Consider the following 284,943-nt stretch of genomic DNA (forward strand, 5'->3'; position numbering starts at 1 on the left):
TATACTTCTTATCATTAAGAATGCTGCAACAAAACAAACAGTGTTGCCAAGGACCAATCAGGCCCTTGTAGTTAGTCTTTGAAAAACAAGTAAATAATGAATTTTCTGACAAAGTGTGTCAGAACACCAGAAAGAGTTGATAGCCTCGGTTCCATCGACTTAATGATGTCCACTGCTGTAAACGTCAATATCAAGGAAGGTGTGTAGATGATTTTAGTCACCACCAGGCTTTACTAATCAGCTTAGTATTCTCTCGCTCCCACTTGTAGAGTGGCGACTTATATATCTGATTATGTCAGGTCACTCATCCAGATGGAACCATGCTCAGCCACCCACCTGCCCCACCCGTCTACACACCTGGCCTCTGACCTCCAGCTCTGTTCCCTTGGCAACCACTTCTGTGGTGATGAGGGGTAAGGATGGAGGTGGAGGGAACCCAGGGGGAGGTATCTGGGTTTGCTATTCCAGGCCAATCTCACGGCTGGTTAAGATCCTTGGCTAGAGAGTGAGCTGGCATTTTCGGCGCCTGCCCCCTCGTCTTTCTTTGTCTTTGATTGTGTACTCTTGTTATTTCTCTGTTGCTTCTCTCTGTTGACTTTTTCCTCTGCCTGTTTTCTCTGTTCAAGTGCCAGACAGATGGCGTACACAACCATAGATTTGTCTGCAGTTGGAAGACACAAATAAACTTGGGGAAGCAAGTGCTGATTTTGTACCTGTCAACATTTGCATTTGAGAATAAGGGACATTTATTGGAAAATAAGGGAAATTCAGCACCACCAGCACTAATGTTGCAAATTTCCCCACTGAGGGGCAAATAAAGGCATATCTTATCTTCTTATCTTGTGTTTTAAATGAAAATAAATCCAAAAAATTACCCAACTTTTCTTTTTTAGAGCTTCACCGAGTTCCATGGACCGTCCCATTGTGCCTGTGAGTATTGCTGTCAAACTAGACACTACAGTCAATCATGCTCACTAACAAAAACTTCATACTTTTCAAGTTAAAATAACATAAATATTTTGAGCATACTGTATATATACACTTTTGTGTAAATTAGATCAATTCTAAAATAAATGTAAACTTGTGCAGTCAATTAATATGACATCATGCTTATGATGAGTGTATGCAAATTTGAGAAATTGTATGTAAACTGAAAAAAATTGAGGTTTCCAGATGGACAGCTCAAGTCATATCATTAAGATATCCCTGTAAAACTATAAAAATGGCTTTCTGGCACGGATTGTTCAGTTAGAGTCGGACCTTAATGACACTAACCAAGGTCATTAACTGTAATTATACTGCAACTGTAATTATATTGCATTATATATTTTTTACACACTGTGGTGCATTGTCGCTAAGTCTGGCAACTTAACAGACCCTCCCAGTTTCTCGAAAGCAACCAGCGACAGACCTAGCAACTTTGTGTAGCGTCGTTGGATATTCTTCTGGTGTTTTGGAGGCTTAAAAGTGAAAGCACTTATTTTTTCTGCAGCACACTGACAGCATAGACGAACTCAAGATGAGTTCTTTTTCGAACTTGGTCATTTGCCTGCCAGTGTGTCCGATCGTGTGATTGGGAGAACGTTGTGTGGCAGTGAACTGTAGAAAAAAACATGCTTTCAAAAATAAATAAATAATAGTTTCAATAGTTTTCATGGCATTTTTGGGCAAGTTCAAATAAAAGCACATCTCTACAGACGTAAGACATGATGTACTCACTCTGACAAATACTGCCAAGGTTAAAATCTCAATTGCAAATGTGAACTTTGCATAAGTCTTTATAAAGGTAGCGTTGATTCAGCCTGGTTATTGTTTTTCCACTCAAGTAAAGCAAAGCTGAGAAAATTCCTCAGTAAATATAAACTTTGCTTAAGTACTTATATGGCTGTTTTCTCTCCCATATGGCGGCCAAAGGCACAGAGCCTCAGGGGGAATACTAAGCAGCTCTACTAAGCCCCTGTTCTCATCGAGCAGACAAAGAGACAGCTCTTCAAAGCCGCATAGGCCTTTAAACAGTTAACTGCAGCCAGCACTCTTGAAAGTGACAGTGTCGGAGAATACTTTGCCAACTACACCCTCAAACTAGCCAGACTCTTGTGTTGCCAGAAGAACTGAAAACTGACTTTGATCATTGCTGTCGTCATCATCTTAACTCTGGTCTGCTTGTTTTTTACGTTCCATGTACTCATATCGATTTTACAAATTTAGAAACAATTACAGGAAATTGTACATAGAAAATGTAAAGTTACACAACATTGCGTCTTGTTAAAGTGTCTTCTGAAATGGAAAAATGTACAGTGGAACCTTATTAGCGTCATTAATTTTTTTCAAGAAAGTCCAAAATGGGTGAATCAATTTTTCCCATACATAATAATGTAAATCCAATTAATCAGTTTCAGAAAACTCACATTTTTAACACAAAACACATGCGGTAAACAATGTATACAGTAAAAACAATGTGTTTTTTTCTTCAATTCAATAGTGTTTCACACCTATGTTTCACACCTACGGTACACATAATGTCATTGTATGGTCATATCACCTCGTACTTTGGTACGAGGTACATTATTAAAATAAAAAAAAAAAAAAAACTTTAAACTGTATTATAGAAAGCAGGAAGTGAACAAATGAAACAGTTACTGATTGCAAAAGTAAACTGTATTATGGAAAGCAGGAAGTGAACAAATGTAACAGTTACTGATTGTAAAAGTACCATATGGAGGGGTAGGATTTAATAAGCTTTGCTTCTTCCTACTCCTTTTGGACATGTGGAACTGTGAACTGATTATGTGATGCACTCAATTGTAATCTGATGCATGTTCAAATGAAATAAATCCAAAGTTTTGTAATAAATACACTTTACAGACACAGCTGGACTCATCCAGTGTATTAATAACACGACAAAACAGATTCACCAACAAGTGGGATTCTTCATTTGGGCATCAAATTCCACAGACTGACTACTCTGCTAGGTATAATATTTGGCCGTGCGATAATCAACAAGATTATTATCCATGCAAAATTGCTCCATAAACATTGTTATGGTGCTGAGAACCCATCCAAACTCAGCTTTCTTTTACTCTGACGTCTGTAAAGCATGAAATTACCAATGGAGTTCAGGGATTAAATAAATTCATGATTAACACATCCAGAAATCCACATAATCAAGTTCAAACTTATTGGAATTTAGCATTTTTGTTGAGGGCATCAAGGGCAATGCAGTCATACACACAAACATGTAAGTATCAGATGTTACTGATGGTTACAAGTACAGATATTTCAGGAAGTATCAACAGCGGGTTCTGTTTTTTTTAATATGAAATGCATAATGTATGTGTCAACTTGATGACAAAATCATACTGTGTTGCATTTGTCTGGCAGGGCCATCTCTTCCTGAGCACAATAATTACCTTGTTAATATATTAGTGTGCAGAATTGATTACCTGGCTAATCCGATCATAGAGGCTGCAATTGATCCCTCAGCAAGCAGCGCCACAATAAGCACTTTGAGCAAAGAGACGCTCAATAGCTCTCGCACAATTGGCTCTCTCACAGCTTAATTGGCTAAAATAAGCCAAACATTTTGCTTTCACTCTCGACGTGAGATCAATGGCGGAAATGAGGGCTGAATTCCGATGACTTTCTTAACAAGCTCAACTTGGTATTTTCATCCTTTATCTCACCAAACTACCCTTCCCCCAGTGCGTCCGGGGGTCTTGTCATATTCCTTTATCAGTGATTGCTTTTCAAATGTTTCCTTTTACTTATATGAAATGACTGTTTGGTGTGCCTGTCAAACATTGTGGAGGGGAAATTGTGGAGATTTTTGTTGGACTTTTCATTAAAATTTACCATTTTTGTTTACATTAGTGGTTCCCAAAAAATGAAAAACAACTAGCACCGAACACTCAAAATTACAAGGTCACCTGAACGCCTCACAGCATGATGAAAGCTCAAGAGACAGAGCTGTTGTTCCTTGTTCTGTGGAATAATCACTTAACAAGAAATGGGTTCAAAATAATAACAGATGTGTTGTTTATTTTTTCCTTCTACCTTGTCTTTCATATGTATAGCTTATGATATTGTCCCTCTCTCTTTTCTTCCCCGTGAGGCCCATCGGAAGACCAGCTGGTGCTTGTTGGCAGCTGAGGTCCATAAATCAGACATGGATGTAGAATTCCTTATGCTGCACCAGGATTCACTTTTTGTCAGCCGCAGAATAAAGATGTTGCAGAGCGAGAGGTCAAAGCATTTAGAATCCAAGCCGTGCACCCCCCCCCACCCCCTCGATGCACACATCAGCCTACAAGACAGCCCTGCAAAACGATCTCCTCCCCAGTGACTTTCTCACCACAGGTACCTCTTCTTTGTTTGTGTCGTCTGTCTGGTGGAGGCATCGTGTTCAAATGCCATTAATGCAATTTATTATTAGATATAACAATTTAAAATAATGTTATATGTTATTTGATCCATCCGTCTTTTGTGGGGTTATGCTGGAGCCTATCCCAGTTGACTTTGGGTGACAGGTGGGGTACACCCTGGACTGGTTGAAAGCCAATTGCAGGGCAAATATAGACAAACAATTGTCCAAAAAAGTACCCAAAATGAACCAAACCGTGATTAAAATCGAGGTACTGTGATTACACCCCTAATAAATATTGTACATATGTACAACCATAATGTACCATAACATTAATAAATCACAGGCCGCACTCTCCTTTTCCTGGAGGAGCTGTACAGGTCCCGTTGCCCACAGGTAAGCCTGCAGCATCCTGCACTCATATTTTTTTGGGCCCCTCAATAGCGCCACTAGTGGTCAAATAAAATATAACTCTGCTACACACTAGTCATTAGTTTTTATGCATGTTTATCACGTGTATTATTTATTCAAACATTCCAACATACCTGAAAAGGAGTATAAAGAAACCGAATACATTTACTTCATATGCATATATTATTTACATGTTGATTATTACAATATTTCATTTGCATACATTTTCATTCATTCATTTTTCTACCGCTTTTCCTCATGAGGGTCGCCGGGGTTGCTGGAGCCTATCCCAGCTGTCTTCGGGCGAGAGGCAGGGTACACCCTGGACTGGTCGCCAGCCAATCACAGGGCACATATAGACAAACAACCATTCACACTCACATTCATACCTATGGACAATTTGGAGTCGCTAATTAACCTAGCATGTTTTTGGAATGTGGGAGGAAACTGGAGTACCCGGAGAAAACCCACACATGCACGGGGAGAACATGCAAACTCCGAGGGTGGAATTGAACCCTGGTCTCCTAGCTGTGAGGTCTGCATGCTAACCACACGACCGCCGTGCAGCCTTGCATGCATTTTGTCATTTAAATTTTGTTCAAAATATTTGGAAAATAAATAAAATATCAGTATGTAAATAGGAGTTTAAAAAAATGTTGGTTATACAGTAAACCTTGGATATATCAGACTCGGATATATCGGAAATTCGCTTACAACAGACAATAAAAAAGAACAGATTTTTCTGTAATGCATTTCCAATAAAAATTCATTGCATATATCGGATTTTTTATAACGGATTTCGCCTATTTCGGACAAAACCTCCAGTCCCGTTCCAATTTCCCTCGCGTATATCGGATGGCCGCATCGTGTCTTTCTCCTGGCTGCAGATTTAGGACAAATATAAAAGTGAGTGACGTCAATAATACTAGCACAGCAGTGAATGAGATCTTAACCTCACTATTGGAAATAACGTAGGCCTGACGGGCGTAACAGGGCCTAGCTTAATTAACAATTTGTTATGCTCAGAGTCCAATAAAGTTAAATTCTCATTACCTTACGTCTCTTTTCATTGCCCAGTCCAGGTACATTGGAAACATAGTCAAGGAAGTGCCTTTTTATAACGGATAAAATCCGATTTACGCATATACCGGATATAAATCCGATATATGCGTAAAACGGACATTTTCCGGTATACGCATATAACGGATTTCGCTTATATCGGACAAAACCAGTGGGAACAATTGAATCCGATATATCCGAGGTTTACTGTACATATTTTTTAAAAACAGGAATGTGGCATTCACTAATATGATTTCTTAAGAACTATTCGACACATTTAAGTGTCATGATTCTAGCGTGTTGTGTAGGATTCAAAACTTTCTATGCACATGAGTGTGGAGTTTTAATGCGGGGCATGCTCACAGCTAAAATATAAGCTTGTGTGGTTAATAAATATTTTCATGGTACATGTTAACGGATGATGCACGCATGTTTTATCATCATATCCTCTTTTGCATTTGTGATACACACAAATCCCAAGCCATATTTACAGTTGAGTACACCCACACATGTAAACATCATGAAAGAGCTCATTGTTGTAGCACACCTGCCTCATCCCCATCATGACTTCAGCAACATAACGGAATCCCATGTAGGATTTTTGCTTAATCCACCTTCTGCTTGTTCCTGCATTAGTCTGCGTGTCACAGTGACATGTAGCCGGGCTCCTGCCAGGCTGACCAGGGGGATTGTGTTCACCCGGTATGTATGTGGATGTATATAACACATGCACATGCATCCACCCGCAGGAATTAACAACTGAACAAGGAAGAGCTGACAATATAGGTCAAGGCGTGAGGACACAAAGGCCAAAGGCTATGGGGTATCGGTTACTTTCCTCGGTGTTAATGGCCACCACATAACAGTATATCCGGACTCTGCTTCAACTATATTGATTATTTAACGTTGGTCTACAGTTTTTTTTTAATTAATATAAATCTGAAGTATTTGGTTATAGTAAAAATATGATTGACCATCACACTACCACCACAATATTTTACTATTGGTATGATGTTCTTTTTCTCCTCACATTAGAAATGTAAACCTTCATAAAACACCATGCCAGACCCAAACAAAACCCGCAATATCAGCAAAGTGTATGCACAATAATGACTTCATATTTACAAAATCCATGATGATACAGCCATATGCTTTGGTTTGAGTCTGGTTTTTCCATCCAGCACTTGAACATCCCTAAAAAAAAAAAAAACTTTGTATTCTGGTCTTTGGAGATTTGGAGATATCTGAGATGTTAGTCTTTGTCGTAAAAGATGAGGTGGATATTTTCCTTTGAAGGGGATTAAAAAGCTGAGACTGTCATGGAGATTATCCTATTAAACCGTGGCCGGCCTTGCCACCCAAGATGGGTGCAGACTGTGGAGGTGGATTCACCACTGAATCATCAGTTTTTCATTATTATGCAACAAGAGGTCATTTTTACTAATATTTTAGGCAACCCCCCAAAAAATTATAAACAATTCAACAATATAGTCTCTTGATACTTTGCAAATTTTGCGGCTTCACTATCACTTTTTTTTTGACAATACGTTAATAAATCAGCGCTGGTTTGTGGTTAACTATGGCCCATTAGTAATGAAAAAAAAATTAAGCAGGTTTTTGCGTATTATTGGCCTAAATTTTCATGTAAAAAATGGCTACATGAACAAAAATACAAATATAAGGCATTTAGAAGACGCATTCAAAGACATAATATGTAGTACTCTACACTGGTCACTAGGTGTCAGTAACATTACATTGTTGAAACAATAGTGGCCTTTTATTGTGGCCACAGATTAAGATTTATTAGCAATATTTGAGAGCGATATGCCTTCTTTGATTTTAGCTCATGAAAAATGGCCGCAATATAAAAGTGCATCTATATTGTCATTAAGTGTACAAGACATTAATATTAAAAATGATCATCAATACCAAAAGTCAAATGAACCCTTCTCATTTGTCATTAAAGTGGGTGTTAAGAGAGTGTTTTATGTTCTTATGTTGACTTTTATTTTTATTCATATGTTACTCATGGAAACATTGCAGTTAGTGGTACTACTGTGTACAGCACATGTCTCTCTGACACTCAATAGTTTGCCACTTGCACGCCCTGTGGAACGCCAGAGACATTGTGGTAGCTCACTGTTTTTTTTTTTTTTCTGCGAAATATAGTTTCAAGTGCGTGTGCGGCCATAACACTTAAAACTGTGCTAAGAGTTTGTCACCCATAAAAAGAACGTCAATTGCAAGCCAGGCCTGCCAAACAGTCTGCATGCATACTGACCACTTCCACACACAGCTGTTAAGTCATTTTTACAAGCCTAAGCAGAGAGGTCAGAAACTACTGAAAGTCTGCTTTATATTTCTTTATTTATTCATTCCCTTGTTTAATTTGCATAATGACTATATAATAAATTAGTGTTGTCACTCAAATAAACAAAAATGCAACAGGTGTATATGTACACGCATATACAGGTTAATCCATATGACTCCTAACCCTCACTGCAGTATGCAAACAGTCTAATGGGAGACTTCGTCCCAATGTCAGGGGGCCAGCCTCCCATTGTGACCCCCTTAACACCTTGAGGACATCCGGCATGAAGCCACTTTTTACAGCGTGCAGAAAGCACACAATCACAGCAAATATAGGGTTTTACCATCTTTTATTAGACCACTGTTGTTGTTGTTCAGGGCTGACATATGACATAGGACATGTTCAGGGCTCAAACAGAAACTAAGAGTGTACTACAGTTGTGATGTCGCATTCATACCCCCACAAATTTGTGGATTTTTGGGCAAATTTAATTTTTTTTTTATTTGAAAATAGACCGTTATTCTGAACAAAATACACCTCATTCACAATATGTGTGATGGAAAATCTTATATTATAGCATTAGGTATTTCTGCTAATGTGCTAATTACCTCTGAAATGCACCATGTTGCAACATTGACTCACTACGGTCCATTATCTGTCTTTTAATGTGGTCCATATCAAGCACATGCACGTATCGTGAGATTTCGTCTTGTATTTGTGATACAAGATGGCGGTGTAAACAACCCGGACCGTATTTTGTACACTAAACAAGTGAACAAACTCAAGCCAAGGACACATTTTTGAAAATATTTTGGTTGTTAACCAAAAAACATGCTAACCAAGGTGGATGTTAACCAAGGTACGACTGTACTTAATAATACTGTGTACCATACTAATGCAAAATGTTAAATTGTAGAATAGCGGTTTGTGACAAACTCAAGCCAAGGACACATTTTTGAAAAGATTATGGTTGTTAACCAAAAAACATGTTAACCGAGGCGGATGCTAACCAAGGTACGACTGTATTTAATAATACTGTAAACCATAGTAATGCAAAATGTTAAATTGTAGAATAGCGGTTTGTGACACACTCAAGCCAAGGACACATTTTTTAAAATATTTTGGTTGTTAACCAAAAAACATGTTAACCGAGGCGGATGCTAACCAAGGTACGACTGTATTTAATAATACTGTAAACCATAGTAATGCAAAATGTTAAATTGTAGAATAGCGGTTTGTGACAAACTCAAGCCAAGGACACATTTTTGAAAATATTTTGGTTGTTAACCAAAAAACATGCTAACCAAGGTGGATGTTAACCAAGGTACGACTGTACTTAATAATACTGTGTACCATACTAATGCAAAATGTTAAATTGTAGAATAGCGGTTTGTGACAAACTCAAGCCAAGGACACATTTTTGAAAATATTATGGTTGTTAACCAAAAAACATGTTAACCGAGGCGGATGCTAACCAAGGTACGACTGTATTTAATAATACTGTAAACCATAGTAATGCAAAATGTTAAATTGTAGAATAGTGGTTTGTGACAAACTCAAGCCAAGGACACATTTTTGAAAATATTATGGTTGTTAACAAAAAAACATGTTAACCAAGGCGGATGCTAACAAGGTACGACTGTATTTAATAATACTGTAAACCATAGTAATGCAAAATGTTAAATTGTAGAATAGCGGTTTGTGACAAACTCAAGCCAAGGACACATTTTTGAAAATATTATGGTTGTTAACCAAAAAACATGTTAACCGAGGCGGATGCTAACCAAGGTACGACTGTATTTAATAATACTGTAAACCATAGTAATGCAAAATGTTAAATTGTAGAATAGCGGTTTGTGACAAACTCAAGCCAAGGACACATTTTTGAAAATATTATGGTTGTTAACCAAAAAACATGTTAACCAAGGCGGATGCTAACAAGGTACGACTGTATTTAATAATACTGTAAACCATAGTAATGCAAAATGTTAAATTGTAGAATAGCGGTTTGTGACAAACTCAAGCCAAGGACACATTTTTGAAAATATTTTGGTTGTTAACCAAAAAACATGTTAACCGAGGCGGATGCTAACCAAGGTACGACTGTATTTAATAATACTGTAAACCATAGTAATGCAAAATGTTAAATTGTAGAATAGCGGTTTGTGACACACTCAAGCCAAGGACACATTTTTGAAAATATTTTGGTTGTTAACCAAAAAACATGTTAACCGAGGCGGATGCTAACAAAGGTACGACTGTATTTAATAATACTGTAAACCATAGTAATGCAAAATGTTAAATTGTAGAATAGCGGTTTGTGACAAACTCAAGCCAAGGACACATTTTTGAAAATATTTTGGTTGTTAACCAAAAAACATGCTAACCAAGGCGGATGCTAACCAAGGTACGACTGTATTTAATAATACTGTAAACCATAGTAATGCAAAATGTTAAATTGTAGAATAGCGGTTTGTGACACACTCAAGCCAAGGACACATTTTTGAAAATATTTTGGTTGTTAACCAAAAAACATGTTAACCGAGGCGGATGCTAACCAAGGTACGACTGTATTTAATAATACTGTCAACCATAGTAATGCAAAATGTTAAATTGTAGAATAGCGGTTTGTGACACACTCAAGCCAAGGACACATTTTTGAAAATATTTTGGTTGTTGACCAAAAAACATGTTAACCGAGGCGGATGCTAACCAAGGTACGACTGTATTTAATAATACTGTAAACCATAGTAATGCAAAATGTTAAATTGTAGAATAGCGGTTTGTGACATGTATTTTTTCATGAACTGTCAAACGTTTGGAGCATTTCTTGAAATGCTGACTTTTTAACTGTATTAAAAAGCATAATTTTTTTTGCGATGACGTAATTCTGTGCTGTTCTATGCCTCAGTGAGTATCAGTCACTGACAAAGTTACCTGCATGTGTCGTTTTTTTCCCTGCCTTAAGTCCTTCTTTCACTTAATATCTATATGTCTACTACATTGAGTAAAGGTCACTATAGGTGTGTTAGGTCATGTTTACAGGGCTCTAATAATGTTAAAAAGTCATATTTAGAAGGTAATAAACAGGTTTTCTATACTATAACTATGAAAATATTCAATTTTCCAAATGTTTCAATTTTCTGTTTCCAAAAAGCCGCCATGTGTTGTCAAGGCTGACATGTCGCTGATGTTAGGCGGTTTCTGTTTTCGCCAGATCGTGAAGAGACTGTGTCTTGGACAATGAGTAGCAATAAGAGACAGTGTTTGCGCAGGTGGATTCCCTGCTGTGAGAACACTCATAAATCTGCCGGAGTGACAGCGTCTATGTTTAGCCCATACAGACGCTAGAGCAAAGTACTTGCGATCACACTGGGGTCTGACTTGAGGTAAACTGTGTAAGGATGATGGCTGTTTTCCGGGATACCTTGTATCACCTTTATTCAGTGTCGGATTTTGCAAAAACAAATGGTAAATGTGCAAAAATTCTATTTATAGTTCATGGTGTTAGCCATGACAAAGTAGCTCGCAACTCAGCCTCATTTCCGGAAGTGACGTCATATCGGGATGACAACCGTTAGCTAAAGCACAGTAAACAAAAACTTGACTTTGTTCAGTATATTTTTCATCAAAATAGTAATCATGCCCAAAATATCGTGTTGCTGCTGGATGTTCTGTAGGTTTGTTCTTCTTTTCCAAAAGTGAAAGGTTTTAATACCACAACGTAGAAACCAACTTCGAGTTCTGTTCTTAGTAGTGATCATTTCACTGATTACTGCTTTGAAAGAATATTTGCTCAATGCCTTTTAAATGCTATTCCATGATAGCGACAAGGCTGGGAAGCGTCTTAAATAAACATCTTTTGAGAGCGTTGCATTTATCCACATACATATTCAATAACTGAAGTATAAGTAACTAATTTACAGTTACCATCTGCGTTTTTGAAGGCAAACAATCTTCATCTCCATGTCTTAAGGCTTAAGTCCATGTTCTGCATGAAGGCGGCCTGATCCAAATATTGACAGTATCAATACCAAGGGTAGGATTGGTATTGGATCAATGCTAATTTTCAGCTCTACGATATTTATTTGCGCAGATCTCAGATGATAATCTGATGTTGTTTTTAGCATTATTATGCCACAGATTTTGAGTCGGAATTCAAATTTTTTTTTACCATGCAAATATGAAATACATGCATTGAATGTCACATACATCAATATATGAAATGTGTGTTATTTTGGCCAAAAACAGGCGCTAACACAACCTAGTAAGACTTTCTTCTTCTGGCTTCCTTTGGCGAACCTTAATGAGGAGGATCAGGGATGAAAAAGAGACACGCTCATGCAACAGGAAGTAGCAAAGGGTGTTGGATGTCAGGATTCACAAGTTAGCATCGAAAGCGTTTGAAACGAACACCCTGAGGCCAAAGCGTGCGTGAAATTGTGAACAAAGGGATTAATAAGACTATAAAAAGAGGTTTGGGTATCAGCCCACTATGGTTCTTTCACAGAGGTTTGTTTGAATGTGAGACCTCTCTGTGGGGGGGGGGGGGGGGTGATGGACACGGAATTTACCGAAATGGTGTCTGGCACCAAAATGAAACACAATTGTAAAATTATAAATATACTGAATTTAATTTAATTTAAAAAGTGACCGTTTTATTCAAGTCCAACGTTGTTGTTTGTGTTTTTTTCATCTGAAATTAGCATTTATTATTAAATTGGAAAATGGAACGGCCAGAACGGACAAACACAAACACGACAACGGAGTATACACAAACCGCGATTCTACAATTTAACATTTTGCATTACTTGAATTACTTTTGAAAAATTGGGAAAATTGAATATTTTCATAGTTAGAGTATAAAAAACCTGTTTATGATCTTCTAAATATGACTTTTTAACATTATTAGAGCCCTGTAAACATGACCTAACACACCTATAGTGACCTTTACTTAATGTAGTAAACATATTAAGTGAAAGAAGGACTTAAGGCAGGGGAAAAAAATACACATTCAGGCGCCTTTGTCAGTGACTGATGCTCACTGAGGCATAGAACAGCACAGAATTACGTCATCGCGAAAAAAAAATTATGCTTTTTAATACAGTTGAAAAGTCAGCATTTCAAGAAATGCTCCAAATGTTTGACAGTTCATGAAAAAAATACACGTCACAAACCGCTATTCTACAATTTAACATTTTGCATTACTATAGTTTACAGTATTATTAAATACAGTCGTACCTTGGTTAGCATCCGCCTCGGTTAGCATGTTTTTTGGTTAACAACCAAAATATTTTCAAAAATGTGTTCTTGGCTTGAGTTTGTTCACTTGTTTAGTGTACAAAATACGGTCCGGGTTGTTTACACCCCCATTTTGTATCACAAATACAAGACTAAATCTCACAATATGTGCATGTGCTCATGAGTATTAGGAGTATAACGGAGTATTAGGGCCACACGGAAAAAAAAAAAATCTGAGATTTTGAGAATAAGGTTGTAAATTTACGGGAAAAAAGAATATCGGAATATTACCTTTAACTAAGGTTCTGCTTTTTCATAGCTTTATCATTCACTGCCGGGTACGACGGAATATTAAATTAATCTGAGATTTCGAGTTATTTTTTGCAACACTCATATTATGAGAATTAAGTAATAAATTTAATAAATAAAAATAATAATAAATAAAATAAAAAAACTCATAACTTGAAGTTACAGGCATTGAAAAGGGGGGACTTCTGTGACCTTTGGCCTTGAGCATGTGGAAGGCTACGACTTCCTCGTTTAGCGCATTTTTAGTACAGCGCTTCTGCGACATCATGTGATGTGACGATGGTGCATTCAAGTTTCTTTTGAACAAAGTGCCACATTTAATGAAAAAAAGATTATGAGTGAAGCATAACAATAAAAACATACAAAAATTGTGGTACATTTGACCTGTATTGTCAAATATCCATCAATGATTTCCAACTCAGGGTGAATGACTGGATAATGTATAGTTAATCTTCATATGATTTCTTATCTTCTTCCATAATGGAGTGTGTTTACAAATTCCTATTTACTGCTGGCTCTGCTTTTTGCAACATTGCTGGTTTTTCGGCTAGGTGTCGGAAAAGAGGCTTTCAAGGCAAGGAAAAGCTAGCGGCATGAAAAGCTTTTAATGTGGAGGTAATAGGTGCAGCAGCCTGGGGAGAGCCGAGCTGAGGATCAGCACGAGATGACTAAAGCAAACAGTAAACGTCCATCAGGCTGATGAGGAGACGGGGTTTCATCCCTGACCTCCACATAGCCACAAATCATCAGGCTTAATGGGGGATTGTGCTGTATTGATTTTCATCAGCACTTTATTTGCCAGTGCGGCTTCACACAATCTGTGCACATTTTAGTGCTGCTTTTCGGTCTGACTGTCCAAAAAGTCCTCACTTCACAGATTGCTGGGATGTATGACTTTTGGGTGATGCGTTTGTTTAGGTTATTTTTGTAAAAGGTAAACAAACATGTTAATTTTTAAAGTGATGTACAGTGTCATGTAAATCGTTCATAAAAATATTCTGTTAAAGTTTTTATTCATCTTTATTTACGTGAAATGAAAAAATGAAAGAATGCACATATATACACCCTCGTTTTCTAGCATTATATGCAAAATTGATATTACATTATCTCATATGTACACATTGTGTGCAGTTAATCAATCAGGTAAAAAAAAGCGTAATTAATTTCTGCAAAATTATTTTTATTTTTTTTTTTAGAAACACACTACAACTTTACAATTTTACACAAGGGATGATTGCAGCAAGGTTTCAAATCATAAAGAAACATTGCCTTAATAAATACAGTTTTGCTCATGTCCAAAAAACATGGCCGTTTCATTCAATGAGCCAAATTACAGGAGAGCATAAATACATTTGAGCACATCATTTAGCTCATGATAAAATAACGCCCCCCCCCCCCCCAAAAAAAAAATCCACACTTGTATAAATATAGGATGGTAAAGGACAAAAAAAATGATACATTTTGAATCCAGTGGTACAAACATGGCCACATAAGACTAATTATGATTGCTTCAGGGATCTATTATATTTAATATAATGATGTCTTCCTTGGTATTATGATAACAGCAAACTGCAAATGATTTGAACGGCTACCATGGAAACATTGTATTCTAACCAGGTTTTATTGGCCTGTCAATCATTATTTTCATCCACATTATGTTTTGTTGCACTTTCATGGTTATCAGACAAATACTAAATGTGCCTTAATACCTAATTCATGATAAGGTAAAAAGTACCTGAACTAACAAGAAATGTCAACTAGAGAGTTGTGGCTACGATATGTGCTTCAACGTGGATGATTCAAAGTCAACCAGATGCTAAAAACACCACAAAGGAATCGAACTTGGGTCTCCTAGCTGTGTGGCCTCTGCGCTAACCACTCAAACACCATGCAGACCTTTTTCCCGGTGTCTGTAACTATTTCTGTTGGAACACCTGGATGAGTTCCAGTTCAATATCACTCTCCGTCTCTCTTTAACTGCCATTGTTTGTTACCAACAAAGGAAGCTAACAAGGTAGCCATCGAGGAGAGGTGACGCTCATAATCCCGGGTTAAAGCAGAAGCTTTTTAATGATAAGAAGAACACAGTGGGCAGGGATTTCATGAATTGGTCGACATAGACCAAGACCAACTTAAGCGGGTTCCACTGTAAACTAAACCGTAAAATAATAACAATTTAGAAAGTTTGGATGTAAGTATTGTATAATTATTATACATCAGCTGCTTATGTGGAATGTGTATGTTAGTTATCGATTTCATTGTCATACACCGAGTGTGAATCAGCACCTCAAAGTCCGAGTCCACGGTGAAATCGGCATATCGCTAATGCTGATCGCTTATGTGTATGTGGGATTTACACTATAAATTAGCATCGAGCTAGTGCATTTGTTTAAATGCATTTTATGTTGAAGCTCACCGAGAAATAATTTTCTATGTATGTAAGTTATAAGTGACATGCTTGATTTTTGTTCATTTTTTAAAGTAAAGGCTCTGAAATGAGTCTTTAGTGAGAACCTGTTATCTGTCTAGCAAGTAGAAACCAAAAGTTAGAAAACCTTTACCTTCACGACCTCATTTTTTTTTTTTTACTTTTCATTAAATATAAGATATTTGGGAAAAGCGAGCTAAAATGTTAGCTATTTGGGTCGCCATAGTAGGTGATGACGGTTGAGAACCACTGCTGTAACTGTAACTCGGTCATTTAGGGAGTTCATTCTAGAGGTCACTATGATGTAAAAATAAGCTCAGAGGAGTCACAACAGTGATTTTTTTATGGGGGCTAACCAGGCAGCCACGGGGGTGGGTGGGGGGGAGGGGGGTCTTAGTGCCACCAGTCCTGGTGCGTGTGTAAAACGAGTGTTAGCTGCCATTGGTGATAATGACAGAGGTGCCTTTGTGTCCGGGGGTCTGCTCTGCCGGTATGTGGAGGTGAGGGGTCGCATCGGTGCTGGCAGAGGTGCAGTAGCCCCGGAGGCTCTCTGGGTCATAAATGTGTTCAAGAGCGTAGCCTGCCAACGGGTACGCCGTATGCTTTTCCAAGTATGGCCTGAAGTGTGCGTGTGAGGGGTACAACGCCGGGGCCGGGGTGGGAGAAGCCGAACACGAGCCCGGTCGACCAAAAGGGTGGTGGAATTGGGAAGAATGCGGGGACAGGTCTGTTTGGAGGTAGTCTTTTGACTTGTTGACGCTTTCGGACCCCGGACTGCTCTGCCTGGACATGATAGTGGGGCTGGGCAGCGGACTGATCATGTGACTCAAACCTTTACATAGCACAGCCTGTCTTGGCCGTTGAGTATACTCGGACGCCAAGCAGAGACCAGTGGTTTGCCCCAGTGGAGTATTTGGGTTAGCCTTGCGTAGCTGAAGTCGACTTTCCTCCTCCTTAATCATATGCTGTGTAGCTCGAATAAGTGTCTCGATTTTGCTGGGTTCCTGCGGACTGGTGCAGTACTGCTCACTTCGCTGGCGATCACCCGAGTCGCTGGTGGAACCTCCGTCTGGAGAACTTACGACACTGTCCTCGTCCCAGTGATTCCGTCCTGAAAGACAGGATTTTATTTTTATAAGACTGCACTTCAATTGTTGTAAAAGTGACTTTAGATGTTACCATGGAAACAATGGACTGCTGCGATGTGGGATGTGCTGCCGTCAAGCGTCTCGTGGTTCTCCAAGGATCCCTTGCTCAGGGGCAGAATGGACCGTGCAGTGCTCCACCATGTGTCTCTGCCGGGAGGAGGGGCTCCGAGGAAATAGCGCCCGGCCTCGCATCGTCCCTGCTCACAACTTTGACCTTGAGCATGCGTATGGACGTGCGTGTGGTCATCCGTGCCGTGATGCCGCTCTTCTGAACGACTGTAGCTCAGCGGACGAGGATCGGTGAACTGCCTGTACACACAAGAGGCGTCCAGGCCTTCGTTGGTCTCCAGCAGCTGTGGGGAACCTGTGTCCGTGAGGGGGCTGCCCCTCCAGGCACTGTCCTGGTCTGAATCAGACCGTTCGGTCTGAAAACTGGGGTACTGAGGGACAAAAAGAATTATAGTGGTCAAGTAGTAATACAATGAAATGTTCCACTGCTAAAAACAGATTATTTTTTTACTGACTCGGTAAAAGGAGATTATGGATGACGGGTATTTTGCCCATCATCAGAAACAAACTGTTCAATAGTAAAATTGTTGAACCATAAAACATTTATTTTAACTATCCAAATTGTAAATGTAAAAACATTAAACCATGCACAGTGTTTTTCGCACTTAATTAACCTTCATTGGAAAGTAGATTTATTTTCCTTCAATAATGGTGTAATATTATATTTATTATTCTAGATGTATGTATCTGTGTATATTCTATTGGTACCTACAGAGAACATACTAACTCCTTATTTCTAAAATCACAAATATTTAAACTTGCTGATATAGTTAATCTTCAAACAGCTAAAATAATGCATAAGGCTAAAAAATAACCAATTAGCTAAAAATGTCATCCAGTACTTCTCTACAAGAGAGGAGAAATATGATCTCAGGAAAGAGCTACATTTGAAACACCTATATGCTAGGACTACGTTAAAAAGCCATAGCATTTCAGTATGTGGAATCAAACTATGGGATGGATTGAGTAAGACCCTCAAACAATGCACAACGATGAGCCAATTCAAGAAACAATACAAGCAGTTGATGTTTGCTAAATACAAGGATGAAGAGTCTTGAACCAGTCATGATGTGCTATATATATCACTATATTGACACTTAATGGTACCCATTATGTTATTGGATGGTCATATCATCTTGTACTTCGGTACGTGACAAAAAAATAAAAATAAAAATTAGGAAAGCAGGAAGTGAACAAATGTAACAGTTACTGATTGTAAAAGTACCAGATGGAGGGGTAGGATTTAATAAGCTTTGCTTCTTCCTACTCCTTTTGGACATGTGGAACTGTGAACTGATTATGTGATGCATTCAATTGTAATCTGATGCATGTTCAAATCAAATAAAATCATTACCATTGGAGGATAAATATACTACACAATTGCAGATTAGAAGACATGAGGCACAAAAATACTCACCTGTATGTATGGGGAGAGTCTAGCTTTGGTTTTAGGTCGGGATATTTTGTTCTTCGGGGTTCTGCCAGTCTCAGCTAGGCTGCCTCCTCTACTGCTGCTGTCGGGGAAAGAAGCCTTGGGTGTGATCTGATCCAGAGACAGTTGGAGGCCTTTATATTCCGTCTCCCTATAGAAAGAAGTATTAATTACATGTATTTATTGGAATTCTGCATTTTAAAGATTTGTTACAGTGTTTTCGCTTAAGCAAAATGTCCAACACAGTTGTACAAAGTACTGTTCACCTTCGACAAAAACACCCTTGAACATTTGTTTAGCATTTAGAGCGCCATCATAGTGCTGGACGAACCAGCGTGCTCCAAGTGTTGTGTCCATGTGTGGCAGCATAAATACCTGGAGGGCTTGGGATGTTCTGAGAGAGCTCAAACGGCTGTTGGGATGCTTGTTTTACCAGAGGGATTGAAGCAAGCACTTCAACAAACACTACACAGAGGGAAAACTGCCTAATCAAATACACTGGGAGATTAAAGGCTATGTCTGGCTAAATCAGGCCTGTAGGAGAAGCTTGGACGTCTCACTACTGGGAAAAGGGAATTGATTTCTCTCCCAAGTGTTCTCTGGATGTTGCCATGGCAAATCAGCCCGACAGAAAACTCTGGCACGGATTATTTTTTGATACAAACGGTGATTTCTTCTTCCGGTCCTCTTAGTGTCTGGCTACATAATACACAAACTGGACGGCACAAATGGATACGTCCAAGCAGAAGCATTTCTTAGGATTTATGGGCATGAATGTTAAGTTAATTTGGGGTCCTGGATTATTGACTAGAAATTATAATTTTCCAGGATTGAATGAGGACAGCTGGGATAGGCTCCAGCACCCCCGCGACCCTCGTGAGGAAAAGCAGTAGAATTAATGAATGAATGAGTAGTTTTGCAAACAACTTATTCAGATGTCACCACTTTGCCAAGATCTAGAAGAAGACCCAAACCGTCGGTTATGATGTTCTGGGACAATCAAGGCTCAAGCCATGAACTGGAAACTGCACGCATCCACGGACTGAGAGGATGCCAATCAAGAAATAATTCCTTGCTCCGAAATCGACACCTTCAAGGTCAACTTAAATTTACTGCTGGGATCCTTATCCTGTTGACAACATAACTACTTTTGGAATAAATAAAGCAGGCTAACATTAAGCTTCTGGAATGATACAAGCCCTGACCTCAACCCTGTTGAGCATTTGTGGCTTATACTTAAAAGCCGGGTTCTGTGACAGTAAGCCAGCCAACCTGACTCCCCCTCCATGTCTCTGTGTGCTTCGAAATGCTGTCCATAAAGGTTAGGAATAAAATCAAGATAGCCTTGGTTAGTGTCCAATTCTAATTCTAATAATTCTAATTTACAGCCGGCAATGCGGGCCAAACTCTGACACGAGTTGTACAAGGCCCGTATCAGGAGGTCCATTAACCCATCATCCTGGAACCACCTCACAGGTACCCCCGGACGAACATGATATACGTATGACAAAATGGTGGGATTCTTTGTTATTGACTGCATACCAGGATACCAAACCAACTGTAAGCAGCAAAATGTTGATATCTGTCTGCACCTAACGGGTTATCCAATCCTTTGTGGTCAAATGCTTTCACTGAGGAAATGCCTTTATTTGAAGTATTGCTAAAGCTCTGCAGTGGCGGGTCTGCAGACCACAAAAGCATGAGACGTTAAACACACAGTAGGAGTTCACATTCAGGTGAACTGCCCTTATCAATTCTTTATCCGTGGCTGTGTAAACAAAAGCTACTGGACAAACAATTGCTGCCCTTGATAGTACCCTTCAACAACAGGCCACCTCTGGACTACCAACAAAGATTACCAGATTGTTCCAGTTATTGTGTCGGAAGTACATGTATCTTATTTCACATAAGATACCATTAAAGTATTTAGAAATAAAGAGAATTTCAATTAAAAGGCCATAAATACTGCTTTGGATTTACTGGTGATCTCCAGTAACGCAGATTGGCTGTAATTTTATTAACATATTTTAAACACAATACAGTCATAATCACAATCTTCCACTTTGCAAACAGCAAACTCAAATGGTAAAGAAAATATACTTACGTGAGAACGTAGTTGACACTGACAATACAGTGAGGTCGGGAGGAACGACTGTTGTGTACGATTGTAGCATAACTTTGCACCCACACCCAGCCGCCATGCTTGGCCAGGAAACGGTAGTACTTTGTGGTGACTTGGCCTTTTACAAGCACTACAAAATAAAGAGTGGGATTAAAAAAAACAAATATAACATGTATTAAATAAAGTGACAGGTACAAAATATGGACATATGACTATATCAAATACCAAAATATCAAATGTTTTTATTTCAGTATTTCTCAAAAGTAAAAATGAAGCAGTTATACTATGTTACAATAGTATAATAACAAATTCATTTTTGTTTATTATTTTTTCTATTATTATTATCATTGGCTTACTTTAAAACAGTGATTCTCAACTCACAGAGCTGTGAGTAATAAACAATGAGGTGACGGTGGGACCTGCAGCCAAACTAGTTGAGAACCACTGCTACAAAGGGCTATGCAATACATAATTATTGTGATGAAGTGTAATATTGGATGTGTGACAATGTGTGCTGTATGGTTCCAATACTGACGTAAATGATGTGCGCAGCGCAGATGGAAGGAGTCACAGCTGTGGACATGATGATAGAGGGTCTTCTCTATTAGATCTTGTGGCTCATAGCCGGTAAGCTCTGCAACCCTAAGCAACACACACACATTTTCAGCTGTCATTAAGTCTTCCAGTGTTGACGCGCAATTGAAAGTGCTGGCTGAGAAACAACTCCACTGACAAAGTACTGTGTTAGTGTGGAAAAGGGGCGAGGATACAGAATAAAGTATTACATGTGCAAGATAAAGAAATATACCGTGAGTCGAGGAAGATGAGCTTCATATCCAGGCTGGCTCTAAACATGAACATGTTGCTATGCAGTTTGATTTCCGTCACTGCACTGGGTGGTAATGAGTGACCGACGGCCACCAGCCCAACATTCTGATAGCAGCCATCAAATGGAGACATGTCCAGGCTGTATTGGCGGATTTTCAAGTAGCCACTGCAATGAATCACCTGCATAGAACCATCATAAATTCTATAAATTGTATATAATGTATGTTTCACTGTCATTTTGGTCATTCAGATTATAATTAAATACATCGAATAAAAAGCAGTTATTCTGAGTTCTGACCTTGTAGCCTCCACACGTAAGACCAGCATTCCTTTTAGCAAGAACGCATTTCATTCTCAGAAAGAATGAGCGCTCCATCTCATATTCTGTGGAAAGCAAGAAAATAAAATAATATTAATGCCACAGACAAAAACCTTTTGTGAAGTGGATGTTGACCTTCTCCTCTTGTTTCTGATCAGCATTTGTGACTATCACAATTATTAGATTAGATTCAGTCCCTCTTCAATACACCTCATATACTTATTAAACACATCTTAAATTATAATTAAATTAAATTAGATGTTTTAATATGTAGGTTTCACTTTTGCATCTCACAGGAACTATGGTGCAGTCAAAGACCGCAGAATAAAATGCTAAATTACAAGGCGTGACGAAAAAAAAAAAGTATAAATTGTGGGCTTTTTTAAACAACAATATGTATATACTATACATTTTATATGTATTATTACTGTACATATTTAAAAATTACCAGCATAATGTGGCTGAGGTGTGTTTTCTGTATAAAAAACAGCCTACTTTGTGAGAATAAAACTTAATTAATTAATTAAAAAAAATACAAAGTGTAATAAAATTAAAAAATAAAAGTGTGTACATCTACTGTATTTTCCTCAAGGTTGGTTTACATTTAAACTAAAGTGAATATAAAATAGTAACTTCAATGGGAAAAGCTGCATCACTAATGCTTGCTTATCAACATTCACAAAATGATGAAAACAACAAAAATACATTTTCAGAGCAAGTTTGTGTTACATTGAATGCATCACGATGTACCTTGGACAAAATGTGAATGGTAAGGCTGGTGTGCGGTGAGGACTGCAGTCATTTCATCGTGGTCTGCTGGATGGATGTATTCATAAATGCTGTTTCCTGTCAACTCTACCTGAAATACACAATCATGTCAGGACTGTGACACCTCAGACTCATCATACCTAAGGAGGTAACATTACCTTTGCTAAACCAACCTGAGACAGACCTAAGTGAACCGAGGCTGTTTCTGATATGTACATTATTTTCCCATCTGGAGCAACCACAAAAATGAAGCCATCCAATGTCTGAAATAGAAGTTACAACATCATTAATCACATGTTTCATGTTTAATGCGCTCCAATTTTATTGTACATTGATGTGTGTACGAATGGTTGTAGTCCTGATTTTATTTGTTGATCTTTTTTGTTTGGATTTTTTTATTGTGGCGCCATCTTTTTTCCTGACGTAGACCTCCCATTTATCCTATCCAGGTTTAGGACCAGAACTGGTGAGCTCCAGCTTACCGGTGCCAGTATAGCTACATTATGTGTGGTGGATCTGCTTGCCAACACTGGTTGAAATACTGCCTGGTTTGTCCAACACAGGAGTCTCAAACTCACAGCCGCACATACTTTGTGCCCCCCTATTTGACATCAAAAGGTCGTGTAAGTGCGGATCGCAAAGCCCGAGGCAAGTTCAGAGGCACCTGCAACTGAACTTACAGTGAGCTTGACAGAGCACTAACTACAATCACGATGCCAACAGCAAAACATGTAACAAGTAAGTAAACACACGCAGGGCAACAACTACTATGGGGGATAATAAACAACAGCTGTGTTAAGTCTAAACATGGAACTTTTTACAAAAAAAATGCAATGGCACAAAGCATGCTGGGAGTTTATACGCTTGGCAAGCTTTTTCATGCACATTAATTCATACAGCATCAAATTGAACTATATTTTGAATTGCTTGGAAGGTCTGAGACAACATCAAAACAGTGTATTAATGCTTTGGTTTATTAAGTTTATTGTGGCTGTTGCTTCTTATTTTCCTGCCACTTTTCATCTTAAATGTTGCTATTTGATTCATTTAGTGTCTATGGATGTATTTCAATCTCATTAATAAGTATAAGGCATTGTCAACAGGGTGCCTTGAAGTGGTCAGCAAAACAGGAAAATAGGTCACATTTTATGGTTATTGTGTATATTTTTCACAATTACATAAACATGCACAATCTTAATGACATCCAACACAAGATCCCAATAGTGCTCTGTGTGGTTAAAATATGGGCGAACAAGGAAAAACATAAAATAATATGTATGGTTATATACAGTAACATATTTATAAAATATGATAAAAATATTAGCAATATGTCCATAATAGCATACATTTATTCTGATATGCCTGATTGTGAACACACACACACAGTAAAAACGAGCATTATTCTGTTTTTGTTTGAAGGTATAATTACAGCATGACTGGAAATGAGACTGGGAGCTTATTAACACATATTGCAAACTCCTGATTTATGTTATTTAATTCATTAGAGGGGGTATCCAGAGGTATTTTGTGATTCTGGCGTATTATGACTTTCTAAAATATATATATTTAAAAAAAAAAACTCAAACAGTGTGCTTTTTGTGCAGTAACCCATTTGCTGCTGATGTGAGAAATGATGTGCAGTGTAAAGGCAGAAAGACAGATGGGCTCGTACGTGACCACCAATGCGCTCAGCTCATTTAAACACAAGAAGGAAAACATCAGGAGGAGAATGATTGCAACTACAGACATATTCTACCCTGCTAAAGTTGTTATTATTATCATCACCGGTACTATTAATAACATATAACCACCTATGCACCCGGGTACTCCAAACAGGCAGTTCAATCGGATATACAATTTAATAGAAAAAAACTGTAGATTTGATTGGATAAAAATAATAATTAATATGATCACCTGGAGGAGATGGGATCCTAATTCCTGGCTGACCCCGTCCAGAGTGCTGCGGCTCACATGACCCCACGACTCGCCGAGGCCTGGTAAACAAAACACAAATAAATCGTATTTTAATATGTATTAAAAAAAAACATTCACCGCGTCTTCCATGATAAAAATTAACAGATCTCCAAAATAATTTTATTAGATTTGAACAATATATAGAAAATCGGATATAAACTAATAGGGTCGTGTGAAACTATTTGCATAAACTATTCAACGTGGTGGAAAATAAAGGCCCAATAGGCAACCCAAAGCTGGACAAAACAAACAGGACTTGGAATTGAAATGCAAATGTACTTGGGTAAAATAAACAGGCGGCATGAAGGGGAACACTGCGGTCCATGATATGGACTTCTCTGTTTGGACTCGGAACACAATAACATTGTCTGTACCACAATTCACGAAAGAAATAGTCCGCTAATTAAACACTTAAATAGGATTCAGGGGTAAATTGGGAACGAATGGGGATTTTTTTTCAAGTAAAACATACAAAAAACATTGTTATAAACTGTTTTTTTTGTCTTTATATGCTCTTACAAACTTAAATTTTGTCTTTGTTTTATATATATTTCTTTCAAATTGTCATAATTTTTGAAAAAATTCTCACCTCGCATAATAACTAATAAACTAATATCCCATTACTGCCCATTATAAAACAGTTACATGAGACTTGCTTGTAATAATTACTAATATTTAAAAATTCAATGTCACTTTTCAGGATTCAATTATATTCCCACTTTATGCTGATGGTGGGTGAAGGCCTTTAAGTGTTTGAGCCCATTTCAAGCAGAAAATAGCTCATAACACAAGAGAGGATGTGGAGGAGATGTCCTTTAAATTATTCCGAGAGCACCTCTTGCATGCTGATGTTGATGCTGCACTGACATATACTACCAGGAAGGTAATAATTGATGGCTATCATTTTCATAATATTCAATATGTAGTACATGTGTCAGGGCTGTGGCCTTTATCATTATTTTTGTATTATTATTATTATTTGTGTATTCACACAATCTAATTTTATTCATAAGGGATTTCCAGCTACACAATAAAAAAGGTGATCCAAACCTGCTGACTGTTTTTTAATTTTTAAACATAAATATACGTATGGGTTAATTATGGACTCATGGTAAATAACTGCTGTGCGGATGCTTCTTGCCCAGGTTCTTTGTCAGTGCGCCTTAACTACTGTGAGTGTGTGTGTGTGTGTCTTTTACAAGGAACCCCATATGCTGAAGGAACAAACGTGAGCACGCTACTAATATGCGAGGCTCTGCAGCAGTCACGCATCCAGCGTGGATCCTCATCACCGGATAATCTGCCGCATGGCAGGGGCCACATGGGGCCCGGAGAGAAACCATATCGCTTAGCATTTATATTTGTAGCCAATAGTCTGAACACAAGGGCGAAAATTATTATATATATCATTATGATTAATAGTGATAGTAATAATAATGATAATAGTGATAACTTAATAAGTGTAAATAATTTAGTTCATACATTTTATGTCATTTTTGACAAGTATTAAGTCGTGCTAACACTGTGTAAAAAGTGTTAGCTAGCTCCCTTCTTCAGCAAAACACTTATATTTTAAAATATATTTCCACTTTTTAAATCGTAAAGTAACTTTTGAGATAGTATTATAAACAAATCATGAGAAAAAACTGAGGTCAAAGGCACAAAAAAATGAATAAAATTGGTGTCAATGGCTTCTAAATGTGCTATTATTGTACTAGCGAGCCTTACCATCAGGAAAGACTATCCTCATTTTCAGGTAGCTTGTCGTCAGCCGGATGATGGAGGCTTTATCCAACTGGGACGTGATGGCCGAGGGCAGCGGCAACAGTTTGGCCAGTTCATAAAACTCACTATTCTCCTTTTCCCGTCGAGTCCGGGCAGCATTTTTGGATTTCTCCTTCATGGTGACTTCTATCAATCCGGCTGCGGTTACTCCGAAGAACAAGAAGATGGTCGTCGCATTCCCGCGCACCTGATACCCTTACGGAAGTGCGAGTAGGTCGGCCTCAGGTCTACAGCAGCACCGGGGACCTCATCGTGCTTGTATGGACGTTTTAAGTGTCTTTAGTGAAAATTAGGAGAAAACAATTGTCATTCAGAGAGACCATTATACTCAATTTCAAAACATAAACATGTTTACTTGTTAGCTTACCTCGGCTAAAACAGCAAAAGCGGTCAAAATGTCCAAAATTCACAGCATCGGTTGTTCAGTCCCGGAATGATTTAACACAGTAAAAGGGGAAACGTCCAAGGGCTCCAAACAGCTCATCTCCCATTGGCTAGAAGCACATACAGCTCGTCTTCTTATTGGCTACTCGTCATAGTCACACGTGTGTGTGGTGAACGATCATTGGTCAATGCGTGAGGGCTCATCACCTCTGGCCTGAAATACCAAATACCCTGTCACACTGCATGCAAGACATACTTTTAATGTAACATGTTTTTATTTAGTACACATTAAGTAGAAAAATAGTAGGCGATGATTGAATGTGTCTATCCGACATGATGCAAATATGAATGTCTCATATTTTATCGTGTTTACATACTTCAGGAATCCAATGATTGCATTCTAAACTGTTATGGAAAATTCGCTGAGAAAAAAGTAATTACTAGTTTATAATACACATCTTATAAGAACACAATTATCATATAATTGATTCATTATTTAATATATTGTCTTATATATATCCAAGATGCTTATTTGAGTTTTTTCACCTATTAAAGTGAGATATTAGAAGTGTTTAGATTTCCCAATGCACTTTAAGAGAAACAACCAAAACAGTGCTCTTTGATCATTGCAACTTTTTGGTAAATGGAAAGTTATTTCCACGCATGACAACAAAGCTGTCTCTTTCCAAGCCACAAAAGACAGGTTGATTATGGTAGAGAATTGCAATATACCACCATGGCTCTCTTTTTCTCATCGTGCTTGTTTGGCCGCAGTAATGGGATCCAGCTTGCTGAGTAAATCAGGATCACAGCATGTTTGACGCTGTGGGCTCCAACTCCACATTCACTCATGAATGCTGCACGTCTGTGGAAAGTATGAAGGTTGAAATATGGAGCTCTTCATGACAGTGAACATTGTTAGGACATAGTTAACCCATATTTGCAGGATCAAACACGTTGACTGTCATTTTTATATTAACCACAAATATACTTGTCATATTCAACATGGTTCATTTTTGAAATATCTCACATATTGATGGACCACAATGGGAATAATAATAGGTTTCCACGATTTATACAATTTGTGCATTTCCTGGTCAATTATGGATATCACATTTCAGTCTTCAAAAGTCAAAATTTTCCTTTTTTTTTTTTTTTTTACAACCTATACAGGTCAGCAGTCAACACACAGAGACTTGCGCTCATCTCAAATGCAAACTTTTCATTCTTTCCATATCTGCTTCCATTTGAGTTGAATCAAAAAACAAAACATGATCAATATTTTAAAAATATGAAAAAAAAAATGTGTTGATGACTGATCTGCTGCTGATTATGATGAGATATGTCATCTAGTCAGTGACCTCCGTGTTGACCTGAGCAGCTATGCTGGCAGGTGTTACATTGAGGTAAATGTCATACTGCTGGTCCAGACCGAGGTAGCTGTCGCTCATCAAGTAGAGTGTGTAGATGCATCTGAAAGCACAAAGCAAAATTGTTTGAGAGGAGGAATTGATAGAATCTAAAGTTGATTTTGAGAGTGCATGTAAAGTTCATGAAGGTTTTGAAAGATTCCTTCTTACTTTCCAGCCTTCTCTGGTGTGTAGAAGGCAATGGACACAGACGTGTGGTTGCGCACATAGCCGACTCGTTTGACTGCCAGCAGGGCCTTGTGATCCACTTCACCGATGACCAGGAACCAGCCTTCATCTTTCACCTTGGGGAACCTTGGAGTCTGGGCCTTACTGTCCTGCTTCCTCTGTAAATACAAGTGGTTGAATTCAGTTGTAGCTAGCTCACAGTATTTCTTGTACAATGTATTTTAATCATCCAGAATGACATAATCCACTTAATTTAGAATACACCAATCTGCAAACGTCTCTACTGACCCTCTGCTGGCCCAGGTTGATCCGTCTAAGCGACACTTGCAAAACATACTCTTGGTCAGCATGGACATCCAGCCAGCTGCTCTCCTCCCTCTGGTTGGCTCCAGCCGCAGGCAGGTGGCGCTCTATTTGTTCTTGGCTCCCCTCCCACCAACCCTTCACACTCAAACCCACCTCCAGTACTGGAAGATGACTGAGGAAGGCCCATGCCTGATCAAAAAGAAACAAGAGTGTCCACAAATGTATGTGTGTGAGTGTGTACATTATTCTCCCTCAGCAAACCAGAAAGGAACAGTGTTGCACAACTAATGATTTAATTAGCAAGCCCACTGCTCTGTGGGAGCGAAGAAGCAGTGAGGCAGTAAAGGTGGAGAAGGATGAAAGCAGGTCCATTGACTGAGTGCAGCGGCAGGGCCTGCTGTCGTGCCCATACACTCTCATTATTGCTTCAATTAGCACTTAAATAGGAGCTCTATCAGTGGAGCTGTAATTGGAAGTATCTCGGATCAAAATGGGAAGACTGCTCATGGCATGCCACTCGTAGTAGTGAATGGCTCAAAAGACAGAGGTTACAGGATTTGATCCAAAGAAGGAATAAGAACAATTTCCTCACAATGTGTAGACAGGGAGTAATTAAAAAAACAAACATGTATCAAAATATAGTATAAAAAAACAACAACATTACATTACAAATGTTCTATTGTGAGTGAAACTTATGATTTGTACCTGGGCAACATGACTTGAAGGTAATTCTTGCCCGACAATAGATGCAAAAATGCTTTCCTTTCCATTGCAGGCTGTGATCAGCTCAGGCAGCCCATCAATCGGTCCAGTGTAGCCTGTGTCTGCCCTCGCCTTAAGGTTTGACCACTTTCTGCAGCATGTAAAGACAATCAACATTACTAAATGTCACTCACATTACCGTATATGGCAATGGGTCTCATATCATAAAAGGTCATGTCATATCAAAAACAAAACAAACAAAAAAGGTATGCCTTTCAACTTAGATTAGAATTCAACTTACAACACATCATAGGAACAGAACTTGTTTATAAAACAAGTACCATTGATGTCCTGTAATTGTTTACCTGAACAGGTAGAGGTCCTGCTGTTCTACATGCGGCAGGGTCAGTAGTGAAGAATCATGGAGCCACCGGCCTTGGACAATCATCTGCACGAGGTTGCAGACACTTAAAGCTGTAACAAGCCAGCCCTCATTGGCTGCTACATCAAGCAAGGCCTGAGGAGACAACATAGAAGGGGATGCTGAATGCTTCAGGTTAGGGGTACGTTAGGTAGGTTAGGTTAAGAGAAGGACTGTGCACTAGAGGCGGGACTTGACGAGAAGTCGGTGAAATGGATGCGAATGGTCGTGATGCGCTGCTAGATCTTCATATGGTTGATTTCTTCAACATACTGGAGCTTTTCCAAGATTTTTCTCAGTACAGCAGCCAAAGAGTCAGAGTAATGGCAGCAGTCTGGAGATGTTTTTGAGGGGCTACTAAGTAAATAGAGTGAATAATGATTCATAATTATTCAATCAGTGGGTGGTGTCCAGGAAACACTTGGGTTCTAATCCCTTGGGGACTGACCAGATAGAAAAGTGACTTAAGGATGGGGATCCGACTCTATTTTTCCCCTCGGGTGTAGACAGACAACATACAATATTTACTCATATGCACCCAATAAAATTACAAAGCCAACACCTTTGTTTTTGGTTCTATTTTTCATACATATATACATACTATACATACTGATGCAGTACACAAAAGGCTAATCTCTCTCACAAATCTGTCCAAACCTGAGTCATAATCTTACCGGTGTGGCATGTCAATATGCTGATTAGACGGTGTGATTATTGCACTGGCGGATGACTTAATTTGTACAACATATTTTGTATAATAATACTATTAATAAATATAATAGTACTATATCCACAGATGTTGGAGGTGCAGCACTTGTTTGTTCAAGTGGACAACACATGGTAATTACCAATTACAGTGGAAGTACAATAACAATAGCATAGTCTTACATTTAAACACATGAAGATTTATGATGAATGGTTGAATGAAAATAACCGATATTACCTCAATTCAAACTGACACATAGGCTATGTGCCAATCCCGTATAAGCAACAAGACCTCAAAGGAGTAACCACACTCATTGGCCATGCAGTATGACTCCCAGATAAACGGTATGGAAAATTACAAGCACATGTACATATGTACACCCGCAAAAACATGCCCTAGGCTGTGTACAATGGCTTACATACGTCCCTAACACGGCCCAAAATTCCATAGGTCCCCACAGAATGCACAAGAAATGTGTTATAATTGAAACTATGTGATGTCTGCATTAGAAAATGTTGGACAAAAATTATTATTGTAAGCTGATATAGTGTTAGGCTCTACCAATAACTAATTAATTAATTACTCTTGGGAGGGACAGTGGTTACCTGTGCTGTACCTATTATGCTTTTTGTTGTTTGCGCATTTGGAAGTTTGGGGTAGCTCAAAACGCTGTGCCTTTGTGATGTCATAGAAGCTCGGACTTCCTTATATGGTTCAGATTCAGATTTAGTGGGCATGCCCAAAGGCGGGGCATGGGTGAATAAATTAAAACAGACCGTTTTTTTGCAGGAAGCACAAATCAAAGGAAATACAGCTGGAAAAGGTGCACATTCTGCAAAATCTAAAGTTTTCTGTGTAGCTGCTCTATAGGAGACCTCAACTCAATACAAAAAGTCGAAAAATGTAACTAATAACCTTTAAGTAATTTCCACATCACTGCGATTTTAGCTTAAGTCACACCTCAACTGTCCTAAACCAGTCTCAAAATGTGTTCTTCTGTTTAAATTTGAGATTAAATTGGTCTTGTATTTAGCCTCAAGCAAAAGAGTGGCATAGTAAAAATAAAATTCCTAAAAAAATTCAGTTTCAAAAAGTTCAAAAAGACTTACATGTGCGGTTTTGTCATATAAATTATTGAATAATAATATTATATCAGTATCATGTATAGGTGCTGTTATGCTTTAGGCCCAGGTAGTCCTATACTGACAAAATATAACAAACCTGGCAGATTCGAATGGCATTGTCCAGAACTGTCTTGGTATCAGTTGTGTAGTCGCTGCACGGTAGCTGCGCATGGCTGAAGTGGGCCTGCAACAGCAAGTGGGTCTTTGTGTGAGCGCTGTCGTAAGAGTGAGGGTTGACCTCCAGGGGGAGCTGTTGAGCCAGCTGGCTGTTGAGTTGGTCTTCATTGTGTCTCACAGGCAATTCTGCATACTCTTCTGCATCCTGAGAAGCAGACATTGAACATGTTGTCAAACATTTTTTTTTTATTAAAGCATTTGGCATTTTCCTATTTTATTCATTCATCATTCTTTTCTCATAACGGCATGATGGAATTTAAAAGCTCATGTCTAACAATCCCAAAGCGTATATGCTGGGAACTGGGAGGAGAATGAAAACATTGCATAGCAGTTTTGTGTGGTTCGTCATGTTTGTAGTCATCTTGTAGCTAATCTAAACAAAGACGTACAGGAGGCATTTGTCCCTGACCTGTACCACCCCCCCCACACACCCACCCAAGAATGTTAAAACCCTATCCATCACTGGCTAAAGTCAGATTCTCTACAGCACAGAGCTGAAGAACATATGTACAGGCAAGTGGGGGTGGTGTAAGTGAAGAAAAGGAATCATCACTTAACAGTTTATTTTGCAGCGATGTTGTAATGTTGTAAAAAAAAAAAAAAAAAAGTATTTAACACATACAGTAAAGTCTCGTTATATCGATATCGGTTAAAACGAATTACTACTTATTACGATACTATTTTCATTTCCCGGCAAATTTCTAGTCTTTTATGATATAATTAGCTCCGTTAGTACGATACACGGTTATTATGATAATCCGGTTACTACGATGCCCTTTTCATCTCCCGCCAGCCAATTTGGTCTGCTTATATCGATACAAAAGCAGCTTAAATCAATCTTTGCTTAAGGATTTCAATACCAAAAAAGAACACGGCGAACGGCTGCTTCCAGTCAACTTTATTTTTCACACTTCCACCACCAGAGTGCAGCACACACAGCGGAAAACACCCGTCCCTCCGCGCCTACCCCTCCGGGTGGCAACACCTTCCCTATCAATAGTTCCGGGGTGAATTATGTCCCGGTAACCGGTAAGCACTACAGCGTAAGTTTATTTTTATTTACTGTAGTACAACATTTATTGTAGTACAAAAGCATGCTAGATACGCAATCCATGAACTCAAGGAGAAAATTACATGCCATATCAAAGATCCGCCCACTTTTAATGCAGTTCGGCGCAGGATCGGATATATGGATAGTCCGGTTATATCGGTATTTTTTCCGACTCCCGAGAATATATATATATTTAAAAAAAAAAAACGGTATAGGATTTAATGTGTGTTACAGTGCCACCTAGTTGCCGTGAGTACTGCATCCCATACTGTCATAGACTTGCATAACAATGATTTGCAAGGGCCCGTTCAACGCTGTTTGCAGCTTTACTGTTTTTGTTTACCAACAACATGTTTTCTAGTTGTACTTGTGGCCTCAAAAATGATCGCGTGCAGGCGACACAGTGCATTAATTCATCTCCTATGCTGTATAGATTGCTGAAACAGCTGCACACCATACTGTAGTTGAAAAAAAAGAAACATGGCACTCCAGGATTTCAGTGTGATTTCAGAGTGTATGTTGTCTTGAAGTCACTGTATATACAATTTAATTAATTTAAATGATTTACACCCCAAAATTTATATGACATTACACACACAGTTTTTTTTAATGATTATCACATACTATACGTATATTGGTGTTAAAAAAATACATATATGAAGGTCATCACTCACTGTCAGAATGAAGAGAAGCTCCTTGATGGGAAGCTCAGCTTTCAGTCTTTCTTTAAACAAGCGGATGGTCTGGTGTTTCAGGTAGTAATATGAACCAATGCGGCCATAGGTCATGGGCTCAATTGTTTGGTTATCCTAGAGCATTAAAAGAAATGTCAGAAAATGCACACAACTATAATACACAACAAAAGCACACACCTCTTTTATCTCAATGCAGTATGAGCACTCCAAGTCCCTCAAGCTCCTTTCCACAAGGTTGGAAAGGTATTTATTGATGGAACCATGGCTGATGTCTTCTAAGTCGTAATAGCTAAACAATAGACAAAGTCAGTTGAAGTACATTTAGATACTCTATTGTATCCCTTAGTACTGAAAACTGCATATTACAAGGATTTGTTTTGATTTATTTTGATTAAATTAAAGAGATACGTGTATCAGAACCTAACCTGGGGTTCATCACCAGTCGTCTGAAGAAGTAAGTCCAAGTGATGTAGTCCATTGCATCCTGCTTGGACAAAATGGTCCCTGCAGCAATCTCAGCATTAAGATGGTCTGACAGCACACTAAGAAGGCTAAGGAAATAACAATAAATGAATTGCTGCCTTTCACAGGAAGCATAAACAATCTGTCATGACAAATCATGCAGATCAGTCCAACTGAAGGCCTAACATCAACTTCAATGTCATGAAACAGAGGTTGCTTTTAATGTCATATTTGTAACTGGAAAAACGCAACACCACTCACCTGGACTCCACTGGGAAAGGCTCATAAAGAAATTTCTTGTAGAAATCTTTTTTGATGTCATGGACAAGGATAACTGCTTTGCCCTGGTCATCAAACTGAGGTCGACCTGCTCGTCCCATCATCTGCAAAACATCTAAACACAAAAGCAAAACACCTCACACCGATTCCATACGTACAGTACCTACATCAGTGTTTCCCACACGGTTACTTTTTTGTGGCGGTCTTCCAGGAATACATTTGGACCGCCACAAATATACGGAATTTGGTGCTACTTTTTTGTAAACACATAATAATCATAATGGGATAAAACACATATAATTTGTGCATGTACATTTTAAACCACAATGATTTTTGCTATGACATAATCTGGAATTTCAGATTCAAAGTGTATGGTACAGTGCTACAGTGAAACAGGTAAAACTTTGATTTGAATCATACATTACCTTAGCCATCTAGTACCAGAAACAGTAACATAATATATATGTACATATTTCACTTCATTACTACATATTTGGGCTGCACGGGGACCGAGTGTTTAGCGCGCAGGCCTCACAGCTAGGAGACCCGAGTTCATTCCACCTTCGGCCATCTCTGTGTTGAGTTTGCATGTTCTCCCCGTGCATGCGTGGGTTTTCTCCGTGTACTCCGTTTTCCTCCCACATTCCAAAAACATGCCAGGTTAATTGGCGACTCCAAATTGTCCAAAGGTATGAATGTGAGTGTGAATGGTTGTTTGTCTATATGTGCCCTGTGATTAGCTGGCGACCAGTCCAGGGTGTACCCCGCCTCTCGCCCGAAGACAGTTGGGATAGGCTCCAGCACCCCGCGCAACCCCCGTGAGGTTAAGCAATAGAAAATGAATGAATGTTCTACTTGTTTGTGTGAAGAAATAGAGAACTTGAACAATCATACACAAGGAGAAAAAACTTAAGTCATGTGTACCTGTAATGGGGTAGTCCACATATCGTCTGGTTTTTCCATCGTAGTATTCGGTTCCTTTGACAATCACCAGATGAGCAGGAAAGTTTACTCCCCAAGCTAGAGTGCTTGTTGCAATCAAAACCTGAAAATACGCAGACATGATGACTAATTAGATCTAATGAAAATAGTGGAACACTGACGCTAATCAATGAAAATTAATATACAACTCTTGTTATCCTTGTGTGGATGGTGTGATAGAATGTTTGAGCATTCTACATAGTAATTGAGATGTTTCTTGTACTTTTGTGAGTACTGCCACTAGATACCCTATTATTCCTGTTACCGAAGAAACCTACGACACTGCACAGCATGGTGCACAGCAAGGTTGTACCTGGATCTTGCAGTTGACAAACAGTTCCTCCACGGTCCTTCTGTCTCGCTCATGCAGGCCAGCGTGATGCATCCCGATTCCAAAGGCTAGAGTTAGCTTTAAATTGGAGTCTCGTACCGTGGCAATGATGTCTTCAATCTACAGACCGGGACAAAAAAATCAAATTGAAAATAACTGAAAGCTAAGGTCAAACCATGAATGACAATGACTAGTCTGCAAGACAGTAACAACAGGACACACAAAGCTCTAACACAAGGCCAGTGTTTCCTCTGCCATTATATTACAAGGGCGCCCGCAAGCCCAACAGCACCCCTCTCTTGAAGGTCAAGTTAATTTTATTTTCCATATAGCGCCAGATCCCAACAGAAGGCATTTAAGGATAAGGATTCTTAAAGTAAAAACGCTCATCCATGTAGATAGCAAAGAAAATGTGTAGTACATCTCATTTTCAAGAAGAACGCTTAAGAACATTTAAGAGGTGAAATTACTGTGTTGGTGTCTATGTCATTTAATGTGGATGCATCAGATGTTGTTGCTCTAAGATAAACCATTAGTTTGCATATCAAAGCCTTTACAATCAGTCTGTGCCTACATTGTTTGCTAATTTACAACATCTGGCATCTGACCAGTATGCATGTCTTTTTAACAAGATGTCAGGCAAACAAACTAAAAAATAATAAAAAAGACTAAACAACTGACTTAACACACGTGACCATGGTGTATTAAGGGGTGTTAAACATCAGGCCTGAAGGGCATCTCTGGCTTGCTATAAACTGTAAATAATGCTTATCGCTCCAAAAATGCAATGCATGCACAAGAAGCAGCGGCGACGGGAGTACAAGGTAGTTAACGGTGTGCAGTTCTAGTCATGCTGACAAAGTTGGCTCCATGGAGCAAAACACAGCTGGAGTCTGTGCAATGTCAATATGTTAAATGTGGTTTATTAAAAGCACAACTGTTCTCCTCACTTCTTGAAATGTATGTTTTCGTTTCCGAACCCTTTTTGAATCAAATTTGCAATAACAAAATGTGCAAATATTAAATTTGTTTCGAAAGCTAGGGTGTAGACCTGTCACAATAATCAATAAATTAATTAACGACATGATAAATAAAACCAAACTCAATAATATATTGATATCTTCATGCGTGTGTGTTTTCGTCTTCTCTCTCCACAAAGGGTTAACTAAGTGCATCCATCTCAACACCTGGGCGTGTTGGTTCTATAGCAGAATGAACACTACTGTCATGAATAAATGAATGACTCATTTATTCATTCAGTTTCTTTGTCACAGTGAAGAGAGGTATGCTACATGCTACCGAGTGGACTACTCGCTACTCGTGTGTCGTGTGCTACACGATCAACTACTTTCTTTGTGCCTGTTGTGTATAAAACACAATCTGATGTCAATTTGAGCATCAGCATTTTGTGACATTACAAAATGTATGAGAAAGACAATTAAATAACCAATACAAAACAATAGAACTTAAATTTCAGTGATTCCCAAATACATATTGCTGCACTCGAAACATGTACTTTGACCAAAAAAGCCACAAACAAAAATTTAAACAGTGTATTCCAGACCTGGTGCTATAAGTAAATCAAAAAAGTGTGGATGCAAATGAACTGATGTTTTAAATATTGCTGTTTTGTTTAATTTATTTTATTTTTAAATTCTTGACAATAACAACATGTATCTGAAATAATTTGTTTATTGTATGTAAATTTATGTAAATTAGTTACTGTGAAAGGCATAAAGGGGTGCTTATGTAATAACACGAGATGTTTATACCGTACATTTTTCATAATCATCCTGAGGGTTGATGTGGATAATGAATTAAATGTGTGAATTAAACAGGGCATGCATTCATAAACTGTACCAGTAATTAAGGAATATGCAGTAATATATAATACTTCTCTCTCATCCTGATGAAGCCACTGTTTGGGGTTGTCTTCTGTTGCCAGGTATGCAATGAGGTCCAGAGCTGTCAGTCGAGTTTGACGTCGAGATGAGACAAAGATCAACACTGGCTTAGCGGGAGAGTGACTTCGTATTGCTGTGAAGACAGGTACACGAAATATCATATATACATTGATTTGTAGGACTTCTCTGAGGCAAAACGGGGGTGCAGTATGAGGTTCCAAAAAGCAGTTTCCAACTACTGTGTGGTCTAAAGCATGACATTAGCTTAGTGATGTTCAGCGACATCCACACGATAGAAATTTCTTCTCCAATACATTGTTGGATTGAAGTTCTGTCATATTATTATTACATTTCAATGGAAAAATTGAGTGCATGATTTTACCTTGAAAGGTGGGTTTGTTCATGGTGGCCATCCGAGGGCAGTAGTGCTGTCCAGGGAATCCATGAATATGAACCTCCAGCGGTACGGGGCGAACAGAAGGCCGAAAGTTAAACAAACCCGCCTGCCAAACAAAAGAGAAAAAGAAAAAAACAGAATATATAAAGTATAATATGAGCAGCTGCCACTTAAAAGCCCCATCTGGTGGTAATATACGTTTTCTATCACTGTCAGTGAGATACAGAAGCACAAACTGCTGCCGCACTGTTGCTACCAGCAAAGCATTGAAATCAATGTGTGATTAAGGATGTTGTAACCAGTGTGTTTCTTCCTTTTGTGTGCACTGACACATACTAAAAGCCTTGATAATGAATTGCTGAACTATAACTCAAGAAGCCCTGTACAAACTCCAAAAGGGAAAGGACATGAATGGAGGCAGGAAGCTCGATAAATGTGTCAGTTCTTTGTCTGCACTACTTATACAACAACTTCGGAAAGTTATAATCAACTATAATCTGTTTACGCTGTACATTGTTGTTCATATTTGATGTCATCTATTTATTCACATCATTATTATTATTATGAATTATTATACGGGAGCCAGGCAACAACATTTCTTTGGCAATTTCACTGCTGTGTTATTGTGCAATGACAATAAAGGAAGTCTATCTATCCATCTATAATCAACAAATGTCTTGAGATAGTTATTAACATTAATGTGCTTCATGTTGACAATGGAAGTAGTGTTATAAACACACTGATATCCAACACCAAACCGTCTAAATAAAGATGATAAATAAATCTAGTGTTGTGCGTGTGGCAACATGGACCTAATTTTTATTGAATTTAATTTTTTTGTGGTGACTAGTAAAGATGGCTCCTGACCTGTACGATTCCCAACCAGTCAGCAAGATCTCGAGCATTAGCCAGAGCAGTGGACAAACCAACTACTCGGACACTTTTCGAGGTGTGGGAGGAGATGAAGTTGGTCCTGGACACAATGACTTCCAACACTGGACCTCTATCTTCCCCTGGAATCACATAAAATACACTCCTTTTAATGGCTCAGTCAGTGTGCTGTATTGTTCATACAGTAACAACATTAATACATACACTAGTTGAAAATTAAATGACATATTTTTTTTATTGTATTGTCCATGACAATTAAAGCCTTGCTACATCATAGTGTAGATACCGAGGAAACCTAGTCAAGTAGCATCACAGTTTAACATTCTACAAACAAACACATTTAAATGTGGGAGCAGAAATGGTTCGATTCTTATGCGATCGTTATGTCTTCGCTTACCAAGGAGGTGTATTTCATCGATGATCAAGATTGCTACTTTCTGAACATAGCTTCTGTTTTGCCAGCTTCTGCTCACTCCATCCCACTTCTCGGGTGTAGTGACGATGAGGTCAGCCTGTGCTATAGCTCTCATATCGGGTGTCACATCACCCGTCAACTCCACCACTCTACACACACACACATATATCCATGAGGACAGGGATGACTTTAAATTACTTATATAATCAGTTAATAAAACATACTATATGGCTTTTTAAACTGTAAGTAAAAACAGCTAAAAATCTCCCATTATTATGACAACAAAATCCAAATTTCAAGTATATTGTGCATTAAAAGCATATATACACACGGTCTTACACAAAAATATTAGTCATTGACAAAAATCCACTCGTCAATTTAAAATTAAGCAAGATTTTCACAGCAAACACTATTTTATCTTGTACAAAACAGACCATACAACCATACATTTAGTCTTAATAAATAGACAGCTAAATAAAGTTAAATAACGTAATCTTCATCATGCCATTCATACGCCAGCTTTGTTGTTTAAAGGTGATGCTTCCCCCATCCTGCACTAGATCTGGCTCCAAAGAGGCATGTACTGTACGTGTGTGTAAATTATGTGTTAATGTCATCTTGTCACACTCACTTCTTTCCCAGTTTCTCTTCTATCCTGACTTTCCAGTCCTCAATTCTCTCTCTCACCAAAGCTTTGAGCGGGGCAATATACACCACCTAAAAGGACAGCAACAAAAACAACTTACTAAATACTGTACGTACATTTACATTTTTAAGGATGTTTAATAGGTTTAATAATGTTTGTTGGAGATTGTAAGGGTGTGTTCATACATGTAATGTAAATGCTATGATCCAAACTAGCCAACTGAGACCTCAAGTGTTGCTCACAGTGGCGTATACGAGGTGTGTATCAGAAAAGTTCCAGGACTGGTGTAAAAAAATAGATACTTCAAATCCACGCTACAAACTATAGTCTTTCCCCTTTGAAGTATCCCCTGGAGTAAGATGCACCCTTTGTTTTAAGCAAGCTGTGCCATCAACAAAAGGCTTGCAATTCTAACCTTACTGCTTGGGTACTTGTTGAAGACCCTGAACATGGCCAGCTCGGCAGCAATGGTCTTTCCAGAGCCGGTTGGGGCCCCTAGCAAGACGTTGGTATCAGTGTGATACAGCGTGTGGAAGATCTGTGTTTGGATAGGGTTGAAGTGAGTGAACTTGAACAAGCTCTCAAACTGCCGGTTATCCAGAGCGGTCACTGGTAATGGCTGCAGGTCCAACAGCTCTGCAAGGAAAATGTAATTAGACAATTTGAAGATTAATTTCGAACAGAAAAACATCACATAGTTATTCTACTTTTGTGATACTTTGTGTACTGAGTGTAGGTTCTAATCAAGTCAACTGTGTAGTGTACCAGTATGTGGGGGGTGCCGCTCTGGCAAGATGAGGTTCTGGAAGTTGATGATGCAGATGGCTTCAGCACCGAGCCAACGGTCAGACACTGCCTTGATGTAGTACTGCGAGGGCAGGGGTTCGAATATAGGAATGGTAAACACAATGTGCTGGGGCTCCCCTGTCACCACCTGAATGGAGTAAAGCACATGACTTGAATGCTTAGAAAAAGCAAAGCATGACTGCTAGTATGATTTAAGTAAAAGTAAAAAATAAGTAAAAAAGTAAAAAATTATTTCTGGTCATGCACTAGCAAAAAAAGAGGGCTTATATTAAAACAGAAAGGGAGTCACATGGCGTAACTGACCACTGGTAAACTCAGATGGCATTAAACGCACCTGACGCAACTCAAAAATATAACTACAAATCAAGTCATAAGTCTCTTTGCGGTGTCCAACCTGTTTTTTCTGGAGGAGGAAATATTCAGAGTGGTAGATGTGATCATTGATGGGGTCCTCCACCCACAACCACCATGGCTCACCTACGGATCCATGCACCTAAACAATAGAACATAAAAAAAAAAAAAAAAAAAAGCAATAGATTTTTAGTGAGCCCCCACTAGCGCTTTATTTTTCTTTAGCAGCCTGCCACAGATTAATTTGGACCGCCACAGATTTGGCCATTCCTACCTGTACCATCCAAGCTGATGCACGATTATAGTACGGAGACTCTTAATTTGATAACTTTTTACTCTGAATGTGTCACTTAGAAGAATCTTCTTGCAAAGAATCAAGCTCAAAATCAGGCCGATTATGTTTGTGTAGACCATTATTCAAATTCCCAATGAACTCCCCATCGCTAATAGTAATTACCTGGTCATTCCAACGGAAGTCAGGTGTGACAATAAGACGGACACGCAGGACAGTCCGTGTGATTGGTTGAATACTGGCCTCCATTGTGATGGATGGGATTTGGTGGACACATTGTTTGACTGTCAACCCAATGTTTACATGATGTAGCATGTGGCCTGGAAATAAAAGATATAGCGGTGGTAGTAGCAGTAAATGAATTGGAAAATTGTAATATTAAAATAATCAAATAAAACAAAAATGTGTACTGTACCAATTTCATCCTTCCTCATTTCTTTCAGTTTGTCAACCGTGAGCTTTTTCTCCTCCAGTCGGTTGAGTACAACATGGCTCAAGTTGGGGAATTGCCGAAGAGGGTGAGTAAAGCCCCAAAGTCTCTTGTCAATGACTTTGCTGAGGGTGAGCAGTCGGTGGGTCATGGCTGGCCAGCGTTTTCTTAGAGCAATCTCAAACAATGCCCTGACAATTCGAGCGGCATTCTGAAAAGGAGACAATCATCAGAAACCAAAGTAAGAAGGGATGCTCTGATCGACTTGCCAACAATTAGTACCGGACGATGTGATTGGCATATGTTAATGAATGCTTTCATAGCCGATGACAAAAACCCATCGGCGTGCAGCAGCAACCAACCGATGCCAGTGTGTTTGATCACTCTGTTACATTTCTTGAGTATTATACCTTCTAAGTATATAAGAAACTGACGTAGTTTCTTACCTGTGCCACATACGATAGGTCTGAGATGAGGGAGAAGTTGTCCACATCTCCTCGACTTATGTACGTCTGCAAAAGAATGTTGACCTTGCCGTAGCCATTTTCCACCCCGCCTGCCGCCGGCAGCTCGCAGTAGTTACAGAGCAACTGTTCCAGCTCCTCCATCTCTTCCTCACGAACCTGCGAACACATTCCCAAAGATGAGAGCACATGACCAAACTTTGCGGAGACATTTTAAGGTTGGTACAGTAGAGACAACCCATAACTTTAAGACAAATGTCTTACAACTGTGACAATCGTTACATTAAAAATCTTTTTTTTTCTATGATCACTTGAATTATTAGTTTTGACTCTTTATCACTTGTAGGCCGCAAAGTCAGGAGATCGGGAAGACAAGGGTTCGATTCTCCGCTTAGGCATCTGTGTGTGGAGTTTGCCTATTCATATGTGGGTGCATGCGTGGGTTTTCCCCGGGTACGCTGGTTTCCGCCCACATTCTAAAATGCATGTTAATTGATGACTCTTAATTGTCCATTGGTATGAATGTGAGTGTGAATGTTTATCTATATGTGCCCTTGTCATTTTAGAAATAAGAGATTTGTATGTTCTCTATTGTTGAATATATTGATTATTTCTAAATATTGTTAAAAATTCAACAGTTTTGACTTACCTTTAGCTGCTCAAATTCCTCAGCCTTGGACACAATACTGAGGATGTCGGCCTCGGTTCGCTGAGAGTTGAAAAGTTCATTGAAAGTCTTCAAAAATATAGAGACAAGATATATTAATGACACAAAATAGCCACATTGATATAAAATAACTCAATTGAAATACTTTTTCTATTAAAAAAAACTGTGACGTGTAATCAATTAAGTGTTTAATTGTAATGTCATTCTGCTGAACCACAATTCCATTCTTCCATCCTACTAAAATCTAAATTGAAATATTAAGCTCAATTTGATTCAGTTAATTAACTCAATGAACTGAAGTGAATCAAGTAAATTAGGAAGTTAAATGCTCATCCCTACTTTATGGTCACACTGCTTTAGGAAAAAAGGATATTAAATATGTAAAAGACAAGAAGTGCACAATTCCGAGCCTTTTTTTTATGAATAATTGCTTTTATGTACCTCTATAGTGTTGTATTTGATGTAAAAATGGCTGGATGTCCTCCCCAAATCTGTGGAGGCAAAATAGCCGGTACGCTCTTCAAAGCGGATCATCCTGGCTTTGTCCAGCTTCCTGCCGGACTCCACCACCAGCTCCTTCCTATATAGCTCTAAGCCGGGATCCATCTGAAACACACAAACACACACTACTTTATACACCAAATGAATACAACTATTACGACTATTAAAATTATGTTGAGATTGCTATTACTGGTAGGGAATTGCGTGAGATCAATCACCTGGAGGGCCTTGTAGTTGATACCATATGCCAGTGGATTGGCCCTCATGCGCACATAGAGGTATGTGTAATTGAGCCACTTTACCCCCTCATCCACATTGGTGACTGTCCCCAAAGCAATCTGGAGCAGCATAGAGGGAAGAAAAAAAAAGAGATCAGGGAAGTCACTTTAATTGCTGGTCTCTGTCACCATCTAATGGACAATGGGAGAAGGTACAGAAAGCCAGAATGAACTGAATGCTGTTTCTGAAACTTCTGAAAGAGCAAAAAAAAAAAAAAAAAAAGAATTGAAATGATGCAGCAAAACAAAAAACCAAGACACTCCATAACTGACCTCAGCATTAAGGTTGTCAGCCAGACTGCCAAGAAACTGACTCTCAATGGGGTTCTGCTGGGTGAGCAGGGTCAAGTAATGGCTGAGCTTGTCATGGGTGGTAATGATGGTGCCCTCCCCATACTTGTCAAACTGTGGACGTCCTGCACGGCCGAAGATCTGCATAACATCTAGAATGCCCAGGTCCACCAGGGCACCACGCTTGGCATCATAAATTTGTGTGCCCTAGTACCACAAAAGACAAGAATACAGATACAATATGCAGATACACAATTTTTCAGTAAGTTTTACAGACCAACAATGCTAACAATTTCCATTGTAGATGTAAAAGTATACTGTACCACACATACACATCGGACTGCTTCTTCATCAAAATTGCTCCACATATGGCACGGAAAGAAAAAGCAATAAAAAAAAAGGAACTGAAATATAAATGCACCTTGATGATAACAGCATGAGCTGGCAGGTTCACTCCCCAGGCCAGAGTGGCAGTACAGACCAACACTTTGAGGTATCCTCTGGAGAACATGCTTTCCATTAAATTGCGGTCAGACCGCAACATGCCAGCATGGTGGATTCCAAAACCTTCTGGAAACATCTCCTTCATTTGCTTGTTCCTGGAGCGCTGAATCTATATTTTGTGGCAGAAGAAATTAGTTCTTATCAGCGGTGTCACAATACACCTAGGTTATGAGATAAAACCAGACGATACACTATATTGAGTCACAAAACAATAAAAGACATATTTTGAAATGTTTTATAACTTTGCAGACATGACTTAAGCATGATGCCTTTAAATGTTGGTTAACATTGTAGTTGCTACTACTAATCATTTATGTTGATATGTAGTTGTATCATGTAGCTCAAAGTACCGCACCGGGAAGTCGTGAATTTCTGATCGTTTTGATCTGACAAATCTTAATTAAGTTTGATAAAATGCAGAATTACTACAGCTTTTGTTTATACAATAATGACACTTCAGCAGCTGTTCAAGTCAATCAGCCACAATCAGTCGTGAGAGAGTGACGTTGGCAACACCGAGGTGCATTGCAAGGTTTATAGTGTGTTGTCCCAATCCTGCATCATAAAATGCCACTTCTATAGTAAGTGTATGCTATCATTCACAGTGCAGATGCAATTGTCCGTAGACTGATAGACCTCTGGCGGCTTTGTTGCAACGAGACCTGAGCAATTCCGTTGCGATCCATTCAATGCCCTGAAACATCTCATAAGCAAAAATTGCCAAATGGAGTTCATCGGAATCAGAAATTTGCATTTTGAATTATGTATATGTAATTCCCAATGAGGTTGAATTTCGAGTGCAACTGTGTGTTGTATACTTACACTGAATCCTCCCACTAACAAACCACTCCGATGTGCACATACTTCCACAGACACACACACACACACACACACAGATTGAAATGCAGCTTCAATTGACAGCAAGGTTGTGACCTGGTTGTGTTCAATGGGAGTCCTCATTATTGGGCTTTATCTCATTCAGTGGGCATCTCACAGAAGGTCAAAGCCAAGCAGGGCTCTGCACAGTAAGAGGAGGGTGGGGGTGGGGGTGGGGGGGCATTACTGACTGCAGCTGTTGGCCTTGCACACAAACGTGGAGTGCTTGTGGTGTTTAAAGAAAAGTCTGGTTTGGTTAAAACACACTCTGATGTGTTATCTTACAAATCGTCAAAAACAAATTGTTAATTTAATAGCAAAGTTGCTGAGAGCACTTAAAGTCTAAAATGTCAAGCCTCCTTTTGTCCCCTGATTTATTTAGTATATTATTTTGTACCATTTGACAAACCCATATTTAATTTGATGTCTGTTTTAGAGCAATACGAATACATGGGAAACACAAAGCCTACTTTCAGTTGTGGGCCGAATCGGACATTATGACCCACTCCATCCCCCAACTTTGTATCAATTATTTTCAGGTTGGGACAAAATGCTCATGACAGCATTTGGAATGAGCAGATTACATATTACCCAGCATGCTTTGGTGTAGTTAGAATAACCACTTTTGACTGTCTTAAGCCTCTTTAAAGGTGTTGTTTTGCACAGATGGGGTGCAATAGTTAAAGTGATTTTGTTTTTATCCATGTACAGTTAAATAGTTTTGACTTTTTTCAAAATTTTGTCCAATTTTTGAGATGATTAGTTGCAAGTTGCAGCTACTCATTATTGAGTGCTTCTTTGTAAAGTGTATTTCTCTTTTGGGGAGGGTGTTTCAGGTTTTTGAGCTATGGTCACAGCCTATTCCACTTCAATGCTTGTTTGCAATAAACTGGAATGTTTCAACTGGTTTTAGAATTTTGTTCAAGAGTGAGACTCGACTGCTGCCTGCAACCTTTAGTTTTGACCACCGGGGGGGAATATTGCTGTGTTCTTTTGTCCATCTCCTAATAATTACAAACTAAAACATTAGGTCCATATAAAGCATATACCGATGTGTACAAACAGAGAGACTAACTGATACTATAGATATGAATTATAGTTTATTTTCAGCTTCAATATAAGATAGGTGTTTGTTCATTAGTACTGTAAATCGTTCAATTCCAAATTGATGACAGCACTAAAACCAGCATGATGCCTAATAATTTCACCCCCAAAAATCCCTTCAATCAAATGCTTCCCAAGGCCTTTGTGTGTGGAAAAACAAAGCAAAATGTGTCCAGGTGGTGGGAGTCTTCCAAACAAAGCTTGTGCAACAAAGCCCCGTGAGGTGGGGAAGGTAGGTAATTGAAATGCTGTGGCAGATGCCTTGCTTTGATGTGTCAGTGTATGTTCCAAACTCCATTCTAGCTTCTAATCTTTGGTGAGTCTGCGTGGACGTCTGCTGCAGCATGGCTACATCTGAGATGGCAGTGACCTAAGCTCCTGATCAGATCCCATTAGACCCTGCCACTTGCTGATGCTTCTGCTGCTGAGCTCACTCTGTCCACAGATAACTAGCTGCCAGCTCTAGTCATTGTTGATCCCGCTTCCGAATGTGCAGAGAATCTTAGCTAAGATTGGAGGTTTATTTACTCGCTGAAAATGTGGGTAGACTGAGCGAAATTCAATATAAAATAGAAAAAAAAAAGCGTTTGAACATTTGTGATTCAATAGGAGTACTTTGTGAATGACAGAAAGCAGCCTTTTTAGAGAATTGGACGCGTCAGTGTTTTGGGCAGGGCATCAATAACTTCAAAGCTGAGATCTGAACGTGTAAAATTACAGCAAATTGTGTGAAATGATACCTTAGCTTTTTTTTTTTTTTTTTAGTGAGGATTGGAATTGATGATGGCTTCTATTTTACTGCATCACTGCCAGTGCAGACACGAGTACCAAAGCAATTTATTTATTTTGTTGAATTGTTGGCTGTTGAGTTAATTTAGAAACTCTTCATAGTTGAAATTTGGGACCCAGAGTGTCTGGCTGTTAATGGATGGTAGTCAAAAGCGTGTGGGAGGATTCATTCCTACTCTAACCCACACAAAGGGGAAAATAAGCTGACCAACTCTGGTGGCTCATTCAGTTCAAGTGATATCTCTGCATGGACCAAAGATGCAACTTGTGTTATAAAATAGCAAAAATGACACGGAATTGACAACAACTCTTTGTGGAATAAATTTGTCAGCATGTACGGTGGAAACTATACATAATGGTAGCATGATTCCACAAATGTATTTAACCTAGGAGACAGAGATTTGGTTGAGAAATAATTAGTTTCATGATGTAAACTGGTTGCTAGTTTATTCATTTGCCTTTTACTTAACAGCGTTAAGCATGTATGCAAATGCATACATGTGCGTACCAGTCTTTGGTGCAGACCACCTTACTCAATACAGCCTATAAGATATATTTTAACTAATTACGCCACAATGTAATCTGATTATTGGATGTGTATTAAATATAATAATGTGACATCAGTGAGCTAGATTTGACTGTGTTAGCAGCAGTGTCTTTCTTTAGCGGTGTGGAGTCCGAGCCTCTGGTTGTTAATAAAATGACAAAAACAGCCACTCTACCCTGAAAATAGAGCAAAATGTTACAGTAAAGTAAAATGTGTAATGATATTTCATCTGCAGGGGGTGCCAAATAAATACATTTTCAATGGGAAAATAGTTACAGAAAATATGAAATTACATTAAATGTGGCGATGTCACGATTGCAGGCAAAAAAATAGGCAGAGTAGTAGTAAGAAATAGCAGAAGAATTGATAAATAGATGAAAAATGGTGTAGTATTAAGTTCAGTAATTGCACTGTATTTTATCAGGAAGTTGTGAATGAAACAAAACAATTCCATGCACGATACTGGTACAGATAAACTACTCGCAGAAGTATAACAGGACTCCAAAACTGTTTGTCCAAGGTGGATTTCTATTTTCGGTAGTTCTTTCTTTTCCCCCCATACGGGTCTGACAGTCAACTGTATCATATCTCTCTCTCTTAGAGCCGTGACGCATTGTTCTTGATCAATGTACATGAGAGACATTTTTAGCGTGCTGACAGGCTGTCATGGATCTGATATCATGAAAGGACAGGTGGTGGACTAGATTGGTAAAAATAGCAGCAAATAAAAGCAGCCACAAATATGAATGAGGTCTGTATAGTAGTAGCAGTACTGTGAACTCCCAGGAGGATACACAATAAGATGCATCGGTCTGTCTGAATTAGTGAACCTTGTCAAAGCAACTTAAGTTAAATCCGAACAGCTGAAGAACACAGCATCCAAGACTTTTGAAGACGAAGACCTTCCTTTCAAGGCAAGACAATGCATATCAGATGACAGATGATATACACAAGATATTTGTGCTTAGTTCTTATTTGATATAATTATTCTGAAACATTTACAACTGTCTTTGTGAGGCATAGATGTATTATAAACAGGGCTACGCAGCTTTATGTGGTGTGAGAAGGCACCACAAGGTGTCTCCTAAACTCCATGGAGATGATATGGCAATATGTAAACAACAGTAAATATATTCTCAGCTCAAAGCTACAATATCGCAGTGTAATTATGTACAAACTCATTCCATTAATCTGAGATACTTTGTATTCATTACACTGATATAGTATAACCCAAAAGTCCATATTAAACGCTGCCTAAACAGAACATTGTTCTAGAATTATGGTGAATTTCGGGTGGTAGCCATCTTCTTTATCGATTCATCACATCACATGTGCATGCTATGTCACGTCAAAAAATGCAAACCATCCCTTTAAAATGTGCATGACTTTAGCGTGTTTTCACTACTTTAATCGCTTCTTTTCAGCAACAATTTGAGTTCTGTAGCTGCGATAACTGAAACAAGTTTGACTGGCTGCCTTTTTCCAACTCCCAAACCTATTAAATAAAAGACGAGAGAAATGATAGTTGAATCACTTCTGTCTTTTAAAAGCTGGATAAACAAACTAATTTATTTGACTGACCTCAGAGGTGATTTAATTCACTGCATATGCATATTGGAGATTAAAATACCTATAAATATTAATGTTGGGCAATTTCCAAAGTGCAAATAAGCAGTGCATTATCTCTGTGTGGGCTTAGAGTGGAATCGCCCTGATGCCCTTTCCTTCACGACAGCTTGCGAGACCGGCAAACACCCAAAGACTAATGGAGTGGATAATACTCATTACGATGAGCTTTGAGTGAATTAATGGAAACTTAGTGCATATAAAACACCTATAGACATTTCTGAGCTTGTGTTTCAAGAGCAGCTGGAACAATTCTTTAAAAAAAAAAAAAATCAGTTTCCAAGACTAACCAGGCCACAAAGCACCATTTTTAGTCGTCCAACGTAATCTCCTGTCTCTATTTCCGGATTCGGAAAGCATGAAAAGTGATCTGATTTGTATACATATCCCATTTAAATAGCGGGAGGATTAGAGGCACATCAATCATGGCTCAGCCCCAGGGAATGAAGAAAAAAGGTTACTAAATTTATCACTCTGGCTTCTTCTGCAAGTGATTTAAATATGGGAATTGGAGTCTGACTGACCATCCTCTGTGGGAGTACAGCTCCAACTCTGTGTACTCTCACAGAGCAGGGACCATTAATTACCCCACCGCAATCACTCTTTCTGCTGTACCGCATACACACACACACACACACACACACACACACACACACACACACACTAAAGTGTACATGTAGAGAGACATGATTCATGCATTTTTTTTTCTGCTTTCTACTGATGTGCTTTGTACCTGTTTTTCACACTGGCCGTAGTCTGGACCCTGGTCTGGTTGAAAGAAGCTTGTTTCTCCACGGTTCTTTGCCATCTCGATTAGCCCCATGGCTGTCCTCACTGTGGCATTGCGAGCATGAACAAAAACCATCACCTGAGGAAGTGAATTAGAGCCATATTTTTTAAAAAGACACCTGTCTAGTTTGGTGATTACATCAGAACGGAAATCTGTGAAACAGTAATAAAGCAGTGACGTGCAGACAGAGGAGGCAAACCTCAAGTTATGATGAAAAAAAAAAACAATAACATAAAAAAAGTGGCCGAGTGGTTGGCGCGCAGACCTCACAGCTAGGAGACCCGAGTTCAATCCCACCCTCGGCCATCTCTGTGTGGAGTTTGCATGCGTGGGTTTTTAAGTGGGTTTCCTCCCACATTCCATTAATCCCATTGAAAATCTATAAAGGAAGCTGAAATTTGGGGCTGCACGGTGGTTGAGCGGTTACCGCACAGGCCACACAGCTAGCAGACCTGAGTTTGATTCCACTTTCGGGCATTTCTCATGTTCTCCCCATGCAGGCGTGTATTTTTTTCCGGGTACTACGGCTTCTTCCCACATTCCAAAAACATGCTAGGTTAATTAGCGACTCCAAATTGTCCATAGGTATGAATGTGAGTGTGAATGGTTGTTTGTCTATATGTGCCCTGTGATTGGCTGGCGACCAGTCCTGGGTGTACCCCGCCTCTCACACTAAGATAGCTAGGATAGGCTCCAGCACCCCCCGCAACCCTTAGTATTAATATTTGTCAGTTGAACTGTATTCTAAATGTATTTTCTCTATGGGTTATTAGAACTGCTGAATTCAGACTTTGTATGTCTTTACATAATGACAAATAAGCACAAAATAGCATAATGTGCGGCCACCATTAGATAACTATTATTGGAATATGATATTCAACATATACGCACAACCTGTTTGAAAATGTAACATTGATGAAATACCTGATGACCAGCTTTCACTTGCTCAATAACTTTGTTATAGCACACCTCCTCCATGTCGTGCATTTGCTGGATCTAGGTAGAGTAAAAAAAAAAGTAATTGGAATAACATACACTTTCATATGTCAAATGTAAGTTTATCCCCAAAAAGTTACAAAAATGTAAATCATGCAATGACATGTACAATATTCTACATTCATTGTTATTTTACCTTGTTGGTAGCTTTAACACCAACAAACGTCTGTCCCAGTGGTACCGGTCTGAAACGGCTGTCGAAGAAGAAGAGTCCAATATATGGATTGACATGCAAGAAGGTGGCTACATCTTGATAGTTGGGAAGAGTGGCTGACAATCCCAGGATCCTTATCATGCTCTGAGTGGACTCTACCTGTCCGAGAAAAAAAGGTAAAAAAGATTTACACTTAAAATAAATGTATTAATGGCAGACACTATAAACAAAGTGTGACCAAATCATTCAATTATTTAATATATTGATTGATTATTGATATCATAAAGGAGTCGGATTTACGGATATGCTATGTGTTCGTTCTGTCTAATATTGTTGGTGATACCAAAATATTCATTACATTTTTGGAGGGGGAAAAGATCATTAGAAAATGCAATTTGGTTATTTTCCCAAATCATTCAGTCCTCCTCTCATGCAATCAGATCGGTTATCGTTTAATTGAAACTGACCAATTCGATGATCTGGACCCCACAATCCAGTCAGATATTTTTTCAAATATATGTCAAAAGTACTAAATAGGGTATTTGTATAGTCTGTTTTATTTGGAAAGATTAAAAAGAAATCAGTTCTATACTTGTCTGATGGTCCGGGCCACAAGGCTCTCCAATACCGGTCCTCGATCTTCATGAAGAAGGTGAACTTCATCCAAGATCAGCAGGCGCACGATCTGAGAGAGTGCAATGTCTCCAACGCTCTTTCTGGTTACAACGTCCCACTTCTCTGGAGTCGTCACTAACATCTGGAGACGTATGTGAAATATGTTATCTTACATGGCAGATTACGTGAGAATGACCACATATTTGCAGGTTTTTCGTTGTTTGTGGGGAAAAAGCCACCATTTTGTATCCATAATTAGGCCGTATTATAACTGCTATAGACATACCGACTACTTTGTCACTTTATCTATACAGGTTTGTATGCATGATACAGTGCATATTACAAATAGAGTAAGTGGCAATTATATTCATGTATGATAAAAATGAAATGGCATTTTTCCCTAAATTGTTGATCAATTTCACAGGGTGCTGGATTACTTTGATCTGTGCAGCTGAATGGAAATCACTGACAAACAGCTAGTCGTTTTTCATGACTTTTCAGACTGAACAGTAGACAAAAATGTTTTTCTGCCACTTCAAATGTCTTTGATCTCATACACGGTGTGAGCATTTATTCTAAATAAATCAAAAAAGTAGACATTCACCCACATTCTGCTCCCTGACAAGTGATGTATTTACAAAGACAGTGAACCTTGAGACTACAAATTCAGTGTTGTATTTGTAGTCATTGCTTTTGACCTTGTTTTCATACATTTTCATCTCATGCAATTTCAGCCACGGTATTCCTTATAAAGTTGGTCTCTAATCAAGCAGGCGGGAAAAATACATTTTGATGTTCATATTTCACCGCTTTGTGACTTGACCTCAAATTTACATTATACATTTTTATACAGAAACTGTCTTGAATGCCATTAACTAGTATTTCCTCTTTGGACAGAAAAGGAAGCGAGCCTGGTAGTCCCAGGAAGCCACCCACACACTGGCATGCACTGGACTGCATCCCTCCAAACTCAGTTTCCATGGGAACCATTAGTCAAGGAGACAGGGTGAAGGTGGTTTACTTTGTATGGGAACATCTAATGGCTTATGCAGGAAAATGGTATTGTTGTGTTTGTCTTCACCTGTGTGATAATATGCAGAAGCACATACCAGGCTTAAGAGGTTTTATTTTAGGTATATGAACACAACTGCTATTTGTGTGAATGTGAATGTTGTATTCTGGTGTTTAACCAATGCCAAAGTTTCCGATAATGAAGTGGCGTTTGGAGGTGGGTCCTGAAACAAGTTTGAGGTGGATAAAAACGCTGGTTTGCAAAACTGTACATTTAGGAGTGGCCTTTTATTGTGGCCAACCGAAGTGTATGCTGTTTCATTTGTGTAATGTTGATATGCCACATCTGTGAAGTGGATGAATAATGATGAGATTAACAGATATGTTCGGCTCCATGGGCAGTTTAAGCGAATGCATATATATATATATATATATACTATACCTGTGTTCGCAGGATCTCCCCTTTGGTTAACTGCATGTCACCAGTGAGTTCTTTGACGGTGATGCCCAGTGGCTCCAGTCGTTTACTGAAATAGTTAGTCATTTCAGCTGCCAAGGCCTTCATTGGAGCGACATACACAATCTGCAGCCACAAAAACAAAGAGAGGGATGTTGGAAGTTCAAGTTGAATGTGGTAAGAGTGGTAAGGGTTAATGGACAGGTCATTCATTCATTCATTCATTCATTTTTCCTCACGAGGGTCGCAGGGGGTGCTGGAGCCTATCCAAGCTGTCTTTGGGCGAAAGGCGGGGTACACCCTGGACTGGTCGCCAGCCAATCACAGGGCACATATAGACAAACAACCATTCACACTCACATTCATACCTATGGACAATTTGGAGTCGGCAATTAACCTAGCATGTTTTTGGAATTTGGGAGGAATGCACGGGGAGAACATGCAAACTCCACACAGAGATGGCCAAGGGTGGAATTGACCCTGTTCTCCTAGCTGTGAGGTCTGCGCCCTAACCACTCGACCGCCGTGCCGCCCGGACCTTAGCATATTTTACAATATTTTTAGGATGTACCACTGAGATATTAAATTGAAATTCAGCAGTCTTGTACAAAAAGCTACAAACCTTAAGCCATATAGTTAAATACATTACTTAGACGCTCTGTAAGAGGAGATTCAATCATGGCGTTTATCGCCAATTTGGTCAGGAGGATTGTTCGGTTTTTATAATGATTTTGTACCAGGACTGACTGGTCTGCCGAGTAAATACTTCCACACACAAACATTCCTTCTCCTCACGGTGACAGCGTTTCATTCATCTTATATATCCGCCGTGGCTTGCAGTCATCAACTTCTTTACGTTTATCATTTTCTTATCACTGGAAGAATTGATACCGGTATACCGGTACATAAAAAAATATCGCCCAACCCTAACTTGTATAATCCTGGTGATAAACTTCACTATGATCATTTGTTTCCAGGTTATCAGCACAAACAAATAAATTTACTGCTGGCAAATCCAGGCTCTTCACCCTGCAAAGCTGAGTGATGTATATAAAGTGTTTTTGTTACAGTGTGTGGGCAAGCCTTCAAAGACAACAAAGTCTCAGGGTGTCTGAATAATTTATTTGGTTTGTGCTAGGTTTGACACCATGAATTTAAAAGATACGTACTGATACCTTTTGAGTGATTTGCCATCTGCTGAAACTTGGAACACAAAACTACTGTGACATTAATTTTAATATCTCTTCTTTGGAATGGGCATACAGATGGGTAAGTAAGATACTACATGCATGGATGCATGCAGCTACATGAAACAGAGTTGTGATTCATCAGGCCTCTTTTTCATTGCTCTACGGTTGAATTATTTTGCAGGATACAAAGCACTGTACATGTTATCGCAACCTTGAATTACCTCCAAACACATACAGTACTTCAAATGGTAAGGTTGCAATGGTTGTTAAAAGTTCTGAATTCATGCAGACTTCCTTCTGAGTCCAACTGTATTTTGTCTTAAAGTGTAAATTGATTTACTTTCAGTATGCTTTCAAGTATGATTCAGCTAAGCACGCCCTACAGTTTAGGAAAATCAAGTTTTTTGCTTTAGTACGGCAATAGCAATCGACATCGGGGAATTTATATGGACTTCCTGAAGTTGCGACATGAGGAATTCGATAAGATATTAACACAAATTTAAAGGCACATTTATTGTTTTACACAATATTTGTTTGTGTGCCTTGTGGTTTAGAGAAACAGGAAGTGTTGCAGACGTATGTTAGAGATGATTGAAAAGGGTTTCATGATTTGCAAATTGAGCTTTTACAGTATTTTGAAGAAGTATTTTCTTTAGTTTGCGTTCGACACTCAGACCTTGAATTCGTCCTTTTTGATGACCCCACCAGGCTGTAGGTGTTGACGAATCTCGTGCAGGACAGTCAGCATGGCGATGTTAGTCTTGCCGGCACCGGTAGGGGCGCAGATGAGTAGGTTTTCATTGGTGTTGTAAGCGGTCTCAAACACCAACGACTGGATCCTGTTAAGGCGCTTCATCCCTTTGAAAACCAACTGTCCGATCTGAAAGTATACATGCACAAAACATTTGTAAGTAAGTATCAATTACTAAAGCAAAAATCGCACCAATCTAATTGGGTCCAGCCCCAAATCCTGCCATATTAATATATTTGGAGACTAATTGTGTTTATTGTGATAGTTGAATCTGGAATCTAATTACTGTCTGTTGGAGGTATTTCAGTATTTCAGTATGTGGTGTACATGACTGTCCAAAGGTGAAGCATCAAAGTAACTCAAGAGTGGTACTCGCCTCTAATCAAAACACACTTCACTTATTTATTTGGCTTAATTAAAATGGCTTTTAACGCAAGGGTGACTGAGGAAGAGTTTGTACATGAATCATTGATTTAAAAGCTTCTTAATAAATTCACCGCTTTTAATGTGTCTTCCAGCTATTAAGGGGCACACAAAAGGCTTCCAAACCAAGAACGCCACCACAGCTTTCAATTAATGACAAAAATGGAAAATGGAAGATGAGGGCAGGCATCACATTTTTCAGTCTGTCTTTCAAAGACGTACTAATTATTTGTTGGATGTTGTGTGCATGTGCTTTAAGAGAGTAAGGCACTTCCCAGGCTACAATTAACGAATGGAACAATTGCTTGAGTGAGGCTGATTCAGATGGCTTGGCAGGAGAGGTTCCATATCAATCTATGCTAGTCTGACAAAGATTAAGGGAAAGCTCTCGCTGGAGCGGTAGAAAGGAGTTTCATTACTCATCGACATTTCACTTAACATGGACTTTTTTTAAAAACTTTTGGAGATTAAAGTCTCTTTTCCAAGGTCAACACAGAAACAGCATAGTTATTTCTATCCATTCATTCATTTTCTATATCGCTTATCCCCAAAGTGGCAATTCGGACCCAGGTCTTCCCAGTATGATGATTTCATTTTTCATACTTCATTCAACAAAATACTTTTATCTACACAGTTTTCAGTATCTACTTTTACTACTCTAATACTTCATTCAAAGCCTGTGATTCCTTTTTAACAGCAATGTTGTAAAGTTGACATGAATGAGAATAAAGGGGTTACAACTCATCCCTTATTACTGGTGACATTTTTTTACTTCCATATTTCTCATACGCTTCAATCCATTCAAATGTCACATTTTTCAGCTCATATTGTTGCCATAATTTCACATTTATTCATGGGGGGGAAAAAAATCTCCAATTGTTCCAACTTTAATCAAAATCGGTGTGTATAATGAAAATGAAGAGAGCCTCAATGTTATGTAGCAGTATACATCATCAATTTATCATCCTCCTTATTGGCACAAACAGGGACTCAAAAGTACGGCACTAAACACTCAACCAAAATGCATGACAGAAAAGAAAAAATGATATAAAATTCATGCTTTCATGTTGCAACGCTAAGAGTCCACTGTGCTTTGCAGTCACTTCAATTACAAGAACACTCCAAAATGTGCCTGCAATAACCGTAGAAACTGTAATGAAGATCATATATGGGAATCCTTGAGGGATACCTCTTCGACACGTGTGAACGTATTTGCCTCTGGCATGTTGAATTAAGTGGGGAACTTTGGTCGGAATAAGTGTGGCCGTGTGATTGTAGATGTCAATCAGACTGACTGGTCACAGTGTTCCCTGGCATGCAGCTGACAGCTCTGGCGCTTCAATTAAGGCTAATATAGCCTTAGTTATGTAGCCTAAGGCTAATATACATATACATCTACTATACATTACCTAAGATTTGATTTAATTAGCTGGAATAAGTACTGCCAACTTGTGGAACTTGTTGAAAATTACTAAAAAATGTTTATGCATTTATGTAACGTATTTTTTCCTATTATGTTAACATATGATAAAATTGTCAACTTGTTTTTGTTTCTGTTTAATACGGTGCAGCGCTGTAAGTAAAAAGGGTTTGCTGATGACAGAACTGCATTAGCTACTATTCATGTGTTATGATTGCGTATGCACATTTCAGTGCAATGAGTACCCATTCATCAAGATACCATGCTGGAGAATATCACACAAAAGTATGGCAATGTCAAGAAGTTGTGACATTCAAGTGCAATTTGTTTCGGTGTTGTGGTTATGACTATGAAGAATAACTTCAGCCCTACAGACTGTCAGCCACAACTTATCAGTCCACCTGCGTTTACTGATACACTACCACTGTCTGCGTAGACGATATATACATTTGACTTCCTGTAACTGACTCCAAAGTGTGTACAATAAGCAGGAATAAATCTCATACTTACTAAAAACCAGTGCAAAATAGTTGAATGTCTCATACCTCATCCAGTTCAGAGATGTAGATGGGTTTTTCTTCAAAACCAATCGGTAAGGGCTCATTGGGTGGGATCTCTACTTCTTCATACATTTTAGTATTATTTCTGTGGATTCCCTCAGGAAGCAGCATCTGGATGCAACACACAAAATGCATGGTAAATAACCCCATGTATTAAAATATCATGATTTGTTTCACACTACGTGCCACAAAATGGGAAGGGGTACACCAAAAAACAAACATCACATTGTCAATCTAAAAAAAAAACATATAAGAGGTTCATAAATAGGCCTAAATATGTGTGTTAATTCTCACCCTAGCACCTCCAACAAAGGCAGGCGTCTTTGTAGCCTCTGCATAACTGTCATAGACATTTGGGTATTTGATCCGTTCATATACTCGCTCTCTACCAAGGACAGGTTCATGGCGTGCAGTCAACAGAGCCTGCTCCCTGCATGAAAAACACAACACATTGTAACATGGTCGACATAACTAACTGTGATTACATGTAATTAAGGCATTTGATTAGGAACAACTCGTCATGGAAGGAAAAGGAGGACAATCCAAAACATGCTTGGAGGATGGCTTATTACCATTTATACCATTGTTGCTAAAACTGTGTGCCTAAATATGAATCTGTTATTAAAATAAAGCAAACCTTATATTTAGCTATTATTACGCCAAATAAAATGTAATTAGATTTATAAAAGGATGTAATTTTGCTTGTCAGTTTTCATAAGAGCACATGAAATGAAGAACAGAGAGGAAAGACCACTCAGGAGAAAAGAAAGACGACCAAGAGCAAGACTTGAGCGCAAACGTACCGCTGGGCTCGCATCTCTCGAGGGTCAAAGTTCATCAGAGCATCAGAGCATTCCACATCATCAGTTCCTTTCCCCCTCTTCCTCTCCCTCTTCTCCTCCCTGCGGAATATCTTCATCAAGTGTTTTTCTTGTTCAGATTGGATGGTCACTTGGCAGCCATAGGTGGGCCTTGAAACATCCTCGCTGATTTTTCGGCTGGAATCTGCAGAAGGAGGCTAATATTATCGGATATATTCATATTGTGCGTTTTCATGGGTGGGTAACATGCGGTTTTGTCTGTTGCATTGTGTCTCACTGCTATATCTGCCAGGGCTATCATTTTGAGTTGAGAAAGCTGAAAGTCATTAAAAAATATTTAAATAGGGTGCTCATGAAAGTAAAAAAATAACAGTTTTATTACCATGTAAATAACCTGATTGTGGCTGAGCCAGCGGTGGCACGTTTAGCAGGGAATCAACAATGGCTGTTCTTTGCTGCAAGAGCGTGGAGATCATTTCTAGACCTTCTGGGCCAAGCAGCTCAAATAACTAGAGATAGACAAGGACGGAAAGGGATGAATTAGTAAATGGAAGGTATAAACAGTCATATGACAGCAGTACTGGTGTGGTTATGTTGCTCAAGGCCACCTCAGCAGGAAGCAATTACAACTAATTTCGAGCAATTATTCAACAACAAAGTTAATGTATTATGTTCATTAATACAGCATCCTTAATTCATTTTCTACCGCTTATCCTCACAAGGGTCGCGGGGGTGCTGGAGCCCATTCCAGCTGTCTTCGGCCGAGAGGCGGGGTACACCCTAGACTGGTGGCCAGCCAATCACAGGGCACATATAGACAAACAACCATTCACACTCACATTCATACCTATGGACAATTTGGAGTCGCCAATTAACCTAGCATGTTTTTGGAATGTGGGAGGAAACCGGAGTACCCGGAGAAAACCCACGCATGCACGGGGAGAAAATGCAAACTCCACACAGAGATGGCCCGAGGGTGGAATTGAACTAGTTGTGTGGCCTGTGCGCTAACCACTCGTCCGCCGTGCAGCCCCCATCATTAATTGATGTTGGAAAAATAAGAACTTCCATAATGTATACCAGAGGTAGGGAACCTATGGCTCGGGAGCCAGGTAGGGCTCTTTTGATGACTGTATCTGGCTCTCAAGCATTTCTTACCACAATAAAAATGTATTTTTGCTAAAATTTTAAAGTAAACATCACAGAAATTACTGTTAAAAATAATATTAAAAATCAACAACTTTTTTATGCATTTTAATTTGTCCATCTATTTTCTACTGCAATAGGGCCGACCATATCTATCTTTCCTGATATTTTCCAGGTCAAACACCAAAACTCGATTATTACTGGGTAATGCTGTAGTCTACCTCGGTCATTGAGATTTCAACATGTAAATATAAACTTTTCTCCTTTAGTCAAATAGTCACCTAGCTAAAGCTGCAGAACCAAGCCTTCTGACGAAGATGGCCAAAAGAATGAAATATACTGAGTACGGTGCAAAATTATGCAGCAGCAGAAGTTGCATTAATGGCAACAAGTATTTGATTTATTATTAGACACTGCGCTGCTCACGAAAGTGTGCTGGCCACACCCCATTGACGTGCGGTAGTGTGCCTGGTCTACACAATTAGAGCCCATTATATCTAAAACTGTTGGTCTTACATAAAAATGCACACATTTTATTGCATTCAATGTTTAAAAAAATGTATATGGCTCTCACAGATACACATTTTAAAATATCTGCCCTTCATGGCTCTCTTAGCCAAAAAGGTTCCCGACCCCTGATGTATACTAATAGTAACACTGATGTATAGTGTAAATGTAAAATACAAATGAAGCTAAATTAATCACCGTGTACTTGAAGTGTTTAAAAAAAATGTTTCCCAAAACACGTACCTCATTCTGCAGCTCATCATTGCTTTTATCGGATGCCAACATCTCAAAAAGGGAAGTGCACAAATCCTCTGGGCAAGATGATATCATATTTCCTCCATTCAGATACTTCTCCACTTCTGTCCTTAGAACAGCTCCACACATAGAAGATCTTCCTGACGATGTCTCTCCCTCGTGGACAACATTCCTCTCACTTTGGTGGTTGTTTAGGAAGTTAGCAAAGTCCAAGCTCGCGTTCTGATCTTGGATGCTGAAGCAAGGCATTTCTTCCAAAGGTTCCAGTGTATAACAATCATGCGAGAAGGTAATGTTGCGTCCAAAGGTGGAACCCTGTTGAGGATTCTGACGGGAGTAATGAGATTGGATAAATTCCACAACTCTGGACTCCTCAAGATGAGACATCAACCGCGCCACACAAGAACAGGACGTTTCAGCGGCAGATGAAGGAAAAGGACCAAACATCTGTTTAATGGCCCGGGTCTCCTCGGTGCCCACATGGTTTTTGTTATAGAAGGTCTCAAACAGAAAGAGAGCAGCGTGTTCGATTGCCTCCTGACCATTTTCAGTCCCCACTGTGAAAGAGAAAGGACTTTCATACAACAATGTCACACTGAATATTTAAATCTCCGAAATATCCCAAACTCTATGTTTCAGCTTCCTGTCCAAGGAACTGCACAAGAGATTTAGCTATACTGGTAATCCAAGAAATGCTAAAAAGTTTATTACCGATCTGTTTGGCTGGGAGAAGAAGGCTCTTTAATTCTTGTTGAACAGCATTCTGCTTCACTTTGTCTTTGTCCTGCTGGTCAGTGCAGAAGTGGAGCAATTTTTTCCATGTAAGCCCTTCTCTCGCAAACAGCTCCTGTTTCTTCAGACGTTTAGTCTCAGGGATAAACAGAAGTACTTCTTAAAATAACAGCACATTTCTTCAAATGCTCATGAACTATATTAGCGCTTAAGGACATTTCAGTGCCATTATTTCTTGTTTTTTCAGTGTTGTTTGGTTCTAAGCACACCATAGCTGTTGCGTTTGTGGATATTTACTTCATACAAGTGACAGGAGGAAAAACTGAATAAATGAAGCAACAGGTATGAGTTGAGTTGAGTTTACTGTCACGAATAATCACGCTGTGTTCAAGCCGACCTCTTCCAATTATGCTTTCGTTTCTATCGCAGAATTTTTATGAGTCCGTTTTAACCGGACCAAACAACTGTGAACGCACCATTGCATCATCGTCATGAAACTTAGTCACTAAGCTCAAAATGAAACTTACTCAGTAAGATCAAAATGAAACTTACTCAGTGAACAATAAAGGCTACAGATGAATATGTTTTAATGGTACACTTACCTTGAGATCGCAAAGCTTCTCATTGAAATCTTCTTTCCGGGTGACATTAGAGAAAGAGCGTAAAGCTCCAGTCAACCTCGGAGGAGACATTATTCTCCGCCAATGTCTCCTATACTGACAAAACTAAACACAACAAGAGTATAGTCATTTTACCGATCGCGTGCCACTTTGAAAATATGAGTTTGAAACAAACATATCTGATAACAAATGTGTACTTAAAGCTGTCACTAGTACCATACTAACAAACATTCGTCACATGCTAACGTTAGCTTCCGAACCATTCCTTCGTCTGTGCTTCACTACAATATGCGATTATCCATTAAAACACTAACGTGACCGTTAACATAATGCACTTTTATTCATCACTTTCAATCTTAAAATTCAAACAATACCTTACAAAAGCCCTTCCATCATGGGCCGTCACGTTTATTAGTTGCTTCCGTACGGTAACATGTCAACAAAGTTGCGCGCCGCTAAAACTTGTGGGTTTTGTAGTTCTTATGATCTCGACTTCTTTATGGAAACTTACAAAAGAGACTACATTACCCATACGCCTACATACATTACGTCACCAGGCGCTCGACGTTTGTTGAAATCTGCTTCGCTGTCACAAAATGAAAAGTGAAAAAGAATGAGTAAAAACAGCTGTATAACATTGAAAAATAACAATAATACGATTTTAAAATGTCTATTTATGCGTATGTGTGATGTCACTAATTAGCCGATAGCAAGAGCAGACAACTAGCTCACAAGAAGTGATGTTTTTAAACAGTGTTACTATATTAAAAAAGTAGCTTTCAATCTGCATTAATTGATATTTCAAATCAAAATACCATGTAAACAGAATTAAGGTGTAACCCCTAGCCTTTAAAAAAAATATGTATATAATCATGCTGTTTCACGGTACGCCCTAAAGTCATATTTAGAAAATGTTATTTATAGAATTTTTGGCCTAAATTAAGTTAAAATTCTCAAGCATGAAACTGCTTAAACGAACTAAAACATTCAGAAGACACACTATATTGCGTAATATGAGTTGACTGCAGCAGTGTTATTTCAGGTCTATCAATCATTAAAAAAAAACATATTCAGGAGGTCAAAACCAGGTAGCAGTCTCAGTCGGGAAGTCCTCAAGACTTTTCGGTCTCCAGCCACCTCTTCCAGTGGGACATAATCCCGCCAATGTGTCCTAGGTCTGCTTCAGGTCCTTCTCCCAGCTGAGCATCCCCAGAACACTTCACCAAGGAGGCATCTGGCAGGCTCACCCCCTCCCTTCAGAACATATAGATGCAGGTCTAATATACAAAGTGGATCATAGACCTGCGGCCTTGTGTGTCCTGGTACCAATTGTGGACCTTGTGGACCTCCTTATATTTGAGGATGTTGTTTGTTTTGTACAAACAGTTGTTCACACAGAAATCCAATATCAGCCCACTACAGAACTGCAGCCCACTCATTTCGTTCTTGTATACACTGGAATTCATGTCCAGTGTTGGTCCTGGTTGAACCAGCTAGTTTGGTTTCCTGCTGCACCAGTCCATCAGCTGTGTATTCCTCCTCCTGTCCATCCTCAATACACCCAACATCACCAGAGAACATTTGTAGGTGCCACAATCCAGAAATTATTGTAAGGGATACAAGGTGAACTGAAATGGGGACAAGACAGTTCCTTGTGGTGCTCCATTATTACGGACCACAACAGGGTGCTCCCATGCACGTTTGACACGTAGTCATTAATCCAAGACCCCTCTCAAGCAGCTTCTTAGTGACTTGCTTTTCTTGAGTACCAGTACCAGATATAAGGTTTTTCCATACACCCCTACCCCAATACATTGTATGTAAGAGGAGTATGTGCTGAACTAGGAGCAATGCTGCAAGAAATGCCTTTATATATGGCGAGTGGGAATGAATCGCTATGTTATACACACACACACACACACATCCCTGAAGGACACAGCATGTACAAAACAATGCATCAGTTTGAGTTTTATCCATGTGAATTTCTCATGTTTGTCTTGTCATCCCAGATATTGCTGTAACCAACATGAACTGCATTACAAATGAATATTCTCCGGATGACATTACCATGGGCAAAGGCAAAGTAATCTGACCTAAAGCACAAAGGCAACCTGTACATTTTGGAGAAAAAATATTTTATGTTAACGGTGTCACTGTGCAAACATGTGGTTAGCACGTCTGCCAACAGACACATTTGTTACTAGTTGGACTAGTGAATGGTTAAATATGTGAGATTTATGCATTGGTTTACTAGTGTGCCATACGAAGTGCCATAAGACTCTGATGTAAGAAGAGTAATTCTACTAAATAGCCAACACTGCAGTAAGAAACGCATGCAGTTCCATGCTTAATTAGGTCTCATCTGCACAAGAGTACCTCAGTGTGCTCAGGAGATGTATTCTCTGCGGACCACAGCTAACACAAACTTAAACACAATTCACAAACAGTACTAAAATAACTTAAGAAAAGACAACAGTGTGTGTGTGTGTGTGTATGAGTTGGCTGTGGATGTGGGTTTAAGGTTAGGTGGGGGCTCAGACAAACACACAAAAGAGTTTACAATCACTCCCAGACATTTAGTAAATTTATAGTTCATTACAGTCAAAAAAGCAAACCCCAAGCGTGAGCGTATGAGACTAACATATGCTTTCCGGAAAGTGACTCACTTAAGATGTACGATGTGCCACGGGCTGCACTGTGGGAGAAAGTTTTCACCATGGACCTCGCTTCAAAATGCAAGGAATTAGGATGACTTTCTGCCTTCAGGGAAAAGCAAGCTTCCTAGGGTGTTGAGAAATCCTTTGACATAAGAAAATGTTGGGAGATGTAATTTTTTTTTTCTCACATTGTCCCAGAAATACTCCTTGGAGATGTATAGTGGGTGTGACATGTGTTTTTAATCCAGACCAATTCACTCATAGATGCACTAGAAGACACAAAACACCACCGGTCCTACATCTTAGTCACCAAATCTCTCGCTTGTCTGCTGTGAGTGCAGGTTTTTCTTTTAGTGTGCATACGTCTGTGTTTGAATGTCGCCATCTTGCTTCAGCTGGATTCTATTGACTAACAAGAAAAAAGAGGCGCTACATCACTTGTGTCGCTATTCCATTGGAATTTTGGTTGGAATTGCCTTCCTCTGTGCCATCACTGCTACCCTAACATAATAAAAAGAAAAAAAATTGAGGTAGTTGCAGGTTCTTCACACTCTATAATGGATATAAAATACTCAAAATGGTCAATACAAATTTAAAGTATATATACATACTGTTATTCATTCATTCATTTTCTACTGCTTATCCTCACAAGGGTCACGGGGGTGCTGGAGCCTATCCCAGCTGTCTTCGGGCGAGAGGCTGGGTACACCCTGGACTGGTCGCCAGCCAATCACAGGGCACATATAGGCAAACAACCATTCACACTCACATTTCATACCTATGGACGATTTGGAGTCGCCAATTAACCTAGCATGTTTTTGGAATGTGGGAGGAAACCGGAGTACCCGGAACTCCACACAGAGATGGCCGAGGGTGGAATTGAACCCGGGTCTCCTAGCTGTGAGGTGTGCGTGCTAACCACACGACCTCCATGCAGCCCACATACTGTAATGTCAATGTTAAAGTTTCCTGGGATAGGCTCCAGCATATACTATACCCAATGAGGACATGTGGTATCAAAAATTGACGAATGGAAATAGAAATCAAAATGTTAATTCTAACCAGGAGTCTCCCCAAATGTCAGCTAGGATAGGCTCCAGCATACCTGCGACCCTCATGAGGAAAAGCGGTAAAAAATGAATGAATAAATGTTAATTCTAACCAGGAGTCTCCCCAAATGTCAGCTAGGATAGGCTCCAGCATACCTGCGACCCTCATGAGGAAAAGCGGTAGAAAATGAATGAATAAATGTTAATTCTAACCAGGAGTCTCCCCAAATGTCAGCTAGGATAGGCTCCAGCATACCTGTGACCCTAGTGAGGACAAGTCGTATAGAAAATGGATGAAAGTTCCATCCATCCGTTCTTGTTTGATGCGGCTTATCCTCATTAGAATCGAGCGGGTGTGCTGGAGCCTATCCCAACTAAGAGGTGGTGTAGACTCTGGACTGGTCACCAATGGATGGATGTTAATTCTAAATATTATTAAATTGGTCGCCATGTTTTGATCTAATTACAAAATATGCAAATAGCCTAGTTCAGGGGTCAGCAACCTGCGGCTCCAGAGCCGCATGTGGCTCTTCAGACTCTTTATTGTGGCTCCCTTTGCGATGCTTGAATATTTTTAACACCCGAGTGGGGAAAATGCACGTCTTTTGTAATGAGTTTTAAAAAATCCAACTTTGTCTGAGACCATGAATGCATCCTGAGTGAGTTCTGACTGCTATCCAGTTCAGTACATGAAGAAAAACAAGTAATACTTACCTACAAATCTAAAAAATAAATTCGAGATAATTTAAAAACAGCGGTATGGGAACTTGTTTTTACGTTTACAGTAGTTTACACATCCATTTATGTAAGTTTATCTCCAATACTAGCAAGAGTACTCCAACTCGTCTTTTCTTATCTGAACTACTTTGATACCCCCAAATTCCCTCCAATGTTGTTTTAAACATACTATATGTTTTGCGGCTCCAGGCTATTTTTCTTCAGTGGGCATTGGGTAAAATGGCTCTTTTCATAGTAAAGGTTGCCGACCCCTGGCCTAGTTAATCTAGTTGATTTATTGTATGTAACATGGACGTAAAGGAAGTCGAACAGTAAACGTGTACTTCACAGAACATTTCTAATCAATGTCAGATTCAGCTAATTAAAATTCAGAACACCCACTGATTCCTAACAATGATAATTCACATAACTTTTAATAATTACGTGTACAGTACCTTCTTCCCCTCAACCTTTTCTTTGATTATCTTCACCCCCTTTTCTGCTGCCCAAGTTATTCAGCAGCACTGCACTTGGTATTTAGATAACCAATGTCAGATATATAGCAGTGGCCCCCTGTCTCATTAAGATCGAGGCGGCAGCATTGTTTGAACCTCTTCGTCAGTGCATAACACTAATTGGTAATCAGAGAGTGATGGGCCGAAGCATGCTCTCACCGGCTCTAAGACGTCCTTGCACCCCTGGATGCTGACCTATACAGTATGTCCACCACTACTAGGTAATATTCAGAATGAAGTTGAAAAGTAAAGAGTAATATTGCATGAATGAAGATGTTTCCAATAGCTAAAATATTTCCATTTTATTCTATTCACAATCAAGAATTTTGTACCTCATGCTAGTTCTGTCAGCAACAACAGCATAGATATGGCGACAACACTTACAATGTCCGCTCTAATTTGGATGGCTGTGTCTTCCAGCACAAGACGTGTTTTCCAGTACTCAGGTAAAAAAAATGCTGATAGCAAACAAGCGTCTTGTGGAGTCTTAGTAGTAAATTGAGAGCTAAGTATCCACTCTGTAAGTCTGCGAGATAAAAAGTTTTTCATGTTAGCTGGTACAACAATAAAATAGCTGTAGCTTGGTTAATATACAATTATTCATTCATTCATTTTCTACGCTTTTCCTTTTCACGCTTTTCGCGGGGGTTGCTGTCTTCGGGCGAGAGGCTGGGTACACCCTGGACTGGTCGCCAGCCAATCACATGGCACATATAGACAAACAACCATTCACACTCACATTCATACCTATGGACAATTTGGAGTCGCCAATTAACCTAGCATGTTTTTGGAATGTGGGAGGAAACCGGAGTACCCGGAGAAAACCCACGCATGTACGGGGAGAACATGCAAATTCCACACAGAGATGGCCGAGGGTGGAATTGAACCTGGGTCTCCTAGCTGTGAGGTCTGCACACTAACCACACGACCTCCATGCAGCCTACATACTGTAATTTCAATGTCAAAGTTTCCTGGGATAGGCTCCAGCATATACTATACCCAATGAGGACACCTAGTATCAAAAATTGACAGATGGAAATAGAAATCAAAATGTTAATTCTAACCAGGAGTCTCACCAAATGTCAGCTGGGATAGGCTCCAGCATACCTGCGACCCGAGTGAGGACAAGTCGTATAGAAAATGGCTGGAAGTTCCATCCATCCGTTCTTTCCGTCCAGAGTACCCGGAGAAAACCCACGCATGCACGGGGAGAACATGCAAATTCCACACAGAGAGGGGGGAATTGAACCCTGGTCTCCTAGCTGTGAGGTCTGCGCGCTAACCACTCGACCGCCATGCCGCCCTAATCTACAATTAAGTTGGCATTTTTTGTGAGGGCTATAGCATCTAAATAGATAGATTCCCATTATGTCATTTGTTAGCTAGCTCATATTAACTTATTAACTTGTTTTCTCAAGGTAAAATAAATAATAATAATAATGAATTTTATTTGTATAGCGCTTTTCAAAATACTCAAAGACACTTTACAGAATAATGGAGTTGAATAAAGCAAAATAAACAGAGTAAAAGACACACCAAAATACAACATTAATTCATTCATTCATTTTCTACCGCTTATCCTCACGAGGGTTGCGGGGGTGCTGGAGCCTATCCCAGCTGTCTTCGGGCAAGAGGCAGGGTACACCCTGGACCGGTCGCCAGCCAATCACAGGGCACATATAGACAAACAACCATTCACACTCACATTCATACCTATGGACAATTTGGAGTCCAAAATACAACATCCATTGGTTAATACATAGTTAAAACATGAGTAAAAGTGGGGCGGGGCACAGAATACACAGAAAAGGAAAGAAATATGTGTTCACGTTTCAAATGTGGTTTACAAAATGTTCTATTGCACAGCAGCACAAGTTGGTATCTGTTACACTTGAAGTTTAAGAGTTTAACTCTGGATATTGACTTGACCGGAGTAAAACCTTCTACTTCTTGGCCCACATGAACTCCTTTGTTATATATCGTATATCCAGTGTCAGATCCACATGCAAATGCCTGGGAAAAAAAAAAGGTGGAACCATCTTTTGTGCCGTATTTAGGAATTATCCTCACTGTTCCTTTATTTCTTTTCCTTTTGGAGGAGAGTGTATTTTTGTGTGTTCTGGGTTTCACCGCCATTAATCCCCCATGGCTGAGATAGCATTGCTTGTTGGATCACAGAGCTGTCATTGACTATTTATTTGTCGACCTCACAATTCAACTTTTCATGCAGCTCACAGGAGGGTGTCAGAGAGACTCGGGGCAATCAAAGCTTCCTTTCATTTCAGCTCCAGACTGGCCTTAGATCAGTTCTCCATCACTGTGGGGATGTTCTCCTTCACATCTAAATTGTATATCGTGATGCACCTATTGGTCTCTGATGGCCTCATTTTGGTGGTGTTTTTTTGGTTTATTCTCTCTAGTGATTGTGTGAATATGTTGAAACTTAACATGTTCTCAGGCCCTCAATAAAGACCTGATGTTTAAACATTTTTAAACATGCATAACCCCAAACCATGAGACTATTTTAAGCGGCAGTTCTGGTGAATTCCATGCCCAAGAGAATAAAGGCAGTGGTAGAAAACACTAAATAATCATACCAATGACACAGTTTGAATAAATGTAAATAAATAATTACATATAACAATAAAAATAAGTATCTTTGCATATCAAAATAATAGAAAAAAAAAATCAAAATGGCCCCTGCATGCTTGGAATTTTTTGAAACATTTTTGGACCCCCTTGGGTTAAGCTGTCAAACTCCATTCATGCGTCTCTCCTTTTATGCATATGACATCAGTTTTGTATGCTCCTCTTGTGTGTGACTTAGTATCTTTCAATCTTTCAAATAGTATTTAACACTAAGCCGCTAATCTACGCCGTCGTTTGCTAAATGTCAGTTAGCTATCATTTGAATGCAACATTGATTTTGGCAGCATTTATTCTTCATCTTCATATATTAAATAAATCCCAAGGGATCCTTCCTTTTTGATGCTGATGATTTGCAATGTGGTGGTTCACAGTGGAATGCCAACAAGAGGTGTCATCGCTCAGACAACCAGCAGATCAGTCATATCGTTTTTTGGCCTTACAGGACCTGACGCTTCACCGTGGCCTCTGGGGAGAATGCTATGGTTCAGTGAGCTTGGGTGCTTTAAACCATGCGATGGTTTTCAAATGGGTATACTTGAAGGTACTCCGGGGGGTAGTTGAGTTTTAAAAATGTATACAGTACAGTATATGCAGGTGCATCATAATATGATAATAATGTCTACAATATGGTGCAAAAGTAAATTGATTTCAGGTTTGATTTCATTGATTTTATACTGATACTGAGTTTGGGGGTTCGATTACTTCATTCTCTTTCGGCTTTTCTTTTCAGGGGTCTCCACAGCAAAACAACCGCCTCCATCCAACCCTGTTTTCTGCATCTTTCTCTCTCACACGACCCTCTTTGGTCTTCGTCTAAACGCAGCATCCTACTACCAATATAGTCACTATTTCTCCTCTGGACATGTCCGAACCATCTCAGTCAGGCCTCTCTGACTTTATCTCCAAGGCCTCTAACATGTAATGTACTTGTTCCTGATCCTATCCATCCTGGTCACTCCCAATGAGAACCTCAGCATCCTCATCTCTGCTACCTCCAGTTCTGCTTCCTGTCTTTTTCCTCAGTGGCACTGTCTCTAGACCAAACAAAATAATGCAACACACAAATGTAACAAATAAATCCGAGCTATTACTGTAATTACTATAATTACTATAATTCACCTAACCTGACAGATACATTAATAATGCTGGTATAACCTGCGCTTTCTTTCTATCTTTCTCACACTACCCTCTTTGGTCTTCCTCTAAATGCAGCATCCTTCTACCAATTTTTCACTATCTCTCCTCTGGACATGTCCGAACCATCTCAGTCTGGCCTCTCTGACTTTATCTCTAAGGCCTCTAACATGTAATGTCCCTCAGATGTACTTGTTCCTGATCCTATCCATCCTGGTCACTCCCAATGAGAACCTCAGCATCATCATCTCTGCTACCTCCAGTTCTGCTTCCTGTCTTTTTGATTACCTGCAAGCTATTATCAGCTACTGTATTATTATTTAGAAATTAAGAACAACATTGTTGAAATATTTTACTGTGTAGTGAATCTATAGAATATAACGGTTTTCACTTTGTCACTTTCAACTTCTTTTAAAACTAACTTTTCTTAATATTCTAATTTTCAAGATGCACCTGGACAATGGTCGAAAAAGCATTTTATAAATTTGCACCCTTGCAGTGATACAAACAATGCAGAATGTATTACAACAGAATGAATGTCCAAAAAAATCTAGACCAAAAAATGTAAATATATATATGTAACAAATCTATTAACAGAATGTTTATTATAATCCCAAAGGAGGATATGCTTTTCCCTGGAAAGAGCAGCAGGTAACCAAAGTACTGTCTGGGGGCCATTTGCAAGCCCCACAGCATATTCTTCATTAGCATGAAATTAAAGATGAGACGTCAGAATATCATGCTGATGTTTAGGGCCACACTGAAAATAGCAAAGAAGAAAAACAACAAGAAAAGCATTGCACAGCATGCATACGCTGACCTATTTGTGCTGAACTAATGTATTAAACCACCACAGCCACAGCTACTGTACGTAAACAGTATTTTTATGTTTGTGTGATAATTAATACACAAGTAGATGGAGGCTTGTTTATACTTTACACTAAAATACAATTACTCATGGTCTCTGTGGGTATTTCTATGCATTCCATGCAATCCATTCTCAGGGAAGAACTAAATTTGAAACACTTATATGTTAGGACTACGTTAAAAAGCCATAGCATTTCAGTATGTGGAATCAAACTATGGGATGGATTGAGTAGGATGAGCCAATTCAAGAAACAATACAAGCAGTTGATGTTTGCTAAATACAAGGATGAAGAGTCTTGAACCAGTCATGATGTGCTATACATATCACTATATTGACACTTACTATGGTACACATTATGTCATTGGATGGTCATATCATCTTGTACTTCAGTATGGGACAAAAAATAAAAAAAAAATCAAAATAAATAAATAAATAAATAAACTGTATTATGGAAAGCAGGAAGTGAACAAATGTAACAGTTACTGATTGTAAAAGTACCAGATGGAGGGGTAGGATTTAATAAGCTTTGCTTCTTCCTACTCCTTTTGGACATGTGGAACTGTGAACTGATTATGTGATGCATTCAATTGTAATCTGATGCATGTTCAAATGAAATAAAACCATTACCATTACCAAAGCCAAAGAAGACCATACATTATGAAAATTTGGAAACTCTTAGATGAGTCCGTGGAAAAAAAAAACATTCCATAGTGGGGGTACAGTACTTCCCTGCAAAAAAGATTGAGAAGCACAGCTTGAAACAGTAACTCCCAGCTTCCGACAGGGGGCGTGTCTACCCCACGGCCGCATCCAAACGCAGCTCTCCCGGAGGCAGAGGTGCTGAAGCGGCTCTGCTTTCCCATCCAGAAACAAAGCAACTTCTCTCTGCTGGCCCGGTGACTCCTAGCCGCTCATCTCCCGTTTGAGGTAAGCCAATTACTGCTAACTTTACATTTATTGTGCCATTGTTGATTGGCTGACTTGCTTTTGAAACAAGGCATAGAAATCGGGGACGTTTAACATGTATAAATATATTTCACACTAGTGAGACGCCAAAGTAATATTTTCGTGCAAGGTTGGGAGTTCATAGGGTCGTATCTTGACCTTTAATGTGCTTGTTTGACCTCTACTTAAAGGGGTATTCTTCATCTTTGGATCTGGAGGACAATGCTTACAAAAAAAAATGATCCGTAAGGCATTGAATATTTCATTTAAATCACATAATAAATGCTTGAAATCAACTTTACTGACTCCTCTAAAAAGCCTTTAGGCGAGTTATTGGAGTGATGCGTAATAAAGTAGAACATTGTGCACCGTTATGCATTTATAAGTCATATTTCCCAACATTAATAAGACAAATTGTAACTGTAGTGAAAATAATGACATTGTATGTTTACAATTTACTGCAATTTATACAATATGAGTATATATAATTCCATGTACTGTGAACAACGACATTGTAAGTATGGATAAATACATAAATAATAATGTACATGGTTATGGAAAGTTTTCTTCACCATTTTAAATAATTAAAATCGTATTAAATGGTCAGTGTTAAATGAAATACTTTAAAATAGTTTTCGATTGTAAAAAAAACTCCTGCTATAATCAGTACATTTTGTTTTAATTTAGTTTATGTACATTTTAAGTTATATAAGTACATTAATTCATGCATTTTCTTGAAAATAAAAGAGTAAACTCCCCGGAAATGGTAAAAAAAAAAAAAAAGGAAAGCCTCCTGCAAAAGCATACAAACCTCAAAGTGAAGCAACATGACGGACAATTAATTACAAAAAAAATTAATCGCACAGACACGTAAAATGACAGAGGTTATTCGTCATACCGACAGGCTGCTTCCAGGCTAAGCTTGAGTGACTCCGATCAAACAGCAATCTTGTCTTAATTCATTGACTGGCGCTCACTTGGATCCGACTCAGCGGCGACTCAAGCGAACCATGAGAACAATCTAGAGAAAACAGCCTTCGGGGAACGGAAGGGGGGTGGGGGTGAGCGGATGCGTGGAAGGGACAATGTCATCCGCGGAGATGTGTAAGCGAGAGTGTGAAGAGTGGCAAACGTGCTCTCGCTACTGTTATTATTATTATTATTATTATTAGCTGGACGCACGTCAGATGCTGTGCGCCAGTGCAGCATCAGCATCAGCACCAGCATCAGCATCAGCACCACGACAACCTCGACTGTCTCCAACTCTTCTAAATCAGACTCTGTCTCTCCCTAGATGGATTTCTTCAAACTCTCCCCTGCCTAACATGGATGCCCCTTCACGTCCTCCAGCATCTCCATCATCATCATCATCATCATCATCATCACCATCTCCTTCCTCAGCTGAGTCGGAGAGCAGTTCTATTTGCTTCTGCAGCCAAGCGGACAAGCAGCGCTTTTTTTTTTGCCTTATGGATATGAGGAAGCACTCGCCCAACCTGCCGGAGTGAAAGAAAAAAAAAAACACACATCTGGGAGATATACCGATTCAGGGAATAAACTAGTGTGCACCACGTAAGAACCATGAAGATTATCTCCTTGTTGGTATCTAACGGCAGATTGAGGTGCAGGCTCCTACTGCTGCTATTATACTGTGTGGGATATTCTCATGGCATGCCACACGTGTTGAGATTCGGTGAGTACATTTTTTTTATTTACTTTCTGATATCAACTATAAAGTTGTTTGTATCATGTTTGTATCACCGTCATACATTTGTTTGTCATTGTGACCACTTTGAGACTTTCTGAGAAAGTTGGTATTTTCAGTATTTGGGTGAAAGAGGGGTCTAAAGAGGGGGTGCAAAACATCATGATCCCTTAATGTTGTAGGCAGAAGTATGGAACCTGTTGCTGTTTAGGATTTTTAATATAAGCTGATCAAAGTTTCAATGTGTGTGTGTGTGTGTGTGTGGGTAAGAGGTCATCCATGTTTCGGTTTCATAAATAACTGTTGTTTTGTTGCTCTGTTGTTTATATTTATGTATTGTTTACAAACTAAGCTTGCATGCTAATCAAAGAGCTATGTTCGCACTGCAATTATTTTTTTTTTTTGTGAAAATTGACATTAGCTCATAGAATGCAATATATCCAGGAAGTGACGTGCATGCACACAAAACATGATCTCACACGCCGTGCGGTTATTTGCCGACATGGCCCCAATCCGTGGTCTCACTCCTGGCGCATTTGTGGCAATTTCAAGGGTTTTGTGCAGCTGGAGTTAACAAAATTATTAAAAAAGGAAGAGGGCATGGATTTTGGCTATGGCAGTTTGTAGGGAACTTGCTGTGACGTCTGCTTGTGGGTGAGGAGTCGGAACGCCAGGAGTGATGGGACACTGTCATGAGTAATCAGTTACAAAACATCTTCTCTTTGCCACAGAGCATTCATTCATTCATTCATTTTCTACTGCTTTTCCTCACGAAGGTCGCGGGGGGGGTGCTGGAGCCTATCCCAGCTGTCTTCGGGCGAGAGGCAAGAGTACACCCTGGACTGGTCGCCAGCCAATTACAGGGCACATATAGACAAACAACCATTCACACTCACATTCATACCTATGGACAATTTGGAGTCGCCAATTAACCTAGCATGTTTTTGGAATGTGGGAGGAAACCGGAGTACCCGGAGAAAACCCACGCATGCACTGGGAGAACAAGCAACTGTGCTTGGTGGAATTGAACCCTGGTCTCCTTGCCACAGAGCATTTTCTACTGAATTTTCTGATCCTTAATCTGCAATTTCTCTTCCTGCTTGGCTATTTTGGCAACCAATTGTGACATTGTCATCTTTTAATGACGTATAGGTCGGCTATACGCATCCCAAACGTTCATTACCACACGTTTATAACCACATATGTAAGAGGCCTGGGTTGTATTTGTGAAAAAGTTGGAATTATGCTGTTCACACCTGACCTGCAATGTGAGGTTAGCCAAGGTGACTTTATCACAAATTGATCTCACAAGAAGTGGCACGTCGTAAAAAGCAGAAAACTAACAGGAAAACTAGCCGGGAAAGTTATGTTGGTATAAACTCACCATGGAAAGTGGATAGAGGGAAATCTATGTTGGTACGAACTCACCATGGAAAGTGGATAGAGGGAAATCTATGTTGGTATAAACTCACATTGGAAGGTCTATAGAGGGAAATCTAGGTTGGTATAAACTCACATTGGAAGGTCTATAGAGGGAAATCTAGGTTGGTACAATCTCACCATGGAAGGTGGATAGAGGGAAATCTATGTTGGTATAAACTCACATTGGAAGGCGGATAGAGGGAAACCTATGTTGATACGAACTCACCATGGAAGGTGGATAGAGGGAAAGCTATGTTGGTATAAACTCACCATGAAAGATGGATAGAGGGACAAAGTCACCATGGAAGGTGGATAGAGGGAAAGCTATGTTGGTATAAACTCACCATGAAAGATGGATAGAGGGACAAACTCACCATGGAAGGTGGATAGAGGGAAATCTATGTTGGTATAAACTCACTATAGAAGGCGGATATGGGGAAATCTATGTTGGTACAAACTCAGCATAGAAGGTGGATAGAGGGACAGCTACGTTGGTATGAACTCACCATGAAAGATGGATAGAGGGACAAACTCACCATGGAAGATGGATAGAAGGACAGCTATGTTGGTAGGAACTCACCATGGAAGGTGGATAGACCGAAATCTATGTTGGTATAAACTCCCCATAGAAGGTGGATAGAGGGACAATCTCACCATGCAAGGTCAACAGAGGAAACCTGTTTGAACAGTCCAACTATGCATCCCTTTGGAAGGATGTGATTATTCCATCAATTAAGGCTACATTAGTGTATTTTGTCATTTAATATACAAATTTACATACAATTATATGAGTAAATGTTCTATTTATCAGTGCATGATATTCATATGAAGATGTACGTATACTGTGCAGTAATCCCTCATTTATTGCAGTTAATTGGTTCTGCAAAGTAGGATTTCTTATTTATAAATAGATGGGCGACTCCTCCAGCTGTGCACTCCGGTTCTCCTGACCTCTGTGGATGCATAACGGATGCTCACATTGCGTATCCGACATTGATGCACGTTACCCGGCCATGTTGGGTGGCTCTTCCTGCTGTACAGGAAGCTCACCTCCAGTGTGTGTGTGTGTGTGTGTATATGTGTAGCTAAGGTGAAACTATATTTTTTCCCTTTGTTAGAATTATTTTGATGTGTTATTGGATTCATTGTTTCACGGTACATTTCTTCCCACCACTACAGGGACGCTGCTTTTAGCATGCAAATGGTTTAAATATAGCAACACTTAACCCAAAGGAAAGGCAGGTCTTTTGGAGGGTGCTACTGTCTTATATGATTAAGCACTGTACCACCCTTTCTTTGCACATGTTAAGACTGTTCTTGCAATATATTGTTTTTTTTAAAAGCCTACAGAAACTGTCACCAGGATACACAGAAGTTATTGTTTCATATGAAACAGTGAATATGCAGGTTAGACAGTTTCAATTCCGTTTCCAGTTTTTTTTTTTTTTAACTTGCTGTAGCAAGTGTTGCTAAGTGGTTGTTGTTTGTCGCTCAGTTGGCGAATAAATGGTTCATACCACTTATCCTCAACTCCCGTCTCGTTCTGAATCACATCGCCACATTTGGTGGCCCTCAATGTGAGTAATATGCTGCAGCAGTTAAGTTACCCGACCTTTGGCGACACTAGCCCACGCCCATGCTCTCAACACATGGGAGCCCAGTTCCGAATAAAACACTGGAACTCCTTTTTTTTTTTTCATTCCGCAGGAACGGCACGACAGAAAATTGTAGTGTCTTTGTCATACAATGGTATACCTTGAAACCAGTAACCGCTACCACTTCACACGTTGACAAATCTGTATAAAAGTCACTGGTTGCTGATGGTTCTTGTACATTTATTTGATTCATGCCAGTGCCTCTGGGTGGGGGGGTTATTGAGTGATGATATCGCATCCCTAATGACATCATCAAGCCCTGCTGCCTTGCGGTGATATTTTCTTGAATCTGACAAAGCCTCGTGGCAGCTACAGAAGACAAGACTTGCTGGCTGAGTTTAAATTCCATTGATGTCCATCCTCTGTAGTCTTTATGTAAACAGCGTTGCTGATGCTGAGAAGTGACCTTGAGAAGAAAGCTACGAATGCAATAATCAGCATCACGTTTCCACTTACTTCCACTGATTTACTTAAAGAAGACCCATTATCCTTTTTCCACTTTTTTGACTTATAAATGTAATTAAAATGTTGTATTGTCGTGTTAATGAGGATAATGAGGTTTACACATTTGTGTTGGGGAACTGTGCGGGAATCAAACATTTTGAAAAATTTATAATAATAATAATAATACATAGTGCTTTTCAGAGTACTTAAAGACGCTTTACAGTAGAGAAAACGACATAAAAGTAGAGTTGAGTAAAAACAGAGTAAAAGATGCATTAAAATACAATATTCAAACATTAATTCAGAGTTAAAACAAGGCTAAAAGCGGGTCAGGTATAAAAAGTTAGACATTAAAAACAGATTTAAACAGTTGTTTTTTTGAAGGAGGGAAGGTCAGGGCAGGCACGGAGTGAATGGGGCAAAGAGTTCCAGAGTTCCAAAATTACATGAAAGACCAGTGCATTGTGCTTAATAATAATAATAAATAGCTTGAGAAATTGCTTGAGAAAACAAGTTAATAAGTTAATATGAGCTAGCTAACAAATTACATAGTGGGAAATATCTATTTTGACGCTATAGCCCTCACAAAAATTGCCAACTTAATTGTATATTAGGGCGGCACGGCGGTCGAGTGGTTAGCGCGCACACCTCACAGCTAGGAGACCAGGGTTCAATTCCACCCTCGGCCATCTCTGTGTGGAGTTTGCATGTTCTCCCCGTGCATGCGTGGGTTTTCTCCGGGTACTCCGGTTTCCTCCCACATTCCAAAAACATGCTAGGTTAATTGGCGAAATTGTCCATGTGAGTGTGAATGGTTGTTTGTCTATATGTGCCCTGTGATTGGCTGGCGACCAGTTCAGGGTGTACCCCGCCTCTCGCCCGAAGACAGCTGGGATAGGCTCCAGCAACCCCCCGTGACCCTCGTGAGGAAAATGAATGAATGAAATAATATAATATATAAATAATAAATGATAAAAAAGCGGTATGAAAACGAATGAATGAATGAATATATAAATAAATTTATAAAATAAAATACATTTACAATATATAAATAATATAATAATAATAAATCAGTTCTATAAATGCGTCAATTAAATCTTTGTAAACGTGCAATGTACAGTATATACATTTAGATCCATTTTTAGCAGCGTACTTACCAAGTACATCACATTCTACTTGTAATGTATGCCCCGGCTGCTCTGTCAGCGCTGGTATGAAGGTCACTGTCTAATGGGGTAGATGAGCTAAATGTGGCAGCCTGCTATCGCAAGAAGAATGTCTCTCTTTTCTGTGAGAGGCCCATCTGTCAAGAAGTACAAAAAAAAAACTAAAACCTTAACATCGTCATCCAGGTGCTCAACAGCTGGCTACGGCCCAACCTTGACATCACTCTTTGAACGAGTTAAATCAAAGAATGTTGCTGTTTTATTAGTCGGGGAGGGCTCATTTTCATTGGCAAATACCAAAATGAAAGAGATACGGATGAGGTTTGGCTTCTTCATAAGTTGTCCGTCACACATTAACATTAGCCACGTTTACATGAGGAGTTTTTCTCTTTCCGAATGGAATCTTTCCGAAAGCAATGGTATACATGGAAAGGAATATTCCAATCGTGTGTCTACATGCGCCGCTATAATCAACCAGAATAGTCAATGGGGCATGCCCAGTAAAGCGTAAACACCAACATCACATGATACCGACTTTGTCAAGTTTTTCTTTCACTTGTTGGAATAACTCCGTATTGCCAGTTTTTCCTTTGTCCAGTCTTGAAATTTACTTTGAATCAAAAACAAACTTTTCGCAGCAGTCCAGTGCCGATTGCTCGCCTCCATTTTTTTAAATCGAAGAACGTCTTGAGCTGTGTGTTATGTCATATCTCACCATTCGCTGAAAGAACGCACCCGGGAACAGGAAAAGATAAAGTATAATCTTGCTAATATTTTATAATTAAGCTCGGCACATGTTTTATATAGATATGTATTTTCTTTTTTAATAAAACTGGACTTCTGAATGGTCCATGTAAACATGGCTATTGAAAGCATACTTCCTGTAGTGGCTATTGTGGGGTTACTGACACCTAGACACGGTAGCCACGTATACATGGACCCAAATATTCCAATTCCATTTGGGTTATTTGCTCAAACGGAAAGAATGTAACCTTTGTATACACCTCATTCCGAAAGAAAAGTGCCAATCCGAATGAATATATAATCAGATTCACAGAGATGGAATATTCCTTTCCCCAATCCGATTGAGGGATCTTGTACCCGATAAAATGGAGAGTTGTCAGACTGCGTTCTTCTTTGTGGTGTTTTTCTTCTTCTGTTGTTTATTGGCGGTTGGCAAGCAGCTTTCGTGTGCATTAGCGCCATCTGTGGAACAGAATCTAAACCCTTCTATACTTTAAGAAGAAAATATAACATCTCCCGAGTTTCATTATAAAATATTAGCAAGATCTATTATCTTATATCTATTTATCTTTTCGTTTAAATTTCGTTTAAATTTATCCTGGGTAGATTCTTTCCGGTATAGGCAGTCCTCTGTGTACGTGGGTAACGTTTGTGTATAAATACATTCCCATTAATTTCCTGTATGTGGTGCAAGAACACACTGGTGGAATAGTATGTAGTCAAGCAACAACATACGTTCAATGCTGAATTGTGTGATAGCAATGCAAGAAAATATCGATGTAATGTAATGTAAAATCACAGAATACATTAGTTTCTGTGATGATCAACATATGTGCTGGTCAGTGGCAGAGAGTAAAAACTGATCATGTTTTTCCACTCCAGGCAGATGCCCGAGGGGAGATGGAGCATGGCATTCATAAATAATATGAAGTATCCTTTGGCCAACCATATTCTTGACAGAGGACTGCCTGCCTGTCTGATACAGACCAACAAGCGGGTTTGGATGAGCAGACAGGAAGAAAAGGCTATTTTCATTCACTGCCTTTTTAAATCAGTCTTTTTGCCCCAGAACCATCCATGTGTGCATTTGTCAAAGCCTGCACTGCTGACCTTATGATTAAAGCCAAAACAAAATGCTGCACAAACTGTTGTCCTTTTAGTGATACAGACTATAGAGCACACGAGTTAACGTGTCCTCACTTCCTCCCTCGGTATGTTGTGCGTTGAATTATCCGCTGCCCTCCGATGCATCTTTTAGTTTCATGATTATGTGTGAGTGCAGATTAGCTCTGAGGCTGCTGTTGCTTTTATGGGCCTGCATGGTTGGGGAGCCTACCAACAGTTTTCATTGGGAAGGACATATTTGTTTTGACAATCAGTATCAGTATGCACACTACGCTCTCGTGCACTCGCGACAGTACGCAACCGCATCCATGGGATTAATAGCTTCCTTTGTAAAACTTATTTTATCTTACACAGTTTTATAAAGCACAGGGTTATGTGATGATCAACATGAACGTGTCACATTGTTGAACAATGATTGTTTTTACTCTGCTTACTATCGTTGGTTATAAATATTTAAACACCGTACTCTTTATTGTCTTGGGAATAACAAGATCTCTAAAAATAGTTTCAGGATAGATAGAATAGCAAAGCATGGCATTTGTTTCCTTTTGTATTCTCTGTCATATCTGATGATCCTCGTCATTCCGTGGCAAGGTCAGAAACAGAGTTGTGGACTGGAGTCAAGCACCTTGACGGACAAACTGGATTACAATTTTGATGACTTTGGATTCAACTTGACAAGATCTAAAAAGATTTGGACTTTGACATCAATGACTTCGGACCTGACTTGAATCTGATGATTTGATTTTAAGTGAATGTGCTTAGTAAAATGTGTCTCCTAGGTGATCGTTATTATCTAATGGTAATGGTAATGGTTTTATTTCATTTGAACATGCATCAGATTACAATTGAATGCATCACATAATCAGTTCACAGTTCCACATGTCCGAAAGGAGTAGGAAGAAGCAAAGCTTATTAAATCCTACCCCTCCATCTGGTACTTTTACAATCAGTAACTGTTACATTTGTTCACTTCCTGCTTTCCATAATACAGTTTTTTTTTAATAATGCACCTCATACCGAAGTACGAGGTGATATGACCATCCAATGACATAATGGGTACCATAGTAAGTGTCAATATAGTGATATGTATAGCACATCATGACTGGTTCAAGACTCTTCATCCTTGTATTTAGCAAACATCAACTGCTTGTATTGTTTCTTGAATTGGCTCATCGTTGTGCATTGTTTAAGGGTCTTACTCAATCCATCCCATAGTTTGATTCCACATACTAAAATGCTATGGCTTTTTAACGTAGTCCTAGCATATAGGTGTATGTCATTTCCATATGTTCTCTTTGAATCTGTCGCAATGAATGCATCTATTAACGTTCAATCAGGTCTAAGAACAAGCAATATTTGGTTAGCGTACAGACCACACAACTAGGATTCCCCACTCGGGCATCTCTGTGTGGAGTTTCTCCCCACGCATGTGTGGGTTTTCTCCGGGTACTCCGGTTTCCTCCCACATTCCAAAAACATGCTCGGTTAATTGGTGACTCCAAATTGTCCATAGGCATGAATGTGAGTGTGAATGGTTGTTTGTCTATATGTGCCCTGTGATTGGCTGGCGACCAGTACAAGGTGTACCCCGCCTCTCATAAAATGGATGGAATGTGTGGATTACATTTCTGAAATTTTTTAGTTTTTTGTTTTTGAATTTTATTTTTTAGGACCCCGCCTCTCACCCAAAGTCAGCTGGGATTGGCTCCAGCACACACACGTGACCCTAGTGTGGCTAAACATCATAGAAAATGGATGGATGGATGTTCTTTAGTATATAAAGAAGTAATTCACATTTGTACGGACGTTGTTTGTTGTCAGCGAATAATGGCTATTTGACAAAGTTTAGTTGTTATTGTTGGCTATGATTTAAAGTATTGCCCCTTGTAACAACGACACAAATGTAAATTGTTGCTCTCCTTTCCAAGAGTGTGTATAGACCCAGGAATGTATGTGAATTCCAGACAACCATGCATGACCAATCATCTTATTTGGGTCAAATTTTTTTGTTGAATATGCCCCATTAGTAAAAACAAAAGCAAATTTTACATATTCATTCATTCATTTCACTGTTTATCCTCACGAGGGTCGTGGATGGTGCTGGAGCCTATCCCAGCTGTCTTAGGGCGAGAGGCGAGAGTACACCTTGGACTGGTCGCCAGCCAATCACAGGGCACATATAGACAAACAACCATTCACACTCACATTCATACCTATGGACTATTTGGAGTCGCCAATTAACCTAGCATGTTTTTGGAATGTGGGAGGAAACCGGAGTACCCGGAGAAAACCCACGCATGCACGGTGAGAAAATGAAAGTTTGACACAGAGATGGCCGAGGGTGGAATTGAACCAACCACTCGGCTGCCATGCAGCCACAAATTTAACATACTTGGGTGGGTATGTGTAAAATATGAACGCTACTTTCCATATCCAGTTTTGCTTAACATTTGAAATGATTGAAAACCAAAATACTGACATATATGTTAGGGTGGCCGTAAAAAGGATAAATAGATAAAAAAAAGGCTATCCTAATGCTTGTATTTTCAAGAGAAAGGGGACACTACCATCTTTAATAGTCAGCAGACAGACAAAAAAAATGGAATATGACATGTAGGATCATTTCTGCAGCGAGCTGCCAAGAAGCCCACGGTGGTTATCCATTGCTGAAAACATGCTTTTCAGTCCGCGGATAAATGGTAACGAGATGTGAGCATGCAGCTTTCAGAGCATTCACCGTGTGTGTGTGTGTGTGTTTGTGTTGCATGGGGGTGTTGTTGAGTTTGAATGGTGTTTCGGACTGAGTCAGCAGAGAGAGTGTGTTTCCCCTGTGGGTGTGTGTTGAAGAGTGGCGTTTCCAGTGAGCTGAAGCTACATCACACTCTCTTGTGAAGTCAGAGATGAAATGTGAAATGCAATCTGTAGCCAGAACAGAAGGACAAAAAAATGAAGCAATTTACAGATTAGGAATATACACACGGCAACGACTGTGCCAATATTATAATTGTTGCTTCCACGCCTTTAGGATTTCGCTTGGGACCAAATGATCGACGATATCTGGGATAGATTTTTCAAATGCATTTTCTCTGATGCAAAAAAAAAAAATAATACTATGAAGTGTTTTGGAGAGAACAATCAGCCTTGCCAGGCGCATGAGTGGCTCATGAGTGTGAGCTGTCACGTTCGCAAGGGCCTCATTGTCTGATCATAATCTTGCAAATCCCCAATTGCAATTGCAAACTACTGCAGCAACCAGGCGGGAATGTGATGCTCCATTCAGCATGCATTTTGATCAAGCAGACAAGAGAGAAAAATCAGCATTCCTGACTGGTTTTTATAGCTATTTGTTTATCCGCTTTACATCTTCCCTAGTTGAATTAGCAAGGGGGGATTAGAAGAAGCATTAAAAGTTAGGGTTATGTAGTGTCACCACAAGGCTGTTATTTCAATTCCACGCATGAAAATTGAACTACATTTGACCTCCTCAGATTTAATTGAGCTGCGTTTAATCGAAACACATTAAATATAGGATACAAAAATCTATTTCCTTCACCTTTTTTAGAATTGTTTCTGTTCAGTGCAAGATGTACTGGTATTTCATGTGTAGTATTTGACTCCTCTGGAGTCTGTAGGCAGCAGGGGTTCAGTCCTCAGTCAGTGACGGTGTGAAAACTGTGAATCCTCTCAAAATGGGCCTTGTGATGGGTAGTTGGGATCACATTTTGGGGTAAAAGATGTACATTATTTTAATTCTGAAATTTATTTGGATTGAAGTTGCTTTATTTTTCAGCAATATGTGCATGTGTGTAAATGATTCTTTATTTTACTTTTTTACTTTTTTTGTTTTTACTTTTTTATTTTACTTTATTCTTTAATTCATTCATTCATTCATTTATTTATTTTCTAACGCTTTTCCTCACGAGGGTCGCGGGGGGTGCTGGAGCCTGTCCCAGCTGTCTTCAGGCGAGAGGCGGGGTACACCCTGGACTGGTCGCCAGCCAATCACAGGGCACATATAGACAAACAACCATTCACACTCACATTCATACCTATGGACAATTTGGAGTCGCCAATTAACCTAGCATGTTTTTGGAATGTGGGAGGAAAACGGAGTACCCGGAGAAAACCCACGCATGCACGGGGAGAACATGCAAATTTCACACAGAGATGACCGAGGGTGGAATTGAACCCTGGTCTCCTAGCTGTGAGGTCTGTGCGCTAACCACTCGACGGTCATGCAGCCCTATTATAATTATTTCATATACATGTATATGAGCTGTGTGAAGTTGCAAACATGGCAATAAAAAATAACAATAATGTGTCAGCTGACTGTATTTCTCTCAAAAATACTGCGTTCAGTACTACAGGCAATTTTCCAACTGACTTAATATCAGAAAAAAAATCCATCCGAAAAAGCAGACAAAAAAAAAACATTGTCAGTGACTGATGCACGATCGTGCCCACTGTCCAACGGGAATGACAAAAGGGAATAAATTCTCCCAGATAAACGTTGGCTTGCTCTTATCACCTGAGAATGCAAACTCTATGTCAAACCCGTACTGTAAGTTCGATTCCAATTGGAAAATGTTGATGTTTGTTTACCACTCAAAGATCTTGGTGATAGTACTCTTTGTATTCTATTTTATGGAAGGTTACTCAACCATATGATGTGCCGGTGATTTGCTTTATACCCTTGGCAGTAGATCACACATTCCATCATGGTAGCACGCCCCATTCATTTGTTCTTGACTTTTATGATGCTTCCCAGCAAGGCTTGAGGCCTATCATACTTAGGCGTCAAGTGCAGTCCTTACAGTGGTGTGAAAAACGTCCCCCTTTTCATGATTTCTTAATTTTTTGCATGTTTGTCACACTTAAATGTTTCAGATTATGAAACAAATTTAAATATGAGGAAATGACAACACAACTGCAAAATCCAAACCTTCATGGCCCTGTGTGAAAAAGTAATTGCAATCAAGCGTTTATAAGTCTTATACGGCACGGTGGGGGAATTTTGGTTATTATTCAGACAATTTTGAGAGTTTTCCAGTAGGAAGCACATTTTTAAGGTCATGTCACAGAAACTTAATAGGATTCAGGTCAGGACTTTGACCAAGCCACTGCAAAGTCTTCATTTTATTTTGTTGCTGGTGTGTTTTGGATCATTGTCCTGTTGCAGAACCCAAGTTCGTTTTAGCTTGATGTCACAAAAAAGATGGCCGGACAGTCATTCAAAATTCATAGTTCCATTTCTTCAAGTCTTACAGATCATGAAGCGGCAAAACCGCTGCAGACCATGCCACCCCCACCACCATATTTTACCGTTTTTTTATGATGTTCTTTTTCAGAAATGCGGCAATACTTTTACGTCAGTTGAACTTTTGTCTTGTCAGACCACAGAGTTTTCCCAAAGCTCTTGGGGATCATGGAGTTTTTTTTTCTGGCAAAATTTGAGACAAGCCTGAATTTTTATTTTTTTATTCGGCTGTGGTTTTCATCTTGTGTCATTCTTATGGTGGAGTCATGCTGACCTTAACTGAGCCCTGCAGTTCTTTTGTTGTTGTTGTGGAGTCTTTTATTAAGGGAGAATAATAAAAACTTTCATTTAAAAACTACATTTTGTGTTCAGTTGTGTTGTCATTGACTAATATTCACATTTGTACGGTGGTGGTGGTGGTAAAGTAAAAATATCAATATTGTTTTCCTATGAACACATCCAATGTATTTGTCATTTTATATGTGACATCTTATATGACATATGTATATGTCATCTTTCATATCAGAAATTGGTAGCTATTTTTTTACGGACAAACCAACAACTTTGAGTCTTTAAGTTCCTCCGCTTGTGACTATATGTTATAAGGTAAAACAACATGCTTCCACAAAGCTCACATTGTTGTCAACACAAACTTTACAGTGAAATCAGTGTAATTCATAGTTTAGTGGCTCAGACTCAGTCCAGTGATATTATGCTCATAACTCATGCATGCTTAGCAGCGCTGGCTTTAGGGCAATATCCATTCACTTAGCATATTTTGCTTTTGTTTATTGGATGGCCTGCTCCATTTCTTCCAGCACAAAATATGGTGACACGTTACTTGTAAGTTTCTGTACATGGGCAGAATGGTGAAGTAATGGTGAGCACATCAGGTTTGTAGTCAGGTTTGAATCTCTTTTGGAACTTTTGGTTCATTGCAGTCTAGAAATTGCCTGTTGGTCTGAATGTGAATGGTGTGTCTATTTTTGTTTTGTACGTGACTGACAATCAGTCCAGGTTTTACTCCACCCATAGCTAAAAATCAGTTGGGATGGATGCTTGCTCCTCGAGATCCTTCCTTCAGTTTAAAAAGTTCCTCCTATCGTTGATCTCAAATTTTGCATATGTGAATTGAATCTTCAATGCTGACAGTGTTAGAGGTGAAGGTGACACTTCTATTCTGGTGTAATTGAACCCTGAAACGTATGGAGGGCATAAATGACCAGTGACCTGTGTCAGTGTGACAGTAATATGAGCCAAGACTTCATAACATGCTGCACCCCCCTACCCCCATGACTCTTTTATCCTTGTGGTTTGAGTTACTGTGTATTTGTAACACTGAGCTTCATCCTCTACTCGTCGCTTTCCATATCATGTTTTTGACTTTAAACTGGAGGCCCCAAAAAATATTGATTTCTCGTACCAGAATACTTTTGCTGTTATATATCCATGTATTTATGAGTATAATATGTGTTGCGACTTATTTTCCAGTGATCTCGTAAGTCAGTCATTTTCTACCGCTTGTCCTCATGAGCTGTCACCAGCTGTCTTCAGGCGAGAGGCGGGGTACACGCTGGACTGGTCGCCAGCCAATCACAGGGCACATACTATAGACAAACAACCATTCACACTCACATTCATACCTATGAACAATTTGGAGTCGCTAATTAACCTAGCATGTTTTTGGAATGTGGGAGGAAACCGGAGTACCCGTAGAAAACCCACGCATGCACGGGAGGGGCCTTCAAACTCCACACAGAGGGTGGAATCGAACTTGGGTCTTCTAGATGTGAGGCATATGCGCTAACCACTCCAACACCGTGCAGGATCTCCTAAGTAGAACATCAAAATACCAAAAAATGGACAAGCACAAGACACAAAAATAATTATCTGTTTTACACTCGTCGATGTGTGTTTTACTAACATGTGATATGTTGGAAAAGTAGAGCTCTATGTATTGTGAGTACATGCTTATGGCTTTAGAATGGCAATGAAGCCTCTACCAGTCAATAAGTCATTTAGAAAGGGCCTATGAATCCAAATGATCTTGCTGAAGGGAAGGTTCACTCTCACCCATTTCCTGCCTTGAGTCACAAAAGTAGAATATTAATCCTCTTGGAAAAAAAAAAAAATCAATGTCAGAATGCTTTGCCACAGAGACAATACTCCATTGGTAGAGTTTTTCCTGGCATGCCTTAAATCCCATTCTTAGAAATGCCCCATTCAAATTTAAGGCTAATAAGATGTTGGTTTATTGATGATGGCTTCCTTCTCCCAGGGGGATGGGATTATATGCCAATAATGCAAAGACAGTCTTTCATTAGTTTGTATTTAAATTGAAGTGTCATCCATACTGTGAGAGCCTGCTGCGTCTTCAAAGTGTGTGTAAGTGTGTTTCTTGAGGCGCCTTCATGCTGAATCTGATTGTGTTTCGGAGTATTCTTTGTCAATAAATACATCACAGAGATGGATGGTAGGAAACATTAAGATAATTAGTTGGCATTTGAAGTTAAGAATACAGTCTAAAGTACGAGTAACAACTTTTCTGACCTATAAATGTAATTAAAATGTCGTATTCTCATGTTGCCAAAGTTTCAGATAATGAGGTTTGTGCATTTGGAAGTGAGCCCTGAAAGAAGAAACTGGCCAACTCTGTAAAAAAAAGAACTGTTTAGAATGGTTTGAATCCATTGAAAAAAGTGGAAATATTAAGAATTTTTAAGAGCAAAAGGCATTTGTGTTTGGAAAATGTGGAATTTTGGGAAAGTGGATGTATAAAATAGATCCGCAAAATATGAATGAGCTGAATGTTTTCATGTTGGTTCATGAATGGTTTGAATCAGTTGGAAATCTGGAGATGGATGATCCATCCACCTATCGTCTTCTGCTTATCCAGCCTGAGGTTGTGAGGGGATCCCAAGTATCCAAAGGCATTCCTGGGTCTTCCTTGAGACCTCCTGCCAAGTGTTAGTACGCGGGGGCATGATACTGGGCCTGATACCAGACAAACCATGTGATGATCTTATTATCACATACTATTTAATCATGAGCTTATTATCACGTACTATTTAATCAAAAGACCATTTTGTTTCCAGAAAATGTTCAGTTTATTACATGTATTATATCTAAACAGTGTAAACACAACAATTGCAAAAATATTTCAACAATAATATTTTATCAACAGTCTTATCTTATCAATGTCTGACAATTAAAGCTCCATTAATCAAGTTTGGGTTTTTTGGTGACTGGAGAAGCACTAGGCACTAAGCACTCGTGTGCTGTTCTCTGATTGGTTGTTTCACGGGCACGATACCAGAGCAGCGCGCTCTGAGTGGACAACTACGGGGGCTGATACTGGACATGGTTAAACTCTATATTTTATCAGTATCACTGCCCTGGGCTTTGACACAGTATCATTTCGGCCTTTTCCCGTATCATTCATGGGCGGTTTCTAGGGTACAGGGCCAATTAATACTGTAGTATGTGATAATCATCCTGACCGAATGCCCGAACTACCTTATTTGGCTTCTGATCAGAGGCTCAAATCTAAGATTCTCCCAGATGATGGAGTTTCTCACCCTATCGCTAAGGGAGAGCCCTGCCACCCTCAAAATCTTGTCCCAATTGTGTCCTTTTGGTCGCTACCCAACGCTCATGACCTTATGTGAGAGTAAGAACACATATCAACTGGTACTTTAGAAGAAGTGGAGTGACAGAAATGACGTTGAACAATTTTGGTGCAAAATAATGTGTGTGAGTGAGTCAATGACTGTCCTGACTGATGCATTCAAAGACATGCAAATTTAGTCTCACACACTTCTGTGTGGAGGAAAAATCAAAGCACTTAGAGGAGCGATGGCATTGAAAACAACATGACACTTGGCTGTGAGGAATCTTTCTTAGTCCTTGACTGTAGAGGCTGTTTGCATGCATTCTCTTTCTTTCTTTCTTACCGGAAATTTGTGGAAAAAGTGATTCTTGTGTTGTTTACTCTGAAAAAACTAAAGGGAAATCTGGCCATCTCAAACACCCCAGCAGTCAACTGCAACTCTGGCTTGCCTGCAGGGCTGTGTCGCATTGTGTGTGTTTGCTGGTGTGTTTTCACGCAGGCTGATACTGGAACAGTGAGGGGAGTCATTTTGATTTCCCAGGACATCTCAGTCAGGGCTCATTGCTTTTAGACAGCAAACGAGTGGAAGAAGTGGGGAATGGTGGCAGGAGCGACAGTGGAGGGAAACGTGTGCGCACTCTAACATGTGTTTGAGACAGAGAAAAGATTGTATCAAGGTCAGTTGGGGGACAATTGCTGAAAAAATATGAAGACGCGTTCGAGAGCAGGGAGCAAATAAATAAAGAATGCTTCCATTGAATTAAACATGACCTTAAACGGCAGAGGATATAGGGACCTCGCATTCATAGAAATCACACACAAGAGCCACGTAGATCATACTCAACACACTAGCCTATTGGGATACTGAAGAATACATTTGTTTTTCCATTTTGAATCTTATATGCTGAACCATTGGTACTGTAGTCTCGCTTATGCTTGGGTATGGTCTGGAATTCACCACAATGTTGGCTTTATTGAAAATAGATGGATCATAGAGTTTGGTCTATAAGTATTTGGACATTGTTGTGAGACTTTTTTTTAGAACTGAAACTTGACTAGATTCTGATGGTTCTCAAGTTTTTAATTAATTGATGGAAGCACATCCATAATAGATAGATAGATAGATAAACTTTCTTTATTGTCATTGCACAATAACACAGCAGTGAAATTGCCAACAAAATGTCATTGCTTGGCTCCTGTATAATAATAAATAATAAATAATAATGTGGAGAATAAATAGATGACATCAAATATGAACAATATACAGCGTAAACAGTAATTTGTACAAATAATTTAAATTATTTAGAATAAATAATACGTTTAAATAAATAATAATGCCCTAAAACTGATGACCATCTGTCGTGAAATTGTAGTTTTTTTTGTACCTCTTATTATTAAATCTAAATCTCATTCAAAAGGACCCTTAATGCTGCAATACGACTCTTTAAATTCTACTGCAGCATCTATTCACTCACATCTCCAGTGCGCAGACCTCTGCCCAACCATCATGTCTTCCAACAAATCAGTCCATGTAGTTAAGCAAAGGTCACATTACATGGGAGCGTAATTAATAAAAGACATGAATGACAATTCCATTCCAGATGATTAATTCAAAGATGGCAAGTAAGACAATTTTGGTACCTTTTTCCCCTGCACTCTTTTGCCCTCTAACTCGCAACATGCTGTCAAGAACAAGCTATTAAGGCCAATGACTACTGATACGTGTGGCTCAAGTTGCTATGGTTACAGTCTGAAAGCAGCTTTCAGGACACTGTGGGTGAAGTGTGCATTGGGCGCTCACGTTCTTGGGTAAAAATTGACAAAAGTCCTTCTGGGAAACACAAGTGTCGGCAGGTGTCTCCTACTGAAGAGTGTCAGACAACCGCATGCTGCACTGTAAAGTGAACGATCTAACTAACAGCAGGCGGGAAGACTATGAGCAGAGTCTATGGGGAGAAAAGTGTGACAAAGTGGAGAGGCCGGTGATAGGTACTCACGACAATTAAGACAAATGCACGGACTGAATCCACCCATCCATTTTCTCTTCTGCTTATCCTCATTAGGGTTGCTGGGGTGCTGGAGCCCATCCCAGCTGTCTTTGGGTGAGAGGCGTGGTACACCCAGGACTGGTCACGAGCGAATCGCAGGGTGCAAGACAAATAACCATTTACACTCACATTCATACCTATGGATAATTTGAAGTCGCCAATTAACCTAGCATGTATGTTTTCTCTTCTCTGGAGTACCCAGAGAAAACCCCCACACACAAGGAAAATCACGCAAATGGAAAATCAAACCCAGGTCTTCCCGATTTCCTGACTGTGTGGCCTACGCGCTAACCTCTCTCACCGTGCAGCCCAAAGAACATCATACCAACGCTAAAATATGGTGGTGGTAGTGTGATGTTCTGGAGCCTGGATGACTTACTGCAATAAATAGGACAATGAATTCTGTAGTCTACCAAAAAGATCCTGAAGGAGAGTGTCAGGCCATCTGTTCATAACCTCTACAAACTTGGGTTCTGCAACACGACAATGAAACAAAACACCACAGCCAAGACCACATCTGAATGGCTGAATGAAAACAAAATTAAGACTTTGGATTGGCCTGATTTGAATCCTATTGAGATGCTGAGGCACAGCCTTAAAAAAACAGTTCATGGTGGAAAAAAACGGAATTATTAAATTTTTTTATTTTATTTTATTTTATTTTATTATATATATATTTTTTTATTATAATTCTGCAAAATTGAGTGTGCCAAAATTCCATTGTAGGAGACTCATTGCAAGTTATCGCAAACGCTTGATTGCAGTTGTTGCTAAAGGGTGGCCCACCCAGTTGTTAGGTTCAGATGGGAATTACTTTTTCACAATTTTTCAACCTTAATAATAAAAAATAATTTCAAAACTAGATTTCGTATTCAGTTGTGTTGTAAATGGAACACAACTGTAAATGGAAAGCAGTTCATTTTTTAATTAAATCTGAGCCTTTTTTTGAGCCTCTGAGTTTTGCTCACTTCTCTTTGCTTTTTGTATTATAAGCTAAACCTCGGGAGTGCGACTGGCTGAAAAAGAAGCAGATGGCATGGCCCTTTGCTCTTTTTCTTTTATTAGGGCTGGTATTCCATGAGGAGCAGACAGAAATGCACCTTGATCGCTACTGTTTTTCACATCAGCAAATGCCCACTGGAAAACGTCAGTCAGATTTTATTGCCACCGTGTGTTTGTGTCAGCTTACATGCATGGTTACAGCCTCTCTTTGGTGTATTCTTGACTATGTCTGTTTAAGTCATGACTTCCTGTGTGTGAATCAGTGCCACATTGATTGCACTGATAGAAAAAAAAAAACCCTAATACAGCTACAGCGTCATGTTGTTGGCCTTCATTAGGCAAAGGGTTGACTAACCAATACTTTACAGTCTCTGGGATGCAATTTTACTCAGCCTTCGTTTCCACAACACAAACAACTGCAGTGTTCCTACTGTAGACTGTGACATTGGTCACAGTTTGTGGTCGTGGAAAAACTAAGGACAACCACAGATTTGTTTGAATTTGGAGGTTCTCGTTGGGAGTGACCAGGATGGATAGGATCAGGAACGAGTACAGCAGAGGGACATTACATGTTAGAGGCCTTGGAGATAAAGTCAGAGAGGCCAGACTGAGATGGTTCGTGAATATATTGGTAGAAGGATGCTGCGTTTAGAGCGGCCAGGTTTGTTTGAATTTGGTAGAAATAAAAAAACAAAAGAATCCAGCATATCCGACATCATTTGGCTTCTATTAAACCGAACAATGTGACTAAATGATCCCTCCGTCCTGGTCTACAGACAGTTCCACTGAGGAAAAGACAGGAATAAGGACTGGAGGTAGCAGAGATGTGGAGGTTCTCGTTGGGAGTGACCAGGATGTATAGGATCAGGAACGAGTACATCAGAGGGACATTACATGTTAGAGGCCTTGGAGATAAAGTCAGAGAGGCCAGACTGAGATGGTTCGTGAATATATTGGTAGAAGGATGCTGCGTTTAGAGCGGCCAGATTTGTTTGAATTTGGTACAAATAAAAAAACAAAAGAATCCAGCATATCCAACATCATTTGGCTTCTATTAAACCGAACAATGTGACTAAATGATCCCTCCGTCCTAAGCCATTTTACTTACAAGCACAGTGTATGTTGTCACTTAGTCACTGTTTTGACAAACGCTTGACCAGCACATGTAGCAGGCAAGAGAATCAAATGTCAAATGCTCATGGCTAGATCAAATTATTTCTGCTTGATTTATAACCAAGAGAATGAGAGAAGAAAATATAAAAACACTGACATTGTCAGGGTCACTGGATATCAGAAGAAAACATTTTAGTGCATGTCTGCCTGGTAAACTCTGAGTCAAACATCTGCTGAAAGGAACGGTTCTTTGAAGCAAGCGATATGTCATCAGTAAAAATTAGCCTGCTTAGATTGATACAGAGAATATCTGTTTATGCCCTTGAGGGTTTAGTGTCAAACACCAAACCACGATAGACCCTATGATCTTGAAACCTTAAACCGTCTTACCTCTGTGTGACTGTATTTAGCAAACAAAGACATTTAATGCAGGTGACCCATCGATTCACCGAGGACCTCTAAAGATGAGTTTGTCCGTATGTCCGTACAATATACATTCAGTCAGAAATAGAATAACGTAAGAACAACAAAAATGTGATCTAATATTTTTATGTTTGCCACACTTTTATTTGCCTCCTGGATAGAAAACATCTCAGGCATGCATTTAAGGTTTTATGACAAGAGACTCAGCAGTGACTTCTACAAAAGGTTATGAACAGCTTAAATTTTTCAGTGTCTGTAATAAAGGTGACAATATCCAGTGAGTGCCAAGTCAAAGGAATCCTGAAAAAAACAGTCTCAGGTTAGAAACTACGGTCAAACCATTGCATCCTAAAATTTTAAGTAGCACAACACAGTCACTAAAAGACTGCATCCAAGGACTCATGCAACCGAACGAAGGAGTTAATTGATAAATAGCTCGGAAATGAATGTGTGATAGAAGAGTTTCCGCTAAAATGAAAGGAAAAGTATACAAAACTGTGGTGAGACCAGCCATGTTGTTTGGTCTAGAGACAGTGCCACTGAGGAAAAGACAGGAAGCAGAACTGGAGGTAGCAGAGATGAGGATGCTGAGGTTCTCAGTGGGAGTGACCAGGATGGATAGGATCAGGAACGAGTACATCAGAGGGTTACATGTTAGAAGCCTTGGAGATAAAGTCAGAGAGGTCAGACTGAGATGGTTCGGACATGTCCAGAGGAGAGATAGTGACTATATTGGTAAAAGGATGCTGCGTTTAGAGCGGCCAGGTTTGAGGTTGGTGTCAATTGGTCTTGTTAAAAAACCAATTCAAATGAAATGTGTCATATTAAGGTCATTATAATTGAAGATGTGCCATTGGATATTATTATTACACCTTTAGTTTCAGTGTATTACCACTGTACATCTGGTACACTGTACCATATACAAAACTGTTGTTTGGTCTAGAGACAGTTCCACTGAAGAAAAGACAGGAATAAGGACTGGTAGGTAGCAGAAATGTGGAGGTTCTCGTTGGGAGTGACCAGGATGGATAGGATCAGGAACGAGTACATCAGAAGGACATTATATGTTAGAGGCCTTGGAGATAAAGTCAGAGAAGGCCAGACTGAGATGGTTCGGACATTTCCAGAGGAGAAATAGTGACTATATTGGTAGAAGGATGCTGTGTTTAGAGAGGCCAGGTTTGAGGCATAGAGGAAGGCCAAAGAGGAGGTTTATGGATGTAGTGAAGGAGGACATGAGGGTAGACAGATACAGAAGACAGGGTTGGATGGACGCGGTTGATTTGCTGTGGCGACCCCTGAAGGGAAAAACCCAAAGACAAAGAAGGAGTTAGGAAATTAATCTCAAATGAGAGAATTGTGTCATAGAAAATGCCATTAAAATTTCATATTTGAGTCTTATTGAGTCAAAGTCCGGATATTTTTTTTTCAGGATCCCTGCAGCTGCAATCTTGTGCACTTGTGTATTTTCCCTATAATTTCTGTCACTCACCTCTTTTCTAATAACCGTTACATGTTCAGTTAAAATGCTTTCTCTGCTCCAGGCTAATTATCACCAAACCATTTCCCTTCTTGCTTCATTCAGATGCCAGGAAGCCTTAAGAGCTGCAGCGCCAAAATGACGCTTGACTCTTAAGACTTCAAACCGAGATCATGTCTGCACACTTACAGTAGAAAAAAGAATGGTTGAGCGTGTGTACGAGTGGGGACGGGGGTTTAGTGTTACCATTTTGTGATCTCCTCCTTTGCCTTTGAACTGCTGTGGGAATAGGGAGATAACGTTTTTCTCAAAAAGCTTGGTGTCTATAATCCACACAGAGCGAGAGAGGCGAGATACTGAAAAGGAAGAGATGAAGAGGCAGTGTAAGAAAGGAGGTGAAGCTGACAGAGGCAGTAAAGAGGGACACATTTGCTGTCTTTTAACAAGAAAAACTTTGAAGAGTAGGATCATTGTTCAGTTTTTAGAAAACTAATGATTGGACAGACTGCAATATTGGTGTATAGTAGTTAGTGTTCTGTCTAGTAATGGTAATGGTTTTATTTCATTTGAACATGCACCAGATTACAATTGAGTGCATCACATAATCAGTTCACAGTTCCACATGTCCAAAAGGAGTAGGAAGAAGCAAAGCTTATTAAATCCTACCCCTCCATCTGGTACTTTTACAATCAGTAACTGTTACATTTGTTCACTTCCTCCTTTCGTAATACAGTTACTTTTACAATCAGTACTGTTACATTTGTTCACTTCCTGCTTTCCATAATACAATTTACTTTTACAATCAGTAACTGTTTCATTTGTTCACTTCCTGCCTTCATTTTTTTTAAATAATGTACCTTGTACCGAAGTACGAGGTGATATGACCATACAATGACATAATGGGTACCATAGTACGTAAGTGTCAATATAGTGATATGTATAACACATCATGACTGGTTCGAGACTCTTCATCCTTGTATTTAGCAAACATCAACTGCTTGTATTGTTTCTTGAATTGGCTCATCGTTGTGCATTGTTTGAGGGTCTTACTCAATCCATTCCATAGTTTGATTCCACATACTGAAATGCTATGGCTTTTTAACGTAGTCCTAGCATATAAGTGTTTCAAATGTAGTTCTTCCCTGAGATCATATTTCTCCTCTCTTGTAGAGAAGTATTGGATGACATTTTTAGGTAATTGGTTATTTTTAGCCTTATGCATTATTTGTGACTCCCATGTTAGTTTACTGTGTGACAAGCTCGGTGTTGGTTATTGCTTGCCTAATTAAATGTTCTATTACTTTAAGCAAGCGAAAAGTGTCATTCGCTATCTCTTGTAGCCACATTCTTTATGTGTCTGCGCTAACCCTTCACATTAATGCCAAGTAAGGGACCACACAGTATGGTCTGGGGCCCTGATGTAAGGTATGTGTTATAAAACGCATGCCCATATCATTATTATATGGCTACAGGGCACAAGGCACTCCATTTTGGCATAGTGATGCAAGGATTTTCTCTTCCCATATGTCTGCGCAGGAGACCTCAGATTCAGCAGGAAGTCTTATTAGCATAGCACTTGCTGCAGGACATTTTGCCGCATGCATGTTTATAGGTAATGAAGAATCATCTGAGAGAGCTCAGACTGCGATCAGGCTGCCATCTGTTACCCGCTAACTCTTCTCACTCCAGCAATAAGGAGGAAGCTAGAATCAATCATTCATTCATTCAGTTCATTTACAGTACATATATTTTATTGTACATTCAGAAAATATCTGTATAACGTTTTGTGTTTTGGCATTTTCTGATCCGGTTGTCCTCAAACAGCTTGAAGCTGCACAACACTGATCCTCTCAAATTGATTTCCATTTGTTCCTTGGTAATGCACAATGGACCCAGACTGAGTTTGGTTCTCAAGTTGTTTACTGAAAATGTATTCATTGCTTTTGCAATATTGCACACTCCACCGCATCTGGAGTAGGAGAAAGTGGAATTGTTTATCTTGGAGATAAGCATTTCATATTGAAAAATGTAATAAACATTTTCCTCAAAATTGCTTGCATTCTATTGAACATCATTTGTGGTTTATAATAACTGATGGAGGAGGGCGAGCCAACAATAATTCTTCTATGACCAGCGGTCTGTTTATATCTGACGGGAACGTCCAATCAATTGTGGAGTACAAAAGGTACGAGAGATGAAAAGAAGATAAATAAATAACAACTTTTGACATGGTGATGACCACAAGATTTTGATGACCAGATTGGACAATTTAATTATGCTCGTTGCAGATATAAGAAATAAACACCAAGTGTAAATACTGCCACACTTTATTGGCTTGCCTTTCAAACATGGCTGCACACACACACACACACACACACACACACACTGTATTGATGACAGGGGTATTGATTAAGTACCTGTAAGGTTTGTCTTCTTTTATCCAGTGAGTCTTCTGCCTGTCAGGCAGACTTTATGGAGCATCCTCTCTGTGCCTGGCTGCTCATTATGGGATGTGTAGAGTGGCCCCACTAAAAAAAAAAAAAGGAACTCACAGTGTCATCACAGTTAAATTATGGCCACACACCGTGCAACACTGATTTCATAGCATGGGATCAAGTGTAACTGGCCTCGTCATCATCATGGACAAATTTTTTTTTATATTATTAGTCATCATTTACTTGGTGGTAACATAGTATCGATTTTTTGGTTTTGTTTCACAAATCGCGTATTGTGAGGTACCCTAACATTCCCGGTCTTAGCTGTACAAACGCACAAGAAATGACACCAGGAAGTAGAAGCATGACAATTGCTTCGTATCTGTATTTTAAGATATTTAGAAAAAAAGTATCATCACTCTGTTGCCTGCAGTGGAACGGAAGGCGGAAGGCAAGAACCTCAGAATTTCTTCAACTTCTGGTGGTGAAAATAACCTGTATGCAAGTTTTCTTTCTGTGATTATTCTCTTCACCACTTTTTTTTCCCCTTATGCCGCACCGCATTTTCTCCACATCACATGTCTCCTTGTATTTCTGTCAGAAAGCAAAAGCACCAGTGGGCTCTCAAGTGAAGGGACTATTAAACAACAGGAAAAAAAAATGCAGCAGTCGTGTCTGAGTTGTGTCATCAAGGCTGATGTTGAATATTTTTACCTCCTCTATTTATAATCGCTACTCTGTCCTACATATGTCTGAAACCGCTCCCCTGGGAGGCCTTTGTCACTAAAAAGCTATATTTCTCTCTGTCTGCACCTTTTCATGAGGTCGCAGAGCAAAGATGGGAAATGAAATTACGCTAATTTGATTTGGCTGTTTTGTTTAGCAAAATAAAACCAACAATGGTTTGTTCATTTGTTAGCTCGCGTGCAAATGAAAGCATTGTTAGAATGTACACTAATATAGTGTAAACATTATACTGTTATTACTGTTGTTACTGTCTTAGGTTTGTGTCATTTCCTATGTTTACAGAACGACACATTTTTGTGTATTGTGTGATTAATTAATTCATTTCTGAACAAGAGATCTCGCAATAGCTCATGAACTTGTCTGTACTTACATTTCTTCAAGGTTGGTATGTCTGTTAGTGTCTTTTATATTAATGCTAGAACATTGGTGGTGCCAGCAACTCATACAGCGGATTGTACAGATTATTAAACAGATATTACAAGTAGCGCCATCAATCGATTAAAATATTGAATTGCTATTAATCTCATTTTGTACAAAGTTAACTCATAAATGATCAGAATTAATAGCAGATAGAAAGAGGTTTTTTATCTACAGTAGGGATGTAAATTTCTTTGTGGTACACACTTCCACATGCAGCGGCGAATTATCCTATTCCATGTTCCTTGAACGCACCATAACTTTCTTATGCCACGCTGCAAAGATGCATTACCTAACTGTGTTTTTCTGGTCCCAAATACCGATAGCATGTGGTAATGCATAAAAGTAAGATTTGATGACCTTATTGAATGCTAATGTATATATTTTTTGGTGGAAAAGTCCAGCAGGCTCATACTGGTAAATGGTGGCTGCGTATTAAATTAGTTTAAATTTAATTTGATGTTGTTCCTGACATAGTTTTAAATAAGATGAATTAGATTGCTATAATGTATGTATCTTGCTTACTGTATGTGTTGAAAATATGTCCTAGTGACCAGCTAGCATAATGTTAACACTAGCAAGAGCTAGTGCTACTTTTTTTTAAATATTTTATTACAAACTTCAATTGTACAAAACAATATAAGCAGAATTACAGGAACAATTCTACAGAACAATATCAACATAAATAAGAAAAAGTAAATAACAAAGAAAGGAATGTGCGAGGGATATTGCTTGAAAATAAGAACAACAAAATAAAAACAATAGAAAACATGTCACTTAAGCTTGTTCTTCATATGAATTGTTTTTAGAACATTCTCCAATGTACGTATCTTACGTACTGTATGTGTTGAAAATCTTTCCTGGTGACCAGCTAGCATAATGTTAACACTAGCGAGAGCTAATGCTACCTGACACAAGGCCTAGTTTAGCTATGCTAGCTAAAACAAATATTAGCTAGCTGTTCAAAGCAAAAGGACACAGAGATAACGCTTGTATCTAAAACAAAACGTTGGGACTCTTGTATGCCACGGTACCACTGTACAGTATAATGGATAATTAAAAAAATACCTGCAGTTCACCAGTAACTTCTCTCTTCTTCCCGGTGACGTACTTGGTGAAAACTCGACTCACAATCACAAATAACTTGTCGAAAGATGAATTAGATTGCTATAATGTATGTATCTTACGTACTGTATGTGTTGAAAATCTTTCCTGGTGACCAGCTAGCATAATGTTAACACTAGCGAGAGCTAATGCTACCTGACACAAGGCCCCTGTCCTCGGCTATGCTAGCTAAAACAAATTTTAGCTAGCTGTTCAAAGCAAAAGGACACGGTACCACTGTATAATGGACAATTTAAAAAATACCTGCAGTTCACCAGTAACGTCCCTCTTCTTCACGGCAACATACTTGGTGAAAACTTGACTCACAATCACAAATAACATGTCGAAAAGATGAATTAGATTGCTATAATGTATGTATCTTACGTACTGTATGTGTTGAAAATCTTTCCTGGTGACCAGCTAGCATAATGTTAACACTAGCGAGAGCTAATGCTACCTGACACAAGGCCCCTGTCCTCGGCTATGCTAGCTAAAACAAATTTTAGCTAAAACAAATTTTAGCTAGCTGTTCAAAGCAAAAGGACACGATAGCACTGTATAATGGACAATTTAAAAAATACCTGCAGTTCACCAGTAACGTCCCTCTTCTTCACGGCAACATACTTGGTGAAAACTTGACTCACAATCACAAATAACATGTCGAAAAGATGAATTAGATTGCTATAATGTATGTATATTACGTACTGTATGTGAAAATCTTAGCATAATGTTAACACTAGCGAGAGCTAATGCTACCTGACACAAAGCCTAGTTTAGCTATGCTAGCTAAAACAAATTTTAGCAAGCTGTTCAAAGCAAAAGGACACAGCGACACCGCTCATATCTAAAACAAAACGTTGGGACTCTTGTATGCCACGGTACCACTGCATAATGGACAAATAACTTGTCGAGAGAGCCATCTGCCAGAGCTGTGAAACTACCCTTTTCTTATTTTTGTTCCTTCTTCCGGCTTCACATCAGTGTTTCCTCAAACTAGCGTATGGGACAAGGTTCAAACTTCCATTAACGCGTTAACTGTGTGTGAAAACATCTATAACAGCAAATAACTGGGAATCAACCAGTCAATTATGGAGGAAGCCTACTTGCTGGCTTTGGTGTTTTATTTGTGTTGCGTCTCTATTTAGCCACTGACCCTTCCTCCATGTCCCCACTTTCTCCATTGTCGATTTGATCCCCCCCCCCTCTCGTAATCCCCTTTGCCTGTACCTGCTGCTACCAGGAGCTTCAGCACCGTCTGCCTGCAGGCTTCACTGGCCCTGATTACTCTACCTGTGGATATTCTCACCACATTCTTCCTTGCACTTATCCATGAGGTGTCTCCGCCTCACAGAGAACGTGAGAAATATACCCTGCGTAGTTCCTCTTCTACCAATGCAATGTTTACACCCCCCAATGTGTTTCTGCTGTTTTGCACATGCTCTGTTTGGATAGGGTATATGAAAAAGTGTTAATCTGCCGAGGAGGGGAAATGTACAGTATGTCTGTACATACACCGGTGTGTGTGCACACGGAGCAAGAGACGGTAAGCGTGTGGCGAGTCCATGCGGAGGAGTAATGGAAAGCAGCGGTGGTGATTGTGTGGAGTGTGAGTGGGATTGTTTTGGACCCCAGCAGGTGTTGCTGTTGGTGGCTCATGTGGGAGGATGTGATGGACCTGGGTCTGGGCCACATTTCATTTTGCTGCGGAATGCAATTTAGTGTGAGAATCATCATGTCTATGCACCTATTCACCGAGAGGAGTGACTGGGGCTGGAGTGTTCATGGAAGATGTTATGAAATTAACAAAATTACAGTGGCTACACCAGACGATGCAAACCACTCATTAGCATGAAGAACAGAAAGGCCGGGCTGGAATTTGCCAGTACAAGTACAGCGATCAGCCTAAAAATATTATCAGTCCACAAACCTTTTGTCTCAGAATTTCATAGGCCAAAACAAAAGAAAATGAAGAGACGTTAGTCATCTCTTTTGTATGCTATTTTCATAAAGATGCTGCCAAACTTCAAACGTCCATTCAACTGAATTTGATGACCCAAACTTTAATTCAAGAAGCATATTATATCAATACACCAAAATCGTTATGTTATATATCAGGGGTCGGGAACCTTTTTGGCTAAGAGAGCCATGAAGGCCAGATATTTTAAAATGTGTATCTGTGAGAGCCATATACATTTTTTTAAACATTGAATGCAATAAAATGTGTGCATTTTTATGTAAGACCAACAGTTTTAGATAACGGGCTCTAATTACGTAGACCAGGCACACTACCCCACGCCAATGGGGTGTGGCCAGCACACTTTCGTGAGCAGCGCAGTGTCTAATAATAAATCAAATACTTGTTGCCATTAATACAACTTCTGCTGCTGCATAGTTTTGCACCGTACTCCGTAGACGTATTTCATTCTTTTGGCCATCTTCGTCAGAAGGCTTGGTTCTGCAGCTTTAGCTATTTGACTAAAGGAGGGAAGTTTACATTTACATGTTTTTTTGACATCTCAATGACCGAGGTAGACTACAGCATTACCCAATAATAATCAAGTTTTGGTGTTTGACCTGGAAAATATCAGGGAAGATAGATATGGTTGGCCAAATTGCAGCAGAATATAGATGGACAAATTAAAATGCATAAGAAAGTTGTTGATTTTGAATATTATTTTTTAACAGTCATTTCTGTGATGGTTTACTTTAAAATGTTAGCAAAAATAAATTTTTATTGTGGCAAGAAATGCTTGAGAGCCAGATACAGTCATCAAAAGAGCCCTACCTGGCTCCCGAGCCATAGGTTCCCTACCTCTGATATATATCTACAGTATATTAGTATAGAATGAATCAACACTATGCATGTTTTGAATGACTTCTACTATCAGTTAATTTGCCATTTTTGTTTGACATTACTAAGAATTATGGGTGCTCCGATCGATCGGCAACCGGTCGGTATCAGTGGAAAACCACAATATCGATAACGGCTGATACTTGCTTTAAAAAGCCAATCAGCTCCGCCCCCTGCTGCAGCATTCAGAACAACCATGTCTGTCACGTGTGGGACTTTGCACCCTGCAAAACATGCCTGAAAAATGTCTTACCAGGGTGGCGTTTTGAAAAGCTTTAGATTGGTGCAGCAATTTGGAGGCGAGTGGGCAGCGGCTAAAGCCCTCTTAAAATTGGTGTGAGCCAAATTTGGGGATCTGTATGTGGCGAGTATACTGTCTTAAACCTTCGACTGGAAATAAATGCATTGTGTAATACGAGTGGGCGGCACGGCGATCTAGTGGTTAGCACGCAGACCTCACAGCTAGGAGACCAGGGTTCAATTCCAAACTTGGCCATCTCTGTGGGGTTTGCATGTTCTCCCCGTGAATGCGTGGGTTTTCTCCGGGTACTCTGGTTTCCTCCCACATTCCAAAAAGATGCTCGGTTCCAAATTGTCCATAATATGAATGTGAGTGTGAATGGTTGTTTGTCTATATGTACCCTGTGATTGGCTGGCGACCAGTCCAGGGTGTACCCCGCGACCCTCGTGAGGAAAAGCAGTAGAAAATGAATGAATGTAATACCAGCATTTTGTTAATGATCTGGTAAAAGAAGCATATTGCAGGCTTTGTTTGGCTTGAAATAAGCTATGAAAATAAATGTTACAAAAATTTGCAGCTTTTGGCCATTGTTATGATGTAAAATCTGCATTTAAACATTGATAATGCATGTATGTGATCGGTATCGGACAATTTCACTCATGGATTATCGAGATCGGTATCAGCAGCATAAAACTTTGATCGGAACATCCCTGCTAATAACACTGTTAATCATGTTTATAAACGTTACTGTTATGAATTGTCATTCCACTGGACGTTTTCATACTAAAAATGGATTCATGCATATAAAATAGAATCAGGCTTCCAAATGCATAACAAATGCAGCTTTCTGCCTGTGCTTTATTAAGCTTTTGATCGCCTAAATGGTGCTTGACAGTCGGTGAATGTGATTTCTTGTGTGGTCTTAGTCTGCTCTGGACTAGAACAACACAAGCATTTGTAACCGACACACCGGTCCACTTACGTGACCAGCCCCCCCCCGTGTCCAGCTACAGTCAGGAACAGAGGTTCCCTCAAATGGGTAGCAATTTTCTCCAAATGCATGGCAACGTTGAAAATAAATACTCTACATTATGCATAAAGCAAAAAATGATTACCCACTTTTAAAAGCTTTTATAAATATTTATAAAATGTCGGTGTTGCACATTTTCTAGCCAGTCACGTCTCTCACAGTAGTACATAACCGCTTAGCTGCTTTTAATGCTTTGCCTTTACCTTGGATTGATGATGCATTTACATCATTTATGACCCTTTTTCGGGAGGTGTTTCGCCTTTTGTGTGCATGAACTGTAGGCCTGACTCTATCTGTGTGAGTGTCTTTTATGTTCTAAAGAGCCTGCAGGCATGAGGCTGTGTGATACCTTCTCTTTCCCTGAAGCTCTGATTGTCAAGGTTGGTTAAAGGCAAAGGGTCCAATGTTCCCATGGCTTTAAAGGCAACACGATCTTGCGCCAGACGGTTTGAAAAGCACTCATCTGGCCAACCAAGGGGATTTTTACCTTGAAGGGGCTGCATCACGATCTCTCCAAATGAAACCATTATCTTAACATTTCTGCCTTAGGCACTTCAACTCTGACAATTTCACTCTTTCTTTGGCACACACGCACTGTCGCACGACATCCTGTTTGCGCCTCTGAATGCTTCCCTTTTTGCTCTCTGTTGCGGTATTTTAAAGTTGTAGCGGCGGGATGAAAGATGGAGTGTGACAGCAGGGAAGAGATGGAGGCGAGCGGAGATGAGAGGGTGTGGTGGGGGAGGTGTCGAGATGGTAAGATGGTGGGAAAATGTTTTGGGTGAATGGAAGCGACTGCTAATTCATCCAGGAGAAGTTGAGATTTGCTTGACATCGCAGGTGTTTCGGTACACCCACAGGGAGTGCTCCTTTTCGCCCATTGTGATTCCGTATGTAATGTATCTTAACATATTAGCAGTCCGTTAGTAGTAGTGGAGTCGTTAGGTATGAGAAAGAAGAGCATTGAAGGCACCTTCTGGAAGTAGATTAGGCAGGTAAGCACATCAAAAAGACTGAAAGTTAAGGTTGGTGTCAATCGGTCTTGTAAAATAACCAATTCAAATTAAATCTGTCATATTAAGGTTATTATAATTGAAGATGTGCCATTGGATATGATTCAGTGTATTACCACTGTACATCTGGTACACTGTACCGTATACAAAACTGTTGTTTGGTCTAGAGACAGTTCCACTGAAGAAAAGACAGGAAGCAGAACTGGAGGTAGCAGAGATGCTGAGGTTCTCGTTGGGAGTGACCAGGATGGATAGGATCAGGAACGAGTACTACACAGGGACATTCAATGTTAGAGGCCTTGGAGATAAAGTCAGAGAGGCCAGACTGAGATGGTTCGGACATGTCCAGAGAAAAAAAAAAAAAGCGATTTTGAAAAGAAGTGATGCAGCCACAGTCGGTTACAGCGTTACAATTTTAGCGCATACGATCTAAGTGATGATTATTCAATTCTTCAAAGTCTTTATGGCATGCAAAATAGGGATCTCCCATGAGATTAATACAAATGAAAGCATATGCAACTTGCCAGTGTTTTGCTAGTGCTTCTAGTGGGAGTGACCAGGATGGATAGGATCAGGAACAAGTCCATCAGAAGGACATTACATGTTAGAGGCCTTAGAGATAAAATCATAGAGAGGCTGGACTGAGATGGTTCGAGGTGTCCAGAGTTTGGACATGGATTTCTAGAGATTCAGAATTAATCAGGCAAAACTCTTTACTGAATTACGACGGAGAACAACAAACAGAATAGAGAGCAACACAGTTCAGATGAAGAAGGAAAATTGAGGCTTGTAAGGACCAAGACTCCTGTGACCTGAAAAGTGTTTATTCAAGGTAGTATAGATCCACTATTGATCCCATTACGTTTGTGAGAGTTTATAGACAGCGTTGCTTCATAGCCATCAGGAACAATATACCCTAATTAACCTAAATAATGGATGGCGAAAGTAGATTTTTTTTTAACAACGCCAATCATTTGTTGATATTTTCTCCTTTCAAAAATCAATTGCATGGTCCAGACTTGAAAATCTTTATGTCACAATGATGAGGTCCGCTACTGGCATTACGTTGACGCACCAACCTCCGGAGGAATGCACCCATGACCCTTCTTCTCCCTCATTTTCAGCCCTCACTTCAGATAATATCACACAATCGTCTCACAATCGAAAATCAATACGCATTTAGAACACTTAGCTCCAAACCAAAGCTAATCCGTACAAGAAAGTTGGCATGAATGTTTAGTCATTGAGTGGGGCTTGTTTTATGGATTGTTATGATGGGAAATGATCATATTTGATTCAAGGAAAATGTAAGGTAATTCTCCTCAGTAAATGACTGAATCACCACCCCAGCATCCACCTCGGCGGGTGGTAAAGCGTAACGATGTTGTACTCTCAACTCCTGGCTCCAAGCACGAATAACATTTATTTTCAAATGTTCTAAAGTTGTAAAATTGACAGTTGGAAATTCTTGATGGGGGGAATCTAGCTGTGAGTGAATACTACTGGGGTTGATTATCTGATCCAAAACAATGTTTATCAGGATTTTCCTTTTTGGAGCCCGAAATAGATCTTTATTAATTCCAAAATGACTATACCGCAGACAGGGGTGCCCATTAGGAATTCTGTGCCTCCATTAAAAGCTATTTTTATATTATTTACTTGAACCTGAAATAAATTATATGCACTGTTTTTGTGCAAAAAATAATGAATAATGGAGAAATAGTCAATCATCACTCAATTTGAAGGATGTACAAATTGTATTAAAAATAGAAGCAATATTTGGTTCCAATGCTGGAATCTAGCATCTTCATAAACATCTGATTAATGGTAATGGTAATGGTAATGTTTTTATTTCATTTGAACATGCATCAGATTACAATTGAATGCATCACATAATCAGTTCACAGTTCCACATGTCCAAAAGGAGTAGGAAGAAGCAAAACTTATTAAATCCTACCCCTCCATGTGGTTCTTTTACAACCAGTAACTGTTACATTTGTTCACTTCCTACTTTCCATAATATAGTTAAAAAAAATTAATTATTATTTTTTATTTTTATTTTTTTAATTTTTTGTCCCTTACCAAAGTACAAGGTGATATGACCATCCAATTACATAATGGGTACCATAGTAAGTGTCAATATAGTGATATGTATAGCACATCATGACTGGTTCAAGACTCTTCATCCTTGTATTTAGCAAACATCAACTGCTTGTATTGTTTCTTGAATTGGCTCATTGTTGTGCATTGTTTGAGGGTCTTACTCAATCCATTCCATAGTTTGATTCCACATACTGAAATGCTATGGCTTTTTAACGTAGTCCTAGCATATAAGTGTTTCAAATGTAGTTCTTCCCTGAGGTCATATTTCTCCTCTCTTGTAGAGAAGTATTGGATGATATTTTTGGGTAATTGGTTATTTTTGGTCTTATGCATTATTTTAGCTGTTTGAAGATGAACTACGTATATCAGCAAGTTTAAGTATTTGTGATTTTAGAAATAAGGATGTAGTAGTATGTTAGTATGTTCTCTGTAGGCAGCATTATGAATTATCCTTACTGACCTTTTTTGCAGTACATTTAGCAAGTGAAGATTGCTTTTATAGATATAACCCCATATTTTCACACAATAAGTAAGATATGGTATTAAAGAAGCATGTTTAATTGTTGTTTGGACTGTTTAAATACAAATTCCCATTCAACCACGAAACATATTGTTCCATTCATGGATCAGACACCTTTGTAATCTCTAACAAAACAGCAATATTTCAACAATATTGTCCTGAACCAGTATGCGCTGTAGATGCGTACGGTAGATGTGAGCTTGCTTTCTGACACCCATGATTCCGTTCCCTCCCATTGTGCAATGCCCATTGACATTTCCAGATGTGAGTAGATCACAAAGGCAGCGACTGAGGAAAGAGGGTGACATTTTCTACCTCTGTGACAACTTGACAAAGGCTGAGAAGCATTGACATTTGGGGAAGCGCTGAGTGGATTTTTCTCCTAAGAGTTTCTATTATGGACAAATAAAGGGAAATTACTCATTGCCTACTTATATCTATTGCAATAATAGTACTCGTAGGATGATGAAACAGAAAACAGATGAATAGAAGGAGAGAAGGCAGTGTAAAAGACAGATGAATAAAAACAAGAGCCGAGCTGTAATTCTCAAGTGGCTCACTTAGTGGAAGCATCTTCAGTCTTTTCCCTCTAAATCTCCATCAACTGCTGCATACATCTCCCTGAAGTATAGAGCCTTCTGCTGTTGATCTTGCTTGAAAAGGTACAAACTGTTCAGCACAAACAGACCATTAAATAATCATGTGACTGCTATTTCAAACAATTGTCTTGCGGCAAGTAATGTCGAGATAAAACACACAATTCCGTATCAGATGATAGACAGCCAGTGTGAATGGTTGTTTGTCTATATGTGCCCTGTGATTGGCTGGCCACCAGTCCAGGGTGTACCCCGCCTCTCGCCCGGAGACAGCTGGGATAGGCTCCAGCACCTCCGCGACCCTCGTGAGGAAAAGTGGTAGAAAATGAATGAATGAATATTAGACAGCCCAGAAAAACGTTGATCTAAGATATAAAAAGGGTATTATTAGTTGGTTAGTTTTTGCTGTTGTTTTTTCATTTGTCCAAATATTTCAATTTTTTGCTTTAATAATCTTCTTTTCAGAATATTATGACTTTATTCCCAAAATATGATACGTTCTTCCCCAACCTAATTTTATAAAAAATACAACAAATATTGTCAAATATTTTAACTGTATGCTTCAAAATGATGTTATTTTTCCTCATAATATTACAAAGCTGTTGTCACAAAATTGTGAATTTTTTGTTGTTAGAATATGACTTTTTTCTCTGATGATTTTAACTTTAATTTAATTTTACTTTCCCAAAGTTTATTTTTTTTCCAAATATAAACTTTCTTCATGTTAATTATTGGTCATAAATATGACTTTATTCCCATAATAGTTTGATTTTGTTATTTTACAATTATAACTTTTTTTGCAATCTGATTTTTAACTTAATTTGTCCGTCATAATACTACGGCTTAAATCTTTTTTTTCTCCTCCTTGTGCGCTCAATACAAGTGCTGGCAACCCTACGTGACACAGCACACATGTAGGGTTTCCAATTGGTTTTTGTGATGTGCTTTTAAAGGCATTATTGGCATATGCCGATCATGTTTTTGATTTTTTTGTACAAAAATTGGATGCAAGGAAATCAGACATGCATACACATGGCAAGATATCGAGACTGGCAAAATTATAGAGCTGTTTTGTATTTATTGTGTGATTATTCGTTCATTTGATATCATCCCAGGCCTAGTGTCCCACCAGACAATTTTTTTTTTAACAAGAAATCCTGTCACGTTTTAATGTCTTGTACACATCTAAAGATATGCAGCAGAGGCATCAAAACAAGTTGAGTAATTTCAATTTTGCTGCAAATGAGGCTGTGACACCATGGAGGATTACATTAATCATTAGATGATCTTCAGGTCTCATTAGTTTAGTGTCACAGCTCATCTCCCACATTATTATACAAAAAAAAATTGGAAAGGAATTCATTATTTCTAATATACAAATTGTTGAACTGTTTTTTTTTATTGGAGTTAGAAATCATAACCAGGAAGTACCCTTTCAGAGAGCAATTTCAAGGAGGCTAATGTGAAATGTAAGGGGAGGTCTGTAGTTGGTGGTATCGAGCTACTAAATGTTATTCTCTCTGACATTGTCTTTCTCTGGAGATGTGAGCTTTGCTCCCCTGAAATTTCACTGCAAAGTTGCCAGCGCTCTTTACTTTTCAGATGCCAGAAGGTCTTGTCTTCAGTTTCCTTCCTTGCGAAGCTCAGCTAATTGAAACACACCTCTAAGAAAATGTCAATTTTCATACTTTTTAGATGCATCTTGTGAAAGAAAGCGCATGCTATACCAGCATTCTTAATGTATCTGTCAGGTTAGGTGAATTATAGTAATTATAGTAATTATAGTAATAGCTCGGATTTATTTGTTACATTTGTGTGTTGCATTATTTTGTTTGGTGTAGAGACAGTGCCACTGAGGAAAAGACAGGAAGCAGAACTGGAGGTAGCAGAGATGAGGATGCTGAGGTTCTTAGTGGGAGTGACCAGGATGGATAGGATCAGGAACGAGTACATCAGAGGGACATTATATGTTAGAGGCCTTGGAGATAAAGTCAGAGAGGCCAGACTGAGATGGTTCGGACATTTCCAGAGGAGAGATAGTGAATATATTGGTAGAAGGATGCTGCGTTTAGAGCGGCCAGGTAAAGAGGAGGTTTATGGATGTAGTGAAGGAGGACATGAGGGTAGTTGCAGAAGACAGGGTTGGATGGAGGTGGTTGATTTGCTGTAGCGAACCCTGAAGGGAAAAGCCCATCTACAAACACGAAGTTAGGAATTGAATTCAAATGAGAGAATTGTGTCGTAGAAAATGCCATTAAAATTAAAATTCATATTTGAGTCTTATTGAGTCAAAGCCCGGATATTTTTTTTTCAGGATCCCGGCAGCTGCCACTGAGGAAAAGACAGGAAGCAGAACTGGAGGTAGCAGATATGAGGATGCTGAGGTTCTCAGTGGGAGTGACCAGGATGGATAGGATCAGGAACGAGTACATCAGAGAGACATTACATGTTAGATACCTTGGAGATAAAGTCAGAGAGGCCAGACTGAGATGGTTCGGACATGTCCAGAGGAGAAATACTAAATATATGTGAGAGAGACAGATGTAGAAAACAGGGTTGGATGGAGGTGGTTGATTCGCTGTGGCAAAAAAAAAAAAAAAGATTTTGAAAAGAAGTGATGCAGCCACAGCCGGTTACAGCATTACAATTTTAGCGCATACCATCTAAGTGATGATTATTAAATTCTTCAAAGTCTTTATGGCATGCAAAATAGGGATCTCCCATGGGATGAATACAAATGAAAGCATATGCAACTTGCCAGTATTTTGCTACAGTCAGTGGTATCGCTGCTTAACATAAACCCTGAGGAAAAGAGGAGTTTGAAGTCAACAGGTGAAATCACCGTAAGGAAACCACGATAAGACCGAATCTGTTCAAAAGTAAGCAGTTGTGATAGATGCTACCTGCATTACCTTTGCAGCAGAGTGTTGGTAGTTGAAGTAAATAAAGCGTGGAAGCGTGGGGGCCTGAGCTCCCGTTGACTGACACCAAGTCAGTAGGGCCAGGCCATAGGGCTAACCCAAACAAAACACTTCAATCTCTCACAGATGCTCTCTACTGCTCCCTAAGGGCTTGATTGATTGAATTGCAGGCCAGTCAGAGTACATTGATCTAAAAACCCAAGCACTCCACCTCCATTTTCTCAGGCCTTATCTTTGTCCATTCATCTGCTCACTGCCAGGAGTATTCACTGGAGGGCTGTAGTCGCTGTGGGGGCCCATGAGTTAAACACACTTTCACACTTTAGTAGACTTACACTGGAGCCATTACTGTTTTTTTTTACTTAAACAGTCTATCATGTTTGTGCAGTAGAGTTCCCTGAAAGTTAATATTTATTTGTTTTGCTTATTCCTAGAGACGATAGTGATTTTCTTTTAACTGGCAGAAGTGGCTCCGTCCCTAAGGACATTGCTTGGGGACCGGATCGTTTGAATCCTGCTGTTTATGTTGACACGGTCATGGTGTTAAGAATGTAAAGCCATGCAGGCCTATTTAGTTTAAAAAGCTGCACAGAACACAAACACAATTTCAGTAGTGCATGAGTAATACAATATTATTCCATGGGATACAATGAATCCCATAAATATCCTCAAGGAATTTGAAATGTCCTTAATTTGTAAATGATTGATAGCACTTTTGTGTCTTTTGTATCATCCATAATATGCACTCATTTCCCAATGTATTACTCCTACGCATGTCATGCATTATACATTAATAGTGTAATAAATCCTAGTAGTTTAGTTTTTATGGGATCTGTTTAAGAGAGGTGTCGATTCAATGCAGTGGTTATTGGTGTGATTTGTGGCTCAACTGAACTGTTATGATAATCTAAACAAGTGTAATTCAAAAGCACAGATTATTCGGGCGCTCTGTCATATCGGCACAGATGCTATGTTGTGTCGTGATTGGATATTGGGTTTGATCCCGTGGTTTCAGACTCGTTCGGAATCAGAGGTTATGTCCCGATCAGAACTTGGATATACAGGATTTGTAGGTTAAATACAAGGCAAATAAAGTAAAGAAACAAAAAAGTGTTTTTATTTTTAAAAAGTACATATAATGCCATTGTTTTTCGTTTCGTTTTCAGTCGCTGCCATGATTTGGACCGGTGAGCATCGCGCTTTCATTGTTGAAACGTTTATCAAAACAAAGAGCTACTGGTTCTGCATTGAAACAAAAATCAACTGGCCAACCTCGCACCACCAGAACTGATTTAATTTTTAAAACATCATGAAACAATGGCATTATATGTACGTTTTTGTTTCTTTACTTTATTCGCCTTTTATTTAACCTACAAATGTGTCAGATCATTATTTTGCCTAACCTTATATATTTATATAGTTAGCCTGAATGCTAATGTTAGCATTTTCTACCACTTTTCCTCACGAAGGTCGCGGGGGTGCTAGAGCCTATCCCAGCTGTCTTCAGGCAAGAGGCGGGGTACACGCTGGACTGGTCGCCAGCCAATCACAGGGCACATATAGACAAACAACCATTCACACTCACATTCATACCTATGGACAATTTGGAGTCGCCAATTAACCTAGCATGTTTTTGGAATGTGGGAGGAAACCGGAGTACCCGGAAAAAAACCCACACATGCACGGGAAGAACATGCAAACTCCACACAGAGATGGCCGAGGGTGGAATTGAACCCTGGTCTCCTAGCTGTGAGGCCTGTGCACTAACCACTCGATCGCCGTGCAGCCTTGAACACAACATTTACACTAAACAAAAAGTGTACAATATGTCTCACAAAACTCTCATAATGGAATAAAAACCTCACCTTTATGCATTAATGCCGATACAGCGTCGGAGAAGTCATAAACAATACGTTTCAACAGCAAACTACTGCGGTGCCTTCACTGACCACCAAACACAGTGGGACCAAACAATGGCCAAAGCCAAACATGATCAGTGCTGCACAATTTACCCAAAACATATTAAATCATGGTCTTCTAATAATTTAGGTGAATAAAATAAAAATAAGGGTAATTTTGGATGTGTTTCTTCTTCTTTTTAATGTATCATGGAAGTATCGGATCCGGACTTGGTATAGGCTGATGCTCAAGAAACCCCGATCGGAACATCCATACTGTTTGGCTATCTTGCTTAATTTAAACAGTAAATGAACAGCGAATGAATGGTTACTGAAGGAACTGTTCAATTAAGATTATTGATCCTGGTGGACGCAATCGATATCCAAAATCAGTAAACATTACCTTTTTCGATATGTGTCTCTTCTACAATAGGCATCATTCACACAAAAGACAATGAATGGATCAATGGCTGAATGATGTTACGTCTCATGGGAACATCATTTGTGTTTGCAGAGGGAGGGTAATTGTAGTCTTATTCTTCTTTCTCTATACATCCTGGGTAATTGTAGTGATGTGTACTGTAGATATTATGTAGATACCTGTGTACTATAGATACCTCAGCACACTCTGTGGCATGTGTTACCTGGTTGACCAAAGAAACCACTTAGCTTTTTTAAGCTAAACAATTACATTGAGCAATTTGCAGCCAAGCAATTTGGCATTGTGGCAATCCCCTTTTTTTTTAAATGGGGCTGTGGAGAAACAATGTGCTGCCTTGGCAGAGGTATCTGAGTGCTGTCTCATTGAAGATAGATGCTCAAGTTCTTTTTGTTGAAATGACTGGATAATAGGATTGGGCCTCTGTATATGCAAGACCTAGTATGACAAACTAGAACTACACACTACCCTTATGGGAAAAAAATATATTGCAGTATATTGGCAAATATAATGCAATGTATTAGGAAATATATTTCCATATATGGGATCTTGTGTTTATATTTTCCAATATATTGCAATATATGCATAGATCATATATGTGTATATATTTATACATATAAAAAATATCTTGCGATTAAGACCAAAAAAGGACTATATTTTTACATATATAAAATTGCATATAATTTGGGATATATAAACTCATATATTATATATTTGGATTTAATATATTTCAATATATTGAAAGCGGCAATGATTTGTATATTCTGCAATATATTGCCATATATTACATGAATATATAATATATTGTATAATATATGTACAAAAATATATTATTCCATGTATTTATAATATATAATGTATTGGAAAATGTAATGGAAAAATAATATATTATAATATAATACAATATATTTAAAGTAATATATTGATAAATATATTTTCTTTTCGTAAGGGTATAATAACAGAGAGACTCTTTTTTTGTATGATAAATACAAACATATATGTCTCCATCAATGAAGATTGCTGTACATTTTACACTCATGTCTGGTCTAAATTATCTGTATCAGTATCTGAAATTCGAATGGGCGGTGCATAAACTGAAAGTGGGCGTGGTTAAAAATGAGCAGGTCTTACGGATTGATGAGAAGTTGTTGTATTTATTGTTTATTAACCAGCTGTATGTGTACTGTGTATGTGTGTAAGTAATCTGCCAGACTTACAGGTATTAGTTTTTAGTACCAACTTGTCTAAACTTTCATTTTTTTCTTAGTTAATTTTTCTATATGACTGCACAGCGGTCAAGTGGTTAGCGCGCAGACCTCACAGCTAGGAGACCAGGGTTCAATTCCACCCTCGGCCATCGCTGTGTGGAGTTTGCTTGTTCTCCACGTGCATGCGTAGGTTTTCTCCGGGTACTCCGGTTTCCTCCCACATTCCAAAAACATGCTCGGTTAATTGGCGACTCCAAATTGTCCATAGGTATGAATGTGAGTGTGAATGGTTGTTTGTCTATATGTGCCCTGTGATTGGCTGGCGACCAGTCCAGGGTGTACCCCGCCTCTCGCCCGAAGACAGCTGGGATAGGTGTAGAAAGTGGCGTACCACCTATCTAGGAAAGAAAGTCACATTCCACGATGCCCACACTAAATATTAACACTTTGGGTACCACATGTATGCATTGACTTTCTATTGCCAGCTACTTCAACAATAATGGCTGTGTGTTGAGTTATTTTCAGAGGTCAGTAAATCTATACCGCTATACAAGACATACACTGACAACTCTATGTTATATCAAAGTTCCCTACAGTGGAGTACTGACATTTTATGCCAGCTACTTCAACAATAATGGCTGTGTGTTGAGTTATTTTCCAACGACAGTAAATCTATACTGCTATACAAGCTGTACACTGACAACTCTACGTTATATATCCACGTTTTGTACAATATTGTCCTTTGGGACAATATAATAAAATGGTTGATGCAATGTGAGGAGTGTGCTTGTTTTTGCGAGTTAGTGTATTAAATCACCTGTATTTCATATTTACACATTTGTCAATTCAAATAAACTGACATTGATATTTCTCTCATATGACAGTATTGCAATTTTACTCTCCCATTGCAGAGCTGTAATATATTTGAAATGGCAAATATATCACAGCGATATTAAAGAACAGGACTTTATATGTGTTGCTGGTTAAGGACCTACCAAAAAATATGTACTAAAGGAGTAAACATACTTATACCTGTGCAAATTAAACAACGACTAATTACATTTTAATCTACGACCTCGTTTGTGTGTACAGTGCACGTGACTTTGTGTGTGACTTCACTCATTTACTCATTATTAACCTTGCCCTGCTAGAAGATTCCGCATTGTCAATTGTAACTGTGCTTGCTTCTGTCTTTGACAGGAGGAATATTCGAGTCCATCGAGAGCGGTCCATCGGGTGCTGAGGAACTTGCCTTTAAATTTGCTTTAAATACAATCAACAGGAACAGAACTCTACTGCCAAACACCACTCTTACATACGACATCCAAAGGATAAACATCTACGACAGCTTTGAGGCCTCCAGGAAAGGTATTCTGTGTTTGTCATTCTAAAGCTTATGCCGTCATAATGTGTTTATTGTGGTTAATTGGTAAATCAAATCTAAGAACTTTAAGACCTGACTGCTCACACAATGTGTTCCTTCAGAACCTATCTAAGAACAATTCTTCAGAACGTGTCGGTGAATCAAGTCCATTATTCTTGGTCATCATTACTAGTATGCTTTCCCCTCCAGCCTGTGACCAGCTTTCACTAGGAGTGGCAGCTATCTTCGGCCCCTCTCACAGTTCTTCGGCCAACGCTGTCCAGTCCATCTGCAATGCATTGGGGGTGCCCCACATCCAGACTAAGTGGAAGCACCAGGTTTCCGACAACAAAGATGTCTTCTACGTCAGCCTATATCCAGATTTCTCATCCCTCAGCAGAGCAATCCTCGACTTGGTGCACTTCTTCAAATGGAAGACAGTCACGGTTGTTTATGACGACAGCACCGGTGAGTTTTTTGATGAGGTTTATGATTGATCATATTGTTACAGATTGTACTTCATCCTGATCTCTCGCTGGGAAGCAGGTCTTGTACAAACCTTTTCATTATTGCAGTCCAGGTCATTAGGCTGCCAATAGTACATGTAACATATGCCGAGGGTCAGTGTGGGTGCCAGCCTGAGGACAAGCTGCCAGGCCTCCTAGTGCTCCATCCAACAAACACATAGGCTTTTGCCTAATTGAACATTCTTGTTCTGATTAACAAAGTAAAGCTAAACTGAGTTTTGTTTGTAACTGTAATTACATATGAAATTGTACTTGAGGTTTAGTCAAAACTGTACCGCCATTAAAATGATATAACTGCAGTGATCGATACAATAGTTCATACTAAAAATAATGTCATTTGTACGTTATTCATTAGTGTTCTGTTAATTTGGCTATACAGTGGAACTTTAGGATTTTTTTCCTGACTGACTCTAACCAAAATAGATGCTAACCAAATCAATTATTTCCATAAGAAATAATGTAAATCAAATTAATCAATTCCAGAAAGACAACAAACCTTCATTGAAGACGGGACTGTTCCCAAATAAACAATGTGGCAGCGAGATCAACCACCACCACCTTCCTGTTTTGCCATGAGTTATTTCTTGAATACATTAGTGTTTCTCACCTCGATAACCTAAAATGGAGGCCAATAAAGTTGCAAGTGCCAGCATTTTGACAAATCAGGCGAGAAACGCTATTGAATGACAGAAATAACTCATAGTAAAACATCATAGTAATGTGGTGGTGGTTAATCTTGATGCTACATTGTGACTTTGGAAACCGTGAGTGAAGTCAGTCGTTCAATTTAATGGCTCAGTGAAAAACAATGAAAATCAGGACATTTTCTTAAATTTTCAACTTAATAGATTTCCAGTTTTACTCATATTCGATGAGTTTTCTGAACATATTTGCAGAGCATGCAATAGTCAAGACGGGCAATATTGAAACAGAATGCATTCTGTCATGTTTTACTGTTGTAGTGAGTTGCGTTACCTCAGGATGTGAGGACATGATGCCAGGTGCAGTCAAAATGTATTTTATTCCACAAAAAATTACCTCATAAGGAGCGTCACAATGCACAAATGCGTCAAACAAGCAGTCACCTTGGCACTAAACTCACCCTGAAAGGTGGATACAGAAAATGGCTCTCAAGAGCATTCACCAAAGAAAGTGACGTGACTATCTAAGCTGATAAACAACAAAAGGAAATACAGGAGGAAACAGACCCACAAAGAACTTAAACATTAATTTTCTACCGCTTATCCTCATGACGGTCGCGGGGGTGCTGGAGCCTATCCCAGCTGTCATCGGGCGAAAGGCGGGCTACACCCTGGACTGGTCGCCAGCCAATCACAGGGCACATATAGACAACAAACCATTCACACTCACATTCCTACCTATGGACAATTCGGCGTCGCCAATTAACTTAGCATGTTTTTCTGAGAACATGCAAACTCCACACAGGGTGGAATTGAACTCGGGTCTCCTAGCTGTGAGGCCTGCGTGCTAACCACTTATCCACCGAGCAGCCAGAACTTAAATATTTCTTTCTTTTTTCAGTCTAGAAAGAAGTTCAACATTTGTTTATTTCAATGTAGAGAGCATATTGTGTTTCCTAATGGACCAATTCCTTCAACAGAATACATACAAAAAGCCTGATGTTGTGAGAAATACCATCTTTTTGGGAAGGGAATTGAAAAGTGTTTGGGGAACAGTTTCTTGATGAACTCTTTTTCCACCAAGCAGGGAGCAAACAATCAAATCAATAACAACAACGGGACACATCTAATGGCTCAACATTGAAACTGCAAAAAGGTAGATGGCAGCAGCATGTGTTATAGCTCCGCAAGCCAGGCATGACATCCTTACAACTCCCTGGAATGCAGACACTTGATGAGGCCATAAGGGAGAACAGACTATGGTACCATAGCGCCGGCCGGGGGAAAGAACGGATTTGTTCCATACGTATTTACACTAACACTGACAGCTTTGTCTTTGTGCTACGGTGTGTTTTGGTGAGTAATTGTTTCCCCTCAAAGAAAGCCAATATTGGTGCAAAACACTGTGGTCAGCTTGTCATTGACCAGAATTTATGAACAGAACGTTACTTAACAACGTCTCATGGGTGGCAATACAATGGTCGGCAAGGCCACATAAATGACAAAACTCATTTATAGGGATGAGCACGTACACCACTATCTGTTTCTGTATCTGTTCCCCCATCTAAATCTGTATCCGTATCCGTACTCGGAATAGACGGTTATAAAATTTAAACTGAGGTTTAACCGGAAATTGGCGTAGCTTAAATCTGAAATGAACATAGATTGATAAGAAGTTTCTATATTTATTTTTTATTATCCAGCTAAATGTGTACTGTGTATGCGTGGAAGTGCAATGCCAGCATTACAGTCAAGGTAGCACAAATGATAGCAATGGGTGACCTGCTATTTGCCTTTGCAGAAAACAATGAATATTGAATATTCATTCATTTTCTACCGCTTATACTCACGAAGGTCGCAGGGGTGCTGGAGCCTATCCCAGCTGTCTTCGGGCGAGATGCGGGGTACACCATTTTGTGATTCACGCCACAAGTATTAGTCTAACATTTATGCTAACATTAGCATGCTAACACCTTTCATCCACACAAGGGTCGCAGGGATGCTGGAGCCTATCCCAGCTGTGTTCGGGCGAGATGCGGGGTACACCGTTTTGTGATTCACGCCACAAATATTAGTCTAACATTTATGCTAACATTAGCATACTAACATCTTTCATCCACACAAGGGTCACGGGGATGCTGGAGCCTATCCCAGCTGTCTTCAGGCGGGGTACACCCTGGACTGGTCGCCAGCCAATCACAAGGCACATATAGACAAACAACCATTCACACTCACATTCATACCTATGGACAATTTGGAGTCGCTAAGGGTGACCTGCTATTTGCCTTTGCAGAAAACAATGAACATTTCCTGAATATTCATTCAATTTCTACCGCTTATACTCATGAAGGTCACGGGGGTGTTGGAGCCTATCCCAGCAGCCTTCGGGCGAGATGCGGGGTACACCGTTTTGTGATTCACGCCACAAATATTAGTCTAACATTTATGCTAACATTAGCATGCTAACATCTTTCATCCACACAAGGGTCGCGGAGATGCTGGAGCCTATCCCAGTTGTCTTCGGGCGAGATGCGGGGTACACCGTTTTGTGATTCATGCCACAAATATTAGTCTAACATTTATGCTAACATTAGCATGCTAACACCTTTCATCCACACAAGGGTCGCAGGGATGCTGGAGCCTATCCCAGCTGTGTTCGGGCGAGATGCGGGGTACACCGTTTTGTGATTCACGCCACAAATATTAGTCTAACATTTATGCTAACATTAGCATACTAACATCTTTCATCCACACAAGGGTCACGGGAATGCTGGAGCCTATCCCAGCTGTCTTCAGGCGGGGTACACCCTGGACTGGTCGCCAGCCAATCACAAGGCACATATAGACAAACAACCATTCACACTCACATTCATACCTATGGACAATTTGGAGTCGCTAAGGGTGACCTGCTATTTGCCTTTGCAGAAAACAATGAACATTTCCTGAATATTCATTCAATTTCTACCGCTTATACTCATGAAGGTCACGGGGGTGCTGGAGCCTATCCCAGCAGCCTTTGGGCGAGATGCGGGGTACACCGTTTTGTGATTCACGCCACAAATATTAGTCTAACATTTATGCTAACATTAGCATGCTAACATCTTTCATCCACACAAGGGTCGCGGAGATGCTGGAGCCTATCCCAGTTGTCTTCGGGCAAGATGCGGGGTACACCGTTTTGTGATTCACGCCACAAATATTAGTCTAACATTTATGCTAACATTAGCATGCTAACACCTTTCATCCACACAAGGGTTGCGGGGATGCTGGAGCCTATCCCAGCTGTCTTCGGGTGAGATGCGGGGTACACCGTTTTGTGATTCACACCACAAATGTTAGTTTAACATTTATGCTAACATTAGCATGCTAACATCTTTCATCCACACAAGGGTCGCGGGGATGCTGGAGCCTATCCCAGCTGTCCTCAGGCGGGGTACACCCTGGACTGGTCGCCAGCCAATCACAAGGCACATATAGACAAACAACCATTCACACTCACATTCATACCTATGGACAATTTGGAGTCGCCAATTAACCTAGCATGTTTTTGGAATGTGGGAGGAAACTGGAGTACCCGGAGAAAACCCACGCATGCACAGGGAGAACATGCAAACTCCACACAGAGATGGTCGAGGGTGGAATTGAACTCTAACTGTGTGGCCTGTGCACTAACCACTAGACCAACGTGCAGCCCGATTTTCTGAACAGATACAAATAAATGACAGCTGTACTTGTTTCCGTATCCGTAACGGATAATCGGTTTATAGCGACGTTGGATGGAAGAGGGTGTGCGTGCAGCATAGTATATGCATGTGTGTGCTTCAGTCCACAGGATGTTATTGTGATAACACAGCAGTTGTCATGGAGACGATCGTGAACGGGCCACAGATAGACTAAACAATGAACAGGTATCTGTGAAGGAAATGGCGGAGGATCCAGAGCATCTCACTGTAGACAAAGTCACACTTTCATTTTCTACTTCTTATCCTCATGAGGGTCGCAGGGGGTGCTGGAGCCTATCCCAGCTGTCTTCGGGCGAGAGGCAGGGTACACCCTGGACTGGTCGCCAGCCAATCACAGGGCACATATAAACAAACAACCATTCACACTCACATTTATACCTATGGACAACTTGGAGTCGCCAATTAACCTAGTATGTTTTTGGAATGTGGGAGGAAACCGGAATACCCGGAGAAAACCCACGCATGCACGGGGAGAACATGCAAACTCCACACATAGATGGTGGAATTGAACCTCTTAGCTGTGAGGTCTGCGCGCTAACCACACGACCGCCGTGCAACTTATCTTGATTTGTGAAAAACCAAAATAAATCACTAGTGCACACAATAAAAAAAAATCATTAACATGATTATTGCATGTACACTCTGATTTTAACTTTTTGTTGTTTTGAATAGTACACTTCAAAACCAGCATTTCTAATATGAGACTTTGTTATGGGTTGTGTAGGGAATACTTTCCACTGGTATTATTGTTTGGCCTTAGAACAACTAAGTGCCCTTGTTTTATTACATGCATTTATCCTGTGTCTTTACTTTACTTTAATAAACTGACTTTCACCTTTGGTCATAAACTCATACTTGTTTTGGACTTCAGCTATTCCACATGCAGTGGCTTACCTGTTTGTTCATTGCACTCATTAGATAAATAGGTTTTCCTGATTTATTATACTGAGATGGTAAATTGGACTGATTCCACTTGTTAACTATAGAATCGTGACTAGAAATACAAAATCGAAATCAATGGAAAACCTCAAAATTAAGGCTGCAACGATTATTCGATTTTTTTTTTTCTGTTTTGAGGAATCGCTTCCATCACCAATGTGTGCACATCACCCATGCAGAGGAGGAGGAAACGGGTATTTCGCGGCATGAACTCCATAACGCAAATGTGATTTTTGTCATTTACTTGTCTTTTAATTTATTATTAGGTAATTAAGTGACAAGCGGTGTCATTAGCTTAACTTTTTGTTGTGTTACCTTGATTTTGGCTGTTTTTGTTTATTAAAATCTGTTTAAAATTCATAATAATATCTGTTTATTGTAATTTCAATGGTTTAAAACACTAATGAATTGACTTTTATGAATGAGACTTAAGGAACTCTGTCAAAGTATTATTTTGTTATGTAAATTGAACATTTTTGTAATTTTTTGGAGGTTTTTTTTAGAGGGCTTGTTTATATGTGTTCATGTTTTACATAAAGATTGTGAATGATGGGCAAAATAAAAAAAAAAAAAGTGCAGTTCGCCTTTAACATTTAGCCTACAAATATATTTAACTTAAGCATATTTAAGTGGTCCTTGCGGCCTTTATTGCTTTATTGCGGAGAATTTCCAATCTCCAGCAGTATGAACACTAAAATTCACACACTGTTTCAAGGGTCATGTTTAACCTTGGCTCTGGGAACCTTTAGGACTGTGACTAATTCAATTATTTTTTATCATTGCCCATCTGGGCCGGCTAATATCTTATAAGGAGCATATCAGTCCATACGGAGGCTTGTTGGGCCATTCCCTTGCAAGGATATTTATCATAGAGCAGACCAATCTGTTTTACACTCAGGAGACTCCCAGACAGCCCTCTAATAAACGCTTAGACGGGATAAAATATTCATGCTGGGTTAAATATGGATCTTGCAGCAGGGCTTGTACTTTAGACTCCATCAATACGGGAGGGCCACCTTAAAATGGATGTTCTTCTTCTTCTTCTTGTTTACTTGTCACATGAAACTAGCTGTAATATTGCATCTACTGCACAACATAACGATGAAGTGATCATCTCTACTAAAGTGAGTGACAGTAACAGAGTGATTGTACATCTGGCAACACGGCGGCTGCAAGCTTAATCAGTAGTACTCTGGTTTGTGATGAGGAAAAAAAATAACTACCATTTCCAGAACTGTAGACACTGTATTTGTTTAACTTTTTTTTTTTTTTTTTTTCATTTGGGCAAATATATGAAACATTACAGTGCATTTCTTACATCAATCAAAATATAACTTTCCATTATTTACATTTGTATTCAACTATCTGATAGCAAGCCCAAAAGGAGTAGGCTGAAGCAAAAGCTTATAAATGCCTACCCCTTTTTGCAAGATATAATCATGTTCATTCCACAGTCTTGTTCTCTCCTGTTATTATTATCGTTTTAATATTGTTATTATCATTATTGTTATAATCTTTATCATTTATCATTAACTTCAAATGGCAACAATTCAAAATACAATGTACAAATGTATTTTTGTGTTTTTTTTTTGTTTTATTTTCAAGGTCTGATTCGACTGCAAGAACTCATAAAGGCGCCGTCAAGGTACAACATTCGATTAAAGATCCGGCAACTTCCTGCAGAGACGAAGGATGCTAAACCATTGTTAAAGGAGATGAAAAGAGGAAAGGAATTCCACATTATCTTTGACTGCGGACATGAAATGGCTGCTGGAATCCTAAAGCAGGTATGCAACCAATACATCCACCGAAATCATTTCATATGCAAGTGGTGCTGAGGGTTTCAATATGTCTTTTAACTTTAAACTGTCAAGTGATAGACCCAAAAATTGTCACCGGCACTGAGCCACAGGATCCAATTGCCTTGTCCGTCAAGACACAAAACGATCTTAAGCCCAAATGAAGGTTGTTACTGATGCTGAGTGCAGTCAAATATCTATCAGATGGCATCTGCAACAAAAAAACATATTTAAATGTCACGAAATTGCACCAGAGAACCAAACACGGGACATTGAAAGGTGGAAGAAAGTATTTTTTTTGTGATGAAAAAAAATCCCAACAAATAAGTAAGTCTCAAAAGCGTTTCCCATAAGAGGAAAGACATATGATGAGTCTCTCAATTAGCAAATGTTCATAATTTCCCTGCTTGCAGGACTGATCAAATATTAAAGACAACATGATTCACCTCCAGCGCACTGTCACTCTCCCAGGGGTTTTAATCAGCGCCTGAGTGTTAAATTGCTGGGGAAGCTCAAGGACTCTTTTCATTAACAATGTCTGAGAGAAACCCTGCTAATGGAAAGTAATGAAAGACTGTCCTGCTCTGATTTTTCTCATTGCACAACACACCGATAATTTACCTTGCTTCCTCGCCCATTAGCGACACCTTGCCAAACGAAACGAGACGTGAAGACCGCTGTCTATCGATTATGAAATTCATTTAAATTAATCCTGATTTAAAATTGTACAACCGTTTGGTTTCAAAAATATATTTTTTAAACATTGTAATAACGCAATAATGCAATGACTTCTGGTTTGTGCTTCCTGGTAGCGGCAAGCTTCCTAAATACATAAGGAACACAGATGCACTGAGAGCACTGAGCAGTGTATGAACAAGACAACAAGACGAGCACCATATTATACGTTAACCAGACAATGCACAGCAATTCTCGTCAAAATTGTGGCAGACATTTTTTAACGTAAACTGAAAAACAGAAGGCAAACGCTAACTGAGGTTCACTGAATTTTTAATGGCAAGGAAATTATTTATAATTTTTGTGGTCCGGGAGGTGGACAAAACCCACCCACTGTCGCAAATTCTTTTTTTTTTTGAGGTGCTGATAAGTACAACCTGGACTGGTCGCCAGCCAATCACAGGGCACATATAGACAAACAACCATTCACACTCACATTCATACCTATGGACAATTTGGAGTCGCCAATTAACCTAGCATGTTTTTGGAATGTGGGAGGAAACCGGAGTACACGGAGAAAACCCACGCATGCACGGGGAGAACATGCAAATTCCACACATAGATGGTGGAATTGAACCTCTTAGCTGTGAGGTCTGCGCGCTAACCACACGACCGCCGTGCAACTTATCTTGATTTGTGAAAATCCAAAATAAATCACTAGTGCACACAATTAAAAAAAAATATTAACATGATTATTGCATGTACACTCTGATTTTAACTTTTTGTTGTTTTGAATAGTACACTTCAAAACCAGAAGAAATATTTATAATATATGATTTTAAATTTTTATTTACAGTTCGTACAACAAGGTAATTCAAAGTGCTTTCCACACAATAAGGCTAACATCCCTTCCTAAAATCATCCTTAAAACATAGATAGAAGAGTCTCAACTAAAGTGAAACAAAAGGTATACAAAACTGTGGTGAGATCAGCCACTGAGGAAAAGACAGGAAGCAGAACTGGAGGTAGCAGAGATATGGATGCTGAGGTTCTCAGTGAGAGTGACCAGGATGGATAGGATCAGGAACGAGTACATTAGAGCAACATTACATGTTAGAGGCCTTGGAGATAAAGTCAAAAAGGCCAGACTGAGATGGTTCGGACATGTCCAGAGTCGAGATAGTGAATATATTGGTCTTTCAAATGTCAGTATTTTTGGCCACGAGTCTAAGTATCTAAAGTTTTAGGGCGGCTCTTGATCTGCCTGATGAAGTTTGATTCATAATGCACGCGTGATTTCGATGTATGAGACATTTCCGTTCTTTCTTCAGCCTTGTCTTACATCAGTACAAGCAAAAGGTTACAACAGGCAACATGTTGTTAATTCAAATATTGATAGCAAGCGAGCGAGCACTGAAAAGCCGGACTTTTCTCAAGGTTCGCCACCAGACACGAGCAGCCATTATCAGCCACCCTCACTATTGAATCATTCTCCACACAATCCTAATCTGTGATTTATATTGATTTTTGTGAGTTTTAGCATGGCAGGCAGGACCCTGACACCAGATTACAGTACCACACAGTCTGAATGGATTGGCGTCTGGCCAGCACACACATTCACACAGCCTGAATGATAATGGAATTATACTGAACAAGGTGATTCTACTTTAAAATCTCATCTCCAAGGTGCTTTTAAAGATAAATTGCTTTTGTAAGTTTTCAAGGGTGAGTGCTGACAGAAAGTGATTGTTCCTTCTGTGATCTCATTGTTTTAGTCACTATCCAAATTTCACGACTATAGTGTGAGGGGTGCGAGTGACGTGTGATTAATTGGGAGTTTGCGTCTAGATCCATCTTTGCCATCCATTTTTTTCTCGCTACAAACACTGCATTGAATATATTCATTATCCGTTTACAGAAGCCTTGCGATGAAAATATTCTGTTTATTAATATTGAACCAAACTTCCAGGTCGGGTCTTCAATCACTTATCGCTGTGATAAATGAGAGACGACTGTAGCTATACAGCGGAACCTTGGTTAGCGTGTTTTTTGGTTTACAACGTACATTTTTCAGTTAGTGTACAATGTAGCACCAGTCAGAAAACATGCAGCATAGAAAACGGATAGATTGATAAATGTCACTGCAATGCTGACTCTGTCCACCAGAGGGAGCCAGAAGAGCCCAAAGGGAGACTGACATCATTGCAGCTCCCCGGGAAAGACATTAATGAGTGCATTGCTCGTTATGGGAAATTTTACTATAATTTTCTTTCTTTTTAAACCCATATTGGTACTTTTGTGTATTTTGGAGGTACACTTTTTTGAGTGTTAAGTTGCTGAGTGATGAGTTTAGTGTCCTTTATAAGAACAGAGTCAAACTGTTTTATTGCGTGGCACATTAGGATTGTTCCTAATGTTCCCTTCCTTGCCATCAACTTTTATTTGTGTTTTTTTTATTTTGTTGTCCATTGGGTAGATCATACATTACCAAAATCTCAGAGTTTTAAACTGTCTTATTCAAAAGACATCAAGCCTATATCTCATCCTGCAAGCCTGGATCAGCTGCTCTTCAGTTAGGTTCCACCTCTCAAGTGCTGCTTCGTCCCTTCAAAAAAAAAAAAAAAAACATGTTTGTAGGAGACCATCAGTCCTTTCACCCGAATGGCAACGCATGCAATCCAGCTCTCGAACACCTGTGTCTTGTCACCGTGTGGCTTACCAGCAGCTTTATCAGTTACATTTCACACCTCCACTCTACCAGAACCACCTGCTCCACAAATGTCATACCTTCAATGCTCCTGACTACACTATCGCCTGCAGTGCCTCCTACTCAACAACTGCTCAGGGGCACGACACTGTGCACGGCCCCCTCCATTTGACTCAGAGTGTAAAATTCTATTTCCCCTTTAAGGAGAAGCCTTAAATTTTATTTCAAGTCTTGCTGCTCTTAGTATTCTCTTTGGTCTTTTACAACCTCGACGATTGCGTCAGTGTTTCATCGAAGGTCTTTGGCCAGCAAAGTGTATTTATATGAATCATGCACATAATCTATGCTGTTATATGAAGTGTGTCCATGGATAGAAGGTGTGGTAGGTGTGGACGATACTGCAACATCCTTTTTTGCACATCATTTGACATCTGTTACACCTACATCTGCACATTTGATAAAAATAGGTCTTAATTTAGCAGAAATTTAGCAGAAATTAGTAGAATATGTGCTTTTTCTCATTTCCTGGTATTATACCAATTAATTACACAATCAGACAAATTTATATGCGAATGTCTGTGCCCAAATATTGTATGCACTCATACACAAATATATATATTGTCCTCACTCTTTGTCTGTCTTCTACTCTCTTAGGGTCTGGCTATGGGAATGATGACAGAATATTATCATTATATCTTTACAACACTGGTAAGTAGAACATTCTGTGCCTACACGGAGATTTGTTTCATACCAAAACAAAACAGGATGTCAGTCTTATGGTCTTCTTTGACACAACATCTGCTCTCCAATGAATTAATTTGAAATGTTTTTTTCATGTCATTGTGGTCTATGAAGAACATCTTGCCTTTGTTTCTTCATTATCCTACTCTTTTGAAAGCTTATCAACAGTCATCATTCTGTTGATTTTCCTGTATCACCACAGCCAAGCGCTCCAATGTATTGAATATTTCATTTTATTCACTGTGATTTATAAATATGGAAACATGGACCCAAATATTCCAATTCCATTCGGGTTATTTGCTGAAACGGAAAGAATGTAACCTTTGTATACACCTCATTCCGAAAAAAAAAGTGCCAATCCGAATAAATATATAATCGGATTCACAGGGGTGGAATATTCCTTTCCCCAATCCGATTGAGGTATCTTGTACCCGCGCAAACGGAAAGTTGTCAGACTGTGTTCTTCTTTGTGGTGTTTTTCTTCTTCTGTTGTTTATTGGCGGTTGGCAAAGCAGCTTTCGTGTGCATTAGCGCCATCTGTGGAACAGAATCTAAACTCTTCTATACGCCATTCACAAGTCCAGTTTTATTAAAACTTAATTACCGAGCTTAATTATAAAATATTAGCAAGATTGAACTTTATCTTTTCCTGTTCCCGGGTGCGTTCTTTCAGCAAATGCTGAGATATGACGTAACACACAGCTCGAGACGTTCTTCGATTTAAAAAAATGGAGGCAAGCAATCGGCACTGGACTGCTGTGGAAAGTTTGTTTTTGATTCAAAGTAAATTTCAAGACTGGACGAAAGAAAAACTGGCAATACGGAGTTATTCCAACAAGTGAAAGAAAAACTCAAGGAAGTCGGTATCACGTGATGTTGGTGTTTACGTTTTACTGGGCATGCCCCATTGACTATTCTGGTTGATTATAGCGGCGCATGTAGACACGCCATTGGAATATTCCTTTCCATGTATACCATTGCTTTCGGAAAGGTCATTCGCAAAGATTCCATTCGGAAAGAGAAAAACTCCTTTCTTTTACTCGTTTCTTTTATATTATAGAACAGGGGGTGGGGACCTTTACCATCAAAGGAGCCATTTTGCCTCTTTTTTCAGGAAAGGAAGCCCCAAATCATTGAACCGCTTATAAACTTTTAAAAATTTGAATCTTATTTTACTTGGTACAACAACAGAGTTCAACGAAAAATGCATGCACTGGGAGGGGATTCAATGTTCATACTGACCTGCCAACATGTACAAATTTATTGTACTCGACATACAGTTTGACCTTTGAGTACATATATTCAATTTATTCTTCACAGCTCTTTATTAGTTTCAGTTTGGAGTTTATTCTGTACAGTACAGATAAATAAAGAGATATTATCAGTTTCTCAAGAGTATTTAAAATCGGTGAGGGCGTGAAAACAGTTTTGTCCTTTAGGGGGTGGCATGACAGAAAATAATTGAGAACCACTGAGCTCTTATGACCTTACAAAGTTGCACAAGTGACCTTGTCAATAATAATGATAATGTTTCCCCATGGTAAGATGCACAGATACCATGCACACACAATTTTTTTTCTTATGTCAAACTATTTGAACATGCTATTTGATGACAATTATTCTCTTCTCATCTCAGGATCTATTTGCGCTTGATGTGGAACCGTACCGATACAGTGGTGTTAATATGACTGGATTTAGGATTCTCAACACTGAGAACAGCCAGGTGGCATCCATCATTGAGAAATGGTCCATGGAACGACTGCAGGCCCCCCCTAAACCTGACTCTGGTCTATTGGACGGCTTCATGACAGTGAGTATTAACAATAAAAATAGCTTACTTTTCAGTACAGCTTTTACGCCATACAGGAAACATTGTATATGGATGCCGTGTACACCTGGAAGCATTTTATTGTGTGATGGCTACGTGTATTTTAAAAAAAAAAACAGCTTGCAGCCTTGGTACGCCGATATTTTTTCATGTAAGAGAAAATAGACTTGGAAGTCTTACTTCCCAGTCATCCTCAGGGACGTTGGTGGAAACCCTTGGTGCCCAAGTTGTGAGTCCCAAATGTGAAAGGGTTTCTTGTCACTGAAACCTGTCTGATCAGAGCATGCTGCCTGCAATAAACCGTGCAGCCGTGGTTCTTTTATACCACACTCTTATCTGGGAATTCAGCCAAAAACATCAACCCACGGACCTGGAATAACATTAAGAAGAATGACTTTGAGTGGTTAAAAGGAGGGCAGAAGTGGAAAAAGTCCTTCTTTTTTTAATCCCGGGAGGACTACTGGGATGTGTATTTTTTTGACTTGATGTAGTGGGGAGGACTGGAAGTGGTAGCAGTCCGATATCCTGAATTACTATAAGCCACACATATACATTGTATATGAATGTATATGAATATATATCAATGTTAAGCTCATCACATTCAATTGTAGATTAGATTAGATTAGATTTCTATTTTTCTGACCTCTAAATGTTTTTAGAATGTTGTATTTTTGTGTTAAGTTTCAGATGATGAAGATTGGGATGGGCTGCACGGCGGTCAAGTGGTTAGCGTGCAGACCTCACAGCTAGGAGACCTGAGTTCAATCCCACCCTTTGCCATCCGGTTTCCTCCCACATTCCAAAAACATGCTAGGTTAATTGCCCATTCCAAATTGTCCATAGGTATGAATGTGAGTGTGAATGGTTGTTTGTCTATATGTGCCCTGTGATTGGCTGGCCACCAGTCCAGGGTGTACCCCGCCTCTCGCATGATGACAGCTGGGATAGGCTCCAGCACCCCCGCGACCCTTGTGAGGAAAAGCGGTAGAAAATGAATGAATGAATAATTGAGAGTGGTTAGCCTCACAGCTAGGAGACCCGAGTTCAATTCCACAGGTCCATAGGTATAAATGTGAGTGTGAATGGTTGTTTGTCTATGTGTGCCCTGTGATTGGCTGGCGACCAGTCCAGGGTGTACCCTGCCTCTCGTCTGAAGACAGCTGGGATAGGCTCCAGCACCCCTCGCGACCCTCGTGAGGATAAGCGGTAGAAAACGAATGAATGAAGTTTGGGATGGCTCTGCACATTCAGTTACAGAGAGCTTCTTCTAACACTAAAAAAGTGAATTACCTACAAAGACAAACTGGAAGAACAAGGAAGACTGATTCCATCAATTTGATTCCATCAAAAAAAACTTGTTCTTGCCCAGCCATGATTTACTGCATTTACTGTACATCAGGGAGTGGGTGTTGGTTTAAGCGAGTATTGTTGGACCTGTGACCTAATCAATACTGTTTCCAACTTGAGACTTGTGTGTAATAACTGTATCTTAACACGGCGCAAAAAAGCTCAGTGAACTTATTGGCTTTCAAAAGAAGGTCCACAAAGTTACATCTCTGTTCGCTACAAAATAATGTACATTTAAAATATGTTATGCTACTGCTACTATTTTCTATTTTCTATTTTGTGCTCAACTGGCAAACAGGGCTGAGAGTTATTTTTGAGTCAGGTGACAGACGATGGATTTGTGTGAGGACTCTGCTGTGACCCTGCTCATCAGTGAATTAATGGTGTATGAGTTTGAAGGTGGGGATTGATTAATTAGACAAATGGCAATCAGTCAGCAGCTAATGCCTATTGACACGGAGAAAGGTTCCGTGCAGGTTTGATTAATGGCTGCATCTGTGGGCTGTATTTACAGTTTGGGGTACTTAAGTACTGAGCTGCTAATTCAACCCATGGACTTCATTAAGTGAGGAGTACTGTATATATGGCAGCATTAAGGTATGCTGCCCTCGTTACCTCTTATGTTAAGTTGTTAAAGGAATCTGGAAAGAGCTGTTGCTTTCATGCGGCAGGATACGGTAGCGATCTGGCAGTTACGTGTCATGTTAACCCTTAGATGCACAAGTGACTGAACCCCACACTCTTCCATAAGGGGGTCAAAAATGACCCATACTAGAACACTCAATGCATTTTTTTGACCCACTTATGGAAGGTTCTTAAAAATGTATAAAAGTTAAGTTAAAAATGTGAATGGTATGATAGCAAAAACATGTTTTTTGAGAAATACCTGGAATATGAAATGATGAAAAATTTTCATTACGAAGATATTTCAAGAAAACAACCTGACCGGGTCATTTTTGACCCACTTATGGAAGGTCGGGGTAGCAACACAAAAACAAAAATTTCTTAAAATGTATAAAAGGTAAGTTAAGAATGTGAATGACATGATATTAAAACATGTTTTTTAGGAATACATGGAATATGAAATGATGAAAAATTTTCATGACGAAGATATTTCAAGAAAACAACCTGACCGGGTCATTTTTGACCCACTTATTGAAGGTTGGGGTAGTAACACAAAAACTAAAATTTCTTAAAATGTATAAAAGGTAAGTTAAAAATGTGAATGGTATGATTGCAAAAACATGTTTTTTGAGGAATACCTGGAATATGAAATGATAAAAAATTTTCATTACGAATATATTTCAACAAAACAACCGGACCGGGTCATTTTTGACAACACAAAAACAAAAATTTCTCAAAATTTATAAAAGGTAAGTTAAAAATGTGAATGGTATGATAGCAAAAACGTGTTTTTTGAGGAATACATGGAATATGATATGATGACAAATTTTCATGACGAAGATATTTCAAGAAAACAACCGGACCGGGTCATTTTTGACCCACTTATGGAAGGTTGGGGTTGTAACACAAAAACTAAAATTTCTTAAAATGTATAAAAGATAAGTTAAAAATGTGAATGGTATGATATCAAAAACATGTTGTTTTTAGGAATACCTGGAATATGAAATGATGAAAAATTTTAATTATGAATATATTTCAAGAAAACAACCTGACCGGGTAATTTTTGACCCACTTATGGAGGGTTGGGGTAGTAACACAAAAACTAAAATTTCTTAAAATGTATAAAAGATAAGTTAAAAATTTGAATGGCATGATATTAAAAACATGTTTTTTTTTAGGAATACCTGGAATATGAAATGATGAAAAATTTTCACTACGAAGATATTTCAAGAAAACAACCTGACCGGGCCATTTTTGACCCACTTATGCATCTAAGGGTTAAAGAGTTTGGTGATTCCCAATACTCTGAATCTGTGAATGTAACACGAGTCCTGACTACGTGTAGACAGGACTGTTGAGTTTTGTTTTTGAAATAATGAATTGTGAATTTTGAATACAATACGACGGAGGATGGTTGCGACAGTCGAGCGATTGAGACAAGTACGGTTAATATTCTGCACATTATGACTCTTCCTCATTAGACTTATTCTTTAAAGATACAGTACGACTAATCAGGTAAGATAATTCTGCACCTTATTAAGGTATGCCGCTTTCAATTAATCTTAGCGACGCAGAATCCCTGAGTTGCAGCTTAACATGCATAACAACGTTGACCCTACAAGCTCAGTGCTTTCATTACCATAATGTCTCTCCTTTTTAATTGTGTCCACTGTTGTATGAATCGGTTTTTGCACCGGGTTCAAAGAAACACCTTGGCATTACTGAAATTTCTGCCTCTACTTGGAAAGGAACATCACATATACTTCCCGCGTCCAAGCATATGGTCTGACCTTTCAAACATCAAGGTCATCTTGTTTGTTTGTTGCAGCTTCCAAACACACTTGGTATTCAGAGCAACAGCATTGCTCCTCTCTACTTTCTATCCCCCATATTACCATAAAGGTGCTACACCTGGGTGTACCGTTAAATAGGCTGTTTCCTTTTTTGACAGATCATTTAAAGTCTGATCCCAACAGAGTTATGAGAAAATTCCTGGATGTGCATACATGCATAGAATGCCCAAATGTTCCTAAGTTTCAGGAATCGAGCTGTCCAATTTGTGTTGGATTAAAATAATTTGTAGGTAGTCTTTCCATCTTTTTGATTCCATTGAACTAACCCAGGGGTGGGCAAACTACGGCCCGGGGGCCACATCCGGCCCGCCAAGTGTTTGAATACGGCCCGCCCAATCTTTCCAAAGTATTTCATTTAAACTCAACATACAACCTGGCATCATGGCCTGAGCCAACCTTTTGATGGTTTTATCAATTTCGTTTTTTGACATGGTCTGTTGTTTACAAAGTGCTCCTGAAAAAAGGGACACAAGCACATAATAATGATAATAATAATAGTTATTATTATTAGATTATTATTAGATTACTATAATTATTATAATTATTATATTAATTATATATAATATTATTGTTATATTTGTATATTTTACATAATAATAATATAATAATTATTATTTTAATTTTATTGTAATTATTTTAATATTTTATTATTTTTAAAATATTTAAATATAAAATAATAAATAATAATAGCAGATTGCATGACAATTTTACAGATACAATAATACCAGGTGGACTGTTACGTGTAAAATATATAGTTTGACCCCCCCCCCCCCCTTAAATTTTGTCATATCAATGCAGCCCGCGAGTCAAAAAGTTTGCCCACCCCTGAACTAACCAACTTAACTTTCCTTCAATCTGGGGGTGAAGTTTGGGTCTTGGTTCCTAACCTTAGCAAAGTGGTGACTTGGACGTAATTGTTTGAACCGATGATGTTTGAATCCGCAGTCTTGGGCTGATGATTATTTATGTTACAATCTGAACACTACATCAGTTCTTGTCGGTATGCTAGTTATGTTGGCTACTTCTTCATCGGTCTAGGCTTTTCAAAAATAGGAAAACATATTTTCATAGACACTATCATAAATCTTTTTGGCCAAGATTTGAATGTTTGGCTAATAGATCATAGTCATTGAAAAAAGAGTGGTTCCTATAGCTCAAAATTAACTTGCCATTATTTTCTATGATTGGTATATGTAAATATCTGATTCCAATAATTGATAGAATGAGTAGAAACGATGAATGGATGGATGAAGAGGGATCATTACGAGATTTCCTACAATACCGCAGGGCTGTTGCAGAAACTAATGTATTTCCTTCTCGAGCCCGCTTGCTCTTAACTTCCAACCTGTCAGTCATTCTTTCTCACTGGAGACCTCCATGAGTGACGGAACTGACTGGGAAACATCGCCTGCACTGGTTTAAGGGGTGAATAAGTCAGAGCTAGTACATGCTGATTGGGGAAGGGGGGTGCTGTTTGGTGCTGACCCTTGGCAGAGTTCAGGTGTGAAGCAACCGGGGACGTTGAAACTGTCAAAAAATACAGAATACAGACACACACCATAGAGCAGTTGGGTGTGTAGCTGCCACACATGATGCTCATGCTACAAATTCATAGAAGGAAGTTTCCCTTTTTTGTCTCTTAGATGTTTCCATGTTGTAATGTCTGTGCTTCTTTATTTCTGTTCCATACATAGCAAATGTGTCTGGCTTCACCAACTATAACGACTATACCTACGTATAGCAAATATGGTAATGGTAATGGTTTTATTTCATTTGAACATGCATCAGATTACAATTGAATGCATCACATAATCAGTTCACAGTTCCACATGTCCAAAAGGAGTAGGAAGAAGCAAAGCTTATTAAGTCCTACCCCTCCATCTGGTACTTTTACAATCAGTCACTGTTACATTTGTTCACTTCCTGCTTTCCATAATACAGTTTACTTTTACAATCAGTGACTGTTTCATTTGTTCACTTCCTGCTTTCCATAATACAGTTTACTTTTACAATCGGTAACTGTTTCATTTGTTCACTTCCTGCTTTCCATAATACAGTTTACTTTTACAATCGGTAACTGTTTCATTTGTTCACTTCCTGCTTTCCATAATATATTTTTTTAATAATGTACCTCGTACCGAAGTACAAGGTGATATGAGCATCCAATGACATAATGGGTACCATAGTAAGTGTCAATATAGTGATATGTATAGCACATCATGACTGGTTCAAGACTCTTCATCCTTGTATTTAGCAAACATCAACTGCTTGTATTGTTTCTTGAATTGGCTCATCGTTGTGCATTGTTTGAGTTCCTTACTCAATCCATTCCATAGTTTGACTCCACATACTGAAATGCTATGGCTTTTTAACGTAGTCCTAGCATATAAGTGTTTCAAATGTAGTTCTTCCCTGAAATCATATTTCTCCTCTCTTTTAGAGAAGTATTGGATGAAATTTTTAGGTAATTGGTTATTTTTAGCCTTATGTATTATTTTAGCTGTTTGAAGATGAACTATATCAGCAAGTTTAAGTATTTGTGAGTTTAGAAATAAGGAGTTAGTATGTTCTCTGTAGGCACCATTATGAATTATCCTTACTGACCTACATCAATACATCAAGCAGTGAGTCTTGTATTGCCTTGAGACAGCCACTCCATATTTACATTATACTTGCATATGCACACATGGTAATGCATAGCTACGTATATATATAAAAAAAACAAATACTAAAATGCCTCTCAGTTTGATCCACAATCCATGCATACCATATAAATATGCAGGTTTATAGGGTTATGAACTGTTTGGCAACAATTATATGGGACTTTTACCACACTTTGAGGTATGTCACAAACTTTAATCTTCTTGCTAAAAAAAACATTTCAGCACAGTAGTCTACATTTATTTTGTTTGGCCTTTAACTATTAAGTATTCAGCTTAACAGTGAACAAGTGATTTTTTTAATCCTCCCACAGAGAGCAATTAGGACTTTTATGAAGATGCTTCATGCATGGAACATTGCTGTGCTTTTATACCTCACTGGTATAAACTGATGTTATGTAAACAACAGAACAACTCATTGTTGTCAATATGATTTATACACACATAAATGTACACACTGACAGCTTTACATTTAGATGTGCAGTATATGCAGTCTTCACTCAACAACAACAAACAGAACTTTTATTTTTGCTCTCACACGTGATAAACTGAACTGAAAGATCTACTGTATGCAGTTTTTATATACACATAAAAGGCCTATTATTATCAAATATTGTTCACAAACCCGTTAGTGGTGCTTCATCCTTGCTCCATCCACCACACAGATGTGGCATGTCAAGATGCCAATTAGAAAACATGATTATTCCACTGACTGGCCACAATAAAAGGCCCCCCAAAAATGTGTTGTTTTACTGTCATGGGTTCAGGACTGTCAGAAAACTAGCCAGTATTTGGTTTGACCAAGGTTGATCAGGTTGTGCATTAGGTCCACTCCTATTCAAGGGCTGTGCAAAGTTGCTGGATATTGGCAGAAACTCGAAAAAGAAAACTGTGATCCAGACAATCCCAAATATTCTCAATGGGTGACATGTCAAGTGTGTATGTATACTCTCCATGCAACAGAGTTTGCATGTTCTCCCCGTGCATGCGTGGGTTTTCTCCGGGTACTTCGGTTTCCTCCCACATTCCAAAAACATGCTAGGTTAATTGGCGACTCCAAATTGTCCATAGGTATGAATGTGAGTGTGAATGGTTGTTTGTCTATATGTGCCCTTGTTGTTTGTCTATATCAGTCCAGGGTGTACCCCGCCTCTCGCCTGAAGACAGCTGGGATAGGCTCCAGCACTCCCACGACCTTTGTGAGGAAAAGCGGCAGAAAATGAATGAATGAATGAATGAACTCCCAAGCAACAGTTTTGGTGGACATTCGTTCAGTCACATTCGTAGTATTGTACTTTTTGATAAAACTTAAAATTTTGGGGTGGCCTTTTATTGTGGCCAGCCTATATAATTAGGCATCTTCCTGACACTGAAAGCACCACTAATTGCGTAAAGGCTGCATGTGTGCCTCATTTGGTCTGCCGATCACCGGAAGTAATGACATCTGGGAAGGAAAAACAAAAGTCGAGTGGGAAAACCGATATCCCAAACCAAATCATAGGCTCCAACTCAACTCCAACTAATCAACATTGTAAACACTTTACATATGACCATGTTGATTCTACAAGTCTTTGCAGTTGGCACTTTGCAGTTGTAAAAGGAGTGCTTGAAAGGTTTTTATAAGGGGATTATTTTCTCTGCTCATTATCTGCTTGCTGGGAAAAACTCATCAGATTCACTTGAGTGTTAAGACTATTAGTTCTACTGACACTGTGTCTAATTCACGGGACAGTGGATTCTGCTACTAAAGCAATACAGCAAAGCTCGCAGTCATGTCTGCAGTCCTTTCAAAGCTGGCCATTAGTGTGCTTGACAGACCAGCAGTCTTTTAATTAACAAAACTCTGGTTAAATAATTAACTACTTTATGTTGCTTTGAGGCAGATTAGATACCATGATAATGCTCTGGGTGTTACTATCTTTTTATTAGGTGGTTTCTTTATCATCCCTTTGAGTCCTGCATACTATATTTTACAAGGGAAGCTCAGCACACCTTTATTGGATGACAGCTGATGGTAATAATTATAATTATTCATAATTTGAAATTAAAGTGATGGACAGCATAATGGAAAAGTGTCACCAAGTATACTGCCACTGACCACATTTGGGTTCTGGTCAGACGATTGATAAATAAATGGATCATCATTTTTGTTTGCTCGCAGGGCGCGACAATAACGATGTACCAATGGCCCGGGGCAAATTAAAACAAAATTCGGGCAAGTAAATCCAATCAGTGATATTCCTGTCGGGCAAGTGCACTTTGGCATGCCATACTGCGAAGAGTTTTTTAAAAAGCGGTTCTTGTTGGGTGTTGGTAAAACATGGACTGCGTAATTCCGGTGGTAATTTGCAAACCAATCCTTGCAAATCTTGAAATGGACCAATCAGAATCGTTTATTTAGACCGCGGTCCATGGTCTGCGTTTTACCCACACCCGTTCTTGTTCGCGATCAACCAATCAGCAATCGTTTGACTGGGAAAACATCTATCATGGCGTCCCTGCCAACATCGTCTAATTCTTCAACGCCTCCTAAACAAAACTAAATTTCATTAGCGGCAGCAAATCAAATGATGGCACAAGTGGTCACAATGAAACACCAACGATTAGATCCAATACCAAGTGCTGATTTTGCACAACCTACAAAATCTAGCAGTTCCATTTCTCTGTTTTATTGTTTTACCATTGAGCATTTTTTTCAGGATTAAAAACACTTTACTAGTACACAAATGTGTCTATTCAATAATGTTAAATATTATAAATAAAATATTATAAATAAAATAATTTTAATTTTTATTTATAATAAATTATAAATAAAATAAAAATATATATTTAGTTATAAATATCACTGCTTACTACGACTACGATGTGTAAGGTAGTACGGCATGCCATGTTAACATAGTTCAAGTTCAAGTTCAAAAACACTTTATTTATCCCCGAGGGGCAATTTAAAGGACACAGAGAGCAGCATATGGAATAAAAAATGTAGAAAGCAGACAAGGACAAGTAAAAGAGAAGACACTACTGAACACACATGTACCTAAGAGAATAAATAGTAATTAAATAATTTAAAAAGTATAACAAGCTAAAGGGAGGTTGTGCGAAATCTGGATAGGGAGGGGTCCAAGTTCAGAAGCCGGACTGCTGTAGAGACAAAGGTAGCCCTCCTCCTTTGTGTTCTACATCGTGGGCATCTTAGTCTACGACCCGATGGAAGCCACTCAAACACGGGGTGTAGCGCGTGGGAAGGGTCCTAAATACCCAATAACTTGTGTTGTCATTTATTATTTAATAAGCACAATGTTTATTCAATCGTGAATGTACTTTTATTTATCAAGGCAAAGTCTCTTGACAATGCAGATTTCCATGCAACGTCATGATCTATGTAGGAAAACAACCACAAAAAATAATAATCATTTCATCTTTATTTGAGATTCTCATGTGATGCCACAAAAATGACATGATATCATTATGGCATTATGTCTTTTCATTTTACACGGAGCAAGTTCGGGCAAGTAGTTCTCACCTTAAGGATTCACTATGAGCAAGTCATTTTTGTTTTTAATGTAGAACCCTGGCTCTGACCTACATTTTAATATCCTATATTTCACTGTCTCAATGAGTCGCAGGCTGAATCTACCACATTAAACAAATAAACACATCTCCATAAATAGAAGCTCTTTAGGGGGAAAAAAATATATGGTGGCTTCCTCAAGGGGGTACAGCTTGATCACCAAGCTGACGATGGTAGATCACCCTACTGATTTTATATTTGAGAAACAGTTTCCTGCACCGATTAGGCAGGTACGTTTCTCAAAAGTCACAATGGAGCGGCGTAACAATTAATTCTGCCTCTCCGACTGCATTACATAATGTGTAAAAGAACCGAGAATAAAAAGACGTGTGAGCAGAAACCGGTAAGCGAGGCAGTTACACATTCCATTAGCTGTGGGACATGGAAGTAACAAATGTCTTTCGGTCAATCAATGGACATTAGCATGACGAGCTCCGCTCGCAGAACCTCGTCTATCTGGCCCTTGCATTGTCTTTTATAGTGAGCGTTCAATGTACATACGGATCCTAGTTGGAGCTCCACGAGATTGCTGGCGGATGTGTAAACCTTGTCATTCTTGTCATTCATAATGATGTGTTATGACGCTTACTGCAACGAAAGGTTCAATGTCGCCCGGAGCTGTTTTTGTCACATTTGAGAAGCTAGCAGGTGAAATTGTATGAGTCTTGGTCACTGTTGACAACTGCTCAGTAAGAAAAGTAGCTATTGGCTGTCCTAGATGTTCTTCTCGGCGTTCTTCACTGCAGAACAGTTTTTGTCTGAGATGGCCAAAACCGTACAGTGTTGAACGGGCTTCATTCAAATAAAGAGATAACTGCATCATACTGCTTCATTGAACACACTGAAAGAAAAAGAAGAATACAATCACCTATAGTAATGATTATCCAGCTACTCCTTATCTCATTAACTCTGGAGTCCCTAAGGACTTTTTGTCTTTCAGGTCCATTTTTACGTGTTTTTTGCTCATTACTTTAATTGTCTTACTCTATCTGGCATGGTTTTTTTTTACCAGGGTTGTTTTTTTTTCAAGGCCAATTTTCCTGTAAAACTCTTATTAAAAACATTCATTCATTCATTTTCTACCGCTTTTCCTCACGAGGGTCGCGGGGGGTGCTGGAGCCTATCCCAGCTGTCTTCGGGCGAGAGGCGGGGTTCACCCTGGACTGGTCGCCAGCCAATCACAGGGCACATATAGACAATTCTCCTTTTTTTTTGAGGTGCCAAAATGACATTTTTCTGGTGTATGAGGTGGATAAAAACCCACCACGCATTCATCAGGGGTCCTGGCAGGACCTAACGAAGGCAAAAAAAATCCACTTTTCTGACAAAAAGTCATTTTTGCACGTTTTTCCGGTCCGCGGCTGTCGCGAATTCTTTTTTTTTTTGAGGTGCTGAAAAGTACACCCTGGACTGGTGGCCAGCCAATCACAGGGCACATATAGACAAACAACCATTCACACTCACATTCATACCTATGGACAATTTGGAGTCGCTAATTAACCTAGCATGTTTTTGGAATGTGGGAGGAAACCGGAGTACCCGGAGAAAACCCACGCATGCACGGGGAGAACATGCAAACTCCACACAGAGATGGCCGAGGGTGGAAGTGAACCCTGGTTTTCTCGCTGTGAGGTCTGCGCGCTAACCACTCGATCACTGTGCAGCCAAGAGTGTAACATAGTAGAAATTTAATTTAATTCACAAGGGACCCTTACAAGGGTCGCCGGGGATGCTGGAGCCTATCCCAGCTATCTTTCAGAACCCTGGTTTTCTCGCTGTGAGGTCTGCGTGCTAACCACTCGACCGTCGTGCAACCCCACATCAATATTTTTCTACTTTTTTTTTTTTTTTTTACAAAATATCTCAATCGACTTCAGCTATAGTAAAAAAGACAAATTATGTAAATGTTTGGTAGTTTTTGCTTTGAAAAATATATAATTTGTTATTTTTCATGCCATAAACCTTACGAGGCCGGGGCATAAAAATAGGAACTAAACTTGATTTTAATGCTGTTATTTTTTTGGAGGTTCAGATGCAAAATTTACGACATGCTGATATCCCATAAACATTATACATGAGATTATTAGTCATTATTATTATTACTAAAATATCAATCTGTTATTTTTTTAACAATTTTTGGGAGGTGCACAGACCACAGAGGTTTAAGACATAAAAAAATCCTATAAATGGATGAGTTCATCTGTGCAGCATGGCGATGAAGGGGAAGTAGGCGTAAGGGGCAGCAGCACATGATGACCAAGATGATGATGACGCTCTTTGGTCATTTTAAGTAATGGAAACATCCTGCTGAGAACACTTTTAACGTTTCCGCTCCAGGAGGCAATGAGGGCGCAACAAGATTGACAATTCAAAGTCAAATGACCTTTTGTAAACATGGGATAAAATGAGAGAAAATATCGTAATATATGCTGAGGTCCATATCGCCCAACCCTAATAAGCGACATAGAAAACATATTGATATTTGGATGGATTATTTTACAGCATAGACACTGCTAAAAAAAATTATCTTTACACCACAGGAATGTTATATGTTGGATTATCAAGAGAAATAATGACGCAAAAGGGCGACAAGCCATATGATGGGATTTCAGGAGACGCTTATGCTCGATTTCCCCCTGGAAGACAGTGAAAGCGAGACCCCTCTTGCTTGTTAAACCTACAATTTAATTTACCTCAAATTATGACTTATAATCACAAGGACCTCAAGGCTAATTGTTTTTTGGTTCTCACTCAGCCTGTATTCTGCCGAGTTGATGGTATTATTATATCAACCATTTCAATCAGCTTCAGGGAACCTATTTGAGCTCTCTGTCTTTCCACAAAATCATATCACTATCAACACAATTCATTTAAATGCGTATTATTATGCAATTATGATAGACGCTACCTTGCAGGACCAAACAGCCATGAAATATGTCTCGAAACGGTCTTAAAATGCATTTTAAATGGTAAAATATGTAACTATTCATCACTAATGAATGACAGTGTAAGATGTGTGGCACAGCAGCTATGGAAGAAGTAGGTATCAGTTTGAAGCAATTTCATGCTGACACTGAAAAACGGACAAAAAAACTAACCTTCCGAAAAGTGGGATTTTTTTTTTTGCAGTGGAACGGAAAAACGGGCGAAAATCAAACTGTCAGAAAAGTGAGATTTTTGCCTTGGTTAGGTCCTGCCAGGACCCCTGATTAATGTGTGGTGGGTTTTATTCACCTCATAGACCAGAAAAATGTCGTTTTGGCACCTCAAAAAAGGGGAATTCGCGACAGTCGCCGACCAGAAAAAGGGGTGAAAATCGAACTGTCAGAAAAGTGGAATTTTTTTGTCTTCTTCAGGTTCTGCCAAGACCCCTGATGAATGTGTGGTGGGTTTTGTCCAGCTCACGACCCAGAAAAGTGTCATTTCTGCACCTCAAAAAAGGAGAATTTGCGACCCCCGCGGGCCTGAAAAACGGGCGAAAATCGAACCGTCAGAAAAATGGGATTTTTTGCCTTCTTTAGGTCCTGCCGGGCGGGACCCTTGATGAATGTGTGCTGGGTGTTGTCCACCTCATGGACCAGAAAAGTGTCATTTTGGCACCTCAAAAAAAGGAAAATTTGTGACACCCGCGCAGACCTGAAAATCGGGGGAAAATCGAACTGTCAGAAAAGTGGGATTTTTTCCTTCTTCAGGTCCTGCCAGGACCCCTGATGAATGTGTGGGGGGTTTTGTCGACTTCCCGGACCAGAAAAGTGTCATTTCAGCACGTCAAAAAATGAAAATTTGCGACACCCGCGGACTTGAAAAACGGACAAAAATCGAACCGTCAGAAAAATTGTATTTTTTGCCTTCTTTAGGTCCTGCCGGGCGGGACCCTTGATGAATGTGTGCTGGGTGTTGTCCACCTCATGGACCAGAAAAGTGTCATTTTGGCACCTCAAAAAAAGGAAAATTCGCTACAGTTGCCGACCTGAAAAGCAGGCAAAAATCAAACCGTCAGAAAAGTGGGATTTTTTGCCTTCTTCAGGTCCTGCCAGGACCCCTGATGAATGTGTGGGGGGTTTTGTCCACTTCCCGGACCAGAAAAGTGTCATTTCAGCACGTCAAAAAATGAAAATTTGCGACACCCGCGGACTTGAAAAACGGACAAAAATCGAACTGTCAGAAAAGTGGGATTTTTTGCCTGCGTTAGGTCCTGCCAGGATCCCCAATGAATGTGTGGTTTTGTCCACCTCATGGACCAGAAAAATGTTTTGGCACCTCAAAAATCAAAAATTTGCGACACCCGCGGACCTGAAAAATGGGTGAAAATTGAACTGTCAGAAAAGTGGGACCCTCGTGAGGATAAGCGGTAGAAAATGAATGAATGAATGAATTTTTCCTCTTGTAATTTTTGGATGGACAATTTTTCCTGCGTTGCGTATCAGTACATTTGAAGTTGGTTTGCCTTGTTGCTGGTTGTACCCAATTGTAACTCATTTTCTCAGCAAGTTAGTTCCTCGCAGATTGTATTCAAGCCAAGCGTGTCAGTGAACCCTGCTTTGGTGACAATGTGGAACCCAGGCAGTAGATACTCCCAGACACATTCATTAGGGGTCCTGCCAGGATCTAACAAAGGCAAAAAATCCCACTTTTCTGACGGTTCGATTTTCGCCCGATTTTCAGGTCCGCGGGTGTCGCAAATTTTCGTCTTTTGGGGTGCTGAAACACTTTTCTGGTCGGGGTGGTGGACAAAACTCACTACACATTCATCAGGGGTCCCAGCAGGACCTAACAAAAGCAAAAAATCCCTCTTTTCTGACGGTTCGATTTTTGCCCATTTTTCAGGTCCGCGGGTGTTGCAAATTTTCGATTTTTGAGGTGCCAAAATGACATTTTTCTGGTCCATGAGGTGGACAAAACCCACCACACATTCATCAGGGGTCCGGGCAGGACCTAACAAAGGCAAAAAATCCCACTTTTTTGACGGTTCTATTTTTGCCCGTTTTTCAGGTCGGCAACTGAGGCAAATTTTTCTTTTTTTGAGGTGCCAAAATTACACTTTTCTGGTCCGTGAGCTGGACAACACCCACCACACATTCATCAAGGGTCCCGCCCAGCAGGACCTGAAGTAGGCAAAAATTCGATTTTCGCCCGTTTTTCAGGTCCGCGGGTGTCACAAATTCTCTATTTTTGAGGTGCCAAAATGACATTTTCTGGTCTGAGGTGGATAAAACCCACCACACATTCGTCAGGGGTCCTGGCAGGACCTGAAGAAGGCAAAAAAATGCCAATTTTTCTGGTCCGCTGCTGTCGCGAATTCTCTTTTTTTGAGGTGCTGAAAAGTACACCCTGGACTGGTCGCCAGCCAATCACAGGGCACATATAGTCAATCAACCATTCACACTCACATTCATACCTATGGACAATTTGGAGTCGCCAATTAACCTAGCATGTTTTTGGAATGTGGGAGGAAACCGGAGTACCCGGAGAAAACCCACGTATGCACAGGGAGAACATGCAAACGCCACACAGAGATGGCTAGGGGTGGAATTGAACTCTGGTCTCCTGGCTGTGAGGTCTGCGCGCTAACCACTCGTCCGCCGTGCAGCCCACAAGGAAAAATATGAAATGTTAAATACTGCTTGTGGAAATTTTTTCTAATCAAAAGAAGTGCATTCCATATACTTTATACTTCCATATACTTGTTTTCAACATTTACCCATTTAAGTGCTTAAGACAGGGCGGCACGGCGGTCTAGTGGTTAGCGTGCAGACCTCACAGCTAGGAGACCAGGGTTCAATTCCCACCCTCGGCCATCTTTGTGTGGAGTTTGCATGTTCTCCCCGTGCATGCGTGGGTTTTCTCCGGGTACTCCGGTTTCCTCCCACATTCCAAAAACATGCTAGGTTAATTAGCGACTCCAAATTGTCCATAGGTATGAATGTGAGTGTGAATGGTTGTTTGTCTATATGTGCCCTGTGATTGGCTGGCGACCAGTCCAGGGTGTACCCCACCCGAAGACAGCTGGGATAGGCTCCAGCACCCCCCGCGACCCTCATGAGGAAAAGCGGTAGAAAATGAATGAATGAAGACAATTATATATGCTGGATCTCCGCAGTTGGTACATCCAGGAGTGAAATGAATTGATGGAAAACACACAAATAACTCGTCATTCATTTGATATTTCTCCATAAAAAACACAACAAAAGGCTTTCTGTGACTTTCCTCAAATCATCTCCTGATTCCTGTCAAGTATCCGATACAATGCTCATATTCAACATTGTTCACCGTGTTAATGGCTTGTTTCTATCCTCAAGCTGTCATCGCTGTGTTTCTCTCATTGGCAGCCAGCAGTCATCTTCAGGACTCATTTCCTGGCAGTGTTTTAGGGGCATGTACACTGATGGGATGTGGAGAGACACATTTCGTCATTACAGAAGGAAAGCCAGCCATCGTAATGATTCCATTTTACACAGTCAATTTCCTTCCCTATTGAGGCACATTACTATCACACAGCGTTGGAGTATAGAGACTCTATATGGCGAGGGGTCTTTTTTTGATGGGTAGTTTCTGTTCCTTGTTTTTATTTGTCAAATCTGCAATGGAGAGCAAAGATTTCTGTCCTGCGTTCAACCCATCCTCTTAAGAAGCAGTCAGCAGCCATTATATAGAAATTCAGGTTGTTGGTCAGAATCCCTGGGGGTCAGGTGTGTACGGTGTCTGGCCCCAAGGATACAACAGCAGTGATTGGGATGGAAGAAGGTGACCTGGTCTAAAGCCTCGCCTAAATTCTATATTTATAGTGTTTGGTTACTACAGCCAAGCGTTAAAACGGAGAAGTGGTTGCTATGGGAAAGACTTTGGATAAAATTGGATTTCTATAATGTGGAAGACCATAAAGCCGAGCTGCAATCTCCGCCACAGACAAAGTAGCACAAGTCAACAAGAGCCTAAAGGCAGGCATCTGTGCTCCAATCACACAGTCTGTTCTTTTATATCACTGCCACGGAAGGTTGTGTATTCGCCAGACATTGTGGGTTTTGTCGTGCTTCTGTCAACAAGTAAATCTCTAAAAGTTCTTAAGTAGTTTTATGATTTTTTTCAGTTTTTTTTTTCCATGCCAACAAAGATGATGTGGATGTTGATTCAGGAAAAATAAGTTACATGACAGAATATTGTAATTTCTCCCATTGTGATCAAATTCATAAAGAAGGGGTTGTGTTGTTTTTTTTTTTTGCTCGGCATCCTCTCAGTCTCATGTTGATGTAAAATTGTCTGCCAGAAGCTTCATATTAGCCTGCTGTTTTCATTCCAAAAGCAGTTTAGATGTGTGTTTAGGGTCCAACATTGTTCTGTTGGAACACACCATTGTGTGCAAGCTTCAGCAGTCTGGCTGTTGATTTGAGGTGAATTAAGGAGGTAAAGTAGGTGCAGTCGTCCCTCACCACTTTGCGGTTCGAATATTTCTCCCTCACTCTATGGCGTAAATAAATTATTTGTGGTTTACAATAGCCCATTATTACTAAAAAAAATATATTGAAAGAGAAGTCATAAGTAATATTTGAGTACATGTTACATTACCTTACATTACATTAGCTTAACTCATTTGATCCCAAATATATTTACATGTTTTGAAAATTCCCCAAAATAATTTTAAACGTATTTTCATTTTTTGTGATGCGCTGATGCAACTCTGCGCTTATGCATTACCATTTCAGAGCACTTTTAAGTCCTAAAAACGCTACAAGGTGACAGAAGTGCATTTGATAAAAGCTTGGCAGGGTCATTTCAATATAAGAAACACATAAACAGGGAAGAAGTGACAGAGATAGGTGTGTAGTGTGCAGAAGGGTTTTTTTTTTTTGCGCACACTGTTCAGTATAAATGTGAAAATTGCAAGAAATTGGGAAATAAATTGTTATTTTGATACAAAACAACCCCGTTTTTGTGTTGTTTATGTTAGTATAGCGATTGAGATATTTCAGCAGTCACAAAATATTAGCGTCAAAGTAGGTGCTTATCGCCATTTTTTTTAGTTGGAAACTATTATTTTCCTGAAACTGTTATACTGTTATACTGTTATACTGTTGATTACTAATGAATAGAAAAAGGTAGAAACCATGTTGGGGTTTTTTTTAGTCTAATCTTAATTTTGGTTGGTTCCATGTTTATATAATCATAGAGCACAATAGTATGTCATGAAAGATCACTCAAAATTGTCTAAAATGGACGTTACTGTGGAGGGGGGCGGTGGGGTGTAAGGTGGGAGGCAATCTTTTGAAAAATGTCTGGGACTGACTGACTTAGACAAGTTCTCCTCCTATTACATGTGGAAATGGTACATTTATGGCTTCATACTTGAAAGCCTTTCTTAAGTTTAGAACAAATAAATTAGAACCTAACTAGTTATCTTGGTAGCTTGCAATGCTCTCTTATGTTCCTGCAGGGTAAGAGTTGCGCAATGTGGTGGTAGTTAAATTCCCTTATCAATGTCGGGTTTGGAACCAGTTAAATGCATTCAATGAGGAACGACTGTAGTCCTCATTCATTATTCCATTCACTTGTGCACCAGAACCACTGGCAGCAAAACAGCCCCAAGGTATGATGCTACTACTGCCGTGAAATTGCAATAAAGTTGTGGTTGCGGGTGTGAACAAAAACACCTCCTTAAAGGATGCACTTGTTTAAACGTAGTTAAAATTTGTCTGTCCTCGGAGATACATGAAGTTCTAAAAATATAGCAAAGTGATATTGACTAATGGTTTAATTCTACAAGTCACAATAAGGTTAGTGGATGGATGATGATTCCAGTCAGAAGTCACCAGTAACAGAACTCATCAATTAAAGCAATTAACTCACGTATGTTTTGTTCTATTTGATATAATAGCCACAAAAAATGACTTGATATGACAAAATATGTAGCTATTCATCCCTAATGAATGACAGTAAGATGTGTGGCACAGCAGCTATGGAAGACGAAGTAGGTATCAGTTTGAAGCAATTTCATGCCGACACTGAAAAATGGGCAAAAAACTAACCTTCCGAAAAGTGGGATTTTTTTTTGCAGCGGAACGGAAAAACGGGCGAAAATCAAACTGTCAGAAAAATGGGATTTTTGCCTTCGTTAGGTCCTGCCAGGACCCCTGATGAATGTGTGGTGGGTTTTATTCACCTCATAGACCAGAAAAATGTCGTTTTGGCACCTCAAAAAAGGAGAATTTGCGACAGTCGCCAACCAGAAAAAGGGGTGAAAATCAAACTGTCAGAAAAGTGTTCTTTTTTTTGCTGCCGGGACCCCCAATGAATGTGTGGTGGGTTTTGTCCACCACCCGGACCAGAAAAGTGTTGTTTCAGCACCTCAAAAAAGGAGAATTCACGACAGTCGCCGACCAGAAAAAGGGGTGAAAATCGAACTGTCAGAAAAGTGGGATTTTTTGCCTTTATGAGGTCCTGCCGGGACCACTGACGAATATGTGGTGGGTTTTGTCCACCTCCCAGACCAGAAAAGTACAATTTCAGCACCTCAAAAAAGGAGAATTTGTGACAGCGGCGGATCTGAAAAATGGGCGAAAATCTAACCGTCAGAAAAGTTGGATTTTTTTGCCTTCGTTAGGTCCTGCCAGGACCCCTGATGAATGTGTGGTGGGTTTTGTCCACTTCCCAGACCAGAAAAGTATCATTTCTGCACCTCAAAAAAGGAGAATTTGCGACCTTCGCGGGCCTGAAAAACGGGCGAAAATCGAACTGTCAGAAAAATTGGATTTTTTGCCATCTTTAGGTCCTGCCGGGCGGGACCCTTGATGAATGTGTGGTGGGTGTTGTCCAGCTCACGGACCAGAAAAGTGTCATTTTGGCACCTCAAAAAAAGGAAAATTCGCTACAGTCGCTGACCTGAAAAAGGGGCAAAAATCTAACCGTCAGAAAAGTGGGATTTTTTTCCTTCGTTAGGTCCTGCTGGGACCCTTGATGAATGTCTGGGGGGTTTTGTCGACTTCCCAGACCAGAAAAGTGTCATTTCAGCACGTGAAAAAATTTTAATTTGCGACACCCACGGACCTGAAAAACAGACAAAAATCGAACTGTCAGAAAAGTGGGATTTTTTGCCTTCGTTAGGTCCTGCCAGGACCCCTGATCAATGTGTGGTGAGTTTTATCCACCTCATAGACCAGAAAAATGTTGTTTGGCACCTAAAAAAAAAAGAGAATTCACGACAGTCCTTCGTGTATCTTCGATGGAAAATCCTAAAAATCCTAAAAATATTGCAAAGTGATATTGACTAATGGTTTAATTCTAAGTCACAATAAAGGTTAGTTAGATGGATGATGATTGCAGTCAGAAGTCACCACTAACAGAACTCATCAAGTAAAGCAATTAACTCATGTATGTCTTGTTCTATTTGATATAAAAGCCACAGAAAATACTTAAAAAAAACAACATAGTGAGCACAATTTTCAAACCTGTGATACATGACATGGCTTTATAAACACTTTTATTGCAAGCAATTAGTGACATCAATCTTGTCACATTATCATGAGAGAATACTCACTCACTCGCCTGTATGACCCTCATGTTCAACACCCACAGTAGCTGTGTCCTGGAATACTTCCACTTGAAACCTCATTATCATTCATAGTAGAATAGTGAAATGACTTCTAGTAGTCTTACGTAACAATTACATAAAAGGCAAGCACAAAGGAGGATCTTTTTTCATTTTACCATTTTAGTGTCAAAATGAAGTGTCTGCTGTTAAACTCCATAGCGCTGATGTTCTCTCCCGAACATCATTCGGGATGAGGAGTGAAAACTGCACTTTGGTGGGAGATAATGAGATTGGAGTGTGAAGGTGTCCAGACTAAGTCTTGCTGGTGAAAGCAAATTTTAATCAGAGGCTCGTTGCAACAGCAGTGGAGCCCCGAAGGCTCCGGGCATCACATCAGATTATAACATCGCCCCAAACAGAGGCGCCAAAATGGTCGGGCCTGAAATAACAAATAACCCTGCCAAATCGCATCATCATCCAACCCGCTACGGTCTTAATCTGCCTCATCTTCGTGCGCTGATGAAGCTAATGGAGGGAATAAGTGACATGCTCTTTCTTCGTTCTCTCAGTGTCACTCTTGTCACTTTGATGGTGGTGGTGTGGCTGTGTCGTGGAGTGATGCTTTCGACCAGGCAGCGAGTAGCATTTTTTTATAACCTGCATGAAGATTAATGGCATTAATGGCACTTTTTTATTACCTGCAAAGTTCTGACATTGTGGGTTATTTTGAGTTTTTCTGTTTTATTCTAACAAAAACAATCCCTTGTCATGTAATTTAATTAATAAAATAGTAGTTTAATAAGCGGTGTATTGTATCATATGCTTATGAAAGTGTTTTAAATAACAGGTGCTAGAATTTTATACTTGTTAAACTTGACACCTTCTCTGTGAAGTTTAACACAGCTTCCACACTGTTATTTCTCCCCAAAAAATCCATCCATTGGATCTAATTCAATGGTTGGTGTTTGAGTTTAAATCAAATCCTGAAAAGCTTGTTGGTTTGATGTGACGTCAGGCTGCAATTTGAAGCGATAAATGACACTGAATTAATTGGCTCTTAATTGGGAGCGGAACGAAAAAAGAGCCGAACTTCCTGTTACCACTTAAAAACATGAGATGTAGTGTTTTGCACATATACATGGGCGACAATACAGGGTGTCATTTGCGTTGTGAATGTGATAGCTATTAGCTTTTTTTTTGGGGGGGGGGGGGGGGCAAGTGTGAGAGTCTTCTGTACACATACTAGCTTAAAACACTAAGAAAACAATAATAGTAATAATATTGGTAATAAATTAACAAATAGCCAGCTGACGGGACCGGAACTGTTTTGGTAATGGTAATGGTTTTATTTCATTTGAACATGCATCAGATTACAATTGAATGCATCACATAATCAGTTCACAGTTCCACATGTCCAAAAGCAGTAGGAAGAAGCAAAGCTTATTAAATACTACCCCTCCATCTGGTACTTTCACAATCAGTAACTATTGCATTTGTTCACTTCCTGCTTTCCTAATACAGTTGTTTGTTTATTATTGTAGTATTGTTGTTTATTTCATTTCATTTCATTTTACTTTTTCATTTTATTTTATTTTATTTTATTTTATTTTATTTTATTTTATTTTATTTTATTTTATTTTTTTATTTTATTTTATTTTACAATGACAAAATGTGTACCATAGTAAGTGTCAATATAGTGATATATGTATAGCACATCATGACTGGTTCAACCTTGTATTTAGCAAACATCAACGTTTTGAATGGTTGTCTATATGTGCCATGTGATTGGCTGGCGACCAGTCCAGGGTGTACCCCGCCTCTCGCCTTAAGACAGGTGGGATAGGCTCCAGCATGGATTGACGGATGGATGGGCAGGAAACTGTAAGCCAGTTTTGGCAAATGTGACTCATGGGAAATGGAGTCCCAATATAACACTGTATCAAGCCATTATTCCGGTAACCAGAATATGAGTAAATATATAGAAAAACGACTTTTTAGCTTGTTCTTTCTCTGCTGTCCTGACACCAGAGAATATGCAGGACGAATAATTCATGCACATATCACTGCAGTAACGTGTGAGCTCAGTACTGAGAAGAGCAAGAATAGCTGATGGCAGTGAGTGACCTAGTCATGACTAAGACCTCAGCCAGATCCCAAAAGACTGCAAAACAGGCTCAATTTTTAATCTCTCCAAGCTATAAGGGAGGAGACGCCTGAGCAGTGAGGGAGGGAAGTCACTCAGCTGCTTTGTGAACTTGTTCTTGTGTTAAACCTTCTTCCTTGCATCTTACATGCACACACACACACAGAGACACACGTTCACACACTCTCACACTCGCTTTCATTGGCTTTTTTTCCGAGTGCAACCTCATCTCTCTAGGTGTTTATGTTTCGATCAAAGGAGCCACAGCGGCGTGACCACAGCTTTCTGCATGACCAGCAGAGCTATGGCTGTACTCTCCACCTTTCACCTTCTTCAGGATCAGCCATGAAGAAAACGTCAAAATGCCACTTCAACAAATACCGCATTAACGCAAATTCTTGTTTCAGCACCACTATTTTGTAATGCAAGATTAACACTAGCATGTCTTGTAGTTTGGAGAAACAGGAGCCAATATAGTTTTTATCTGGATGTGACATGTTGAAGCACACCCCAGCCAGATGGTTCTATTGACAGGAAACAGCACAGAGTGCCTACTGCGATCACAGAAGTGTTCTTCGCGCTTTCACCCGATTGTATACCGCTGTATTACACTCATCAGTCCCCACTTTGCGGTTCAAATTTCAGCATTTTGGGATAATTCATAACGCCGTCTACAGAGAACATACTAACTCCTTATTTCTAAAATCACAAATATTTAAACTTGCTGATATAGTTCATCTTCAAACAGCTAAAATAATGCATAAGGCTAAAAATAACCAATTACCTAAAAATATCATCCAATACTTCTCTACAAGAGAGGAGAAATATGATCTCAGGGAAGAACTACATTTGAATCACTTATATGCTAGGACTACGTTAAAAAGCCATAGCATTTCAGTATGTGGAATCAAACTATGGAATGGATTGAGTAAGACCCTCAAACAATGCACAACGATGAGCCAATTCAAGAAACAATACAAGCAGTTGATGTTTGCTAAATACAAGGATGAAGAGTCTTGAACCAGTCATGATGTGCTATACATATCACTATATTGACACTTACTATGGTACCCATTATGTAAAATAAAAATAAAAATAAAAATAAAAATAAAAATAAAAATAAAAATAAAAATAAAAATAAAAATAAACTATATTAGGAAAGCAGGAAGTGAACAAATGTTACAGTTACTGATTGTAAAAGTACCTGATGGAGGGGTAGGATTTAATAAGCTTTGCTTCTTCCTAGGGCGGCACGGTGATTGAGTGGTTAGCGCACAGACCTCACAGCTAGGAGGACCAGGGTTCAATTCCCACCCTCGGCCATCTCTGTGTGGAGTTTGCATGTTCTCCCCGTGCATGCGTGGGTTTTCTCCGGGTACTCCGGTTTCCTCCCACATTCCAAAAACATGCTAGGTTAATTGGCGACTCCAAATTGTCCATAGGTATGAATGTGAGTGTGAATGGTTGTTTGTCTATATGTGCCCTGTGATTGGCTGGCGACCAGTCCAGGGTGTACCCCGCCTCTCGCCCGAAGACAGCTGGGATAGTCTCCAGCACCCCCTGCGACCCTCGTGAGGAAAAGCGGTAGAAAATGAATGAATGAATGAATGAATGCTTCTTCCTACTCCTTTTGGACATGTGGAACTGTGAACTGATGATGGGATGCATTCAATTGTAATCTGATGCATGTTTAAATGAAATTAAACCATTACCATTCTGTTTGAATACGGTATATCAAAACATATACATAATAAGGCTAATTTCATATATTTTTTCATATATTTTATTTATTTATTATTAGCACCTTAGACTACATCCATTTGAGAAATCTCATATATCGCTTTCACTCTCGGTGTAAGATTAACGGGCGAGCAAAGCAACAATGAGGTAGAAATAAGACGGGAGAGATTGTAATGTTCATATCAGCCGACACAAGGGAAAAGCGGCTTTTAAATCGTTTAGCTTTAATTTCATTCAGGAGTGACATAATTGATTTTAATGAGATGTTTATAGAGTGAAGTGTCGGTGTTGGTAAATCATTACTGCCTGACGGGTACTTGTGAGGTTTGCACATGGGATAAGCAGTGAGGCGCGCCGTTCTACTGCCAGAATTGTTTCAGCAGGATTCATTTTCACGTTCAACCAATTCCTCGACACCTCTGAATTCATTTGGTCGCTTGAATATTCAATCCAGAAATCGCTTTGAATCCGCACAAAGCAAAACGCTCCAAAACACTTTGTTGAATGGTGCATTTGATAAAGCCAAACAAGTTCCGGTATGTTTGTACTTTTACCACAATTTTCCACAGAGTCTACCCGCTTCACAAAATCAGTGCTGTGATTGACTGACAAGGTGTCACATTTCTATTATGAGGCCCCGACAGTATTAGGAGGTATTTTCTGGTATGAAGTGATGGCAGTGTGATCATCACAAAGGCTTTAGCTCCTGTCCTTCATACTGACAAAAAAGACTTGCTACCAAGAAGCTGCCAATCACAGTTAACTTCTTCCACACATATTATTACTACACTGAAAAAGTGCCAAAATATAAGTAGTACATATAATGTTGGAATGGCAAGTTAGAGTCATAGTCGGTTATCGGTTATAGGTTTTAACACACAGACACTATTTTGGGAATCCAACAATTTTAGTGCATGTAAATATGCTGAGCTCGATGCAGTATAGTCATCAGCATCAGCATTTAAACATAAGGCTGCAGAAAGGCTTACACATGCCAAGGAGACATTTTGCAAGTCCTTCCGTTCTGCCTTATGCCTAAAAAAAGCAGTACTGTTCACATGCACATGCATATTTTCTTGTACAGTATATATTACTAATCATCACTTTCAGTCCTCTGTCCTCATTAAACTAAAAGTTATGCAAATGCTGTAAATTTTTTTACCATCTATACTGATACAGTTGGCTGTCGACAGCACAAGAGGGAGAGTCGAGGCCTGCGGGCCGGATCATACACATTTCCTGTGGCTTGCAGGAACCTGGAAATAATGTACTTTCTGAAGATACTTTTGTTTCTTCACCTTTTTTGGTAAATGCTTTTGTTGTTTTAATTTTGAAAGAAGGTCTATACTTCAATTGCAACCAATTATGGATCACTATGTCGGTAAAAAATATATACCGTATTTTCTGGACTATAAGTCGCACAAATCCAAAAATGCATAATTAGGTAGAAAAACATACATAAGTCGCACTGGAGTATAAGTCGCACAAGGCCAAAAATGCGTAATTAGGTAGAAAAAAACATACATAAGTCGCACTGGAGTATAAGTCGCACAAGGCCAAAAATGCATAATTAGTTACAAAAAAACATACATAAGTCGCACCGGAGTATAAGTCACACAAGTGCGTAATTAGGTAGAAAAAAACATACATAAGTCGCACTGGAGTATAAGTCGCACAAGGCCAAAAATGCGTAATTAGGTAGAAAAAAACATACATAAGTCGCACTGGAGTATAAGTCTCACAAGGCCAAAAATGCATAATTAGGTAGAAAAAAACATACATAAGTCGCACTGGAGTATAAGTCGCACAAGGCCAAAAATGCATAATTGGGTAGGAAAAAAAACATACATAAGTCACTCCGGAGTATAAGTCGCAGAAGGCCCAAAATGCATAATTAGGTAGAAAACAAACATACATAAGTCGTGCTGGAGTATAAGTCGCACAAGGCCAAAAATGCGTAATTAGGTAGAAAAAAACATACATAAGTCGCACTGGAGTATAAGTCGCACAAGGCCAAAAATGCATAATTAGGTAGAAAAAACATAAATAAGTCGCACCGGAGTATAAGTTACACAAGGCCAAAAATGCATAATTAGGTAGAAAAAAACATACATAAGTCGCACTGGAGTATAAGTCGCACAAGGCCAAAAATGCATAATTAGGTAGAAAAAAACATACATAAGTCGCACTGGAGTATAAGTCGCACAAGGCCAAAAATGCATAATTAGGTAGAAAAAAACATACATAAGTCACATAAGTACACAAAAAATAAACATGAACAGAAAAAGTGTCCAGTGTTTATGTAACATTAACAGTTTTTTCATTTATAAGTCGCTCTGGAGTACAAGTCGCAGGAACAGCCAACCTATGAAAAAAAGTGCGACTTATAGTCCGGAAAATACGGTATGTACAGTTGTCCTTCGCCACATCCTGGTTCGAATTTTGCGACACATCTGCAAAAGTATATGCTGCTTGTGGAGTGTGACGACACACTCGCTGCTACTAGCACGCCGTAGTTAAAAGTGTATCAACGTCTACACTTTGCATGAAACCATAACCACAGATGTAGTTTAATGGAAGTTATAGAAGTTAATGCACCATGTTTGCTGAAATAACTTGTTAAATTAAGCCATGTTGCTTGTTGCAGTTTTGTGACTTTGGCGCTTCGAGGGCTACGCCCCCTCTCGCCATGACAGTCCACACGGAGCATACTTGACTGGTCTGCTAACTGGTCTGGGTATGATTTTTTTTTTTCTTTTTTACTGGTGGGCCAATGCTTCCCAAAACACTCGAGGGCATCATTTCCATGCAACAACCATTGCAAATTGCTCTGATTGCTTTCCGATGAAGCGAGACAAACACTAATTAGATTTTTTTTTGTGTGTGTGTGTGTGTGTGGCACTGCGAAATAACGTTTTTTTTTTTCACGTTGACTATGAGTGATGGGCAGCTTTCAGACAGATACAGAAATGTCCTTTGTTTTGACTAAATATCATATTTTCTTTATTTGAAAGAGCGATGTATGATGCAAATTCACAAAAACGAAAAGCAAAGGAAAAACATTTTAAACATATTTTTTTGAATTAATTCTAATTTATATTAGTCTGTCCGTCCACTCTTTTTATAGAATTTAGTGGACATTTCCATTCAGCCATGACACAAAGCAAAACATAACCAATTATTAATATGCTAATGCATACAGTATATACAAAGATACTACATGTAAACAAATGACTAAAGATTCATCATAAATAATGAAAATAATGCTTATATTAGCATATATTTGTATGTGTACCCCACTTCTTGCACGAAGACAGCTGGGATAGGCTCCAGCATGCCCGCGACCAAAATCTAAATAAAGATTAGGCAGTTTGGTCAGTGTAGCTGTTGTCCAAAGCATGAAAATCTGCGTATTGTGATTTTTTAAATGCAATTTTGATTCAGTCAACGTGTTGATTCTGTGATTTGGAACAGCCTTCTGCTGCCAGGCCACATTATGTACTCCATGTTAATAGCGGTCCCCTTCCACCCCATCTCTCTCTCTCTCTCTCTCTCTCCTGCAGACGGATGCTGCACTCATGTACGATGCTGTACACATGGTGGCCGTGGCTGTGCAGCAGTCTCAGCAGATCACTGTCAGCTCGTTACAGTGCAACCGACACAAGCCTTGGCGCTTTGGGAACCGCTTCATGGCCCTCATCAAAGAGGTAGATGTTTCACTACCTGCTGCCTGTTCTCTATCATATGCTTTTAGGGGAAAAAAAGGTGGCTGAATGTAAAGAAAGTTGAGGAAGACTATTTTAATAAAAGCATTTTAGTGATAGTCATCTACTTTATTTTTAATGAAGTGCATAAAAGAGGACAACTATACTATACTTCTATACTAACCTCTATGCAAACCTCCATTATTTGCTAAATATAATATCTGTGAAGATTACACAATGTTCCTACATCTGTTTTATACTGGATACACAGTGTGTATAATTTTATCTCAATAGGCTCACTGGGATGGCCTGACTGGGAGGATAACGTTCAACCAGACCAATGGCTTGAGGACAGACTTTGACCTTGATGTCATCAGCCTGAAGGAGGAAGGGCTAGAGAAGGTAACCTTGTTTATATATGCATTCATAAATACGCGGATAAATAATCAGTACAGTGTTCCCTCACTATCACGGTTCACCTTTTACGGATTTGCCCACATTTTTTCAGCGCTTATTTTTTTAACTACAATGTATGAACACTATGACAGGCAGAGGCTGGCCCTTTAAGAAAAGGGTCTGCTAGTCTGTCTGCGTCCTGATTGGCTATAGACTATTGTCAATCAATATCCTTTGTGCCTTTGTGTTTCTTGCTAGCTCTTGCGAGCTTGCTAGCTAGCTTGCAGTCTTTGTGTGTTTGTGTAAGATTTTAAGTTGGAAAAAATGGCCTCTTACTAGCCCGGGATAGACATAGCATCTGAAATGCACACCAGACAAGGGCTTGAGAGTTCTTCAAGTTTATTTTGCCAGACCATGGAACAGCATTTCCCCCAGCACACACAACAGGCCTCCTCCCAAACAATTCGCCTCGCCCCTTTTTACCCATGAAGGGCCAACCATAGTTCCCAGAGGGTGATTCAATACGTCTAAAAGGTACCCTATTTACATTTATAACACCCCTCTTTTATGTTACAAAAGTCTTTCAATAGTACCACACTGAAGTTTCACTTCCTGTATACATTTAAGCACTCGATTACACATAACAACTTAGATTACCCAACTACCACCCAGTTAATCCCCCCCTCCTCCAGGTGACACTTGGGAGAGTCCAATCAAGGTGATCAGCCTCTGGCCTGCACTCACACGGGCGCGCCCTGACCAATCACCTAAAAAAAAAGGAGAAACTAATGAGAAATTAGGAACAAAACCAATGACTTTTAAATGAAAAACTAACTAACTAAAGTGGCAATTAAACAACTTAAATGGCAAACACATATACTCAAAGTACTAACCAGAATATATGTGTAAATAACAAAAGCCAACCATATACACAAATAGAAACATGACAGAGGACTGCAACCGGTATGGTGAGGGGTTTTACGGCCCCAAAACACATAATAATTGTTTAAAAAAAAATGATGCTGGTTACTTTGCAGATTACTATTGCTATTTTGGGAACCTATCCCCCGCAGTTAATGAGGGAACACTGCTTGTCAGGATTGGTTTTTAGTGATAAATCCCATTTGATGATCATTTATATTTGCTCATGTGTGCTCATTTAATTGGCATATTGGCTTTGATAAATAAACTAACTAACGGTATGTTTCCTCTTTTTAGCGTTTACCCAGCAGTTTGTGAAAAAGGCAAATACCACCATATTTCATACAGATGTAAGCAGAAGACTCAAACTGAATCAATGTTTCCAAAGTTAGGAAAGATCAACACAGCAAAAATAAGGCAACGTTCCAACCTCCCCTCCTCCTCTGTAGCCAGAGATTTATGATGAAACCGCAACACCTCAATGAAAGCCATCTACTGCAAAATGAAAATAAATTGGATGCAGCCATCCAGGAATAAACATGAGGATAAAACTGATTTTGTGCAGAAGAATAACACGGTGAGAAAGCCGGAAGATAACTATCAATTGCACCATCAATGTTTACTTTCAAATGTTGAATGCATTCAAATATTAGATTGAATTAGCCAATTAAGTATTGTTGAGAACCTTCTGGACATCATTCAATACAATAAACAACAGCCATGTGTTTAATTAAATCAAGCATAATTGTCTGCATTTTTATAATGTGTAAAAATGTTCAACAGAATATTAATTTTGGTTGATTACAATCTAAGTATGACTGATATTGATAAAAATGTGTAATCAATCGACAGCCCTAATTACTACAACAGGGGTGCAGAAACCACAGGAAGAAAGATGGAACAGGAACATTTTGTTTGCCATCATTGCATATTTGCATGAATCAGAATTAATCAGTTAATTCGGTTAATTTAAATCAGTCAATTAATTTAATCAGAATTTAATAATAAGTCTTACAGATCACTGACACATATACACAGTACACATATAGCGGGATAATAATATAGCAGTTACTGATCAATCCATGCCTGTTAAACCACGCCCACTTCCGGTTTATCAGATATCCTGTGATATCCGGTGATATCCGGATATCACCTAAACACTTGGGAGTGTGACCAACCACAGCGATGTGGGCTGTGGGTGGAATAAATCAAGAAGAAGCATGAAATCCAAAGATATACAGCTGGAATAGGTGCAGATTATGGAAGATCTAGAAAGCTTTCTGTGCTGGTTATTGTGTGTAATTGGAGTCCACAACTCAATACAAAGGGCCGAAAAATGAGCATAATAGGTCTGGAACAAATTAATTGGATTTCCATAAGTTCTTATGCAAAAAATTGATTTAGTTGGACCTTCTGGAATGGATTAATGGACTAATTACATGCATATGAAGGTCCCCAATGTAATTTTACATCATCATATTCAAATGCTCAATTGTATCCGTATCTTGAGATTATCGCCAGAGTCCTCCAAAGATAATTTGTATATTCAGATTTTCACCAGGAAAAAAAAACTTTCCAACACATTCTTTATCGATAATATACTCAAATGCAAGTACAAACACTTCACACTTCAGCATCTACGTTGGCTTGAGCCTCTTAGCAGCTCTCGACCTCCGGCCTATGTGTGCCCGCACCTCCATGAATAATTTACTCTATTAATAAAAACCCCTTCAGAAGCCCTCCAGTCTCATGAAGACTGAATTAAAGAGTTGATTTACAATTACAAAGCCTATCTCAAGTTCCTGCATGTGGCATCTGAGGAGCCCTGAGAGGACTTTTGCTGATGTGGGTTGGAGTGTTTTGTGGTCTTTCCGAGTGATGCTCAGCGGAAGCAGGCAGGCAGGACGGGGCAGAGGGTTAGCAATGGGAGGAATTTATGTAGAGACATGTGGGAAACCTTACAGAGGATAGAAGATGAAAGTCCAAGAGCCACTCCGGTTTTTCCTCATGTATCTCCTTTAAATTTAAACATTTTTTTTTCAGATTAGAGCCAACAACAATGCAGATTTTGGTTGAGACGGATAGTAGTTGCTTATGTAAAACGGACAAACTGTGAGGTATTATGTAAATTAGCTCGTTGTCGTGGAACCTCTGATGTCTGACAATGTCTGCTGTTCTTTTTAAATATGTCTCTATATTGCTTAAATATCTCTATTTTTCTGATCATGTTAAATTCCATAAATTGCAAGTCACCACTTCCTACTAAGACCCTGATTAGGATCTTCAGTATAGAAATGAATGAATGGATTATGTGCTGTAATGGGAATTACTTGTGTTTAGCCTCTTTGGAACGCGTTGCTATCAGAGAAGTAGTCCATGATCACACAATTTAAACGTTTTTTCAAAGTGTATTAAGAAATAAGAGCAATATATTTGGTTACATATAGCGCTAGAATCAGAATAGAGTATATGGATCAGTTCTAGAAAGTGTAAATGAAGTTTGTCTGGAAGTGAGTGTTAAGCTGTGCGTCTGCCTTTTCCATTAAATTTCCATCAGTCGTGTCACGCTTGCGCAACTCTGATTGTGCTCTGTGAGTGTGTTTATCAAGAAGGCATTCTATGAGAAGCTATTTGACTGAAAATCTACCTCGATAATAGACCGAATCAAGACAATCAATACAGTTAGTTTATCGGAATACAAAAGGGACAAGTAAAGTCGGTTGTTTACATGTCCTGATGAATTACAAATGTTACTGATTTTGATTTGAATTTATTTGATTTCTTTTTAGATTGGCACCTGGGACCCTCCAAGTGGCCTGAATATGACAGACAGCCAGAAAGGGAAGACTACCAACGTCTCTGATTCCTTATCCAACCGAACGCTCATCATCTCGACTATACTGGTATTTGGTTTAATCAAAAGTCGTAATTGGGCTGCACGGCGGAAAAAGCGGTTAGCACGCAGGCCACACATATACAAGACCCGGGTTCGATTCCACCCTCGGCCATCTCTGTGTAGAGTTTGCATGTTCTCTCCCTGTGCATGCGTGGGTTTTCTCCAGTTTCCTCCCACATTCCAAAAACATGCTAGGTTAATTGGCGACTCCAAAATTGTCCATAGGTATGAATGTGAGTGTGAATGGTTGTTTGTCTATATGTGCCCTGTGATTGGCTGGCCACCAGTCCAGGGTGTGTACCCTGCCTCTCGCCCGAAGACAGCTGGGATAGGCTCCAGCACCCCCACGACCCTCGTGAGGATAAGCGGTAGAAAATGAATGAATGAAAGATGTCATAATTCCAAACATAGCTGATAACACTCATCGATTGAAGTGTGACATTCACAAGGGTTAAAGCAAAAAAAACAAAAAAACAAAAATAAATTCAAAACACCATTAAAACTAAAAATAAATGAAATGCAAACTCACAAACCTGAATTAATGCTGTAAAAAATGAGTTTACGCTGGAAGGATATCAAAAGAAGTATGGTGTTCCCTCAATGCTATCTAATCTGCCCCTTATTTTTGAAACAATTTTTAGGGATGTTGTCTAGCACTGTGGAATTACTATTTGAGTGTGATCTTGAGTTTGATGAGAGCAGGTTCAGGCAGCGGGAATTGATTTCATGCTTTATGACCCTGCTTTTCTCCAATTAATTAAATCAGCCATATTGTGTTATTGTTGCAAGGTGCAAAGCAGGATTATTCAAGCAGGGATTTTAAGGGTGTGAATTAAGTGTACTTCAGCTTCAGCTGCCAAACTAACAGAAAGACCATTGTATACGTATTTATAGTACTATATATAATGATAGCGCCATCATTAAAAAAAGTGTTAATACGATTACAGCCATCCTTCACCACTTCACACTTCGGATGTCATGCCTTTACTTTATCATTGTTCATCAAAGCATAATCTCCTAATCAATAACTCATTCTGTGTCATTGTAAAATATGACCTACTATTATTTGCCCTGGTTAGTGTTTTTTGGTTAACATTACAAACTTTTTGCTAAAAATTTGCCTTGCATTTTACTGTTTGTTTGTTATAAGATGCATTCGAAAACATACGGTTAAAGCACCGAAGAACATCAGTCTGAGGCGGAGTGTTGAATACGGGAGCAAATTTTATTTTCTTATTCCACTTTAATTTACACTCTGCAACTGCAGCAAAAGGAGAGCCCAAAGACGGCAAAAAAAATTCTTCCTACTGGCTGAACTGTTCGGATAGCAACACCCTCAACTTTAATTGTTCCATGGTGAATTAGTAGCACTACACGGTCTGAATAAAATTTAAAAAACATTTTACGAAAGCAAAACAGTGAGTTTAATCTATTATTTAACAATATATTCACTGTATTTTTTTCTAATGTAATCAATCTTCCTCCCATAAAGTCCGTTATCTTCTTAATTTAACATCTCAGCAATTGTTGCATCAAATATGCTGGGTTCCCTCTCACCATTGTTGGAGTCAGTCTCATTGTCAGGTGGCAGTGGTTGAAAATCCGTTTCAAAAACGGATTAATGATGCTAACCAAAGCACCACTGTACAATGAGGCATTCAGAAGACACATTCAAAGACTGTATGTAATATTGTTCACTGGTCAATAGGTGTCAGTAATGTTCCATTGGTGAGACAGAAAGTACTGTACTTATATAACTGTAGATAACTGATGCTGACACATGTGTCTATATTATACCTTATATGTCTTATTTTCTCTTATATACAGTAAGTGACTGTATATAAGAGTAAGGTGACTATAGGGGTGCTATTTCATGTTTATTTGTGACTATGACTATGTTTGATTTTAAAATAAGCAATCCTCCATTGCAGAAATTGACTCATCATGTTCGAGTATGGTGATAAACGAGGGATTACTGTACTTTGAAAATATTACAATGACCTTTCTTTGACTGTCAAATTGATTCAAGAAGGCAGAGTCCCGATATTTGCTGCAAAATGAGCAATCTCTTCCAAAACGGAAGGATCTTGTGAAAAAGTGTTTAAAAGATAGACTGTTTCCTAAAAACTTAATTAGACCCGTTTAACTGAGACGGGTCACGCAAAATAATGTGCTAACTATTTTTTATCCACTTATTTCCAAGGCAAGTGTAATAATAACAATATCAAGTAAATTGCAGCTTGTCATTATTTATCACGGGCCTTCTTCCCTTGTGAGCATGCTGTGTCGTGATTGGATTGCTGTTATTAACAACTCTCTGTGGAAGTAATTGCCATATCACGATCGAGTCATGGGGAGATGTTAGATGGTTGTGAACAGCGAGGAAAAGAGGGGGGGCTGACAATAATTGGGTTTGTTACATTTGATTGATGCACACTTTCATGCAGCTTCTCATCATTTTCCCAGGGATTATGTACCATAAAACATGAAGTAATTACTGTTAAGATCTTGGCCCGTCAATGGTTTATCTACTTTGGAAATCACTACTGTAATGTGATGAAAGTGAAGTTCCTTTTTGACTAATGAAGATTACATAGTGTGTAATGTCTTTGGGAAACAGAGACCACCCAAGTCTGCATTTACACAAAACCCTTCAGTAGTAAAGAAAAAAAACAAAAACACCCATGAATAGATTTGGAACAGAGAAGGCTATAAATATTGCATCCTATCACATTATCAGTTAGACCAGTGCTTCTCAAATAGTGGGGCGGGACCCCCTGAGGCCTGAGTGAAATGGTAGGGGGCCGTGAGAGGCGGAGAGTACTTTCAATATTAGTGCAGACCTGCCAACATGTACAGATTTATAGTACTCAACATGCAATTTGACTCTTAAACACACATTTACATTTCTCTAAAATGATGACCTTACAGCCTTGTCTCAGTACGATCCTTTGCCTTTTTTTTGTGTAGTCCATGCGTTTGTTACGTGGTGTAGCTCTCTACTACTCTGATATGAGCAATCAAAAATTGTGCCCTATCATGTGTAAGTATGTTGTTTTTTGGCAACGTTATTCAAAATGGTGACGTAAACAAAATTGACAGTATTTTGGACACTAAACAAGTGAACAAATGCACACTAAGGAAAAATTTGGGGAAAAAAAACAATGCTAACCAAGGTACCACTGTATCAATTCCTAGTCCTGGTCCTTTAGTTCCTAGTTTCTAGTCTTTTGTCAAATTATTAAAAAAAAAAAATACAAAACATGCACAAGTTACACTGCAGACCAAATTTGAGCCTCTTTCCAAAAATAAGGTGCACAGTGCACAATGCCACAAACATAATTTTCCTCTTGAAAATAAAAAAACAGCAAAAAATTTCAAGCTGAAATGCATTTTTTTCTTGACATATATGACTCCTTAACTTATCTGCACGTGTTGCCTTACAAAATATCAAAGTCCTTTCATCCTTTCATTTTTCAATATATGTCCTTCGCTGAAAACAGGTTGGGCAGGTTAGATTTATTTATCATTTGCACTGTTGACGTGAACAGGGCTGATGTGTCAAAATCCCTTTTCTGTCATCATCTCTGTTATTTTAATGGTGAAGCAGGTTCTCTTTACACTTACCTTATTTCACATTACAAGATGGAAACCACACACAAGAGTCTCACACCTTCCCTACCTTGTGAACTAATATCTGTTTTTACGGTCGTGCTTCTCTCCCATGGCTGTGAGTTGCAACTCAATACCAAGCATACACAGACTTATCTTTGCTACAATATTTCACTTTTTTTTTTTTTTCCACAGGAGGAGCCATATGTAATGTTCAAGAAGTCCGATAAGCCCCTGTATGGAAATGACCGCTTTGAGGGCTACTGCATAGACCTGCTGAGAGAGCTTGCCAACATCTTGGGATTTACCTATGAAATCCGATTGGTGGAAGATGGGAAATATGGTGCCCAAGAAGAAAACACCGGCCAGTGGAACGGTATGGTGAAGGAATTAATGGACCATGTAAGTCACTGAGTCTTTTTTCTGCAGATATTTTTGTGTGACATAACTAATGTCATTCAATGTTATGGACGTAAAAAACAGTGTTGAATAAACATTCTCTCAATTGAGATGTGTGTTGCAAAGGGGGATTTGGAAAAGTTCCATGAGAATTCACGACAATTAATGGGAACTAACTAGTACTAACCTGGGGCGTTCCGTAAAAATCACATAAACATCACTCAACACATTCAGCTGAATATGAATTTTGAATGTAAATTATTTTCTCACTATCACTAAAACTACATACAGTAAAGTCTCGTTATATCGATATTCTCGGGAGTCGGAAAAAATACCGATATAACCGGACTATCCATATATCCGATCCTGCGCCAAACTGCATTAAAAGTGGGCAATAATGCACTCGACATTGTTCTATAGTATAGAACAATGTCGAGCAGCTTAAATCAATCTTTGCTTAAGGATTTCAATACCAAAAAAGAACACGGCGAACGGCTGCTTCCAGTCAACTTTATTTTTCACACTTCCACCACCAGAGCGCAGCACACACACCGATTCCCGCACTTCCTGGTTCACAGGTCATGCTCAACCCGCCCCACATAGCTGGCCAAACACATGCCTGCAACAGAAGAACCAACAAACGCCAGTATGTACATATGAAAAACAGTGATTATTGCAAGCGATAAAAAGATATCTGAATACAACACAATTAAATACATGTATTTGTACGCTTGTGTCTTTGTTGGAATAGGTGTGTATGCTATGTCAGTTGGTTCTTCTGTTGCAGGCATGTGTTTGGCCAGCTATGTGGGGCGGGTTGAGCATGACCTGTGAACCAGGAAGTGCGGGAATCGGTGTGTGTGCTGTGCTCTGGTGGTGGAAGTGTGAAAAATAAAGTTGACTGGAAGCAGCCGTTCGCCGTGTTCTTTTTTGGTATTGAAATCCTTAAGCAAAGATTGATTTAAGCTGCTTTTGTATCGATATAAGCAGACCAAATTGGCTGGCGGGAGATGAAAAGGGCATCGTAGTAACCGGATTATCATAATAACCGGGTATCGTACTAACGGAACTAATTATATCATAAAAGACTAGAAATTTGCCGGGAAATGAAAATAGTATCGTAATAAGTAGTAATTCGTTATAACCGATATCGATATAACGAGACTTTACTGTATATTGAACCTTTTACATGCATAGAAATATTCTAAATGCATATGAGTGACAAATGAACATTTAAGGTTTACCTTCATTGAAGGAAAGACAAAAAAACAACATGAACACAACTTCCTGTTTTGACATGAGTTTATTTTTTTTTATTATTATTATTTTTTTAAATCAATAATGTTTCTCACCTTCTTTACCAAAATGCTGACACTTGCAACTTTCTTTGGCTCCATATTGGTTTACAGTATTGACGTGAGAAAGACCATTGACTTAAAAAAACAACTCATGTCAAAACAGGAAGGTGGCGGTGTGTGGTCGTCAAGAATCATGTCTTCAGTGAAGTAAACGTAAATGCTCATCTATCCATTTAATTCATAATAATTCTTTAATATTTATGTTTTCTTTGTGATTGGCTGGTTACCAGTCCCCTGCAACTCTAATGTCAAACTATAATTGAAAAACCATAAAGACATGTTTTGTGTTTTGGGTTTCTACAATGAATCAATTGGATTTACATTTATATTATTCTTATGGGAAAACATATTTGGTCATCAGTTTCAGTTAAAGTCACCTTCTGGAACAAATTAATGACACTAACCAAGGTTAGAGGGCTATTTGGTGTGTGTTGTTGCAGCCACAACTAAATCTGAAGCTTCTCACTTTGTAATAATAAAGATACACCCCTACAGAATTGCTACACATATTTCCAAATGCCATACAACAACAATTTTAACAATCTTGAACACATCAATGAGTCTGCTTACATATAGTATGTACTGTATACTTTAATGGGACAATAACAAGTCTAGATTTAGCTTAGTTTGAGACCCCAACAACCAAAATATTCTAGATTTGAGTTGACCTGCTCTGAGAATCATCCGAAACGTTCTCTGACACTCATCGGAACCAAACGTGAAATTGAGCTTGGTAACTTGTAGCTACATATTTGAGAGTACGGTGATGCGAGGAGAGCATGGAGGCTGTCAAGAGTTGTTTCCCCTGTAGGCCCTATTAAAACATACACAATCTGTTCACAGTGCCGGTAATTGCTCCCAACAAAGTCCCAGTTCGGATAAACTGCATCGCCAGAAAAATAGCTGCCACTGCAAAGTCTACAGTCAATATCTGACCCATTAGAAGCAACACCCGGAAGGTGTCAAGTACTTCTTAAGTCATACTTCTGCTCCTCGTACTGCACGACTGCTGTGTTTATTAATCTTTTTTTTTGTTTTTATTTTGTTTAATAGCATTAAAGGACCAAGATCTGTCGAGTAATATGTTTTATGCTGAAATGTAAAAGTTCAAAGGTTATAAAGCTGAGAAAATGAGTTGTGTCAAGGACAAGGACCTTCTCTGTTGTTCTACCCCGTTAGAGCTCCCCCTACAGTTGCCAAATAAAGAGTAGTGTATATTACTTTTAGGCTCCTGTAGTGAATAGAAAATCGACAGCAACAGAAGTGCTTTTGTTAATGGACAAAGAAAGACATGGTCAGAGGCTAATGAAGCCAAGCATATAAATGAATGCGTGCCGGAGCCTGTCTGGGCTGACTTATGGTGAGAGATGGTTTATGGTAATGGTAATGGTTTTATTTCATTTGAACATGCATCAGATTACAATTGAATGCATCGCATAATCAGTTCACAGTTCCACATGTCCGAAAGGAGTAGGAAGAAGCAAAGCTTATTAAATCCTACCCCTCCATCTAGTACTTTTACAATCAGTAACTGTTACATTTGTTCACTTCCTGCTTTCCATAATACAGTTTAAGGGTTTTTTGTTTGTTTGTTTGTTTTTTTTTAATAATGTACCTCGTACCAAAGTACGAGGTGATATGACCATCCAATAACATAATGGGTACCATAGTAAGTGTCAATATAGTGATATGTATAGCACATCATGACTGGTTCAAGACTCTTCATCCTTGTATTTAGCAAACATCAACTGCTTGTATTGTTTCTTGAATTGACTCATCGTTGTGCATTGTTTGAGGGTCTTACTCAATCCATCCCATAGTTTGATTCCACATACTGAAATGCTATGGCTTTTTAACGTAGTCCTAGCATATAAGTGATTCCAATTTAGTTCTTCCCTGAGATCATATTATTTTAGCTGTTTGAAGATGAACTATATCAGCAAGTTTAAGTATTTGTGATTTTAGAAATAAGGAGTCAAGTTTACATCTTAGACATTCAGTAGCATTTTTTCAGTGCTAAAGTATATTCTCAGCTTCTGTCTGATTGTAGTCTGCAAGTCAATTGGGAGGCTACTAATCCTAATAAGCCTTTCTACTCACAAATCTATTTGCGGCACTCCCTGTAGTGTAATGATAAACGGTCCTTTGACTGTTCTGATTTTCAGACAATGCTCACTATTAGACATACTATATATTAATGACGTGAATTCCACTGAAATTAAACAAAATGATGCATTATTTAACTCGAGTAGACCGAGTGGTGTAAGAAAAGGCTTTACATGGCAGTGTCGTACATGGAATGTGTATAGATCCTGTTTTTCTTAATTTGATTGCCTCTAAACACTTCCTGTGCCCTTAACTTACGGCCTATCCTTCTTCTTTTTATGTTTTTTATTGACAGAGAGCTGATCTGGCAGTGGCCCCCCTAGCCATCACATATGTGCGTGAGAAGGTTATTGACTTCTCAAAGCCCTTCATGACGTTGGGTATAAGTATACTCTACCGCAAGCCAAATGGGACCAACCCAGGGGTCTTCTCCTTCCTCAACCCTCTCTCACCAGATATCTGGATGTATATTCTGCTGGCTTACTTGGGTGTCAGTTGTGTGCTGTTTGTCATAGCCAGGTAACATGTCACTAACCGTGATCACACACAAGTCGGAATCTTGCTTCAGTGTCGTTCACGTCAGTCTTAACCGTATGACTAACAAGAGATTAATCTCAGTAATTACAGGCGCTGTATCCTGAGCATGCTGAGTTGGGGAATCCTCCACACGCTTACTAATCAATTGTCATGGAAAAAAAAGTCAGAAATTCTCCATCATTGTCGTGTGACCTCTTTAGTGCAATTCAGGAATCAATCAATTATCAATCAAGGATCACAACCAAATGTATTTAATCCTTGGTGGTGCATAGCAAGGTTGCAAGGTTGATACTAGGAACAAGGAAACCCCAAGAGACACCGACACACAGCGAAACGCAAACCCTACAGGTGTACCAAATGTTTCAGGATTGTGTGGATGTGTCCGATAGTGTGATAATGAATGTGTGCAGTCATAGGAATGTGCCTGGTATATTGCCCCTCCCCCAACTTTTCCTCACTTTACCCTGACAGTAGGCCATTCGAACCGGGCCAGACGTGGGCGGGATTTGCATTTGCGCACACCTCATTTATTACTGCAATTCACCTGACTTTGTGGATTATTTTGAGTCTTTCTTTTTATCGTATACTGATCCAATATTTATAATTATTTCACCCTGCACCGAAACTCTCCAATATAAGCATTCCGGTGGCACCGAACCAGGGAAGTTTAATACGACGGACCGCATTGCGCATTTGAAGCAGCGTCAAAAAAAAAAAAAACAACATTAGGATTTTTGCAAGACCACAGAGACCAAGAAACAAACCGATGTCTCCTCCATCAATCAACCAAGGTTTTATAAGGAAATATTGGCAAAAACGTGAGTCATTAGTTATGACAAAATAGAGAGGACAATTTATTTTAGCCTCTGTTGATGGTTAGTACTGTTGGGTTTAAAATCGTACTTTTGCTGACTATTGTTCTCTGTTTTTAAGTAATATTATAATAATATAATATTAATAATAATAATATATATATTAATTATATAATATAATTAATTAATATTACATTATCAACACCTTTCTAACATTGTACACCACAAAATAAGTAATAAAAATATATATAATTCCTGTTGAAAATAAATCTATATTGGAATCGACACTCAGGGCTGCAATATCGGAATTGTATCAAAAGTGAAAAAGTTGGATGGACACCTCTTGTTCTGCTGTTTATATCGTTCAACAGGGCGCATTTACACTGCATGAAGGTACTTTTGAGTAAATTAGTCCTTTTGACTTTGTGGATTATTTTGAGTCTTCATATTTATTTCTATTCAAAAAGTTGGCACTTATCATTAAGAACCGGCGAGTAGCAATTGTATTACACTCATTGTCAGGTACTGACACTAATATGCACGGGCAGTTCTGACAGACCCGTGCCCACGTCTTCCAATCACACTTGAGCGTGGATCAGCGTACCCACTCTATCCAAATGTACCGAACTCCAGGTAATAAGTGCACCCAAGCACGGTTCGAATGGCTAGTGTGCGTACGCCCTAAAAGTACTTACTGTCTTTTCTTTTTCTCTCTCACCATGCCTCAAAAGGTTGTAGTAAAATAGGCACCTAGAATGCTTTGTCACTTGATTGATATGCAGGGCAGTCAGTCTGCATCTGGCAACACATACATCTATAAAATAACAGACACTGGTGCACAACTGCTATCTTGTGCTACTCTTACATGCACGTTATGGGATGTCTGTGCAAGGCCGCTACTACTTTTAACATACAGTAGCAACCTACCAAGCAAACTAGTTAGCCTCTAATTTATTTTTCTTAGGAATGAGCAAAAAGCATTAAATAATACAGCAAGGGTGCAAAAAAGCGTTGTGTCATTTAGTTAATTGCCTTGCCTCCTTGTTCTCTTTCCTTTCTTCCTTGTCTCCTGCATTAACATCTCTTTTGGGAACAATCAGTCTTGCTTCCTACTTGCTTGTCTCAAGTAATTATTACTTATTTATTGCTTTTGTTTCTATTCATATTCGCTCTTTGCTGATGGTGCTGGTCATTTGCACTGAACGTTGCAGCTTATATCCATCCATGCACTTTCTATGCCGCTTATCCTCGTGGGTGGGAGCCTATCCCAGCTGACTTTGGGTGAGAGGCGGGCTACGCCCTATATAGACAAACAACCATTCCCACTCACATTCAGAATAATGAACAATAGAATCAAACCAAGGTCTTTTTTTCCCCATATTTTGACGCATGGTGAGGAAAAAAGAAAAGTTTGTGTTAACTCTAAAACTTTCAGGAGACTAGCTGTCTTTCAGCCATGACCCTGAACAGTTTTACTGTTAACACAATTATGTTTCCTGATGTTACTGGCATTATGATTGCACAAAAGAATAAAATGCACCAACTGTCATCTAAGTTGACTCAGAATATGCAACTATTTTATTTTGCACCACACTAAGTAAGTGTTTGGGTAAGTGTTTCAATTCCCCCCTACCTTATCTTACCATCTTCTTTCCAAAACACCAATGCATGTTGTGTATATGTAGTTGCATGTCATTGTAAAAGTGTCGCATATGACAGTCTCGCACATTTTTATGAAATGATAAATTGTATATACTATATTTGCGGATGTGTGGATTAAGATTACATTCCTGAACAGGGAAAAACAAGTTTTATAGTTCAATGTTATGCCTGATTAATTTCTGACCTTTCAGAGAAACCTAGTGAGCTGCCTCAGGTAGTGTAATATATTTTTTTAAGCACTGTATATATTATCTTGTACTGTATATATAATATGTATAGGTGTATAGAAGAAACAGAAACAGTGCTATCCTGTGCACACGCATGCATACAACTGCAGCAACACAATTTGGATTGATGAGAAGTTGTGATATTGTTTATTGTTTATTATTCAGCTGCATGTGTACTGTGTATGTGTGTAAGTGATCCTTGAGAATTTATCATTTGATTAATATTTAATGACCCGTGCAAAGTTGGTGATTCATGCAAACAACAAATAACAAACAGGGAAATAATCTATCAGCCTTGTTGAGTGTATTTTTCTCAAAGCACCGCGTTTAGTAGTACAAGCAGTTTTCCAACTGACTTTATATCACCAGCCGAAGCAAGCACACGGAAAAATCGTGTTTCTGTTGTAACGTGAGGCTGATTTTATGAAAAGAAATTAAGAGATTTGGATGATAAAGTGACTAGTTTTTGCTGCATTCCATAGCTTCAAATTTGCATACACGAAATGTTATTATAGTTCCTTAATCAAAATACCTCCCTTGCTTCTATTTCTCATTGAATGTCATTTGTTTCCCAATATATGAGATACTGTATGATTAGAGGACAGACTCAGCCATTTCTTATGGCTGACATTGAAATATTTTATAATAATAATAATAATAATAATAATAATAATAATAATAATAATAATAATAATAATAATAATAATAATAATTAATAATAATTTAATTTTTCAATATTGTTTTTAATGACGCTTTATGTGCATTCTCATTTCAAAGGCATACTCTTATGATTTGGTCGAAACTGTAATGAAATATTGTAACACTACAAATTACTTCATACTCTCTTTGTTACTTGTTTGTTACTAAGGAGTTTTTTTCCATGTTTTCGCAACCATAATAACAATGATGATTCATCATTGTTGACTTTTCTGTGGGACGACCCCGCTCCTATGGATTGCCCCTGATGAACATTGCTAAAATATTATGAGAGAATACCTCTTTTTTTTTTTTATCCGTGCTTATTTAACCGTGCACACAATATCTCTCCCTGCAGAGCAGATGACCCGAGATAATGTAGGAACAGTATAATTGAAATGACAGGGCCGCAACCAAAGTAGGGTCAAGTTGTATTGCCTTTTATAACAGCATTGATTTAACATTTCTTGACCGACCCTGCAATGACAACTTTACTCAAACATTTCCACAGCAAGTGATGATTAGCTTTTCACGACATGGTAGTATAAGGAATCACACCTTTTGACCATGTTTGTATGAATCGCCAAATTCACACAAATCATTAAAAAAATAATTAAATAATAAAGTCAAACGGATCATTTACACACATACCCTGCACAGCGACTACAGCAACTTCTGATCAATGCAAGTCAATTTCAGACTACATTTAAGCCACGGCCATTTATGGTTAAACCACACACAATTCTGCCTTATGCCCCGCCCACTCCCAGTATGGATAGGATACAGATAATTTAGATGGATGAACAGATGTAATGTAATAATGTACTTGCTAAAGCCTACTTCGTACTACTTGCGTGAACTAGTCTTGAACGCAACACACGTTATTCACAAACAATGTGGGCGGTATCAAAGTGTTTCTAATTCTCCTGAATGGCTTATCTTTTAAACTACCTTTTGGAACAAGTCGAGGGTAATTCTCAAGTGATTTTTGTAGCGTTTGAAATGTTCTTTGTGAAGTTAAAGTGATATCTGGTGCTGTCAGGGTCAGGGTTAGATTTCTTCTTTCTGTATTCTCTTCTGGTCTCCGCAAATTAATACTACTGCAGATAATACAGACATATTTTATTTTCAGCAATGATAGTTTCATCATCTTGTAGGTCCTTTGCAAGTTAACAAATTAAGGAAGCTCGGGGCAATGTCGTCACGTGGGACAAATCGAGATCAGATAATTCCACGATGACTTGCAGGACAATGCAGAGGAAAACTTTATGCAAGTGTCATGGTGGCATAAGGAAGTAGAATGATAAAGCCATCACTCAAGTTGCAGTCATGTTATCAATATACACGTACATATTCATATAATGCTATGTAAGACAATTCGAATCAAGCACTGCTGCTTTTTGACAGTAAATCAAAAAGTGACATCTGAGAGTGCATCAGTATTTCCATTTTGCGGTACAAAAGTTTTAAAAATCAAATCAGGTCAGTATATTTATACTAATGAAGTGTCACCTAACATGAATAAATGAGGAATATTTTTGCGTGATTAATGCATAAAGCAAAAATATGACAACGGACAGCTTCATTTACTGAATCTTAACAGTTGTCCGGTATGACATTGGATTTATTTTCAGAACCGTTTGATTAAAAAACATTGAAACTTTGCCTTTGATATGATCTTGCCCACATGAGGAGATTATTTTTGAATAATCAATTTAAATCCATGAATAGGATTTAAAAGTATTCAAGAGTATGTTGTTTTTTTGGTCTAACATATTCCTATAAAAATCTGATTAAAATGCATTTAATTTCCTAATTTACTAAGTAAGTAGTAGTTACGTCAACTGTATTTATAGAAACCTATCATTGAACGTGACTAATCTTTTTTTTTTCCATCTCCCCAGGTAGGACGAACTTAAAACAGTACCCCCCTGCATTTGTTTTCATGCAACTACAATAAACATATGTGTGTGTTCTTTGTCAATTGTCACAGGTTTAGTCCCTACGAGTGGTATAACCCCCACCCTTGCAACCCTGAGTCGGATGTAGTGGAAAACAATTTCACCCTGCTAAATAGTTTCTGGTTCGGAGTTGGAGCTCTCATGCAGCAAGGTAGACGCCTCTGCCTGCCCCTTATTCCTAGCACAATTCCCACTTTTTTGCTGGGGGTCAAACTTGCACTTGTTCCACGCCCACAATGCATGGGGGGCCTCTGTGCATGTAGCTAGAAGCATCATTGGTAGAAATTATTCCAAGGAGATTTGAGCATGCTTTTTAAATACTCGTACTCCCAATCGTTTCAACAGGTAAGTTTGTGCATCGGTTTACATGATTAGTGGTTGAAAACTGAATGATTTCACTTTGGGACGCTGAAGATGCATGCAACAATCTGGTTTTGCCTTAATTTCCCTGAACGGATTAATAAGTATTTATCGAAATGAGCAGTTTTCTAAGGAGCAGATGATGGAACAGGTATTGTCGATGCGTTTAGGGCCTGAAATGCATGGTCCTGCCTTGTAGATTGGTACACTAGAATCACTATTTTACATTCAGTGTAATGTACTCAAAACTACACGAGAAACCAGAATATTTCAGTTGTATAAGTATACGGTGGTCCTCTGTTCACGACCTTCTGTTTTATGGTGTTTTGTGGTTACCAATGTGTTCACATTATGGAATTCATTTTGGTTCATCATGACCTGACCTGTTACTAATTTTATGTACTTCATGTATTCTGCCTTAAGTTTTAAGGTGCAAGTATGAGTTTTGACTAAAAATCAACTTGCAACGCATCATCGGAACAGAGTTGGCTCGCAAACTGAGGACCACTTATGTGTGTATGTATATAACAAAAATTCTACAAACACCAAACATCGCCTGAATCGAACGAGAACAAAACTGATTACAATCTGGCATCAAATAAAATGATGTCAAGAAGTAAGACCATCGTTCTCATTTAGACGTTCAATACGGTTTTACACTGCTGACCGTGTAGAGAGGCTCTCCTGCCGGGCGGCTTGCCCCACCCCCCAGAAAAATGTGGGATGTGCTGTTTGGTCATGACGTTACCTTGGGTACATGACAGTCAGCCCCAACCAAAGTTTAGCTTGGGTTAGTTTCAAATCTTGTGGATCGACTTTTCCCAACTGTGCCAGTTACTACAGGAGGGTAAGATTCTGCTCTGAATCATTTCATGTTATTTTTTCGTGAAAATTCAAAGTAAGTTCAATTAATTGTTGAAATATCCTGTATTTTTTTTATTATTCATTTTTTTTAATTGTGTTAATGTTTAATTGTTTAATTTAATTGTTTGCTGACGATCGACGTAATGGGCACCCCTGATCTAACCCAATGTATTTATAGAAATGCAGTCATAATACATTAAAATAAAACCTGGTAGCCTGATTTTAGTCTGAATAAAAAAAAAAGCTACAGTATAAGCTTGAGGTGGAGTCGTTTTTTTTCTCCTGCAAGCAGATTGAGTTTCTCACAGATGAGAGTGGAGCACATCATTCTTAACGTCCTATCTTTATGGCTCCTTAGCGGCTTTTCCTGGGAATGAATGTGCACAACCCCATCTTTGAATTGTTTAATCGTCTTGGATGAAACAGACGTAGAATTCCGGCACACCTCCTTTCAGACATATACCTTCCCATTATCCCACTCAGATACTGTTGGTTTATCCACAGACTAAATCAATTGCGGTAAACAATTATAATGAGGATAGATGTATATACATTATTACATCCTGGTCACATTCTGGACACAGGTTCAATTACCTACAGCGTGTATTCTAACTTTATGTCTCTGAGCATTCAGTCGAAGGTTTCAAAGGATTTATTTTCAAAAGAGAATGGAAAATTAGCGTTTTAAAATACAAGAACCTGCGTGTTCTGAAGCCCATCCTGACCTCGCTGTCCAGGATGCTGACCCCGTCTCTCTCGTCCAGTGCTAAATCAGGCTTCCTGACCTCCCTTTGCTCCTCTCATTCAGGATCTGAGCTCATGCCGAAAGCCCTCTCCACCAGAATTGTAGGAGGAATCTGGTGGTTTTTTACACTTATCATCATTTCCTCCTACACTGCAAACCTGGCGGCCTTCCTCACGGTGGAGAGGATGGAGTCGCCCATCGACTCTGCTGACGACCTGGCCAAGCAGACCAAGATAGAGTATGGCGTTTTAGAGGATGGTGCTACTATGACTTTCTTTAAGGTCAGTTATGTTTTTTTCATATCTTTTCTTATTACAGGTTTTTCTTTGTTTACAGGATTCCGTGTTACTACATTTTTACTTTGGGCTTATCCTTGATGGACGTTATGACAGGAAGCTGCTATAGTTTGAGCATCGTCCTCACTACAGTCGTCTTTGCGGTTCTTGATTAATAATTAATAAATTAATTAATAAATCATGCCATTTCATGGCTGAATAAATTATTAATTTTTTTGGAAACAGAACTGGAGGGTTGCAGAGATGAGGATGAGGTTCTCATTGAGAGTGACCAGGATGGATAGGATCAGGAATGAGTACATCAGAGGGATATTACATGTTAGAGCCCTTGGAGATAAAGTCAGAGAGGCCAGACTGAGATGGTTCGGACATTTCCAGAGGAGAGATAGTGAATATATTGGTAGAAGGATCCTGCCAGGTAGGAGGTGACCAAAGAGGAGGTTTATGGATGCAGTGAAGGAGGACATGAGAGTAGTTGATGTGAGAAAGGGTTGGATGGAAGCGGTTGATTTGCTGTGGTCAATAGAGAAAGAAGTGTCATGGTGGTGCATGGTTGTGACCCCAGGATGCAGAGACAAGTCGAAGTGTAGTTAAAGTCTTTAATTAGCTTCAGCAGGTGGATACAGAATCTACTAAAAAAGCGATGGGGCTACACGGAGTAGAGTAAGTAGTGTAAGGACATCCAGTGGAATGCATGAAAAGGTAAGTTTTTGATGACTGAGAGACCGTCTCACACAGGAAACAACATCAAAGTCACTTTCACTTCAATTGCCAAGTCCGCACACTCGCCATTAAGGAACCTCCTAATTACTAATAAGGACCCGCTGTGAACGGCAGCTTCCTCAGAAGCGAGTAAAGAGAACTCAGTAGTACTAAACAGGAAACCCCGACTTCACTTCCTGTCCGCCGGCCACTGAGCTTCCTAGGTAACACATTTATAGCAACACACACAAGTCTTGAATGGCTAATTTACTGTTATGAAAGTTACTACTGTTGGGCAGTCCAATTGTAAAGATGACTATAGGGGTGTTAGTTTATGTCAAGCTCTAGTAGTGCTCTAATAATGTTACAAATCATATCAAGAAGTTCATAAATTCATTCATTAAAAAAATTCATAACTTCAGTTCATTTTTGATGCTTTAACTATATATTCCATCTAAAAGGAATATCGCTTATTATGGTCTTATGCATGGTTTTTTCTACCTACTTATGCATTTTTGGCCTTGTGCGACTTATACTCCAGTGCGACTTATGTATGTTTTTTCTACCTAATTATGAATTTTTGGCCTTGTGCGACTTATACTCCAGTGCGACTTATGTATGTTTTTTCTACCTAATTATGAATTTTTGGCCTTGTGCGACTTATACTCCAGTGCGACTTACGTATGTATGTTTTTTTCTACCCTTTTATGCATTTTTGGCCTTGTGCGACTTATACTCCAGAGCGACTTATGTACGTATGTTTTTTTCTACCTAATTATGCATTTTTGGCCTTCTGCGACTTTTACTCCAGTGCGACTTATGTATGTATGAATTTTTGGCCTTGTGCGACTTATACTCTAGTGTGACTTATGTATGTTTTTTTTCTACCTAATTATGCATTTTTGGCCGTGTGCGACTTATACTCCAGTGTGACTTATGCATGTTTTTTTTCTACCTAATTATGCATTTTTGGCCTTGTGCGACTTAGTACGACTTATGTATGTTTTTTTCTATCTAATTATGCATTTTTGGCCTTGTGCGACTTATACTCCAGTGTGACTTATGTATGTTTTTTTTCTACCTAATTATGCATTTTTGGCCTTGTGCGACTTATACTCCAGTGCGACTTATGTACGTTTTTTTTCTACCTAATTATGAATTTTTGGCCTTGTGCGACTTATACTCCAGTGTGACTTATGTATGTTTTTTCTACATAATTATGAATTTTTGGCCTTGTGCGACTTATACTCCAGAGCGACTTATGTATGTTTTAAGTGCAATAAATGATGGATTACTGAATATGACAGATACCTGGAGAAAATTGGGAGGATTCTTAAAGGGGATTTGTTAAAGTTGCATTGGACATGGATTATTAAAGGTATACATTTTACTGTAAACAAAAACATTGATGCAAAAGAGCCTGTTTGTTGGAAATATGGAAGGTGATCACGTTGTAGGTTAGGTGTTGTTCTGTTTTTACAATGAATTAATGTACATTCTCAGCTACAAGCAACAGCTGTCTTCACACTTTCACACCCTTTTTTTCCCCCCTCATTCATGCATGCCTCAAACACATTAACAGGCACTCCTCGTCGACAAGGACGGTTGCGGTTCGTCACAAATACAGCAGTATGGTATTCACAGTCATGCATGGGACAATTGTGGTGATAGTTTCGCAATCACTTTCTTATTTCACCCTCTAATTGACTGTTGTAAGCAGCACACATGCTTGACAAGCCGGAGCAGAGCAGACGTTGCACTTTTATGGCTGTTTTACAATACACCTGTTAAGTATGGCCATTCGTTGTTTATACTTCTATATAAAAAAAAAAAATCTCTATCTCTGTCTTCTATCAACAAATCTCCATATAAAAGAAGCCACTGAGGCTACACTTAAATGTACATTAATAAAGGTGTGCTTCCTAACAAGAAAGAAAAATACAAACTACTGTTGGGGGGGGCATTTGTTTCTGTTACGCATTAATAAAGCCAGGCAAATGCAGATTTTTATTTGCACTTCATGCACTTGCAGCAAGGTGCTGTCATAATTTGTTATAATAACGGTTGGTGTTAATTCAAGGGTGTACACAAAAATGACATTCACAAAAATCACCAATTCACTCTGTGGAATAAAAATACAAAATACCTGCTGTTTGGGTAATTATTGACTTGTGCTGTAAAATAGTATAATGGCGGCTAATTATGTAGATGTCTGCATGGGATTGTCTCTGAAGCATTGGAATGTCTCACTAGTCTTTCGAGCAGAAACATTCCCAGTGGACTGTTTCTACAATAACACTGAATAATTTAATAAGCAAACACCCTCTGCAGCAGAGTCTTGCTTGTTAGCAAATGAAAATCACACCTCCTAAAGGTTGTGCTCAATTGTTACCTTACCTATACCTTGAATATATGACTGGAAGATGCCTGTTTAGGTATGTAACTGTGAAGTGGTACTCGGACATGGTACTATACTGTGTGCTGTATAATTTTGCATGTGTCACAAACACAAGAAAGGTTGGACATCTCCAAATACCGTATTTTCTGGTCTATAAGTCGCGCTTTTTTCATAGGTTGGCTGTTCCTGCAACTTATACACCAGAGCGACTTATAAATGAAAAAACTGTTTATGTTACATAAACACTTGACACCTTTTCTGTTTATGTTTATTTTTTGTGTAGCTGAATAACGATTGTGTTAGCATATCTTACATCTATTCAGCCTGTTCTATATTATTTTATTAATGTTAGAACTTGCCTTCTAAGAGGACGTAATGTCTGTTTTGGTCAAGTAGTTTGTAAAATAAATTACCTGCAAAAAATGCGACTTATACTCCAGTGCGACTTATGTATGTTTTTTTCTACCTAATTATGCATTTTTGGCCTTGTGCGACTTATACTCTAGTGCGACTTATGTATGTTTTTTTCTACCTAATTATGTATTTTTGGCCTTGTGCGACTTATACTCTAGTGCGACTTATGTATGTTTTTTTCTACCTAATTATGTATTTTTGGCCTTGTGCAACTTATACTCCAGTGCGACTTATGTATGTTTTTTTCTACCTAATTATGCATTTTTGGCCTTGTGCGACTTATACTCCAGTGTGACTTTTGCATGTTTTTTTTTTACCTAATTATGCATTTTTGGCCTTGTGCGACTAATACTCCAGTGCGACTTATGCATGTTTTTTTCTACCTAATTATGCATTTTTGGTTTTGTGCGACTTATACTCCAGAGTGACTTATGTATGTTTTTTTTGTACCTAATTATGCATTTTTGGACTTGTGCGACTTATACTCCAGTGCGACTTATGTATGTTTTTTTCTACCCAATTATGCATTTCAGGCCTCCTGCGACTTATAGTCCAGTGCGACTTATGTATGTTTTTTCTACCTAATTATGCATTTTTGGCCTTCTGTGACTTATACTCCAGTGCGACTTATGTATGTTTTTTTCTACCCAATTACGCATTTTTGGCCTTGTGCGACTTATACTGCGGAGTGACTTATAGTCCAGAAAATACGGTAGTATTGGCAATGGTAAATTCCCCTTGTACATCCCGACGTTCCCGTTACCACATGCACGGGGTCTGCAATTTCGGGGAATCTTTTGGACCATGCCCAGCATGTAGCAGAATTAGGGTGGTCAGAGGGGTTACAAGTGTGTTGTACTTATGGAGCAAGGGATTTGTGACTCCCACGAGCTTGCCAAATTGGTCGCTTTTAGATTGTGAGTGCGTGTGCTAAGTGCGCTTCATGTAAGGCTCTTGGGGATGTACGTGTGTGTGGGCATCATACGAGGCTCGAGCGGCCCACTCATGAAGGTCAGGAGAGGAGTCGCCCGCCACGGAAGGAGCTGCTGCTATGGCCGGGCAATGTACACAATTTGTTTTAAACTTGCGACACATAAAAGGGTCACGCACTCCTCCTCTGCCTTGCACTTGCGACCTCTCTGCGTGCAAGTTTTTATGTATGCATGTCGAATAATTTGAATCCCAACTATACTGGATATGATTACTCATTAGTCGCTCCTGCACATCAGTCAATAATGTCCATTAGGTGACTCCAACCAATCAAGCAATGACGCTCTTGCACGTGATTGGTCAAAATATGTATTACACACATATGCAAGGTGAAAAAATGAGCAGCATTTGTTGGATGCTATATTATTATTACACCCAATCATTCAGTCCAACTGAGAGTGCATTTTCACTCTCATAGAAATTTAGCTTCTCACATAAAGTCTTCATGATACAATTTGAAAAGCTTTTTTATTGTGTGGTGCAAAGAATCAGAAACAAAGGCTAAAGAGAAGTAATAGCATTTTCACTTTTATGTGTAATGTTTTATTGATGTTGTGTTGTTTCACTGTAAACAGCATAAAACCCTGAGCAGAGTGTCCCTAATAATAATAATAATAATAGTACAGTAATGTATAGTACCTGACAGCAGTTTGAATGACACCAAATTAAAGTAAAAGACGTTAACTGAATTAAAATGTAACTTTTAAACAAAAGCGCATGCTCGAGGGCATTATCACCGTTATCATCGCCATCACGTTGCTTTTAAGCGCTCTCTCTTGCGGTTCGAACTGACAGAAGTCAAAATGTGATTTTATGTACAGAATTGCTCTTCCCGTTGTAGCCATTTTGGTTTAAATGCACCCTGTACCATCAGTGCTATGTGTAAAAAGGTGGCATGGTAGAAGGCTGATAAAAGCAAAGGCTGGTTTGTTTGTACTGACAAAAAACAAAAACAAAAAAAAAACATGCAGCATTCTCTTCCGCACACCATATTCTTTTGATTAAGGGCTTTTGAGAAATATGCAAAACACTTTGACAAGTAGCGGAGAAAATCTTGAATCTGAAAGACCGGTGCGGTGTGTGTTGACGGCGAACCAAGGCTGCACAAGCACACACACACACATTGAATGCTTCAGGCGTTAAATCGCATTGATTTTATTCACTCATTAAAAACAACAGCAAAAACAAACATTTATAAGTTTCATGAATGTCATATTCATTTGGGTGTATAATATTCATTCTAGAGTCTACCCCAACTCTCTGGAATAATATTAATTTCCTCCCTGTAACTCCGTATATCTTATGCTGATCCCTTTCAAGCCCTTACATTGACCTTGACCTTGACATATCCTCAAAATAATTCGATTAGACAAGTTAATTTAATCACAAGAAGCTCTTTGTCAATAAATACATTAAAATTATGTTATTAGATGCAATTTTCTAAATTGTAAAACAACATTAACCTTCACCAGTTGAACCATTGAACCACGAGTGTCCAGCAAGACAAAAGGACACCTACAGCGGAACCTTTAGTTTAATGCATCTTGCATAAATAAGATTTCAAACTAATTTTGTGGAAGGAAAAATGTCGGACTGTCGGAAAAAACGTTGAAGTTAATACAAAAAGGTAGTAGCAAAAATTGAAATTCACTGAAAATTCACGATGCAAAGCTATCACAAAGGGTTAATTAATAAATATTTAGGCTAAGCTAGGCACAACTAGTAATGACAAGACAAGCAGAGAATTGTCCATAGGTATGAATATGAGTGTGAATGGTTGTTTGTCTATATGTGCCCTGTGATTGGCTGGCGACCAGTCCAGGGTGTACCCCGCCTTTTGCCGAAAGACAGCTGGGATAGGCTCCAGCATCCCCCACGACCTTTGTGAGGGTCCCTTGTGAATTAAATGAAATTTCTACTATGTTACACTCTTGGCTGCACGGTGATCAAGTGGTTAGCATGCAGACCTCACAGCTAGGAGACCAGGGTTCAATTCCACCCTCGGCCATCTCTGTGTGGAGTTTGCTTGTTCTCCCCGTGCATGCGTGGGTTTTCTCCGAGTACTCCGGTTTCCTCCCACATTCCCAAAACATGCTAGGTTAATTAGCGACTCCAAATTGTCCATAGGTATGAATGTGAGTGTGAATGGTTGTTTGTCTATATGTGCCCTGTGATTGGCTGGCCACCAGTCCAGGGAGTACCCCGCCTTTTGCCGAAAGACAGCTGGGATAGGCTCCAGCATCCCCCGCGACCCTTGTGAGGGTCCCTTGTGAATTAAATAAAATTTCTACTATGTTACACTCTTGGCTGCACGGTGATCAAGTGGTTAGCGCGCAGACCTCACAGCTAGGAGACCAGCGTTCAATTCCACCCTCGGCCATATCTGTGTGGAGTTTGCATGTTCTCCCCGTGCATGCGTGGGTTTTCTCCGGGTACTCCGGTTTCCTCCCACATTCCAAAAACATGCTAGGTTAGTTAGCGACTCCAAATTGTCCATAGGTATGAATGTGAGTGTGAATGGTTGTTTGTCTATATGTGCCCTGTGATTGGCTGGCGACCAGTCCAGGGTGTACCCCGCCTTTTGCTGAAAGACAGCTGGGATAGGCTCCAGCATCCCCCGCGACCCTTGTGAGGGTCCCTTGTGAATTAAATTAAATTTCTACTATGTTACACTCTTGGCTGCACGGTGATCGAGTGGTTAGCGCGCAGACCTCACAGCTAGGAGACCAGGGTTCAGTTCCACCCTCGGCCATCTCTGTGTGGAGTTTACATGTTCTCCCCGTGCATGCGTGGGTTTTCTCCGAGTACTCCGGTTTCCTCCCACATTCCCAAAACATGCTAGGTTAATTAGCGACTCCAATTTGTCCATAGGTATGAATGTGAGTGTGAATGGTTGTTTGTCTATATGTGCCCTGTGATTGGCTGGCGACCAGTCCAGGGTGTACCCCGCCTCTCGCCTGAAGACAGCTGGGATAGGCTCCAGCACCCACGCGACCCTCGTGAGGAAAAAGCGAAAGAAAAAGAATGAATGAATGAATGTTACACTCTTCTGCATTCTCACTCCATTTATGCCGTTGTTCTACGAAACAAATATACCAATGTAATGCAGAGTGATATGCATACATACTGAGTCCAGCAAAAGTTCTTTAACCTTTAATAATGAATAATAATTCATTAATTTCTTATCAATCCAGGCCAAGTGGCCCACAAGATTTTTTTCTGAACAGGAAATCTTGTCACGTTTTAATCTGTGTAGTTCCTAAAACATACATGTTTAATCACATCATGGTAAACAGGAGACTTTAACTTCTCCATATGTGTGAAGGTTGTCCAAAGTGTACCCCGTTTCTCAAAATGGATGGATGTACCTAATGGCGTGGTTTTCCACCAGTTTAGCGCTTTGCCCATACATGTAAGGAACAGAAAATGTGATGCAGATTAGTCTACATTACATTACAACACAATATACATAACATTGTATAACTACAGTACATTGCGCTGAACCAGTTCCAGTGTGTTTAACTTTTCATCGCTGTCCACTTCAAATAAAAGTGCCATTTACATCTTGCTTAACTGTCTGTGAAAGAGCAACGATTTTCTTGAGCCAAGAGACGTGTCTGGCAATACCAAGTCTACTGCAGCAAATGTGGGTAGGCGGGTGGGTGGGGGTTGAAAATGTTACTTTTGCATGGTTATTTTGGGGTGGATTGTCTGGATTTCATGATTAAATTTAGTTGACAGTTAAGAAAGAAGTTGAGACATCATTAACAGCAGATTTTTTTTTTCTCTTTTTTTGTTTGTTTTTTTTTTGTCCCGTCCAGCCATTGGGGCAGATAGTATTGTTGATCTAAATGCCCTTACATGCTAAACAGATTTGCTCTGTGTCTAACAGCAGATTTTTACATCTGTTTGCCAGGTCAAAATATTACTTAATTGATTTTAAATGTTTTTATTCATTATTTATTTATTATTATTATTATTTTATTTATGTTTAACGAGTTGGTGTAAGCAGAAAATGAAGCATTATACAATATTTATTGCTGATTTGTGACAATATACTCGAATTAAATATGTTAATATTGAAATTGAGACATTACACGTTCTTTGGGCAAGAATATTTATTTTCAATTTGACTACTAGTCGTTTTCTGCAGGATTAAAATGGATTATTTTGAGCATGGTTTTCATCTTTACATGCCCTTTTCCAAGATCACACATCTTATTGTGTATAAATATGGAGGATGCACCTCTGCCATCTACCTGCTTTGGAATCCAGGTGGTTATCTGCCTGTCCGTGTATTCACAGTCACTGCTCCCCTCTTATCAGTAGTCAGCGGCCTGCATGCTCAATCACCTGATTTGTCAAGGGTGACTCCAAAAGATTCTGATAGGCACTCCACAAATCACCCAGTTGATCTAAAATATCGACCAGCCACAAAAAGTCATTACACACAATAATGGCGGGCGGGACCTTGAAGATGTGACTTAATTAGGTTTCAAATGGCTTCAAAACTACCTTCAAATCTGCTCCCCTCAAAAGTAATAAAGACGGGCATTTCGGCTCTTTGTAGTGATCTTGATCATTTGGCTCCAGCACAAACAGCTCTATAGTTATATCACTGTTTGTGTTTTATGAATGATATTCTGTGTTTTATGCACCATAAATAATTCCCATCATAAGTGAAGTAATAATCGTTCATTCATTTTCTACCGCTTATCCTCACAAGGGTCGTGGGGGTGCTGGAGCCTATCCCAGCTGTCTTTGGGCGAGAGGCGGGGTACACGCTGGACTGGTCGCCAGCCAATCACAGGGCACATATAGACAAACAACCATTCACACTCACATTCATACCTATGGACAATTTGGAGTCGCTAATTAACCTAGCATGTTTTTGGAATGTGGGAGGAAACCGGAGTACCCGGAGAAATCGAACTTGGGTCTCCATGCTGTGAGGCCTGTACATTAACCACTCCTCCACCGTGCAGCCCACCAATTATATCATTCATTCATTCATTCATTTTCTACCGCTTATCCTCACAGGGGTTGTGGGCATGCTGGAGCCTATCCCAGCTGTCTTCAGGCGAGAGGCGGGGTACACGCTGGACTGGTCGCCAGCCAATCACAGGGCACATATAGACAAACAACCATTCACACTCACATTCATACCTATGGACAATTTGGAGTCGCTAATTAACCTAGCATGTTTTTGGAATGTGGGAGGAAACCGAAGTACCCGGAGAAATTGAACTCGGGTCTCCATGCTGTGAGGCCTGTGCATTAACCACTCATTCACCGTGCAGCCCACCAATTATATCAGTCATTCATTCATTCATTTTCTACCGCTTATCCTCACAAGGGTTGTGGGCATGCTGGAGCCTATCCCAGCTGTCTTCAGGCGAGAGGCGGGGTACACCCTGGACTGGTCGCCAGCCAATCACAGGGCACATATAGACAAACAACCATTCACACTCACATTCATACCTATGGACAATTTGGAGTCGCCAATTAACCTAGCATGTTTTCGGAATGTCAGAGGAAACCAGAGTCCCCGGAGAAAACATGCAAACTCCACACAGAGATGACCGAGGGTGGAATTGAACTCGGTTCTCCTAGCTGTGAGGTCTGTGCGCTTACCACTCGTCCACCGTGCAGCCAGTAATAATCATAATAGTAAATAATAATAATGATCAAAAAGTGTCGGTCATCCAAGAATGACCCATTCATTGGTAGACTTGAAAAAATTCACTTGTAATAATAATAATAATAATAATAATACATTTTATTTGTATAGCGCTTTTCAAAATACTCAAAGCCACTTTACAGAAAAAATGGAGATGAATAAAAGCAAGTAAACAGAGTAAAAAATACATTAAAATACATTCAAACTCATAAAATACATTCAAACATTCATTTGTTTATACTCAGGAGATCCACTTTAGCCAGTTAGCCGGTTGTCGTGACAGCACTTCCGGGTGCCGTAAATTTGTGTAAAATTGTAAAATTGTAAAATTGTAAAATTTTTTAGGCAATTTGTTCTGCACAATATTAATGCATACTGTGGGTCATCAAATCATTTGTAGTGTTGATTGAAAAGAGTTTGCTGCAATGGGATGATTAAATTGAATGATCATTTCTTCAATAGACGGACTTTGGCAACTATTTTCTATTTTGGACTTTTCATCAAAAATTTCCTATGAAAACTGGGACATACGACAACCGAGTCACCACTATGTTTGGTTGGTTCTACTGCCTTATATAGTGGAAAATGTTTCCCATTACTTCCCTTTCCACATGTGGCCCTTGTTTTATAAAAACTGCACAATTCATTGTTTAAGTTATTAGCTTTAATTTTCAATTTTTAATTATGTCTCCTCACAGAAAACCAAGATCTCCACATATGATAAAATGTGGGAGTTCATGAGCAGTCGACGGCATTCTGTGATGGTGAAGAACGTCGAAGAGGGCATTCACCGAGTGCTAACCTCCGACTATGCTTTCCTCATGGAGTCGACCACCATTGAGTTTGTCACGCAACGCAACTGCAACCTCACCCAGATTGGAGGCCTCATTGACTCACAAGCCTATGGGGTTGGCACCCCAATGGGTACGTACGCTGCAATGACGACACATAATCTTAAGTCGAAACTACAGTTGACATGTTGATGCGGTTCCTTTTTCACGTTCATTTTCAATGAATGCGTTAACGACTCTATGAGTGAACCTCAACATAACTCAAGAAATGCTACGTCCTTCAGTCAATGGCAGAAATGTTTTAAAAGGGTCAATATTGTCTCAACATCCATCGAATTGTTATCTTTGTAAGATGTCTAGTTATTATGTATGCACTATGCATTATCTAGATATCATATGCAAAACCTACTCAACCGATTTCCATAAAACACTGTGAACAGATGGGGAGTAGGAGACGATAGAAGCTTTTTAATTTTATGTGGATCCGCCGTTGTAGGAATACAGGTGGTCCTCAGGTTCTGTGCCAATGACTTATTTTCAAGTCAAATTATAGTGTCGAAACTCAGACCTAAATTAACTCTTAAGTCACTGATATATATACACAGAAATAAAACGGTATGTAAAGGCTACTCCTGGTTCTCGCCTGATTCAGCCAGCTTTTCATCGTCAAGCTTAAAGCCCAGACTGTCATCTTGATATCCGGCACAGCTCTTAAGGTTCAGCCACATTGGCTGGCATCCATTACAAAAGTATACAGAGCTTGTATAGCTGTTGCCGCGCAACCGTAGAAAGTGAAACTTAAGTTTGTGGAGAAGTTAGAGTTAAGCTTGTGTGAGTGACACCGATACATCTATTGTGTCGCATACATCTATCAGTTGTTAAAATTTCCCTGCAATGCGTAACCTTTTGTACGATACGCTCCTCCACATATTTTTTTTCCATTTAAATTAACTTGCTGAGCTAGCTATCGAATGCACTTCTGCCATCTTGTGGCCATTTTTATGGCTTAAAACTGCTCTAAAAGTGACATCCATTAGTGTGCAGTTGCATCATCACCTCTTTTTGCACAAAAAAACGGAAATTATGTAAAAAAAAAAAAAACATCTTTGGGATCGGGCGTTCAGGTTAATAAAAATATATAAATCCATATTTGGTATTGAATGAGTTAATAATGCAACATAATTAAAAAAGTATATGCTATTGAGTTAGCCTCTTGTGCTTTCAGTTTGGATTTAACAGCATTCAATTTCTGTTCTTTTAAAACATATCCCAAGCAATCTTTTGCAAATATTCTGCAATATTCATAGGCAAAATAAAAATCAATCAAGAAATGTCGTAAGTGAATATTTATTATTGTTAGTGCACCTACGCAATGTCATTTGACGGTAGTCTGTATTTGCTTTTGGTTGACTAATATGTTTCCTCCTTTTGAGAGTTTGTGTAACAATATAAAATTGAATGGAGGCCACATTACAGTCGATGCAAATGATCCCACTATCATTGAAAAAAAAACGCTTCAGCGAGTGAGAGAAATATGAGTAAAGTGAACCAGCTTGTCCATACTGACTAAAAGAAAAGGTGTTAGCATTATTACTCCCCAGCGACTTGTCCACATGCAGCCGAAACAAGGAATTTAAATTGCTAATCCTACCCTTTACCATCTGCAGGCTGTATTCCCATATAGCCTGTCCATTTAGCATATATCTCATTGACATGAACAGAGAGATGGTGTCAAATCGCATTAGTACCTGGGCCTTGGTAGAGCCGTAGCACTTAGCTGCCAGTCCCCTTGACAGCTTCCTCAGCTGTCTAATGGATAGACTTTTCACTCCCAGCTGTGCACTATTGACATACTAATAGAGTGTTTACCGCATGACACTTTTACGGCTTAAAATCATTGAATAGCAAATGTAGAATCGGATGTAGAATTAGTGCTCAGATATGTTCATGTTGCAAATATATATGCAGCAATATTCACCTGTAATCTGTTATTAAACTGAAATCAAGTACAGTATGAGCCGTTATTATTATTACTGCAATGGATGGGAACAACGGTCGACGGTATTTTCTTCTTGGCATGTACAAATTTTATTTGAGTGGAGACTCTCTTTGCCTATTCACGGTTTGCAAGCGCTACCGTTTTACGATATAACATTACAGCAACTGATGCTTATGTTTTACTGCACGTTTTTATTATGAACTCATTCATTGCCAGACATTTTCAGAGAAGAGAGCGCCACACTGACAGAGTTTTGTTTTTTTTTCCAGACCCACAGAATATTGAGTTTTACGACTACATAAACATTGTAAAGAAACAGACTCTCTTCTTTCATCAGAAAAAAAGAGTTTATTTCTAGCCGTTTGGGGTCTTTATAATAATCTTTCAGTGAAAACACACGATTTTGACCCCCGAAAACCTCCCAGAATTTTTTTTTGCACAGAAGCAAGTTCAAGTATAATGGTGACTGATGTCCATATTTTTTGTTTTAGTGACTCCACAAAAAATAAAAAATAAAAATAGGTGTGATATGAAAGCATTGAAGGATAACATTTGCATAACAAGTGCTTTACGCTACCATTTTACAATATAACATTACAGCAACTGATGCTTACGTATGTTTTACTGCATGTTTTTATCATAAACTCATTCATTGTCAGCCATTTTTGGATAAGAGAGCTCCATACTGCCAGAGTTTTGGGGCTTTTTTGCTGAAATTTCCAGACCGACAGAATATTGAGTTTTACGACTACATAAACATTGTAAAGAAACAGACTGTCTTCTTTCATCAGAAAAAAAGAGTTTATTTCTAGCCGTTTGGGGTCTTTATAATAATCTTTCAGTGAAAACACACGATTTTGACCCCCGAAAACCTCCCAGAATTTTTTTTGCACAGAAGCAAGTTCAAGTATAATGGTGACTGATGTCCATATTTTTTGTTTTAGTGACTCCACAAAAAATAAAAAATAAAAATAGGTGTGATATGAAAGCATTGAAGGATAACATTTGCATAACAAGTGCTTTGCGCTACCATTTTACGATATAACATTACAGCAACTGATGCTTACGTATGTTTTACTGCATGTTTTTATCATAAACTCATTCATTGTCAGCCATTTTTGGATAAGAGAGCTCCATACTGCCAGAGTTTTGGGGCTTTTTTGCTGAAATTTCCAGACCGACAGAATATTGAGTTTTACGACTACATAAACATTGTAAAGAAACAGACTCTCTTCTTTCATCAGAAAAAAAGAGTTTATTTCTAGCCGTTTGGGGTCTTTATAATAATCTTTCAGTGAAAACACACGATTTTGACCCCCAAAACCTTCCAGAAATAGCTTTTTTTGCACAGAAGCAAGTTCAAGTATAATGGTGACTGATGTCCATATTTTTTGTTTTAGTGACTGCACAAAAAAAAAATAGGTGTGATAGGAAATTAGAAGTATTGAAGGATAACATTTGCATAACAAGTGCTTTACGCTACCATTATATGATATAACATTACAGCAACTGATGCTTATGTTTTACTGCATGTTTTTATCATGAACTCGTTAATTTTTACTGAAATTTCCAGACCCACAGAATATTGAGTTTTACGACTACATAAACATTGTAAAGAAACATTAGACTCTATTCTTTCATCAGAAAAAAAAGAGTTTGTTTCTAGCCTTTTGGGGTCTTTATAATAATCTTTCAGTGAAAACACACGATTTTGACCCCCAAAACCTCCCAGAAATAGCTTTTTTTTTTGCACAGAAGCAAGTAGTATGGTGACTGACTTCCATATTTTTTGTTTTAGTGACGCCACAGGCGTGATATGAAATTAGAAGTATTGAAGGATAACATTTGCACAACGCTACCATTGTTTTACGCTACCATTTTACAATATAACATTACAGCAAGTGATGCTTATTTTTTTACTGAACGTTTTTATCATTAATTCATTCATCATTGCCACTCATTTTCAGAGAAGAGAGCGCCATACTGCCAGAGTTTTGGTGCTTTTTTGATGAAATTTCCAGAGCCACAGAATATTGAGTTTTAGGACTACATAAACATTGAAACTTTGTAAAGAAACATTAGACTCTCTTCTTTCAGCAGAAAAAAAGAGTTTGTTTCTAGCCTTTTGGGGTCTTTATAATAGTGTGGTTTCAGTGAAAACACAAAATTTTGACCCCAAAAAAATCCAAAATAGCTTTTTTTGTACAGAAGCAAATTCAAGCAGAATGGTGACTCACGTTCATATTTTTTTTTAGTGACTCCACAAAAAATAAAATAAAAATAGGTGTGATATGAAATTAGAAGTATTGAAGGATAACATTTGCATAACAAGTGCTTTACATCATATTTCGTGTGGCAGGTTGGACTTCAGCTTTGGGTTTCCTTAATTTCCACTTCATTTCCTGCATTGTGTTGGTGTTGTGCTTTTTTCTTACCCGTTTGGCATCATCATGTCACTGTAAAATGCATTCAGCAGTGCCCATCCATTGTCTTCCTTTTGTTGTTTGTAGGCTTTTTTTGTATGTTTGTAGGTTCTTCTATCATAACATGTGTCCAAAAGATGAGTAATTTGTAAAGAAACTAGAGTATTTTGGACAAAATGTGCGTTACATCACAGCAAAAAGCAGCAAATCTTGATATCATGACACAATGCTCATGCTCACTCTGGCCATGATATCGCAGCTGAGGTCTTGTGATTTGTTTTGATCCACCAGGGCTGGCACAGTGTCAAGGCTGGCTGTGTTTTGTCCAAGCAAGTGATTTTTTTTTTCTCACATACATACCTTATTACACTCCAGGGCTGGAGGGAAGTTATATACTGAAGGTGGCAATGAATAACAAGGCCGGGAGCGCAATTCACATTTGCCATCACCATAGTGATATATGTATGCTTTTGAAACATGCTGGCTGTCCACACTGAGTTAAGAGCCAGAAAGCAGAGAAGCCTTGGAGAGCAATGAAGGACAGATGAAACGGTATGTAAACATGGCCTCGTCAATGCAGCCACATAATCACAAAGATGAGGTTAAGTGTAGGCAATAATTGTTTGCTGCTTATAACTATTACCTGCCGCCCCTAAATGCCCCCCATGTTTTGGTTGCCAGGAAGACCTTCACTAAGATACTATAATAGCAATCCACAACAAATGCACAACATGATAAAATACGCTGCAATACCATCACAAGTAAGATTCTGACAGGATTCATATTATTTTCCTCCAACATGGTATAATTGGGCTTCTCGAAAGGCCATTGGTTTTGATCATCAAACCAAAAGAAGGTGCTGTATTTCTATACCGACTGTCTGTTGAGATGAAGAAGGCAGAGGGAAGGCAGGACAGTGCACCAGAGGAAAAAAGCCAACACTGGTTTTTTTCCACTAATATCAGGCACTGAAAAATACACCAGGAAACATTTCATGACATATTTTGCATCATTAAACCAAAGAATAGATCACTTTGAAAATATTCCGAATGGAAAGTCATTCCATATATGTCATTTACACCCAATAAATGGATATTGTGTTATGGTAATTTGGACAAATCCAGTCAGAATATACATAAATATCCATTTTCTATGCGAATTATCCTCACTAGCGTCACAGGGGGTATGCTGGAGCCTATCCCAGAAACACCCTAGGACTGGTCACCAGCCAATCACAGGGCACATATAGACAAACAACCATTCATACTAACATTCATACCTATGGACAATTTGTCTGCAATTAACCTAGCATGAGTACCCGGAGAAAACCCACACATGCAAACTCCACACAATTAGGAATGCTCCAATCAGGAGGGGTGCTGTTATTAGTAAATAAACATTTGGATGCATTGCCTTTTTTTCCCTTTGAATTTAATCAGATGCATGTTGTGGAGTACTGTAAATGAATACATGGGAAATATTAAATAGAAATTGGTCCTGTTTAACTTAAAAATGAATAATTTCAGTGTCCAGGTTGCAGGGGTCTCTAATTTTCACTAATGGAGCTGTCAACAATTTGTCTTTTATTTATGACTTTATAACAGTTCTAAGTTAGTATGTACCTCATGAACATTATGTACTAACCGCATTGCTTTTTTTTCGTAAAAAAAATTTAATTCATTTCTAATTCTAATCAAATGAGGTCGGAGGTGAAGGCAGAATCCATTAATAATAAAGGGTATTTATTTTTTACTATGACATTGTTGACATTGGCTCGATAATCAATCCATGGTCGAAGAGATCATCCTTAGATTATCGTTTTTTTTCTACTAAGAAAAAAACCCGCTCAAAATTGAATAACTTCAACAAGATTGCTCCATGTTTGCTCCTTCTGACCAAGTCTTCTGGTTCTTTAGGTTCTCCTTATAGAGATAAGATCACAATTGCCATCCTGCAGCTTCAGGAGGAAGGCAAGCTGCACATGATGAAGGAGAAATGGTGGCGAGGAAATGGTTGCCCTGAAGAGGAAAGTAAGGAGGCCAGTGCCCTCGGGGTGCAGAATATTGGCGGAATATTCATTGTCTTAGCCGCTGGACTTGTTCTCTCAGTGTTCGTGGCTGTGGGAGAGTTCCTCTACAAGTCCAAACAGAATGCTGAACTTGAAAAGGTAGGACATTTTTCATATTACAAGGAATGATAGCAGAATTTCTTACTAAATGTGCCATGAAAGAATATCATGGCAAAAAAAATGATTGATAATAAATTGAATCCAAAATAATGCTAATTACACTGAAAATGAACAACACATAGGCGTATGCTAATTTATCATTTTAATGCCAGTGCTCTCTCATATGCAGGAAGATAAGGGTTGGTTTCTTTGCGTTTATTCACTTAGGCCCAATGGCGACAACGAGATAAGAAACGTGAGGAATTCTGCTGTCACCATGGATCCAAGCTAGACTTTAACCATCATCTCAAATGACCTCAAGATACACTTACACTTTTTCTATTACAATCTTACACCTCTCATATCCTGATAGCGGATATCCGAACATTAAAAACGTATTTTTTTACGTTGGTAGCACACTTTAAATATTTCTTGCTGCATGACTCACATAAAAAAAATAACACAGATCTCTTCACTCTTCACTTCTGCTGTCCATACCACCCTGCGACTGCCATCCTGCATATACTTTGAACAACTATCCCTCTTTAAATGTTTTTATTTAGCCAACCGGTTAGTTCGATGTTGGGCGCAAATTAAAACAAAAAACAATAATAATAACAAACAAAAAAAAAATAGCGACAGCAATTACTTCTCTGTAAGGGTCAGTGAACACAAAACATGGTCATGGGCAAGGACACTGGATTTAAACAGGACAATTCGGCATGAGCTTTCGTAATACGCGCTGGTGGGTTTGGGCGCCATGATGGTGAGCAAAATCCAGAAACAAAGACGGTCCAAAAGACCACAGTTGTCATTTTTCATTCATTCATTCATTTTCTATCGCTTATCCTCACGAGGGTCGCGGGGAGGTGCTGGAGCCTATCCCAGCTGTCTTCGAGCGAGATGCGGGGTACACCCTGGACTGGTCGCCAGCCAATCACAGGGCACATATAGACAAACAACCATTCACACTCACATTCATACCTATGGACAATTTGGAGTCGCCAATTAACCTAGTATGTTTTTGGAATGTGGGAATGTGGCTGAGGGTGGAATTGAACCCTGGTCTCCTAGCTGTGAGGTCTGTGCGCTAACCACTCGATCACTGTGCAGCTGTCTTTTTTCAAGTTCCCCCACAAAAAAGTATATGTGAAAAAATGTTGTTGTAAATAAACAGTGTATATTGTATGGGATTCCACAAAAAAAGCTTAAACTAATTAATTTCTCTGGATGATTAGTTGAATTAATCAGTGATGACTTTAGTTTGTCAAATGTCTTGTCAATGTCTACCATTATTGAAATAAACGTTGCATGGCCAACAGCCCTAATTTTTACACATTTACATCAATTAGACCTGCCAAAAATAATGTGTTAATAGTGGTGACTAATTTATTTCATTAATTACATTACATTTTTTGTGTAATTAATGCATGTCCACCGGAGCAAGCATGCTTCTCTGTTATGACGGGAGATGCGAGATGCATTCAGAATATCTTTTTCTTAATGAAAAAAAATGAAATGAAATGAAAAAATTGGCATATTTTAGATATAGTTGCTAATGGTGATTAATCATGATTAATTAATAAAAACTGTGATTAATCTTTTTTTTACTGTAATCATTTAACAGCCCTAATACGGTATATATACATATACATTTGTTGTGTTTAGCATCATTCATCCATTTCATCAAAGTGTACGTGTTAGCTAGTGAAAACATTGTACACCGTTGTCCGCTCACCATCATGGCGGACCTTCTGCTCAATAGCGTACTACACTTGTTCTATACATTTGGGGGCAAGTCCTGCTTGAGTGTGGTGTCCTTGGTCATGAATGCCAAGAAAAGGAAGAAGAATACAGAATGCTACGTTTTCTTGAAAGTGACCAAGTTTTAGTGCCCGAGAATGACCTTTCATTAGAACATTGAACTGCACGGAATTATATTTATAAAGGAGTTCCTTGTTGCCACTACGTAGCAACATCACCCCAACATATTCATCAAAACGACAAAATCTGGCAATCAAACAGAGGACAGATTCAGGAACTGCTTCTGGAGCAATCAGCGTGATAGTCGAGACGCCAGGCAAAAGAAGACCAGGCGGAGCCATGCCAAGACACGACAAGGACTCCAGGGCCAGAGGACTCATTGAAGCAGCTCTGAGTGATTGGCCAACCAAATGTTGGAAGGCGGCCACAGGTCGGGACAGGTGCTAGGACAGACTCAGCAGGTGACTGACACGCCCATCCACCCAGCCAGAGAAGAAACGTGGCTTTTAGGAGCTGAAGAGATGGAAGAATGGAACAGGGGCTCATGTTTGATGCTGCCCATGGCAGGCGTGGAACCGCAGCAGGAACCGGTGATATGTCAGGACAGGACAACTCAAGTTGAAAGTCAAACAATGAGAAAATGAGCGAGAACGAGGTATGACAAAAATATGAAAATATGATCGGATTTTGTAACGCACATCACGGTCAGTTGTGAGGGGCGAACTTCTCAAAGCAAAATTCCGTGCCCACATCATCCAAACGAGGTAGCGCAGAAAAAACTGAACAGGAGCAGGTGGCAACAGAAGCAAAACTAAGCTTTGAAGACAGAAATTATTTAATCATATTTGCAACAATAACTATGAATGTCTATGCAATAAAAATATCGTCAGTCCTTGGTTGACTTTGTAAAATCTGATTAGAAACGGTTTCTCTGTTCTTGCTGTAAGCAGAAGAAGAAAAAAAAGGCAAGGACTTGACAGAAAAAAACATGATTTATTATTAACTAATTTCATTATTTTTAGAAAGTTATGCCAAAGAATAAAAATTTAATACACGGCCGTGCTGCGTACATTGCAAATGAACCCAATGACAAAAATGGACAAGCATCTGAAGCAGCTTAACTTTGTAATTGTACATGACATCGAACATCTGCATCAAATAAAACACAGCTTCTTATATATATTTTCTCAAAATCTAATTTGTATGTATGTATGTGAGATATGATTTTTGTCAAATACTAATTTATTCTACAATGTTATATTAGACACTTCATTATTATAACTCTCCTGACACTGTGGTCCATAATATTTTATAATTAAAAAAATCCAAGATTGCACAGCATCCCTACATGCCAGAAGCCACAGGTTCAAACCCAAGCCAGGAAAGGCATCCTGCGTTTAAAAAAAAAAAACACAAAAAAAACTGCGATTGTGCCGAACTCAGTGTTCGTGAAGTGTCCTGAGTTGAGTATGGAAAAAGTAACGCCCACGCATTTCAAATTTACCCGACTCTAGGCGTCAAGTTTTTTTGTTTTTTGTTTTTTTCAAGCACGGTCAAAAGAGTGTAAAAATATGATCTGAACTAACCGTGTCAGTTGGTGCCATGTGAACATGCGGTGTGACATCAGACTATATCTCAGAAAAGTTTGTGAACATTGATTTAAAAAAAAAACTCCAGCTTGTGGAAGTGAAAGCAGGATGGCAGAAAGTAAAATTCATTTGAACTTTCCTTAGTTGAGAGTTGCAGTAAAAATCCAGCTATATATATATTGTGTATAAGTGTATAAGGCAATGCCGAGTACATCAGAAACTTAAATAAAACTAAAATAAACTATGAGTCAGATGCCATTCAGTTATGTACTTTCGTAATGAATCCAGAGTCTTCCCACGTTTATCGTGGTTACCGTAATTAGATAATTTCCGTAAAGTAGGAGCCAATATTAATAAATCAAATATTTTCATAGTTAGAGCATACTATAAACCGGTTTGACTTTTTTAATACAGTGCTGTAAACATGAAAACACCACTTTGCACAGACTGCAGGGACATAATAGACGACCCTGATTAGAATGGCAAGGTACCGAGCTAACTAGTTAGCCTCTCCAATTTATTTAGTCTAAACTTAAGAAAGTTGGGTCAGTTTCTGTTTAGGATCTGTTAGGTTATGCTCAATTATTAAAACTGATATGTATTTACTTGACTGAACTCAAAGTCGTCAAAATGGAGAACAAGGACGCATAGTACAAGCATCTTCAAATTGTATGCCGAGTATGACAAATTCACACATTTCGGTCATTCAGATCTGCATTAATATTGAAATTAATCAATTCCTCGATTTTAGTAGCATTGGTCACGCTCACTTTTGCACATAAGCATTTTTTTTGTTTGTTTTTTTGGCTTTTTCCTTGCAGGGGTCGCCACAGTGGTTCACTGAAATGTGTTTAGATATCACCGTTATAAATTAAACTGGGTTTGAGTTGGAATTTTTACATTTTATATCTTTTCCAAGAACGGCTAGTTATGTGACATCATAATATTATTAGAAAAACACAATTGAGCACACTTTTCACTTTGTATTCGGTACAATGGCGGACATACTGCGACCTTTTTAAAAACCGACATTTCTAATGCTTCAGAAAGTCAAATTTTTAAAGCAGCAACAGGTATTAATAAACTAATAACTGAATATATCCCTCTTGCGAACTATTCCAAGTGATCGCATTTTCACTGTAGTTTTCCATGCTGCATCCTGTTTGTCAAAACGCTGTGTTAAGTGTCCCTGTGTTTTTCCACATGCTTGATGGCACACAACCTGCTATTTGCATTTTATAATTACTTCTGTTCCGTAACACTAGACAGAGGCAAAAAATAGCATCTACTCATTTCAGTAATGGGGACGAGCCTTTGCACACTCTTATAGAATAGATAAACCCTTAGTGTGCCTGTGCATATTCTCATTCATCCCGGTCATTGTATTCTCCAGGCATTGAGTCCATTACTGGACTGTTCAGGTTGTCTTGGCAGTCTTTAAAGGGGACTGCACTTTTTTTTTTTTAATTTTACCCATCATTTATAATCCTTACGTGAAACATGAACACATATGTCTTTCTTCTTTCTGTGCATTATAATGCCAGGAAAAGAGTTATTATGAGCTAGCTAACAAATTTCCATGACGCAACTGATTCCTTACAAGCCTACAGCTTTTGAAAAGCAAATGGGAGGAAGTGAACTATGCCACGCTGGTGAAGGACATGAGTAGTATGGGTGCTGGAAAGCATTTTGAGTGTCAACAAAAAAAATTAAACCATCTAGCTTCTGCACTCGGTCACATTAAAAATGGGTCAATGTGGAAAAATGCGTTGCGTTTTGTGTGACACCAGTGCACAGAGCGGAGTCCACGGCATAGTCAAATTTGACCTTTGTGCACACAGGGTTTGGAGAACTGCTGAGGACTCTATTCCACATATATTCCACCCGACTATTTTTCATCCTTAAAGCTATAGTACCAAGTCATGACCGTTAACTGATGAACCAAAACAGTCCAGTTGCAGTCAAGTCAACGCACTGACAATAAACCCATGTTTTTCCATACAAAGCACCCATGTTAATAATAATAGGTTTGTTGAATTACCACAGGAAATACAAACTTTGTCAAATGGCTAAAATATAAATGAACTATTATTATAACTCACAAATTGAACCTCTTCTGGGCAGTACTATCCAACCCTTGCAAAACATTCAGAAATAATCTCCAGCTAATTATTGTATTCAAAAAAATATAAATTATCCATTGCTCGATGGTTTTAACGAGGGATGCCCCGATCAATATCGGCTGATTTCCGTAAAAAACACATGATCGGCCAATGCCGATAAATGCCTTTCAAAGCTAACCTAAAAAAATCTGCGGGGTCAAACCCTACATGTCTGACGTATATCAAACATATCTTTGTTTACACGCTTCTCCGAGCTGTCACTGGTGGCAGCTAGCTACCCCACTAGCTAGAGTTATCGGCCTAGTATAGCTCGTCTTTGTACTGCAAATGTGACTTTTGACTACCGTGGCATTTTGTAACATAAAACTAGCATGCAAGTTAGTTTGGAGTTTGTTTTTGCCCCACAAAAAGGAGACAATTGGATATCACGTTCACGAATATTTATATTTTGAAATGTCAATTTATACCAACCAAATTAAAATGATAAGAAGTGAAGAAACAGTATAATAATAATAATAATAATAATAATAATAATAATAAAAATAATAAAAATAATAAAAATAATAAAAATAATAAAAATAATAAAAATAATAAAAATAATAAAAAATATTTTTTGAGTTAATTTTCCATCTAAATCACACTGACTTTCAATGCAAAATCATCTCCATACTCGTCTGTCAGATATCCATGATTACCATGATTATTCCCTTCCTCCTCCTCCCCATCCCACATCCCTTTCTCTCTCCCTTAGCTCCCCCTTTGCTTCCTTCTCCCACTCCTCCTCTTCCCACTCCTCCTCCTCTTGCTGCTTTTTCCACTCTTCTTGCCTGTTGCTGAGGCTGCTGCAGATTAACCTGGTTCTCGGGGTGCAGGGACCACCAGCTGGCTGTGTGTGAGGAACCCATCTCATCTCCCTCAGCACACACACACGTACACAGCACACACTTGCATGCATGTCCTCATACAATGAAATAATGTGAATCCCTCATATGATACCATATCTTATGATGTCATATGATATGATCTCTTGTTTAGAAAATCAGTGTTGGCTCTGAATGAGGATATTCTTCACTGAAAAAAAACAAATCCTAGTTAAAATGTGGAAACAAGACATCTGCAACCACTGAGATAGATGTCCTCACAACCCATTAAACACTCACTAGTTGCACTTTGTATCATGCCATTACCCTGCTGGAACCCCTTAAGCATCACACAGGTCAAATCAAAATGAAAGATTACCATGGCATTTATTTGAAGAAGAAAAGCAAGAGCCAAAGGCTGCTGTTCGTCATGCGTTTGTTTACGGATTTGGCATTTCAGTGTTGTCTATAATTTGCATGTTTTGTAAAGCAGCATTAGTTTGATGTGTTGTGTTCTCAGCACTGATTTATTATGATAGGAAATGCCACATAACTTGAATCACCTCATTTACACAGCAGTATGTGATTGCAGTTGATTTGGATTGGAGGATACTGGATTAGTTGAGATATGTCTATGCATTCAAACCTCCATCAATAAAGTGCACCTTCCACCATCACCCTACCACCACGGGTGGATTTTATTGATGTCATTCTGAATGCACAGAGATACACCGACGAGATCATGAGGCCCCCTTGTTGTGCCATTCATCCACGACCATCACCTCGTGTTGCTGCATGCTAATGCATGCATCCATGTTGCAAGTATCTGTACACAATTCCTGGGAACCAGCAGCATATTCACCGGACATGTCATCCACTGAGCATGTTTGGGATGCTCTGGATTAATGGATACAGTATTTGAAGTAATGGTGGTCACACAAGACACCACTTAAACTGCACATTTTGGAGTGGCCTTTTATTGTGATCACCCTAAGGCACACCTTGTGCAATAACCATTATGTCTAATCAGTATCTCAATATGCCGCATCTGTGAGGTGGATGTATTACAGTATAAATGCTCACTAATGCATAATTAGACAGATTGGTAAACGACAGGTAGGTCTTTCATGTACATCTAAAAAGGGACCAAAAACAGTATACATATTAAAATGAAATAAAATATAATACACACCTCAATATTTCTGCAAAACTAGTTATTACCTTTTGCTAAATACAAGGATGAAGAGTCTTGAACTAGTCATGATGTGCTATACATATCACTATATTGACACTTACTATGGTACCCATTATGTCATTGGATGGTCATATCACCTCGTACTTCGGTATGTAACAAAAATAAAAAAAACAAAAAAAACTATATTAGGAAAGCAGGAAGTGAACAAATGTAACAGTTACTGATTGTAAAAGTACCAGATGGAGGGGTAGGATTTAATAAGCTTTGCTTCTTCCTACTCCTTTTGGACATGTAGAACTGTGAACTGATTATGTGATGCATTCAATTGTAATCTGATGTATGTTCAAATGAAATAAAACCATTACCATTACCATTACCCTTTCTACCACAGTGGTACTGGTACACCCAAAGTCCATGTAATAGAAAAGAAAGAAAGATTGATCCGGTAACAACCAACTAGCAAATGTCTACATGAAAAATTGGTATATTAGCTTTTATTCACTCGTGCCATGCTGTCTATGTGCTGGCTATTTTCACCTTTTGCCTTTCAGTTTTCAATTTCTGCATCGTATTACAACACAGGCATTCTCCAAAGTGCACGCAGGCCTTCCTCAGAGCTGTGGCACAGCTGCTGGTTGTTGAGCATCATAAAAACTCTGTAATCCAATGACCCTAAGCTGCCGCTATCAATCCAACATGCCACCAGCAGGCAGATTTGATGGCAATATGTCCCCCGAGCCTGAGCAAAATGGGCCCAGTGCAGCACGAAGCCCGAGGCTACAGTATATGACTTTTACTGATAAAACACTGCAGCAGCATTTAATTTTACACGGGGTGATGTCAGGCAAAATGAAAAGCCATGACTGTCTTCGGTATGATCCAAGTGATTAGCTGGCTTATTTGTACACACGTTTTAGAATTTGGTTTGCTGAAATTTGTCGGCATCTAATCTATCAACATTTATCACAATTACTTGTGTTCAACTTCACTTCTTCTGTTTTGATTATTCCTGCGAGAGACAAACTACTTTGTTTCGTCTCAGTGCCTTATAAAAGGCACTGAACAAAATTGATTTAAAATAGTTTTTCTCTGAAATTGTATGCATAATGACAAAAGAAAATGTAATTTTATTTTTGTTAATACAAATATATTAACACCATGTGCGTAAGTACTGTAAATTCCAGAAAGTAAAGTGTCCAATTTGTAATATTCGATATTTACACAGAACGACACACTATAAACCTTCCGGTCATACCTACACTTGGTGTTCCCAGTGAAACGTGAGTTGCTTTTTTCCATCAGAGTACCACAACTGCCGCATTCCAAACAGTCCAAGCAGAAGATGTTGTAATTCTACATGTGATCAAACTTACTTAAGATTTGTCAGATCAAAGCACAATCACTGCATTGCATAAGACTTAAAAACATAAAATTAACGTGATAGTCCACTTTACTACCCCAATTCACTACTTCCTGAATCATGGGAACTGTAGTTCTTTTAGCCACAAATTAGGTGCATCACTGTTGAAGCCAGTAGGTTCAAAACATGTGAAAAAAGTAGCGGCGTTAAGTCCGAAACAGAATGTACTTGTCGTCAAAGAAGGTGAATACTGTAAAATCCGATGTACTATCTTTGTAATGTGTACACCTTCACTGAGTTTGTATAATCTAAGTCTTAATCTAAATATTAAGACAAGTATAGTGCATAGTGTAGTATAGTTTTAGGTATACTAGACAGTGTTTTCCCTTGACATGTTTCAGCTGGTCTATATGTGCCCTGTGATTGGCTGGCGACCAGTCCAATGTACCCTGCCTATCGCCCAAAGACAGCTGGGATAGGCTCCAGCACCCCCGCGAGCCTTGTGAGGATAAGCGGTAGAAAATGAATGAATGAATGAATGAATGAATGAATGTTTCAGCTGTCACCTGCAGTCTTCCACAGAAGTGACCTAGGCGTGGCCAACCCTGTAGGCCTCCCGCCACTCGATGGTCTCTTGAAGGGATGAGAGCATGAATGCTCCCCTCATCCCGATTGAAGTAAGGAAACAAACCGAGGACACCATTGATTGACTTCTTTATCGTATAAATGACTGATTATAAGTTTGTATCAATCTCATCCAAACAAACACAACCGATGGATTAAGGAGGCGAATTAAATAATAAAACAAGAAGAGGACGCCATCAATCAGGATGGAGGGGGGTACTATTTACATCTGGGAACATTCTCATTCATCCAGGTTGTATTCTCAGGGCATTCAATTGATCACAACTGGACTGTTCAGGTTGGATGGGGATTGGGAGTGCAGGTTTGTACCCAAGCCGATCTCCCTCATTTTAGGCTGGGGGTCAGCTTCCTGGTTTCAAACATCTTTTACATGATGGAGACCATCAGAAATGCATTGTATGAAATGCATGTATTCGGTTTCATGGGTTGTTTTTGTGCACTGACATGCACTGTTAACTGTGGGACCTTGTTTGTGCGTCTTGCCAGATGGTGTTCAACTAATAGAGTGTATCCCAAGTAGGAATATACATGGATAGCAGTGGAAACAGGATACACATTTTGGGAATACTTTTGCCTCTCAAAACAACTGTTTCACTTATTGTGGTAGATTGTGTGTAGTATTTGTGCAGGGTTTTAACTAATCATACAACATAACAAAGGAATTGTTGATTTGCCATTGGCGTCCATTAGATTAACAATGTTTGACCGCATTAGAGGTGGGTCGAGGGTCCTATGAGCAAGTCTTTTCTAACTGGTCTACCAGTGTGCACACCCAGGACTCAAACCCTGAGCTGTTGAATGTTTAGCACGACTCTTAAGGCATCAAGAAGAAGAACAATCAGCACTTCTGTGTTCAGTTCAATGTGGGTCAGTCCCTATGGTAGACAAGCCAAGAGGTATGAGCCCACTCAAGGAGTCAAATAACTGGGTGGAACGAAATGTAAATTGCACAAAGGAAAAAGGCCCACTTATGTGACTCATGATTATCATTGTCCTTGTTTGGTTCTGGTCACAAATGTGAGAAAAAAGTACAAGGATGCAACTTGTTGATGTCTACACATCTACACCTCACATCTCAGTCAAAATAATGAGACCTTAAAGAGAAATATGCAAAATTCCCAAATTCCTGCAGAGCTTTTTAAGGGGTGGACTGAGGTCATTGAATGCATCACTCTGTTTTCCTCACAAACACCAAAAATCCGAGTGTTGTTTTCTTAATTACACTTGACACAGATAATTTTCCAACAGTTTTTCCAACAGTCCAATGGTAAATTTGCTTTAACGTCATCGTTTTTTTCGACCGTCAAGGTACTCAAAGTGCTTTGACACAGTTACCTCATTCATCAACCGATGATGCAGCAACTGGGGTTCGGTGTCTTGCCCAAGGATACTTCGACATGGTCACAGGGTGGGAAACGATCTCTCCACCACCTTAGCAATGCTACGACTCATTGCTAGAGAGATTATTTCATTATTTGTGTCGTGTATTCCCGATAAAACTGAACCAAGTGAAAATGGAGGGTCCGTAAATGATTCCTTTCTCATGATTATGTTATTTAGTTCCATTACGTTGATACAAACTCACAGGTTAAAGCAGGGGTCGGGAACCTTTTTGGCGAAGAGAGCCATGAAGGCCAGATATTTTAAAATGTGTATCTGTGAGAGCCATATACATTTTTTTAAACATTGAATGCAATAAAATGTGTGCATTTTTATGTAAGACCAACAGTTTTAGATAATGGGCTCTAATTACGTAGACCAGGCACACTACCCCACGCCAATGGGGTGTGGCCAGCACACTTTCGTGAACAGCGCAGTGTCTAATAATAAATCAAATACTTGTTGCCATTAATGCAACTTCTGCTGCTGCATAATTTTGCACCATACTCAGTATATTTCATTCTTTTGGCCATCTTTGTCAGAAGGCTTGGTTCTGCAGCTTTAGCTAGGTGACTATTTGACTAAAGGAGAAAAGTTTATATTTACATGTTGACATCTCAATGACCGAGGTAGACTACAGCATTACCCAGTAATAATCGAGTTTTGGTGTTTGACCTGGAAAATATCAGGAAAGATAGATATGGTCGGCCGTATTGCAGTAGAAAATAGATGGAGGAATTAAAATGCATAAAAAAGTTGTTGATTTTTAATATTATTTTATTTTATTTATCATTTCTGTGATGGTTTACTTTAAAATGTTAGCAGAAATACATTTTTATTGTGGTAAGAAATGCTTGAGAGCCAGATACAGTCATCAAAAGAGCCCTGCCTGGCTCCCGAGCCATAGGTTCCCTACCTCTGGGTTAAAGTATTTATGACATCAAAACATGTTAATCTTGTTATTTCTGCCATGGAAAAATAACATTAAAAGGCACAGCCAAGTTCTGTTGTGAAGTCCAACAGTCATTAGCTGCATTGTGGGCAAAGTAAATAAACCAATAAACCTCAATAAAGTCCACAGTATTAGCCCTGACACTACATCACAGTCACCCCCCCCCCCCCCCATTAGATTTGCAATCAAACTAATAACAAGGACAGATCACACAATGCAACTTTGCAATGAAACTTTTTTCCCACCCCACATGCGGAAGACTAGACTCAACCCGGACACTTTTGTGGTTTGACTTGATACTTGCAGATGCCACTTTAGCTTACGGTATGAGAAAGAAGACTGTGAGTAGCAGCTGTTTAATTGAGCATGCAGCAACATGGGATTCTAGTCCAATGAGATACAATGTGCATTAATAAGTGATGACATTCCATGGGCCTGTTAAACACACTCTACTCAAAGAGTGTGTCTCGCCGCTTTTGTCTTTTGGACTTTGTGTTATTTCTGCTTGAAATGAGCACTGCACACTTAGAAGGCTGTGCCATACTCAAGTATACAAGGCATCAAAATAAGAAATGTGTATGAAAAATGACTGTTTTTTATCAGTGAAGTGCAATCATGATTGCACAATTGAAAGAGGTTTGCTTGGGCACTGTATGGTTGCTCAAGCTTCAGCATGTGGACCAAATGTTCATGGGCCTGATTTGATCCAGTATCGGTATGGGGTTCCAATACCAGCGTAAATACCAGCACAGATATCCGATCCATTAGCTTTAATGTCTAATGTTTAAAATGTAACGCATCATACTGTACATGTACTGCAAGTATATAATTGTACTAATACAAGCCCCGATGGCAGCATATAAAGTACATTTCTCACAGGCGTCATTCTGACTGGTGGAGGACTATCAAGGAATAGGTGGTACAAGAGGGAGAACTATACACTGGAACCTCAGTTTACATGTTTTTTTTGGTTAAGGTCAAATATTTACACCAAAATTTTGCCTCGGTTTGAGTACATTTTCCAGTTAACATATAACATGACCCCATCTTGTCGGGTTATTAATACACTGCGTGACTCCAACTGTGTTCTGTATTTGTATTTTGATCACAAAACTTTGTTAGCTTTAATAAAATGGCAAACAGAACCGCAAGTCAATGTTGTTATCAGCAAAATATAATACGTTTTTTCTAGTTTAACATGCATAAAACAATTCTAAATGCATATAAATGATAAATAAAAAGGGATACATGAACACTTAAGGTTACTTTTATCGTGTACTTTTACTCATGACTGTTCCCAAAGACACAATGTGCTAGCGACACACCACACAGACACCTCCCTGTTCCTGTCATGACAATTTAATAGTTTCTCACCTTCATCAAAATGCTGCCACTTGCAACTTTGTTTGCCTGCGTCGCGGGTTATTAAGTCACTTAGACTGTACACAGAACACATGAAGGACATAAAATCCCATACCTCCTTGTAACAGTGCACAGAATCCAGGACCCCTCTAGCATTCATTAGCATTCAATGATATTTATTGTTAATGTAGCCCGTGGCAGTCGAACATTTGAGACCAAAAGAATGGTCAAAATTGTTGGGTGTTATTCCTCTCTGAGCTTTTTATGTCCATGATGGTCATTTTCACTTCCATGGTGGTGGCTTTCCTTTTCCTTGGTGCGGTGCGCTGCCGCTTGGGATACATAATGAAGTCCAAAAAGTTCGCAAGTGGTGTTGTTCTTCCTCAGTGCGGTTGTGCGGACACACAGCAATTTTGCAGAATAAAATTCAGTTTTTCATTAATTTATGTAACCATGAAAATTCCGGTTGTAAATCGAGGACCACCAAAAAAAAACAAACAGCAACAATGTTAAAATATGTATAATGTAAAATAAATGGCCCAAAAATGGCCCACTTCACATTATGCTAAAGGACACAAAGTCACAAGAGCCAAAATCACTACAATTACAAATTAAGCTGCTATAAAAATGCACGAGTGTCAACTTCGGTTTACTTCCAGAAATAAAAAGTGGAGAAATGTCTAACTGCCATTCACCCCCCCCCCCCCACACACACACACACACTTGCACCAAACACACTTCTTTCTCAAAACACAAAGCATTTCACTTTTGACTAAGTCAGGCCAAACTGCATTGAACAACATCTGCAGAAGTGTTAGATTGATGCTACTTTTAGTAATGTTATTTCCCCGCCCCCCCTCCCTATTTTCATCTCCAGAGGTCCTTTTGCAGTGCCATGGTGGACGAACTGAGGGTCTCACTGAAGTGCCAGCGCCGCCTCAAACACAAGCCTCAGCCCCCTGTCATGGTGAAAACGGAGGAGGTTATCAACATGCACACATTCAACGACCGCAGACTGCCAGGGAAAGAGACCATGGCATGAAATGGGAATCACTTTCTCACCCGCACCTCTGCAATGAGGAGGTGTGTAGAGACGCTTGGGGGAAACGTGGGGGGAATTGGTAAAAGGGAGTGGGGGGGGGGGCTAGAATTTGAGTTATTTTTGACAAAGTGCAGAGGTGCTTGAGAGACAAAGAGTCATTCTTATTACTTAAAGATTAGCTAGGATTCAAACATATTTCCTGTGGAAATAACTTGAACCTAAGTGACGTTTCAGCAAGTTACCTCATTATTCGTATCACAATAACATAAACTACAGGCAGATAAAAAAAAAAAAAATGCAGAATGACTTTTCGGTGGAATGGACCTATCCTCTTCAGTTGATACAGTTTAAAAACAGGGCCTGGTTACGCATCTTACTCCCATTTTTTTTTTTTTTTGCTGTGACTATCGATAAATTCTACGGGGACTACGAAGGACTGGAACAAAGTGTCATTATTTATTTTCCAACAAGAATTGAGTACACAAAACAGGCTCGACTCAAATTGAACCCCAAGCCTCAAAGACTACAGTGAGCTCATTTCAGAATGTACAGGGAAGTATTGCTTAGTCACATACTGTAATTGATTAAAAAAAAAAATAATATATTGTATATCATCCATCAGGCAATAAGTGATATCATTTATTTGTGTTTCAGAGTACTAACACGTTCAAATGTAGTGTGTGTGGAGAGGATGCAGAATTACTGTATAAACAAAGGATGCATGGTTTAGGGGATATATAGCAAGCTGTTGAGTTCCATGTACTGTATGAGCCTGTAGTCGCATATAGGGGATCCATGAAATGCACACACCCTCGATTTTAAAATTTAGAGGAATTTTTGGATGTGATTGGCACAGGTTTGTTTGAATTCACGCACTGACACAACGAATAAACTGTATTTATTCAAAGTATTTATTGATTTATTTATGGAATTTCTTATTTATACCTCTACGGACTGGATCATTACGGTGGTAAATCGTACAGCCAAGTCTGTGAGTATTCAAAAGTCGATTTCCATTTGCTTAGTGCAATGTCTAAAATTTTGTTTCGTACTTGTGGCTTTTTTTTATTTCTTTTACAGCAAATCTAACATTTGTGTGCATATACAATTTCTAAGAAAAAGTGTTTTGTACAAAGAGAATTCAACTTTTGTAATGGTTTTTACCAACATGACCAACACTCACCATCGACAGTTTCATTCATGGCTTTAGGCTGGTAGTCACAAGGCTTTCCCACACGTACACAAGCAAGAACTGCACAGTGTTATACACCCTCACTCTGTTTTACGACAGTGTGACAAGTATTTATGTTTTGGAGAAGAAAACTATTTTTATCATGTAAAAGAACAACATATAAAGACAGGTATTTTTACTTCCCACGATACTGCAAAAGATGCTTAATCATTCTACAATCTTGGTTCGTGATACTTAGGATTCAGTACTGGCCAACTGTATGTAAATGTTTTTTTTTTTAATGTATTCAAAAATATATGAATTTTGAATTTGTTGTGAAAACTAAATTTAGGACACACACTTCACCCTTTGAAGTCGATGCACAAGTTTAAAGCAAATAAAGTATTCACATAGTATACTCATTTTTGCCTTGTTTTTGATTGTGTGTACATGGATTTAACATGGGAAGAATATACTGAAATACTGATCAATTATGGATTCCTAGAAACTGTAAGTAATTGAAAAAAAATGTCTGTTTTCGTCTCCTCCTCCGCCAAATCCTCCCGATAGCTTCCAGATTTTGAACATTTGCAATAAAAGTGCCTGTTATTAGTTATAAGATTCAGTTCATTGAATTGCCGTTGTTTGCGCACGACCAATCCAGGTTAAAGCCCTAAATATGACATATTATGTGCATTTTAAATTGCAAAATGTTTGAGTACTCACCACATTGAATGATAATGAAAGATGATGAATGAATACATGAAAGCTGAGTCACAGTCTAGACTTTAGCATGATCATCAGGCTAATCCCCAAAGCTAGCAGGCTATAAAGGGTGTTTCTCCGATACCTGACGTTAATTTCTCAAATATTTTCAGAAATGTTTTCAGAAATTGTTTGATGAGACCACCACCGAAGCACCAGACTTGAACAACCGGCTTTTATTGCAGGTTTCAATGATCTCACACCAGATACAACAAAAACATAATCCATCCATTTTCGATACCCCTTATCCTCATTAGGGTCGGAGGGTATGCTGGAGCCTATCCCAGCTGAGATTCCAAGCAGAGAATCGAACCCAGGTCTTCCCGATCTCCTGACTGTGTAGCCCACATGCTAACCACCCCACCACCGTGCAGCCACAATAACATAATATTCATAATAACAACACGGGTTAGTGTTGCAGCCATAACCCACAACAAACTAGAACTCAACTCTGAACCTCCGATGTCACTTCCTGTCTGTCATCAAGTCTGCAGTCAACTGTCTTAAAGGAAAACTGCACTTTTTGGAGTAATTTTGCAATTTTTTGGAATCATCCACAAACAGATTTTGTCCTATTTTGGTCATTTTAAGCAACTTCCTTTCTGAGCGCGTTGATTTCACATAGCAACATAGAAATAAACACTACACTTAGCGTTAACTTTTCCAAACTCGTAGCACTTATACTACTTATGTAGCACTTATGCTATACTAGATGTGTTAACATTGACAGTACGTTAATCAAACAACGCATCTCCAACTGGTCACCCTCTTCTCGCCCTATTGGTTCTTTTGCAGCCTTTTTCAAGACTGCGTCAATCAAAACCCACCCAATTCAGCAGAGACTGACCCACTTTACAAGGTCATTGTCCAAAGAGTCGATGACCCCTATCTCTAATCTTGTCAAAGCAAGTCCCATTGACTCAGCAGAATGATAGACAATCAGATGAAAGGAAACATCCTCCTTGGTTTAACCTCAAGAGGTGGACCATGTATCCAAATGCTGTATTAAACAGGGTGAATCTCACAAAAACAAACATTCAGTGTTTCTTTTGTGGTTACCGTGTTAGATTCAAAATAATGTCTGAGAAATGTATAAAGGTGACTATTAATGTGGGTTGAAACCACAACCTGACTTTAATTCTCAATCAATTATTCAATTCAAAGTGTTTTTCCTGACCTGACTATGAGATGCAATTAATGCAGAACTGTTGCTATTATGAAACAGGAAAAAACCCACGATACAATAACACAAAATATAGTGTGTTACATCTATGTGAAGTCTAGGGACTTTGGCACTAATAAAATAATCAAATAAGTCAAACAAAAAACAGGTAGGGAAATAAGCTACTGACGGCTTTATTAAGCCAAACGCAATAAACACACACAAAGCTAAAGACAAAAAAAGCACAACTCGGATAACATAATGTGATATATACACATATACACAAAATATGTTAAATGCTAACCGTGGCTGGAAGTTCACGCGTGCTTCCCTTTTTCCATCGCCTGCCTTCCGCCTCCTTTGTAGGGATGAGCCGGATACACGTTATAAACGAGTATCCATTATGGATAATGCATTTTTGATGAGTACAAACATGAAACGAGTACATCCGTAATCGTGTATTCACTCTTCATGCTCTGTGATTGGCCAGCCCTTTGCAGGCGACAGCCACAAAGGAACCGCGGTGCTTCTCACTACATTGCAGTATACACGTCGCATGAAACACGTATGTTCCGTGTGTTGCAATGAATGTGTTATGGGTGTGTGTTAGACAGGAAGTGACGTCGGTTCAGCCCAGGAAGAATGTGTGTGTCACCAAACATTACAGTAACATTACTGCCACCTAGTGACAAGTGTAGAATACTAGTTTTTTGAATGCATTTTCTGAATGCCTTATTAGGACCTGATCAAGAAAACCCATCAGGGTTCAGGGGAGAGTCAGTTACCTCAGTTAAGGTCAGTATCCATGATACTACCATAAGACAGACGCTGGGCCAATACGTCCTGCATGGCAGAGGTCCAAGACAAAAACCACTACTGAACAAAAATAACTTTAAGGCTGTTTCAATTTTGCCAGAAAACATCTTGATGATCGGTAAGATTTTTGGAAGGTGTGTGTCCCATAACATCTGACATTTCCGAAAACCAACATCATACCAACAGTAAAATATAGTGGTAGTAGTGTAATGGTCTGAGACGGTTTGGCGGCTAAAAACCTAGAAAATGTGCTGTGATAAATAAAACCGTGGATTCTGCTGTCTACCACAAAATCCTGAAGAAAATGAAGAAGAGATCTACTGAAGCCTCACAAGTCAGTAATGGTCTGATGAGACAAAAGATGAACTTTTTGGAAGGTGTGTGTCCCATAACATCTGACATTTCAGAAAACCAACATCATACCAACAGTAAAATATAGTGGTAGTAGTGTAATGGTCTACGACTGTTTGGCGGCTAAAAACCAAGAAAATGTGCTGTGAAAAATAAAACCATGGATTCTGCTGTCTACCACAAAATCCTGAATGAGAATGTCCGGCCGTCTGAAAGCTAAAATAAAGACGAGATCTACTGAAGCCTCACAAGTCAGTAAAATAAAAGTAACAAACACTGACAGGCTGGATATCTCTCATAACTTGCATCATGCATTATGAATTGTGTGTGCATTATTCAAAGGGGTGGAGAGACGTAGCTCGAGGAGGTGGCCTTTTTTCTCTTTCTGGGTGCTGACTCTTGAGGTGTTTCAGCTTTTTTTTTCCTCCTGAGTGGTCTCCACGTAGCTGCAAATAAAAACAAAATATCCCCCCAAAGACCTTATTTTCACCAACTAATCACCAACTCTTCAGGGGATAAGATTAAATCCATCGGAGAGGACATCTATCATTAAACATAATTTCAGCTTCCCTTTGAATTTTGGAGGCCGCGCAGTGAAACTGGGGTTAGTATGTCAGCCTCACAGACAGAAGATTTACATAACTGACTTGTACTGTGTATTAACCAAGCTACAGTGTTATTATTATTGTAGCAGCTTACATTAAAAACTATATTTATCTCGCGGACTAACGTGACGCCCCCAAAGTGTGGATACCTACGTCTCAATTTTGCGACAAAGACTCAATAAGATGCTCGTTGTCTGAGGACTGGAGCTCACAGCGTTATTGAAGACTTGTTGTCAATACGAGAAAACAAAGGGGAGAACTTTTTACCTTTTTACTTGATTTTTATGTTTTGTATTTTCACATTTGGTACACTTGCACACTTTTGAGATGCGATATGCAGGCTCATAACTATTTGACAATTTTCTTTGAAAATATCCCAACATTTTTGAATTTTTTTGTCATGCCACCATTGAAGGGTACCTATTGACAGCATGGTAGAAAGTGCGATGATAGCCATAGACTTGCAAATTTTTGAAACAGATGATGAATTAAATATCCCAAATCTTCATTAACGCTACTCCCATCCTAAGTAGAGCGGACATTGTAAGTGTTGTCGCGGTTGTTGACGGAGCTAGCATAACTAGCATATCAATGTGCCTCGAAAATATGTTTCGGTAGTGTTTTAGATCAACAAAATATGGCAAGGTACTGCAACTATTACATGATAACATCAGTGTACGTGTTATAGTATGATCACAGTATGTATATCAAATGATGCAACGTTGTTTGAGGTAAATTTTTTCATAGTGGAAAGAGGTGAATCCCAATGATGTGCATTGTTAGCTAGCTCATATTAACATGTTTTCTCGTGTTATAATGCACAGATTACATAAGGATTGGGAATAATGGGCAAAAGGTTTATTTTTAGAGTTTTTCATACTGGAAATAGGTGAATCCCAATGACGTGCATTGTTAGCTAGCTCATATTAACATGTTTTCTCGTGTTATAATGCACAGATTACATAAGGATTGGGAATAATGGGCAAAAGGTTTATTTTTAGAGTTTTTCATACTGGAAATAGGTGAATCCCAATGACGTGCATTGTTAGCTAGCTCATATTAACATGTTTTCTCGTGTTATAATGCACAGATTACATAAGGATTGGGAATAATGGGCAAAAGGTTTATTTTTAGAGTTTTTCATACTGGAAATAGGTGAATCCCAATGACGTGCATTGTTAGCTAGCTCATATTAACATGTTTTATCGTGTTATAATGCACAGATTACATAAGGATTGAAATAATGGGCAAAATTTTTTAAAAAGAGCAGTTTCTGTTTAAACTGCAAGGAAAGTGGAAGTTGCGTGAGAGAGACTGGCTGGAACTGGTTCTAATTATGCTGATAGCTGTTTATTATCTTCTCCTCGCAGTACATTTACATGTGTTATGTGCTGTGCTGTGTGAGTGTTTTTTGGTCTAGAAGGCCTTCTGTGAGAAGCTATTAGATATTATTATTATTACACTCTTAGATTCAGTCCATGTTTTCCCTGTTTTTTTTTTCTCTGTACTTTGGTGGCCGGTAATTATCTTCAATTTAAGTTTCTGATTCTTTGTCATTGTAGCATATTTTTCCTTTGTAAACATGATTTTCTAACAAATCAGAATTAGTCCTAGAAGTACTACCTTCTGTTCTACGTTGAATAATTGTCAAGGGAAAATGTGTTGCTCCTGTACCTCCAAAATAGATAAGAGGTATGACAAGTTCTTTGACAATAATGACAGGAACCATTTCATAAAAACTTGCATGTGAGGACACAAATCAATACATTAAATACAATACATATATAATTCATGCTGAAATGTTAGCATAGGAAACAATTTATTTGAAGGGACCGAGACGATGAAGGGCTGACTCACATGCCGGGACACCAAAGGCCATTTGAATCAGGTGATATAGCTTATGGAGGACTTGTTTTGGAGAATGCATAACCAACTAACAATCGTAAAATCTAATGGCGTAATGGACACAAGATGAGATATTATTAGTCCCACAAGGGGAAGATACTTTATATGTGATATAACGAAGCATATTTTCCTAACAGTAATACAGTTTAAAGTATTCATTAGTAGTATACAGACCAATGTTGGCATCCTCCACTGTAGCATCTATTTCCGCCGGAAATTTGCATTTTGAACCCCCCGTGGTTTTGTGTAAATAACAGCTGAACACATTTGTTCTCTTTGCCTGGCTGCTTCGGCTGATTGGACGGCCACGAGGGATTGTCCAGGTTCCAGGGGTGTGTGGAAGAATCTCTCATTCTCGACAGGATGCCAGCGTCTGTTTTGTGAAGGTAGTTAGCCCGGCAAACACCGCAAACGACAAAGACTAAGTTACGGTAATCCAGCAAGAACAAAAAGTCTGTGTCATGGTGTCATGTTAGAAAAACAGCTAAAATCAGCACACATCAACTTAACACTCATACAGTATGTAGGCAATATACAAGCACTATCACCCTTTCATACATTTCTTCCTAGAAAAGCATTTTATTGGCCATGGCTGCTGGGGTGCTGCAATTATTTATACCGCCGCCTGACCATCAGAGGGTCGTCATATTTCATTTCATATTTGATAAAGGCGGCTGAATGAGTGAGTGGGTGAGGTAGTGAACAAGATATCAACTCGCCACTCCATTGTACATTCTGTGTATACTTTGAGAGTCGCTGGCTCCCACCAGACGTTACACGGAACGCACAGTTTGTAAAAAGTCTCTCCCTTGACGTTTCTTTGAAAGCAAGCAACAAAAAAACGTCCTGATTTGAACTTTAAGGACATGATCCAACTACCTCGGAGAGTCTGAGAAATGATGCGAAATGTTTATGTTGAAGATACTGCAATGCAAACACAGAGAAGGAATTAAGAAAAGGTGCACAAGGGGGAGTTCATTAGATCCTTTTTAAGTTTATTTCCATCCACTGAGTAAGCAACACGCCTTCCAGGCCGACAATTAAGAGCAGCTGTAGCTTCAGCCATCCTGATATTCACTAAGAGCTCCATAAACACGGTCATTAAACCGGTGGACCCACCTTTCTGCGGAACATTTGCTTTATCCTCAATGTTTATTGCCATTGGAGGAAAGATCTATTGGTTGAAGTGCTGTTACATTAGCTGACACCCCGTTAGAGGTTAGCATAACCTTGATGGCAAGACAACAGATTGATTTTGACATAAGAGTGTCAGAATCAATCAAAATCTAAATCAATTGTTCTAATGCAATTGTGTTTTTGTGTTCTGGGGGTCACACATGAATGTCAGACATTTGATTTGTTTTGGTTTTGCTATGGAATAAATACTACAATGGCTCCTTGCATAGTCAAGATTCAGCAAATTTGATAAGAATGGTAAGAATGTATTTATTTTTAATCCAAATGCACAGCATAAATTGACTACTGTTGGGTGGGAGGGGCACCTGTCACATTTTTATTCATTCATTCATTTTCTACCGCTTATCCTCACAAGGGTACACCCTGGACTGGTCGCCAGCCAATCACAGGGCACATATAGACAAACAACCATTCACACTCACATTCATACCTACGGACAAATTGGAGTGGCTAATTAACCTAGCATGTTTTTGGAATGTGGGAGGAAACCGGAGTACCCGGAGAAAACCCACGCATGCACGGGGAGAACATGCAAACTCCACACAGAGATGGCCGAGAGTGGATTTGAACTCGGGTCTCCTAGCTGTGAGGCCTGCGCGCTAACCACCCAACCAGCCAAATGATCTGGTGACCCCACCTGAAATTACCTTGTGGCCCTTCTGGTGGCCCCAATCAGTTCAATCATACAAGAGCAAAAGATAATTCGACCATACTGTACAATAAAACTAAAATAAAGTAAAATTTTAGCCTATCCCTGCTGTCTTTTGGGGGAGAGGCGGGGCACCTGTCACATTTTTATTCATTCATTCATTTTCTACCGCTTATCCTCACAAGGGTACACCCTGGACTGGTCGCCAGCCAATCACAGGGCACATATAGACAAACAACCATTCACACTCACATTCATACCTATGGACAATTTGGAGTCGCCAATTAACCTAGCATGTTTTTGGAATGTGGGAGGAAACTCCACACAGAGATGGCCGAGGATGGAATTGAACTCGGGTCTCCTCGCTGTGAGGCCTGCACGCTAACCACTTGGACACCGTGCAGCCTTGTCACTTTTTCATCATTACTTTTCTAATCCTATTGCATTTGTGCTTGTTCAGCTTTTCAATGCGCATTGATCATCTAGCCCCGCCTTTCTCAACTTGGCGATTGGGGCCACCTCAAGGGCCACAAGGTAATTTCAGGTGGGGTCACCAGATCATTGTGAGGAGACAGAAATGCATCAAAATGTGTTTTGTGATTTATGAGGTAACGTGGGAAGCGGGACAGTTGTTGCTATATTCTATTACTTCTATCAGTCACTTTCATGTCAGTGCATCTGTCCTCTTTTAAACCATATACTGTCTCGTGAGGGGAAAAAGTGAATGGCAGCCTCTGATAGCCTTCAAAAAACAGGAGCGCTAGCACAAAACCTTTGGAGACATTCAAGATAGTAACACTAACCAATAAAAGACTCACCTGAGACGAAGTGAAGCAGCTTTGCAGCTCTTGTATAGGATAGCCTTAGTAGGGCAATTTTATGCTGACTGCTGAATGGCATTAATATTCATATAAAACACACCACATTTGTGAGATATGTTCTCAATCCATGCGGACACTCCGAATAAGGTACGAGCGAGCATATGACCATCTGTTCTAGTTACAAAGCGACACAGTCAGCTTTCTTTACTTGTGCAATACACCGTGGCTGAGTGCAGCATTTATCATGTGCCGTCTCAATCATAACACAATCCATGCACGAGTATCCCAACGCAGTTTGCACACGATTTATCTCTGCCGGCATGTCAAACAACACAGTCGTCCTTTTGTTTGCATGAGAAGAAACCCGGAATGTTGATTAATTTAACTGCTACGTTTACACTTTTAAGTGCAGTTAATAATTGACGTGTTACTGGAGCGCTGTTAGCAACACAGCAAAGGGAAAAAATGTTTTGTTGACAGCAGAGCAGTATTGGAAGCTGCAACATTTTTACATCAGTACATTTTCATAATTTATAGTGTGACTGCCAGGAGGAAAATCAATGTTCCTAGACAACGTTGAAAAGAAGACTTCAAGCTGTGTGTGCTGTGTTCAGACGTCCTTTTGTCATTGCACATGATGTTATATTTCCTATTCTTTAGTTATTCTCACTGGGGTATGCTGGAGCCTATCCCAGCTGTCTTCGGGGGAGAGGCGGGGGGAAAACCCTGAACTGCCAATCACAGACAAGCCTTGTGTCTGACTATAATAAACGTTGTTAACTCATTGAAACGCTTGTAATTATGTTTAAGTACCTCTTAAACACCCCTTAACATACAATTGTGTTTTTTTCAGCTTCTATGCAATTCAGTGTGATGTAGGGAATCAGCACACAAAACAAAGAAAGGACTAAACTCGCCTGAAATTAAATGTATTATTATTATTATTATTATTATTATTATTAGAGAAGAAGCCTTTGCTAGCCCTGACAGGCAGTTACATATACAATATTAGAGCATTTTTGCCAGAGCAAAATATAGCCATACCTATAGTACCCTTTAGAGAATGGCCGTGAATCAGGCCTGGATAGTTCTGAATTACTGGTTCAGTCTGTGATCATCACCAGATGTGCGTTATGCTCCTTCCCGCAAGAGCAATTTTATTATGCTGATGAGCATCTCATCCACATGGAAAAACCATTAGAGTAAATATATGCAAATAAAGTGCTCCATTCTTTCAACTCTGTGGCCCAAGGGTAAGAAAATGAGCTTTAATGTTTTCATCGAGTGAGAATTGCTTCATATTCTATCAGGGTCAACAAAAGCCCTCAAACTTAGGCAGACAATAGTTTTTTTATTGATGGATTTGTAGTTATGGTGTTGGGGAGGGGGGTTGTTATATATTTGTTATATATTTGTTCTCTTGTGAGTTGGTTTGGATTGTGTGCATGTATAGCACCGTAACACAATGGCATACTGCCATTGCCTCTGTACAACTGATAAATAAAATAAAAATAAAAAATACATCAAGTGGTGCCTCAGAAATGAATAGTATCCATTAATGGTATGAAATAAGGCACTGACTACTACAGTTTACAGTGTAATTATAGTATGAAGTATTAATATAGAGTACTGATACTCAACCATCATAGTTAATAGTATCAATTCTCATGCCATCGTTCCAGGAGAATTAACAAAAAAAAAAAACTCCAACCGCTACACATTGGTGTAAACAGAGAGTTCAAAGTGAAGTTGTGAGCGAGAGTGATGGATGAAAGACGACGAAGACACCTTTATGAAGACTGTGATGCAGCGCCTGGCGAGGTACGCCACCATACTATATGAAGGGATTGAGAAAGCCGGCATCATTACTGAACAGCCACCTGAAAACGAGACTGACTCTGACAATGAAAAGAGGGAACCCGGCATACTGTAGCTTTAAAACTATAAAAAGTGTTTTGTGTTAGTATTTTTGGGTGCCCATATTGGATGATTGCATGATTTATTATGGAAAAAATTATTCGGTTAACATGCATTTTGGTTTGAGTCAGTCTTAGAACAGATTAATGACGCTAACCGAGGTTCCACTGTACTTGAAAACATAAATAGTGAATTGTTACCGGAAGTTATTTAAGTGTTAAGTGTTGTAATGTTCAGTAGCGTTAGATGTTCTATTTTCTATTACAGTGAATGAGGCAGAGATACATCCTTGGACGCACTACAGCCAGCTAATTGGATTATAAGACAGTGGAAAATGTAGGTTGCTGCTGAGGGTTTCACGGATGTTTCATTTCTCCCATGTGGGGAAATGAGTTTTACTGACATCAATCAGCTCGGCAAATTAATTGTTAGTCTTCTAAAAAAAAAAAAAAAAAAAAAAGCTATGTTTCAAAGCTCCCTCAAAATGTAATGCCTAGAATTATTAAAAGCTTCCCAATCACTTGTGCGATGGCAGCTGTGAAATCCCAAATAAATCCCTTCACAGTGTGACTCAGTGAAATGAACAGAGGACAGTGAACTCATTCATATTCTCTTATTTCTAAACAGTATTTTTAATGACAATTAGTATTTGGAATTTCTGAGATTGGTTGTCAAAACTAGTTTGAGTGTATAGCTAGAGAAAAATGTGGGAAAAATATTTGTATCATATTTGTTTACCTCTGTTGCCTACAGTATGGTGTTCATGTGAAAGAACAGAATAACTGTAGCATAACTACAATGGTAATGGTAATGGTAATGGTTTTATTTCATTTGAACATGTATCAGATTACAATTGAATGCATCACATAATCGGAAGAAGCAAAGCTTATTAAATCCTACCCCTCCATCTCGTACTTTTACAATCAGTAACTGTTACATTTGTTCACTTCCTGCTTTCCTAATATAGTTTAAGGTTTTTTTTTGTTTTTTTTTTTTATTTATTTTTTTGTCACGTACCGAAATACGAGGTGATATGACCATACAATGACATAATGCAGGGGTCGGCAACCTTTACTATGAAAAGAGCCATTTTACCCAATGCCCACTGAAGAAAAATAGCCTGGAGCCGCAAAACATATAGTATGTTTAAAACAACATTGGAGGGAATTTGGGGGTATCAAAGTAGTTCAGATAAGAAAAGACGAGTTGGAGTACTCTTGCTAGTTTTGGAGATAAACTTACATAAATGTATGTGTAAACTACTGTAAACGTAAAAACAAGTTCCCATGCCGCTGTTTTTAAATTATCTCGAATTTATTTTTTAGATTTGTAGGTAAGTATTACTTGTTTTTCTTCATGTACTGAACTGGATAGCAGTCAGAACTCACTCAGGATGCATTCATGGTCTCAGACAAAGTTGGATTTTTTAAAACTCATTACAAAAGATGTGCATTTTCTCCACTCGGGTGTTAAAAATATTCAAGCATCGCAAAGGGAGCCACAATAAAGAGGCTGAAGAGCCACATGCGGCTCTGGAGCCGCAGGTTGCTGACCCCTGACATAATGGGTACCATAGTAACTCTCAAAATAGTCATATATATAGACACAAACAACGATTTGTGATTCGTAATAACATGCCCTACATATAATGTCACGTATGTTGGAGACTAAGAAGAAACCTGTGGAGTGTCGTGGAAGCTCAGGGAGCCCAGTGACTTATTGCCCAAGTAGCTATGCTCTAAGTGACAGCTGGAGAGCACTCTAAAGTCTCCACATGTGCCCATGCAATATTAAAATCATCTTCGTAAGCACATAAAAAAATAAAGTGGTCAATGCCTCAACAGCCCTTTTGCTTTGCCGCTCAGTTTTTACATTAATACGGTTTAACGCAGATGATATTACATTGGCATTTTGTAGAATAAACAACTACTTAAATCAAAGTAACGGGTTGTTATGACAATTCTGGATGACCAGGCTGCAAAAGATAATGAGTGGGCAACATATGACACATTATAAATACATACAAAGTAAATATAAAAATACCATAACAATCCAATTCATACATGAAGTGACATTAGGAGAGTTAGTCTGCCGCAGGTCTTGATGATGATCATCATCCAAAGCCGAGCCCTCCGTGGCAGCACCACCTCAGATCTTGTCTGATTCTGTTAGAGCAAGTTCCAAACAGCTGCAACCTCTGCTTCAATCATTGTTAGCTGGTCCCCCCTCTCCAATAGGAGGATAGGAGAGGGAGAAGGAGCGGCAGTCAAACAAGCCAGGAACACGATTAGATATTATTCTATTAACTAAAGTGGAAAACTAAGTCTTGAGTCGGGACTTAAACATTTCTATTGATGTAGAACCCTAACCCTAACCCTAACCCTAACCCTAACCCTAACCCAAAAAGAGTATAGGTTTCTGGACGGAGCATAGGGTACAACTAGGTCAACCAAATAGGAAGGTGCCAACTCATGTAATACAATACAAAATTGCATAGCAATATCGGTATATTAAATGTGATTTATTAAGCTCTTAGCAATCCAAAAGTTTAATCAAAAACAACCTCAACGAAAGTCAGCTTTTTGGTTCGGCTTAAGTGTGCAATTTTTTTCATCAACATTTCTTCTATTCGGTATCAGCGTGTGCATTTCTGCAGACACGCAACATTCCAGTCTAATCCAGTCTTTGGTATATATTTATGCATTGGAGGGCTTATGATAACGAGGACTATTTGGTGCATGCCTGCAAATTACCAGAAAATTGATTTCCAAGCACAGGTGTGAACAACTCAGTAGGTTAAGAACCTTTAATGAATCCTGCTTTGATTCATCTGCAACTACTTCATTAACTGCAGACTTGGGGGAGAAAAATGTATCAAAATATTAGTGGATTAAAGTCATTATTATTGTTATTATTTTGAAAGAGTAATATTCATTCATTCATTCATTTTCTACCGCTTTTCCTCACAAGGGTCGCAGAGGGTGCTGGAGCCTATCCCAGCTGTCTTTGGGCGAGAGGCAGGGGTACACCCTGGACTGGTCACCAGCCAATCACAGGGCACATATAGACAAACAACCATTCACACTCACATTCATACCTATGGACAATTTGGAGTCGCTAATTAACCTAGCATGTTTTTGGAATGTGGGAGGAAACCGGGGTACCTGCAGAAAACCCACACATGCACGGGGAGAACATACAAACTCCACACAGAGATGGCCGAGGGTGGAATTGAACTCCGGTCTTCGAGCTGTGAGGCCTGTGCGCTAACCACCCAACCACTGTGCAGCCCTTTTCAATCATACACAAGTAAAAGAGAATTCAACCATACTGTACAATAAAACTAAAATAAAGTAAAATTTTAGCCTATCCCAGCTGTTTGGGGGGCTGAGGCGAGGATGGAATTGAACCCTGGTTTCCTAGCTGTGAGGTCTGCGCACTAACCACTCGACCACTGTGCCACCCAAAGAGTAATATTAATATGGATTTTTTTTTGTCATACAATAAAACACTTTCTAGGTGTCATAACAACATGCCCGTGACAAAACGTGTGTCAAAATACCCCAAAAATCAAGAAATGTAGCACACTTGAAAGCCTCCATAAACACCATTGTTCAGTGGAGGCTGTCCTGTCTCATGCAAATGATCCATTGCTCACCCAGCCCCCCTGCAGGGTGTGTCAATGTTATTAGGCGTTACCATGACAATTGATGAACACAGCCCCTACTATGGCCCGCCGTGGGGAGAAGTTTGAAAATGAGGATACTGAAAGGTTACAAGCAATGAAATGCCAAATTTCCATATGTCCCCTTTAAATCCTATAATATAATACAACTGTTGGATCACTCGCATTGGAAAAACTAATTATGTTTGGTCAGTCCTGTCATACTCAGACAGTATATATAAGTTAAGCATTCGACTGACTCGCCTAATGTTTGCTCAATATGTTAAGTATAATATAAATTCATATATAATGAGTTGAGTATTTGGTCAGTACTGCCTGCACACATTCTTAACTTTCCTTTGTTAACTTTCATAAAAATAAAAGGATAGTCCTGGCTTTCTTGGGAATGAAGGTAACCACCATAGCAACAACAGAAAGTTGAAGAAACTGTGAGCTGAGAACAGCAGCAGGAGCAGCACTTTAGTCGAGCTGTTGGACTGGAACAGATATACGTTAATTGGAAGTAATTCTGACAGCTCTGGGGAAGAAATGCGGTGCAGCAAAGAGAAGGGAAAGAAAAGGCATCATCGTCACATAAATCCAAGAATGTATGAAGCAGGAAGATCTGAGGAGTGTACCACCAGCTATAGTCCTCATTACGCATCGATTGTTGGTATTATATCCTATGTTTCTCCTCCTAAAACTGAAAGTGTTACCAGAAAAGAGAGGACAACACAGAAATGGTATGATGCTGAGCTGTGGAACCGTTATTAAGTATTAAGTGTCAATTGTGCAGGTGTACTTATGAAATGTGTGGTGGGTCGGCAAACCAACTCCCAGTCTTAAGTTCCTGTTAAAATATCACAGCTGCATGTGAAGTATCTTGAACCAAGCATAAGTAGTCAAGTTTAGGGGTTAGATTTGACCTGTGTTTGAGATAGATGTCAAGATTGTTAGTCGGGATGAGCCGAAGATCCGTTACGGATCATTTTTGCCGAATGAAACGAGTACATTCGTCATTATCTGTATTTGCATTTAAAGAAATGCTCATTATGTATTCACTCTTCATGCTCTGTGATTGGCCAGTCACACACAGCGACTGCCTCTCCCTAGACCAGGGGTCTCAAACTCAATTTACTTGGGGGCCACTGGAGCTAGGGTCTGGGTGAGACTGGGCATTTAAAACGCATTTATTAAAAACAGAAAAATGAATTTGCTTTGGTTCCGATTTTCTACAAGAAAAGCTCTGATAAAACATTCCACTGTTCTCAAATATCTTACTTTTTATTTTTCTACACAAAATAACATGAAAGATAAATAAACATATCAAGATTAAAGAAAATCAATCAATCAGTATTATTATTTCCTTTAAACTTAAATAGCCAAAAACTTACCACTTCCACACCGATAGGGAGGATAACTATTAACAGTTATTTAACCTTTAACATGAACATTAATCAAATGTAATAATTTTTTCTGGGTACATGATACCATACAGCATCCATATCAAACTTGCGCGGGCCGCACTACCAATCAACTTTCATATCAAACTAGTGTCCTGCGGGCCACATTTGGCCCGCGGGCCGCGTGTTTGAGTGTATGGCTATATTTTAGCGTGCTAAAATATTACACCTCTGTCAATACATTATAGTATGCACCTTGCAATCTTAGCCTTATTTCGTAACGTACACGGCACATATTTTCGCAAGTCAGCGGGCACGATCGTGCATCAGTCACTGACTTTTTGTAAGTCAACTAACATTGGTTTGGCTGTTGATATAAAGTAAGTCCGAAAACTGTTTGTCGTACCCAATGAAAAAAAAGTTAAAATGATGCCTGTTCAGCCTAAGTTGCTAGCCTGTCCAGCACCGTACTCCAATTTCAAATGTAGTTCTACACAATAATAAAATAAATATGTAAATACTAGAGGTGCACAATAATTATCTGACCTATAATTATCTGGACGATGTCATACAAATAAATCTAAGACAGTATATAATAATAAACCACATTTCACTGTTGGTAATGGCAATGGCCTTTAACGCTTAGACAGCCTTAGTAACGCCAATTGTTACTCTCTAAACTGTTCATTAGTGAAAATACTATAAAAGGATCTTTTCCAAGACACATACACTCAACGATTTACTTGTAATTAAAGTCAAATGTCAGTAAACACATAAGTTTGTCTCACAAACTACATCTGCTGGCTTGTGCTGACACACACATCCATCAAAGAACAATCGGTGTTCCTATCAATAAAAATGCTCATGCATTTTTCAACATTCAAATACCTTAACAGAGATGGATGCTGCATTCCTGTCTGTCTTCCAGATCTGCCACAACAAAGGGAAACTTCATTAATATTACAGCGCGCCTGTCTGCTTTTTTTCTGCCGCCGTGCTCTTTTGTTTCACTGTGGAACTGGGGATATGCCGGGATTTTACAGATTGCATGACTGCCTTTTGCTTTTGATACCTTCTCTCGGGACCAACCTGTAAATATAAGATACAGACAAAATTTGCTTCTGAAATAATCATTTTAAATATGTCTAATACTCAGTGTAGAACACGCTACTGCCACGACTAAGCACTTTTAATGTTTGCCTGAGTTTATATATTGTGATATTGTACAATACTGGGCCAACCACAACCGCAATTTAGCTTGTTGGCATCCTTTGGAGCGAGTGAACAATTGTAATTAAAGAGAGAAGGGGAGTTTTACTGCAGCTGGAACTAATCGATGCATTTCAACTATTCATTCATTCATTTTCTACCGCTGGGGTGATGGAGCCTATCCCAGCTGTCTTCGGACGAGAAGCGGGGTACACCCTGGACTGGTCGCCAGCCAATCACAGGGCACATATAGACAAACAACCATTCACACTCACATTCATACCTATGGACAATTTGGAGTCGCTAATTAACCTAGCATGTTTTTGGAATGTGGGAGGAAACCGGAGTACCCGGAACTCCACACAGAGATGGCCGAGGGTGGAATCAAACTCGGGTCTCCTAGCTGTGAGACTAGGCTAACCACTCGTGCAGCCGTGTTTCAAACATATTTATTATTTCACCAAAATTGATACATCCGACACGCCGTATACAGACAAGATATAATGTTCTAGAATGGTCCACGTCGCTGCACCTCAAGGATTTTTTTTAGTGGTGCATATCTACGAGAATGTACCAGAAAAAAGGTACCTAAAATCCTCTTCCAAGGCTATATTCAGATATTTTGCTCGCTTGTCTTCAAAGTTCACTTCCGGTCATGTGACAGTGATGCATCGCTGACATCATCATTTTTAAAAAGCAGTCGAAAAACGCTCCTAGCCGGCGATTTCAGATTGTCTCACTCTGGAAGTCGATACCCTGAGATACCCATTTCCTTGCGGATGAGAGAGACTGAAATGCTAAAATACCAAAAAAAAAACAAAAAAAAAAACCCTTAAACTGTATTATTGTATTATGGAAAGCAGGAAGTGAACAAATGTAATGGTTACTGATTGTAAAATTACCAGATGGAGGGGTAGGATTTAATAAGCTTTGCTTCTTCCTACTCCTTTTGGACATGTGGAACTGTGAACTGATTATGTGATGCATTCAATTGTAATCTGATGCATGTTCAAATGAAATAAAACCATTACTTTGCAGTTTTGACCTGAAAACATTTCCGTGTGGATAGCCTCTTAACTCGGTCAAAAACTTGTGCACTTATGAAAAATGTTGGCACAAAAGGATATAAAGAATAAAAAAAAAATCCCCAGTAGTTACCTACAGCAGGCTAAAATATAGCAGTGTTTCTAGTTAGCCCCCAGAGGGGCAAACAATACAGTTACATCCTTGGATTGTGTAGGGTCTGTCTATCTGAGTAATTGTTTCATGTTACATGTTAAAAATTGTTGCAGTGCTTTTGCTTTTGCAGCAGGTCAGTGTGTAATGAATTCCGAACGAGGAAGAGCTCATTTGGGAGCAGATTTGCATTAGAATAAACAAAGTGTTAGACTTGTGCTGACAGGGAAAAGCAGTCAAGTATTGGGTGAGCTTTGAAAACAGCTGCTGACAGATTGCATAGCATTTACTCAGGGACTGTTTGGCATCTCTCAAAGCCGTTTTTTTTTTTTTTTTGCTTTTCTTTGGGTGAATTTAATCATCTTCACGGACCTACTTCTTGTCACAGCATGACAACTCACTTCAATCGATGTGTCTGATTTTACAGATGTAGCCAACAATGTTATGGATGTTTTGTATATGTTTCCAAATGGTTACGATATGACAATGTTTTTCTTGGCGACCAATTTCCAGCCTATTCATCACAGGACAAATAAAGTACAAATGACAACAACAGAGGCTTTCAGAGCTTAGAAGTGAAAAGAATAACACAATAGCCAGTATATTACATTACATTCACCCATAGTTAAGCTTTTAGTATATAATGTTATGTCAAGGCCTTACCCACAAAACACACACTTTTAGTGTTAATGATGACATCTGGCAAACGCACACACGTAGTAAATTCCAGTTAGGTAAATTCAATTTCCCGGGCTCTCTGCTCTCATTCTTCTCTTTCTGCGGAACCCAAGTGGAACACAGGACATTCTGGACCAGATAGGTGGGTTATGTTGCTGTTGTGACCAATATGAGTGTGAGTGTGTATTTGACTCAGGAGTCACTAGCCACGTATACATGGACCCAAATATTCCAATTCCATTCAGGTTATTTGCTCAAACGGAAAAAATCTAACCTTTGTATACACCTCATTCCGAAAAAAAAAGTGCCAATCCGAATGAATATATAATCTGATTCACAGGGGTGGAATATTCCTTTCCCCAATCCGATTGAGGTATCTTGTACCCGCTCAAACGGAAAGTTTTCAGACTGCGTTCTTCTTCGTGGTGTTTTTCTTCTTCTGTTGTTTATTGGCGGTTGGCAAAGCAGCTTTCGTGTGCATTTAGCGCCATCTGTGGAACAGAATCTAAACCCTTCTATACGCCATCCACAAGTCCAGTTTTATTAAAAAAGAAAATACATATCTATATAAAACATGTGCCGAGCTTAATTATAAAATATTAGCAAGATTTAACTTGATCTTTTCCTGTTCCCGGATGCGTTCTTTCAGCGAATGCTGAGATATGACGTAACACGCAGCTCGAGATGTTCTTCGATTTAAAAAAATGGAGGCGAGCAATCGGCATTGGACTGCTGCGGAAAGTTTATTTTTGATTCAAACTAAATTTCAAGACTGGACGAACGAAAAACTGGCAATACGGAGTTATTCCAACAAGTGAAAGAAAAACTCGAGGAAGTCGGTATCATGTGATGTTGGTGTTTACGTTTTACTGCGCATGACCCATTGACTATTCTGGTTGATTATAGCGGTGCATGGAGACACGCGATTGGAATATTCCTTTCCATGGATACCATTGCTTTCGGAAAGGTCATTCAGAAAGATTAAATTCGGAAAGAGAAAAACTCCTCATGTAAACGTGGCTACTGATGCCCAGTGCATTGTTCACTAACTAATAAATGTCCTCACTTAATGTGTTACTTTAACTCAAGAAACTTATTTTTATTACCCTGTGACATAAATATTGTAGTTTTAAGTAACCACTTGCATTTCAACTAAGAAATACTGCAAGCAAGGGTGATTTATCCTTTGATTAAAACACAAAGCTGCCCTGAAATCCACTAATAAAAGACGAGCATCCATTTGCTGTGGACATATCCACGTTCACACAACTGTGACCAGATGGCAAAGATGCGGCCGTTGGATAAATTCCACAGACACTTCTGTTCTCTGAAGAGATTTCACTATGAAGTCTAACCTTGTATCTGCCAAATACTGTATTTGCGTATGCCAACAAAACATGCTACCGCCTTTGTTGTTCTGCTTTCAGCGTCAAGATTGTCTCAAGGAAAAGTCATATTGAGACAAAAGATATAACAATATTACTTGATATGTTCAATGACGGGCGGCACTGGTTAGCGCGCAGACCTCACAGCTCGGAGACCAGGGTTCAATTCCACCCTCGGCCATCTCTGTGTGGAGTTTGCATGTTCTCCCCGTGCATGCGTGGGTTTTCTCCGGGTACTCCGGTTTCCTCCCACATTCCAAAAACATGCTAGGTTAATTAGCGACTCCAAATTGTCCATAGGTATGAATGTGAGTGTGAATGGTTGTTTGTCTATATGTGCCCTGTGATTGGCTGGCGACCAGTCCAGGGTGTACCCCGCCTCTCGCCCAAAGACAGCTGGGATAGGCTCCAGCACCCCCGCGACCCTTGTGAGGAAAAAGCGGTAGAAAATGAATGAATAAATGTTCAATGACATCTGTGAACCTGTGAATCTGTGAACCAGACTGATTGTGTGTCTGTCAATGGTATCAAAGATGATAATGATTTTTACAAATGCAAACTTTGATATAGAAACCTCAAAAACGTTGACATCAGCAATGGCCTGTATCGATGGGTGGCTTACTCATCATGTATTTTACTAAATTCCACCAAAAAAAACCTGTGTGTTATTTTCAAAATGACCAGCAGCATGTCTTTCTGCAGTTTTGTACATGAATTTAAATATCTTGTTAATTTGGACTTTATCTTGTAAACAATGAAAAACATATCCAAAATTGTCAACTTTAAAGGGGACCAATTATGCTCATTTTTCATCCCTTTGTATTGAGTTGTTGACTCCTATAGAGCAGCTACACACAATAACCGGCCCGCAAAGCTTTCTAGTTCTTCCAGAATCTGCACCTATTCACCTGTATTTCTTTGGATTTCATCGTTCCTGTGAAAACTGTCTTTTTTAATGTATTCCACCCACGGCCCGCCTCCAGGCACGCCCACTAGCAGACAGACTGAAGTCCCTCTGCAGTACTAAAACAAGACGTTTAATCAGGAAAGTTAAGTCAAGGTTGTTTTGGGATGACTTAATATTTTGATGACACAAAGCTGTCCTAAGTGCCATTGTTCCAGGACTCCATGCTTCTCCTACAGAGTCCATGATTAAAAGGTACCATGAGAAAGCAATAACAGCCAAGCTGAGCTCAAGCGTTAAGCCTTCAGAATTAGAGGAAAGCAAAAGACACAGACTCATTTTCACAAATGCGTGCTCAGTATATTGTTCAACCATGTTTGACTGCATCAACAGCATATTTCATGTGCACAAAATATTAAACAGGACCGCAATATGATGCTTTATGTTCATCATATCAAGTGATATTGTAAGTTTTTACTAAAGAGGCGGTTTTAATGGGTGGAAAATGTGCAGAGAACAAGAGACAGATGGACATGCACCTCGAGTTCTATTTTACACTGAGATCATTTCACTGATGAGCACCTTTACAAGAAACGTTTAGCTTGAAAGTACAGTATAAACACATTTTGAAAAGGGATGCTATCCCTATTAAAAAAAAACAAACAAGACAAGAAAAATGACCACTATGTCAAAGTCGGCACAAGAGACGTATTGTTTACATTGTTTATTCTTAACGCTATTGCATGGTAGCCACAAGGCTGCAAAGCAGTATTAATATTTTGACAGCAATATCTTTACGGTGGGGCGGCACGGCGGTCTAGTGGTTAGCGCGGAGACCTCACAGCTAGGAGACCAGGGTTCAATTCCACCCTCGGCCATCTCTGTGTGGAGTTTGCATGTTCTCCCTGTGCATGTGTGGGTTTTCTCCGGGTACTCCGGTTTCCTCCCACATTCCAAAAACATGCTAGGTTAATTGGCGACTCCAAATTGTCCATAGGTATGAATGTGAGTGTGAATGGTTGTTTGTCTATATGTGCCCTGTGATTGGCTGGCGACCAGTCCAGGGTGTACCCCGCCTCTCGCCCGAAGACAGCTGGGATAGGCTCCAGCACCCCCCGCGACCCTCGTGAGGAAAAAGCGGTAGAAAATGAATGAATGAATGAATCTTTACGGTGGGGGGCGGGCAACGGCAAACAGGCTATAATAACCGATTTAAAACAATAATTGAAGCATAAGCAACTCCACAGTAATTTACACTGAGCATTTTGTTTATAACCACAGAAGTGAAACGATCTTTTCGATATGAATATAATATCCCTGTTCCAAAAAGGAAAAAAAAAGAACAAAAGGCACAATGAGAAACAACAATGAAAAGCCTGTGGATCTATTTTTTTTAGTTTTATTTATTTATTTTTTTAAATGATTTGATGACTTGGCCTGTCAAGCAGCAGAATTAGTTCTTCCAGCATGTGCTGCAATGTGGCGGATAAAAAAAAGTGAGCATAAACAGCTATTTTCCCCTTTGTCTTTGCCATCATCAAACAGCCATCTCTGCAGGAGGTAGCTCATGATTAGCATAATCACTCGGTCCCCAGAGCATTCAATCACCTTCAGTGGCAGTTGACAAAGCAGAAGGGCAGGTGTGATAGAGAGGAGCATTTCTTGTTTTAATTGGCTGGAACTTTTTATTATTGCATGAATTTGGTTGCAACCGGTTCACTAAAACACATCTAATCACCTCGGACCAACTTATTAAGGGTTAGATTATCACATTGGAACAACAATGACAAATTTGGATTGAAAAATGTCCGCAATTTGGGTCGTTGCTTACCAAATGGGAGACAAATTCATGTTACAGAACCTGAAATAAGTCAATATTTTAAAAGTATGTGACATTAATACTTACATGCCATTAATAAGCAGCGGAACATTCTGTAAGAATCCAGTTTTAAAACGTGACATGATGCCTGAGCATATCCACGCTTGATAGAAATGTGTCAAATTGTCATATTTTGACATCAAAATGTATTTTTTTTATTCATAATATACATATGGGCTGCACGGTGGACGAGTGGTTAGTGCGCAGGTCTCACAGCTAGAAGACCCAAGTTCAATACCACCCTTGGCCATCTCTGTGTGGAGTTTGCATGTTCTCCCCGTGCATCCTCCCACATTCCAAAAACATGCTAGGTTAATTGGCGACTCCAAATTGTCCATAGGTATGAATGTGAGTGTGAATGGTTGTTTGTCTATATGTGCCTTGTGATTGGCTGGCTGGTGTACCTCGTCTTTCACCTGAAAACAGCTGGGATAGGCTCCAGCACCCCCTGCGTCCCTTTTGAGGATAAGCGGTAGAAAATTAATGAATGAAAATACATTTGTATTTCATTAGTCAGTGAACGACAACAATAACGGTGGTAGATAAAATATCGTATACTATTCAGTGTACTCAATTAAATTGCTAAAAATATTTCAATTGTGAAGTAAAAATGGAACAATGTCGACGTCACTGATATGCAATCAATGAATTAAAATGAATTAAATGTATATATATTAAAATAAACACATAGGGTGCAGTCCACCCTTTTTCCGCCTTAGAATCATCCCTTTGGATTTGCCTTGTTTTGCCATTTTGACTGCAAACGGAGAAAAATCCTTTCAGAAATGATTGTCATATTTTTCATATCACTTGAAAGTTGTATTTATCTGTCATCCCGTCCACACACACACACACACACTTTCCACTCAGCACATCCCCAAAGAGAGAGGTCATGCCGCTAAATCCTACCGGGAATTGCTACAGAAACAACTCTTCTTGCTTTTCCAGGTTTTACACATACTTGAGCTGAAAATTAAATATAACAAGAGAAGAAAAACAACAACAACAACAAACATATACCTCATACAGCATATCTAAAAGCTTTCTGTCCTCCTGAGGCAGAAGAATGTCTCACATATTAGAAGCACCTCAGCTAGAACAGAGCTCGAGGCTGTTGGCCCCTTTGCATTCACTTGTAAACACAAAGACTATCTCACACCTCATGCCAGCTAATCCAACACCCTCAACAATACTTACTTCTTGGAAAAAAAAAAAAAAAACATCCGAATAAATGGGGACTTATCAATTCCGCAAGCTGGCATGTGAAGGGGAGAATTTGTCAAGTGCGATTCTCATTACTTGAAGATGGATCTGCGCTTCATGTCAATTTTAAGCCATTTCCTGCCAGAAGTGAGATTATCACCGTGTGTCCCCGTGTGAAAAACTGAGCTGGTATCACCACATCAATACACGGCATTATAATATAACTTCCAGTTAGAGAAGTCGGCAACAGCAACCCACCAGACAGAATTGGGCCGCAACATTGAAGTGAGGATATTTATTGTAAGTTTTGTAATATCAGCAATATAATAGAGTGACAATATTTTGATTACGGAAAACCAGGACACTCAGGCAATGAGATATTAAATTGTGCCAACAGGCCTCATTCCTCATTCGCGACTGAGCAGCCAGCTAATTTGGCTAAACCCTGTACACATGGAAATGTTTTCAGCGAATTGTCCTCATGCTGTTCACGTTTTCAGAAGCATAATCTGTCTTTTTTTTTTTTTTAAAGATCTCTTAGAGTGGATAAATCCCAAAGACAAAGACAGTGGAAACAAATGAATGTGACATTTTCATAATTAGAGCATAAAAACCCTGTTTATGGCTTTCTAAATACACTTTTTAACATTATTAGAGCCTTGTAGAGGTGAAATAACACCCCTATAGTCACCTTTACGCTCCTATTATTCATTGTAGGGTTGGCTGATATGGACCAAAATGCATATGCCGATATATTTAGGTTGGATATCAATATGCAATATATATATTACAGTATTTTTTTCCTCAATAACAAAAGTCAAAGCCAAATATGCATGCAAAGTTTTTTTTTATGTAAACAATCTTATAGAAAATAAAATTGAACAATGGAGCAAGAGGTAAGCTACAAATGTTACACAATGAACATCCATAGCTACACATTTGCTTAAGGAGGCAAAAAAAGAATAAGAATAAAGCACTGTTAAACACTAAAAACACAGCCGAAATAGAAAAATAAATATAGATATTTTTAAAATATCAATATTTATCACCCAGCCCTAATTCATTGTTTACACTAAATTAAATTTGCCTTGAATTTATTTCTTTCTTAAGAAGCCAAAATATACCACTTCCACACAAAATGGGAGGAGACGTTTTTTTCCCCACTTTATCATTTTAAACATGCTATGCATTTCATAGTCATATCACATATTTCAATATATTTATCCTATCTAACTATCCATCCATCTGCAGATAGACAAGGTATTTGACAAGTAAGAGCTTCATGCATACTCCACCAAGGTTATCGAGTGTCTAAATCCTCCTTCATTACCATATCAATTAAATGTATAGCCGAGATGGTACAGGCTTAGAAGAATCTGTTTGCCGCAGTCAATGAATATTCTCAAAGCCTGCATCAAGGAAGAAGCAAAAAAAAAAAAAAAAAAAAAAGATAGAAAGCTGACTTAGAATAGCGCAGCTGTAGTGGCCAATCAGATGGTGTTGTTCCACACAGGTGGATATGACCACAAATATTCACTTCATATGGAAATATAATCCACTACTCAGAACTAAATGGAAAACGATCCTCGGAATGTTATTCAAGGGGGTTAAGTTTACACAACAGGTTTGAATATTCATATATATATATGTATATATTCTCCATAGATAGGCTCCAGCATACCCCCGAGACCCTAATGAGGATAAGCAGTATAGAAAATGGATGGATGGATGTTCTATTCTGCACAGGGTGGTTCTCGTTTGTATCCAAAAGCACTCCTCGTCAGACTCAATTAACACCCATTTCACCCATTCATATGCTCTCGTGTGTTAACTTGTTCTTGTTTTTTAATGCACAAGATTAGAGACATGCAATCCAGAAAATGATATGTAAATGTTACATTTAGGGGGGAAAAAGTGGGCTAATAAATTGACAATAAAAACACAAATACTGCAGATTTCAGAAAAACAACAGATGGAATGATACAGCACTCTACAAGAAGCAATAAAGTCTGTAAAATTAAATAATTTAAAAAAATAAAAAAATTGTTACAACTATAATGATGAAAATGGTAATACTAATGATGATTATAATAATGGTGATAATAATAATAATGGTAATAATGATAAAGATTATAACAATGTAAATGTAAATAATGTAAAGTTATATTTTGATTGATGTAAAAAATGCATTATAATTTGTTGGATACAGTGTTGTTGGATACACAGATTATTATACATCGTCACATCACCAAGTGAATATTAATCATATTGGAAGGTCCCACCTTCTATCAGCAGATATCTTATGGTCAACATAAGACTGGATCAGCTAATTTGGCAAATTTTATTTGATTTGCAGACTGTTCATAAGTCATATTTTGAGTTGGGCAATCGTGCAGCCTTTAACTTATCTGCAACAATCTACAACTTTATCATTTATATGATATAATTTTTGATAACCGGCACATGAATGCACTATATAACATTAAATGATAGTAGTCACTAGCATTGCCATCAAGAACTTAGAAAAAAAAAAAAAAACTCAAACTTGTTGCTTTGGGTTTTGTTCTCTCGTGCTTTCCCAGGATCTCAGCCTAGTAGTTGTCATGGTAACGCAAAGCCTGGTAGCAACCTGGCTTAGTATACCACGGAAGTGCAATTACAATGACTGCGAGTCTCCTCTTGCTTTCCAGGCAAACATATGGTAGGGGAAAAATATTTGATCCCACTGTAATTTTGTATGGTTTGCATATTACAAAGAAACTATTTATCCCTGTTTATATTGGAAAGATTACAAAAAATCTGTGAAAACAACAAAACAGGTTATGAAGTAATTTGTATTTGAGTTGGGGGGGCACACTTTACAAATATTATCCTAAGGTTTCAAGGCTGTCTCTCGGCAACAGGAAAACTATTTAATCCATCGCCACTTAAAACTGTTTATTGTTTACAATTATGTATTGTATTGTGGAATTGTTGAACAATATTGAATATAAAGTGTTTTTTTTTTATTATTTATGCTTATTAGCCAATGCTTATAGTGTTCTTTCATGCAATTAAATCAACTAGTAAACATGCAGCTTTGTATCCGGAAGTTCTCGGGAGTCCTTGGGAGTGTGACCAATCACAGTAGACTGGATGTACCTACAGGAGGGAAATTGAGATACTGCAGAAAGAGGTGCAGAATCTAGAAGATCTAGTTTGGGTTATTGTGTGTAGATGCTCTATAGAAGTCAACACCTCAATACAAAGTGCCGAAAATTAGCATAATGGCCAACAAACTGTGTGTAAATGGTACGGGAGGGTTCATTCATTCATTCATTTTCTACCGCTTTTTCCTCACGAGGGTCGCGGGGGGTGCTGGAGCCTATCCCAGCTGTCTTCGGGCAAGAGGCGGGGTACACCCTGGACCGGTCGCTAGCCAATCACAGGGCACATATAGACAAACAACCATTCACACTCACATTCATACCTATGGACAATTTGGAGTCGCTAATTAACCTAGCATGTTTTTGGAATGTGGGAGGAAACCAGAGTACCCGGAGAAAACCCACGCAAGCACGGGAATAACATGCAAACTCCACACAGAGATGCCCCAGTGTGGAATTGAACCCTGTTCTGGTACGGGAAAGTTCTCTAACAAAATTAAATGTTGGTTAACATCCTTCATTCATTCATTTTCTACCGCTTTTTCCTCACGAGGGTCGCGGGGGTGCTGGAGCCTATCCCAGCTGTCTTCGGGAAAGAGGCGGGGTACACCCTGGACCGGTCGCTAGCCAATCACAGGGCACATATAGACAAACAACCATTCACACTCACATTCATACCTATGGACAATTTGGAGTTGCTAATTAACCTAGCATGTTTTTGGAATGTGGGAGGAAACCGGAGTACCCGGAGAAAACCCACGCAAGCACGGGAATAACATGCAAACTCCACACAGACATGCCCCAGTGTGGAATTGAACCCTGTTTTGGTACGGGAAGTTCTCTAACAAAATTAAATGTTGGTTAACATCCTTCATTCATTCATTTTCTACCGCTTTTTCCTCACGAGGGTCGCGGGGGGTGCTGGAGCCTATCCCAGCTGTCTTCGGGAAAGAGGCGGGGTACACCCTGGACCGGTCGCTAGCCAATCACAGGGCACATATAGACAAACAACCATTCACACTCACATTCATACCTATGGACAATTTGGAGTTGCTAATTAACCTAGCATGTTTTTGGAATGTGGGAGGAAACCGGAGTACCCGGAGAAAACCGACACAAGCACTTGAATAACATGCAAACTCCACACAGAGATGGCCGTGGGTGGAATTGAACCCTGTTCTGGTACGGGAAGGTTCTCTAACAAAATTAAATGTTGGTTAACATGTGTTATATGATATAAATATAGAAATGAGAGTGTTACCCCATCCCTGAAAATGCATCGAGGACCAAACATAGGTCACATTAACAAGCAAACGTATCAAATGGGAGTCAAAAATAGAAAAAGCTGAACAAAAACAATCAAATACAATCTTACTCATCACACTGCTTAAAGGCAACAGAAGAACATGTAGGATTATTACCGCCTTAGAGACAAGATGCATTTGAAAATGATCCTCCGTAATCTATAAACATGCTGGAATCCTTGTTTTCAAATGACAAATCCACAAATCAGCTTAGTGCATAACAACCCCCTTTTTTTTTTTTTTTTTAGCAAATCTGGGTCATTTTAGTTATTTTACCTACAGTGCAATGTTTTTCCCTTTCATTCTATAAGAAGATGCTTGAACAGCTTTGGAAAATAGAAACTGAAATCTGAACTAGGAGCTTATTTTTTTTTTTGATACATTACATCAGTAACAGCAAAGACTGATATGAAAGAAATGTAATGTAATGAAAGAGAATATAGAGAGTTTAATGTAAAAACAATCACATGCTGATATATAGATTATTCCTGTGATGTGATGAATCAATGACAGTAATTATCTTTGATCACTGAACATCTATGGCTTTCTGAATCATAACCATAATTCACAAATTTCCTGTATTCTCCATACTATTCCTTCATCATGGCGTGTATTTATTGCACACATTGACAGGAAAATACAAGTGTTAAATGTTTAATTTAGAAACCTTTTTTTTTAAATAATGCAAGCATAAACCAATGAAATATTTCCTTATGAAGGCAAACCAGAAAACTTCAGCGAAAAGCAAAACTATTACTGCACTTCATTTTGCTGACAAAGTCCCTTGTAAATTTGCTTTAAAATTTAATTATTGTGTGGTAAATTATTAAGGGCCTTAACGCTTGGTTCAAACTCCTGAGGCTGCAAACTAGCCACGCAATAGCAAAGCAACAATCTCTTCAAAAAGCATAATCCTTATTCCTGTCAATTTCTGCTGCTTCAAAGCCCTAAAAGCAGAATGAAAAAAAAACAAATGACAATAGATAGGACCGAGCATCTCATAAATGAGCTCTACAAATGATAATGTTGCTGTGGCGTTTCGGGTTGTTTTTTTTTTCCTTTCTTGGTCTCCACAGCGGAGTCTATTCCAGATGAGTGTGGGCTAAAAAGTGTGTTACTACCGCAAAACTCCCACTCCTCTCCTCCCTATGCACGCACATATGCACTGCACCATTGCCCTCCCGCAAGCACAGATTATTCTTGAACCAACATTTACTGTTATAGCATATTTAAACTGTTTATCAAGATTTTCGCTTCACAAAGACTTCAAATTTTACTTTATTTTAGTTTTATTGTACAGTATGGTTGAATTCTCTTTTGCCCGTGTATGATTGAAAAGGGCTGCACGGTGATTCGGTGGTTAGCGTGCAGGCCTTGCAGCTAGGAAACCCAAGTTCAATTCCACCCTCGGCCATCTCTGCGTGGAGTTTGCATGTTCTCCCCGTGCATGCGTGGGTTTTCTCCGGGTACTCCGGTTTCCTCCCACATTCCAAAAACATGCTAGGTTAATTGGCGACTCCAAATTGTCCATATGTATGAATTATGAGTGTGAATGGTTGTTTGTCTATATGGGCCCTGTGATTGGCTGGCGACCAGTCCAGGGTGTACCCCGCCTCTCCCCCAAAGACAGCTGGGATAGGCTAAAATGTTACTTTATTTTAGTTTTATTGTACAATATGGTTGAATTCTCTTTTGCTCGTGTATGATTGAAAAGGGCTGCACGGTGGTGGGCGGGTAAGCGTGCAGGCCTCACAGCTAGGACACCCGAGTTCAATTCCACCCTCGGCCATCTCTGCGTGGAGTTTGCATGTTCTCCCCGTGCATGTGTGGGTTTTCTCCGGGTACTCCGGTTTCCTCCCACATTCCAAAAACATGCTAGGTTAATTGGCGACTCCAAATTGTCCATAGGTATGAAATATGAGTGTGAATGGTTGTTTGTCTACGTATATGTGCCCTGTGATTGGCTGGCGACCAGTCCAGGGTGTAACCCACCTCTCCCCCAAAGACAGCTGGGATAGGCTAAAATGTTACTTTATTTTAGTTTTATTGTACAGTATGGTTGAATTCTCTTTTGCTCGCGTATGATTGAAAAGGGCTGCACGGTGGTGGGCGGGTAAGCGTGCAGGCCTCACAGCTAAGAGACCCGAGTTCAATTCCACCCTCGGCCATCTCTGTGTGGAGTTTGCGTGTTCTCCGGGTACTCCGGTTTCCTCCCACATTCCAAAAACATGCTAGGTTAATTGGCGACTCCAAATTGTCCATAGGTATGAATGTGAGTGTGAATGGTTGTTTGTCTATATGTGTCCTGTGATTGGCTGGCGACCAGTCCGGGGTGTACCCCGCCTCTCGCTTGAAGACAGCTGGGATAGGCTCCAGCACCCCTCGCGACCCTCGTGAGGATAAGCGGTAGAAAATGAATGAATGAAAAGAGTTCAATAGCAAAACAGTGAGGCCAATTGTGTTTTGTTGCCCAGATTAATTGCTTATTTAATCGATAAAATGTTTAGTTTCAGACTGGGTAGGTTTTTCTTATATAAACTGAATTTAGAAGTGAAAACAACATGAAAACTAAATATTTGTCAATGGGTGAAAACAAGCAATTGTGAATCAGAGAAGTAAAATCCATCAGAAGCATTGGTCAAAGCCACTATAATCATTCGAAAACCACATCTCCCGTTGACCGTTTACTTTGTTAGCTTCCTTCATCGTGACGGAACTACGGTAATTAAAAAGAGAAGCAGATTGTTATTGAAGCTGGAACTAATTGATTAAGCAGTCACTTTCACGCCGATGTAGTGTACTCTGGTAGATCAACACAGGAACATAATCCAGGCTTCTGAGACGGTGCTTGAAACTGAAATCAGGAGTCTGTTTTATAAGTGGAAAGTGTATGGATGTAAAACACATGGATATGAATGAGAACATTAATATGATTACACTAAAAGTGTAACAATGAGGCACGGTACTCGAATCGGAGGATGTAATTCCCACTGTATTTATTGTTATATGCTTTGCTGCGATTAGGCGGCCATTTGCTGTTGGTTATTTTTATTCCTAAAGTAAAACTGTAGTGTCGTCTCAGCAACAATTAGTTTCTCTTGTTCCTCCATTTCTCCAAGCTTCAATATAGCATTGTTGTTTATCAATGTCCCAGCAGCTCTTATGCGGACTCGCTGAAAAGTGCACTTTAACAGCCAGGTTGGTATGTTAAACGTGTTAGTCTTGACAGTAATGATTAAACCATGAAGGGGAACTGATGTTATTTATGGCGACTGTGGTGCATTTTGTGTTTACACATCCATATTTTATTTATGCCCTCTTTATTTCAGCTGTATGCGGGGTGAGACTGATGGCAGAGACCACTTCATTTCATCTTTACAGGAAAAGAAAGTACTTAAATTAGAGAAGCGTCGTGTCTTTCTTCGGGTTCTTGTGCACATTGTTCTATTTCATGAAATACTTCGCTTTTGAATGTTTCATAGCATCAATCAAGACGACAACATAGATTGCTTGATTGCTATCCATCAGTCCAATATATTTACTTGCAACTACCGTATAGCTTAAAGCTGCAGTTTTGCCAAATACATTTAAGTCATCACATGACAGTATTTTGTACATATAACAGAGTAAAGTGATGCGCACGACATGCACAAAAAGTACAAAGTATATACTATCTGAGTGGTGGGCAATGCCTTTGGTAGCCGTGCTGACCTTGACGCTCAGCCAAATGTAACGAGCATAACGTAACGGCTTGGCGATGAAGGGTTCAGACAAACCCAAACATCTACGCAGCATCACCTGCAGCAGTTCAGAATTAATATTTATGTCATAGCGTCACAAAAATATGAAACATCAGCAATGTCAATTTCTGTAATTTAGCTTTTCGAAACGCTTTTAATAGAATTGGTCCTGAGAAGTGAAAAGAAATCGGACTGTACAAAAAAAAAATGAAAACAAAAACAGACTGTGTATATATATATATATATATTTATACTGTTTATTCTGTATTTTCATTTTTAATAGATGTATCTGCACCTACTTCACCAAAACAAATTCCTAGTATGTGTTTGATCATACTTGGCAATAAACTATTTCTGATTCTGATTCTGGAAGCTGAAACAAAGAAGAAACAAATTAATACAATCTCGTAGAAAAAATTCAAGTTGTAAATGAGGTCAGTGCTTCTGATGGTGTCCACCAGAGAAGTTTTCCCTGGCCCTGACTACACACCACTGTGTGAAAGAATGGAATATTCCAATGTGGGCGGCTGCTCCCAAAGGCCAGTGACCGATGTGTGGATAGATAGAAATTCAGCAACGATCTGATCTTGCGGAGCAATTTAGCCTTACCAATCTGTAAGTTAGAGTCTGTTGAAATGTTGGAGGGAATTCATAAATCTTCCAGGAAAAGTGGACAACGGCAAATGTCAAAACAAGTAACTGATTTATTGCTTAGTTTTGAACAGGATTAAATAAGATTTTAATACAATATCGACATACATATACACCTGTACATTTCAACATAACTGGTTCTTTGTAGTCAGTCCCACACATGTTCACATTTTATGCAGCTCTTGTTTGAATTTTTTTCAATTCCATCTCTTCTTTTCACCCCCCCCCCCCCCCCCCCCCCCTCATTGACGACAATGCTTGGCTACCTTTGATTCACTCAGCTCAATCACTTCCACGGTGATAGCAATCATCAAGGAGCTACACTTGCCGCAAATGACTTTGGATAAGAAGCAGGTTTTATAGATAGAGGCCTCGTCTTCGTGACTGTCACTTAGGGGAAAACTGCGCTTGTGATGACATGAGAAGTAAAAAGCTCTTCCTGATACCCTCATTAATATGTAAATTGTACAGCATAAGTGTATCCTCACTTCATTAAAGAGTCACCAAACTCCTTTTTGCTCATTTGGTTAATGGAGCATTAAAATGAAAAAGCAAACACATCATTGTTACAATAAATAAATAATTAAGCCAAATATGTTTACCGCTTACATACTGCAAACTAACACACCTTAAAAAGGAACTGGATGCAACTGGCTTTTTGAAAGGAACACGACCTAGCTAGTATATGTTAGCGATGATGATTACATTTTTTTTAATGACAAATTAAACTGAATAAAAACTAACAATTTGGAGTAACTTTGTGGTTATTATTGGCCATAATCAATAATAGCGAATGCTAGTAGCTACACTACGCCAAATTGCTATCATAAGCTAACAACAAACATAACTACTGCATGTGCATATGTTTGGGGCGTTTTTTGTGCAGTCGAAACAGGAAGAGGCGGGACATAACGCTTCTATTACTCTTGAATGTTGGCGCCCTCTAGGTCGCCGGAGGACGCCACTGCATACAGTGTCTTTAAATAGCCAGAAAGTAAGGCGATAATGTTCTAGACCTGAACATTTTAAGTGAAATGCCTTATTTATGAATTAAATATATTTTTTTATAGTTTTTAGAACTTAGAAAATCTGTTTATAATCTTCCCAACACAGGATAGTACATATAGTCATAGAAAATAAGCTATTGAAGACATAAATAATATTCATGCTTGTGTGTGTTGCAATAAAAATCTTCCAGACATGTGACTTTGGAGTTCAGAGTTGCGTTTTAGCTGGATTACAGTCACAACAATAACCCGTTTTATTATTATTATTATTATTATTATTATTATAAGGATCTTTTCAGGTCAAAACCGCAAGATTTCCTCTGTCGTCCTCTTGATGTTGTCACCTCAGTTTTTGTCCTATCCTCTGCATCTCACTCAGTGTCCTTTAGGGAGTGTAAGAGATTAGATTATCTGTTGATTGGACTGTAATTACTTGTGGATTTGGAGATTAAAGTGGACATCGCTTGATCGCGGGACACTTATCAGGAGGCACTTTTCCCAAAAAACAAACAAATAAAACTTGCGTATATATTTACATGCAGAAAACTATTAAATACATATAAAATATGACTGAAAGAGATAAATGAACCTTTAAGGTTACTTTTGCCTTAATTGAAGACAATTAAGTTGTTGATGTTTTTTTTTTGTTGCTTTTAGCCTTGTTTTAGCTCTGAATGAATGTATGGATATTGTATTTTAATGCATCTTTTACTCTGTTTTTATTCAACTCTATTTTCATTTCTTTTTCGCTACTGTAAAGTGCCTTTGAGTACTCTGAAAAGCGCTATAAAAATAAAATGTATTATTATTATTATTATTATTATCATCATTACTATTATTATTATTATGTGACTGTTGCCAAAGACATGTAGCAGCGAGACCAACATGGACACCACCTTCTTGTTTTGCAATGAGTTATTATTATTATTATTTTTATTATTATTATTTTGTGACTGTTGCCAAAGACATGTAGCAGCGAGACCAACATGGACACCACCTTCTTGTTTTGCAATGAGTTATTATTATTATTATTAATTATTATTTTTATTATTATTATTTTGTGACTGTTGCCAAAGACATGTAGCAGCGAGACCAACATGGACACCACCTTCTTGTTTTGCAATGAGTTATTATTATTATTATTATTATTAATTATTATTTTTATTATTATTATTTTGTGACTGTTGCCAAAGACATGTAGCAGCGAGACCAACATGGACACCACCTTCTTGTTTTGCAATGAGTTATTATTATTATTATTTTTATTATTATTATTTTGTGACTGTTGCCAAAGACATGTAGCAGCGAGACCAACATGGACACCACCTTCTTGTTTTGCAATGAGTTATTATTATTATTATTAATTATTATTTTTATTATTATTATTTTGTGACTGTTGCCAAAGACATGTAGCAGCGAGACCAACATGGACACCACCTTCTTGTTTTGCAATGAGTTATTATTATTATTATTATTAATTATTATTTTTATTATTATTATTTTGTGACTGTTGCCAAAGACATGTAGCAGCGAGACCAACATGGACACCACCTTCTTGTTTTGCAATGAGTTATTATTATTTATTATTTTTATTATTATTATTTTGTGACTGTTGCCAAAGACATGTAGCAGTGAGACCAACATGGACACCACCTTCTTGTTTTGCAATGAGTTATTATTATTATTAATTATTATTTTTATTATTATTATTTTGTGACTGTTGCCAAAGACATGTAGCAGCGAGACCAACATGGACACCACCTTCTTGTTTTGCAATGAGTTATTTCTTGAACTCAAATGTTTTTTTGATTTACACTTTTTTGTTTTAAAATTATTCTTGTAATGTTGAGAACATGAAGAGAATGGCAGAATGCAGACGCAAAATCGGAAAAGTGTCGATAATCATTATAATTCCACTCTAAAATAGTACTTTGTTCTTCATTGAAAATATGACAAGAGCTACATAAAAAGGATATAAAATCATGTCCCCTTTTGGTTATCATAATTATTTACATGCATGGGATGTCAGCCTAGTATCATCCTGCTATAATTGGGTGAATAATGTAAAGAGGTAGTGTACACATCACCATGAATGTAAGCGTGTTTGGAAGTGTTTGCACTGTTGTGTAGTTATAGTACATATCCGAGTGTGTGTGTGAGACATTTTACATTAGTTCCCAGAAATATCAAGACACAATCAAGCGCTTTCATCTCTTCAGCAAGTATTATATAAAACAGACACAGTCTCACATGTTAGTCTCCATTCTTCAACAAGATCCCACTCTACATATCCACTGGGGGTTGGACTTATCCACTTGAGCTTTAACTATACAGTATATTAGTTTTGTTCCCAATCCTCCTCCATTGATGCTTCATGAGAAATATCCATTCAATTTAATATAATGCTGTTTAATAGGCGACCGTGTTTGCGTGAAGGTTGACGTGGGGGACGGAATGCCAGCAAAGGATACTTTTAATATCCCGACACTGTAATCAAGTTTCCCCTTTCCTGATTCAATGTCACTTAAGCAACAACTTCTCACTGGTCGCTGCTGTAGATCAATAAGTGTTAGCATTCCAAATAAAGGGCAAGTACAATAACTCAATCATTATAAAACCAGCCTAAACTACTGCTATGGAAAAGTCACCTTCATTTTTCTCTACACGGGCGATGAACACATCCAATCAAAACCTGTTTTGTTGGAGCACTTTGCTGAATTCACCATTTTTCAATTGGTTTTTAAATTTTTTTGATCAGGAGTGTATTTGATCTCCTAACAATCATGTTTTGCAATGACTCACTCTAAAGGTCTCACTTTTTGCTCTGAAGCCATGTGTACATGAATAGAGATTTTTATGAATAGATGTATTTTTTTGTGTATTTTCAAACATTGGTATTTAAAAAGTCAACCTTTTAGGAAACCTCTGGGCAGAGGAAAGCTCTTCAAGAACATATGGCAACTAGTTTAACTCCGATTTCATTGGGAAACATTTGAGTGACGCTATGAGCATGCTATAAAAGAGACATTTCTTTGATTACTGAGTTGTTGTTTGTGTTTGAACTCTTGTCTGGGGAAAAATGTGATTGGCGGAAATGGTGACAATTGGTCAATTTACGGGGATTTATTATATTTGCAAGAATCAGTGACGATCCCAACAATATAAGACCTTGTTGGGACTGTGTAATTAGAACGATTCCCTCAACTGTATGCAACAAAGTATAAATAGAATGTCTCCATATGGAATTATGATCAGTGGAATGCATACATAAAATAAATACATCCATGAAAAATGTCCATCATGTTACAATCAACCATTGCATATTTGAAAAATGAACTCTCAGTAGAATATATAGGCTACTCAGAATAAAGCACTGATCATTACACCACAAGAGATGGCGCATGCTTGACAAGTGAACCATTAAATATACAAGCTGCCATTTATATTGTGACAGGTACATGGGAGAGTGCCACGGGAATACAGGTCAGTCAGTGGCGTGTCCCACAATCACTCTCTGTCACGCTTAATGTCCTGCTGGCAACAAGTACTCAACTTACTGGGAAAATACGATACATTATAAACACTAAGAATTAACAACCAAACACAGAGTCTTTGTACAATGTTCATAAAAGCATTTTGCAAACCGTTATAGTATTATCCCACAGATTATTACTGCCTGTCTTGGAAATAGATGCAACCTTGTGACTGGCTCTTTAAAACATGATCGTCAATAAAAGCGTCTATTATGGCTGACGGCCCATAATTCAAAGCTATATCTTTGCCGTATTTCCTCAGTATCCGTGTATCCTACAGTCTTGACATTATTAGATCCACATCAGCAGAATGGAGGATGGGCACATTGCTCAGATAAAAATGAAAGTATGTAAACCATACACATTATCATTATAATCGCTAATGTTTGCTCTTGAATGACCTTGAGTTGGCAATGTTTTGACCATTTGCAAACGCTCCCCTATTTTAAACATGCTCTCTCGGAGCAGGAAATGAAATCACGCCCCAAATGTAATTCCACAGATGTCGAAGAATACGTCCATAATAGTACTGGACTGAAAAAAATAATACATGTACTAAGAACGCTGTTAAAAGGGACCTTTTATGATCATTTTTGAGCAGCTACATACCATAACTAGCACATAAAGCTTTCTAGTTCTTCCAGAATCTGCACCTATTCAGCTGTATTTCTTAAACTGTCAAACTGCAAACCTCATGATCTGAAATTTTGCCATTGTTTAACACAAAAATACTACATTCTAACTAAGTCAGCAAAGGGGTAAAAGCATAATACTCAGTAAAAAAGCACAAGTGAGTGTCCCATCACAGCTGCCAAGTAAAAAAATATGATATAGATGATGCATGCTTGTGTAGTCTGCTGATTCTCTGCTGACTCTTCCAACTTAGCAATAAGAACACATAGCCTGCAGCTCACCTAACCAGTGTATAATAATTGAGTTTCTGCTGATTCTGTTCCTTCCTGCAATATTTACGGCTATTCCCCATTTAAAAAAAAAACAGTCAAAGCTACATAATTTATGGTGAACGATAGCAGTAATGCACACACTATAAAAGCCTTTTAATGTTAAAACAAAGGCAGCAGGAAGTGATTTCTTTTAATTAGTACTAAGCTAATGGAGCAGAGAAACAGCAATTTGCTTTCTGTTCATTCAAATGGGGGAATTGTGTGATGCTTTATTCTCTTTGGTACTGCATCCAATATGATTGCACACCTACATGCGTGAACTTTCCATTTGGAGTTTGGAATTTGGAAATGGTTGATTTGATTTGTGTTTTATAACTGCTCTGTCACAGCTGTTCAAAAGCTTGGGAAACGCAGTAGATGTAAATGTGTGTGGATCACAAGATTGTAGATAAATACTATAGATTGACTATTGTTGCAACTATTACTTTAACATGATTTATCCTGTAAAAAGATTAACTCTATCATTGGAATTAATTTGTAAATAATTAATTTGGTCAAAAAACTGATACTGTGTGGCATGAATAATGGATGTAGCCATAAAAAGCTAAGAAAATACCAATAATCGATACTCTAAACCAGGGATACACAAACATTTTCCACCAAAGGATACATACTGAAAAATGAAATAGTAAGTAGCTTAATCAGTTTAGCGTAATTGTGGAGGAAACGGCTATTAGCAACCTCGCTCCCTCTATGCACACTCTATAGTGCTACACAGACAAGGGTTTTTGCTCTATGACTTACACAAAATAAACACAGTTGCTTGCTCTTCCAACCAAGTAACGTAGGAAAGGTGTCGGGTTTAAGCAAGTTTGTGGGCTAGTCCACTTGCATACTGGCTCATGCTTATAAAACAGTCCAACGTGAAATGCTGTTGAAAAATTAAATTAAATTCAATTCAATTCAATTAAAGGAATTCCAACCACTTGTGCCCGATGGTGGCGTCTTTAGGAATTGTAAACAAATGTGGCGTTCCCTTACGAGCCATTGCTAGCAACGTAAACAGAAGGAAAGCTTTGTAGAGGGCAGAAAGCTGGCGTACAGCTATGCCCATATATGGAAATCCACCCCTCTGTGACATCACAAAAGCTCAGTTTTACCACACCTTCTGAAACCGAGCGTTTTGAGCCATCCCAAACTTCTTTCAGTGCTCACTTCACTTCATTATCTGAAACTTTGGGATTGTTTAACATGATAATGCAACATTCTAAGTACATTTATAGGTCAGGAAAGGGGAATAAAGCATAATAGGGCCCCTTTAAGTGAATCTGTGACACAGCGCCCTCTGCTGGGTTTATAACTGCAGCAGCTTCTTCTTTTTAGCTACCATTTTAAAAATAATCATCTACAATTTAAAGCAGACAGGGGTCATAAATACCAAAGCGCATGTTTACTGTACTACCATTCGTTTTGTTCACTCGTAGGAGATGTCATCTTGAGCTTACAATGCACATACTATATCAGAGGCTGTGTAAAAAAAAAAAACATTTCAGTATACATATCCTAATGTCAGTGATGTACTCTAACCTTTAAGAACAATAAAGTATATTAGTTAATAAGCATGATTGTGTATAGATTAGAAATGGTGGCGAGAACATGTCATCCAGTGACTGATTCATGATTGCTTGTTTTATGCCCTTCATCTGGCAGCAAGACTATTGTTCTACTGGCTCAAAAATGTATCTACAACGTAAGACAAACCTTTAAGTTCTGATTTCACTGATCCGTGTTATTAGCCTACACTTGTACTGACAGGCTATAAATCTTGAATGTTTTTTTTTTTTTGTTCTTCATTGTGTTTTTCTTCTTGGCGAGCCGGTTAAGCTCTGTCAAGACCTAAATTAGTCCAATCTTGTGTCCTCGCTTTCATATCCAATTGGATGTCACAAGTGGAAATTGTTGTTTTAAAAAAAAAAAAAAAAATGATTAGAGTGTCTATTGCGATTGCTTGGCTTGTGGAGACTCTGTCTCGTTCAGTACAGTAGCTCAACTGGTGCTTAAAAGTACAAAAATACTACAACAACTACAACTCATAAAAAGTCACTTTCTCAACTTTGACGTTTCACACTTTGCCGGTTCTTGATGGGTACTTATACATTTTATAATTTAAATTATCCATCCATGCATCTTATATGGAGCTTGTCTTCAGCCAATCATAAGGCACATATAGAAAAATAACCCATTCACATCTGCAGTATGGATAATTTAGGTCTCCAATTAGCCTAACATGCAGAATTTTTGAATATGAACTACCCGCATATAAGTCATGCATGCACAGGGAGATCATGCAAATCCCCACAAAAGGTGTTCAATGGTGATATGAACCGAGATCTCCTGAGGCCAACATGCTAGCCATGCTATTAGGTATTGAATAATACATATAATATATAAATAATTACACTATAATTATTTATTATTTATTATTTAATTATTATTTATTTAATTATTTATTTATTACACAAATAATTATTTGAATATTATTGTGGAATTTAATATAGAGCTGAATCTAATCAAATAATTACAACAGTCACTATTATTGATATGAAAGACGAGGTGTGTGTGAAAAAAAATATATACATATATATACACACACACACTTTTACTAAAAATATACATTATTTTTTTTTACTTTTTTACAGAACAAAACCCCTGCAAAAAGAAAAAAAACCATCATAATTTCTATAGTTTTGTCCATTGAAATGATTCATTTCTGAGAAACAGACACAGTATTATTCCAGGGAGTGTACTTAGAATAATTTGTGGGTACAAAAGGTACTTGAAAAATAGACCTGACCTGGAGTACCAATAAGGATGCTGCATACAAAAGGGGAACGAGTACACTGTACTTTCTGAGGAGGCTGTGTGTCAATATATGCATTGCGATCACCCAGGAAACGCTTTCCATCATGGACAATCCTTCTCATCCCCTCCATGACACTTTGCAGCAGCAGATGAGCTCTTTCTGCAAAATCCCAGCTCTGCTATTATAAACATTTCAGATCTTATGATTTATACAGTAGAACAATCTCTCGTGTGTGTGAACACTTCATATTGTGCATTTTACATGTATAACTAAAACTTGGTTGTACCATACCATATATAAATATAATTAGTATAATAATTTGGACAGCTGCAAATATCGCTGATGCAGATGGAGGTTATGCAAGAGGGTTTTGTGCATGGTAAAAAAAAAAAAAAAAAAAGCATAAATCTTAAAATGTAATTGTAGCCAAACACAAATAAAAGGCAAATCTGATGACAGATAAGGCATCCCCTAGACTATGACAGATTTGCTCCTTGAGAATCACCTATATAGTCACCTGAAATTCCATTTCATCTTCCTGATAAGAGACAAGTGATAGCAGATAACAATCTGTGTCAACATAAAGTAAATTAAAATTGTAGACTTTAAAGCCGATAGTATCGCAAAGCAAAATCCAATTTATTCTGCTAACACGCTGAAGTCTTTTGGTGATGGGAGTGAGGGGGGGGGGGGAAATATCAAATGTTTATTGGTGTTTGTGGTCAATGTTCCGTTTTATTTTTTATTTTTTGTGTGTGTCTTAGCACAAACACACAAACAACCTGAGCATTCCTTGGACGTATGCATACTTGTAGTACCGGATTGGCCCTAAAACTAGCAAATTGAAGTAGTCCAACTGAGGTATTTTGTTAGATACAGTATTATTATACCTCTCAAGAGGTGCACATCATGATCGAAAAATACTGGGAGACGCACAATAGGTGCATTATTGTCATAACATTGACTTGTACTTCTACTTTTCACTTGTTGAGGCGTGTAGCAACTACTATGAAGACATTGTGGAATGGAATGGAATGGAATGGCCTTTATTGTCATTATACAAGATGTAAAACGAGATTGGAGAGCTTCTCCTTTCAGTGCAGTAGTCAAGTTTAAAAAGAAAAAAAAGTATATAAAAGTAGTGTAAAAAAAAAAGACAATTTAACAAAATATATACAAGATATCCAAAATATACACATAGTATTGCACAGGAGCATATGCAGGAGCAGATATATTAATTTTAGTGCAGTAGTAAATGGGTCATAGTGCAAATAATGACCCATTATTATTATACAGATGAGTAAAGTCACATATGAGTGTATTGTAATGGTTGTTAAATAAATACGTTCATTTTGGACTCTTCATCAGCACTTATATCAAATTATTATTATTAAGCTCTGAATTATATCTATTTTTTTCTGTAGTACATCCTTATACGGAGTATAAAATGTACCACCCATATATTGTGCTTTGTCACACACAGAAATGTACCTCCCTAGTTCTGTGTAATATTTTCTGGACACTAGTTTCTGCCGTAGAACGTATCCCCTCTTAGATGTTTTTTCTGTGATGATCAAAAAATATGACTAAAATGTAGCTTTTATGATCGATGGAAGGATGGTGTACAGTTCAGTCTCAGATGTGATCCGGTTTTTACCGTAAAGTCACTTTTTTTTTTTTAAAGAAATATTTGTCAGATGTTCACCCCTTCCACATCACATTTCCTTCACCTTTTCTTCAGCAGTAAGCATTCTGAGTAATCAATATCTATTTAGGCTAGCTCTTTACTTTTATGAAAGGCTCTGCCCCCCCCACCCCCCCACCCATTGCTGTCTGTACACCTTCACACAAAGTTATTGATCCCTACTGCATTCTGTCAAGATTCTGCAGGTAGGACGTACGAAGCTGTATGGTATCTGCTCGCCTCAGGTGGACAAAATGATCGAATAGTAAACGTCTGATTGGCTTTTCTGTGTAATGGAAGTAAAGTAGGAGGAGTTTAATAAGTGTGTATAGGATTGCAGTACTGTTTATGTGTAGGTATGTGGGTGTCTGGTAAATGCTCCAATTTGGATTACAGAGAAGCTGGGGTGTTTTTTTTTTTTTTTTGCTTGCTCGAAATGAGCTCTCAAGAGTGTACTCTGTTTTCATTCCTCATCCTTGCCACTACAAGGATGCCTGTTCTGAATACAGAGTGCACGGTCAAATGCAGAGTCAAAGCCCATCTACAGCCAATTTCCAGGATGGTAATAGTAATGGTAATGTTTATTTGGAAGGTTACATTGAATAACATCACATATTCAATGTGTGTAAAAACGATGAGAAAGAAGACATTTTTTATTTGGAATCTCGGAAATTGCCGGATAAGAGGACATTTCGTTATTATCCGTATTGGTGCGACCGCCTCTTCCTTGGACGGCTTCAGCCACAGAGAAGCTCAGCAGCGCTTCATGAGGTGCAGTTGCGAAGTTTAAAACAGCGTTTATCACAATTAATCTACTTTATTAGGGTTTTATCAGTAAGGAAATACAGCTGGAATAGGTGCAGATTCTGGAAGATCTCAATTAACTCAATACAAACGGCCACAATAAGTCCCCTTTGATTAGGTTTTCGTCAGCTAGCCTCCATTTTGGTTTATATCTAAACCTACATGTGCTCACATAAGGATTATGAAAAGCTAAAATGATGTGTTTATTCTCGTAAATATCAGCTCCTGTAATCTAAGAGTCTTATAATGAATATATAATTCATAATCATGAATGCATAAATAAGTGAATCGGTTATTTTCCCGTTTCATGTTTGTGCACTGATCCGATTTCATGAAACTTAATCGTCGATTTATCATTTTTCTTTCGACTAATTGCTAATTATTTTAAATGAGTTGTTAGTTATATTTGATAGCCGAATGCTAACCATGTCAACATCCAAAGGCTGACAGTTGTCCCCTCTGTTGCTCAACAGTTATCATCATTAATACTTCATCATAATTAAAAACAGAACCATAAACATCATAAATATGCATCCTAAGTGAAGAAAATTAACTGTATGTATATATATATATATATATATCCAGGAATGTTTATCTTCTCAGTTTACCCCCAGGCAATAAACTAATAATAAGCTCATCATATTCAAGGCAACCAAATGTGACACCTCATTTGAAAGCCTGAGTCTTAGACGGGCGTGCGAGCAAGTGTGTGTCTGTGTGTAATACAGATGGGTTCGAATGTTCCACGAAGGCTCCCCTCCAGAGCTGACCTTTACTTTTGTCCTTGATGATCAAGCGCTATTTTTTTTTTTTAAACATCCCCTCTTTTTTTTGTCTCCTAAAAGTCACATAAACACTCAAACACAATGAAAAGAGGTTTTCTTTTTGTTTTTTTACTTAAATATTATAGAATGGGTTGCAACGGACCAAAAGTCATATTTATTATCTGTCATCGTATTCATTTCTATGCTAATGAGAAACTTGGTTCAGATGAATATATTCTGAGTCCCTCAAATAGAAATAAGGGCCTATCACATATTGTTTGTTTTGGAGGCTTGCCCTTAAATGAGAGAAGACATATCAAACTATGTGCAATTCCCAGTTGATATTCCATAAATTACAATGAACGCCAAATAGCAAAATCCAAACATTAACCTGTATCTTCTGCAGATTTCAATTTCTCTGGGATGTTTCATTTATTAAGGAATATAAAAATAAAGGGGGAAGAAAACACATAATTGATAAGCAATGATTGATGGAAACAAAGGCTGATTATTTAAAGTATTATTTTAATGACTGCAATGACATGATAGCAGGTAACTTCAATTAAAATGTTTTGAAACTGCACACAAAATGGACAAAGTTACAGTACAGTCGTCCCTTGTTTATTGTAGTTAATTGATTCCAGACCAGAGAATTTCTGCAAAGTAGGAATCAGTGTTAACAGAATATATTTATATAGTTAGCCTCCAATTTATTTGTTGTAAAACGTGTTTTAAACAGAGTGGGGAAGAAAAAGTAAGAAGTTCAAAAGACCACTTCCACATGAAATGGGAGGGGAACTTTTTTTCACTCCATATCAGACATGCTATGACTGACTCTGTGCACTGTTAAGGTAATGTACTCTAAAAAAGGTACTGTGATGTCTCATTAATATCACAATATTGATATATAATCAGTTTTTCAAGACTTATAGGCCATCACAACCACAATACAGTGATCACGTAATATTAATCTTTGAAAAACCATGATTGAGCGAGCGTGCAATGTTCGACCTGCGGTGTAGCAAGACTCACAAAATGTTAAACTCCAGAGAATGTCATTGCATAAAAGAAAAATGTGTCTATATTATCTTGCAGCTGCAGAAAGAAGACATAACCCTAACTAGGAAAAAGAAAGCACTCAGAGTGTGGATGATGGAATGGCTGACTAGAGGATTTTGGGCACTTTATGATCAATTGTTAACAGAATTTCACAAGAAAGATCCAAGATGGTGCAGAAACAACTTGAGAACCCCCCCCCCCCCCCCCCTCTTCTGCGTTAACCCATTCATTCCCTGTTAGCCCACATTGTTTGCGAATCGGTTGCGGTGCTTTCATGGCATGCAAAATTGCATTGCACTCCAAGGACAAAATATATGCAAGTATCAAGGTTAGAGCTAACAAAATTTATCATTGCTGATGGAAACGCTAATAATACTGGGAAACAAAAAAAAAATCTAATATGCATCCATCACACGGTTAACTAGAGTCCAAGGAAAAGTAAAGTCAAAGCAAAAAAAAAAAAAACAACAGAGATTTAAATGCGGCTGCCGCCAAAGACAATGAACTGCCGACTACCACAAGTCCCAGCTGAACTAAATAGCGCTCTAATTAGAAATCACAACTAGGTGTGCTTCCAGCGCATACTAAGAGTCCAAACCCTCATGTGGAACGTGACACACAGGTGGCATTAATTGCCTTCAGCACACTTCATATTATATCCTAAGTGCATAAACAGGAAATTGGAGGGTTCTATCAGGAAGGGTAAAAAAAAAAAAAAAAACTAAGCCAAATAAATGATGTGATTTACACACTAGGGCAGGGGTGGGCAAATATTTTGACTCGTGGGCCACATTGAGTTAACAAAATTGCCCGGGGGGCCAGAACATATATTTAACACACACACACACACACACTATTTTATGCTTATAATTTTCCTTGAATTATTTGTCTAATTTTATGTGTAAAAGTGTTATACTATCAGCTGTATGTTCTCATATCCCTTTTTTCAGGAGCACTTTAAACATCAGACCACATCAAACTATGTCATTTCATTTGACAGTTTTGTTTAGTTTTTTTGTTGTTTTTTTTTAACTAAATAAGACATTCCACTTGCAAGTCATGTGGCCAGTTTTTATGTTAAAAGTTGAAATACTTAGAAAGCAACTGGCGGGCCGGATTCAAACACTTGGTGGGCCGCATGTGGCCCCCGGGCCGCAGTTTGCCCACCCCTGCACTAGGGTAAGGGATTAAGCCAGGATATCTTGGTTATTGTTATCTAGATTATTTTATTTTGGGTTGGTTGCGCTCAGGTCAGTCATTAATCCTGGATATATGAATCCTACTTTAATGCAACGGCCCCCAGATGGGAAAAGCCAAAAATCAACAACAAACAATAAAGATGTAGCTTGTTCGTTTCTACTGTTCGTCCAGATACTCCTGCAGTCCAAAACATACACGTTAGTTTAATTGGAAATGTACAGTAAATTGCCTATTGGGTAATATGTGTATAAAGGTGATAATACGGGTGTAATTTCATATCTGTAGGGATCTAATAATATTAAAAAAAACATATCGGGAAAGTCATAAACCGTTTTTCTATGCTCTAACTGCAAAAATTCTTGATTTATAACTAAGGAATCCTACTTTGCGGAAATTCACTTATCTTATACGATTCACTTATCTTAACAATTGTAGGTTTTTCTTTGTAAACACTCAGTGAGGTATAATATTTATTTAAAGGGGACCTATTGTGCTAATTTTCCATCCCTTTGTATTGAGTTGTGGACTCCCATAGAGCAGCTACACACAATAACCCGCACAGAAAACCTTTTAGATCTTCCTAGAATCCTACTTTGCGGAAATTCACTTATCTTATTTGTTAAATTCAGTCGTGTTTCTTACCCAAGTCCTCCTTAAATCAGCACATGGTGAACATGCACCCTCTACAGTACAAGCGTGATCAAACGTCCACCAAGTTTTGCAAGAGGGCAGGTACCGCCGGACCTCAGCCTTCAGGTTAATTATAAGGTAATAAATGGAGGGAGCGTTGCATTGTGTGCACACGCCACTCCAGTTTCAATCTCTTACAAAGGCAATGAGCGTTTCCCTATGCTAATTAGCACCAGCTGGTACAGCCTTGAAATTTACTGGAAAATTGATTTCCAAACACAGGTGTGAACAATTAACAGGTTAAACACATTTTATGAATGTTGCTTAGGCAGGTTTAATAATTTGTTGGATGTGAGACTTTTTTTTTTTCCAACCAAAGTTAGTAAAGGCCTGATTATCTGATGACTCTTAAAGGGGACATTGACATGCTTTTCCCACTTGTCTGACCTATAAATGATATTAGTTTTAAACAAGAATCCGTTTTTTGCATGTGAAAAAAAGTATTTTTCGTCATTGTCCGTATTTGTGTTTAAATAAAACAGTCATTATGTATTCACTCTTCACGCTATGTCATTGGCCAGTCACAGAAAGCGATCCACTCGCTCAAGATGGCGGCGGCAACAGAGGTCCTTCACACACTGCAATCGGGAAGTTGAAAACGGCTCGCCGTTTGTCACAATTAATCCACTTTAATAGGGTTTCGTCAGTTTTCTTCCAAAGAAATAGAGCTGGAATAGGTGCAGATTCTGGAAGATCTCAAGTAAGTCAATACAAATGGTCACAAATGAGCATAATAGGTTCCTTTTAAAATATTTTTCAGAGTTTAAGGTGAGTTAAGAGTGACTTAAGCTAACACGTAGGTGGCGAGGTGGTTATTCATAAAGCTTGTGCCAAAAGTAGCATGTGACTTACGGTTTTTTGCCATTTGTTCATAAGCCTTGTGAAAAGCATGGATCTCCTGTAACTGTTTTTCCTGTTTTTTTTTTTAAAATTGTATGCTGCCAAATTTAAAAGTCAGACAGTATTACATCACCACCAGTGTCCAGGTTCCAGGTCGGAAGTCAGCATCATGTTCATTCACTTTATTCATAGCTCCGCTCATAAAGCTTTCCGCTCCCTGCTGGTGTTTTAATGCCAAAGCCAAATCTTCCTGTTCGCATTAAAATATAATTGCACTTAAAATCTTGCTTCTCTTTGGTCATATTAGTCTCTCCTGATTTAACTATTATAAATTAAAAATGTGCACGGCTCATTTTGAATGACTAATTGTGGAGCCAATTACAAACATTGTGTGCCTGCTAATACTTTCCATGCATAAATGCTTCAAAAATAATGATTTACATGGATGTTGAGCTCTGCTAGTGCCTCTAGAGGCGGACTTATTCATTATAATTATTTGAATACCATCGTTCCAAAATTAATATCATGAATAAAGGCCGATATTTGCTCCAAATGCTGTATTTTATTAATTTTTTATGTGTGTAATAAAGCAGAGGCCACCAACTTCTTCAGACTTCATTAGATGTAAAATAGTGTTTTTTTTTTACATAATAATTTAGAAAGGTTGACATCAAGTCCAGCGTATACAAACTGGTAGTTGGTACAATGGTAAAAACACAAGGAAGTCAATGCATTAATCACAGCAAGTCTTCCAGGTCCTGAATCAACAAAAAAAGCCCCAGAGCATCACACTACCACCACCATATTTTACTGTTAGTGCAATGCTTCCCTTTCTAAAATGCGGTGTTACTTTTACACCAGATGTAACGAGACACAAAAACCTCCAAAACTTTTTTTCTAGTCAGATCACAGAGTATTTCCCCAAAGTTTTTCGGGATCATCAAGATGTTTTCTGGTAAAATTGAGACGAGACTTAATGTTCTTTTTTGTTCAGCAGCGGTTTTCATTTTGGAACTTGTTTTTCCCCCCAGTGTCTTTCTTGGAGTCATGAACACTTACCCTAACTGAGGAATAGTATCAAAACAATTGTCCCCGAAGTGTGCTGAGCAATTTGACGTCGTCCATTTTGCTTTTGTGTTTATTTGCACTCTCCTGGTCCACTTATCACGGCGAATTGGGTCTTTTGGAAAAGCAAACAAGCTTACTTCTTCTATTTGAGCAAAGTTTGAGCAAAAGCCTGCCACAAAAGGCTCAGGCGTAATTTAAAAAATATCTGTAAAAACAATAGAAATTCAACAAAATAATGCTAACAATGTAGGGAGGGGGCGTCCTGGGTGTGATGTCACTTCCGCGTTCTGCTAAAAACTTGGAAAGAGACGGTTTTAGTGACAAACATAAGCTTACCAAAAGTCAACATTGGAGCAAACATCTAACATAGGAAATATTCCTTTCAATATCATTTTTCATGGCAAAAAAAAAAAAAAGAACAATATGAAAATAATGTATCCCGGGGATGTGAAACTCAATTTCACAGAGGGCCACAACCCAAAGCATATTTAGGTTGTGGACCCCACCCCCTATCTTTGTATATTATTACCATATTTTCCGGACTATAAGTCATAGGTTGGCTGTTCCTGCAACTTATACTCCAGAGCGACTTATAAATGTAAAAACTGTTTATGTTACATAAATACTGGACACCTTTTCTGTTTCTGTTTATTTTTTGTGTAGCTGAATAACCATTGTGTTAGCATATCTTACATCTATTCAGCCTGTTCTATATTATTTTATTATTGTTAGAACTTGCCTTCCAAGAGGACGTAATGTCTGTTTTGGTCAAGTAGTTAAAATAAATTACCTGCAAAAAATGCGACTTTTACTCCAGTGCGACTTATGTATGTTTTTTTCTACCTAATTATGCATTTTTAGCCTTGTGCGACTTACACTCCGGAGCGATTTATACTCCGGAAAATACAGTATTTATCCTTAAATGTTGAACAAATGTACATTTCTGCATATTGATAGTATTTAAAAACTTTCTTGTCCTTTTCGCCTACATAATTGATGAATGAGACACACTCAAATGCATCATCAGTGCCCACACGCAGATGCTGGTTTGAAGATGCCAACATAACATGACATGCCCCAATAATCCTGGCTCACAGTTAGAGGACCCGAGTTCAATTCCACCCTTGACCATCTCTGTGTGGAGTTTGCAAGTGTGGGTTTTCTCCGGATGCAATAGTATTAGAAAAGTAATGATGAAAAAGTGACAAGGCTGCACGGTCGTCAAGTGGTTAGCGCGCTGGCCTCACAGCTAGGAAACCCGAGTTCAATTCCACCCTCGGCCATCTCTTGTGGAGTTTGCATGTTCTCCCAGTGCATGTGTGGGTTTGCTCCAAGTACTCCGGTTTCCTCCCACATTCCAAAAACATGCTAGGTTAATTAGCGACTCCAAATTGTCCATAGGTATGAATGTGAGTGTGAATGGTTGTTTGTCTATATGTGCCCTGTGATTGGCTGGCGACCAGTCTAGGGTGTACACCGCCTCTTGCCCGGAGACAGCTGGGATAGGCTCCAGCATACCTGTGACCCCCGCGAGGATAAGCGGTGGAAAATGAATGAATGTTCACATTTTGAGAAAATGTCTCATTAGCACTAACAAATAGATACAGAACTTTTATCTTTGTTCCCTGAGTACGGTCTGTAAGGCAGGCCAACTCTCGCAGCGCCGGCTAGTAGATCTACAGTATTGTCCACAAACTCATCTGCTATTGTTGATGGCACACTTCAAGCGCTGCAGCTCTCAAATGCTTTCAGAGGACTGCATGACAGCGAGTTTTACCATTTGATGGAGCGTTACGCAACCACTTTGTGATTGCCCAGTGTGTGATTGCCTGTCTCTGCTTTCTAGGGGCGGTACTAGAGCGTGAATTATACTCCACTCTGTCACAACTAACCAGTTCGATCAGGTATCACCTCACCTCAAAGCTCCGCTGCTCGACACAAAGACAGTTTAATAACATCTTCCATAAAAGGTCAGTAAATCAGAAATATACAAAGCTCTGTTACAAGCGATAATTATTTGGAAAAGTGTCATGAATATGCTTGCCAATTCCGTCATTGTCTTACGTATGCCTTTATTCTATTCTGATCTACTTTCTTTATTCACCGCCTTTGATGCCAGTTCTAACCTAAATTACTTGAGGCACTGCCGTTGAACGTCAACCTCCACGCTTGACTGGAAAGGTCAACACGCTGCTTAAAATGAAGAATGGCACAAGTAAGAGACGTGTAATCTACCCTCGCCATCTTCTCGTTTTACCTTTTCATCCTCTTTCCCCGTTTCCTGCTGTTGTTTCCACATTTCATTTTCATGATCTGCTGAGGGGGCTGTGGGTTTTTCTATACACTTAACTGTTTATTGTTTTGTCTTTTTCCCCCCTCATCCAGGACACCGACAATTCACAAACAATTTGTGCACTTTTTGGCCATGAAAGTACTCAAAATCAGAGATTTTAAAGAAAGTTATTACAGAATTTCCACCACAGACGTTTTCATTCGCTGCATATTTCTCTTTCTTTCCCGGTAGAGGAACAAGACACAGGATTAGTGGGGAGAGGCTATCTTCTTCAATCAGGTGTGCAATCAGACGCCTGCTCAGATCCTGGCAGTGACAAATGTGGCTTTTAATGTCCTGCTGCTTGCCTGCTCCATAATAATTGCATTTTCTGCAATTTAGATGAGTGTCACACAGAGCGACCATTGGTGTTACAATTAACTCTTAGCAGTACTTATGGTCTGTTCACTTTACTGTATTGAGAGTATTCAGGGGACTCCAAAAATATTCTAGATAGAATCTGATATCGTCACAATTAATCTGGTTTTGGCTTTTGTTTTGTTTTTCTTTACAGTGATGCACATTCAGGTTCTGAATGAGAGACTCGTCAGCCTGTGTTGCTTCATCTCAGGCGCCTGAGGATTGACCTCAGATGCCATGTCCGTGTAGTAGAGCAGTGTTTTTCAACCTTTTTTGAGCCACGGCACGTTTTTTACATTGGAAAAATCTTGTGGCACACCACTAACCAAAAATGTTACAAAATGTCACCTTGATCTCACATGTGCATCAATAAGTCTATCGGAGGAACAAGGTAACTTTGCTTAGTCCAGTGCCGATTGCTCGCCTCCATTTTTAAAACTGAAGAACGTCTGGAGTTGTGTGTTACGTCATATCTGAGCATGCACTGAAAGAACGCACCCGGGATAAATTTAAACAGGAAAATAATATTTTATAATTAAACTCGGGACATGTTTTATATAGATATATATTTTCTTTTTTAATAAAACTGCACTTGTGAATGGCGTCTAGAAGGGTTTAGATTCTGCTCCACAGATGGCGCTAATGCACACGAAAGCGGCTTGCCAACCGCCAATAAACAACAGAAGAAGAAAAACACCACGAAGAAGAACGCAGTCTGACAACTTTCCGTTTGAGCGGGTACAAGATACCTCAATCGGATTGGGGAAAGGAATATTCCATCCCTGTTCAATTATTTCCATTTGAGCAAATATACCAAATGCAATTGTAATATTTGGGTCCATATATTCATGGCTATTGACATAATATTTGCAAATGATGATTAATAAATGTTAATTATAAAAAGTGATATTGGATAATTCCTCACGGCACACCTGACGGTTTCTCAAGGTACACTAGTGTGCCGCGGCACAGCGGTTGAAAATCACTGTAGTAGAGAACAGAGAGACCATCATCATTATTGTGTCTGTCATAGCACTGCTTTTATAATAGCGTACAGCTGCAAAATAACCCACCACGGAGCCACAGAAAGTTACAAGTGCCAGCATTTTGAGAAAAATATAATTAACTCATGAATTATATTCAAATAAATCATCTCCATGAATGAGCATCTGACAAAACGCAACGCTGACATTGCTAAAAAAAAGCACAAGTCTTGTGTGCTACATTGCAAAAATGAGTTTGTTACCAGTAAATAAATGTGCTTCACAATTTGAGACAATTGTGTTTAATTGTGACTCGTGCACTTGCTGATTAGGCTTATTGCCATATCCCATTGCTTTAATGTTGTTGTTTGATGCTTTTGTATTGTATGTATTGTACATATTTACTGTATTGATATTTGTAATTTTATATAACGTTGTTCTTATTTTCAGCACTCCCGTCTCCCGTCAAAGTGCTTTTGCTCTTTGTGAGTTGCATTTAAATAAGAATTTGTCCTTAAATTGCTTGCCTGGGTAAATAAAGGTATAATAAAATAATAATAATAATTATATGGCTTAAGGTTTGCAGCACTTTATATCGTCATATCTTTATATATCCCATAAATATCATTATGTATGCTAAGATCCATATCCTACTGCAACATGAAGCATTCAATGTAAACTGTATGGATGTCTCCCTTCAACTCTCATTGTTGTCCTAAAAAGTGACATTAAATATGCATTTTTTCACTTTAATTCACAGTTTTTTATGCACAGAAAATGATTTTCTGCACAAAAACTACAATTGTTTTGTGTTAACATTTTTTCCTATGTTATTGTACGATTCATTTTTGGACGGACCCCTTAGAACAACTAAGGTTCCACTGTATCATGCATGAAGAGTTAGTGTTTGAAATTCTAAAAAAAAAAAAAACTAAGAATAAGACAAACGTGTTCTATGTGATGCATATGATGGTCCACAAAGTGCTAATAATATTTACTGTGTCCAATATCCAGTTGTGGCTGTCCGTCAGATTGGCCCGGTCTTCTTGATGAGCCCCAGGCTAGCTCCGAGGCATTCATGCTGCTTTTACCCTGCTGTTTGCCACTGGGTTTGAGCATTTTCAAACTGGGTCGAGAGAGCCATCAATATTACAAGACATGGACCCTATTAGCAGATGAATATTTCATACAACAAAAAGTAGGTTTTACCGTCATAACCATGATTTGAGTCGATGCTATTGTTTTGTCTTGTCAGACAAGCATGGTTGTGATTTTCTGATGGCACTTATTCTACAAATAATCCTATAAAAACATCTTAGAGCTTATGATTTTTATGCTGTTGTGTCATTTTCATAATTGTTTTTTACATTGGCCTCAAGCGTCTGGTTGTAATTTTAATATTTAATTGCAAAATGGACGTGCACATGTGGAAATAATGAACGTTACATAATTTGATTGAAATACTATTGAATGTATGATGAGAAGTGATTGATGAAATATGTGTAATTATCTTTATTGCTACTTTTTTTTTAATACAAAGTCCTCTTTTTCTATATGGCTTTAAATTGTAAAAGTATGCACAGCAGAAAATGAGGCAGGTATGGCTGCACCGGATACATTCCGCTAAGTTGAAACATATATTGGTTATTTCAATAACACAAAGTATAGGATAGTGAGTTTTCTGTATTGTGGTACCAGTAGTATTTAGTAGTATATTTAGTAGTATAATGTACTTTCAAGTGCCTTTTATGTGTGTATTTTATTTTTTTGAACATATGAAACAGAACAGAAGTGCAACAAGGCGCTATATATAAATAGTAAATAGTAAAAAATAATAATGTTGCATTGCATATTTCGAAGTACTTTTCACCAATGAGTCCAGAAAGTGCGATTTATCAAGCATAATCTCTAAATGATGTTTTTATTTTTTTAATTATTTTTAACTAAAGTTGAAAGTCTACACTTGTTTACATCCAATTCATATAAAAGCACACTTATAAACACTCACTGTCCAAATACTTATGGACATAACCGTAGCTTTTCATTCTTTTGGTTTCATCTTCTCAAGGATTTGAAACCGTTTTGTCCGTTTAGTTGAAAAAAGAAGTTTGCTCAAGAAAGATAATTCAGCATTACCACTTCTGAAGATGGATAGGGTCATTATTATTCATTTGTGAGGCTGCCCTTGTGACTAAGCTATGGGAAAGCCTTGGAAAGGGAGCGGCTTTAAACTTTGTCCATACAAATGGAATAAGGGATTCTCGAAGGGGAATGTGAAAAGCTGTTATCCCAGCTGGTTGCTCATGTTTGACCTCCGCTTGCACCAATGAGTATGTGCAGAAACTGCAATTTATCAAGCATGAATGTGAGTGTGAATGGTTGTTTGTGATTGGCTGGCGACCAGTCCAGGGTGTACCCCGCCTTTCGCCTGAAGACAGCTGGGATAGGCTCCAGCATACCCGTGACCCTCGTGAGGATAAGCGGCGGAAAATGAATGAATGTTAACATTTTAAGAAAATGTCTCATTAGCACTGACAAATAGATACAGAACTTGTATTTTTGTTCCCTGAGTACGGTCTGTAAGGCAGGCCAACTTTCGCAGCGCCGGCTAGTAGATCTACAGTATTGTCCACAAACTCATCTGCTCGCCTGAAGACAGCTGGGATAGGCTCCAGCAGGATAAGCGGTAGAAAATGAATGAATGAATGTTGTCTATATCCAATACACAAAAAATACAAAAAAAAAAACAATATCTTAATAGCAATAAGTATACCTAATTTTAATGAGTTTTTCCATCTTACTACTTTGTGACAATAAACACCTTGGTAGTGCAGATAACATGTAATAGTTGCAGTATCTTGGTGTATTTTGATGATTTAAAACACTACCAAAACTTGTTTATGCAGCGCATTGATACACAAACTTATGCTAGTTCCGTCAACAAAAGCAGCATAGATGCAGCGCTTTGAGCTCAAACATTAAAAACAAAAATAGAAGTCAGCTGAAGAAAACGTAATAAAGTGGAATCAGTGTGACCAACGTAACAAAAACTGTTTCTAACTTGCTAATTATATCGTGTACGTGATTGAGGCATCAAACTCCGTCTAGAGCAGTGCTTCTCAAATCGTGGGGCGATTATAACGAGTATCGGGTTCATCCTTAGCTCAGACTCTATGATGAATCCCCATTGATTGGATAAATCGGTTAAAAACGTCACTTCAACGGAAGCTGAGCGTCACTGGGGGTCTATGGAGCAGGCAGTCCTTGATTTTGAGTGACAGCAGTTTTTCTACCTCTTTCGCCGCGCGATGGAGTCATGCAGACTATGACAGACAGCTGTCAAGGCTGACGTGAAGTCTCTTTTCCATGAACTATTGTACAGAAAATCAGTTTTACAGCTATTTTGTTCACTTTGTGCGTATTAAATTGTCAGTAAACTCCAGAATACCTGCGTTGTTGAGTTTTGTTTACTTGTTGGTTCAATAAATCACATGACCATTGTGGGAGGAGTAGACTGCTAGTAGCCCAGACACTTTGGCAGCGGATGGCATTGCTAAAATCCTATTTAATATATGCCAGACCCCAATGAGCTGCCCGTTTCATAGACCAGAAACCACCACTGGCCTGTACATAACATCTGAGAGATGGGGGCCTATAAAGAGCCTAAAATATTGATGTGATGAACAGGGTTGTTTATAGGAGCTTTGAAGTGTTCATCGTATCACAAAATATGTTATTAAGAACTGTTTTAGTCCAAAAGAAATGTATGTGTTCAAATCGCCACTGATGCCACTTGAAGTTCCCTTGGATAGGCTCCAGCTCAACAGTCACATGAACGATGACTAGGGATGAGCGAGTACACTAATATCTGTATCTGTCTCTGTACTACCTGGACCTGGACCTGGGCCTGGGCCTGGGCCTGGGCCTGGGCCTGGGCCTGGGCCTGGGCCTGGGCCTGGGCCTGGGCCTGGACCTGTATCTGTACCTGTACTACCTGTACCTGTACCTGTATCTGTATCTGTATCTGTATCTGTATCTGTATCTGTATCTGTATCTGTATCTGTATCTGTATCTGTATCTGTACCTGTACCTGTACTACCTGTACCTGTATCTGTATCTGTATCTGTATCTGTATCTGTCTCTGTACTACCTGGACCTGGACCTGGACCTGGACCTGGGCCTGGACCTGGACCTGGGCCTGGGCCTGGGCCTGGGCCTGGGCCTGGACCTGTATCTGTATCTGTATCTGTATCTGTACCTGTACCTGTACCTGTACTACCTGTACCTGGACCTGTACCTGTACCTGTATCTGTATCTGTATCTGTATCTGTATCTGTATCTGTATCTGTATCTGTATCTGTATCTGTATCTGTATCTGTACTGCCTGGGCCTGGGCCTGGGCCTGGGCCTGGGCCTGGGCCTGGGCCTGGGCCTGGGCCTGGGCCTGGGCCTGGGCCTGGGCCTGGGCCTGGGCCTGGGCCTGGGCCTGGGCCTGGGCCTGGGCCTGGACCTGTATCTGTATCTGTATCTGTATCTGTATCTGTATCTGTATCTGTATCTGTATCTGTACTACCTGGACCTGGACCTGTATTACCTGGACCTGGACCTGTATCTGTATCTGTACTACCTGGGCCTGAGCCTGGACCTAGACCTGGACCTGGACCTGGACCTGGACCTGGACCTGGACCTGGACCTGTATCTGTATCTGTATCTGTATCTGTATCTGTATCTGTATCTGTATCTGTATCTGTACTACCTGTACCTGTATCTGTATCTGTACTACCTGGACCTGGACCTGGACCTGGACCTGGACCTGGACCTGGACCTGGACCTGGACCTGGACCTGGACCTGTACTACCTGGACCTGGACCTGGTCCTGTATCTGTATCTGTACTACCTGGATCTGGACCTGGACCTGCACTACCTGGACCTGGACCTGGACCTGGACCTGGACCTGGACCTGGACCTGGACCTGGACCTGGACCTGGACCTGGGCCTGGACCTGGATCTGTACGACCTGGACCTGGACCTGGACCTGGACCTGGACCTGGATCTGTATCTGTATCTGTATCTGTATCTGTATCTGTATCTGTATCTGTATCTGTATCTGTATCTGTATCTGTATCTGTACTACCTGGACCTGGATCTGGATCTGGATCTGGACCTGGACCTGGACCTGGACCTGGACCTGGACCTGGACCTGTATCCATATTTGTATCTGCATTTGCATCTGTTCACCCATCTAAACAGTTCCCAGACAGTTACTCAACGAGGATTAAAAAAAAAAACGTTATTCATAACAAGTTTACAGAACAGTGTAAAAACCCGCATAATAATGAGCTGAAAATGCATTCTTCGTAACGGATACTCGCGACAAGTGGTATATAAAAAAGGAATGGATGGGTGATCGGATCGGAACGGAAAAGAAGACCATCACCCTCGCACCATTAACTGAGAAAGTGAGGTGAATAGTCTCTACTTTGAAGTTTCTCGCCGCCCATGTCTCTGCTGACCTCGAAGAGAGTACAAACATTAGTGTCAACAATCACATTAGACCCCTCACACCTGTATGAGCCGTTGCCCTCTGGGCAGAGCACTGATCAATCCAATCACCCACCACCAGACTCACAAACACCCTTTTCCCCTGGGCCATAAGAACTGCAAACAAACATGAACATTGATCTCCAAGCACAACTTTGCAAAGCTTTGTTGATCTAATGCTGTGGTTCCTAATTATTTTCTGTCATGGAACAGAATTTTTCTTTGAAATACGACAGAAACTGATCATTTTTATTCATGTATAGTACATATATGTACTTTACAGAATTTACAGTGAAACCAGGAAAATGCAATGGAATGGAGAGCATACAAGCATATTGAGGAGTACTATAAATGTGTACATGTTGGTAGGTCTGCATTAAAATGAAAGATAACATTGTAGATGTTCCAAAAACTGAATGAATCCAATATAAGTGCAGAGTGCATGTGTAGGACTACATTAAAGTAATTTAAACACTTAGTCATTTTTTATTTTAACACAAAGAAATCCCAGCCTTCTGCAGTACAGTACTTCCGAAATTACACAAATCTGCATTTGGGTACTTTACTTACTTTGGGTACTTTGGGTACATTTGGGTACTTTCATTCATTCATTCTACCTCTTATCCCTACGAGGGTTGCAAGGGTTGCTGGAGCCTATCCCAGCTGTCTTTGGGCAAGAGGCGAGGTACACCCTGGACTGGTGGCCAGCCAATCACAGGGCACATATAGACAAACAACCATTCACACTCACATTCATACCTATGGACAATTTGGAGTCGCTAATTAACCTAGCATGTTTTTGGAATGTGGGAGGAGTACCCGGAGAAAACCCACGCATGCACGGGGAGAACATGCAAACTCCACACAGAGATAGCCAAGAGTGGAATTGAACTCGGGTCTCCTAGCTATGAGGCCTGCGCGCTAACCACTTGTACACCGTGCAGCCCCATTTGGGTACTTTTTGTTGGTAATTTCCTAACACCAGTGAAGGCAAAGGAATATATGCATTCAGAATTATACTCTGTATTTTCTTATGAGATTTTTCATATTAGGGACTATTCATTGTTATGGATAGCTTACCACGTCATTTGTTTCGTGTCTTTCTCAGTATTGTGTACAGCACACAGAGTTCAATCACAGGAATCACAATAGCAAGTGAGCAGTATTGACAGTTAATTCCAATTTTCCCAACGACAGGGCCTTGGATGATTTCTATTTGAATTCCAGCCTCCGCTCGTTGACAACTTCAGAGTAGATCCATCACATCAGTGTAGTAGGAAAACACATACGCGTATAAATGCTGCATATACATAAGTTACAGCATAACTTAAAAATAATAGACTTCATGTAAAATTCTTTGTCAGAATTTCAAATTCGGAAAGGTTGTTTGAGAGGGATCTGGTATTTTTACACACAAACACACACACACACACACACACACACACACAACAAATGTGTGTCAACAAAGCAGCCTCTGACATGACGTCTTAATTCCTCTGTAAAACAAAATAGGGCAGCAACACCTGCTATTGCCCTCCACTGCCAATCATCCCATGATGCAATTTTACTAAGTGCCTGTCGCCGGCAGCGCTCATTCACATCTTTTGTTTACGAGTCCAATTCAATATTTTTGGGGGGGGGGTGTCTGACAGACATCATGATGCAAACACGTCTCAACAGAACAAAAGGACAGACAACCTGAAGATGACAACAATATTTTTGGAGGTTTCTCGATGTGTCAAGGTCAAGTCAAATTTATTTTTGGACCTTATCAAGGTGCCAGGAACGTCATGTTTTGCGTTTCTTAATTGAAGTTATTTTTACTCTAACAACCATCAAAACCAGAGCCACTCTTTTGATGTATGTACATGTAGCTTCTTCAGGTATGAACGGTATAGTGCAGGGGTGGGCAAACTACGGCCCGGGGGCCACATCCGGCCCGCCAAGTGTTTGAATACAGCCCGCCCAATCTTTCCAAAGTATTTCATTTAAACTCAACATACAACCTGGCATCATGGCCTGAGCCAACCTTTTGATGGTTTTATCAATTTCGTTTTTTGACATGGTCTGTTGTTTACAAAGTGTTCCTGAAAAAAGGGACACAAGCACATAATAATAATAATAATAATAATAATTATTATTATTATTATTAGATTATTATAATTATTATTAGACTGTAATGATTATTATAATTATTATATTAATGATAATTATTATATTAATTATATATAATATTATTATTATATTATTATTATTATATTTGCATATTTAACATATTAATATAATAATTATTATTTTAATTTTATTGTAATTATTATAATCTTTTATTATTTTTTAAATATTTAAATATAAATATAAAATAATAAATAATAATAGCAGATTGAATGACAATTTTACAGATACAATAATACCAGGTGGACTGTTACGTGTAAAATATACAGTCTGCCCCCCCCCCCCGTAAAAGTCAAAAAGTTTGCCCACCCCTGGTATAGTGACTCCATTTCCCATGATCCACCACGGCAGTGTCTACTTCCGGAAGTCCAATTTTGAAAGTCGGTATTGTTGATTGTTGATGGTTTTGTGTAAATTAAAGTTGAAAATGCATTTATCTTCTTGGTTTCCTGTGCGACTGCAGTGGTTTCATTCAAAGGTACAACATGGCTGTGTCCCAGGCACACTATTTTCCCCAACTTCGGTAAATTAGTAAATATTTATAGTAGCTTTATGTTTGTTTTCAAACATGAAGGAAAATATTGTAAAACATAATTTGAAATTGGAAAGCAGATAGCCGAGAAACAACAAAAGGCTACTATCTACTCGTCCATCTGTGATTACATTACATTTCTCGGTTCCTTGCACCCACAGATGCTTAGGTGGGTGAAAGCTCCTAAAATTAGGTGTCACTGCGAATTACATGAGCAGCTGAGTCCCAGCACCATCCCATCGGTAGGTTCATTCATCCTGGTGGCACTCACAATAACCACTCCTGATCTGGCCCACAGTTAAGTGACATAAATTGGTGCTGATGCTGTGTTTGTGTCAGAGGTGGAGGTAGCGGGGTGTTGCTTTGAAGTTCAAGGTACAGGCATTCATCCTGCACTATCACTATCAGATGTACCAAATCCCTGATACAGTCAAACTATTATATCATGAAAATTATGCCAATTAGACCTGTGCTGAGAATGTTGTGATTCTTTCATGTAGACATTTGGGAAAAAAGGGTGTAATGGATGGAAACGTAATGGATCTAAAAACAGGATTCAGGACAGTCAAAGAGAGTTGGGTAGGTCTACACTTTCAGTTTTAAGAAGTTCCTCCAAAAAAATTCAATTAAATTCCAATTCCATTTGGGTTATTTGCTGAAACGGAAAGAATGTAACCTTTGTATACACCTCATTCCGAAAAAAAAGTGCCAATCCGAATGAATATATAATCGGATTCACAAGGGTGGAATATTCCTTTCCCCAAATCCGATTGAGGGATCTTGTACCCGCTCAATCGGAAAGTTTTCAGACTGCGTTCTTCTTTGTGGTGTTTTTCTTCTTCTGTAGTTTATTGGCGGTTGGCGAGCAGCTTTCGTGTGCATTAGCGCCATCTGTGGAACAGAATCTAAACCCTTCTATACGCCATTCACATATCTATATAAAACATGTGCCAAGCTTAATTATAAAATATTAGCAAGATTGAACTTTATCTTTTCCTGTTCCCGGGTGCGTTCTTTCAGCGAATGCTGAGATATGACGTAACACGCAGCTCAAGACGTTCTTCGATTAAAAAATATGGAGGCAAGCAATCACCACTGGACTGCAAAGGAAAGTTTATTTTTGATTCAAAGTAAATTTCAAGACTGGACGAAAGAAAAACTGGCAATACGGAGTTATTCCAACAAGTGAAAGAAAAACTCCAGGAAGTCGGTATCACGTGATGTTGGTGTTTACGTTTTACTGGGCATGCCCCATTGACTATTCTGGTTGATTATAGCGGCGCATGTAGACACGGGATTGGAATATTCCTTCCCATGTATACCATTGCTTTCGGAAAGATTCCATTCGGAAAGAGAAAAACTTCTCATGTAAACGTGGCTACTGTCAGTTCCATAGCCTTTCTAGAAGTCATTGTGAAGAAGGTGAAACTTTGCGCCCACTCCAGCATCAACAAAAGCCACTTCGAAGGTTTCTAGGTTTTGTCGAATTGCAGGAACTTTTGAAGGAGTTCACATCCGTGAAGGCCCAGTATGCGGGATGTGGACGTTGGAGGCTGATGCTGCATTAGCCAGGCTTAAGCAATTAGTTATTTCTGCTGTTCTTCCTCACATTGATCCTGAATCTCTGTTTCTTGTCCTGTTCCTTTGCCTGTTTGAATTTCACTCAGACCTCCTGCTGTGGCTTCCAAAATATCAAAACCAACGCCCTGTTCAGACAATTCTGATATCCCTCTGAAGGACCCAAGGACATCATTGTGTCTGTAGCATGGTGTTGGGTGCGGTGGAGAAGAAGATGCTGGATGGTTGGATAAATAGACTCCTTCCTCCAATGGTTGTCTTCCAGGGCATCGCAACAATCTTCCAAGAATCTGCAAAAAGCTGCCCTATAGTTTTCACCTCTCGGAAGAGGTTCTGGTGCCCACCATACCTGTGCTGCTCTGTCACTGACATCCAAAATGAGGGACTCCAAGGACCTTCTTTACGTCACAGGCTCCATGTTTTTATTTTGCACTGTCATGGTTTGACATCTTTTTTGCAGTAACTTCAGCCACATTCAGTTGCTGCTTATTTGACTTCAGTTGTGTTGTCCTCTTTATTTACTCTTTATGACTTGTTTCGCTTACTACTTGTACACCAAACTTCCTTGCTGTTTACACAAGGGTGACTAATCATAAGAAGGTGATCTCACAATGGTTGCGGATGTTTTCATTCAGCTTAATTAATTAATTGTGTGAAAAGAAACTGAAACAAGTGGAAATGGAAGGAAATTTATAATCCAAATTTAGTCCAGAGAAGGCAAACTAAGCCCCAGGCCAATGGTGTGTAAATGAATATATTTGTTCTCCATAAAACTATTTAAATGTTAAATACTTTGGTAAATTATCCCCCTTAAGGTTCAGTCAAAACTTTTCTTCTTTTATGCTCAACATTTTTTTTTGTCCACATGCAAACTTCAGACAAATGCCAGACATTTTTACTTCCCATGTCATTATGTGTGATAATGCATTATTACTTAATTATGATAATATTCCGGGTAACCCCCCCTTAGAAAACATGACCCCTGTTAAGATTTTGTAGGACGGAGACTGGGGGACTAGCCTGCTGGGCGATCTTAATCAGCTCCACACGGTATGGGTTTTCGGTGTGATGCTTGTAGCCTTGTGTCCCCATTGTCACCTGGATGTGTGTGTGTGTGTGTGTGTGTGTGTGTTGCTCAGTGTGGTGCAAGATCTTCCTCCTACCCCCTGCCTTGCCTCGGCAAATCTTGATTTCATCAGACATTGTAATAAATCTGAATCCCTGTGGAGCATGATGAGGTGCTGCATATGTACAAGGCCTAGGCAGTTACACCTGAGACACACAGCATGTGCATTTAAAGTCTGTATACTATAACAGTCGTATATAATATTGGAACTGCTTTCAACATTTTATGAAAATAGAAATTCCTCAAATCAAATGTGTAACTGAAAAATAATTATATTTACTATTGGTCAATTTTTTTCGAGAAAAAAATGTCACCCAAGGCCCGTCTGCCCGAGAGAGTGTCCGCGCATTGTCGGACACACTTTGTCAGAGACGCCGTTGGTGCGGTGGAGCTCAGAAACCGTTTGTGAGGGCTCCACGTAGACGTACAGCGTGTCCGAAATTAATGCACATTTCCCAGGTGAGAGTGCGCTGCTTCTAGCTTCAGCAAAAGTTTGACAAATATTTCACATTCATGCTCACAAAAACAGTCCCGTGTGAAATACCGTTGACAGATGAGAGATTTTTCTCTTGCTGGGAATCACCAAATACAATAACTTCTGCCTGAGCTTGTTTTGGAAACAGAAGAGCAGATCGTGGGTGTTTGAGCTTGACTTTAATTGGCTTCCACACACGCCTATATAAGGTAAAACAAACTGCTCCTCTGTGACATCACAAAGGAGCAGTTTTGCCACGCCTTTTGAAACAGAGCGTTTTGAGCCGTCCCAAACTTCTTGCAGGGCTCACTTCCAAATGCACAAACTTCATTATTTCAAACTTTGGCATCATTTAACCCGAGAATACAATATTCAAACTGCATTTATAGGTCAGTAAAGTGGAAAAAAAATAATAAGTCTCCTTTACATATTGTTGTAGATTGACTGAGCACTGTCAAATTGGAAAATGTGATTTGCTTAGTAATTTTTCGATGTAGTTAGCATTGTAGTTATCGGTATGAGTGTGGTACTGACTAGTTATTCATACACGCAAAAAAAATCTCACTTGCTGCCACCAAAGGTAATCAAGTTGATCATCATTTGCTTTCCCTAGAAGGTATCCTCATTTGAATTTTCTTTTCTTCCAGAAGGATTAGGATTCCTTATTATATGCATCAAAACTCCATTAAAACTCCAGGACATTAATCAAGAGGAACAAGCTCCCTCTTATATCTATTATGAGCTGACAGTCGCGTTGGCAGCTCCCTCTTACCTGAATGTCTCTCACTGCGAGTCCTCAGGGAGTCCAAACCCCCCCATCCTCCACCACCAACCCAACATCCAAACAAGATATATATAGTCTCAAAAGGCTTGAATTCACATCTGACTCAGTTTAATTACATTGCTTCAAGGTGGCATGTGTCTGTTAAGAATTTCTATTCAGTTGGAAAAAAAAAATGATATGCACTAAAATGAAAATTAGAAGCTGTTATTTTGGGTGGATGCAGCGAACAGCTTGCATATTTTCACAGCATGCTTCCTGGAGGAAAAAAAATAGTGCACTGTCAAAATGACAAAATATGTGCAATTAGCTTGTTCTCTCGTATGGTGCATACTTGCAGTTTGACATTTAATCTATATATCATCTTTCTGATTTTTCCCACTCATACAACAGTTTGCACTCAAAATGATTTGCAAAATGTACAGTTTTTTTTTGTTTATTAATTATCACATTCGTCTCTGCATGTTTTAATGTGCCTTTATGTTAGCAATATTAGCTACTGATCTCCTCTTGTGGGAGACAGAGCGAATGAAGGTCAGACTCACATGCCTAGACACCCAAATCTATTTCTTTCAGATGATAAGGTTGTGGTGGACTTGTTTTGGAGACAAGAGGCCTCTTACTTCGAGCAGATAATCATAGCAAGTCAGTGTAACATTCATGTGTATCTTAGCGGAAATACATATTATGTATATGTTATTGCATCATTTATTTTATTAATTCATTCATTCATTTTCTACCACTTATCCTCACAAGGGTCGTGTGGGGTGCTGGAGCCTATCCCAGCTGTCTTCGGGCGAGAGGCGGGGTACACCCTGGACTGGTCGCCAGCCAATCACAGGGCACATATAGTTCAAACAACCATTCACACTCACATTCATACCTATGGACAATTTGGAGTCGCTAATTAACCTAGCATGTTTTTGGAATGTGGGAGGAAACAGGAGAAAACCCATGCATGCACGGGGAGAACACGCAAACTCGACACAGAGACGGCCGAGGGTGGAATTGAACTCCGGTCTCCTAGCTGTGAGGCCTGCTCGCAAACCACTTAACCACCGTGCAGCCATTTATATTATTAATATTCGTAAAAAAAATAAAAATAAAATAGAATAATAGACACAAAGCATTTTATAAGCACAATTACAAACCATTTTCCAAATTTTATTAATTCTTGCGAGTTTTAACTTCAACGGTTGTATTCTGCTGTAATATTTTCTACACAATACTGTTCCATTACTGCTGCAATAATGTCATTTTTGTTAAGATGACAAACCCCAGGGAGGCTTTTACGTTACTAAATTCAGACATTCGTTTTTGTACCGTTTTCAACAGTGATGAGTGGTGACACTTCCTCTCATTAAATTGGAAAAATACAAAAGCTGTATTCAATAGTCTTTTCGGAACTTTCTGCTCACTGTATCATTTCATGTAGTGTAATGAATTTGAAAAGTTGCCACTGGCATATAAGTGATGTGCATGCACAGCAACCACAACAGAAGCTGCAGCTTACATTATATTAAATGGATTTTCCCTTCTTGAATTCACTGAATACCATATTGCATTACAACCTTATCTCCCCTGAAGGCCTGGGGCTGGGGATAATTTGCTGCACATCACACATTGCCACCACACAGAAATTAAACACAGTCAAAATACAGACGGCACAGGACTCCTGATAGTGCTAATGTCATTATAGCGTTAAAACACACTGTGGATTCATGAAGAGCAGCAAACTTTGTACAATTATAGTAACGGATGAATTAGAACACATACAAAACATGTTTTGTTTGATAATTTTTGACATTCTTGACATGTATAGAAACAATCGAAACAATCTAAATAAGAGACGAGTAAAAAAAAAAACAGTCAAAGGTTTGGCAAACATTCATTCATTTTCTACCACTTTTTCACAAATCACAAACTACAATACTCTCTTTTTTTGTTTTCTCAACTCTAGTAGTCCAAGCTGGATCCGCTGGCTGCCCAGAGAATCCGGTTCCAGGGCTTTACAACGAGCAAGACTATCCGTACTCAGAATCCACATAGGTGTGAGTGCAACAAAAACAAATGCTATCAGTGGACCTAATAGTGTTCCCTGTGAGACACCTTCTCTGTTAATGTCTGAAAATGAATATTCTCCAGATACTGTACACCGGAGATCAATTAAGTGGTAATTAAGTTTTGATGTTCTTCTTCTTCTACTTATCATGCATCCATTTTCTGTACCGCTTATCCTCATGAGGGTCGCAAGGGGTATGCTGGAGCCTATCCCAGCTGTCTTCGGGCGAGAGGCGGGGTACACCCAGCCAATCACTCTCACATTCATACTTATGGACAATTTGGAGTGGCCAATTAACCTAGCATGTTTTTGGAATGTGGGAGGAAACCGGAGTACCCGGAGAAAACCCACGCATGCACGGGGAGAACATGCAAACTCCACACAGAGATAGCCGAGGGTGGAATTGAACCCTGGTCTCCTAGCTGTGAGGTCTGCGCGCTAACCACTCGACCACTGTCGTTTGGCGAACATTTTTGGACAAAATTCAAATGGAAAAACTGGGGCGTACTAAGACTGATGTTTAATTGTTTATGTCCAGTGTATACTGTATGCTATAGAACGGCTATTAAATGAACAGCTATACATGCAGCCTTCCGGTCGTGCTTGACTAAAGCAGCCGGCTGTGGGTGAGAAGATGGTAAATGGTGGCTGGGGACTGTCTTCCTGTCAGTTTCTCTAAGCCTGTCTTCTCCTCAGCCAAGGAGCATATCTGCATTAAATAAGTTATCAGTGACAGCTCCCTCAGCCTTGCAGCAGATAACCTCAGCCTACAGAGTGGAAAGGATAAGGAGTGTGGGGTTGGAGAAGAAGAGGAAGAGGTAACCAAGCCAAGTCAAGCTTATCACAAGTTCCACAGTCAAAACAGAGGCTAATCCATTACTTGTGGAAAGAACACCCGTGTCATAGTATTTTTTTTTGGGGGGGGGGGGGGGGGGGGGGTATTGTAAAATGATGGCATTGCCAGTGTGTGGGAGAAAACAAGTTGAGTGGAGTGGGACAGAAAGTTTTGGTCACTGATGGAGTGGGGAAAGACCTGAGTTTTATATGTCCCGCATTGTTAATGACGATGGCTGCACGGCGGTCGAGTGGTTAGCGTGCAGGCCTCACAGCTAGGAGACCCGATTTCAATTCCACCCTCGGACATCTCTGTATAGAGTTTGCATGTTCTCCCCGTGCATGAGTGGGTTTTCTCCAGTGCTAATTAGCGACTCCAAATTGTCCATAGGTATGAATGTGAGTGTGAATGGTTGAAGGCTATATGATTTGAGCATATGATTTTAAAAATGTTTAGAATGTCATGTATGCATTAAAATAGAAAGCTGTTTATATGGAGGTAAAGTAAGTTTGTAAATACTGCATAATTTAGTACATTTTAATATTAAATATTTATATACGTATATTAAATATTTGAGTTTAATTTGCAAAATATATCAGTAATATATATTTATATCATATCAGTATTTTTAGTTTTTATTACAGCTAAACAATGTTTTTTGCTCAATGTTTTTCCATAGGGTTTAATAGTGTTTGATGTCAAATTAACAACAATTTTCTGCAAATATTACATGAATAAAACGTAAAATAACAACATATTGATTTAACAAAAAAATGTAGCAACTTTGACAAGATTCAAGTGTATTCTTTCTGTAAATTGTAACAGTTTTAAACTGTAAAATTTACAGTTCAGCCTGTTAGACTGTTTACATTTCTACTGTAATTTTTACAGGATTATTCTGGCAACCACAGCTGCCAGTTTTTTTTCCGTAAAAACTACAGATTTTTTTTTTTTTTTACAGTGTGACATTTCTATGTATTTCTGTAATAAATGGTCCTTTAAAAAAAAATTCTGCACCTTTTAAGATCCGTGCCAGCGTTTTGACCTAAGTCATACTCATTGCTATGTTTAATTATTCCTAAAGTATTGATGAATGCAAGGGAAAAAAAATAACTAGCAAAAACTTTGAAGACTCCTTTCCCATACAAACCATCCTCTGGCAAAAAGGCGTCATGTCGTTATTGCCTCCCAATAGGAACGGAAGCAACCAGAGCTACCTAATCAGAACATGGACTCCGTGGCTCAATCATCCCTGTCAGGAGCAATAATTATACTACCGTCATTTTAATTAAAACTTAGCCCCATAATTAAGAGTCGTTGTTTACCTTGCAGGGGCAGCATTGATATGCATGTCATCACTCACTATTTCTGGCTTTCTTTGCCCTTGCTTCAGTTTGCTTCTGCTTCGGGCTAAGAGACTGTCATTCTCCTCTCCTTTTAGTTACGCTCTTTCCCTGTCAGAAAGACACTCTGGGCTGGAGGGAAACCTCAGACGACACCCAATTATCCTATGTTTGCTGATTGTACCAAAAATGACTCTTGATGGACAGCTTTGATGTGCGCAAGACCTTCCCAGGAGGTTAGCTCCTGGTAGAAGAGGAGTGGAGAGTAGAGGAAGGGTAAACAAGGGTCAGGGTTGGTGAAGTGTGAAGGAGAGAAAATGGCATGGGGAAGGTTGGGTGAGGGTAAACGTGAAGGTGACGTAGGTATGAGAAATGAACACATTATGTATAGTATGTGTGCATGTAATTGCTCCAAGGACATTTAAGCCTTATTAAGTCCTCTTCATGGTAGTAAACGTACGTAAACAACAGTGAAAACACCTTTTACTAAGTCCTTATGTATTTAACTTAGTTGACAAATAAACATTAATACTGTTCAGACAAAAAAATCCACTTATTACTGTTTAAATCACTTTGGTACCACATGTCTTCAATGTGGTCCTTTGTTGGAGACTCAGTTGCAGTTTTCGCAACCTCTGCCCAGAGTGGCTAACTCCAAGGTCCAACAGTTCTCATCACGAAGGACCCCCAGAACGGAAAAGTACCATAAAACTACCGACTTTTAACCAGTCTCAGCAACATATGGACCAGTCGATCTTTGGGACTTGGGCCTGATTGATCACTATTGTAAATCCATCCATCATTAACATCGCAGATATGCTGGAGCCTATCCCATCTGTCTCTGGGCGAGAGGCGGGGTACACCCTGGACTGGTAGCCAGCCAATCACAGGGCACATATAGCCATATTGTGTTAGCAATATTAGCTACTGATCTCCTCTTGTGGGAGACAGAGCGAATGAAGGTCAGACTCACATGCCTAGACACCCAAATCTATTTCTTTCAGATGATAAGGTTGTGGTGGACTTTTTTTGGAGACAAGAGATAATCATAGCAACTCAGTGTGACATTCATGTGTATCTTAGCGGAAATACATTTTGTGTATATGTTACTGCATCATTTATATTATTAATTCATTCATTTTCTACCACTTATCCTCACGAGGGTTATGGGGGGTGCTGGAGCCTATCCCAGTTGTCTTTGGGCGAGAGGCGGGGTACACCCTGGACTGGTCGCCAGCCAATCACAGGGCACATATAGACAAACAACCATTCACACTCACATTCATACCTACGGACAATTTGGAGTCACCAATTAACCTAGCATGTTTTTGGAATGTGGGAGGAAACCGGAGTACCCGGAGAAAACCCATGCATGCACGGGGAGAACATGCAAACTCCACACAAAGATGGCCGAGCTGTGAGGCCTGTGCACTAACCACTCGTACATCGTGCAGCCCGGAGGCACGTCAGTCCTTGATGATTCCAGTCATCCCGTGCATGATGCGTTCAGGTTGCTTCCATCAGGTTGCGGATACAATGTTCCTAAATGTAGGAGATTTATTTCAGAACTGTTATTTTGAAGCACCATAAAACTGAAAATGCACAAAAGCATGTCAATTATAATTTACATAAGTAAGAATAATTTATCTGACATAAAAAAAAAATACATGGGCTGCACAGCGGTCGTGTGGTTAGCGCGCTGACTTCACAGCTAGGAGACCAGGGTTCAATTCCACCCTCGGCCATCTCTGTGTGGAGTTTGCATGTTCTCCCCGTGCATGCGTGGGTTTTCTCCGGGTACTCCGGTTTCCTCCCACATTCCAAAAACATGCTAGGTTAATTAGCGTCTCCAAATTGTCCATAGGTATGAATGTGAGTGTGAATGGTTGTTTGTCTATATGTGCCCTGTGATTGGCTGGCGACCAGTCCAGGGTGTACACCGCCTCTCGCCCGAAGACAACTGGGATAAGCTCCAGCACCCCCGCGACCCTCGTGAGGATAAGCAGTAGAAAATGAATGAATGAAAAAAAAATACATTAAAACAAATGCTAGCCCAATCCTGAATGTTGTTGTTTTGTCATGCTAGTTGGTAATACTGGAAAGAACTTAAACCCCCCCACACTTGAAAAAGGAGATAGATATTCGATGTGGAAGACAAAAGCTTGGACAAACTTGATAACATCTCTTAGAAGACAAATAAATCTCGTAGTTTGTTTTGAGGATTTCCGGCCTGTGAGAAAATGTGCGTTCTCCTATGCTAGCCTCAACAACAAGGCCATGGGGGCCTCCAAGGGACCAATTTCTGTCTGTTCTACAGGCCACGGCTTTTGAGTTAAGTTGAAGAGGATGAGGGGTAAGCGGAACAGGATGTTAGATTTGAGTAATTGGCAGGTACAATTGTTTGCTTTGCTTCGCCTCAGCCATTTTGCAGTGCTTTACTTATCTTACACGGTCACATACGGGAATAATATCTCTCGAGGTAATGAGTTTCACAACTGCAACGTGAAATCATGTAGAGACTTGAACCGGCTCCAATTAGGGTTCACGGCATCTTGATCAAAGTTGCACATTATTGTTGATCCCCCGGTCGCGTTGGGCTGCAATAGAGAAGCTCTTATTACGAAGATCCAACATGAGGGTGAACTCATAAACTCCTCATTACGACTATTCCTAGAAGACGACAGGCGGCAGGTTTTTAAAGGTGCTTTAAAAACAGACTTTTTGTCCAACATATTGGAGGTGGAACCAAAGCCTGGTTCATTCAACACCAGCAAACAATAGCTACGTTTACATGAGGAGTTTTTTTCTCTTTCCGAATGACTTTTCCGAAAACATTGGTATACATGGAAAAGGAATATTCCAATCTCTTGTCTACATGCGCCGCTATAATCAAACGGAATAGTCAATGGGGCATGCGCAGTAAAACGTAAACATAAACATCACATGATATCGACTTCCACTGGTTTTTCTTTCACTTGTTGGAAAAAACTCAGAATTGTGAGTTTTTCATTTTAGTTTGGATCAAAAATAAACTTTCCGCTGCAGTCCAGTGCCGATTACTTGCCTCCATTTTTAAAACTGAATAACGTCTCGAAATGCGTGTTACGTCATATCTGAGCATGTGCTGAAAGAACACAGCTGGGATGAATTTAAACAGGAAAAGATCAAATTCAATCTTTCTCATATTTTATAATATTTTATAATTTAAAAAAATATATTTTATAATTAAACTCTGGAAATGTTTTATATAGATATATATTTTCTTTTAAAATTTCATTTTATATTATTTATAATATTTATAATATATATTTATATTATTAAAATATATATTTATATTTATTTTATAATATTTATTTCATTTTCTACCTATTTTATAATTAAACTCTAGAAATGTTTTATATATATATATATTTTCTTTAAAATTTTATTTTGTTTTATATTATTTATAATATATATTTATATTATTATAATATATATTTATATTTTATTTTATAATATTTATTTTAATTTATTTTCTACCTAATTATGCATTTTTGGCCTTGTGCGACTTATACTCCGGAGCAATTTATAGTCCCGAAAATACGGTAATCGTGACAGAATAATCCCAACAGATCCATGGATCCCGCAGAGCAGGAGCAGCTTCAGTTCGCTCTCAAGACCCAGGACCAGATGCTTAGTCGCCACGACGACAAGGCTTTGGAGGACCTCTCATATCCTGGTCTGGGAGGTGCATGCCCGCATGACCTCTTCACCCGGAATTACATGCACCCAACGCGCCAAAAATGTAACTTTGATAGCAAGTCAGCCATGAACCTCTGGTGAACAACGTGCATGACACACAGAGCGACTGTTTGAAATGATGATTTTGCAACTTCCGAGTCGTATATTTCAAACCTCACAGAGAAAAACAAATGCTGACAAGACAGAGACACACATATGTGAGGAACAACAGGCACCAGACGAAGATAAGGCTTTTTTTTTTTTTTGAATAAAAAATTGTCCACAGGCTGAATGATAAAGAAAGACTATTTTGGACATGTCCCAAAAATGGTAATAAAGACGTTGCTTTATGAATTAAAATTTCTTATTTCTTATATACATGTGAACAAGTGTGACTAGAGGCCACAGCACACATTTTTTGATGATGGAAACCTCTCCTCAGTTCGCCACGCTTTGCCATCTGCCTCCCCCTCCAGCCGCAATACTAAACCAGCGGGGTGGAAAATTGTCTTGTCATTTAATTCATTTAAAATTTATTTTTTTCCCTCTACAGAATTAATCATTTTTCTTTGCACCGCTTAAGTTGAATGCTCAGCAAAAAATAAATAAAAATAAAAAATCCATGCAGATAAATACAGTACATAGAGAGTTTGGGTAACAATATAAAACTGTTTATTTAGCCTGTATATTACCAAATTATGATATTGAGCCCATAAATTGTTAAAAAGTGTTTATATCCAAATTCTTCGATTATGTATATCCGTCATTATTAAGAAAACACTCCAATAAAAATGTGTAATGTGTAATTTTACAGCACAGCACAGATTGTAATAATCTACGAGGTTGTGACTGCGTTTCCAACAAATTTATGTTGCTATGTGACACCCCAATGGAATAACAGCATTTAGTCA

At 39.0% G+C, this 284,943-nt stretch overlaps 3 protein-coding genes across 9 annotated transcripts; 1 reads left to right on the top strand and 2 right to left on the bottom strand.

Annotated features, from left to right (window-relative positions):
- Positions 1–15,424: 15,424 nt before the first annotated feature.
- Positions 15,425–27,823, bottom strand: sim1a (SIM bHLH transcription factor 1a). The gene is made up of 13 exons (XM_078790857.1): positions 27,681–27,823; positions 26,508–27,162; positions 24,720–24,799; positions 22,979–23,068; positions 22,788–22,896; positions 22,017–22,102; positions 21,699–21,898; positions 21,426–21,532; positions 20,873–21,020; positions 18,754–18,919; positions 18,095–18,097; positions 17,299–17,707; positions 15,425–17,230 (listed from the first exon to the last, which is right to left on the bottom strand). Exons 2-13 carry the CDS (start codon positions 26,680–26,682, stop codon positions 16,551–16,553), a joined length of 2,253 nt encoding a protein of 750 aa, XP_078646983.1. The 5' UTR covers positions 26,683–27,162; positions 27,681–27,823; the 3' UTR covers positions 15,425–16,550.
- Positions 27,213–62,448, bottom strand: ascc3 (activating signal cointegrator 1 complex subunit 3). 2 transcript variants are annotated; one of them, XM_078790856.1, is made up of 43 exons: positions 62,384–62,448; positions 61,992–62,114; positions 61,369–61,525; positions 60,646–61,214; positions 59,132–59,258; positions 59,027–59,065; positions 58,732–58,933; positions 58,223–58,358; positions 57,914–58,039; positions 55,451–55,654; positions 53,570–53,710; positions 52,094–52,258; positions 51,484–51,660; positions 51,276–51,347; positions 50,295–50,429; positions 44,537–44,728; positions 44,098–44,322; positions 43,765–43,884; positions 43,487–43,651; positions 43,028–43,114; positions 42,361–42,537; positions 41,900–42,125; positions 41,650–41,804; positions 41,236–41,334; positions 40,800–40,968; positions 40,450–40,670; positions 40,020–40,105; positions 39,371–39,537; positions 38,950–39,095; positions 38,068–38,188; positions 37,676–37,818; positions 35,764–35,901; positions 35,394–35,514; positions 34,452–34,584; positions 34,154–34,279; positions 33,906–34,017; positions 33,708–33,842; positions 31,903–32,127; positions 29,920–30,071; positions 29,558–29,705; positions 28,835–29,041; positions 28,529–28,704; positions 27,213–28,421 (listed from the first exon to the last, which is right to left on the bottom strand). In XM_078790856.1, the coding sequence occupies exons 2-43, from the start codon at positions 62,079–62,081 to the stop codon at positions 28,298–28,300; spliced, it is 6,636 nt and encodes a 2,211-aa protein (XP_078646982.1). In that variant the 5' UTR covers positions 62,082–62,114; positions 62,384–62,448; the 3' UTR covers positions 27,213–28,297. The 2 variants fall into 2 exon arrangements, with proteins under 2 accessions (XP_078646982.1, XP_057909251.2); XM_058053268.2 differs by lacking the exon at positions 59,027–59,065.
- Positions 62,449–72,384: 9,936 nt separating this feature from the next.
- grik2 (glutamate receptor, ionotropic, kainate 2) lies at positions 72,385–210,552 on the top strand. Of its 6 annotated transcripts, XM_078790858.1 has the most exons (19): positions 72,385–72,525; positions 73,838–74,236; positions 116,464–116,631; positions 116,837–117,094; positions 124,082–124,263; positions 128,312–128,365; positions 130,035–130,208; positions 158,250–158,393; positions 158,685–158,792; positions 162,497–162,610; positions 166,411–166,617; positions 170,374–170,597; positions 176,006–176,124; positions 178,006–178,223; positions 189,121–189,346; positions 195,552–195,665; positions 195,744–195,802; positions 196,031–196,058; positions 209,910–210,552. In XM_078790858.1, exons 2-19 carry the CDS (start codon positions 74,125–74,127, stop codon positions 210,155–210,157), a joined length of 2,757 nt encoding a protein of 918 aa, XP_078646984.1. In that variant the 5' UTR covers positions 72,385–72,525; positions 73,838–74,124; the 3' UTR covers positions 210,158–210,552. The 6 variants fall into 6 exon arrangements, 5 of the variants coding, with proteins under 5 accessions (XP_078646984.1, XP_057908741.2, XP_057908744.2 ...); XM_058052758.2 differs by having other exon boundaries at positions 195,552–195,802; XM_058052761.2 differs by lacking the exon at positions 196,031–196,058 and having other exon boundaries at positions 209,910–210,158.
- Positions 210,553–284,943: the final 74,391 nt, after the last annotated feature.

The sequence above is a fragment of the Doryrhamphus excisus genome, linkage group LG5 (assembly GCF_037039965.1).
Source record: "Doryrhamphus excisus strain RoL-2023G ecotype Guam linkage group LG5, RoL_Dexc_Guam_v1.1, whole genome shotgun sequence".
NCBI lineage: Eukaryota > Metazoa > Chordata > Actinopteri > Syngnathiformes > Syngnathidae > Doryrhamphus > Doryrhamphus excisus.

What these genes read in the sequence shown, in the direction of transcription:
- ascc3 (XM_078790856.1), bottom strand. Translation starts at nt 62,081, where the DNA reads ATGTCTCCTCCGAGGTTGACTGGAGCTTTACGCTCTTTCTCTAATGTC. An exon ending in ACAATCAGGTTATTTACATG is followed by an intron (nt 59,066 to 59,131) that starts GTAATAAAACTG and finishes AATGACTTTCAG; the next exon opens with CTTTCTCAACTCAAAATGAT. An exon ending in ACATCTCTGAACTGGATGAG is followed by an intron (nt 55,655 to 57,913) that starts GTATGAGACATT and finishes GTATACTTTCAG; the next exon opens with ATCGGACAGTTGGTTTTCAA.
- grik2 (XM_058052758.2), top strand. Translation starts at nt 74,125, where the DNA reads ATGAAGATTATCTCCTTGTTGGTATCTAACGGCAGATTGAGGTGCAGG. An exon ending in TATTGGACGGCTTCATGACA is followed by an intron (nt 130,209 to 158,249) that starts GTGAGTATTAAC and finishes TCTCTCCTGCAG; the next exon opens with ACGGATGCTGCACTCATGTA. An exon ending in GCGACAACGAGATAAGAAAC is followed by an intron (nt 196,059 to 209,909) that starts GTGAGGAATTCT and finishes TTTCATCTCCAG; the next exon opens with AGGTCCTTTTGCAGTGCCAT.
- sim1a (XM_078790857.1), bottom strand. Translation starts at nt 26,682, where the DNA reads ATGAAGGAGAAATCCAAAAATGCTGCCCGGACTCGACGGGAAAAGGAG. An exon ending in CTCATCTTCCTCGACTCACG is followed by an intron (nt 21,533 to 21,698) that starts GTATATTTCTTT and finishes TGTGTTGCTTAG; the next exon opens with GGTTGCAGAGCTTACCGGCT. An exon ending in AGCAGTCCATTGTTTCCATG is followed by an intron (nt 17,231 to 17,298) that starts GTAACATCTAAA and finishes CCTGTCTTTCAG; the next exon opens with GACGGAATCACTGGGACGAG.